At 38.5% G+C, this 288,358-nt stretch overlaps 1 protein-coding gene across 6 annotated transcripts; it reads right to left on the bottom strand.

Annotated features, from left to right (window-relative positions):
* Positions 1-51,939: 51,939 nt before the first annotated feature.
* On the bottom strand, positions 51,940-176,669 carry GULP1 (GULP PTB domain containing engulfment adaptor 1). Of its 6 annotated transcripts, none has more exons than XM_054277617.1 (13): positions 176,613-176,669; positions 128,231-128,319; positions 115,953-116,014; positions 92,755-92,826; positions 83,608-83,706; positions 81,325-81,462; positions 79,855-79,971; positions 79,426-79,518; positions 70,087-70,311; positions 67,121-67,259; positions 60,420-60,514; positions 58,614-58,649; positions 51,940-53,954 (listed from the first exon to the last, which is right to left on the bottom strand). In XM_054277617.1, the coding sequence occupies exons 2-13, from the start codon at positions 128,256-128,258 to the stop codon at positions 53,883-53,885; spliced, it is 1,176 nt and encodes a 391-aa protein (XP_054133592.1). In that variant the 5' UTR covers positions 128,259-128,319; positions 176,613-176,669; the 3' UTR covers positions 51,940-53,882. The 6 variants fall into 6 exon arrangements, with proteins under 6 accessions (XP_054133592.1, XP_054133594.1, XP_054133593.1 ...); XM_054277619.1 differs by having other exon boundaries at positions 58,639-58,649; XM_054277618.1 differs by lacking the exon at positions 58,614-58,649.
* Positions 176,670-288,358: the final 111,689 nt, after the last annotated feature.

The raw sequence follows: 288,358 nt of genomic DNA, 5'->3' as shown, positions 1-288,358 counted from the left end.
ATTTTTATGATATAAAAAAAAGTATAAAAAGTTTCTGTTGACTGAACCTACATCCAAAGCTATCAGCCTTTCTCCTTTCTGGAAGCCATTTACTGTCATGTGAAGAACAAGTGGAGGGCCAGGAAGCAGAGTTATAATGATGCCCAAAGCTTGGCTCAAAGACCACTGCAGTAAACAAAGATGAAGTGCTGCTGCCTCAGCAGGTATCTACTCAAAACAGGATTTGCAAAACCTCATTGCATTGAGTCAGATCCGTGATGCAAATCCAAACAATAAATGCAACTCAATACCACATCTGCCAAACAATCACAAGAGCTAGATAGGTTATAAATAAATGGTAAAGAGAAAATAGAAATTATACAGTCAAAAGAAGTGTTAGCATCAATAATGTCTTAGTTTTAGCTTGACTTGGGGGAACTGCGCAGAGTCTAAAACTAAACAACACTTAGCCTTTTTTCCTATTCCAGGCTTAATTTATTTCTTTAAGGGAAGGACAAAACAAGTTTCTTTTAATCACTGATCCTGTATACAATAGAAGGGTGCATATGCACTAGTACAGCCTGGCATAATCATAACTCTATTTAGAAGTTTTATTAGGAATAAAAGTTTTAACAAGTCTTCTAACTGGGAGTCCTAGAGCTCCTGGTTGTACTGAAGTTATGTGGCCCACCTTCCTTCAGCTCAGTACAGTGAAAGCCCTCTGGCCCATTTTAGAAATAGTGTGGCAAATCTACTCTTCTCTTCTGTATTCAGAACAAAGTACACCACTTTTACCTTTTTTACTATTATTTTTATTGTTCTGCACTGTATGAATGCCAGATATATATTGTCAGGAAGATTAATCTAACTGTACTTGGTTCATGTTATTATTCCTTCCTGTCGCTTTTGCACAGCTGGCAGACATGAGTAAGCAAATAATCCTGCTTATGGAAAAATTATTTTTATGGTTATTTATAACTTACAGGCTCCAATACAGGGAGTCAAGTATTCAAGATGTGGTAACACAGTCTAACTGATCTGGTGCATGCTGTTCTGAAAGGAACTCCTCATTTTTCCCTGTCTGTCCTGTCTCCTGTAGTGAAGAAGTCATTAAGATGGACTGAAAATGACTGAATACATGGGTGGGCTACACTGTGAATTTAGGAATTGAGTCTTGTTGAATTCTTGTGCTTTCTCTTATAAAATCTTCATTTATAAATGCAAGAACAGCATCAAAAGAAAGAAGAAAGAGTCTCCCAAACCACTCCTGAAACTCAAGGCCTGACACTAAGCCTCCCTACTGGGTAATAGGCAGCATCATTTCAAATCCCCATATTGGGAGGAAAGTTTATAAATAGGTTCATAAGATAGTTTCAAGATGAGAGAAAACCTTCTGGTTATTTAAACCAGATGAAATTCCAAGAATTTGCTCAACTGTAGCCACATAATTCATGCCAATTTTTCTTACCCACGCAGACTAGAAAGGAGAAAGTAAATGCCAGTTATTTGTCACGTGCCTTGGATATTATAGAACTTGCTTCCATGTAACTTCAGAGCTGGTCAGGATGCCTGTTTGTCCTGACAAGCACTTGCTCTTTTTTTCAGCAGAGCTACTAGAAGAATCTTTTTGATTTTACCATCTATGCAAACCTACCACAGATGTAATATAACAACTGTACAAGAATATTTTTAGTGCTTTGTTAGGCCCCCTGAGCCAAAAGGCTGTTCTCAATGTGAAACAGGAGAGTTCAAGAAGAAAAGCCCCCTTGGAGATCAGAAATGTGAATAGGAAAGGAGAATTGATGTGTGGGAGCAGAGCCCAGGTCTGCAGTGCCACACTGCCTTTCATTTCAGGAATTGCTGAAAGCTGGGCAACATGGACTGGGGGAATAGCTATGGCATAACTTAATTGACTTCTGAATTCAATGAAAAAAATTAACTTGACTTGCATCCATTTACTTGCTTAATTTTGGAATTTTGGGCCAAACCCAGCTGAGATCTTGGCACATCCCATCATGCTGCTGGGATATAATAAATAACAAGGATGCAAGTCCTGAGGAAAATCATTTCTCATCACGCATTCATATCTGCGTATGCACAAAAGCAGAGCTGGGGCCAAGCTTACAGCAAAAGTACAACTATCTTTTATTTCCCAACTGCTGCTTCCTTCTTCTCAACTTAAGAGAGCTCTGCTGATCTTTGAAACCTTTCTGTTTCCTGGGTATTCTGAAGTTTCCTTTCTACTTTTGCTCAGATTTGCCCCACACAGTGCCACAGGGATGTTCAAAACAAAGCTCAAGAAAGAAGAAACCACGTTATAAGATGTTCTGGTTTTCAAAGAACTATGTAGCTTAGAAGAATTGGAAAGATCCTGAACAGAACGTGACCCTGTGAGTGCATGAAACTAGATCATTTGACACTGATAACCTGTGACTTTGCAAGTTCTAAGCATAACTCAAGCCATTAAACAGTCTCATAAAGTGGTTAAATGTGGAAGATTGCTGTGAGTAATGCAGCATTGCAGAGTATAATATTAAAAAAAACCCAAAAAATTTTCCAGACCAAAAAAGGAATAGCATGAAAAATGGTATGATGTAGACAGTGGGCCATAAAGTTCTCATAAGTATTTGCATAAAGCAAATAGGAATGCAAATACAGTCAAATAGGAATTATTTCCCTTTGTGGAAGAGACAGAGCTATCTAGCCACATATTTGATACTGAAAACTTCAGCTAGCTCCAACACTACTCTCATTAGGAAGCAGCAAGCCAGAGGGGCCTATAGAGATCAGCATGGCAAGTTTAGCATGTTAGAAAATACCCTTAGGAACTGTAACACCAACCTGCTAGAAAATCCTTAAAATCATCAGTCACTTTGTTTGGGGGAAAAAAATCAAAAAGAAGTTGTAAAGCTTCCTCAGTGACTTGCAACATGGGGCCTGATAACAAAGCATTGCATTCATGAAGATATACTGGTCTTTAAACTCATGCCACAGATGTATTTCCACATTACACAGCTAAGTATCACCTCTCAATTTTAGGGTAAATAGGCATTTACTAGTTTCCTTCATGGGATTTTGATTGCCTCCACAGCCCATAACAATATTTATTCCTTCCAAACCAAAAGCATTTGATTTGCATTGCCCTCAAGGCCCTTGGGTCTTTTCTAGAGGAAACATCACTTTTTATTTTGGCTCATCTACAGATATTTGTTTTTTATTTTAGGGAAGAGGTTTTATTGGAGACATTGGTGATGGAAAGGACTTAATTAGTCACTTAGGACTGACTTAGTCACAACCATAGTCTTTCAGTCCAGCCCATTATCAAGTGGCCTTGGTTGTCGCTGTATTTTCCCATATTGCTGTCTCCTGGCACTCCAAACAGGGAAGTTCCCCTGAGATTTACAACAGAATCTCCTTCCTCAGCTTTTTCCTTCTCTCCTTTGTCATCAACCATTTGTCCCTTACTCTTGTGTGCATGGTTTCATTGCCAAAAACCCAGTTATTTTATGTATTCAGCTTCACTTCTGCTTTTTTTGGATAGAGGTGCTTATAGAGTGCCCCTTTCCTTGTGTGGACAGATCTCTGTTTGGGAAGTAACACCAAACAGCTCTGCTTGAGAGACTCTACAGTGCAATGAGGATACTTGTGAGACCCCTGCATTAGGGATTAGTCAAAACTGAGGCCTGCACTACTGTATTTGAGACAAGTGGTTATAGCTGAATTGATTAGCTTTCTCTTCACTGTTTTAACTAATCTCTGGTTTGTAAAATGTTTGGCATTACAAAACCTCTTGCTCCTTGAGCAGAGAATAAAAATGGTATCCAAACTAAAGTCAACAGTTTCCACTTTTCCTTTCATTAGAAACCCTACATATGATATAATTTGGATTTCAGATTTAATTGAGGGTAGATTGCTTTGTTTTTGTGTTATAGATTACTCCTTTTCCATTAAGTTTTCAAGTATGGTGTGTGTTCAATTTGTTCTTCCCTTTGCATGTATGTTTAAAAAATCCCTGCTATATTTTCTTTCCAAATGACATAATTACTTCATGATGTCTTTACTTCTCTCTTGTTATTTTTGCTGGAAACAGTGAAAATGTACTTAAACAGCTCTTTGGCAGACATATATATCATACTGACCCAATTTATAGCATCTGCCTTGCAACTTTGTGTACCATCATTTGCCAAACATTCTGTAACTGCAAAATAATAAGAAAATAATAGTGAAGTGTTCCTACCCTTTCATGCTCTCTGTTCTGCATCCCACATGTCCCACAGAGCCTACATAATGAAATGTTTGCTAGGTTGTTGGGTCAGCATGGAGGAACAGAGTAAAACCCATGCTGGAAGTACTCACTGAGTTGGGCTCATGGCTCCTGCTGTTAAACACACTCAGCTGCATCTGCTACTAAGAACAGCTAGAGAAGAGTGGCCATTAAAGCTGCAAAGTTCAGTGGCAGAACAGAATATCCCTCCACAAAAGTAAAAACTGAAAGGGCAACAGAAAACATTTGTAAAACAGGGCACCTAAACTTTTTTGCTTATGTTCAGCTTTGAGTTATGCATATGCTGTTTTTCTTTTGAATTTTAGCACACTTGAATTAGCCCTGGGGTTATTTTGAACTTCCAAACTAGTTATTTGTAAACAGAAAGGGACCAATCCAATTGGTGAACTCAGATTTTAATACAGGTGGCACTTCTTCAAACATCTTACTGTGCATTTTGGATTATTAAAATAACAAATGGGAAAAATATTAACTAAACTTTAAAATTACCTTTTTCTTTTTACCTCCAACTTTGGATGGCTGGTGTAAAGTGAATCGGTCCATTTCTTTCTAACAGTAGAACACTTTCTTTCCTCTTCTACCTTACTAGAGAGAGGTTGATTTTATACTGATATATGCAGAAAAGAATGGAAAAATTACACCCCATTAGTTTCTGAGAACTGAATCCTTCATGTCAGCTGTTAGATTTGTTTTGTGGGGTTTTTTCCCCTATAATATCCTCCTCCTCAATGGTTTCTGTAACTTTTCCAGTACAAAACGTGTTAGCCAGATTCTCAAGAACTTCTTCATTTCCCTAGACATTGTGTAGCACAGCTATTTTTGCTGGGCCATGTTAAAAATAATGGTCTATGCGGCCTCAGACAGGAATGACCTAGTTAAGCCTCAAATTAATTCTTTGGAGGATATCACTTGTCCTTATTTTGAGTGATACACTCATTGCATAATTTATGAGAACCAGCTATCTGGAAGAAACAGAGAGATGCAAAAATGTGACAGACAGGAAAATTCAATAGCAGAAAACATGTTTTCAGATGGACAAGCCGCAGGGTGTGCAAGCCTAATCATACCTTGACTTTCTTGTTTACTATTGATCTGTTTTCCAGAAGGATGAGTTACAAGAGGCAAACCAAAGTACAGCATAAGCTTGTATAACCACATAGGCATGAATGTTAGCCCTACCACTTTCATTAGGATGCATTAAATTCCTTAGTGCCACAGCATATGCCACAGTCAAGAGGGCCACAACACACAGAGCACCCCTACACAATCTTGGAAAACTTCAACCCAAACAAAGTAACATCTTACCTCTTCAGCAGGCTGCAAGCATCTGCTCTTTCTTGTTCTTCAGCCCAGCCTTTTATCCCCTCATGTTGATGCAGTGCACCTGTGTGCCCTCTGTTCCCTGTGGTGGTTGGTCAGTGTCCCTGGGCACTCCATGGCTCATTGCTGTCAGTGCTGCTCACCTGCTGCTCACAGCTGTAGCCCATTGGAGATGAGGCTCAGCCCCACTACCAACCACAAACTCTGTGCCTACACAAAAGGATTTTATTAACCAGAAACTGTTTTGCTATCCAAACAGTATCAAATTTTCACAGCACTTGTTTAGCAACTCAAACAGCCATATAGGATGTAAAATTTTAGTGGTTTTTATATTCTAATTTAGCTGAGTCATAACAGGTGTGGAGAGCTCAGAGCAGTGGGGCCATTAGATCAAAATGAAATCATCAGATTTCCCTGAGCACATAGAAAAGAAATAACATTTTAAGTCATCGACCTGGGCCTAAATAAATGTACTTTTCTCTTTCTGCATGACTTGGACCTGCAGGTGACCCACTTGTAACAGAAGCCAAGATAGGGTGGGAGAAGTTGGCATCTCGTAGCTCTCTCACACAGACTGTATATCATCTCTGTCCCTAAATTGTCCCCTCGGAATAGTCTGGCGTCTCCCACAACCAGGAATAATGCAGTGAAAAAGGACATGCATAATCCACTTTATTATCAGCATATTTTTCCTCCTCTTCAGATTTTGTTTCTGTGCACAGTTGTGTCTCAGAAATCCCAGCCCTGCACCAGATCAACTGCTTTCATGGATGTTGCCTTGTGTCTCCTCTGTCTTTGGAGCACTCTGAGTAGATCAGTCAAAGATGGGTGAGAAGATGTAAAAACCAAGTGTTTCCCACTATAGATACATGGTCATGGCCATTCAAAGATGCATCATCTGATAACTACTGAAGAAATGGATTTTTCATTATGTAACAATCAGAATAGGAGAACATATTTCTCCAGGGCTAAGGTTCTGAAATATTTCAAAACCACTTTTATTCCATTAAAGTAATCAAGAATTTGAATCTTTTGCCTAAATGAAACTAAACTTCAAAAATCCCTGTGTACTAAGAGGACCATCCCTGCTTGCTGAAGATGGATAAAATGAGCAGAATGTGTAACATCCATTTGAAAAACACCAAACAAAACCAAACAGTTAAGAAGTAAAATGCTGGCTTTTTACTTATTCTGAATAGCTTTCTAATTTTACCCTGTGAAAATGCTTTGCCCTGACACTACCACTTCTGAAAATGAACAGAACACACAAACTGACATGAATATATCCTACAGCATATAAAGCATTAAAGAAAGAGCAGTGAAAATTTCTGGGGAAAAGGAGTCATGTTCTGCCTTAGTTTTGGTTTGGAATTAATGAGCACCCATAACTATTTGTGCCTTTGCCTTTGGAGCTGGAGACTGCCCACACATTACATTTTTTGTTGCTGTAACCTGAGGGCTGGGAGGCTGAAAGGGCCCCTAACACATCTCCCTTCTTTCCAGAGTGCACTGCAGTTGCACTTAGAGTTGGTATCAGCCATGCAGCATTTAGACACTGCACAAACAGAAAGCACATTTTTGGATGCTTTTCTGTGAATACATCACTGAGCTGTGAGAGTTTGTTTACAGAGTTGCTCAGCAGCTTCACTTTCCATTGACTTCAGTTGCTGGCTCCTCAGGTCCTCAGTTTACAAAGGGAGGAGAGATGGAAAAGAGAGTATGGACACTGTTACAAGACCTATACTGCTAGATTTTTGTAATATTTAGATCTATTCAGAACAAGTGTTTCTATTAATTTCTAAATGTATCACTTAAAAAGATTTTTAAGATCTATTTACTTAGTAAAAACAAAGAAAGTTGTAAGTCTCTTGGGATTTTCAAAGCAGCAGAGCCAGGTCTGTGTCCATCATCCACTGAAATTTATTAGGATTTGACTTACTAATTTCCCACAATTTTACTGAAAATACCAGCTTTGTGTGCAGCTATGGAAAAACTGAAGCATTTACTACTAGCTATGCCATCATCTTAAAACACAATTAAAATATAAAAGACATGCCAAATGCCACAAAATTGCTCAGAAAAGAAGGGAGGTCTGAATGTAGGGAGATTACATGGTTAGGAGTAAGGCAAGAAAAATTATGTCCTATAGAAAAGAGTATTTTAGCATCATCTGAACCTTTTGGCACCAAAATGAGATATAGAAAATTGTGAACAGTTTGATTTTGAGGGACTAGCCTGTAATGGGACCTATTTTGTAATGAACACCTAACTGACCTTTTGCAGCATTACAGTTAATTATCAGCCACATTAATACTTTATGAACAAAATCTTACACACTTGAGTATTTCCACTATTGTCATCATGAGCACTATTCTTACATATGTCTAAAATCTTACCACTTGCTTCTGTATTTTACTCTCAGCAACTTTTCCTTTTTTTACTATAGTGTCATCAAAGTGATAAAAGATTTTACCCCTACATGAAACAGAATAAAATTATAGTAACTCTGAGGTTACAGATGCTTAGGAGTAGTCTGGACATCCTTAGGGTTAGAAACTTGACAGTAGAAGTGAAGATTTAAGCTGCAGGACAAGTACAAAAACCTGATCATTCCTGTACTTTGGGCATTTTTCAGATAGTTTGAGGATGAGTTTTAGACTGTGGAGGACTGCCTTGGGCATGTTCTTGTGGGAACCCATTGTATGTTTATTGGTGTGAATTTAACTGAAGAAACAAGATAACTCTGTTTATTGTGGGAAGGGATTATGGTGAGAACTCTGCTGCTGCTAAATTATGTTGTTTCTCACTATCCCAAGAATAGGAAGAGGACATAAATCCAAACTTCTTACTCAAAATTTCTTCCTGAGCCCATCATTCTTCTTATAGGGAAGCATGAGGGTTGTACCCCATCACACATATGGTAATTCTAATGCATCTACATGGAGAAACACAATACCCACACAGAGAACTTTTGTTTCAGGCTTACACTACAGACTGTAAATCTGCCCCTAATGCTCTGACTTAATAAAGTGCATCTACTCTTATAACACATACAAAAATGTAATACTAATAGCCATAAGTAATTATGTAGTACTACAGAAATTTTCCAGATAATTCACATAAATGTGAAGACTTGTTATGTTTGAGTAGTATCTCTGCTTTGGGAAGGGAATATCACATATCCAAACCAGCAATATATCTAGTGAAAACAAACTTTCTTCTAGATTCACTAAAGAAATGATAAAAGTTGGCTATGTGCATAAAATGGCAATTTTTGCAATCCTGTTTGACACAAATACACTTGGCCCTCTCGGCACTAGTTCTAAATCTACATTTTCACTCAGACAATATTCGGCCATTGCCTAACCTTGGCGCCCATCCTCCCCTTTACTCCAGATGAGATAGACTCGAGATACCAGGGCAGCGTGACTCACAGAAACTCCTTCCCGCATCAAATCCCCAGCCTAGCATACAACATGGATTCCAAAGCCCTTCTAGGACTCGTGCCAGCACTACAGCTAGCCCTGAGCTTCAGATCTCTGCTCAGAGAAGAAAGCCAAGGAGCTATGAGTAAGCCAGTGTTAGGAACATCTTTTTCTATCACCCACGTCTAACTCCATAGCACCAGCCCCCGCTGACACTGTCAACCCACACCCCTTAGCTCCTGGAAACTACAACACAGTAGCTATAAGCTCCTGTTAGCTGCAACACAGTGTAGCTAATTCAAAAGTTAATTCTTAGTTCTGCCAGCCAGTGAAATTGTGACCCCTAGTCGTTGTCCTGTATTTATCCATAAAGCAGTTACTCCGTCACGAGACTCGGGTTTGGCACTAGCTCACATCCACCTCCAGAGGCTTCCCAAGGGTTTCACAATACTGGTTAGGTCTTGCTGTCCTGAGTCTTCAACCATAGCACTGCAGATAAACTAGAGAGACTGGATTCAGGCAAGAGGTCTGATTTATCCACGTGGACAGTTTTCCCTTTCATGGACTTCTAGTTCTGCAGCATGTGACTTGTCTGAACACTAATTTCTATCCAGCAATATACTGATTTTCCTCTAATCTGAAATTCTTGGCAACTAAAAGAACCTAATTAGGGTGTTTCTGTTGGCATTTGTTCTTTTTCTGTGAGAGGGAAGCATATTTCAGTTTTGTGCAGTTCAAACTCCTTAAACACAGCCAATTAAAATACAAATTTGAACTTAACTGATCATCCTTTCTGGGCAGGGGAATTAGTTGTAAGTCCAACATTGTGACACAAAACTAGGCAAGCAGCTTCACATGGAGCTGCTCCTTGGCCCTTGTCTGCATTGAAGTTAACCCTACTGCTAATCTTACCCTTAACCTTAATCACAGGCCAGCAACTGCTACCACTACAGACAGAATAAACTCATTGGGTCATAAATAAAACCTATAATATTGTTCTGGAAAAAAAAATCAATCAATCAATCAATCAGTCTATCAATCTATCTATATCTCTGTATATCTATATCTAGTTTTGAGGCTCCTCTCAGTTCAAGCACTGACCCTGATGTGATCACTATCCCTAAGCTGAAGCTTTATTTCACTAGTCTCTACAGGACATAAACTAGAACTGGCCCTACTGTTGCCTGTTTCTAAACCTATATAATTTCCTTAGTTTATAATCTCCTGCCATCTGAAGCCAAAACCTCACCAATGGGGGAACACATTCATTGAACAAAGTGTGTTAAACATCTTGGCTGTTGGCACCTCATTAAAGCAGCTGAATAAATTGACTCAAACAAAAGTACTATGTTTTGAAGAATCTGCCTTCAGACTCAAAATCACGAACAAACTAAGCAGAGGGAATGAAAGAGAACTTCCATTTATCTCACTTGTTTCCACCTCTGACAGAAGCTCAGAGGTTGTGCAGCCTGCTGAGACCTCTGCATCCCTGAGCTGACAAGGCTCATTGCTCTCTGGGCTGAGCCAGCACTGGAAACCTCCAGATCTGCTTGGGAGCCTTACAAAGAATGAGCCATATCAGCTGGCCAGGGTCAAAGAAGTGACTACTTGGCAACCTGACTTGCCAAGGTGACTTTCTGATTTCAGGTGATTTCTCACTGGGATTTTTTCTCTTACTCTTGGCAGCTTGAGTAGTGCTGATCAGACGAGCTGAGACACATGTGGCTGTAATTTTTTTTAAGATATCAATGCAACTTAGTTCTTTATACAAAGTAAAAATTCAAGTTGAAAAAGGTCAGGTGAATGATCAAACAGAAGGACCACAAAATTATTAATCTCACAAGCATATATCTTAGTACATCCAGTGCCCTTTCAGATCTTTAACAAGAAGATTTTAGGCATGAAATATTTTAGTCAGCGACAGTCACTAAAGTAGAATTAACTGCAGAAAAGTATACAAACCCCTTGAAGTGTAAGATCACTTGAGTTCAAGAAGGAAAAAAATAATTTAAATAGTAACAGTCAAGCCAAGTCAATCTGAATTGCAGCGACAGGGAAGCAAAGCTGTATAGACTGAACTGCTGTTTCCGGAGTAATGAGAGGCCTGGCAGAAAATACAACAGTGCTCTTTATCACTCCACTCCCCACAATCCTAAGGGTTCCTTCAGACATTGCAAGGTCCAGATGCATTTTGCTCTTTTTTACTCTAGACCATTTCTGGTGATTGACTACCTCGTGAACAGTTGCACTGTAGCGGGAAACCCCAGAGCTGATGCCATTGCAGGCTGCAGGGATGGCAGAACAGAGATGTCTAGACAGGGAAAGGATCAGTATCCTATTTGGTCAATAGATGGTCCTCTGGTCTTTTCAGAGGTGGGATTGCTGCTTTCTGCATCTGATGCCCAGCTGTTTTCTGAGGTGTATCAGTTTTACTTTGGTAAACTGGTCATTAGTGCCATATTTCTTTTGCTGTAGTTCCTTTTCCTTCATTTGTAATAATTTCAGGCATTGGCTCACATGATATTAATCATTCCACAGAGAAAATGTTACACACGCCAGGTTCAGGCTGTTCTAGTAAACCACAGGGAAATGGTTTATTGTGATAGAAATGCTAAGTTTACTTTGACCTGATGTCATTACTGAGTAATGCACAAGGACAAATTTCAGTACTATTCAAGACTGTACAACAGAAAGGTGGTAGGCAGCAAAGCCTGAAATTTAAGTAAGACTTGGTGGAGTTTTAGGTTATTATGGACAGCAAATCTATTTAATGGGGAATGTCCTTTTTGGTATGTCTTTCATCTTGGAAGTGGGAACACTTCCCATTGAGATCAAAGAAAAAATGTTACTGGCATTCACGATACATAGCTAACATCATCAGAGCTTCAGGGTTTAATTAAAAGAAGAATTTTGCCCACAAGAAAAGCCAGTAGTCATCCAAACCATGGTGTGTTTCACAACTGGACTCTCTCAACAGATTCCCAGATACTGCTGAGATCAGTAGCCAAAGCCAAATGCAATGCTTAGATAAATACCAGATGCCAGGTGCTTGGTGTCTTTGGGCTAATATTCCCTCATACAGGGCTACTTTCCAGTTTGTGGTTTCTGCTGAAGAAGGTCTCATTTTGGCTTGCATTTGGCAATACACACATGCACTTCTCTTAATGAATAAATCCCATCTGGAAAACTGCCATCATAAAGCTCTGCAAAGAAGCCTCTCCCTTCAACTGAAAGCAAAAATTGTAGGGTAGGACAGTACCTATAGGGTGCCTATTAAACCAAACTCCAAGCACTGGTTTTCCACATGCAATAGTCTGCTCACAGTGATTGTTGTGACAGAGCCTTTAGACAGGGAAGGTTCATCTCAGTTGCAGTGGTGCAATTTATGCGCACTCCAGTTCTAAGAGGCAACAGATATGCAAGGTCGTATTGATTGCTCAAGAATGCATTTGAAACTTTGCACCTTTCCAAAACTCTGAGTCACTTCTGACTTATTCCAACATGTTATTAATTACCATTCTGTTAGTGAAGTTCATGAAAGAGATTTTGCACATAATGAATTTTTCAAGAGAGATTATATAAAAGCACCTATAAATTAAGCAGATGGCAGAGCACAAGTCTTTGAGGGAAGAGATAATGCGGAAGACATAAGAAGAAATAATTTACAAAATGTTAGAACAAATAGTTTCTAACTTCTTGGATTTCTTTCGCTTTTGAAGAAGGAAACCTGGACAAGGAGTTCTGTGAGGAAAAGCAGATATGACAGGCACAGATTAGGAGGAAGATGGAGCAGCAGTTACAGAAGAGCAATCAGGAAGGGAGGAAATCATTCTCCTGGAAGAAAAAAGTAGAGAGTGACAATTCACAGGAGTAATAGAAGATAAGAAAAACAGAAAACAGTGAAAGGCAGAAATAAGCAATCCTGGCATATCCTGAAAATAAGAAATAACAAATTGGCAGAGAGCAAACCAAATTCAAAAAATAAGGATTCAATACAACTCTGCTTATAAGATCCAAAAAGACCTTTACACTGTTAATGCTGCTCTTGGCCCCAGAGTTTCTGACTCCTCCTAGTACCAAAAGGAGTGGGAGGCAGAGGCATTTGACTGGCCCTTGGTCTGGAAGCCAGCCAGCAGCGCGGCAGAACTTCTTTTTTTTTTTTCTTTTTTAATTGTTTTTGCTAGTGATTACAAATATTTCTCATTATGTGCTTTCTAGGAGGAAATTTGGTGTAAATAACCCATTTTTTTTCTCTGTAAATTCCTCTTACGCTGCCTATGTTTTGGGTTTCCTTCCACTGAATATACTCAAAATATTCTCACTAATTCTGTGAGGTACAAATTATTCCATGTCAATAGACTGGACTTCAGTTGGGAATTTTGTATATAGCAAACATTTATAAATATTAATGTACTGTTTAAAGCACGGGCTTGTACATTCACTTACCCTTGTCATATCAAGACAAGATTCTTCACTGACTTCTGTGGGTATTTTTTGTCATTTGGTTTATGACAGAAGTCTCCAAGTGGACAATCTGTTTCTTTAACTATTTCTTTTTTTTACCAGAGGTTGAATATGTCCTTAATGAGTTAACTTTCAGTCAAAGTTTTCCTTCTTCCTGAGGATTTCTAATAAGGTTGTGAACCTCCAAAGTTCTACTAAAAACTTTATGCAATTTTTATTCTTTTCAGTAGTCTGTGACTTATCCTTTTGAGGCCCAATATATAACCAGAGTAATGAGTTTCTTTTTCAAACACATCTTGCCCTGAAACTTCAGGATAATTTTAGTTTTTTCCTATTTCTCATTTGCAACAACAATGGAGCTCAGCAGGTCTGTGGGAAACTGAAATAAGCTGGGACAGAGGCCGAGATGGAAATGTTTCAGCTAAAAATCTGTTCTCAAAAATGAGGGATTGGTTGCAACCAAGTTGGAGAGAGAATCCTTTGTTAGTTTGGTATGATACCTGATATTATAAAAATCACAGAGAAGCAGATGTTCCTTATCCAGGAGACTAGGTGTTGGGTTTTCTTGTTTCCAAAATAACCTTCCAAGACAGCACAAAGCATGGGGAAATATCAATTTCTTCTGTTTCTGGTAGAAGTTCTTCTGGCTATACCTGCTCCACTAAATGAACTTGGCCTGAGACTGTGTTTGGGTCTAAATGAACTGGGATGGCCTTTCTCAGTGCTGAACAACTGCTTTCAGACTCCAAAAGAAGAGGTTCCAGGAGGCCTGCCTAGAGGGAATGGCCACCACAGTCATTTAACTCTCAAAACACAAAAAAGTGCCCAGGAATTGTTTGGGTACAGCACTGTTTCAGAAAGGATGAACTCATGCCAGGCAAAGCTGTCCTTACCAGCACAGATGTTCTCAGCCTGGTGCACAGAAATGTTTCCAGGTGTGCTTGGATTTGGTCATACAGACACAGCCTGAAGGTGTAATAGTGTTTCAAGGGGGCCCATGTGTTAGAGATGTGTTTTATGACTTTTATGTAATGTAGATTTTCTCTTACTGGTGTCTTGAAATCTCCATGGGAACAAATAAAGATATAAAGGTGTTATTCTGTCTTTGTGTAATACAAAGGGAGGGAACAAACAAACATGGGGTGTTTGGGCTTTTTAATAAATCCCTAGTTTGCATGAAGCATGTTCTGACTAAGCCACACAATGAGCAAATTAGAAATCTGCAAATTAAAATATATGTGATTGATAGTGGTCATTAAACAGGTCTTATCAATCAATCAAGTACTAAGACTGTTCCTGCTCACCTTCAAAGCAGTTGTGAAATTTATCATCTTAATACATGCAAAAGTTTCCTTCTGTGGATCCAGCAAATACTGCTAAGCCACCCACGCCACACACGTGTTCACAGGCTCTATAAATTTTGAGATGGTGCAAGTTCAGATTCATTCCAATTGCCAGAAAAAAACACTAAAAAAAGATCAGCAAATACAAACCAGAACAGAAACCTAAATAAAATACTTCAGAAGGTTCCCTTATCCCATTGTATTCCAGTAAATTATGTGTACTTTCCTGTGTGTTTTGGCACCAGAAAAAAAAATACAAATCTGTCTCTTAATTATGCAAACACAAGGAATATGTAAGTCCTTGAAAACAAATCTCTTGAGCTATGCTATGAAACTTTTTAAGAGATTCATGTCACCCTAACACCCTGTCACTTCAAAGCAAGAACACAATATTTCATCACAGGAAAACTGGTTTGTTGAATTGGGCTTTACAAGTTATAACACAAGCAAAGTGCTGTACAGCATCTTTCAGGATTCACCTTGATTTTTTTTTTAGAAGTAGAAGCACTTCAGAGAAATGCTTTGGCAAAGCCTCCTTGGTGCAATCTGGAAATTTTCTGGTATGAATAAAGACATACATACACACGGTTCATGCCTGAGTGTGGGACCTGCAGGAAGTGGCTGAAGAAGAAACAGGACTTACTTAGTGGATTGTTATAATTAAGCTCATTAACAAGAAAAATTAAATTATTTTCTACCTTCATCCTGGTTGATTTGAATGTTCTGCTAAATGCAATTGTCAGAACGACAGGTTAATTTTTGAAAAACAGGCTGCAATCGGTCTGGCTGCCATTCAAATGTATATAATTGTTTCAGAATGAGCAAAGAGCACAACAAGGCCATGTGAGGCCAGCAAGAGGAGAGAGGGAAAGTTTGGATTAGAGGCTTCCTGTATGGAAAACATCTGCACTGGAGCTGGAGAAGCTGCACTTTCACTGGAGCCTGAGTTAGAATTACAGGGCTGAGGCAGCACCCACTGCACACCCAACCTGTGCAGGCACATCACTTTGGGTGATCCAGATGCAATAGCAAGCTCAGAAGCTTTTCCCCTTTTCCAAAGGCAGTTACTCTATTTAGTGGTGGTTACTCAAAGAAAACTTTTGAAACAACTGTTTTGTCATCGTATCAACCTCCCCCTGAAAATAAAATATTGTAAATGATCCACTTTGTATTTAATTCAGGACCGATACTTGAGACCTGAAAGTCTGCATTTACACAAAACATAGTTATCAGCTGAAACAGGAATATTTTTTGCTGCACATTGTAGCCAGTTCTAGTGATCTGGGGAGAATGGTGTTATTAAATTAATGTTTTTAAGAACTTCTCACTTGTCTCTCACCCAAAGCAGACCATCAAATATCAACTCCCTTAACTTGAACCAACAGCAATAGAGGCCATAAGAACCAAAGAAAGAGACATAGAAATCCAACAGTTTTCCAAATTTCTCTTGAGAAGCTGTTAACTTATTTTGAATTTTCAGATTCCTTATCTTTTCCATTTCATTGACTACATATTTCTTTGCTGGTATAAACACTGTTAGATAGTTTCTATCTCTCTATAAAAACAATTCTCACTCAAGTGCTCTCCCCTTTCACCCTAGCACCTCCTCCCCACTCCACACAGTCTATCAAAGTCACAGGAATAGAAGACAACTTGTTCAAAGTTATGCAGCACTTAATTTCTGGAACACTGTCCCCCAATCCCATAATTAAGAAACAACAGGATAAGCAAGATGGATAAATGCAAACTAAGATCTGATAAGTGGCTTTTAAAACACTGAAAATAATTAAAATAGAATAAAAATTACTAGTAAAATCAGCTATAAGAACTGGATTACTTTTTTGTTGTTGTTATTTTGCATATGTTCCGGTCTTTGGAGATTTCCCAACTTGGAAACTTGGACTTGGTATGATAAAGATGTAGCAGGGATCATGGACTTGCTACTAAGTGCTACGAAGCTCACTCAGACAGGTTGCAAGCCAGAATTATCACGTTATTCACTTTTGACCTTATGCACAGGCAGTGAATCCCAAACAAATAGCAAGATGCATTCTGTCCAACAAATGGACCATATGAATATGAAGGAATGCCACACCTACAAAAGGATAAGGTCACACCCTGAAAAAGAGCATTAAGCAGGAGCAGGAGAGGCACTGGCCGTTCCTGCACTTCTCTCTTCCCAAGGCAGGCAGAGACGTGGCCAAGAGCAGGTGCTTATTGCCAGGGGGAATAACCACATGGTGAGGGGAAACTAAAGGAATCTAAACAAATTTACCCCCAAAGCCACAAGGTCCCAGTGGAAGGAGCAGCTGGTTTCTCTTTCCCAGGAAAGATACCTGAGAGCCTCTCCTCCCTTTTTCCCATTGTGGTCAAGTGAGGCAGAAGCCTGTTCTGAGCCAGCTCCTTGTGGCCTGGAGTGACCCTAGGAGGGGAAGCTGATGAGAGGGAGCCTAGCTAGACAGAGCTTGCCAATGGGTGCAGCCACGGAGAAATTCCGTGTCTGATGGAGTCCTTGAGTGACTGCCAGGGACCCGGCATGCCTGGACACGGCCTCAGACACGTACAGGGCTCAGGGCCTTCGGGTGGGGGCAAACAAGATTGATGCAGCAAAGGATGCTATAGCTTTTTGCATCCAACTTGCTTTCAGTCCTCTACATCCAGCTTCATTTGCATAGAACAAATATTCCTCTGAGAACACTGCTGAATTCTTTCTAGCTGAGACAAACTATTTATATAAATTGCATTGTTCTGGCGAAATCCAGCCAATAAAACATATTTTATTCCCTTTATTATATATGACATTTGCATACTGCACAACTTCTGATTAGTAACATGAATATAAAATCTAAGATTGATTTCTACCATAAATCTTTAATTCCATTTGCCATTTTGGGATCATCATTCTACAAAACTACATGCTTTTAGGCTGGAAGCATTTTTGTTTATATGGCATGAATTGTTTTTCTGAATCATAAAATCCTATGAGGAAACCTCAATTTCTGCTATAATTCTTTCCACTTTAAAAACCAGGTCATTGCCAATCACTCTGACTTTGGTATTGCCTTTTAGAATGAAATAATACCTTGTCTGTTTGGTACACAAACAATTCAGTTTAAAATAGAGGACAGCATCCTATTCCCCAGACACTGGATTACTAGAGACCAAACTGAAATCCCTTGATTTGAATTCTCTTTGCATTTGAATTCAAATTTATCTCCTTAGGAAGACACAGTAACAAAGAATGGAAAAACACCATTGCATCTAATTTTTACTTAATTAAAAATCAATACACATTAGTCTCTATCTGGGATCTTAAGACTTTTCTTCACATCTTCTATCACATTACTTCTACAAATCTGGAGACTTTTGATTGCTCTTCTTCTGCATAGATTATAACTCTTGGAAAAAACAACCTCAGGAGCAGAAGTAACAGCATTAGAGAGCTTCCTGCTGATTCAGTAAAACTGTTATTTGCTCTACAGCTCCTCCACATGCAGCAAGTGTAACCATATGATTAATCTCCTCTTTTGTCATTCTCAAAAATTGCAACCAAAAAGGAGCAGAAAGTTCTTTGCCACCTATACTCTGCAACATGGATTTTCTCTACACAGATTTGATTTGCTCTGACTCTTGACCACATCTGTCCATCTTTGCTGGGGTGAAAAGTATGATCCTGGAGAAACTGGAATAGAATATCACATATGATATGTATGTTTCTGAACTTAATCATGGTGGGCTTAGAGCTTCAACCTCAGGACACTTAGAAAAGGCATTGTTTCCTTCATCAGGCTGAGGAAGGCTTCAGAAGTTAGAGTGGACAAATTTTAAAAGCATAGTCTTTCATTTACCTTTACTATAGAGAGATGAAAATATTCTTTGTTCCTCTCTATGATGAAAGAGGGTGGACAGCTTCTTTTTTGAAGAAGCTGGCATCTCTTGTTTTCCATGGCAGATGTTTCCCTGTCTATTTTTCATGGAAACACTTATTTTCTGCAGCTTGTTCTGTTTTGAATGGAAGACTGAAGTGGAATGTCTGTGACCAGCAGACAGCAACAGGAAGACCTTTCCTGCTTTCTCATGATCCGTCTTGTAAATCATTACACTTGCAGCCGAGGAGTCGAGAGACTGGAACGGAGGAAAATATGGATTAGGAGTTGAAAGAAAATATTGCACAATTTGGTCTCAATCTTAAAGAAGCAACATCCCTAAAACCAGATAACTGGGGTGATAAAATTCCTGCAGAGATTATTTCTTAGGCTTATTCCACAAAATCAGTCATTAAAATTATCTTGGCGAGCCTTTGCTACCTGAAGAAAAGGGCAAGTTTTAAAATAAGGCAGGCAGAGTTATAAATAACTGGGTAAGAAATGTAAGGTTTTGTAGTAGAAGTGCTCTTATTATACTGGCAGAGTGTATAAATCACTAGGAAGAACCTTCAGGGCTGGCAATTACTCTACATATGGCTACATCACTTGCAGTTGTCCTTAAATAACAGCAGAGAACGAGTACTGGGACACAAAACACACGGGCAGCGCTTCCCACCTAATACTGCTCAGGAAAGTGATCTCAGCCTTCTTACAGTAAAGGTTTCAATGAAGCAAAGCAATTGGCTGCCCCTGTGCTGAGAGCAGACAGAGAGCAAAGAAAGGCAAATGCAACAAATCAGCAAGATGTTGAAATAACCTTTTCAACGGGGAAAGAATGTGACACAGAGCAAGTTAAAATGAGTAAAAGTATCTGTTGTGTGTTCTTTCTTGGTAGCAGGAGGTTCAAGCTAAAAGGCTAAAAGCATCCTCAACTCAAAAGTAGCTCTGGTTGTCAGCAAGCCATGAAAGTGCAAAAAGCTGCACAGCCCAGAAAAAGTCAAGCCACGAGTCCCACCTGAAGCCCAACACAAGGCTCAGAGCCTCACAGCCCTAGATCAGCACATCCAACCCTATGGCAGGATAATTGCCCCAGCTCAGAGCAGAAGCAGCATAGCTGGATTCCCGCAGGGCTGTGCCCAAGCCCTGCCCTCTGGCTGCCTGAGGACAGAGCTGTTCTTTGTCCTCCTGCACTTTGTTTACTTGTCTGGAACCCCCACATGGGTCACAGTGTTCTGCCTGAAGATGCATCCTAACCCTCTGAAGACCTCTGGAAAATTCTCTCTGTGTAAACACCCTGAATATTAAGGGTCAGGATAGGTGACTGTCACAGGACAGTTGTTATGATCAAAGCACTTAGGAATGTTCTTCAGCATACATTTGGGTTGATGTGGAAGCTTCTAAATCCTGTCATCTCAGAAAGGTTTAGAAGGCAGGACATCATGATTACTGCAGGACTGGGCTACTCTGCACTCTATTGCCTCACTTTCTTGTTTTGCATGTAGAACAATCCTTACATACAAAAACATATTGGTTTGTTTTGTTTTGGTTTGGCTTTTTTAATGTAAAAGAGATAAGAATAAGTATATCCATTAGAGTGTCATCTGTCTTTGTCTGGGTAGCACAGCCCAAAAGTGAAAGCAGAATATTTACACTGCGTGTTTCACTATTTTTAGAAAATGGACTATTGGAATTCACATCCTCTGTAGACTGTTGCAGGGAAAGATACCACGAAGTTGAAAACAAAGTACTATTCATGGTAAAAAGGGCTATTTTGCTTGTGCTCAGCACTTTTTTGTGTTTACAGGGATGGCTGGATCACATTAGTTACTTAATAATATAAAGCTGAATTGAAATTTAACATGTCTGGAGGGATTTCTGCTTTCCTTGAAGTGCCAAGTGTATTCACTCTTTAAAATTGAAAAAAAGAAGAATGACATTCATGATCCTATTGGGATCTGCCTTATTCAACACAATTTTTCTGATGGCAATCCACCTCTTTAGCTTGAGTTACTCTGTTCTCTGTAGTGATGCCTCATGCTCACTTGTCACTTCAAAGAGCCTGAGCCATGTTTTAAGGCTGGGGAGAAGACACGTGTAGTGCTTCTGTTTGGGAAGCGTGCCAGAGCGCAGGAGGTAACCCTGTGGGCTGGCACAGCATCTGCTGGATCTGCTGAACATCTTAATGGGATCTCTCTGCACTGGAAATGCAGAGGCATGTAATGGCTGTACATCCATCCATCCATCCATCCATCCATCCATCCATCCTGATACTTCTGCTGGGTGGGTGCAAGGCTTTTCCTGTGACCGAGCCACCCCAGGGCTGTCACATCTGCAGCAACACCAGAAGATCTGTCTGTACTCCAATGATTTGCTAATCTTAAAAAAGGAAAAGCTACACTTTTAGTCCCTACTACACACAAAAAAATTAAGCCCACTTTCACTAAATTGCAAGTAAATCTGTAATCAGACCAGGGGAGACCCAGAAGCACAGCACAGACCCAAATGATGGGCCACTTAATGACTATCAGCTCTCTGACTGTTTCATTGATGGTTTCCAACAAATGATTTTTTTCTTACTGAGTGAGCTCTCTCATTAATTAGGAAAAGGCTTATAAAATTGGTATCATGATTGAATGTCTCTCAGGATAGCATGTGCTTGGTCAGTCACACATTTTTTCCATAAATTCAAAACAAGAATAAAGTCCACAGCATTTCCTCCATAAGCTACATTACATTATTTTAATGCTCTCTTTAAAGACCGTAAATTAATCTGGAAATGGTGGTACACATGTAGGGTGCCATGGTTTTTCATTCATAGCCCACACGAGATAGTAGAGAGAAAACAGGATAACAGAGTATAATTTTATGAGTATGTACCAATTGTGCATTCCTCACACTTCTTTTGTATTTTTATTTTGTTAGCCTGATGTTTTGTCCCCTGGGAAATCTGTTGTATTATATTAATCAGGAAAAGGTTGTCTTAGTCAAACAGAGAATTGTGGAATGACTCTCTCCCATTTCTTTTTCAGTGGGGAGGAAAGTAAGCAAGCACACCCAAGTATGAAGTTTGTTTTCATTTCTTCTGACCCTTTTTCTGCTAGTTAACAGGTTTTGTTTTTATGTATGCATAAGGCAAGAGATAAGAAAGTTAAAGTCCTGAACTTTTCAGCCCTTGACTACAGAGAATTGGTGGGAAATATATTAAAGAAAAAGAAGTTTGGAGTTGCAGTATAACTCAAATCCTGTATGAGATATTTTTAGAATAGGGAAATAAATGAAGTACTAAGGAAAAAAAAAATACACTTGATAAGAAAACATAAATATTTAAATTTATGGTCTTTCAATGCAGCATTCAAAAACTCTCTACCAGGAATGACAAAATGTGCCACATCATTCAAGGCATGACCAGAGTTAGTAATTAATTCACCTAAGAAAAAAGTGTTCTTTGACTTTACTTTTAAAGGGTGCTGGGAACTGCACTTCAGACATGGACCATTTTACTGGATTAAATTAATTTATAAAATATGCCTTCAAAGATATTTTTTTTCTTAATATGTAATTGGAAATGATTTAAGAAATGTTTATGTGTTACTATGTGTTAAATGTTTATGTGTCAGGCATTAACTGAAGTTCAAGCAAGGATTTTTGCAGACAGAGAACTTTACCTTTTTGTGCTTTAATGATGGCAGCCTGTTTAATGTGCAGAGAGAGACATTCTCAGTAAAGTTGAGACAAGAGGGAAGCAGCAAATGTCCAAACCAGAAGGATATTTTATGTGCTATATCTATTAGTGCTGTTCAAATGATAATTTCTTAACTCGGCAACTACTTTTCAGGTTTTTAAGCATGTAATTCTTTTTGAACTCATGTTAAAGGCCTGTTTTACCCTTATTGATCCAGTTTTGCTCTTTAATCTTTCACCTTTTCATTCTATTATTATTAAAATGTACAGCTAATGATATCCTCCCAAGCTTTTTCTTCATCACTGACTTAGAAATTCTTGTGATTCACCCTGCTCAAAAGCAGATACTGTAAAACCTTTCTTATCAGCACCTCAGCAAACCCTGCACCTGACTTCCCAAACAGGTTATCGGCACTGGACCCATATAAATGTGTGTTCTCACCTCTACCAGTCAAAGCTGACACCTCCAGGGTTGTGGGGCTTAAGTAGTTGAGACTTTTAGGAATTCTTTGCTTGCTAAAAGCAATCCAGACTGAAAAGTCCTTTTTCCCCTTGTTTGCATGACTAGAACTGCCTTGTGAATTGGAAGCTCCTGTGAAGGCATTTAAATATATATATATATATATATATATATATATATATATATATATCCTGTGAAGGTATTTAAACCATGTGCATGCTCTTCCACCAAAGAAACCACCCTAACCAACCAACCAACACCAAAAACTCTCAAATCTTATCTTATTACTATAGAAAAACTCTTGGAAAGTCCTGATAGATTGTAGAACATACTACTACTGTTTTGATTTTTTAAGATTCATCTCAAAAAGTTGTGAGATAGATAAAATTGTTATTAAAAAGTTAAAATGGAGACTAGATTTAACTCAGATGACAGAACAGGAAGAGAAGACAAGATGTAATCAGAGTGCCTGGAATTCTCTTTAGGTACCATAATTGCTTCAAATAGTTGAACAGGATTTAAAAGAAATCAGTAAGATAATTTTTTGTATGGGTACTATTGATCTCTGACATTAATCTCTGATCTCTAAGATCTCTGTTCATTTTGGGAGGATATGATATACTGGAGAACCCAAATATCAACTTTGTGAAATGATTTTCTGCTGTGGTAGCAGAACAAATGACAGAGACTGTTCCCTGATGTGTGGAAAGGTCGCAGTGGGCAAGGAGGTCTCATCACCTACAGCTCCTACACTGAAGTGCTTTATTCCTATAAGAGTTTTCAGTTTGCAGGTTTAACACTTATAACTGTCAACAAATCATACCTCTGACACTATTAGCTAATGAATTTGACTCTTACTCAAAAAAAATGCAGAGAAATTAAGGAAAAAATAACATTTTAATCAAATTAGGACTCACCAGCAACAGGGGGATGGCTAGAGAAATTAAAATTGCAAATAAAGTACCATTTAGAGAAGAGACTGTGAGAGTGATCTAACCAACTGCACATAAAAATGTAAGGTTTTGGCCCTCCAGATGCTCTGGAAATAGGCAGATATGTCTGTGCTGATTACAGCATTAAAGTTTACAGCATGATACTGATAAAACTATCAAAGATTTACACCAGAAGTGAAATGAAGCAATTCTGCCCATTTAATTAGGCAAGCAAATTGCAATGAGTACTTGGGAAATGTCTGTTCGTGGCTGTGATGGATGTTCCTGCTGTGTGATGATATTCCTGGGACAAGGAGTTCTCCAGCAGAATCCACCCTGTGTTTTACCCCTAGTACTGCTGAGAGGGGGCTGTGTGAGAGGCATAGGCCAGCAGACAGCACATTTCTGTCCCAAAATCCAAGAACAGCAACTGATACAACAGTCATCATCTGTTACATCTTTTTAGCGCTCTGCAGAGGGCAGAGACCATTCCCATCCTAAATACTTCTTGGCCATGTCTGCATAGCTCCTACCTGTGTGTCCAGTGGATAACTTCCCCATTGCTCCTAGCAGTCTGGCACAGAGCTCTTTGCCAGGTTTTTTCACACCTGTGGGAGGCTTCATTGGCTGCTTCAAGTCAAGAAATTCAGGATGATGAAACTGCCTTCCATCTATTTCTAGGGAAAGCAAGGAACTCCCAGCTTCAGGACCTATTCAGTCATACAAGGCAACAGCATGTGCTGATCATGCTTGTCTTTTTGGCTGCCAGGCATCTGGATAAAAACAAAACTGCTGTGAAAAATTCCAGGGTCATGCCAAATGTAGCTGTCCTACGCGTGTCTTTGAGCCAGATGCTACCCAAATGAATAATGGATCACCTTTTCAGCTAGCAGCCCTGTTGTGCAGGATGCTGGAGAGCTCAGATGAAGCATTGCTTTGTGGAGGAGGCTCTTATACCAGATTTGAAACAGTCTAATTTTGCTGTGTGTAGCAATTTAGAATTCAGTGGCTGTAATGGAAAAGCAGGATACAGAACAAGCTCAGGATCAGTGCAGTGATCAGGCCACCCCATGAGAACCCCAGAGGTGGCTGAGAGGACATGAGGTTAAACTGGGCACTTTAAAACACCACCTCAAGCAGAAAATCGTGCACAAGTTTCATAGGTGAGAGCAGGACAGCTGACTGCCAAACAGGGGATCTGCAAACACAAGCAACTCCAGTGTGATGCAGACTGGCAGGGACAGAGCTGCAACCCAAAAAACTCAAGTGCTCCATGGAGTGAGCAGGTGAATAACCCACGCTGTGTTTGTGGACACCAAGAACAGATTCCCAGCCCTGGGGCACTGACAGGTCTGCGAGTCCAGGCTCCATCTCTCACACTGGCCAAAGCTGCCATCTGCATGACCTGCATGTGCTTCCAGCCTTTAAGGGAGTTGCTCTTTTGAGCCTCATTTTTATAGCTCAAAATTATAAAATCTCTGTCACACACAACCGAGTTAGAAGCAGCAATAAGCCAAATTTCCTATAAACGTGCCAGCTATTGTTCTTTTCTTATACTATTGTTCATTAGGGTTGGCAAAGATTATCTGCGGAACTGGATGAATTTATCACACATTATTTATCCCACACCCAGCACTCAGCAACATGCTCACGACATGGTCAGTGAATCCATGTTCACCAATCCCCAGAAAGAAGACTCCCTCAGGTCAGCTTGTGATTCTCCCTGTAAAAAAATTGCCCAACAAGGCCCCTTCTCTCCTCAAAGCTTTTGACCAGCTATAAGCCATGTATTAATCCATAGTCATCTCAAGACACAGCTGTGTCAACAGATCCATCTTTCCTAATATCTTTTTCTGTCTTATTTTTGAATTTTGCTGCTGCATGTCACCAATCTGTGACAGGATTTAATCTTAAATGGGGAAAGAAAAAATGCCTTGTTCTCTCACCTTAGCATCTCCTACAAATGCCCTCAATGGTCCAGCTGTCACTTGCTGTGTGTGATGCCTCTTCATCTCTTCTTGAACAAAACAGTCTGGGGAGGCCAATAACTGTGTTTGCACACACCAGTGTTATTCAGTGTGTTTAAAACACAAGTAATGCACAGAATTTAAGAAATGTTATTTTTAAAACCAAAGGCAAACAAATCCCAGTGTCCTGCTCTACCACTGGTGGCTTGATTATCCATTTTACGTCTTTGCAGTTTGTCATTCACACTTTACACTCTTAGCAAAACAACAAAGTGGAGATGTACATGTGGACTTTGTCATGAATGGAATATGAATTTGTTGTTTTTTATCCCTACTGAAATCCCCTATACATAAAAGAAAATAGCTAAAGAGGATCCTGATTAAGAGTTTTTAGTTTATAGCCAAGACTTCTCTCAGCTCTAAGACAAGATTTAAACAAAAGAAGTATCTAATTGGCTTTTACTGCACTAAACTTCTTAAGTTTTATAAACAGTTATAATCATCCCAGATGGTGGGTTTAGTTCTTTAGACTTTCTGGGATTTTTTTAGGTTTAGGGTTTTTTTTCTTTTTTGTTTGTTTGTTTGTTTGTTTCAAATTAAAGAATAAAGCTGAAGTATCCAGTTTGTTAGCAAAATTGTTAATAGAGTGTATTTTTATATTGATAATTTTCAAAGCAATGACTAAAAATGCAAATTAAATAAAGCACAAAAATGAGCATAGATGAAAAAAGATTGAATTCACTGTTTCAGGATGTTTTGTGAAATGGATCTGTACGTATCCTGAGCTTTTAATATGAGTCTTTTCTAGGAGGTGGTCTGGGGTGAATTGTGTCTCTTAAAGCAATTTTAGTGGAACTTGAAAAATATACAGGATTCTGATGCAGACGAGGAGGATTTTGTGCTTGTCAGATGTCTTATTTGGTCTCAGCAATCCAAGCTGACACAAAGTACCTCATCTTTCCCGTTGCTGGGCCTGGCCTCCTACACAATCAGGACAATTACGGGGTTTGTTGGCTCAAATTCTTGCCCATTTTCCATAGGGTCTGACTCTCTTCTATGAGACTGAGATGTTTAGGGAGGAACTCCAAAAGAAACTTGCATGTTTATGCATATCTACTCATAAAAAGCTTTAGTGGCCAGAAGAGTGTTTTATATTTACTCCATTTGCCAGTTTTCTATGAAAGCCAAAAGGATCTGAAATGAAATGATCTGCATTCAATACAAGCCAATAATGTATCCAAGCACTGTTGGATGTTGAAGCACAAAATAACAGCTTTGCTTGGTAATGATGTCTTTCAAAAAACAGACGCCATATTTTACTTAGCTGTGGTTGACAGAAATAATTGCTATGGTGGATATATGCAACCTCTCACAAATACATTTCTTTATGCTTTTATCAAACTTTGAGCAAAAGATTTTCCTGATCAACAATGCTTATGGCTGTAAGTTCTCATGTAGCTTAAATTGAAGTTAATTGAAGGTTTTAAGACAGTTTAGTTGAATCTACACACTTAAGACCGTGGAGTAACTATATTTAGCACAAGGATGAAATCCACAGTTCCTTTTTGGTCACCTAAAACCAATCTACAAAAGAGAAGTAGACCTTTTAAGATCCCTTACTCACATGAGTAGCATGCATGCAAGTGGACAGGCCTTTTGTTTATTTTAGTCTGCAATGGAAACCACTGAAAACTTAACAATGTGCTTCCAAACTGACCCCTAGCCAAACCCATTTGCCTCAGTCCCATTTGCTGTGTTTTTACTAGGCCACGGTGCTGGAGTGAGGTGAGTCAGTAATAAAGCACTTAGCAGGAGAAAAAGCTGTAGGTGGCTGCAGGTCACAATATGGGACACTACAGCTGAAGAAAATAAACACTAGCCTATTTTAAAAATCAGAACATGTCAATTAAAAAACCTGGTTTTGTTAACAAAGGAACAAAATTAAGCAGAAGGATTACTTCGGTTTACAGATTAGCAAAAAAAAAAAATACAGGAAAGGAAATCAGAGTTCAAACAAAACACACCTCAAGACAATAAACACTAGCCTATTTTACACATAGGAACATGTCAATTCAAAAACCTTCTAATTTTGTTAACAAAGGAACAAAATTAAGCAGAAGGATTACTTTGGTTTACAGATTAGAAAAAAAAAAACCCACAGGAAAGGAAACCAGAGTTCAAACAAAACACACCTCAAGAATGAGATGCCACACCAGGTTATAAAGCACAAAGAGATTTTTGAATTACCCTCTCTGAGTGATACATGTGACTTTTCAAAGTATGTACACCGGGTCTATCAACTTGCAAGTGTGCATGTATTTGAGATGGCCATGAGAGCTAAGGCTAAACAAAAGCATTCAGAACATACATCTCATGAGTATTTTCCAGAATGTACAGCTGAGAGGAAAATCAAATAGATAAATAAATAAATAAATAAACAGCCCAAATGAAATCTGACTGAGAAATAAAATGGAACAGGCTTATTACACATACCTCATGATTTTTTTCCTTAAACAGTTTTCTACAAGCCAACAAATCATAAGCATGCAAATTCTCATACTATTATCAGTCTATTTCTTTATAAACAATAGCCTAAATACCAGTGAAATGACTGCGTACATTTAGAGATAGCATTCTTTGGCCACATCAGAAATTGTCTACAGACAATTTTGACATCTGCACTCGTGTCCAAAGCAGAGCCAAGGCCCTATTTGGGTTTTCCATCTGCAAGCATAGAAATAGTGCAATGACCAATCTTCAGTACAAACACTCTGACAAGCTGATTATCACAAATTTGGCTCAAATTTTTTTTTCTCCATTTTTGACAAACTAGAGTGGTGACCATCCCCTCAAAGATGCCCAATCCTGACTTGAAATGCAACCACAAACAGAGCCAGGTAGTGTTTAGCTTTGTGAGTTGAAGATAAGGCTGTTTTACTTCTGGTGGAAGTATAAAAATAAGACAGCACAAAAATATGGCAAGTTTTAAGAGTTTTACTCCTCATTCCTCCTCCCTGGCCTTGGGACCACCTGCTGAGACATTCACCCTTTGGCTACCACGTGTAGTAAGGCTCATTCCCCACTTCCCCATTATGGCACAGGCAGTGTTTAGTGCTCCCCTGGCTGCAAGTCACGACTTTTCTGTCTCATTCCTTGGCTTTGCATCTCCAAGAAGAGCCTGGCTCTCTTCTCCCTGTAACATTCACCCCCAGGGAGCTGAAGGAAGCAAAGAGATGCTCTCTGCCTTCTGCTCTCTGTGCTGAGCAAGCCCATCCCTCTCAGCCCCTCTGTACATGAACATGGTCCCATTAAAACCATCTGGGTGGAGCTCTGCTGGATCCCCACCACTTGTCAGCATCCCTCCTGTCCTGGCTTACCCCAAATGGGACACAATACTTATGATGTGACTCCACAAGTGCCACATGCAAAGGAGTAATGACTTCTCTCAACCAGCTGGATATGTCTAGACTCCAAATATTGTCTGTTTAGACTCCTTGAGGATGTGGGACTCAGCCTGGGCTACAGTCCAGCCTCTGTGTTCTCAGCTTTTCTTTCAGTGTGTCTTCCAGCATTTTTTTTAAAAAAGAGAAGCTTCTCCTTATCTGCCTCCTGCCTTGGGGCTCCTGCATTTCTTTTCTTTCTTTAGCCTGACCTCTAGCCTATCCCTTCAGGAGTCACTCCCCAATGACACTAATTTTCAGCTTTCATCTATCTGACAGGATCCCAGCCTCATCACCTACTTTGTAGTCATGCTGCATAGCCCAGAGATTGTAAATGACTGACATGCTTGCTTTATGGCCACGTCACATCTTTTCATGCTAAAGCATGGAAGAGCTTTGTTCAAAACCCAGACATAATACAGGGGTTTCCAGTACAAAAAGCATGTTTGTCAACAGCTTCCACACAATCCCCTTGCATTAGAAACAGGAAATTTTGTGGTATCTCAACTATTGCCACATGGAAAACTTCTCTAAACTCTTAATTTTGAGTAGTCTTGGGTATTTACCAAGTTGCTATATTCATCTTGGCTCCAAACCACAGAAAATTCCTTTGTCTGATATGTGTTTTTGTGTCAATATGGAGGACCTTAGGAAAGAGTCAGGGGAAATAGGTACTGTGCTCATCTGTGGTGATATTGCTTCAGAAATCTCTTGCAACAGAAATGGATGAAAAGTATTCATACATTACTTCACACAAAATATATCTCTGTGGCTCAGTAACTGCAGAAAAAATGCCATCCTTTTGCAATGCATCCTTGGTATTGATACTGAGATCTGAACAAAATCTGTCCCTGCTTCACCAGCAAGTTGTTTCTTTACAAGCTATAACACACCTCTCCTAGATGCAGAAACAGACCTGTGCAGGATAATTGTGGTTTTCTTGTTAACATTACTGTGGCAAAAGCAATGCCCATACACTCAGCCCTGAGCTGTGGACAGAAGGGCTGGCCCAGTACCTGGCAGAGCTTCATTTGGTCCTGCATGGGATGAACATGCTAATCATGGTTATGTAAGTCCTGCACCAGCTTTGCAGGTTTCTTGGTACAATGCTGGTACTGTAAAGTGCTGCTGATGTTACCTTAAGCCATCAGAGTTTTCATTTATTTAGAAAACAGACATGCTTATCTATAATGCCTTTGGGGTAAATTCTAGTGCAGCCACGCTGGCCTCCTCCACAAGGTTTGACATATTAAAGCTACCTTTGCCTATCAACTATCTCTGATACCTGCGCTCTGCTTTGAACACTGTGAACATCCCCTTTGTACGGCCTGCTTTCCTGCTGTGCAGAAACAGAGATGTTCCCTCTTTTCCTGTGCTTCCTGTTCACAGCCATAAGTGGGCCATCACTTTGGCCCATGCAAATTGGAGTCGTCCGTTTGGAGCAGAGGCCCCTCGTTCCTGCGCGGGCGTTTGAGATGCGCCTCTCTGCTCCACGCTCCTCCTGTTGTTTTGTAAAAGCAGCTGGCCAGGGAGAGGACCCAGGCACTTTGCTTCTCAGTAATGAAGCCCCAGGAGGTTCCATGACTCACGGCCTCCGTGTTCCTGCAGATGCTTTCCATCAGCAGCCATCAGGCTGGGATGTGCCTCCAGCAAGGCTCCCAAGCAGATGCTCCGCACAGGCTGTTTCTGCTGCTCCAGCACGTCCTTGCCTAGGAGGCTGCTTTGGGCTACACATGCCTGGAGGGGGAAGAAGGGCAGGGAGAGGCAGCTAGAACTCACCAAAGCCTCTGCAAACTCCTGTAAATCAACAGGCTGCAGATCTCACAGGCAAGGCAGAGGAAATCACAGGATGGCTCGGAGGGATTATTGGGCTGCTGGTTAGAATCAGACTTCCAGGGACTCAAGAATTGTCATGAGAAAACTGCAGAATAGTGAAAGATTTCTTCATTGCATTAGTCAGAATGCCTGTTCTGCAAATTTTATTGTCCTTAATTCCAACTTTGATTTTGGCTCAGTTAGAAACAATCACCACTTGCTACATAGTTGAGGCATGAATACACACACACACACACACACACACATATATACACATACATACATATTATATATATATGTATACGTATATATATGTATATATATGTCAAAATGTTTTTACAATATTTTTGTTTGAACTTACTGCAAAATGAAGCTATAAAACATCAGAACTGCACCTCAAGCAGAATGTTTTGGAGCAACTTAAACAACACACAAGCACAGATTAATGCAAGCTGCAGCTCCTCCTAAGACAGTTTATATTTCTATTTTTTAAAGCTAGCCTGCTTGCTTAGTTTAAATTTCCAAAACCGAAGTATTTTTAGCAGTTTTATAACATGAATATGATGCTTAAGTAGTAGGAAAAAATAATCATTTTGCATTTGTTTACTCTTTTTACCGTTACACTTTAGGCTAATCCTGCTAATTAAGTTTCAATAGCAGCTGCACTTTCAAAAAAGATGATACATGATTTAAGTACCAGTTGAAAGGAAATAAGTGTGTCAATATTACATTAGCTTTTATGCTTCCATCTATAAATATTAATTTGCCTCCTGTTTTAACTAAGATTTACAACTCAAGTGATACAACAGCAAATATGTACCAACACAAGTTTTCCAGTAAGCAAGAATATTTCACTCAGTTTTCTTTTCCCCAATGAGTTTTACTAGATGATGCTTTTATGTTAGAACTGACAGCTCTACCTTTAACCATCAGAAGGTGAAATCTGCTGCATCTAAATATGAGTGCAAAAAGTCAATTGACAAAATCTCATTGGTATTGAATGATGTAGGATCAGCCTCATTCCCACCTTCCTGTAGACATTTGACAGCCTTAAATTTCATCAATATTGAGTAAGAATAGTTTCAAGATTTGTTTCCTTATGTGCTTTTTTCTCCCCACAGGGACTCAAGAACTGATTTAAACCTGAACAATTTGAAGGCTCTTACTTGCTGCATTCAATTTTGTCTGCAGTTCCCCTCTCTGCCTCATAAAGCAAATTAGAAACCTTCTCATGTCCTACAAATTTATGGAAGGCCAGCTTACAGAAAGTTGCTATCTGCATGACACTACTATCATAATCTGGTTTATTTGGCAATGCTGGTCTGGACAAGCCCTGGATGAACTTGCCCTTTTTATGTAAAGCAACTTCTTTCTTCTAAGAGTTAAAGTTGAAAGACAGGTCAGTGTGGTCCAGACAATCTCTGTGTTATCATGTGTCATTAATTATGCTCCATCCTTTATCTCCTGAGTGATACATTCATTAGGCCGAAGCATGCATTGCTTAATGAGACATTTTGACTTTATTATTCTTTCCCAACTGTTCAGGGAAATTTATATTTGTAAGTTTAAAGCACGGCCAAATTGACAGTGATAGACAATTTGGCATTAGGCACTTTTTTCCAAGATTTAGTCCAACACTGTCTTATTGAATACAGCTGCAGAACTCAGATCTTACAGATGGTCACCACAATTCTCAGAGACTAGAAAGCCAAGACACTGGTGCCAGCTTATGTAATGACCCTTAAAGTACTGACATGTACAAGAAAATCCACGTGTCTTTACTGTGCCTTTTTGCCTAAGCAGGCGCGGTTGAAAGGGGAGCTTTAACTGTGTGATGTTCTCTGAGAAGATGGTGTTACCCAGGATGGATGGGACTTTAACTGTGTGATGTTCTCTGAGAGGCTGGTTTTATCCAGGGGGGATGGGAGGGTCTCACTCTGGTCCTGTGCCCAGGAAGGAACAAAGCCAGACTGTTAATGACAGCTTCCCCATGGTGGTGGGAAAGAAGGACAGCAGACAGTCCTTGCTGGATTTCTTTCCAGGTCACATTGACCTTCTCATGGCAAATAATAGTAATTTTTTTTCAGCTGAAAACATAAACACTGTTTTCATTTTCTGTGGGCTGTTCTGAAGGGAAAAGAAAAAAAAAAACAGCCCCCCAAAAAATCAAGTTGCAGTCAGTAAACCGGGTTTTTATTCCCCTCCTCTTTCTGCATGCATGGCTCCTTAGGGCTCATATTTTCATGGAAGACCCAAACATAGGCAGTAATCATTTGTGAAAACAAGAGGGGCAGCTGCTCCAAGGTTTCTCATTTTCCTTCCCTGCAGTTTGGAATCCATCTTCCTGTCCTAGTGGTCCCACTCCTCACCCAGCCACTGAGACCTTAACATGCAGCTGATCACTGAGTTTGATGTCACAAGGGGACAAGAGTGACATTGAAAATAAAAATTGGAAAGGCACAAACTTACAGTAAAATGAGCAGATCCTATTTTCATACAAAAATAAGGGTTGCTGAACTTCCTCCTGATGAAATACAATGATCTAATTTTGTCTGATGCTTCTCTGAGGCATCAGCACCTCCCTGAGAAGGAGGAGGAAACTGCACAATATTTTGGATGCAGATGATCCAGGAGGCAGTCTCCTACAACCCCCATGCAACACTTTCTCTAGATTTTCACTAATCAAATTAGTATAAGTGGAGATTTTATATCAATATGATAAAATAATATTCCTTTGTTTGCCCAGTTGCAGAGATCTTATTAAAAAAATTCTGAGAACTGGATTTCCCGATGTGCTTTGCATTAATTAGTTATATGTGGTTTAAATATGATTGTGAAATAATATTTGGATTATTATTAAAATTCAATATTCTATTTTAATGACATTTTTATTCTATCATTAAAAATGATAGAGTTAAAAATGACATGGTAAAAATGACACCTTAATCTAATTTATTCTATTAACTGGAAAATATAGAGTTATATATTTAAATATTTTTTTGAGAATAATGTTTTGAGAGCAGGAAGCAGGATGGAGAGCTAGATGCATAGCTAGATTTTGTTCAAAACTCAGCTGAATGGAATCAAACCATGCCAATTTAAATCAGCTGCAAATCTGGCTTCTGACTATGTTGTTTCCCATTTGGACAGAGGGATGTGCAACGCATCAATCGGTCATATCAAAAATGATCCAAGGTTACTCAGCCAGAGAAATCATTAAGCTGTTTGATTTTGCACTGTGGGTGATCATACAACTTTTATTCCCAGAAAGAAAATAAAATTTCTCTAAATGCTTTATCCTTTTTGTTTGCCCTATTTAAAAGAGGTTAGCAGCATTAAAAAGTTGCCCTTGAACTAAAAGTCACTACCATGGTGCAAGGCTGAAGGCTTTGAGGAAATCACTAATACCTGGAGAGATGGAGAATGTTTGGAAAGTGAGGGAGGAAGGGGATATGACCATTTGGGACAGGGGGAGCCAGGCAAGAGCAGAGGAGTTCTAAGGAGCTCTAAAGGAGTTCTAAAGAAGTTCTAAGGAGTTCTACGGAGCTCTTCAAGCTCTAAAACAAATGAAGGAATAAATTTGGATGCAGGGACAACACACTTTGTAGGTAACTAAAAATCAGGCCTTGAAAGAATGTGCATTCCAGAAGCTTGAATTTGTCCTCATTGCCCTTCCACTCATCAGCACTGAGCTCTCTGCACCTGCACAGGTGAAACATCCACTCACCTTGCACCTCCTTATCAGAGACGCCTCCACCTCTCCTTCCCAGTGCCCTCCCAAAGCTCAGATCCCAGCCAGCTGAGCTGCTTCCTGCCAAACATCACAGCAATATCTGGGTCACCAAGGTGTCACAGCACAGCCAACAACCTCAATGCTCTTACACAGACTGCTCCTGGTGAATGCCCTGCAGCACAGAGCACTTGTGGATGCATCTCCACACCAGTGCTGGCAGACACAATGAGCCACGCGCTGTGGTCCCAGCACCCCACACTCCCTGTGCCTCTGGCTTCACCCCAAACAGCCCCGGGGGCCCTTTGGAGTGGTGGCACCCTCACACCCTGAGCCCTGACACCCTGCTTCCCACCAGGCTGCCACAGATACAACTTTCATCAAATAGAAGCTCCTGGACCTCAGCCTCTTGTATTTTCCTCTGCTGGATCTGTCTCTCTGCTGCACTCCCCAGGGATTGTGCAAAGTATTTTAATTGTTCTGACACCGTGGCTCAGTGCTGACCAAAATATTCACATTGCTTTGTTGCATTTTTTTAATATTTTTCTAAGTAATTATTTGAACTTCGGTTTCTTACCAACCTGCTAGATTGAAGGTAAAAATACTTAGAATTTACCTCATGCTACACAGAAAACTGTGAAGCTGTTCAATAAACTGCTGCCATCTGCCAGACACTCATTTGAATACACTGCATACAGCAAAAGTGGATTTGATTAAACAAGGTCTTGAAAGTATATTCTTACTGTCTGAGATTAAGCCAAATACCTCTTTTCTTTCCCCACCCCCAGCCTAAGCTTATCTGTACTTATTCCAAGGAATTGTACTGACATGGTCTCCTTAGAGATTTTTTTATAATCTTTGGCACAAGCAAAAACCTTAATAATTTCCTTGACGTTTGCTGTTTATTTAGGGCCAATCTAAGCCATCTATTATATATCCCAATCCTTAAATGACCCCTAAATGGCAATTTAATCACATTTTTCTCAGAATCAATACTGTTGTTGGAAAAAAATCCATCTAGGTCTGCTAAGGACTAATATTGTAGTCTAATGACTGTGGCTACTCTCATAAATTCAATCCATTTTACTGTCTTGTCCTTCACAGGGTTCCAGAAATTGCAGTTTGGAGCCTAGACTAGACAGGTTTATAGTTTTTGCATAAACTTGAGACATGCAGTTTCTCACTCCTCAAGTCAGTACATTTTTGCCACACACAAAGAAGAGCTTCAGCTATCAGATACCTCACTTCCTTGTATCCAACTTGCAATTTCCACAACTGGGGCTAAAAAGCAATCATTTTACGACTTATGTTTTCTTTGTCAGATGCCCAAAGGTCACCTAGAGCCCCTAGTCCTTCTGTTCAGCGCTCCAACTCTCCCTTGGATCTGATGACTTTCTGATTCTTGTTCTCTTAATTTCATTGTCCCCAGAAAATGGGGACAATGAAATTAGGGTTTGCAAACCTCTGTTCAGTTTAAAATCAAAAATATTTCCATTTTTTACAGGAATAACGACTGCACCATGCTCTGGAGCTCGTGTCCATGGAGCCCTGCAGATACCCTGGAGCTCTGTGCAGTCTGCTGGGCACCACAGGGAAGGGATGGAGCATGGGCTGAACAGAGGGTGAGCCCAAAGCAGGGACAGGGCAGCAGGCAGGACACTGAGCCATGGCAAGGTCTCAGTGGGGACATCAAGAAACTTCTTCCACAAGGGAACTCTGTAAATTTCTTGCAATAGCAAGTTTCTTAACTGAGAGCAGGGAAAAGGCACACATGCTCTCTTTCAAGGTCAAAGAAGGCTGGCAAAGGCTGTGTTCAGATCCTTTTATTTTTATCTCTGTCTTTTGAATTTCCTCTGTTTCATATATGACTTTGTTCCAGATATTATACAAACAAATCTGATTTTCTGTTTTTGTCTGTTTTCTTTGAACAAGGGTGCAGACGGATCTCAAAATCTTGGCTGGCTTGGGTTCCTGTCACCCTTCCTAAACTAAAAGTGCTCCTTTCACGTGACTGCCAATGCACTGATCTGTCTCCTGGCCCTTCCAAACCACCATGTGCTTCCCCAGAGGGTAACTGCTGTTCTGGTTTGTGTGTGCTGTGACAAACATGACATGTGATATGCTCTGTGTTGTGGCCTCAAGTTTCTGCAACTGGACTGTTTTGGACTCTCTATCATCTCCTGGATGTGAGAAGTTATTCTGCTTTCTACACATTCATCCTGAACTGCACTGACTGGCCAAACTCTAATTACTTTATCAGGGTTTTGTTCTGGTCCTGCAGTGGTATCCAACAAAACTTTGTCCTAGATCCCAGTTCCTGTCTTTTATTAGAATTTCAGCACCCTCTTTACACATGGCCTTTAGAGATCTCTGCATTTTATAAATTTCTTCTTCTCCTTTCCCTCCACTGATTGACATCACTTACTTTTTGAACAACACAAAGAAAACTGTTAAAAAAGAAAAATGGGCTTTGTTTATTTGTTTAGAAAGGAATTTTTTGGAAGAAGATAATTGTTTCATAAGAAATTAGCTTGATGACTTTTATGAAAAAAAATTTAAGAGGCAAGAGAAAACTGGAAAGAAAATTATTTACATTGAACCATGAGATGAAAAAAAGAGAAACCATGACCCAGAAACTGCAGATTTTCTGCATAGCTGTCTAAAACTTCTCCAATTATTCAATCTTTAAATGGAGATCTCGATGGAGATAAAAGATTGTATAGGATGGCTATTATTATCTGTGGCAATTTCTGCAATGCTGTGGAGTTTTTCTACAACTGACTATCTCTGGGAACTTTCTGTGGTTTTATTAAAAAGAATAATAAGGTTCAACAGAAATGTTATAAGAATCTAAAAAATTTAATTTAGATAATCCTAGAGGATTTAATTCTTGCATATTTTTACTGACATATTTGAATACACAATTATGCAGAGTTCCTGTTTTAGTTACAAGATACCTCATAAAATAGATACAGCATAAGAAACACAGACTAGCTTTCCATAAGCTAGTAAATGTACATGTTCTTATGTTCCTATGTTCTTTTGACAATATTTATTATCCCACTTGTGATTTTATGTACTTACTGCACTTATTTACAGTGGTTAAGTTGAAAGCAGATGCAACTGTAAGACTACAATCAATGTATTTGCTTACCTTATTTTACATTATCTAGTTTTTGGTACTCTCTGGATGTCACTCATCACTGCATGTGTTTTCTGCTGGGGTTTCTCCCAGTATTTATTCTCTGGCTCACAGAGTCACTCACATGCAATATTACAGGCACAGCAACCTGAAAATGGGTTAATGGGACAGTTCAGGTGAAGTATTCTCATTCAAACTAAGTGGGAAACAAGAGATATGGAAAATAATGAAAGAACCTGAGCAAAATTATTATTTTATGGCTCTGTCAGGTACTAGCACAACCATGGATTTGAGTGATATATTGATATAATCATTGATATAAAACAGTAGGACAGGTTCATTAAGACAATAGTTTATACTGTGAGATTCACAATATATAAGGAAGTCAGAATTCCTTGAAGCCTCTGCTAATCATTACTTGAGAAAAGAAATTAGAAATTATTATGGGGGAGTATTCTTCTACAGATCTCAAAATCAAGAAAACCCTGGTGAAGTATCTCTAGGCATAACTATTTTACCATTACACTTATTTTTATTTTTAACTCCATTATTTGTTCCCATTATTAGTTTTTTTTTTTAATTTCTTGTTTAATAGCAAGTTCTTAATTATCTTGTTTACAGTTCTAGTGAGAGGTATAGATTAATGGCAGTGCTGGTTTTTCAATTACACTTCAGTAATTTGATTTGTGGCATAATACTCCATCTCTGCCTCACCACAGTGAAGAAATCCACTATGTACCAAAAGAGATGGAAAAAGACCTTTTCCTCAGCAGGGATTAAAAGCAAATAAATAAGTAATTAATTCTTCATTTGGTACCATCAGGAAAACCCAAAACTTGGCACCATGATACCCAGCAAGGCTGGGTTTTAGAAGACTCCTTATTGCAGATGCCTTGCTTTCTGAAGCTTTCCCTCAAAATCAAAAATCAAAGTGTCCAGCTCTATCTACTTCCAGCTGTATTCTTTACACAGGAACTCTTTTTTTATTTTTGTTTCCCTGTAGGGAAAGCATGATCAGATACAGAAGAGTTGGCATCACCTCCAGCAGGTTTAGGGGAGCCTACAAATCCAGAATCTTGAAAGCAACCCTCAAAGCTTTTGTACAAATCATTCTGTTCAGGCTTCAATTCCCTGTGTCCAGGAGTGGAAGAAGGTGGCCCAAACACCTCATTCTCCACTGCCCCACCTAAACTTAAAATACCATCTGGTATTTTCCACTGAATTTCTGTAGAATTTGTACACTGAATTCCCACTGAGTCATGAGAAAACCACTGGAAGAACATAGGAAAAAAATCAATTTACACAGTAAGGATATCTGAGTGAGGTCACACCTTAAAGGCGTAGCTTTTTATGCAGTATTGACAATAGTAAATGTTCAAAAGTCTCAGGTGCACTTTCTCTTAACAGATGGAAACAGCAGATGTGCCCAGATAATTTAATAATCTGTGACAATATTAGTTTTAGATCCAAAGCAGTCTGAGAAAAAACACATCAGATTTTCCCCAAGGACATCAATAAAATAAAAATCAGCTAACACCCAAATAGAAGAGGCTAATCAGCACATCACAACATTTTTTCACTTGGTAGTTTGGTGCAGTGTCACCTTGACACAGAGTGCTGCTGCAGCAAAGAAAACCTCACAACAAGGGACATCTGCATGTGATGGAAATCAAACTGACTGCCCCGTGGTTAGCATGTCAGCAGGCAATTCTTTAGAAAGATTAGATTGGGGGTCTGTAAATGTAATTGTTTAAGATGTGCTTTACTGCAGAGATGTACAACAGTGGGATAAAATGGGCAATCCATCCAGAGAAACAGAAACAACTGGACTGAAGATCCTGGGTCAGTTTAGGATTTTAGCAAGCAGAACTGATAACTGCTCCTTTCCCTGCTGTTCACAACTGTGCAGCCTCTTACTGAGCTTGCAAGAGTGTTTCGGTGTCAAAATAACCTGCACTCCCCTTACACATTACAGGGATTTTAAAGCAGTAGGACAAACTGGCCTACAGATATTTCAGTGTCTTGAAAGAACCAGAATTACATATGGGACTCTTCTGATAGGAGTATTTCTAACTAATTCCTGTTCAATCTGCAATAAAATAATGTCAGGAAACACAATTATTTCAAAACAGCATAAAATCGTAAGATATCTTATTAGGACAACTTTTTTTTTCATTTTTTTTCTAACGTCTTTAAAAGGGTTTTTTCTAACTGTTGTCTTTAAAAGGATTTAAATTTCCTCATTTAATAGCAAGTGGTTTGAATTATTTTGCTTACAGCTCTAGAGATCTATAGATTAGAGGCAATGCTGTTTTTCTCTGAGCTCTTCCTAGCTGTCTTCTCTAACTCTCATCTTTCTTCCTTTCTGTCCTCCCTTCCTGTAAAGGAAACATTCCTGCCCAACTCCCCTCCCTTCAGAATGCTTCACTCCTAATCCCATGGGAAGATCCCTTCCTCATCTGTTAAAATGAAAAACCCTATCCAAAAGCCAAATCAACCCAGCAACAAACCCCATCATTGCAGCTTTAGCACACCTGGATGACAAAGGACATTGCTGCTTCCCAATATCCCCTGAGCCACAGGATGTCACTGTCCCTGCCCAGGGGACACACTCCATGCTGCCCTGCAAAGGTCAGGAGCCAGAGAAGCTGACATCTTTCCTCACCCCCCTGTGCCTCCCCTGAATTGCCCTGTGCCTTTGGGCACTGCTGCTGAGCTCTCCACTAGCACAAACACCCAGGTTTTGTGTCTTTGCCATGGCCAGGTCCTGTAGGGCCCCCAGTCTGTCTCAGCCTGACAGTGCCCCAGGGAGGTGGGTGAGACAAAGTTATTTCTGTTTGCAGCTATTGGAGGGCAGAGTCTGTGGCACCTGTGTGGTTTGGAAGGGTTTCTGTGGCTCTGCTTTCACTGGAGGTTTCTCAGCCCTCTTCAGCCTCCTGTTGTGTGCTTAGATAGGATGGGACATCCCAAAAAATAACAAATCACTGCTGTGGTGCCATTGCTGTAGAGTGAGTGATGGCCAGTTCAGTATGAGCTTCTCTTTCTGCCAAAAGCTGCTAAAAGAGTGCAGAAACAGGACAGGCCTGATTTGACTCCCCTGGTGTGCCAAAAGCTTGGGCAGTGACTAAAATAATCTAGGATTTTGGTAAGTAAAATGAAGCAGATGCTTGTCAAGGTTTTCCTAGCAGAGCAGCCTGAGATTTGCAAACTGCATGTTCTGACTTAGATCAAAACCACAGAGCATGTCGGAGTTTAGCTTGGATTTGAGTTTTCCCAGAAACAACGGAAACTTGGTATCACTTCAGATCACAGATGAAACAAAGAAGTAAAATCTTCATTGCAGAGTTCAGTTTGTGGTCGTGTCATGTGAAAGGAGGTCAGATTACCAGTGACCACACTGAAAGCTTAATTCAGAGCTGGGTTCAGATATCATGAGAAGTAAAAAAGCTCTCCAATATGTGACTAAAAAAACATTGCAGCCTAGATGTATTAATGAAATTAACTTAGGGTAAAGTTTGCTAAGTAGATACATAAAGGCATCTAAAATATCAACTCAGAGCAAAGTAATTCAGCTCAACAGAAAAAACCACCAAAGAGTGCTTCCATTGCTTTTGAAGGTTTAGGCTTTTTTGCCTTGAAAACACTGGCTGCAAATGACCCACATATTTTGTGGCTGGATTAAATGTATAGTTAAAGGATAAAACTAAAATTATGTTCATGCCATTAGATATAAAAAAGCCTTCTGAGCATTTTTTAACTCTGCTCTGGGTGTATTTGAAGAAAGAATAACATCTTAATCATGTTATTTTCCTATTTCCCTAAAGCACCCCTTCCCTCCTTTTCTTTGCTCCATTACTCTGCCTTTTCTGTGGCAGCCCTGTGTGAAGGAGAAAGAACAGCCTTAGTTAAGGAGGTCTAGGGCTTACAACACATTACATTTAGAAGCTGTTTCTGGCAAATTTACCAGTCAGTCACGCTGAGGAGAGTCCTCACTTCCCTGTGGCACACCCTGCTCAACCACAACACAGGCTCTTTGGAACATGAGACTCTTGGGATGATTTGAGTGAGAAAATTGGCAAATAACTCTTTCTAATGCTCACAATTTGTCTAATAAAACCTAAGTACTAGGATGTACATATCTGAAACCAGATACAGGGAACAGAGAACATATCCTGCACATAATTAGAGCTAGCTTTGCTGCTTGTAATGCACTGACTTGTCTTCTAACAAAACCTTTTCAAAATATGGTGTTTATTTTGATGCAATTGCCCTTTCACTGTAACTCCCTGATGTGTAATATTTGTTTTTATTTCTATGTAAGGCTGCATTAGCCAGTTCAGAATAACAGCATATGTCACACATCTTTCACAACTCGTCTCAACCGGTAGCAAGAACTTTGCATCCTTGATCCCATTCTCTCAAATTCCTCTTTTGTCTTCACTGAAAATTCTAGAGTAAATAAAAAGATTTCAATTTTCTTCTACTCTGACCATATTCACAAAGCAAAGTTGGCATAAACTATATATCAAATGTATATAAGAAATATATATAAGTGTCTATGTATATAAATCAAGTCATTAGGGTTTCTAAGCTGGCAGATTGCAGCATCACTGATGTGGCAGCAAGGAAGGCCACAGCTCTTACATCCATTTCATGTGGTCACCCACTCTGTTACTGTGGGCTTTTCCAAAAGATTTCTGTGGGGTTTTTTTTTTGAAGGTGCATCTCCCTGTAAACAAATGCATTTATAAGTATTTGCATGATTAGAGGCAAGAGCTGGAGTTTACTGTGTTGTTTAGCCAGTCTTGCCATATTAGAAAGGGAAAAGGTTCTTTTCCTTTTCCAAACTGCAGGTTGATTTCACATAGGCAGAGATAATGATATAATTATGAAATGTATACATATTTTTTCTTTCTTTCTTTCAGAAAGGGAAAACAAGAACCAACTAAATTTCCTGGAGATGGGATCAGAAATATGTTTTGCTAATTATTCCAGGGAGGAGCTAGCTTCCAAGCCTGGAGGAGCTAAGTTTCTACATTATCTGTCAAGTATCTAAGGGTACCTATGGGACAATCACAGGGAGAACCACTGTCACACTGAAATTCATTATACTCTGTCAATAAAGGTTAGTGTGAAACAATACCAATTAAATTAAATGCATAATAATCCATGAAAGAGTCACATAAAAACATACTGCCATTCACCACCATAAATCTGTGTCCCTTTGAGCAAGGGCTTCCTTGCAGATAAAATTGCCATGATTTGGATGCACAAAGTGGAGAAGGAATGCTTTCCCCATGCATTGCCCTGGGCTCTAAACACATCAATCACTGGATATGAAATCAAAGGCAGAGAGGGTGGATGCCCCAGTGCCACAGAAGTCCAACATCCCTGTGCTGTGCACATATAACCTCACACAGAATGTGGTTCATTGCTTCTCTGGCAGCTGCTGAAAATGCTGACACAAGATGGAAAGTGACTAAACAACGGAATTGCACAGCTTTCCCTCCTGCTTTTCCCTGCTCTATCCTCAGCTGCATGTCTTTCCTGTGCCTCTCCCTTTTAATGACACTAACAGGCTGCTAATGTGAGAGCTTGTCATTTTTGTCCCCACCCCAACCTCCTCTCCAGCTCTCTATGCTTACAGCCACAGTGTCCAGACACCAGCTCCAGCCACAACTTCCTAAGGGAGCTGACAAAGCGGCTGGGACCTGACCTGGCCCAGCCCAAGGCCTGGCAGACTGTGCATGGACAGGTGGCATCCCTGTGGCACACACTGCCCTCTTCTCCACAGAGACACCTCTGACTAAAGAGTGTTTCCCCCTCAGCAGAGGTCAGGAGAGCCCCTGGGCACAATGGCAAAGACTCAGAAGAAAAACTACTTATGCCTAATGCAGCTGAAGAGGGAAGAAGATTGTGCAAAGGCCTGCACCACAGAAACCTTCTAAGAACTACTTGCACTGGATCCTGAGTGTCCTGGAGCTACCAGGAATTGAGACTGCTATGACAGGGCCCATATGAACATTAATTCATCAATCAGTGCTGGAGATGGAACTGGAAGCATCCAGTGCTTGGATGGGTGGTCTTACCCTGAGTTAAGACATAAATTTGGAGGAGGCACTGCTGTTGGTAATTTTTTCTGGAATTCCTAGGACACAGCATACAGGCCTTCAGCAATCCACAGGAGCATCAAAGTATTAACAGGAATATTGGTCATGGAGAATTGTGTGGGTGGCAGAGTTGGGATAGTGGAGGCAGCCAAGTCTGTGGGGCAGCAATTCACTTTTCCATGTGCATTCAGTCTGCCATAGCCACAGACTGGTCCTGAGACAGCCCTGTGGAAAGCAGGAGTACATTTGGCTTGGCCTCAAGCAGCATCTCCTCAGCAAATGAACTGCTGAGGACCATGATGGCAGCCACACAAAGAAAGTCCTTCCAGACAGACTTTAATGGGAAGCTGGGACTGATTCATCAGAAGTATCTAGTCTGCCTTTCATGAGGTTTAAATATTCATGCTTCAAACAAGTCCTACAGCAGTGCTGCTTGGAAGTCTGGTTTCCCTCTCAGCAGGACTCTCCACAGGAACCAATTTAAGCTTGAGGGGAAAAAAACACCAACTAAGGCCTATCAAGTGAGATTCAGGACAGGATTTCTTTTCTAGAGCAGAAAAGCAAGTCCTGTATAAACTGTTCAAGAGCCCAGATGAATCAATGGCTGTGGCTGTGTAAACATGATTCAGGTGTGGGCACAGAGACTGCTGGGGGAGGAAGAGGAGAGCAGAAAGAAAAGAGAGGAATCCAGAACACCAAAGGCATATTTAAGTTCAGAGTGGGGGAGAGACACCCCACCAGTTTATGCAAGGCACCATAGCACATAAGGGTGTCAGAGTCCTTGAACAAGGACGGAATTTCTGGGCTTCCTCCTCCTCTTTCCCAGAGCTGGACACCCATGTGCTGAGCACCAGAGGGTCACCTGAACAGACAAATCCAGAGGTCATAGCTGCCCTCGAGGTGTGCACTGGGGTTCCAAAGCCCAGAGTGAACCACCTTGACACTGGGGCCTGCTGGAATGTGGCTGCACAGCAGAGGGACTTGAATGCCCTAATCCTGTACTTCCGACAGGTCAAAGGAACAACAATCACTGCACTGGAACAATATAAAAAGATAAAAATTATACATAAAATCTTATTTATGTCTGAATCTCAATATGAAGATAAAGGAATGGCCTGGCATCCACAGACATCAAGAGACTGAAAAAGAAATAGAAACTTTTTTTTTGTTTCTATCTCATCATACCTACAGTGGTAAAATAACTGGGAAACATCCAATATAGAAGTGCAACTGGAAGGTAAACAGTTTCCCCTAACAAAACAGCTCTGAAAAGGCAGTTTGTAGAAGACAATCCCAGAGCAGCACACAAGAATTCTGGTAAGAGCTTATTTTTATAAAATAAAGGTATGGCACTGTTTACCTGCTTTCTAAATTTGGCAGGGTTTTTCTAACATATACTTATTATGCACAGCTGGGACAACAACTGTTACACCAGAATAAAAACAACAGTCATTAGCTGGTTGAATAAAAAAAGGTAGACTACAAGGTTGTACCAACATTACCCTTAAAAAAGAGTTTGAGGCATTACCACATCTTGAATTTCCCCTGCCTTTGGTCAGGTCTCAGGATGCTTCCCTGGGTGCCCACAGGAACAAACTCCCCACAAACTCCAGCTGTGTTCTCCTGGAAGTGTCCTCAAGTGCTGCTTTCCAGGAGTGTAACCTTAGATCAGCCCTAGGCAGAGCCCAAGTCGTGTGATGCTGTTGCATAAGGTGTGGGGAGGAAAAGCACAGCTCTAAGGGAACAGGGAGCTGTAGATCACAAACTAACCCAGCATTCCTGGAAAACAGCAGGCTGCTTCTTGGGCCAACCACAGGAGGTTTTTTCCAACTTTTCTTGGAGGCTTATTTCCCCTTTGAAACACCAACATGCAATCTGTGATTCCCAGGAAGAAGGCTGGATGTTAGGTTTTAAGAAAAAAACAGCCTTGCCTTGCCACTGTTTCTAAGCAGAAATGTCAAAATGTTGAGATATGCACCTACTACATATTTCATAGCCTTCTAGATAGCTCTCTAGGAAGAGTGAAATTATGGAAAAATAAAAATTAATTCATAAAACCTAAGCATTTATGAGAAAAATAAGTAGTATTCAAACAAATAGAAGCTGGAATACTCTAGGGGCTTGCAAATAAGGGCTTGCATTTATAAAACACAGGGATGATACATTTTTTATAGGTTTCATTAAACTCTCTCCTGCTTATTGTTTTGCTGCTTTTTAATCAAATTTAGGGAGTCACAGAATGTGTCCTTATTTAATTTAAATTCTGCCAGAATGTACTTGAAGGTCCCTTTTCCCATGGGTTTCCCCTCAGGCTGAGAAAAAGCAAGTTTTAAATGTTCTCTGTTTTATAACAGCTGAGAGAGGGGCCAATGTCTGGAGTGCATTCAATGTCTGCCTGCCCCTATTTGCCTTGTGCTTGAACTCCTGATGGAGACTGACTTGACATTTCCACAAGCCCTGTCAGCTCTGTTAATCTGCATTCCTGGTCAGCAGCTGCAGGGCTGGAGCACCTCCCAGTTCAGCCCCTCCTGACTCCAGAGGTACCTCTGAGGCAGCAGCCTCTGAAGGAAAGCTTGCAGAGCCCCCGTTTTGCACGTGTGCAGCGTTCCCATTCCAGTATGCACAGATCGATGAGCAAATATCATTTGAAATATTGTAAACAGTTTGTCCACAGATTTTTCTGAAAGATGAAAGCCATCTGCAACACAGTAGTTTTAGACCCTTGATAGGTGCTGCTCAGAAACATTTAGCTGTACATTCACAGATGCTCTGAATGTCTTCTCAGAGCAGTTAAGCATCATGTGAGTGTTTTCTGTGGGCTGTGGGGTCATGCAGACTGAGGATTTTCCTGTTTATAACCTAACATTTTCTCATCTTATATCAGCTTTCTCAGTGCTTCCCTATATCTTTTCCCACAATAACAGTTTTCTTATGAGCACACACCAAGATTCAGGATGACCCCTGCACCAGAATAAAGTATTGCTTAGAATATTGTGTGGGATTTTTTTCCCTTTGGCATTCAACCTCCTAGCCAGGGAGGTCTGTGAGAGACTGGATCAGTGGTCCTGAGAAAACAAATTGCTGTTTTCCTAAGTTTCAAGTAAATTCATTATGGCTTTATGACTCATGTGGCTTTAATGGCCTTACTGCTTTATTTATTAGAATGCCAAGAGACAATTTATCTTGTTTACTTAGATCTCCAGTCACATGTTTCAGACTTCAATAAGATTCCATTATTTTAAAATACCTACTTTGAAAAGGGCTATTAAATAGTGGAATCTTTTATGAGATAATATTACTCCAAATTTCCTCCATCAAGCCTTTGCCACGTTACCACAATGTGCAACTGTGATGACACAGATCACAGCCTTGCTCAGTCTTTTAACATCAGATATTACACAATCTACAGGTTCTATTAAAATACACACAGTGAGTGCTAAAAATCCTTAACACCCTCAGGGACAGCTTTTAGTGCAGACTCACTAGAACCTTAGAGATGTGAAAACAGACAAGCAACTTGTAAAGTCAGTATTAACACTTTTCATCAGGAGACAATCTGGCTCAAAATCTGGAAACAGCATCAAGGATTTAAATGTTTTTGTTATTTTTTTTTCTCAGCAGCAGTAGAGCAGATCATCAGCTAAGCTACATAAATACAGCCTGACTCATGAGTGCAGCACAGCTGAGCCCAGTCACACAAACAATCCCTCAGAGCATTTCCATGCTCCTGTACAATTTCTCACTCACTTACCTTGAAAACTTTACCTTTGTTGCCAAGTGTAGTTGCTCATTTTGCATCCCAGGCTTATCAACCACAGATGATATGTGATCGTGTCACTGTTTTACAGGGCTGAAGTGTTTAAAAAACTTAGATTTATTCTAGCTTTTTCATAGTTTCCCTGTTAAAAAACCAGGGGAATCCCATTTCTGCATTGTTTGCACTGCAGGTGACTTTAGTCTGCCATTATGGCAGCTCTCTTTCACCACAAAAACAACAGCAAAGTATGTACAGGAATGATAAAGTTCTAACATACTCCACATATTAATGAAGAGGAGAAAATATCTCAGATTTGTAATCTATCCAGGCCCTTCAAATAAGTTTTCTTGCTTTCCCCCCCCAATGAACCTTATTATCTTCAAAGCCTTATCCTATTGTAGTGCACAGAAGGATTTTCCGCCTTTTCAGTGTCAAGGATTGCTTTATGTGAAAACAATGAAGTTTCAAATTGTCACATGTTTCAGACTTAAATAAGATTTAAGGGTTTTAAAACCCCCAAAACACAAGAACACCATAATATTTTAAATGCACAATAATTTTCCAAAGCCAACCAGTTTAGATCCCTGGAGAGCTCATTCAGTTATTTTCAGTGAAATAAGCTCAATACATTCCAATTCTAATATGGTACAGAAGCTTCAAAAGCGTCTTGTTTTTACTGAATAAAATGCTTGCAGAATAAAATCATAAAAGAAATAAAATTCGCCACAATTTAAATGTTACACATGGTAAAACCAGAGGTAGCTTTTAGAAGTACTCACGTTGAACAGAATTTCTGAGTTTCTTTTTGGTCAGAGAAGTTTGTGTGTAGCATGAATCTGCAAAGGAAACTGAACCAATGAGAATTTGAAAGGGTCTATCCTAAGACTCCTCTTTTGGGAAAATTCTTACAAGGAGATTAATTTATATAAAGGTTTTATAAACAGGCATTTAGAAAATATGGATGACTGTCATGCCTTCCAATTAGTATTAGAATAAAAGCAATTAGCTAAAGAACTTTTGTGATGGTTTAGTACAGCTTTCCTTCTGGAAGCATTTGTCAGATATGCAACTTTGCCAGGTTTTTAATATGGTACAAACTACTAAAAAATAGGAAAAATACATGGAGACTGGAGCTTGCAGCAAGCAGCATCGTGGACAAGGCTCACTGTGGTTACCTACTCTGTGTGGGGCAATATTCCTTGCTTCTGGCACACACCAACAGCTCCAAGAACAGTTCTTGGGGGCTGCAGACATGGCAAATCTGCTTCTTGGCAGCCCTTGTGCAACTCTGAGATAGCATAAAAGGTGATGGGGCAGAATGACAGAAGTTCTCACATCAGTGAAGTCTCACAAAAAATGCAGTGTGACTGAACTGCTTAATGTTGGCACAAGATGATATTTTGTTCCCTTTTGATTTTCTTCTATACTTCCTTCCTAATCTGTCTCTGCTCGTTCCTAATCTTTATTGCAAGGCATAAGTTCTGCTGAAATAAACAGTGGAAAATGTGAGGGGAAAAAAAAAAACTAAGAAAAAAAGAGTCTAAAGGCTGAAATCTGCTGACTTTGGTTACTGTCATTCATATGAGACTTAAAATAAGTTCAGTTCATTCCAGAGTCCACTTTAGGAGACTTAACATCAGCATTTATTATCCAACTATAATAACTATATAGAAATTAGAATTATAGAAACTATAAGAAATACAGTTTCTATATAGAACTATATAGAAATTAGATTCTATAGAACTATATAGAAATTAGATTTCTTGGGAAATTTCCTAAACACTAAAGTTAAACTACATATTCATATGTTTGGAAAGCTTTACCCCATCACACACACAAACTACATATGCACTCCACGAATCCCACTGTGTCTTGTACTTCCAGAAAGTGCTTTGGTCTGATGAATAAATAAATAAATGTGCAGTTTGTTTAATCTATGCACCACCACTGGGTGCATGCTGAAGCATTCCAGGAAGGCAGCGCATGTTACAAATGTCAGGCTTTCCCTCAGATAAAGCACTGCCTTACTCTTCTGAAACAACTGAACAAACACAGAGAGTTGAAATCCTGGTCTCTATTAATTTATGACAACTGCTCACCCGTTTTTCACCAGCTCACAGTGCAACTCATGCCTCAGTCTCATTAAGAATTTGTCTTAAAAGAAAAGGGGGAAAAGCAGGCTAATAAAGTACCAAGGCTCACTTGCTGCCTTTTGGCTGAAGCTCACCAAACACCTACCAGGAGGCATTTTCAGTTGCATTTTAAAACAAATGGCCAGTTATTCTGAGGGTTTTTTTACTTGTGACTTCTGCATCCTCTCATTTTAAAAAGCAACAACAAAACCCCAAAGTGTGAAAATAAGGAAACTGAGAGCTTGCCTGCAATTCTTGCCACATCTCCTCTCTTTAGAGGGTGTCCAAAGGGTGACAATCTCTAGTGACAAATGAGATACAGTGCAGATAAGGGCTCTGTGTGTTTAAGCAGAGATTTCTCAGGCAATGACTGTCTCTTCCATTGCAGAAGAGACACTTTTTGTGAAGCAGAGTTGCTCAGTGAGAATGAGACCATGCTTAGTTCCACAAATTGAAAATTAATCCTCGTAATGAACTCTCAGAGCCAGCCCCATTCCTTGGCACATTCAATCACCTCTGGGATTACACGACCACGCTTCTGCAAGTGTGAGAATTTTTCCTTCTTTTCTTCTTTTCCATCTGTGAAGCCAGAATGGAATTTGATTCCTTTCACCACATGAAAGATTTGATCTTTACCATTCTGAGCAATTTGATGTTTAGCACAAATTCACATGGAAGGGCAAGAGCCACTTGCAGACCCGCTGGAAGTAAAGACAAGATAGGCCAAGAATATCCTGCACTGATGCTCAGTGATTTATCAAAGGTTCAAAAAAAAGAAAACACTAGCTCACCATATTTCAGCTGTTTGACTTCACAATTCTAACCTAAGCAGCTCATTTACTCAGTTATACTGTGATAGGCAGGTAGGAAGAAAGAATTAGCTCATATCATAGGAAAACAAGGAATGTAAAGCAAGGAACCCTGCTTCTAGGTGTTAATATAGCTTGGGATGACAGGCCAGGAGAGTTGCTGGACATTCAAGTGGAACCAAAATCTACTATTACATGTCCAGAAGTGATACAGCCACAGTTAGCATGGTCAGCAGAGCGATCACAGTTTATAGAAGAAAAATATAGAAATGGAAAGAAAAGGCATCCAAAAGAAAGAAAAAAGTGTCAGCAAAACAGGCAGCATGAAGCTGAATAAAACACATGAACTATTTTTTTTTTTGTTGCAATTTAAAAATTAAAAAACTCTTGTTCCTGACTCATTAGCACTATATTTCTAACCTAGTAGATGGTGTGTGTGTCTCTCTGCAGCAAGATGACTTCCACAACCAACACTGTGCTGTGAGCAGCAGCAGCATCCCCCTCCCTCTGAGCAGAGCAAGAACAATGCCCTGGGCTCCTCTGACTCTCCCAGCCTGGTATTTCAAAGCAGCAGTGAAAATGTGGCACAAGGTGCTGCTGCCCTGCCTGGGAGGGAACACTGACAGCAGCAGGGAGGGACAGATCCTGCTCACAGCTCACAGGACATGGTGATGTGTGCTCCTTACCTGCCAGCACCCATTCCCATGGGTGTTCAAGCCCCATTCCCACAAATCCAAGTGCTTAGATGGATTTTGAGCATTAGCCTGGAGGGAAGTTTTACAAGGGAACAAATTACCAGATGGTTTCAGATGACTTCTCTCAGAAGCACTGACACCATCTGTAGCAGCCTGTGCCATTTAACACACCTGGGTTATAGAGATTGTTTTCTAAGGCTCAGAAAAACTTCAATTATTATCCTTCCCTTCTTAAACAGTCAGTCAGCAGCCAAGTATATTGAGCAGAGAAGTATGGGGGAAGAAAAGGACAAAAAGAAAAGTCAATTAAATCCAGGAAGCACTGCAGAGAGAGTTACTCCCTAATTGTCAGTATTACACAGCTGCATTTAGAACGAGATTTTTCTCTGCTGATTGCAGATTAGCCCAAATCCAGTAATAAAGTAATTCTACCCTGAGATTGGGTCCTTTCCAAAGGTGACTTTTAACCCATTCCAGCACTAAACCCTTTTGTGGCAGATCCAGCCCAATATTAAAGCACCACCCCATCCTACCTTCCAGCTGGGCATTTTAGTGAATGAACACTGTGTTCCAGGAGGCAATTTATTTAAAAACATTTATTTTAGGCAAAATTAAACAGACATTTGAGATTACATAGAAATACAGTTTCCAATTGGATCACATAAAAATTAAAAATGCACTCTTGTGTTGATTTGGGTATTTTTGTATGTATTGATCAGGTATATAAGATTTAACCATGCCATTTGCAGTCAACTATCATAAAAATCAGTAACGAAAAAGGTTTCTTAAAATGTGCAAATATTATCTTAGTGTTACCATTGATAATAAATGACCACTAAATAGATGCTTATTATGTAAAGCTTTTTAAAGTACAATAAAAATACAAATTCTATTTGTTAAAAAAGGCCATTGCTATGGCTACTAAACATCCTCATTATACAAATTCGAAAATACTATATGACAAACAAAATTATAAAGACTTTTCTTTATGAAACATATACTATTCTATTTGTTAGTGATTTCATATATTTTTTAATATATATTTCTCTATAATACTCTATATGAATGATGAATTCAGAATGAGAGAGAGGAAGACAAATGTAATGTAGGATGTTAAGGCCCCAATTCAGCAAGGTACCTGAGGATGTGTCAAACCCAGCAAAGGAATAATCCCATTCTTTTAGAAGACTCCAAAGGCACATGCACAAGTACTTTGTTGAACAAGGCATAAAAATACCCATCATGAAATTGAAAAATGTGGTTTTGGTGTAAACTGTGACTCTTAAGGACAAAACTATAAGTGTCAGCCAAAAGCCTCTCATTAAAAAAAACCTGAAAATTTTGAGGCAGGGGGGTTTCCACATTTTTATGCTTTGAAGGGAAAATACTAGAGGTTGGAAAGTTTTTTAATTTAATTAATGATAATTTTCTGAGATGGGTTAAAGATGGTGTTTTATTGCTTATGAGAAAGATTAATGAAGAGTATGCATAGACATGTCAGCATTCATCTCACCAGCAGCTGAGAATTTTGGTGTGCAGGTATTTCTGTAACATGAACAACCAGTGGGTACAAAGGACTTAGAGTTGTTTCTCTGCAGGAATTAAAGACATGGAACAGTAAAGAAGAGAGTAATAGAATTATACTCAACAGAGTCTGGCTGTAAACACTCAGGTGTTGAAAGTAATTACAGAACTGAGCCCAGTGCCTGCATATACACAAAATTCCCTAAGTTCCTCAGTAAATGCAGGACCATAATCTTCCTTTTAAGTTATGGCTAGCATGTAATGGATTCCAAGGTACATACTTTACACTTCAGCTATAAAATATCAAAACAAAGGTCGGTTGCTTTGCTATTCTGCAATTTAGCAGTTCTTCTAGGCTCATTAAGCACTAATTAGCAGACTAGCAACTTGTTAGTTTCTAAAACATGAATGAAGGACCTAAAATCTGGATTGTATAAACCAATGACAGCAGATATACAGGGCGGTAACCACACAGTGATGGAAATCAATCACATTGCATCCAGATTTACTTTTGAAGCATATAGTAATGGTTAGTATTTTATGCTTTTTTCACTGCAAATTGAATTTTTTTTGTAGCAGATATTAATAATTTTACTGCTTGAATATTAAATAATACCTTAAAAGCATAATTTCAAAATGCTGCCAGGTAAAGTATTATGTAGAATTCATGCCTGCACATTTGCAGAGAGAGACAGAGAGAGAGTTATGAGTGACCTTTCTGAAGAACTTCTCCAAGCTAATAGTCATAAAGCATAGTAAACTTGGGCCAAAATGTGACAGAAAGAAATACAACAGCGTAACTTCATCCATAATTCATAAACAAATACAACTTTTTACATTTGTACAGGGAAAGACTGGAAATAAGTTTAATTTTTACAGAAGCAAGCCTCACAAGAGTTTACATGTTGAAAAAAGCAATTTTTGGCACATGGATAGTATCTGTGAGTACGTGTTCAGAAATAAAAAAAAACCACTGTGGAGGAAATTCACATTGACTTTCTTGGCATCAGCACCTGCTGTCTAGTGGGTCAAGACAAAATACTGTGCCTTCAAGAGTTAATCCCATTTTGAACCCCTCCTGCAATGAAACAAGACATCATTAGTAAAGAGCCAAGTGAGTTCTGGAGGATTACATTTTCCTTGTAAAGACATTTAAATCCAAGCATATCTTTAGGCAGACAAGCTGCAACGATACTTCAGCCTGAGTTCACAAATACTTCCATTATTTGGTCAGCCACTTTTTAGCAAGTCTTAGTGGTTAATTCATAAAAGATGCACACCTTACAACAGCATAGCTACAGTATGTACATAAAGTGAAGAAAATACTATAGAATAACAATACTGAATATTCTTGTATATAGGTTGACAGAAAACCAAACAAGTTTGTCTTGCACCATGTTGTTCCTTAGTAAAATTCAAGATTTATATTGAAAAATAGAGGTGTGACATGGGCATTGTTGCTAATACAAGGCATCTCCTACGCTTTGTAGTGCTGTAAGAGCAGCCCAACAAAAAGTGCTGACTACCCCAACTCAGAGGGCTGTTCTGAATTGTTCCCAGTGCAGTTAAATTGATATTTACTGCCCACTGCCATCTGAGCTTCATGAAAAAGGCAGATAAAACCATACTTGCTCAACTGCAAATGAAAAACTGTGCATTTTAAAGGCATGTAACTCAGTAAAATAACACCCAGTGGTATTTTTAAAGTGCAGTGAGTTGCTTTAAAAGTTCAGACCAAAATTCCTGAGTTTGCTCACGTTCATTTTATTAATAGAAACTCAAGATTATAAGCTGGATGCTACCACCTCCTCTATGGAAAAGAAATTTATTCTACAAATACTTTTTTTTTGCTATGCTTTCATAGACGCTTGGCTTGCTAAAGGTACTTTGTTCTCACCAGTCCTAAAGAACTGCACTTGTAATACAGGAAAACCACTCTTATTTTCATTTCTCTTTTTGCATTAAAAAAGCTGAATAATATTGGCTTGACCCCTTAAAAGTCACCTTGGAGTCAAGAAAATTTCAGTCTCTAGGGTGAAAGTACTTTGAAGGTTTAAGCAACTGGAAATGGGGCTCTGACTAGAAATGCCATGAGAGCATCAACTCCGTGGCAGCTGTAGCAGTGCTCTGTTCAGTGAGAGTGCTGATTGTGTGCTATGAAATCAATAACAGCTCCTTTCATCAAGGAAATATCTTGTAAACAAGATAAATCTTTTTGTAAAACCATCTGTGTGTGGATTAGGCACAAACTCAAGTCTTTCCCTCACATGCACAGCAGTACCTCAAGACCATACTTTTTGGGTTTAGAAGATAAATCCCAAGTCAAACCATCTTAATTTCAAACAAATTCAAATCACAGGCTAACACTTGAAAAGTGTATGAATATCTAATAACCCTGCCAGCTACTGCTATCAGGAGAAAAACGTGGAACAAGCCTCCTGGCAATAGTTACTAAATGGTCTGAGAACTTCCAAGTAAAAGCTGCATTTTCCTAAAGGCAGCTCCATGCTACCCAGTTTGCTCTACCTGGGTGACACAGTGCTGCCAAGGCTCACTAGTGTATTTAATATTTTTCCCTTTTTTTGTTTTCTCTGCATTTTCAAAAGGATTAAAAGGAAGAACATTCAATGCAGAAGATATTTCAAGCAAACAGCAGGTGAAATTCCAAGTGAAACACATCCTGTTACAAACCGACAGCGTTCATTCCCCCAAACGGTAAATTAATTGATGTAACTGCAGTCAAAGAAGGACTGCTTACCCAGAAGGAGAATTCAGAGAATTAGCCCTAGGGTCTAATCTGTTACATTTTAAACCCTGCAGTTAGAGTGTGCCTAGGATGCTCAACTTCTGAGGTACCGGAAGGCTGCTTCCAGCTTTGAGCTTGTAAAGGGACACAGCAACAAGGGACTGTTGTTGGTGCTTCAACCTGAGGAGGCCTGATGAGCCCCAACAGCAGAAATCATCAACAACTGGTTTGACAAGGATGGAGACCTTCATCCTGAGCTAGCCAGAGCCTTCACTGAACATCCATCCCATTCCTGTCCTGCCCAGTCTTATTTTTATCTTATTTTTCCAATTAAGCACAGTTTGTTGGTGTCTTAAGTGGCTTCACTTCCAGTGTCCTTTTTCCAGCAAGCAAAGAGCAAATCAGATGATGCATTTTGGAAGTACACTCATCTCACTGCTCTTATGCTGAGCATGTCAAGTTTTTTCCACACAAACTGATATTTTGTCACTTAGCACTTCGCTTGTGTTTGCTATGACTTAGAACTATTTCCACTTTCTTGAAGAACCGTGGCCTCCTTGGCCTTTCCTTCTGCAGCTTCACTCCTTTCCTTCTGTTACTTCCCCCCAGTGCTGTTCAGTCCTTCTCAAGCTGTGATATTTTGCATTTAAAACAATTACATTTCCACATATTTGCAATCTGATCAATGCTAATCCATTCAGAGATTGCTGCTCTTTATGGATCATAATGATTAAAAAAGCTTTTTAACATTATTACCAAAATGAACTGTCCTGAAAGAAATCAGTGCTGTGGCTGCCAGTGGCTCATGCACCTTCCTGTCTGTAACAGGGACATGGCATTTCCATGGTCACTTCTGAGCCACAACAAACCCACGACCATCAGTGTCAGATTCTGCACTTCCAAGCAGCCTCAAACTTCCATGACAACCACAAGGCCAAAAAGCCCAACTGCATAGAGAGGAAATCAAAGCAATCCAGGTGGCTAGATGGGCATTCCTTTCATTAAAGGAATGTAACATCTAGATTTTTTTTTTTTTCTTTTGGGTATTTAGGAGGAAGACATGAAGTGAATTTTCAGGGAATGCTGAAAAAGGCCACCCTGTGGCACTGGCCAGGACAGGGAACAAGAAGGGCTATGAAGCGTGCATCTATATTGTGCCTTGTTTTTCTGTGTTTGTGTCCACCTCAAGGAGCTTTTATACTTGAGAGGAATTTTAACACAAGGACTGAGCAGTTTAGTTACCTACTAAGTGGTGGTATTGTACTAAGGGACGTGATTGATGCCCTAAAAAGAGGAGCAAAGTTTGTTTCCACTTGAAACAGCTCAGAAACAATCCCTCTTCCAAAAGCAGCCTTTTTTTGGAGTCAAGGATAAAAAGATGTGAGCTACTGTGGTTAAAACCAGTAAGCAGTACAAGACAAAGAAATTGCACTTTATCAGGAGATAAATTTGCCAGAATCAACCTTATGCCTGAGAAGTTCACTCACTTATCACTTCACAGTGATTTCACTCCATGAGCTTAAGTCAGCACAAACCCAATGAAGCAATGACAAATTTACATATCTCTGAGAAGAGCATTTAGAGGACTGAGCATAACTTATTTGAGATGGAAAGATGTCAAGTCTACTGACTGCTTCAGGGCATGCAGGGAGAGTGGCTTACGGCTCCTGGAAGCTTTCTGATATTAACTACCTTGAGATTTTAATAAATTATAGCAGCTGCTGCTGGTGTGATTCATGATCCAGGGAAACTTCTCCTCACTGCAAGATTTCTGGGAAAGTAGACATTCATTTTATTAATGTCTGGACACAGTCAAAGTGAAGATGAAAATATGTTTCAGCATAAGGGTGCAGGGAAACAGGAGGTTGGACAGCCATCAGAGAGAGGCCTGAGCTATAAATGTCACATCTCAGCAAATGTTTGAGTTTTAAGCTCTGCAAAAAGATCAACAGAGATTGGACTGAGAAATGGAATGGAAAGCTTAACTGTGAAATTTGGATCCTCACTGAAGTTTAAAAATAAGAGTGTTCCCCTAGAGGCCAGGGAACCTTATCTGATCTCATGAAGTTCAGAATGCAGGATGCAGAGGAAAAGCACCCACTACTCATGAGTTGATTCTCCAGTGCCTCTTCTGTGCTGGGCTCTCCTCTCCCACTTTGTTCCCAAAAGCACAAAGTCACATCAGGGCAGCTTTTCTGCACAGGACTGTGTGTGCTGAGGCACCTCACAAGTTCCTCACAAGAAACAGGCTAAGTCTGGACTGGGCTGCTCCAATCAGGCTGGCACATCCTCGCTGCAGGCTGAGCTGCATTCAACACCATGGTGCAGGGAGTTCATACTTGGAGCTTTTTGCTAGGTGCCTGTAAAACACTTACCTTCACACATCTAACAGAACGCATAATTACTGAAACCCAGGCTGTGCTTCCATAATGCAAAGATGACAGACTCATTCACTTTGCATTTCAGAAAATAAAGAGAAGCCCACACTTTTCTTCCACATTTCTCATTGCTGGATTTCCAGAGCATATTAGATGTTCTGTGCTCTCACCTTCCTCAAAGGCTGTGTCTAACAGCTGTTGAGACTAGCACAGCTGCTTCTGCTCCTTGAAAAATTTTAAATCACTATGTCCAAACAAAGACTTGCTCTCAAACATGACTATACTAACACAATCTCTGTACTAAAAGTTTTGCTTAAACCATTTCACTAGTGACAATCTGATAATGACAACTGGAGATTTCACAAGTACACAGGGACCACAAACAGCAGTGAAAACAAAGGTTTAGTATTAGCAACTGGCAAGACAGAGTAAAGAAAACAACCATCAGCTGTGCCTAACATAGAAGTTGTGGGCCCCTAAAAATGAAAATGGCGCTGACTCAAGAGTTTTATACACAAAACAAATACTGAAATTTTTATACATAAAAAATATACATAAAAATAGAAACACAAGACAAATACGTGCACATTTCAATTGTAAATGCTTTAAATACCATTATTAAAATATGATATACCAACCATCGCTGACGCTGTGCACCCAGGAAAGCACAAGAAGATAAAAGAGACATTAGGAAAAACGTGTTTCAATCTGTATTTTGCACCAATCACACAGTAAAATACAGTCTGTATTTTAAGACTGTACACAGTCTTTGCTCTGGCTCAAGTTAGAATATGGGGGTTTTTCATACTCTTTTAGCTGTACACTTGTTCTCAGCTGGATCATAAATGTCAAGTTTTGTGCCTACATAAAGGCCCACTAATTAGTTCTTAGTGAATGGCTGATATGCTGGGGGGGAGTGCCTTTCTTCACAACAGGACACAATAACACCCTAATGCTTGGGGGTTTTGTTATTGATTGGTTGTCTCCTTTTCTTAGATGAAGAGAGTACAAACAATGATGTGAGATTTTAATTTCATTACTTCAAACATCTTTGATGAATACATTTACTACTCCATTCCCTGATGTTTTATGAGGTGACAGCACTCTGTAGTGTTATAGGCAAACAATTGCAATTATTGCCAAAATATTACCTGTATAGGAACTCTTAATATGCAACATTTAAATATTGACATACCATTATTAGTGGTAACCACAGTTGCTACAATTTATCTTTCATTAAAACCATGGAAATGTTGGTAATATTTTAATGGGAGGTGCTGTAAGATTTGGGGGTTGTGTTCAAGGGCTTGGTAACAACATTATGGCATTCACAAAACACCAGCATGTTGTTGGAATTGCAAAGAAGACAGTTTTGGCTTTTAGCTGCTCTTTGAAATGATACAGGGGACTAAGAAGCTAAATTTCTTGCTTCATTGTGAGTAGAATTTGTCAGTGGAACCATCCTGAACTGACAAAGAAAAGAAAATGTACTCAGGAAAATGAAATGGTCTTTCAATCTTATTTAAGCCATTTTAAAATGCCTCTGCTGCTCTCTAGGCAGGAGACAGGAACAGAAGGAGCCCGAAAGCAAATGCTCTTGGATTTTGTGGGCTCCTAAGAGACAAGAGGGCTGGAAACCCTTGGAATACTTTCTGCTGAGGAGCCAGGATCCTAGAAATTCAAGTTTCCATTATTTCCAGCATCTTCTTTTGCTGGCAGGCAGCTTAAAAAATACTAGAGATAAGCTGGCAAGGAACTAGAAGTTTTCAAAGTCTGACTGCAGAGCACCATTTGTTCCAAAACTTGAGGACTTTCTCCTAGAATTGTTTCACAATTGGGTCAATAACTGAATGGACAATGTTGAGTGTTTCAGAATCAACAAACATTTTCTGATAAAAACACAACAATTCAGAATTCTTGAACCATTTCTCAGGAGTTAAATTGCTCCAGGGTGCCACAGAGCTGTTTTAAAAGGCAGCAAAAAACTGTCATGGCCTCAGAAGCACCTAAGTCTGTCCAATGCTGAGAGAAAACAACGTGATGCCAACTGAGGGAAAGAGGAGGCTACATTGGCATGGGGGAGATTGCTGCAGTGAAGATCAAGGGATCTGAGGGGCTCAGTTCTCTTTTTCACCTCTGTCAGTCCCTTCCCAGGTAACAGCTCCCAAGCCATTTTGGTTACACTGCTGAGAAACCCTTCATTAGTGTAGCTGACTCTATTGGTACCAGGTGGGGCTCTTGAGGCAAACCCAAACTCCAGCTCAAACAGCAGGAGATAAACTTACAGATGGAATGGTCAGAAGCAGGGGTTTGTCTGGGCATTAGTGTGTACTTTTTGGAACACATTTATAGAATATGGCAAGGATGTATTTCAAGAATAGGCACACAGCCATCAAAACGCACATAAGACAGTAGTTACCTGCATCTCATCTAGCTTGGACTGAATGTCTGGAGGGAAATCTCCTGCTCCACAGCTAAAAGGGTCAAAAGGTTCTGCTCCAAAAAGGTCTCTCTCTGCAACGACAGAAACGTGAGTCACTGGGAGAACAGGTATGGACAACAACAACAGTGCTCTGAAAAAGCCACCTCACATCTCCTGAGCTGAGCAACAGCACCACCGGATATGGCATTCATTAACCACAACTTCAAACATCCCAGTGTGCAAGCCAGCTCTTGGGCAGTTTCCCAAACCTTAATACTCAAATATTTTCCCAAGAACACCACTGGACTTCTGTTTAAGCCTCTCTTGATCTTCCTTTAATGCTTGTGCCTTCTAGAGATCCGGTGAGGAGTTGCTGCTCTTGGAAGAGAGCACCATGTACTGACGAGTGCTCTGGAGTCTGTGTGCAGGAGGAGTTACAAAAATGAAGAGGAAGCAACTGCACATGAGTTGCCAAATTTCATTTCTACTTTCTGTCAACAACAAATTACTAACCAATTAATCTTCGTGTCCCCTGTCTGCCACTCCTCAGGTTAAGGATGTTTTTGTGAGACAAGCAAATATTCTTACTCAGGCAAGGCAAGGCCTTTGTTTGATACAGTTCCTCAGTGAACAACTAGCAGTAATTAAAACTAAAAATCATCCGAGTTTAAAATCTTGGAGAAAACCACTTGAAGAAAGAAAAATTAATTAAAAAAAAAACCCAAAACCACAACAGGACCATGAACTGTCACACTAAAATTCCACTAGATTTGGGTGCATAAATAGAATGACTGCAAATTTTCACTTTCTCAGTACCAAAAGTTTCTCACTTTTTCTTAACTGCAGTTTACATTCTAGTGGTCAAAGGAAGGGTGATGTTTCTTGTTTTTGTCTGGTTAAGAAGAAACACCTCCAATACAATTGGAGTTCTTTTGGGTACTTTTTTCATATTAGACCAGTATAGTTCTTTATATCTGCCTGCTCAAATATTTTTTGGTTTTTCAGGTTTTGGGTGTTTTTTTCCTCCTTCTTAGTAATAGATTTTTCTTTCCTACAGGTAAAAGTTCCATCTCTAGGCACATTTCCCATCTCACACTGGATTAAACTACAGCAGTTAAAAAAAAATAAAACTGCTAACCAAACCCCACTGATTGCAGAATTTACAGAACCAAGTTCCTACAGCCTTGTCACTGGTGAAGAGAAAACCTGGACCATGAGGAGATATCCCCTCTCCTAACATTCACGGCTGCCTAGCAAGAAACTTGACAAGCACTCTACCTGCCTCAAAACAAATTTAGTTTTTGAGTGTGACGGTAAGAGGGGCAATTAACCCTGAAGTGACTGAGCAGTTCAGCACAAAATTCACCCTTAACACCTGAGGTCTGGGTGACAATTAACTGCTGGAACCACTCCCCCCATTGCAGAATTCCCAGTCCTGTTATCAGTGGTGTAGCACCTTCCTACAGCTGCACAGCTGGTTTGGTTTTGGCATCCTTACAGGCAGAATTTCACACCTGTGTTCTCTGGGCTCTTCAACAGTTATTGTGCATATCAGTCTGTCAGGGCTTTGCCCTTATCAATTAGGTGTTATCAGGCTGCACAGCAGGCATTTTAAATTACTGGCAAGTACCAGAATTTGCTCCCACAATAAAGCACAGAAATTCCCATAATAAAGTACATAAATTTGAGCAGAACTTGGTTGAGTACATATTTAAAAAACTGTGGCTAAGCAGCTACAAACTGTCACACGGGACCAGGAGATGGCCCAGATAAGAGAGCCTTATTCCAAGAGACCACTAGAGCCAAGAAGAAATCCAGTCTTTCCTGGCAAAGGCAGACCACCTGCGTGCAAGAGAGACTTGAACTCGGATAATCTAATGTAAAAATTAGGTTCTCTCTCATCCTTTGCCTCTTTCACAGCCAAAATGGGTCTGCTCCAGTATAACCAGTGTCCTGAAATGCTCTGATGCTCCCAGCAAATAACCTTCAGATGTGTAGCAGCTTGGAGTTGCAATCTAACCTCTACTGGGCAAAAAAGTGATTCTACTTTATAACCCTCACCAGTCTATGGGTCATTGTGTAGGTCCATTTTCTTTCCTTTTACCTTTAAAAGGAGCTGACAGCTCTCTCTGTGGTCAGACAATTGAAAGCAGACAGTTCCAACACCAGGGCTCAGCAAACATGCTACTGAATGTATTTAGGAAAAAACAGTGAAGGACAAAATGCCTGCATGTAATTTGTACTGAATCATAACTTCTGACTATTTTTAAAAGCAAGTATTTCGTACACTATTATGGCTATTATCTCATTCATGCCTTATTATTGGGCTTGTATTAATGAAAGCCCTTTTGAGCTCATTAGCAGGAGAAAAACAGAAGTTTTAACTCCTTTAATGTGACTCCTTCCTTTAATGGGAAAGATTTCTGAATTTATACTGTATACAAAGCAGAATTTAAAACAACCAGAGTGTGACTTATTCCAAGTGACAGAGCCTAGTAAACCCTGCATAGAATCAAATTCAAAATAAAGAAGCATTACCTAACTGGGTTTCTGAAGAAAGCTATTACTTGGGGAATTATCTCTATCATAACTTGCTATCCATTCCAGCTGAAGAAGTTCACAGAACAACTGCTTTTCTGCATTTAAAGTTTGAGTGTTATAAGAGAGGCTGCACTGCTAAGAGTTCCATGGAATATCTTCAGTAGCACTGTCATTATTTGCCTTGAGAGCAAAATCTGAAGAACATGTGTAAAATGGAGTGAAGAACACGTGTAATATGGAGAAATGTGAGGATTTCATCCCTGCAGGGCTGGGATATTCCTTGGGATATCCATAGGCTTACCCACCCGTGTTCACTCCACTCATGATGAAAGGGGGCCTCCTCTTAAGCACAGATGGGATAAATTAGTAACTTTTTATTTTAGGCCAGAGTATTTGCATGGAAATTAGCTATAACAAGAATATCTTGTCTTGCACACTCTCCAAAATCACTGTACCATAGACAGGCATTTCTTTCTCCAATAAACAGCAACCAGGAGGCCTTTGAAAATTATCCTTTCAAACATTTGAAATAATTTCCTTTCCCTTTCTCATTCCTTTCTGGATGGAAATAAATTCACAGGCTGCAAAATTGACCCACAAATTCAAAAACCATGAAATGTTGATGTTTTAGATGCTCAGCTCAAACCACAGGATAACATGAACAAGTGATAAATTCTGGGACCTGACATTCAGGAGAACAAACAAATACTGGAGAATAGCAACCTGCACTCTATGGTAAATTCAAAATTGGCAATTACTAAGCAAAAATACAAATATTTGGTTTTTCTGCTGCACTTCACATCATAATCTCTATCTCAGCTCTCATCCAGGCTCACAGCTATGCTGATATATGCTTTGCCCAGATGGAGCAGCTGTGGTGACAAAAATGAATCACACTTAGAGATAAGCACCCAAAGAAATATTTGGAATAAACTGAGACAGGGAAATCCAGAAAGTCTTTGCATTTAGCTGCAGGCTACTCCATATTTTTTTTCTTTGGAAATTATTACAGCCATTATTCTGACAAAATGCTCTTAAATATCTGCAGAAAAAGAGCACCTCGGAGCAGATTTCTGCATCTGCCAGTTGTGACCTTGGATTGTTCACGATGCATTTGTGTGAAATAAATACTGAACAACTCAGTAGAGAATAATCCTCTACAGTTCTTTTCTGAGATATGAAAATAATGCTGTACCAACAAGAAACCTAAGTTAATTCCTCCTTTAATGAAATAAAATTAATGAGCTAATTCTGACTATTCAGATAACTTATAAGAACTTATAACCCCTTACTCCATGAGGAAGCAGCATGCAATCTCTAGCATTGCATTTTTGGTTGCATTTCACTATGTTGCAATTATTACCTAAAGAGTCAGCATGCATTTAACCAATCTGCAACTTCCTGCACAAAAGTTATGCCACTTTCTCCTTTAAATAGGTAAACCCCATTTGTTTGCTATTGCTGATGCAGCCAGTAGTGAGCAGACATTTACTGAGTAGCCCTGTTGGAACACTGCTGAATATGCACTCAAAATCTCAAGATTTATATAATTTTTTTAAAGCCTAAATGCTTTGGAAATAGCTGTCTTTCCAAAAAAAAAAAAATTAAAAAAAGTCACTGTTGTTGTGCTCTAGTATTAAAAGGTATCTTGAACTACATGCTGTGAGCTCAGCAAAGCCAGAGGTACCATTTATCACCCTACAACTGTTTCCCCTGTGAAATTATCAAGGGAAGAACTGGCAAGCAAAATTCTAACTCTGGGCATTTGTCATTATGGGAAGCTGAACTGTCATCCTGGCGCCAGAAATCACCTATGTAACTATTCCTTGGAAGAATGCAAAGTGCTTCGTATTTTTGCAGGTTTCTTACAAATGCCCACACCTTTCTGGGGCACTGTTATTTTTGGCTGGTTTCTCAAACTGGCCAGTGGATGAATAAGATGAACTTTTAAAAGCACATTTTGCTTGAGCAGCCAAAGTGCCCTGCCTGGGTAACAGGCTCCACTTAGGCAAAAGGAATAAAATGAGGTGATACTAACAAAAAGATGGCAAACTCTCATCTTTCTCCTTCTTTACTGCTGTTTGTGAGAAAGGTGAAAGTTACAAAATAATAAAATCCAAAAAAATCACCCAGTAGTTTCACCAAATCAACTCTGCTTGAGTGCAGTGATAATGAAAGTAGAGATAGGAAAAGGAAAAGATTACCTAGAAAATACAGACTCCAAACTTTTGCTCCTCTTGGTTACCAGCCCTCTGACTTGTACTGGAGAAAGAAATGCCAGCTTGCTGGTTCTGGCAGCAGTGACACCACAAAGCAATGCATTATTGCACATTGCTACAGTAAGGGGACATTCACAGCCTGAATGAGCTTATGGGAGCTGAGCTTTCTCATCTGGGATAGTAAAGCCCTTGTTTGATGATAAAATATTCCTCTCATATTTCAATGACACTCTGAAACATGCCAAAAAGCATTAATAGCTCATGAACACAGTAATTTTCAACACAGAAAGTATCCTGACACAAACTGAAAGAGCAGGGATCAAAAGTATAAAGACCATGATGGGCTTTATAATCTCTCCCTGAAGTGGCATCTCTGAACTACATCATCTCAGCTAAGGCAAATCAGTGAAGTGCAGAAGCAGCAACTACTTTAAACAATAAATATCACTGTTAATAAGCAACTTTTTTCTTTCCCCTTGTATTACAAATCCCATATAGCTGGAATTTTCAAGATCCTTCAAGATCTGAGTGCTGTGTCCCACAAGATTTCTATGGAACTGGGCCACAACTCCGATGGAACTGAGGTAAGTCAAGTGGTAAAAAAATTAAAATCTTGACTATAATTCAATTCAAGTTAAGTTGCCATTCTTGAAGCTGTATATGCACATTTAGATCTATTTTATAGCACTGATAATAGTTTCAGAGAAGCAACCTTTCAATTATTTATTGTAAAGGCATAAAATTCTCTCAATAGAGCTGTCCTATTCTATTAGAATATTCCAATATTCTTTTAAATGATATGAAAATAGTTAATACTGACTATACTTGATAGACATAAAATTCTGTTAGCATACCTTTTGGAGATCCCATAGAAGTTCATTAATTATATTAAATTGGTCTCTTTAAAAAACACAAGGCTCTATATTGAACTAAAAGTCTGAACATTTACTTTCTCTTTAGAAGGTGGCAGACATTCTGAGCAATGGAACCAAACAGTGCATCAGATATGGGCTTGGGGAGGGAAGACATTCACTGACTGAAGTTAGAAAATGCATTTTTGTTTTTGTGCACAGCTCCCATTCACAGCTGAAAATTCTCCATCCTAGAGGCATGCCCCAAAACAGCACAATCTCCTCAAATATGTTCCATATGGTGGCAGGCAGTAACATTAATGTACCTTGTTCACTCTAAAATAGGCATTAGGAAGAGAAGACACACACACAGACCTGTATTTCCACAGCCTCTAACATCACTTGTGCGTGTCCCACTCCCTCTCCCTCAAGGGATTTCCTAAGCTTTTAAAAAGACTTTCTGGACTCCAAAAAGATTTCCAGTGAATTCAAGAACCTTACCCTAAATGCTTTCAAGCCTTTGCAAAATAAAATTGCTGTTGCTAATAACCTTCTGAAAACCTTTTAGGAGTGGTTGGAGATCTGGAAAGGTTCATCAACTACAGCTAAACAAACTTGTGCATGACATGAAAAGCAGTGTTGAAAACAGCATTTTCCAAGTCTCCTTGAGGAGTTTCTTCAGCTCTCCCTTGAGCATCACCATCACCATACTTACTCCACCTGCTGCCTTCCCCAGAAATGCAGGCTCTAGGTGCTAGAACCGTGGCTTGACAAGGAAAGAGCTAACAGGAAGTTAAAGTATTCCTTGAAGTACAGAAAAGAGACTGCAAAAGAAAAGCCAAGTTAAAATCCCCAACCCAACTCCTTCCAAGTGTATATGTCACAGTTTCACAGCAAGTTTGTTTATAATGCAACTTGGCAGCAACATCAAGGACTTTGGGAGGATGGTATAAAGATGAAATGGCATTAGTGAACGTGATTTACAAAAACTGCATTTGGCTTTTCGTGCAAAACGTACGTAAACTTTAAAGATGCTTTATTAAAAAAATAATGTAAGCAAAAGTAGGTCAGTTGTTACAAAACTTACTGATCTCTGTAGATCTACTGGGCACTGGAGGAGGCTGTGTGCCATTGCGAGTAGGTGTTGATGACTGAGGGGATATGGGAGAAAAGGGAACCATATCAAAGATGTCAGTGGAGGGTGATTTAGGTGTCACACTGCCTGCCTACAATAAGGACAATAAATATTAGGGCAATGTTTCACATGAAAAAGATCACAATACTGAATTCTTCAGCATGCAGATAAGAGTCACATTTTGAAAAGAAAAGTTAAAAACAACCACCAGCATGCAAACCCCAGCTCCTGACACCAAGCAAATGGCATTTGCAGTACAGACTCTGACACATGCTAACACTCCCCAGTACAAAAGCAGCATTGCAATTTTTTCCATTTTCAGTTGAAAATGTATCCCAGTTACACCTGACAAAGCTGTGACAAGCAGCTCTCTTGCAGACATATGAGCACAGACACCTTCACAAGCCCCAGGCGAGGTAATATGGCAACAACAATGTGCTCTGCTCTGGACAGCACAGAACCAAGTTCAAAGATACAATCCCAGTATTTTTTGGTTTACTAATTCTTCTTTACATGATCTCTTATTTGGCAGCTTAGAGAATCTGGTTTGATCAAAGCTTTAAATGTGTTTTTCCACAAGTAATTATCTAAACGTGATATGCTGAATATTAATATCCAAAATAAACCTGTTGTCCTTGAAGGTAAAACTGAAGAGATTTTATTCAAAACACACAGGAATTTGGAAGGGTTAAAAAAAAATACTGGGCAAGCAAGAAACCCCAAACCCACCAATTACTACAGTTCTACAGCCATATTTGGTTTTAAATGGTTCATTCCTCCTGCCACCAGTCCACTACTTCAGGGCACAAGTGAGGCACAGACAAGTTAAAATGTACTGAACACTGAGGACAGAGGATGGAATAGATTAAAACTGAGACTGACAAGCTGAAGGCAAAACTAGTTTGCATGTTCATGTTATTGCTGAGACAATACAGAAACCCCCACACCCTGTGTATTAGAAAGGCCAGCCAGGCACAGCAGAAGCCTGCAGCTTTGAAACAAGATTCAGTTTGCACAAACTATCCACGCAAAAATGTTGAAGCACAAGTTAAATTAGTCACATGGATCCTTTCATTCAGAATACACAAATATGATAACCTGGCAAGCAGGTTGGCACTGCTTGTCCATGAGAGACCCATGGATAAACCCTTATTTTGGAATGCTGCTTTCCCCAGTGCCTGTGCTGCAGACCTGCAGCTGCCCTGGGACAGCTCACATCACAGATCCCTAAGCCAAGTCTACAGGTGGCCCTGAATCACACTATATCTCTCTCTGGAGGTTCTCTGCAGTGCCTGCTGAGAAGGAATATTGATCCACAGCCTTCCTCTGAATGCACTGTTAAAAGAGGAAAAAAACCCCAGGGCTCCCAAGTCCTACATCTCCTATTTCTTAGAACTTCTGTGATTCTTAGGAGCTTTGAATTCATATTTTAAATTTGTATTAATATTTTTAAATTGGATTAAGAGAGATCTGTAACTATTCAATATCTAAAACAACCTGGGGTATTTCTTCACTTTTCTTGCTATACAGAAGCATAGCAAGAAAAAAAAATAAATCGACATGTAACATGCTGCTCTCATTTGCCTTAAAAAAAAAAAAAAAAATCTCTCAGTCATTGCTATCTATTCCCAATCATGACCATAGGTGAATCAACTTCATAAAAGAACCAGTGTTCAAGATTTTAACATTTTAACACATCCAGAACTCTTACTGTCCTCAACCTGAATTACTATTGACATTTCAAAGATCATGTATTGTGAAAAGATTTCAGTGCAGAGTTCAGACACCACAGGCTCCTGTTGGCGTCCATGGACCTTGCACTAACCCTGCAGAGAACCAGGATAATCCAGGGCTGGCAGATGGCTGGATGTCATCTGCTCCCACTCCAATGGATGTGATGGACCCAAAATAAACACAACAAAGAAGCACATCCCTTCCTTCATCCAAAATTACTCTGATTATAGACAGGCTTTTGTCAGCATCAGGAAGCAGGGATCAGGTTTAGGGCATAAATAAATGCTTATATCAGCCTCATTTCCATCAACACCCATGGGCAACCCTAGAATGACTTGGAGATCATATGTGCTAATGGAGAACCTTATTTTATGGCTATCTAGAAGACAGATAAACAGCACTTACATTTAGTTATAGATGTGCCCTTCAGGCAAAAAAAGAAAACCCAAACTTTACACTCATTTCCCATTTACATTCAATGTTGTTGAAGTCACTTACTGGTCATTTTGATTCTACTGATATGGTTTAATTAAAACTGTAAGTGAATTAAGAAATGTGTATTTTGAATACATATGAGCACACGAAGCATTTTTACTTAGTGAACACATGCAGAAAGCCAGGATGATCGCTAAATAAAGCAAATATTACTTCCAAATGGAAGAAAAGTTGAGAGTAAAAGCACATTAATATGAAAAAGGAGGCAATATGCCCATTTCATATTTGAGAATAATTTTCAACCTTCATTTTGCACAGCTTTTATAAAGTATTCTGAAAGTTATTTAATGGCTCATTGCTTTTCTATTAATTCCTGGGGGGAAGAAGCCCTTGCAGTTGGACCTCTAGAATTGTTTTGAATTGCTATTCTTCATATAAAAAACTTTAATAAAAGATTGACAGATAACAGAAATCATTAATTAATGGATTAATTTAAACATGTTGTAAAAGTAAGAATTTATGTTTTGAGGATGGGAAAGAAAAAGCTCTGTAGAAATAAAAATAATTCTTGACAAATTCCATATTTTAAGAGTACCCCTAGAGAATCTAAGATTCATCCTCCCTATCCCTTAGCCACTGTACAAAATGCACATTTTTAATACAAGTTAATACACAACAGAGAACGAAAGAAAGCCAAAAATAAAAAAAAAAAACCTAAAACTGAACAAGCTTTTGCACAGCAAGATTACACGAGGTCTTGGGCAGCTGTATTCACTGGCAGGCTTTGGAAGACCACTTTTTGAAGGTGGTGGTATTAACAATCCAGGTGGTAGTCTAGAGTCAGGAGAACTCCTAGGAGTAAGCGTAATGGAAGAGATATCTAAACAAGGAGGTGAATCCTCATTGTTACACCAGAAAAAAGTAGAGGGTCTTTGAAACATATGTTCATCATTATCACACTTTATGTGCAGCAGCTGAAAAGGAATCACAGAAAGAGAAAACACTCTGAGGAACAGAACGTGGTAATGTCAGGGAAAGAAGAATAAAAGAAACACATTTCATACTTCAAAAAAAGTTTGTCAGCAACTTGTTGTTCAGTGCTATAGTTACAAGATACAGAACTTGACAATATTTCAACAAAATATAAGGAAATGCCACATTAAGAGGTAATTCAATACCAGTTGGAACAAAGACAGCTTGATCCTTGATCATCACCAAATAAAATGAAGTCAGGCATCTTTCCAATAGTGTGTGTGTGTGAGATGGTAAGAAATGTTTAAATCCAACAAGGTATCAGCAATCTCTCACATCTGCACTTGTAAATTAGCAGTAGGCACAAGTCTGGGGAGAAGAGTTACTGTGCTGGTTAATGCACAGGTCAGACTTTTCTCTGATTGAGGAAAAATCTACCATTTATATCCTACCAGTGCTGAAAGAGCAGCTCATTATTGAACTAAAATCTTCAGAGGAGAGATTAATATTTGGATCTTAACAGGAGGGATTGCACACTCGTGCAGAAAGTTCTTCTTGGCCACAGCCAGGAGTTCCACATGGAGAAGGCAGGCATGGCACCTGGGCTGGAGGTGTCCTTAACCTTAAAACTTAAACCCTAAGTTTGGTATCTTTGGGGGTCTTAAACCCTAAACCCAGTCCTGCTTAAACCCCTATGGCTGGCCCAGGCTGAGGCAGTGGCAGATGAGTGCAGCAAGAATTCTGAAGCTTGCTCTTGCTCCCCTTGTAGTGTTACACAATAAATATGTCATGATTATTTCATCAGAAATTTGCATAACTCAATAGAGCAGGATTCAATTATTTTAAACTGGTTTTTTTCAATGTTATGTAGAAAACAAAACATTTCACATCCTTTTAAAATGAGTCTCAGCTTCCTTCTTTACAGATTAACCTGGTTAATGGTACACGTGACTAAATGTAGTAACAATGCCATGCTTGAGAATTTCAAAACAACCCACAAAATTCCCTACTCAAAACATGCAATTCAGCATTAAAGAATCAAAAAAAATATTTTCATCCCAACTTCAAACATTTCTATGCTGGAATTGTGAAATGGAGGGTTTGGAATGGTAATCAACCAAAAGAAATACAAAAACCTACAGGAGAGAATTCTGATTATTATTTCAAGTGTATCACCAGACTACAGGTAGCAGAGTTGCAGTGCTACTGTGCATTACTGCCATGGAATCCTTGCTGTCGTACATAACTATGGGAAAAAACTCCAGCCCTCAGAATAATAAATGCTCAAAATGATTAAACACAGCCTAATTAAGAAAGCCAAATATTCTCCTGAAATGCAAAACAGTAAAGAATAAGTATTTTTCACAAGAAGGCATGGATGTCACATGAAAAATCATACAGAAAGCAGGGAAATGCACAAAGGACACCAAGCAGCAAAGCCATGAGGGTGATGAAACACATATCAAACCCAGGCAATAGAAAAATTCAATACAAAACCAGAATATACAGCTCAGGTGACATCTGAGCCCTGAACTGGAACAGGCACAGGTCTCACAGTGACACTTAGGACACCACACACCCTATGGGGTGGCGAGCTTCCTACAGCACTTTTGGGAACGAGCCAGCTCAGGACATGGATTTTCCCTGGGAATTTTTCATTTTGAGAGCAGCACAGAACCCATCAGGCGCTGGGAGGGCTGCTCTGTGTCTCATCCCAGAAGGACCTGCAAGGCTGATGGGCTTTCTGCTCACAGCCTCTGGAGCCAAGCAGCCCACTGACACCACAGGGGCAGCAGGGAAGTGTATTCGACTATGGAAAACAGGGAATGCCTCAAGATGCACAAAGTGCAGGAGGAGAAAGGCAGAGATCCTTATTCTAAAGAATACCACCTGAAAAGGGTGTAGCATCTGAAAATTAATATTCCTACACCAAATTAAAAAGGAAGAATATATAGTAAAAATAATTAAATTGTCATTTTATACAGCAACTGTGTTTTATCTGAGGTTGCCACTCAGACCTGTAGTAATGGTGGGATGAATACAACATGTTCCAATTTGGGCCTCATTCCATTAACATAAGAAAACAACAAGAAATTATACTTAATGAAATTATCATACAAGTTCAGAGGACTTTGTCTCTTTTATGGTTAGATATAACTAAGTGCCAGCAAAGGATTTATTTCTGACTCATTCTGCTGAGAAGGGTGCTGAAGATGAGCTCTTGTGCTGCATCATATCAGAAAATGTAACGTGATTGAGGTTTTATTAACTGGAAAATCACTTCAAAATTGTTTCTTTTTACAAGGTGTCTCTAGACAGTGATTGCGATCTCTGTACCACAGTCACACAGCAATTACTTAAGTGGGAATTAGAAAAAAATTAGGAAATGGTTTTGTTCCTCTGGACATTCAAATTGGTAATATAGAACCACCACAGCAGGAAACTGCAGCAATATTCCAGGGAATGGTGAGCGGCCTTGAATGGAAAATTATGCATTTAGTCAAGAACCTGCTCGTTTCCTGAGATTTGGGACTACTAAGAACACTCACTAATCCATAATTTGCTAATTCATAAAATACTGTATAAGCATTAGCAGTTCCATTAATTAACTGCTAAATCTTCAGTTAATTTAGTACTTTTTCAGTGACATGAAATATGCCATAGGGAATTTCAAATCCATTTTCTTTAACGTTATAAATGCAGCAGAATTTTATACCCTCACGAAGAACTGCTCAAACATCTGAACACAGAGTATTATAAATCTAAACAAGCTGAAGAAAGGCAAAAAAACCATGTGCATTTTCCCACTTGGCAATCTTGGTGGAACAGGAATCAAGTGATATGCATAAACACATTCCAAAATGGTTTTTGAAATCTGCATACAGTTCCAATGTCTATCTTGGGGCATTCCCGTGAGTGTGGTAAAGCTTTCCAATGAGGGCCACAACAAAACCTTGGAGAAAGGTTAATCAACCAGTGTCTTCAATGCTCTGCTTAAAACTCAAAGGGTTTTGCACCACCTCCATGTAGGAGTATGTATTCCACACTGCTTCTTTGGCAATAGTTATGGTGCATGGAAGAACACTGATCCTTCTGGGGCTGCTTCTCCCAACATTTTTCTCTTCCTGCTGCCCTCGAGTTCTACCTCCCCCATGTTTCAGTGCTCTCTGGCAGCTTTGGGCAGAGCAGCAGCAAGTAAGACATGATGTGAGCCCACTGTGCCAGGGCTGTGCTGAGCTCTGGAGGCTGCAGTTACACAGCAGCAGCATCCAAAGCCTCCCGGGGACACAAACTGCAGCAGGGTCCCCACAGGCAAACAACAGGATGAGAATCCAATGGTCCTCACATAATCAAGACCAAATGCAAAAAAGATCAGTGATTAAAGCATTGCCAAGCCACTGCAACAGATGAGAAGTAAACAACAGATACACAAGTCACAGAAACTTGAGCAGTGTGTGCAAAGGAGTGAGACAAAGGAAATGTTTCATGCCAACATTTCCCATGGCACATGGAAGCACAGCTCCAGAGGCAAACTAAGGAAACTCTTAGTTTGGGATTGCATGTCCTCGACAGAGCCACTCAGGACACCAAAAAAAAGTGATAGTTCCTGTTGCATAACACTTCTGCATTGGCAAACACACTCATCTGAGGGACTAACTTCTCAAAGTTCTAGGAGAACTGCTCAAAAGCATTGACCCGAATGCAGAAAACATGATCACTAAGCAGTTTATTATTTACTGAATGTGCTGAGCAAATGTAAATCTAATTAGCTACAATATCCTGAGAGAAAAAGAGTGAAGATTGATAATTTGATGTTCAACTTTCACAGCGTATTTCATGCAAAAGTATTTCATTATACAATCCAGTTTTCTCTCTTTCATTTCCAGCTATGATCTCATTGCCTTAATGGCTTCTTTTATAGGTTCAGAAAGAAATTTTATTTTTCCCATAGAGTTTATGAACTGACAGAAAAAACCACCTAAATTAGATTGATGTTGATTTGGCCATATGGCTAGATTTAGAGCAGCTACAGAAAAATTTTCCTAGTGATACTAATAAGCAAGCAAGGAGAGAATTCTGATGGCAATTGTATCCCTGAAAAGCAGAACTCAACAGCTGTCAATGCTTTTCATCCATTTACACACTGCAAAAATACAAGGGGTAGGTAATTGCATTATTCACACACATATTTTACACCCATTTCACTCTGTCACTATTATTTTAGGACACATTAAAATATGTCCTCAAATAAACCCTTAGTTGGCCTGCAAAAAACCTGCAATACATGCAAGAATCATCCAAAAGGGAGTTTTAGACTGAATTTCCCTTTGTACATCCAAATCAAGTCTTTAACTTGCACTGCTTATAAACTGGACAGAAAAAAGTCATCCCTAAATTTTTTAATTATTACTACTTTCAATTTTTATACGCAAGTGGGATTTTTTGTGTTGTTTTTTCTTTTTTTAATAGAGCAACTGAGGACTCACAAACTCCCTAATACTCCAATTCTATTATTACTTAAAACATATTTAATTAAAACAATTAGTAACATATATTTCAGCTGGAAAGATGTTCTCTCTTATGAAATTATCAGCTCAAAATAGTTTTGATTCTGTGGTTAAAATGAAGCCTTAAGCTTACAATGCACTGCTTGCATTTCCTTCTCTTAGTTAGATCATGCATGGATTTTTGGATAGGTCATTAATTTGTACACATTTTGATGTGAAAGATCAGCAAATTAAGGTGTTGTAGTATTATGTTTTGCAAAAGAAAGTGTTTAACACTATTACCCAAGAATTCCATATGTGAGCACAGGGCAAACTCCTTCTAGAGATGTCAGCAAAGCCACACATTGCAGTCTAGCCTGGCATATCAAATTTTGTCAATAGTTTGTGAAACTACAGACAAAATATTTTAAAAACCTTTTGGAAGTAAAAGAGGATCTGAATTTTAAGTCTGGATAGTATTACATTTGATCCTGAGCAAATGGTTTTATTTCATATTTAGCTACCAAGCTATTTTCAGTGACAAGAGGAAGTTAGAAAAGTTTATTTCAAATGACAGCCTGGATGTATCTGTTTAGAACTGAAGCATGTTGAAACAATTTTTTTTTTAATGTGCAGTGAACCAGATGCTTAAACCATACACGTATTAAGTTATGCATCCACAGTTTAAAGATGCTCTCACATTCTATTTTCTTTTGATACTGAAGTGAAAACAGGAAATGTAATCTGGTTCTGCTCGTGGGAAAACGAGCTGTGAATCAGAAGACTGAGCTGTCAAAATGAGCAGAAGTGGCTTGCTTTTTAAAAAAAGAAACCAAATAAAACCCAAGCCACACAAATCAAGGGGCAGTGATAGAATACAAAAAAAACCTGCTGCACTTCAAATTTCCTGAAGTGTTTTCTCCCTTCTTCATTTCATTAAAAGCTAACAGGAAGACTAAAGTGTGTAGAATGATTAATCAGTGCACCTCAGAAGCAGGAATAAAGAAATGACAGAGTGGCACTGCATGCAAACGGCACCATGGCTTCCCAGTGACTGCCAGGTGGGACAGGCATCCTCTCCTGAATCAGTACCTTGCCATAGAAAGCATGGCAGGGACATCACGTGCTGGCTGTCACAGCACTGTGCCACACTACACGTGCAATAAACTCCAAATGCCCCTAAGTCTCCTCTCCTGGGGATGGAAATCACCCTCCTGATCACTGCCAGCCTGACCCTGTACCTGCTTAGACTCCCTGGCTTCACTGGGATGGGCTCTGGGGGAGCAGAGGACACAGCCCAGAGGGATGTCCATGTTTTGTTGCCCTGTTTGTGCCCTGCCAGCACAGCCCCTGCAGCACCCCCTGCCCTGGGGAAGGGGATCCTTGTTCAATCCCATTGTTTGTGGGGCTGCTGTGGCCAGGCACTGGCCAGCAAGGGCTCAGCCACCACCCTGTGGGACAGGGGAGCCACTGGAGCACAGCTGCAAACGTTGGGACAGCACAACCAGCATGCAGACAGCCAGACACAAAAAGGAAAGCACAAGCTGTGACAATCCAAGGTACTGTTCAAGCACAAACAGAAGCAACTTTTAACCATCTCTATCTGGCTTCTGAAACTGAACATTTCTTTACAAACTGCTGTGATGCCACTTAAAGGCATGTGTTCTTTTATCACATAAAGTATGAAGGATCAAGGCTTAAATTTTCCTTTGACCACTGAACAATCCCTTCCCCTAGACCTCAGCATGCAGAAGAGCTGGACTGCCAGATAAGGAGCACCAGCCATAAAAGATTAAAAAATTATAAATAAAGCAAAATGCTTATTATGGCTAAGAAAAGCTTCAGAAATCTGTTTTATGGCACTGGCATCCCTGCATGATTCAACAGTGTGATATGAAAAATGCAAGAAAACTTAAAACTTACAGTTTAATAAATCTGTTCTAAATCACAAGGACAATTATCATATTTTCACAGCATACAATACCAAGAACATCTGCATGGAAGGAAGCTTTCCCCATCCACTCAAAAGTGCTTAGAAAGGGGCTCAAACAAGGTATTATTCCCCACATTGGATATTCAGCTTCATTAAAGCTATTTAATTTCAGAAAATACTATCAGCATATCTGAAAAGTTTACTCTGACAACATAATCATAAAATAGATCTGTTAGTTTAATTTTGAAGACAGAGCAGCAGCAGTAGTACACAGATATTTTTAGTTTAAACTCAGAAAAAATCTGCAATTATTTAGTTTAAAACTAAAGTGACCTTTTTTCATTACAGAAATCACGTGGAAATAGGGGGAAAGAAATTGCTGCAACATTTCTTTTTTCTGATAGGAAACGACTTTGCAGAATCATACTTGAAATTACAGTTGATTTGAAGGAAAAGGGTAAAAAATTAATTGCAAGCCACAACAGGGAATCTATTGTCTTATGAATTGTTTGCAATTTTGTTCCTTCATACATATTTGTTGCTCACAAAGTAAAAAAGGAGATAGGTGCCATCACATTCACTGCTATTGCAGGCACAACAGCTGATAATCCTTTTAAAAATCCCTAAAAAAATTCATAGTTATATAAAATATAATAATTTATCTTTAATAAATAATATATCTAATAAGCATATTAATTTTCTTTATTAATGTGTATAAATGTAATATTTTTATCTTTTTTTCTGCACTTAAAGTCACCAGCCCATTCCTTCATTCATTCTCAGCTTAAGAGCTGCACTGCCATGGAGTTCCTCCTACACCAGCACAGTGAGAGCTCTGATTCATCATCTCCACAAGATCTGTTTAAAAGGACCTGCCTTAAAGCTGCCTCCTGGTGAGTGCCAAAGTCTATAGGGCTTGGTGGGAACAGCTGTGGGCCTGGAGTTGGGTAAGACCTTTTCCTAAAAATGAGCTTGGCTTTGGTTGGTTGCTGTTGTTTCGTTTTAATTTTTGGCTGTTGAGGACCATACTCAGGGAAGGTCCAGCATCTCCAGGAATATAGAGAGTTCCAACCCTCATCCATTTATAGAAATATTTCATGTCAGAATGGATGCAGATGTTGAACAGGCTCTCAGGTGGCTTTTACTGCAGTTTTAAACATTTGTGACAGGAAATGTTAGGTGGTTTCATTTTAAAGGTGAAGGAGTAAATAAAGCAATAAAATAAAAGTGCAAATTAATAGCCAACAGTGATTATTGAAATGAATTAATTATATCAATAATTTCTATAGTTTTGTTGCAGCACAAGTGCTACTTAAAATATGCCTATTCACTGTACCAATAGGAATTAACAATAAAATACCTAGGGAGAGAGTTTACAAGTGGCCATCAAATTAACAAATTTAGAGCTTAAGTCTTTAATATGGAATGCAACACCATTGTCGTAAAAGACACCAAAAATCACAAAATACTGGATATTTTTGGAGCACGATTATTAATTTTCTTTCATTTTTTTGCTTAATGAAAAAACAAAGTTCTTTAACTTAAATGAAAGAAAATAATTGCTTCCAATGCATTTAAGAGCCTATTTATTTGCATTCAAATATACATTTAGTTATTATATTCATAAATAAAAACAAACTGCCATCCCAATTGAGGAAAATAAAAGATGAAAGAATTGACTAACTTGATATTGAATTTAGCATTAAAATTGATTACCTATCACTGAATGCTTCATAAGTGAGAAGACATTCATAATTTAAAATGTTCACTGTGGTGGCTAAACAGTATTTATATTTTATGGTGCTTTCTCCTCTAAGTAGATTTCAGTAAAATGAAATGTCAGTCCCTCATGGGAACCAGCATCTCATCAACATAAAGAGTGTACAGACACTACTGAGAAACTGTCAGCACCACTGCAAACATGCTTTTACACTGCCCACATCTTTGAACATCCATTTAAGGGGAAATGGTGAACATTCAAGGCAGGAACAAGGCAGTCCAAAATGCACAGCTGAAAAGCAGTCCCTCCTGTAAGATTTTGTCACACCTACATTAAGAACGTGGACTTATTTTGCTAGCTGCCTAAAGCTGGACAGATGGAGCACTCTTGTGAGAGGAGGGGAGTCATGAGGACCAGTCTGCAGTGCAACCTGCATTGCTGGAGGCCCTGCCTAGGTGTCAGGAAGTGCCAGCCAGCAATTTAAACAAGCTTCTGTCCTGATCATCCACAGGAACTGCAGAGCAGTTGGGATTCCCAGCAAGGAACCCACCCTTGCTCCTCTTTCCTGACCACCCAGCATTAGCTCCCAAGACCTAAGGACTCCTTGGCAGGCAGGCTGTCACCACAGGTGACCATGTGCTTGTGACAAAGGTGTGAGGAACTCCCAAGCAGCTCCTTTCAGTGCAGAGTTTTTTACCCTCAGCTGGCACATTCAGCTCTCTACTGGAGTGAGCATTTACTGTCCTCAGGCAGCAACAAATATGTATGGAAGAGGCACAGCTGCACAGACTGCAATTTGCACTTCTGCTGCCTCGTCCCTCTGTCACTGTTAGTGACACTGCCCTTCAGCAGATGTGCTACTTGATCACTGCATGCCAATGGCAATCTCTGGGAACAGCAGGGATGCTCAGAATGATCATCAAGTGATTATAAATACAGAGTGACCCCAGACACAAGAGTTATGTCAGGTACTTACTGGAGATGCATGCACTTGTGTTATTCTTAACTGGTTTTCCAAATCTTGAACTTTATTTTTCAGTTCTGCATTTTCAGTTTCTAATTCTTGAATCTACAAAGCAAGCGGTTATTCAACAGCTATTGGGATAGTTATGGATTTCAACAACAGCATCCACTGAACGTAAGTTTCATCAGAGATCTGGTGATTTAGAATCAAGCTTTAACTCTTTATCTGACTACAAAACATTTTCAGTATCCTCCATATTTCAAACTTTGTTTTTCACATCCTTGGAGGACAGCAAAACATGAAATATTTTTTAACAGATTTTTTTTTCAGTCTTCGTTTTTACCTTTGCAATCTGAGAATAATGCTGGAAATTATGCTTCCATAAAAAGCAGCAGCATGTACTTTTATCTCTTAGAAAGAACAAAAAAGTTCAGAACTTACTCTTTTCTGTAAACCTGCAATTTGTTTCCTTGTTTCAACATCTTTTCCTCCGGATTCCAGAAATTTCCTGTAAGCTAAGTCAAATGCTTGACCAATTGTTAAAGTTATCTCTTCTGCCTTTACATAAAACATAAGACTGAAATTAGTAAATTTGGAATATTTGCTGGAACTCCTTTCATTTCAGAATATCACAAAATAATTTATACCATGCATCATGTCCAAAGGCTTTGCCCCATCCACCATGAAGCCAACGCTACAAAGGAGCATCACAAGCACCCTTCAGCAAAATACCTTGGCAAAATGCTATGAAAACATTTTGAATGTAAAAATATGTAAAATGAATGTAAAAATACTTTGGATAAGAACGGAGATTTATCAGTATAAATTATGTCCTCAATTTCCATAAAAACGGACACCATACTGCACAATGGCTTTTCCTGATGATTTCTGAAGCATTTACAGCCTGTTCAATCATGAAATTAAGTCTTTTAGATTTAATGAAATAATGTTTTCATGCCAATGGATATTATAACCCCTATTGATTTTAAATCTGGATTTCAACACTTATTTTCGTGAATACCATAAAAGCTCACTCAGGATACTGCAGACAATTATTTAACTGCCCAATCATTTCCAACTACAAATACCCAGAAAAACAATCCACAGATAATGCGTTTGTATGTGCAAGGTATAATAATTGACCTGTTCTATGCTGATTCATATCCTGTGTTATGATGTGTTTATACAGTCAGTGCAGAATATCTCTGTCAAAAATGATGGGGATAAAATAAGCCTACAGGAAACTTGGCTGAAGGATGCCAAGGTTTCAGAAGCAAGTGACACCAAAGCAGGACCAATAAAAGATGAACGTATGGGTACACTATTTGCTTAGAACTTTAGCAGAGAAAGTAAATAGACTCTCAGACACCAGAGAATGTCAGTTCTTGGTGCAATGACTTGTCTGGGAGTGCTTTGTGTTGTTAAACTTGAGAGATGTGGCAGTGAAAGTGGTGGATAAAGAAGGGAGAACCTTGCTGTGATAAAATAATAAAAAACCTAAAAAACAAACAATACAAAAAACCCCCAACACTAAAACCAGAGACTGACACATCAGCAGAAAAGCCTGCAAGGGTATCTCAGCCCCAGAGCTGCAGTAATCTTTGCAAACAGCTGTGCAAACATCTCAAGCCTGGTGGGATGGAGCCTATTCTCCGAGAGCATTGCAGATGCTTCCCCCAGGATATTGAGCTGGGCAGTAAGAGAAATTATCCCAGAAAACCACCTCAGATCACTGAAGTAAGGGACTTTTCCTTAATTTAATGTATCTAAGTTGCAAGACACCTTAGTGGCATGAAAAGCTGTGTCCCAGTTAAAAGGCAGGCAGTCCCTGTTGACCATTCCCCTCACTCCAAGGCAGAGCCATGAGCAGCTCAGTGCCCTCGAGCCCTGCAGAGCCCCCCGTGTACTTACACACTTCTCACTGTCAAACACATAGCACAGGTGCTTATTGGATTCTGAGTCTTTGCAGATGAAAGTGAATATTCTCTTGTCAGTTTTGTCATCAGCACAAAAGGATATCCTGTGGAGCTGACAGTTGTGCTGGACCTCCTGCAAACAGACAGAATGGTAATTTTAAAGAAATTCCAGCACTCACTCAGGATAAAGATGCACAAAGGAAAGATCTGGATTTCCTAATAAGAGCAGGCAAGCTTCACTAATGTTTTTGAATGCCTCTTATCGCACATGAGAGCGCCCAAAAACGGACTTAATGCATAACAGAAGTTAGCAAACTCATCTAAAAACTGCTCCTGATTTCACTGAATGTAAACAGGAAGTTTATTTGGACAGCATTTATCTGGAAGTGTTTATTTGGACAGTAATTTCTGTTCTAGAAAATTGATTTTACTGTTGCTTTGCATCCCTCTGCAATTTATTTAGGGCCTGATTATGTAAAATCATCTGTTCTTTTTCCAGGTGCACAAGATCTTTAGATTTCATCATCTCCCAAGATTTGTTACAATGGATTTATGAAATCAGTCTTCACTTTGCTACATTAAATATAGAAAACAGAAATTAAAATGACTTTGCTAACCAAGTAAAGAGAAAAAAATCTGACACACAAATACTTGTTTACTTGAGGTGCCACATAAGCAGCTTTTAAGCATTATTATTTGTATATTTTTGCTACTGTATCTAATTTCCCATTAAAAACCAATTTCCAGCCATTTAAAAAGTTGCAGTGGCAACCTGCTCTTCATTGCAAGAGCTCGACAAGACTGAAATAAATAATCTCAGCTAGTTTTTTTTGCTGTTTTTCTTCAACAAGTCTCTTCTTGGTATTTTATTTTATTTGGCTTATTACATGGGAAAGCAGTATTTGTTTTAAAGGAAAATATGTCTTTTAGATGTGAACTACTGTCTATTACAAAATGTGCAGCACTGGGGTTCCCAGCTTGCTGTGAGCCCATAAACAAGGCCATGCCCTCTTTGCAGACACCCACATGGCCAAAAAATGCACCCTATGGGCAATCTTTCCCCCTTTCCCCAAGTGAGTTCATTTTCTCAGTCTTTACAGCTGTTCTGCATATTCAATTTCTGCCATGTCCCAAATCCCTGTCCTGTAGCTCTTAAGCACACAGAAATAACAAGAAGTGCTTTCCCCAGCACTATGATGTTTACAGATCCATATAATTATTTTATATCATTTAAGGGCAGAATCACTTTTCTATAATCCTTTTTGAGTGCTAAGTATAGAATCAGGTCCTGAAATATGAGCTGTGCTCCTGTTCCTACTGCCATTAATAGTCGCTGTCTGACTAAAACCCAATACTCCTACTGAAGTCCTTTGTTTGAAAAACACACTGCAAAAAAGACTTTAATTAGTGCTGATAACATGAAATTGAATTTCCTAAAGCATTTATGAACAGTACAAAAACACAGAAAACTCAAGTGAAATTTACATGGAGCTACAAGAAACAAAGTGGGGGAGATAAAAAGACTGCTCACAGTTGATTACTACTTGAGTTGTAATAAAAACATTGCTAAGAGATCAGAATGTTCCTACTCCCCCAGGAACATATATCCCACAGATTTCTGCTAATCTCTGCAGGAGGGCTAAGATCTTTTGGCATTTCAAACTGTTATTTTAAAACAGCTTTTGCCAGAATTTGGGGTTTTCCTTATGCCCTACTGCACAGGGAAGATGCAAAAACTCCAATTAAAGTTGACATGGATATTTCTTATTCACTCTGCTTGTGTGTGAGCTGTTGAGTTCTGGTTGTGTGAAGAGTCTGAAGCAAAAATGAGCTGCAAGCTTTGAAGTACAGCTACCATTTGCAAAAAGGCACTGCCACTGCCTGAATGCAGCAATTATTCCACAATTAAGAAGCAGGAACAAAAGAATCTTCCAAATTCAATATTCAACATATATACGGAAGGCTTTTTATAATATGCAGAGTTAACAATTATTTAGCTCATTGTTTTCATCCTCTCCAAAGTTTAAAAGTTCTGCTGTTAAAGGATTAAAAAAAATTGAATGCCACATCAGCTACAGTGTGCTTTCAGGACTATCATGTACCTTCCTGGGAAGATGTCACCCAGGTATTGCAACAAAACATGGTATTTTAAAAGATTTTTTCCATCAACAAAATGGCTTTTGTTATAATACTTTAAAAAATACAAAACAATGAAAACCTTAAAATCAGTGAAAGAAATATTTACTAGCATGAAAAAATCCCCATGTAACTTTCCTACCTTTGTTTTTGGATCTAGAATTTTTACACCATAGATTGAGATTTGTAACTCAACTTTGGGTGTCTTTTGGCCTTCAGATTTCTTGATATGTCTTGCAAACTGCAACACAAAAAGCACAACAGCAATCACATTAATATAAAGTTTGTTTGTTTTTATTAATTCTCATTTTCTCTCAACTCCCTCCACCTGAAGTTGTTTCCTTCCTTCTTCAATAAGCTTCCCATTAACAACACCAACTATTCCAAGAGTCTCAGTTGAGCACAGAGCAGTGTTTCTAACTGCACACTACAGAACGTACCTAAAACACAGGAAGAAGTATTTTAAAGTTATTTAGCATGTTGCCCTGAAACTTTTATCTGTTTTTTTATGCAGTTAAATGAAGGTTTTGTATACTTCAAATACTCATCACTCCCATACTTGTGCAGAAAGGAGTATCTGGAAGTACCCCACAAGATATTCCATCAGTTGTTTTAAATGGGGTCAGTTTGAAAGCACTACAGTTGCCAACACCTAAGAAGCACTTGATCTGTTTTATTCTCAGAATTTATCTGCCTGCAGCCCACTAGAGAGTGGCTAGACAGCATTTTATATGACTGGGTTAGGTAATAATTCCTATCCAATACACTTTCCATCCTTACCTTTCACTCTTTCTCTCGTGAACACTGCCTATAAAATCAGCACAGTACCTCAAATTTGTCCCTGCATGACAGTTCAGAAGTGCCCTAAATTTGGGTATGTGATTGCTCCATAATTTTCTCTGTTGCCAGAGTAAAATGTTGCCCTTTTACTCCCAAGTCTTTGACAGCTTGGAACGGCATTTTCAAATGCATAAATAAGGTGGAGATCCACTAAAGGCCAGAAGGTGGAGTCTCTGCTTCAGAGCTCTATGTTTGAACACAGCCATCTTCAACATCCCCATTCCAGAATAAACTGGGTGTGTAATCCCCACCAGTACAAATGCTCTGTGTCAGAAGCTAGTTTGGACAATGGCTTTCAGTGCCATCAAGATTTCAGGGTGCCACCAAGGGTGCTGTCCCATCAGACACAAGCCTGAATTGCCTTGTGACTGTGAGGTGCTCAGCTGTAGCCAACTGACACCTCTCCCACGAATCCTTACAATCTCTGATTACAATTTTTTTTTTATTTAAGTGATAGTTCAGGGTTTGGATTTTTGCTCTGATCTTTTTCCAACCAGCACTTGCAAAATCTTCCCATCACACAAGTGCTTTACACAACATGACTGTTAATCTCTTATTTCATTTTGCTTACAAGCACCTTCATTCATGGCAAATTATTAACTAGTTTGAAGAACCACCCCAAAAGCACAAAATGAACCCGTTTTTCCCTTCTTCCCTATTTTAGTCATCATTATGAGGGCATACTTATTGAACTTTTGACAGCTAAACATTAATTTATAATTGATCCCATTCACTTCACACAGTAACAGGACCTACCCAGACACTTCATTACTGATTGATTAATGCACCCCAATGGTTGATAAGTATCACACACTTGGTAAAACAAACAGCACCCTCTCACCTCAAAAACCCCAAACAACTATCCCCCATCCAAACTACTCTGTGCCATTCTCAAAACCAACTCTTAAATATAAACACCTATTTTGCATTTAAACATCTAGAAATGCTACAGTCACTGGCCAAGTATTTTATAAAATATAAATTACTTTATATTTCATACAAGATGACTTGTGAAAACCAATTAGTTGAGAGTCAAGAAAATATAATTTCTAGCTCTTGATGAATATAAGTTGAATATAAGTTCTTTCTTCTTGAATATAAGTTCTAGTTCATGATGCCTCTTTAGCATCATGTATATGCCTCTTGCAACACATTCTTTTCCCATCTGCGAATTTAACTTCAAGCCCATGTCTTGCTACATACATTTTAATACACATTAATCCCTGTATTTATTAAGGTACCATTCCATATGCATATTTTAATTTTTTAAATCAATTTTATAGAAAATAAAATTAAAAATCATAACTGCTGGTTTACAGCATTTTGTCCAACGACATCTGTTGACTTTAAAGAACAATTAAAATTCACTACAGAGATAAAATATGTTTTAGTTAATAAAAATCACTCATGAAACCACACAAAATCTGTCCTAAATTTTATACTGCAAATTTAGCCTTTAGACTGTGCTTAAAGAGGAAAAAGATAGGGCAACCATTGCTTTATTTGCAGAGATTTATTTTTTTCCCCAAGATGAATATAAAATTTAAAGTGTCGTTAGATAATTTTCAGACCATGGATTTCTTCATCAGCTGCATCCACCAGCTTTCTCTCTGAGTTGTAATTTCCTGATGTCCCTTCAGAGGGTGGGACCTGGAGCACATGTGTGATCCCTTTTCTCAGTACTCTGCACTTTGCCAGGTTAAATGGAATGACTACAAGATCCAAAGATCACCCAGACAGTTTGGACACTTCAATTTCCAATGCACTTGATGGTGCCCAGGAAGACACCCATGGAACAGATAACCCTGGGGCACAACTCATCCTGAAACAGCCCGCAACTCAAGCAAATCCTGACGTTTTGGAAATGTCCCTTTGCAAACAAGTCACGCACAAGAAATTCTGTGCAGCAGTGAAGAAACAGCACAAATACTGTTTGATTTTACTGCGTTAAACTCGTGGTATATATTGAGAATGATGATGGAATGCTTGATTTTCCAACAGCAATCAGAGTCTCAAACAACAGCTACAACATGAAAAAGTTGTAGTTTTTAAAGAAAAGAAGTTTTAAAGAAAAAGGTTTTAAAGTAAGCCATGTGAATAGCTTGCACAAGTTTTAGACCAGCTGGCCAAAGCTTGCTCCAAGTAGTCAAGAAGACTTACAACACTGCGGAAGTTCCAGAAGGCAGTTCTGTGCCAATTGCAAAAAAAAAGGGTGAACAAACTGACCCTACCACATCTCCACTCTCAAAAAGCAGAAATACAGTTCAATAACTAGATAATTCAAGTAAGATTAAATTAGTGATGATCAATATTTTTCAAAAAATTAAGCTTGTCCAAGTAGAAAATGCATTTGCATTTTTATGCCACTAATATTTAAGAAAGTGAAGCAACAGAAAGAAAGTATGAGTTAAGTTAGTTACATTAGTTTCCAGATGTAGTTATAAACAGGAAATTGTCATTGGGAAGATATGTTTCTAATGTATTCCAGCAGGGTTTATTTCTTAAGCATGACATTATTGAACAATGACCAGGAGAAAAAAAAAATTGCTGATAAAATCTGCAAGCAGAGAAAATGAGAGGGGGAAAAAAAGGGGAGAAAACGAACTAATGATCTGAAATCTAAAATTGCTACAGAGGAAGCTTGCAGACCACAAAGGCTGATGAAGGGGCAAATAACCGAGAGAAGCCTCATCAACCAGAACAGCACAGGCTGGTATCCCAACAGAGCCCCTTGTTTTCTTACAAGTAACCCTGCAAACCCCACACATGGCAACAAACTCTGGTTCTTGGGAGACTACCCTGAAAGGATGAAGACTGAAGTCTTAATCACATTGTAGAACTTCCACTAAGTGAGGATCTTCTCATGAAACCAAAACTGGGAAGGTGCTTCAAAGACATCCTTAAGATGACACCAATGGCTGCACTGCATCAGCTGCTTGTCAGAAAACTCTTATATGTTATCTGCTGAGAGTTTCAAATGCAGAAAGATGTTGACAAAATGGAGGAAAAATTCACAGGATATTTAGCAAAGTTAGCAGAGGGCTGGAAAACCCACTTTAAGACACTCCATAAAAACCAAAACCAGGCCAATGGTAAAAGAAACCAAGCACCAAAGAACCCCCTCCATACAGACATTGAGATAAATGAGCTTTTTAATCAAAGGTTTACTGGGTGCAGTGAACACACAAAGATTAATTCAGAAAATCTGTGGCAGTTCCTTTCTTAGTGTTTTTCCTGCCCACTGTCCTGTGCAATAACAGACAGCACACAGATACTGATCAGCAATTTCTGTTATAGCTGACATTCTCCAGAGTGCCACATTCAGCCACTCCCGAACTTGTGCAGGGTTTGACCAGCACATCCCATCACTGAGTCAGGTATCAGGAATTTTATCTTATTTATTTCTAGTCTTTCCTTCTACCTAAGGAGGACCCCAAGGGACCTCTGGACCTGGGAGATGTACAAGCATTATATTTTTCTATCAGCACACATTTGAAACCAAATAATATTTGCATCTCACACAGTAACAAGATTATTTAAGAGGGTAAAAATCTGCAGCCTCCCATTGGCATAAAAATGTAAAATTATATAAAATTATAATGAATCACAGTATGGCTTAGGAAGAGACATGATGGGCCAAATTCTTAAACTGTTAGTTTATACATATAATGCTCTCAGGCATGAACTCCAGGTTTGGTCCAGCTCAGTGGGATGGGCTAGTTTATGTTCAACTGCTTCAGAATTAACTTTATGTTTTCATGGCATTTTTAGGGAAAGGAACAGATACAAATAAAACTATTTTCCACAGTTTAACTTAGCTTTAAAATAAAAGAAACTTAAAACCATCCATATATTTTGTAATTTATCACAACAGCATGAAAAAATGCATACACTAAGAGTGTTATTAGAATTAAATTTGATGTGTCTAGGTATCAAGTCTTATCAAACCACAACCAACAAAAATGCCATGAGGAAAAAGAAAATCATGTTTCAAGACAGCCAGGAATTGAAGTTAAAGAATTAATTGTTAAGACTAATTACCTCTATAGATCTATAAATCGATTTCAGCCATGCAATCTATGTGCTTCTCTTTAATATTTACACCTCCCTGCACAATTCAAGATTTAATTAAAAATAGTTGAGACATCAAAAAGGAGATGTTCCTGTGATTTGGGTGCTAATATTCATCCCAGGGAAGAGAGGTTCAACTCCTTCATTTAATGCAGGTGACCAGTGACAAATCAGACATTGCACTTCACGCCTAAAAAGAGCCCTGGCTTAGGGCAGGGTCATTGGATAAGTTGGAATAATTTTGTAACCTGTCTTTGAGAAAATGCTTTTCATCCTTTTTTTCTCATTACAACATTCATTGTAAGGAAACATGTCTGAAAAAAACCCAACAGGCCCCGTTGTGCTTTTTTTCCAGTGCCTTCATGTCATCTGATTGGCCATGTAATGGTCCAAACTCTCATGGGCATTTGATGTGGGCATAGTGAAATTATAACCCCTGAAAAATAGCTGTCAAGAGGAGGAAAAGGGTGAAAAGGCCACTGACATGCAAAATTCAATCTCTCAATAATCATCTTTGCAGGGAAAAAGCCATCCAGAAGTGTATGTCTGTGGAATAGGTTGTATTTTATTTTCCAGACACACACTGAGAGGAAGACTATCTATTATTCACAGTGTAGAACACAATACAGTACAGTCTTTTTTCCATCTCTCACTTCCTGACAGATTTTTTGTGTTTTGTTTTATTTGGGGGTGGGCTGCTTTGTTGTTGCAGTTTTGAGATATTTTGATCATTTTGTTTGGTGGCATGGAGTTTTGGGGGTTTGTTGCAGTTTCTTTTGTGGTGGGTTTTGGTTTTTTTTTCCCTGTTTGGTTGGTTTTAGTTGATTTTTTCTTAGGTGGTGGGGGGCAGGGTTTAATTTTAGTTTTTCTGAGAGGCAGGGTAAGGCAGGTATTCTCTTATTCAGTTCTTCTCATCTGACTTGCTTTGGTCTTCAGGATGTCCTTGACTGGTCCTGAACCACAAATTGTGCTTTCTGCAGTACTTTAAAGGGAGCAGTCATGGCTGGGAGGCTTGGCTGCAAATCTCTTTATCCCAGTATTAGAAATTTCTCTGTACTCCACCCTCCTCTGTCCTTTCAACAACAAATTAAATTGAGCTTTAACATGGAAAGGAGCTCAGAACAATATCCACAGATGGTCCTTGAAGGGCAGCAGCAGGACAGCATTTCTGCATGTGTGGAAGTGTGTGAACCAGCACTCTTCACTCTGTGTATCCTTAGAGGTCAAGGACATGATGAAAAATATTTCAAGTGGTTTCAAAGGCATTCATTCCATTTGCATTTTGTCTGGTCATCTCCACTTACAGAACAAAAAAAAGGATAATGAATTGAAAGCTGGGGAAGCAAACAGCCTTAAGTTTGGCCCTCACAAAATATCCCTTGGAAGACTGTAGAAGAAACAGCCCAAAACTCAGGTGTTAATGCTGGTTTCTCCTTAACACTCCTCCATGCAGCTTTCTTACCACTGCTCTGGTTATGCTGCTCCTTCCATCTCTCCTGCTGCTCTTGCTACCTGTTTCCACCTCTGGCAACTCTTCCTACACTTTATAAGAAGGATCAAATTCATTCTTACAGTCTGATTGGGAAGATAAAAACTTCATTAATCAACGAAAGTAATAATTTCAATTAATAAAATAAAGTGTGATTTGACAACACGTAGACATTTGAGGACCATAGGCGTGTTTGGATCCAGCATCTGGGTGCCATGTGCTTAAGCTTTTGTTTCAGTTTGACTAGAAAACTTGAAGGAAAACATGTTTTGTAATAAACTATGACAATATTTTATCTTATCTTACAAATAAATAAACAAGTACATTGTAAAACATTAATGTTCAAGTTTCTTCTCTCTCCTGCAGTACAGCTCCAAGCACAAGGGGAAATCCCACCTAGATAAAGCCACTGGAGAATCCTCTGGAAAAATTAAACATAGTTGCTTGAGAAACAACTATCTTCTAATTGCAACTGTCTCAGAAAAATTGTCAAGAAAACATAAAAGTTGTATTTGAGATAAAAGTACAATGAAGTATCAAAAAAAAAAGTTCATCCAAGATACTTTATGTTTCTGTAGAACATCAGCTCCATCTGCTGGGAAAAACCAGTTTGTGGCATGGGAGCTGCAGTTTCTGTCCTGGGCAACCCAAGTTTTTGCGCTGAGTTAAGGGCTTTTAGATGATTTAGAGAAGTACACAGTTGTATATCAAATCTTGACTCTGACAGTTTGGTGACATGAGGGCTTAGAGAAAAATGCTTTCTGGTGGCTGGGTTTCATGGTCTGTATATCACTGGAGCATATGACTTCAGAAGCTTATTAGAGTGATGCATGTAACTTGTAAAAATACCTCTAAACACTAAGAAAGTGTCAGTTGTTTTTCTGCCAGCTATTCATTCTCATTAAAAACAAATTATGATTAATAGCTTTGCAATTAAAAGCAAATCCAGATAATTTAAAAATATAAATATAGCATCAGAAGCTACATGTCTTGTAAAAACTCTCCCCAAACCACTTTATATTTCTTCAACATTTCTTTCAATATGACATTAGTTTTTCAAGTTGTTTTAATTGCTTAAAATTTTCAATTAGCATTTTATAAAAACAAACTACAGATACATGCTTAATAAAAAAATCCACTACCTCTAGGCTTGTCTTCAAAAACTACAGATGCACAACGTAAGTCAGTCTTCAAATGAGTATTCAATTAATTGGGGATTGTTTCAAACAAAAAAGCATTTTCATTGCTCTGAAAATTCTGTTCCAAGTCCTTCCTAAAGTCATGCTTATTTACTTTGGAAGGTCTCTAATAAACTTGTGATTATGTAAGATCACATGCAATACTTGATATCTAAGCTACGAAATTCCAGACTTGAAGAAAATAACGCAATTCTAGCAGCTATTCAGATTTCTGTCTCCAAGGTGGTTTATTTAGGGAACGTGTGTAGAAAGTTAGAGTAGGTATCTATACACTCCAGTGACACCATAAACACAAACACCACATTTCTGGCTTTGCCCACAGTTCTGAGAACACTTATTTGAAATCCTTTTTGGACTCTCTCTAAGAGGAAACAATCTCCATGTGTGAAATCATAAAATTCAACCCACCCAAAGCCTCCAGTGATCAGTGAGAGCCCAGGCCAGCCTGGGGTTCCACCAGTGAGACAGAGACACTCAGCATTTGATTATTCAGGAGTCCAATAAAACACATATAAAACAAAAGCAAAGCTGCTCCATAGCAAGATACCACTGTGACGGATTTCTGCACAGAACTGATTTTTCTGGGGGTATTGGAGTTTTATAAAGACAAACTACACAAGGTGCACACAAACCCACTTTGTTTCCACTGACAGAATGCTGCAAGGCATAAAAAAGTGCCAAACTTAGCCTAAAACACTTGAAAACAACTGGGCAATAATGGCGCTATCTGCAACACAAAAAAGTGGTTTTGGCATAAAAAACTCCAAGAATCAGCTGAATAAATCTTTAAAGGCAGCTGTACTATCTTGATAGAGAGAAAACAACAGCAAAGAATGTGTTTCAATACCTTAATAAGATTACTGATCCATCTGGTAAAGATGGCTTTCTCAAGGGAAAACTGAGCCTTAAAAGCTGAGCTACATGAGTAATCTCGTTTCCTTTCTGCATTTCTTTAGTACAGTAATAACAGAATCAATTTTTTCAATATTGACTCCCCACGTTTCCTGCCCATTTCCAAGGAACCTGTTTAAATGAACAATGAAAAGCCTGCAAGAAAGTTATGAAAAATGCAATAGTAGGGAGAAAGATTTTTTACATCTAAGTAAACTGAAGGGCCAATAGCTCAGAGCAGCTAAGCATGAAGCAATTCCACAGGAACAAGGCAGTGGAGTGGACTGGAACAATCAGCATTCCCTTCCCAGCTCAGTGTCAGAAGAGCTCTGAGCAGCCAAGGCAAAGCCATGTTCACTAAAAACAACCCTCAGCAAGTCCTTGCACTCGGATATTTTTAGTTGTCCACCAAGTCCCTTGGTGGCCAAGCACATGGAGCCAAAAGGAAATTGCAAAAGCCTGATTTCCTCAGCCATACCTGGGGATGGCAGCTAAAAACAAATTCTTGCTACCTCAGTTTGTATTAAGGAAGCCCTTAATAAGCCCAAAGAAGAATCATTAGCCATTGAAGTACATTGACTTATGAATATTTCTGAATTATTGTAAAACCTCTAGGACAGCTAAATATGGTACATAGCAGAACACCTGACCATACAGACATAACAAGGAAGAACCTACATACTAAAGAGACTAGTAAAAGTAACTACTTCTAGAGCCAGTGAATTCACCTAGAAAACCAAAGTGTCTTAGAAAAGAGGGTAAGAGTACATTCCATTTATGCCTCATTAAAAATTCTTACCTTTAATTTTCTAACAGCATCTCTTACAACTTCTGTGCCTTTGGGCTGCTCCACTTCTGTACTGCCTAGAAACTGAAAAAAATTGCAATTTGTGAGCAGTAAGTTATGCATTTAAAGGCCTAATCTTGAGTAATCTTATTTTCCAATTATTTTTGAACAGCATTTTGGAAAGGTAATTTTTTCAGTAGTTGATAAAAAAAACCTTCACACAGCTATTTCTATTCAAGAAAATAACAAGAATTACATTCTTTACTAATATTAGCATTATCAAAACTGACTTAAAAAAATCCTATACAAATCTGTAAATTAGAAGTTCAAGTACCTTTTTCCACAGGGAAATTACCACTTTGGTAATAACTCTCTTTAGAAAATAATAAAACAATGCACACAAAATACAGATGGAAGATTCTTCCCATGAAAAAACACGAGCCAATAATTTGGACTCTGTCACTAAAACATTCACACAAGATGTAAGATAAATTAAAATAACTGATTTTCCTCTCAGAACTGCTTGGTATAGTAACACATTTACAGGAACTGGGCTCCAGCTTATGTAAAACAAGAATAATATTCAAGTAGTTTCTACTACAAGTCACACTTTCACAAAGTAAGGCTTTAATGAAAACCAGACATATGTTTGCATATACAAAGAATAATACTGCAAAAGGACCTTATTTCTTTATTTGTACACTGAAACACTTTTGTTTTCTGTACAATCACACTTGTCTTCTACTGTGCTGTTACAAAATGTATGATAATCCTGCCTGAAACCCATCTGTGTGATCACTAATTGATTTTCTGTTGCCAAATTTTCACATTGAACTACAGTTAAGTCACATCATGTACATATATATGCTAAAATATCTCTAGGAAAAAAACCCTCCCTTTTTTCCCAAAGTACAGTTTTCTGTGTACCATGACACACAGAGTCATGTACAATTTTTAAGTCCTAGCCATTTTGAAAGGGATTTAAATTTGCCAAGATACAGACAACCTAAACAGAGTAACTCTGGAGTTTTTGGTTCTATTAAACCTTCTAAACATGTTTAGTGCAGTCAGTGTGCTCAAGGTACTCCTGCAAAGAAACCGTGCAGCTCCACCAACAGTGAAGCCTCATTAGATATTTGCTACTGACTCAGAAATGTGACATGCCACCTTGAAAACAAGAGTGTAAATCAAAACACCATACACATCTGCTATCAATATTCTCTATGATTGTTTCTCCAGCCAGGAGACCAAGCCTTTGGAAGAGCAGAGCAGAAGGCTCTGCTATTGATTTGATGTCCTTCACACAACATCTCTGAGTTGAGACTGAGGGGGGGATCTTGCCTGGAAAAGTGATGGCTGCACAAATTGCATGTAGAGAAGGAAGAATGATTCTTGGACATGATGGATACTGCATGTGGCAGAGACAGAAAGGGAAAGAGGAGTCAATATATGTGAGCAAAAAAACCCCAAACCAGCAGGTAAGATCACATGAGAGTCTAAGAGGAAGGCTGAAACACCAACATTACCAGATATCTGCAGATAAGCAAACTTAAATCCACCACACCTGGCAGAACACAAGAGGCAGAAGTTTAATTGCTGTAAGTTTGTGAGCACACAAGATATGTGATACACAGAGCAGGAATCCTGCAGAAACACAGGGAACAAGAGCTGCAGGTGTGAACAAGGCTCAGCAAGCAGAGCAGAGGTCACTGCTGCTCATGGAGAAGCTGAGACAGATGCTTCATCCCTGGCTGTTCCCTAATCCTTGTGCTGTTTCCAAACTGGCAGCACCAGTGTAAGCAGCCCAGTAGTTGCCAATGCAGATTCAGGGCCAGGCCTCTGGTGGAACTGGGTCATGTATACACAAAGATGCCCCAGGTTATGCTGCCTCGCCTGCAGCTGCTTCTCCAGAAGGGCACAGGGCTGCCCTACATTTCTTATTTACTTACTTCCATCCAGATGACCAAGCTCTGATAAAGCTAAGAAATAATCAGTCATTTCCCCAGGACTCTCCTCTGCTTCACAGTCCAAGAAGGATGAAGGTATCTTTGCTGTATTCAGTAAATCCCAGCAGCAGACCAATCTTTCCACAAACAGTACCTTCCACAAATACAGTTCTCCCAGAAGCTTGTACCTCATGATAATTCACACTACTGCCTCAGAAAATCAAATTCCCCAGCCACAGCTGGGGAATCTGTTAAATGTCGCTGAATTTTAAAGCTTATAGTAATGTTCCCCAAACCAGAAATTACCATTTATGATCATGGAGGGGAGGGAGAAGTCAATTTCTGGGCAGAAAGATAAACTGCTGAAAGCACTTTAAAAGACTGACAAAACCTGAAGAAAAACTCATTGTGTTTGCTTAGTAAGTTACAAAAGAAATAATAAACAACCAAGACTCAGAGAACACAGAAACACCATGAGTCTTAGGATCAGCATTTACAGAACATAACCCACTAGAATTCCATAAATCACTCACTCTCTTCCAGATGAGTGTTGGTTTTGACATTAGGCATCACCACTAAAATTTCAATTGCTCGCAGCAGTTTTGAGCTGGATGTAGAATTCAAGCTTGTGCATAATAAACTATTAAGCATAGGAAAATAATTAAGACACATTTAATCCAGATATACCAAGAAGAATTGTAACTTAAATGTTAAGACCAAGAAAAATTACAAGGCTATACTATGGATTGCACTGTTTGTAACTATTTCTAATTCTTTCAATTGCAACTCTACTTTTTGTTAATTCAGGTGTGTTAAAATTGCTTACACATTTCATGCTTGACTTCCCTTCTTAATTTCTTGGTAAGAGTAATAAAAAGAAAACCAGCAATTAAGGGAAGATATTCTGAATATTTGTATTAATTGGACTGTTCTGGGAAAAATATAGACAAAATTTCAGACCAAGATAGGTTTGTAACAAAAGAATGACTAAGCAGTAAAGCCTTACCAAACAGCTAACAGTTTTCTTGGGAGGCTTTTTATTGCTTGCTTTTTTATATGCTCTGTATCTTTTCCATCTCATCTATCATCATTTTCTCTTCAATATGAGGTACCAATTACTGTGGTATTACTGATGATAGCTAAGCTAAGCAAACAGATGTATTTGCAAAGCTGGGGCTTCAGCTGCCAAGGTCACTGTGCAGTTTGTACAGCCCCTGGCACAGCAGATGTGCTGCCACCAGGGTTTCTGGGGGAAGACACCAACAACTAACTCACCACCCTCATGAAATGGGAAGGTGGCCATTTCATCATGGTCCTTTCAGCAGATTTTTCTCACCAAATTTCTCACAAACACAGAGAACAAATATTTGTTATATCAGGAAGTTGGTCCAGCTGTGGCATGAATAATACAATTATTCAGCATGGAAGAGTTTCTGCAAGAAAAATTTCAGAGCCAAAGGGGTAAATGTGAAACCTCCCTTTCCAAGCTCAGGTTCCTTTAGGGAGCAGTACTGATCCAGAACTTTAGATGGGAACTTGGCAAGTCAGTGTTTATTTTCAGCATTTGAGGTTCCCTTCTGCAACCTGACTCGTGCAGAACAACTAGCATAGGAAACCTAAGGGGTTCCTCAGAGTCAAGCTAACACAACTCCTACACTTCATTGCAGAAGAAGGAAACAGAAAATAACCACTTTCCTTTAGATCATTCACTATTAATACTAAATGCAAACTAATAAACACATTAAGTGCTTAAGTGTTCTTTACACAAGTAATGTGTTCAAATACATAATACATCTGAAAAATGTTTACATATGACTGCTACATCCATTTACTGTCTGCAGCTAGCAAAAAGATTACTCCTGAGCTTGGTGTACTCCATGCATAATATGCCTACTCAAACAGACACAATACATAATTTAGGCATGCCACGAGACTCAAATATTTATGTGCAGTTTACTATTAAGTTCATCATGATCATATTGATTTTTTGTTGGATACTTAAAAAAGTTGGAAAAAGATGGCATTTAATACTTTGTATAACATAAAGCAAGCTAAAGCAATGTTCTTTACCACACATTTTTCACTGCAGTCTGCCATTCTTCCAAACATATTCCCTACAAAGGTGACGAGCAGTTATTTTCCTAATATATTACTCATTCTTATTTCACTTGCAGCTGTCTGCAATCAGAAATAACTCTTATGAGGCCAACAGATCCTATCAGTCAGGACCATTTAAGTGTTCCCTTAATGTACAGTGATGTTTGCCATGAAGAAAGTGAGCTGTTGGCCAGCCACATACAAGACAAACTCCTCAGAACAAACTGCTTCTAATCTAATACTAGCAGACAACCAGATGTGCTCACTCCACATGCAAAGATTCACAAGATAATGCAGCTGAAAAGAATTAACAGACACTATTTCAACATATTAAATGAACAGAGGTTTTATCATTGACAGCAACTGAGAGAAAATTCAGCTCTGCTATGGCCAGCAGGCTGTCTTACACAGCAAGCTATCAGACAGACCCTTTGTGGGGAATATCTTTGTCAGAATGTAGATGACATTTCCCTATGCACTAACATGAACAAGTCATTTTTTTGGTCCAACTCCATTGTGAAGTTATGGAAATTGTATTTAGAGTTGTACTTTGGCTGGAGAAACTATTAATATAAAAGGTAAACAATCTTTTACTTGGCTGGCACAATTAAAAGTCATTTCAAATGTAAAGACAACTTCAGGCATCCAGAATCCCTGACATGCCTGACAAGGCTGCTGCTGTTCTGTGCCCAGCAGGTCTTAGTAAGGCCAGGTGAATTGTTAAGGTCAGCAGTGCACTTTCTTTCCTTGACATCAGCAGGAAACTCTCCAGTAATTCTTGCCCTGGCACTTTAGATTTGACCCTCAACATTTTATTGGCTTTACATGCAAAGCACTCCCAGGTGCTTTTCTTCAAAGCTTCGCAGGGGAAAAACTCTATACATGCTTAGGAAAAGTTAGTTTTACCACACTAAAAAAAATTAATAACCTTGATTCTTGATTAAGAAATAGTTTTAGGTGCACTTCTGAATGTTTAATGTAGACTTCCACTCTTCCAGTAGAGAGCAGTGTAGGATATTTTAATAATAAAACAACATCTGTTTTCCTTTGTCATCACATTTCAATCTTAAAAAAAATAAAACTCAGTCTTTCACAGGCCACATTTCTTTTTTTAACTCTGAAATTCCTTAACATTAATGGTTCTCTTTTATGCAGACTTAACTGCAATTATATGAAAACAGTACTTACCAAAATCATACAATAAAGAAAGGGAAAAAAAAACCAATGCAAAATTACTGGATACCTGCTGGCAGCTTTTGACAAATTAGCTCCTTCTACCTCCTCAGTTCCACAGGGATGCTGATTTACTGATGAAAGGAAGACAAATGTATCCACATTGTGAGAACACCAGAACAACAGAGTATAAAACAAGAATGAAAGAGAAGAGGGACCAGTTCTGAGCAAATGTCTAAGCTGTTAACCACTCCCTAAGGCCAGGCAGACGTTTTGCTCAGCCTTGCACTCGAGCCTTCTCCATCACTCCAACAGCAGAAGGACAACAGGGACCATAAAACAAAAAAACTTGGTATTTTGGGTTCCTTCTCTTTCCCCACCCCACAGTCCAGCTCCTCACCTGCAGCAGCTTCCTTGGTTCTCTACAAAGACATGTTTTTGCCACAGCACATAAATATTTGGATTTTTCCCCTTTGGAGAGCACTTTCCTAGTGCCACCTTAAAAACAACTCCTGGGTATGATTGCCACTCAAATGAGAGCAGAAATCCAAATCACCACACAGGAGTATGAGGCAAAGTGGCATCAGACATACATCAGCACATTCCCTGAATATCCCCTGCTTGTCTGACTTCTAATGCTCTGCATAAATGGTGGCCCTGACAGAAGAAAGAAATTAGAGATAGTTCTTGAGGGAGTGTTCAAGTACTAGCAAAGAAGAAAGATGAATGCACAATTAAAAACATTTTTTGAAAAGGCAATTATCTAATGGAAATCAAATATTACCAGGTATTTAGTTCATCAATAGAGAATATTTATAGTAATTAAGATATGATGAAAGAAAAATCTATTTAATAAGTTATTGAATTATTTGGGGAAAAAAAAAGAGTGTTACAGAAATGATCATAAAATAATTAGGTTCAACAAGTCCCACTGGCTTAATTTGTACTTTCTTATATTCTCTACAGCTGCAGTAATTAAGAGCTCTCCACCCTCAAATACACAAGCAGTAATTTCAGTCTTTCAGTCTGGATCTATTAATCAGTAATAAAGAACATTATTTGATATCTAGAGCTCAACATATCTTTGAACAGCTGACAGAGACAACAGAAATTTTCCTGGAGTAGTGCACCTCACCTGGCTGTGGCTCCTGCCCAAAGGTCTGGAAACAGGAACCCCTAGAAATATTCTGTCAAAGCTACCTGAGAAACTGAGGGCACGTGGCAGCCCTAATCCTGCCTGCACCTGCATCCTAACCCATGTTCAGATTTGCTAAAAAGAGAAATTATTGAGCTGCTGACTGGAAGAAATGAAGTCAGCTGATTCCAGCTTGGTGTAACCCTAAAGGCCAAAGAATGGGATAATTACACAAGGTCACATTCCTCCTCAAGTCCCACTGCAGCCAGAAGGGAAAGTGGCCCTCAAAAAGAAAAATACCATAGGAATATATGTTTATATTACCAAAATCAGCTTGTTTGTAAGCAGAACTTCAGAAGACCTTAGGATACACTTGGCAAATGATCAAAACTTAAATCTTCTCCAGTGTGGTCACATACTCAGGGGGCTATCAACAAGGAGAAAATAAAAAATCAAGTCCAATTGCAACACAGCTATCAAAGCTGTGCTCTGTATTAAAGCATCTAATTGTAAAGACAAAATGATGCTAATTCAGGTAGGACCCACACAAGGGAGATAAGAGCAGGCTGGAATACAGAAAGAGAGTAAGGGAACACATGTATGCTGTCAAGACTGTCACTACAGCAAACACCAATTGTACAAGAGAAACCAGCCAGCATTTCTTCAGTCCATCAGTCTTCCCACCACTTCAGAAGCCCAGCTCAAAGTGAACCATGCCCTGAAGAGCTGTCAGACTGCACCTGAGGATCAGAGAGGCTCTGGGGGTGGTGTACCCTGTTCTCCCATTGCACACACCTCCAGCAGCCACCCCACAGCTACCCAGACTAGAGAGACAAGCTGAGCACAGCTCAGCTGCCCCAGCCTCACTCCCACCTCAGGCACTGAGAGCAGAGAACATTTCCCGGGCTCTGCTCCACACACTCCTCAGCTGGAGCTGACTGTTCACTCCAGCCCTGAGTGAGGAGGCAGAAGCAGGTAATAGGGATATGTCTTAGGGTTAGTCCAGCTTGGAGCAAAAAAAAAGACAGCAAACTCAAGCCACTTGTAGAAAATTCTGAAAAAACTTTGATGTGTATGGGAAAAGGGCTTAAAAAGGGAACACTTTGCCAGTGCACAAATGGCAGTGATGCTAATACTAGTAGTATATCATGCTGAAGGCCTGTTGTCCTTTTAATCCCAGATGCACTCTCCATGGCTGATAAATAAAACCAAGGATAACATTTGGCATGTAATAAACCAGAGCAGGAGAAAATGGCAGCGAGAGCAAATCCATCACTGGAGAACATAATTTCTCATCATGTATTCCCTGTCTGTGTCTGGGTCACACAGGTTATTTTGATGGCATTCTTTCCTCATGTGTGTGGCAATGTTCTTCAGCCTTCACACGCAAGAATCCTCTGCTCAGAGGCTGGACAAAATGAAGGAGTAAATTAAAGAATGACATGTCTTAATTTGGACATACTCCGTGTTTCCAGGTTTGGATTTTTACACATGTGAAAAGATTTTTTTTTTGTAGGAGAAACTGTCAGATCCTTTTGCTGCAGCAGGAGATGTCTGTGAGTAACCCAAAGGCACCATCCTCAAGTTATTACAGCTCTTTTACTCCAATCCACACACTATTGACACAACAAACAACGACATCAAATGTGCTGCTCCTCTGCCGCTACTCATCAACTCTGCAGAGCCTCCTGTGGCACAGCTGGATACTGCCTCAAAGTTTGAGGGTAACTACCAGGAGAAAACCCATCCAATAAGCAGAGTATTTACAAATGTGGTCTAGCTTGACCCTACACATGGCCTGAATTGCTTCCGACTTGTGTAGGAAATGACTGAGCTCTCCAACCACAGATGCTCAATAACATCCTTGCCAGCTCCTGCAACCCTCTGTTGTTACTCTCATATTATTTTAGATTCCATTCAGTTTGTGCCCTCCAAGAGTTAAGAACTGGCAGCTTTGACTGGTCAGTCCTAAAATGCAGCACATCTTTAGTTCTGCAAGAATTTTCATTGCTGAACCAATGTCCAGTGAAGGTGTGCACAAGAACTATTCTGTATCAAGATAGGACAAACAGACGTAATTATCAAACTTGATATTTCCTTTAGAAGGGATATTGAAAGGTGACAAGCCTCTGATACTCACTGCAGACACATCACACTACTTGAATACCTCAATTTAGAAAATTCATATACCTGACTGGATTGTTCCCAGTTAAAAAAAAATTACCTTCACTGAAGAAAGCCACCTAAAAATAATTCATATTCACTGTTTTATAAATCAAATTTTTGAGCTTCAGAAGTAAATAATAACAGAGTGGACAGATTTTTCAGCTTTACACATTCATAATTAGACAGACTTCGTTTGGCACCACAGCAACTGAATTTAACTCAAGCATAACTTCTTCGTGAAAACTGTAAAGTCACAGTTGGCCCTTAAATGTACTAAAACACTGTTTTTCATTAAGTCCTAGATATTTACAAATATCTTAATGTAACAAATTTGACATCATTTACTGCTTTTTTATTTTTATTTCCATGAGCCAGATGCCAATGCAGTGTTTAATTTACCTTAAACATAAAACTGAAAAATTGTATCAACTTCTACATTCTTTGTACAGATGTGAAAGGCAGTGTTAGAAATTTCAGAACACAGAGGCCACTTTGCTTCACTTCCCCCTTCACCTCTGCAGATGCCAGCCATCAACTCTGGCCATTCAGCAGGAACTTCACTGCACTGCTGTAGGAGAAAACCTTCTAACAAAAAATTGTTACTGCTTGTGTAAAGCTGCTATCTTACCCAAGCTGAGGTTAAAGATCATCTTCTTCAGCATTCCCAAATGGAAAGGACAGATTCCCACATCCACTGGCCCCTCAAAAAAAACATACCTCTCTAGTAAAATGCTACAATTTAAAGGTACAGCAAGATAAAGATCCCAAGTTGCATCACAGCAGCTTGAATACCCAGCACAAGCCATCAAAAGCTGCTGTCCTGGTTTCACAATTTAGCACTGCTGAATTATCACCCTGGTTTTCACAACCCCACTGTTCCTCTGAATGCAGCACCTACTGGTTGGCTCTGTATTAACATCCTGTAACCATCTCTATTTTTCTACAAAATACAGCAAGCTGAAGCTTGAGCTCTGTTAAGCTCCATCTGTCCTGCTGACTTTTTTTTCCTGTTACAAATATTAGGTACCTATCTCCCCAAAAAAGAGTGGAAACTGAACTGAGACAAAAAGCCCTCATGAAGAGCCAAGATATGCTGTCAAGTATTTGATAACAAAGCTATCTTAATTCAGAAAACTGACAGAACCATTCTGCTCTACCAATAAGGTGAAGCTTTCTAAACCCAGGAGTATTTGATGCAGAAGTTTTGGGGTGCACCTCTGAGGCAGGGGAGCAAACAGGCCATGGCACCACTGAGAGCAGCTGCTCCTTCCAAGAGATGTTTCCCAGATGAGTTCATTGTTAGGAAGGGCTCTGAGCACAGGCTTCAGATTCTTGCTTTCATAACAACATGTACCAGACCAGCCAGGAGTTTCCATGTGCCAGTTCAAGGTGGGATTGTGCAATTCTGAGCATTCAGCTTGTAGCAACTGAAGCTGGACACAAAATTCTTACAGCTTTCCTCTGCTCAAATAAATTCTATAAGCTCTGGAAGAAATTGTGATGGATTTATATAAATATATATAGCACATCTATGTTAATAAATACAAACCAAAACCTATTGAAGTTATTCTTTTTTACCAGAAAACACTAACAATATCTTATAAAAACAGAGATGAAATTGCACAGACGTTTCCCATTTTGTGGTTAAAGTTTATTTTGATCTAATTTCTACCTCCCTTGTCCTTGACAAACTAAATACTGAACTTGTACTATCATGGCAATACAACTTCTGCCATGGCAACATGCAATGACATTATAAACACAGAAACAGGAATTCCCTGTGGGACAAAAAACAGAAGCCACAGTTAGGAACAAAATCCTCATTCCAACACAGCCTCAGTAATAGGAACAAATAACTATTGTCCCTGACTTGCAGCTTATTAAAGACTTTTTCCAGTTTAATGTGAAATAAGAAATGGCCTATTTTAAGGACACTGCATTGCTTTTGAATCAGGACTTTTAATACTGCGAGGCTTTCTGCACCATAATTAGAATAAATGACTCCTGATTTAATTCTTGATTAATTCAGGGAATCGATGTGCTGTCAAACAGAGGACAGGCAGCACACCAGAAAAGAGCTATTCTGAAGAAAGAGCCATGAATGTGTGCAGCTAATGCTTTAGCAGCTTGGAAATATCAGATAAATTTTGGTAGGCTTCTGAAGAAACCCAAAATTTGGGACAGAGCCTCAATTTCTTTTTTTAAAGCTGTCATTACCAGAGTAGATAATCTTTAAAATCTAGTATCTTAACTTTGAGTGCAGTAAATAATTTATACATACATTCTGTGGGCAAGATAATAGACACCACAGGGCAGATACAGGTTCTGAGGAGCATTAAAGGACAGGAACATGAAGTGTGAAACTTGGTTACTTTTTCATTGGTTGGTTGATTTTTTTCACTAAACTGTAGATTTTCTATACTGAGAACTATTTAATTTGTGAAAAAAGAATAAGCCTAATGTTTTATTCGTAATGTAACTTCAGTGGGAAAGTATGTTGAGTCAGTATGCAAAGTGTAATTCACAATCATGTGGCTGATCTACATTCATTCTGAACATCAATGAATATGCTAAATTAAATACTATATTCATAGAAATTTATATCAGCATTTTGATAAAAGTGAACAAGAAAATGTTTGTGTTCATCTAAAAAGGATTTTTTTTTCCTTTGCTCCTAGAAGCTACTTCCTAAGCTCCATTAACTTCTTTAAATGTGTTGGTAATTTTATACAAATTACACATATACATGGTCTTTCTCACCTGCTATATTCACAGAACACACTCAGAAAATTTCAGAGAGTAGTTGACTGGGATAGCCAAGTCAAAACCAAATTAGTTACTTGTGTAAGGAACTAATTCTGCAGGGAGAGATGGTCCATGCAGCAGATAAATACACAGGGAACAAAGCAGATGCCCTTTAAACTGCAATATGATTAAAATTCTGACAAAATATCTTTAAGTGGGTACCTTGGAAAAAAAGAAAAAGGACAGAGCAACCTGCACTGGTTCTGAGTGCTTTGATTATTTGGACTGAAAAGGGGCAATAGCAACAAGACAGCACAGCTGGAGGTAAACTGGAAAAGCCAATGAAGAGCAGGGGCTGGAGAGGAAATGGCTCTGCAACCACAGCAGCTCAACGGTCATGACTACAGCACAAGGTAAGCTGGTCAAGGATTTTTGGAAATTGCATTCAAATTTTTTATGGGAAAACACAAACATGTTGTAAATCTTCCTTCCCAAGGCTGGGAATGTACCCTTAACAAATCTCTGCCTCATTGTCTGTGGAAGTGCCGCTGCACAGAACACAAACCCTACTTTAAATCCCTCTTCTTCAACTCCGGCACTGATTCTGGGAACAAGTAGAATTCAGGCAATGGGCCTTAATAAGAAAAGCACTTCTTACACTGGTTTAGCTGTACTGGATCTTTCACTTTTCCTCCAGAGAATTGGAAGTGTCTTCTCTGTGATGATTTCTGTTTTATGAGCCTGTCTATTTTGTCTCTCGTTAATCTGTTTTTCAGAAGAAACTCCCTTCTTTACATACAATCTCTCATAAAAGACAGCTATAAAACAGATGTGATCACCATAATTCAACATCTGGCCTTCAGGCACTTGAAGAACATCCATAACAGAGTGGTTTTTTTTTTTTAATCTGGATAGGATGAGGGTATTTTAAAAATTATTTGGACCAGAAATAACTGTCTCTTTATGTTATCATTTAACAAATGTGAAGAGCACTACTAAAACACAGAAAATATCCTTCCCGCTAAACAGCACAAAATAGAAAGCTGAATTTTCTTATTAGATTGATTATTTTAGCAAAATGTAAAAATATTTCGACATGGCAACATCAGATATGAAATGAAACCACCATTATCATGACCTTAGATCTACCAGCAGATGAGATGAACATCTTGGATGAACTTTTTAGGAGAACATAACTGAGATGGAAAGTAATCTATAAATTATTTTACAATGGCAATTAATCCAACAAAATATTGGCTTTCACTTCTTACTTCATAAAAAATGTTATGTTTTTCAATAAAAGACCTCAATCTGGTGCTGAAGTGGTAAAATTAATCTGGACTAGATCATTAAAATGATACTCATATCATTAGGTGAACATAGAATCAGAAAAGTCTGATTCTGTATTTAAAAATCCTTCACATAAGGACATGGAGTCTTCCCTAAATAGCAACCTAATCCTTTTCACTAAGAGAACAGGTATTGGAAGACATTTAATCTTGAGCTCAAGGCATGAAAGCAGAGTTCAAAATTTGGGGTCAGATTTGAGAACAGAGATTTGGGGCAGATATGTGGAAAATCTTCAGTATTACCTCTGTTCCTTATCTTTAAGCTGAGGATAATAAGTCACCAATTTCTTATCTGCATTATCATTTAATTATCCCAGCTGAGAAGAAAGCTCATGAGAAGTCCAAGGTTCTCAGTTGCCTACTTATTCTGAGCTTTGATCTATGACTACTTGCATCAGGGTAGCACCTACAGCCTCCCTCTCATTATTCTAGAGGCTGCACAAACATCAAAAAGATAGCCCTTAGCTTCAAAGAATTTATGATCTAATGAACTGTGATAAATTGCAGTAACCCCTTGGAAATGCACAGCACAGTTTCAGTTAGTACCTCTGAGTGTTACTGATGAAAATCAATATAAAACATCGATCCTATTCTTCCCCATACACATCAAACAGCCAACACTAACACAAATAAAAAGCTATAAGCAGCACAAAATTAACAAAGTATTCTGGCACACAGAGTGCTTCAGCAGATTTCAAAGATAAAAAAGAACATGTGAAGAGGTCCCACCTTCCTACCTGCCTCTCTTCAAAATCCAAAATTTAACCACTAAACCCATACCTAGTTTTGAAGATTTAATATTATTCTGAACATTAAGTATGCACATGCAATTTTGGGGAATGCTTTTCATTTTGAGAATGTTTGCCTTTGAGAGTTTCAGGTCCTCAGTGCCTCATAAAGTGAGGATATGGGACATGGCCTCCAAAACTCTGACTTGAGAAGACCTATAAGTTCCTGATTGTAATGGACTTTTCCACAATAAACCTGTACTCATGAGTAAACAAGATTTGCCTCCCACTTAATCTTTTAGCTCTAATTAACATGATTTGTTGAGTTACTTATCTGCCCTTGTAGTTTCTTTCTACTCAGAAGCATTGGGAGCTACAGCAATAGTACAAGATAGGATTTAAGGACTTTTCTAGTTTATGCTTCAAGTTATCTTTCCCTTCAAATGCAACCCTTGGTTCTACACATTTCAAAGATTTAATGGACATCCTTGTTTCTATATTTTCCCTATTTTCAGCAATACTACAGCAAGACATTGCAAAACAAATTGTAAAACAATAGGACTGGCCCCATTTCAACTTTCCTTAAAGATTCAGAAGGAAGAGAATATTAGTTATAAAAATACTGAAGAAAAAAAATGAAAGTTTAGACGAATGTAACCCATCATTACCTTTTAGTGGCACATAATTCCTAGTGAAAATGCAAAACACTTCAACAAAGCTTTACAAATAACTTAATGCAAATATTTCTCCTCTGCTATGTTCCAAACCAGAAAAATATTAGTTCCTCTATTAAGTTACACCTAGCATTCTCATATTCAAAGTTCAAAATGCTTTTTAAACAGGCCAAGATTGTTTTACCCTTTCTGAGCCAAAGTGATCAGAAGGAGGCATTTCTGAAATATTTATTGCAGTCCAGGATCTGCAGCTGACTACTGTACATTGCTATTTTATTAAAGTTAATAAAGTCAGGGACTGCAGCTGGTGGTTTCTCTGATGGTTTAGAGGAAGAATCCTCATGGAGATCAGCATATGTGAAACTTATCCTGAATGGTGAACAGCCTGGCTTTTGGACAGACTCCTGTAGTCTTGGCTCTGTTTTTAAAATTTTATCTCCTTGTAGAATTTTCTGTTAAGAATATTGTGCCATTCTATTATTCTCTATAAACCAGCTCTGTTTCTAGTTTATAGAAAGGCTGAGATTGAATGTTAGAGATAAGAAAGAGTAATTCACCTGCAGGCCTGATTTAATCTAAAGCAAACCAACCTAGAAACAGCTGTGGGTCACCTAGCCCACAAGGACAATAATCCAGATGTTTGAACCCTACTAATTCCAGTGTCAGACATGCAACTCACTTGATACTTGACAGTGCAGACACTGAAAGGCCTTCTTCCAGAAACCTCCCATTCCCACAGCTGCCAGCTCTCTGGAAACAGAGCTGCAGAGGGAATCCCAGAGGAGATGCTAATGAGCCTAATTGGCAGTTCCAAGCAGACTCAGGGAGAGGCAAGGGAATAAATATGAGCAACAGGGAAGGAACAGAGAGGGATGTGGAGGGTTGAGTAAATCTTTGTTGACCCTAAGGTCTTTGCACACTCTTTCTAGCTCTGTTAATTCTGACTGGACAGACCTCTGAGCTTTATTCATTTGTTTTGAACAGGCTGCTCCTTAGTCACTGAATGTCTGCTCTTACCCAGGGCTGAGGAACTCATGACTCTGAGTATCACAGACTTTAGAAGATTAATACTCAAATACTGACATAGTTTTTCTCTGAAGAATAGGAAAATGACATTGTAAAAGCTGCTATGAAGCTTCTAATGATTTTGTGACTTTTGTCTCAACAATCTCATTGCTCACCTCTTGTGAGACAATACCAGGGAAGGCCAGAGATGCAACCGCTCAAAACATACTTTTAAACTCATTGTTAACATGGTATCTCTAGAAATATACTTCAGATGCTGAGTTCAATACTAAACCATAGAATCAGTTATATTGTAAAGGGTCTCTAAGATCATTGCACGCAACCCAGCACTACCATGTTCACTGCTAAAAACGTCCTAAGTGCTACAACCACATGGTTTTTGACCACTATCAGGGCTGCTGATTCCATCACTTCCCTGGACAGCCTGTTCCATGCCTGACCAGCCTTTCAGAGAAGAAAGTTTCCCTAATATCCAACGCAAATCTCTCCTGGCAAACCGGAGGCAAATTCCCCTTGTCCTGTCACTTATTACCTTAGAGAAGACACCAACCCCCACTTGTCTACCACCTCTTTTTGGGTACATATACCAGGCCGTAAGGTTTTCCTTCAACCTCATTGTGTCCATGGGGAAAAAGTCTGGGGAGCATCTGGTGCTCCCTCAGCAGCTCCTCATAGGACTTGTGCTCTAAATGCAATATTATGAAGAACTGCTGCTGAGAGTTGCTATTATTACTACAGAAAAACCTCCAAGTGCCTTCTCTACAAAAAAAAAAAAAAAAATTCTAATTTCAGAACTTTTTGGATCAACACTTAAACACATGGTTGTTCATTCCAACAAACAGTGCTTCTACACTAAGAATCACAATTTAGAAGAATAATCTAATAATTATAATCTACATAAAGAATAATAAATTATACAATAAAAATAACCTAAAGAGTATACTTAGCACAGGTTGGGTCTCAGGTGCTATGTTGTTCACCAATGTGCTCTGTTAATTGCATCATCCACATAAGTCTTCTATGCCAGAGAAATCAACACCACAGTATGTCCTGATGTGGATTTTCCAACTCAACCAAAACAATATACATACTTAGGAAACCAAAATTTGAAGTAAAAGGTTGAAAAAAGTTCTGAGCCAGAAAGAAAAGTTTACCATACATGTATAAACTATGTGCCACACAATCCAGAAGTTACATAGATGCCACGGGTTTCTAGCCCTTCTGCAACTGATTCTTAGACAAAACAGAACAATAACCCATTCTTGAAGTAAAATAAAACACAAGGCTTAAAGTTACACCTAGACCAAATTCTTTCCCATATCTAAGCAAAGTGTGAAACTTGGCAATACTTATGCCTCCAGGAACTTCAGAATCCTAGCTGCCATTTGGAATCCTAGCTCTTAATGCTGAACACAGCCCTCTGCCACCAAGAGACCAGCTCTGCATGAGCAGCAACATCCAGTAATTCCCTATAGGGGCACCCCAGCAGGGAAACTCTTCAGGCCCTGCAGGGAAAATAAGGCCTTGCAGTTTAATTGTTTCCCTTAAGTTGCATTCACACTTGGAAGCTTAAACTAAGCCTCACTTCCACGTGAAATGTTGCTAGACCAACTGCTGCAGTAGTTGAAGCCTCTTAGTAAGATAAAAACATCACATTTCCTCTTAAAGCCATGGGCCAGGCAGCAATCAGTTAGCCTACATAATTCCCAAAAGCATTCCCGCATCCCTGAACAGCTGCCTGATCATCCAGCTACAGCTGGCAGAGATACAGAGGGGAGGGCGTGGAAGGGGGACCTGGCACAGGGAACATAGGAGGAATATGGATAGCTTTTCCAGGCATGCAGGGGTGAATTTAGAAAAGCCAAACCTCATCTGGGGTTGACAGCAGTGAGGAATGTGACAGAGAAGAGGATGGTCAGGAAAAACGGAGCTGCACTTGTTCAGCCTGAAGGGGATGAGCCTGGTGTACACATGTCCATGTGTATGCATGGCTGAAAGTCACAAGCTGCACAAAATCACAACTAGAAATAAGGCAAAAGAAGTCAGAACGGTAGGGAATTATGTCCTGGAACTGGCTGCCAAGAGGCTCTGAATCTCTGCCCTTAATGGCATTTAAAGCTCAATTGCATAAGGCTCTGTTTTGTACCACCTGGCTTTGAAATAACTTCTCAGATGGGAATTAGCTGGATCATCTCCAGAGGTCCTTCCAACCTCTATTACACTACATTCTCCCACTTCAATTCCCAAAGCAAATCCTAATCCAAATGCTGGACCACCAAGGGATAACTGCAACCTTCAAGGATACATAGGACATTCCCTCTTCCTAAAATTGAGGGTGCTTCAAAATCCAACAATGAGCTAAATCTTTTGCAGATTTGTATTTTCAATCCAGATTATACTTGTTAGAAAGCATATCAATGTCTGAAATAACTGATTTTAGAACTTTCTACCAAAAAAATTTATCTCAAGCTCTTAAGGTGTTTAAAAATATTTTTTCTCTGATGGGAGAGGTGCAAATTAGACTGTTTAAATCAGAGATGATGAAAAAGTGTAATTAAGCAGCCAGGGTGCTAAATAAACAGATGTGATGGCAATTTATGTGAGAGAAGCAAACTGCTTGCATACAAAGGAAACCTAAAACTTGCTCAGGATAAGAAATACTTTAGGGCAGTGGTGGATCACTCATCAGCTTCAATATAGTCGAGGGGCTCTGTCTTCATCCTGTTTTATGACATTTTTAACATCTTACTGCATTACTGAGAGAGGGATTCCAATTATTTTTGAGATCCTATGCTGAATGCCATAAATTGGTATGAAGCATTTGTGATTCCTGCAAGAAACTCCAGCCCCCATAACTTTCTTGTGCTGCAAATGTTTCATAGTTGTAAATGAAGTTACGTCATGCAGAACACAGAAATTTCAAGGAAAGTGGAGCTTATGAAAAGCCCAAAGGATGACAAGCAGAACCTTAAAGAAGATGGCAGCCATAGGGAACAGATCAAGAGCTACTGGTTTGTCCTTCACTTGGAGTTCATAAAGTATTGACAATATGACCAGTGTTTTTTGTAATTTTTTTTTCTTGTTTCTAACTGGAACCTACCACAACCATTTCACTCAAACACATAGGCCTTATTTTTTTCCTTTTCCAGAAAAAGGAAAGAAATGAAACATCATCCATTATACTAAACTGCCTTGCATTACTATACACAAATGGAATTTAAAGAAGAAACACTAGAATTGGTCATAAATTTGATTCTTTTCTTGAAGGAGGCCCTCTTCTGGAGAATAAGAGCAATCAAACCTAGTCTGTTGAGAGTACCTGTTGCAGACTTTTAAATATTTTAGATTTCATTTGCATGTTTATTCATCTTTAGTATAATGAGCCCCAAATTAATGACTGTAATGTATCAGAAATAACTAAGAAGTTCAAATTTGCATTGCCTTGTAAAATTACAAGTTTTTGCTTTCCTATCTTATTTGGGTGTTTTCACTAAACTAATTTTTCTTGTGCTTAAACACTAAATTAATTATGATCACATGCAAGACATTTTGGAACCCTAATGAAAGTTAATTGATATTAAGTCATTAATTCTAATTGTAATAAATTTAAAGCAGGAAAACTCATTATTTCTCTTCTACTGCAGTAGTTTCTAATTTTCAACATTTTTGTGCTCAGTTTGAAATATCTTGCTGTATCTATCTTCACTACATATCTTAAATAGTGTGCCTTGTAACTCTGCTGACTTGAGAAAGCTCCATATAATTGGCCATTTGACATTTTTTCATTACTTTTAATGATACAGTCATGATCATTCTGCTGAAATGCTGACTGATACAAAAAGAGAATTTCTATAGCAACAAATAAAAATAATTGTAGTAGAAGTGCAGTTTATGCCACAAAAATGTGGCTTTTATAATACTGTACACTAATGATAGCAAAATGCAGATATTCAAAAGACAGAAATGCATCTAGAGCCCTGCAACCATAGTGACATCATTTGACCAAAATGCCTGCTCCACAAGAGTATTATTTGCCATTCAATGACGACAAAAAATACATGGAATAAGAAATAGCATATAGTTGAGAATCTAAATAAACTGCTTATTGTCCGACAGTGAAGACTAAGAGCTTTAGGTACTGCCAAGGGAGGTCTTCTACTACAGACTCAAACAATCATTTGGGTTAGAAAAGACCTTCCAGATCATAAAGTGTGACCATTACTAAACTGCTTTTTGGAATTTTTCATTTAACTCTGAGCTATCAAATTGAAACTGCTACATCAAGAATCAAATCTGCAGCTGACAATATGAAAACTGAAAGTGAGTGTGAAGCAAGCATTAGGCCAGTGAGCACTGGGAGCTGTGACATCTCTTGGTGAAACATCTTCCCAAGGGTTTAATGTGCCATCACTTGCCATAGAAAAGGGCAGCATTTCTGCCTCATGCAAGGTCAGAGCCACTGACCCCTGCCTTGCCAGCTGCCAACACAAACACCAGGCTGGCAAAGCACAATCTCTCTCTGCAAAATGGAAAGCTGTGCTTGTGGAAGTTTGATATAAGCCAAAAAATAAGCAAGTGATTCTGAAGGGGATTACAGACACAATTACGACAGAGAGACACAGTACACATGGTTGGTAGGGGCAGCTTTTGACCAGCACAAAGGCACCACTCAGGGGATGACAACCACCAGCCCTATTTAAAGGTTACAGTCTTATTCCATTATAAAGTCACACTTTGATTTGATCACTTCTGCTTTGCAGAAAGGAAGCTGGCCTCAAATCAAAAGAATTGACCTAAGGGCAAAAGAGAGCTTTTTCTTTACAGTATAGAAAATAACACAAATATCCCTTCTTAATTAAGGACCATTATGGAAAAAATTAACACAATGAAGTTTGAGGTTGCCTTAGAATGTTATATCCAGGTGACAATAAAACTGTCATGCCACCACATCAAAATGAGTCTATATTTGGTACTGTATTATAAAAATTCTAAATTATCTTTCTGGGGGGGAAAAAAGTATGACCAATATGCTTTCATTTGCAGTGACACAGTTAAAAAAAAACTGGCCACGAACTGATGTCAAAATTCTGGCTTCAGTAAACAAAGGTAACATATCCAGAGCATGCTGAAAGGTGAGGAATCTTATTATCAGTGACTTCTGGTAGACCAAGATATCAGTAAGATAAGGGGAAAAAAAAAACCCTAAGGAAAAACACTAAAACAAACAAACCAACCAAAAAACCCCCCACAACCAAAAAAACAATGACAGTACAAACAAAAAACTGACAGTAACAGAACAAAAGTAAACAAAACAAAACTGAAGAGGGAAAATAAACACCCCTGTCCCATCCCTCCCACCTCCCACAAATAAAAAACCCAAAGCCTCATTGGTTTACACTGCGCAAAACGATGCCAAAATCAGCTAATTTCAAACCAGCAAAGTAGAAGTGGGTGTGTTGGAAAAGAGAGAGACATTCAAGACAGTTTTATATTTCAGGGCTTCCTTAGGAGAGTCATGTTTCCTGGATTTTACTTGCAGAAGAAACAACTCAACTCATGTTTTCTTGCAAAGAGGATTATGGCCATAAATCATCCTGAGGGTGCGTGTTCTAAGAGATAACATGACATTACTAAGTCTCTGTTAAAAAGGTCCTCTCCAATTGGTAGAGAAAAAAGGCCGCTTGTCAATATTGCAGGTTTCTTTTAATTTCCAGTTAATTTTGCTGGGATTTTTTTTTTAATAACAGTCAACTCATGAACTGCATTTTATCAATGAGCTGTCTTAGCAATCAACAAAACCTCATCCTTCCCAGTAAGCTCTGCCCATATTCTGATCATCTCAGATTAGTGTCAGAGAAACTATTTTTGTCTTATAAAGAACAGAAACCACTTTTCTATCCACACTAATCTTCATCCAAAAAACTGTGGAGTAGAATACAGCTCACTTACTCATGGACAAATAACATCTCTGGTATTCCATCAAACTAATTTGATTTTCTGAACATGTCATTCTTCACTCACATATAAATAAATATAAATCAGATCAAGTGGTTTTTTTCTTTTCAACAAACATTGAAGATACATAAGCTGAAATGTTAGAGAATTGGAACAATTTGGGCAAAAAAACCCAATGACTTTGGTTAAATTCTTGTATAATGAAGATTTTCTCATGCTTTAAATCATAATTTCACAACATAGTTACAAGTTCTCGAATCACTGAGACATTTCACTTAAAACCCAAAATTCTGCAAACCCCAAATAAAGTACTGACAGATACACACTTTCCTCTTCAAGTGAAAAATACTGCAAAACTTAATGAGAATGATACTTGAGAACTCAGGTGGAAATATAATCTAGATTTAGTATTGTTATGCCTGCATATGCCAGCTGAGTTCATAAAGCTGTGTGAATTTATTCCAGGTGCCAATAAATAAACAGGGTAGGGAATCCCAGACCCTTTACACTCCAGTTACAGAGCAGAGCAATTTTTTGCTTGCTTTGAAACAAATGACTGATAGTTCTACATAAATATTTTCTACTGTGATCCAAATGAAAAAAATGGGTTTAACTTTCTTAAAAAAGAAATAAATAAAACAAACCCAAAACCCAACATATGTGGTATTAAAATTTCAGTTTCCTGCAAGTGTTCTGACAGACCTTAGAGGCCTTCACAAAGGTGGAGGATGCCCTGGAATAAACAACAAACAGGGGCAGAACTGGAAAGGACACTCAGGCACATATCAGCCTAAATAAGTGGAAACACATTTTGGACCAATAGTCTTCCTTTAGATTGGAATTCTACATTCTCTTCTTCTGCTCCAGAAGTTGCTGATGTTGCTGTCTCTACAGTTACCATCTTAGCACCATCCTCTTTATTCTAACTCTATTACTGCACAGCTGCACTGACACCTACTCATCAGATCTGCTCTTAGGCAAGACAATGAAACATGAAAGATGAAGGAGGTTTCTTTTTTTCCTCTCAAAGACCAGAAATGAACAGACATCGTTCAGTGCTTTGAAAAAACTCATGGCTTCTGCTTGCTCTTAAAACACATGGCACAGTCACCACAGCAAGTAATCCTCCCTCTGAAGAAGTGCAATATAAAGCCAAGGTGTCTGGCAAGGCTATTCAGTGAAATGTTAATACATTCTTTGGACAAAAAAATCAGTTGGAGAGCACATAGAATAAAAACACATTCAAAACCTGGCAACTGTGAGAAAGAGACTCCACTTCGCACTACAAACGCTGTGGCAATGCTAAACAAAAGAAAAATGCAAATACAAAAGCAGGGAACACTCATATACCTGAGTCCTGGCCCATGAAACAAATATTTTTTTTCATATACAGATTAAAAAATTTGGTGCTAGGAATTTTCACATAGATTTTTTTTATTGACTACTTTAACAAAAGTTTTTGTATTAAGAAATACCAATCATAAGAGGACATCATCCAGAACAGTCCACAATAGAATTTTAATGAATTATACTCTCAGTTTGAGCAAATAATAGCAGATTCCTCAGTTTACTCTGAGTTAATCTGATGGCTCCATATTCTGTCCTCCTTTTAGCAAACTATCTTTTAAGCTGGTATTTAGGTAAGTATTTAGGAACCTTTATGTTCTAAGGTATTTAGGTAAGATGCATTTCTTGTCAAAGGAAATCATTAGACAAATCGAACCATTACTTATATAAACTTATCTCACTGCAATTAGGATGAGAAAATTAAAGTAAGGCTTCTGGCTTTACTGTGCAAAAATGCCATTATTGTTCTACCCCATTTCCTGAGTATTTGACATTTCAGTATATCCAGCAGAAAGGGTTGTTACTCATTGCCTTTGATATTGTTCAAAAGAAGTTTGTGCCATTAATTTTAATAATATTGTAAGCATGCAGCCTGATGTTAAATTCCTTTGCACTCAAAACCTCCATCTATTTACAAAATCATCAAGCAGAAAGAAACACTATTTGCCTTCTAGTAAACCACAGCTCAGAACAAGAAGCAACTGGCCATTAAAACCAGAACATTTTCCCCTGCAAAACAGACATTTACTGAGTTTGTCTTCATTATTTCACCTGGCAAATCTATGTCTCTGCAATCTTCAAGTCAAAGCAAGATAGTATGTGCTGCATTCAAAAGGCATGAAGAGAAAAAAAACTTCATATTTTCTTACCTTTGCATTATAGGGAATATAATGCTTTGATAAGGCTTCAGGAGTGTGCATCCATGTTTTGTCTACAGAAAAGCAAAATAAAAGAAGCACTGAATAGGTTATTCAATTGTTAACTTAAGTATAACAGAATCTCTGTGGAAAAGTTCAACAATCACTCTCTCACTCAAAAACCAGCTGTCTGAAGCAGTTAGAGGGGCTGGAGTGAAATATCTCACACCTTCTCAAACACTTAAAAGAAAGAACCTGCTTCTTTCTGTTGGGCACATTTCCTATTTTAACCAGCTTGGTTTTCCATAAGAACTACAATTCCTCCCCCCCAAATGTCCTGATCCTGTCTCAGATCAGGATTTTTTGCATCCTGCTGTTTAAAGCACTGACTGCATCTTGTGCATCTAATGATGCTGTTTTGATGGATTATGTCCTTTTTCTGATGAATTATCAAGACATTAAAGGGACAAACAAATAATTATGCAAGTTGCAACTGACACGAGAAAGCCCTAATCCTTATAAAAGAAAAATGATGAACATCAGGTTTGTAAATTTTAGATCTGATTTATAAGTTCAGATCATCTGTAATTTTTCCATACCTATGCTAAACAAATTTGCATACTTGCCCTTTAACTTTGCCATTACAATACTGTGTTATTCTCTTACTTTTCCTGCTGCACGGACAGAATTCTGTAATTATTTGTCAAATACAGCTTCTCTTACTTGAATTGCCTTTTTGAACATTCTACACAATTTAAGACGGAATTCCAAACATTAAGGAAAAGCTGCTTTTTATTACAAATCTTAGAAACAAATTTTCCGAGCTTTCTCATTGGAGAGCATTTAAGAAAACAAAATCACTCAAAAATATTAATTTTCATTACCACACATTTGGGAGAATCTGTAAATCCCATTAATGTTTTATATGACATATATAGAATATTTAGTAGTATTTTCTAACTTGAGACTATCCTGGTTTAAATGAGCATGAAGTAAAGTCACAAATCTGGAACTTCATTGAGTTAAGTAACAGAATGACAGCTTAAAGGAAAAGCCTACCCTTGGATATTCCCAATTCCATTAGCCTTTACATGGAGTTGCAGTTACAGTAACCACCAACTTTCTTGTTAGTTACACTTAATGACAATAAAATTCTGTTCACTTCAAACTGTTGAAGAGCAAAAGCTGTGACACTGACTGACACTAAAGCAATAATGAAATATTTCAGATTATGCAGGAGCAAGAAAATGGTTCACCAAGTTATTCACCAGCCACCACAGTAACAGGATCAGAACTATAAAGCTGAGAAATTCTTTTTTCCCCTTAGCAAATTTCATTCTAGATGGCAGCAATGTTCAGCTCCATTACAGAAGAGTGATATTATCACTTCCTAATTAAGGAAGAACGATTTGCCCATTCAGCAGCACCCAGGAGGATGATTAAAGTGGCTCTTCCTTTTAACTGGGGCTTGTGATTGGACTGCCAGAACCAAGAAACCATTTCCCAGAATATTTTAACATCTGAAACCTGATCTACTCTTTAGCATAATATCAAAGGCTGATGTTATCCAGAAGTGCAAAATAACCATCCCAGGGAATCTGTGAGTTAGGCCAGGTAGAATAAAGCCAGGAGAGAAGCTGAAACCTAGCCATGCAGCTGGTCACTGGGCTTGGGGAGCTGGCACTCAGGACAGGACTGCTCACTGCCTGCTCTGTGAACACCTGCACAGGGCCAAGTTCAACTCCTCCAGGTGAAGCCACATTGCTAATACCCAGAGTTAATTTACCTAGCTCCTTCACATTTCTATTTACTAGCTTCAGTAGGGATCCGGTCATATTTATACATTTATAAGGGAAAACCTAATAAAAATAGAGTACTGAACCTCTAAAGGAAATTGCAATAGTTCTGCACTCATTTTATGCCTAGTACCACCACAAACAAGTGACAGAGCTGTAGCTTCTAAAGCAATTTTACAAGCAGACAAGTGGCTAGACAGGTGCCATCAAAACTATTCCTTGCAAATGTTTCTTCCTCCCTTCATGCCGTCAGCGCAAATTCAAATCTGAAAAAAATGTTATTTAGTTTGGGAGTCAAGTGTGAAGTGCTGGTCTTAATTCAGCATCAGGTAATCTTTAAAATTTTATTAACATGCACAAAGCTTTACTTAAAACGTTTATGTGAAATCATCAAGTTGCCTACCAGCCTCCAACAGTAATGTGACTGAGATTCCAGCAAGGAATAACATTGCTGGGCAAGTGTTGCTGTAACTGTTGGCGCCCCTAATTGGGAGGAAGATCAGGAAATATGGACAGGTGCTCCCAGCTCAAAATGAAATCAGTAACTTAGTGAGGTACCAAAGGACACCTGGTTCCAGGAGCCTTGTGCTAGTGGCTAAAATAATCCAACATTCAGATGTAGATCCACAGACACTGTGACACAGCTACTGAAGATTTCCTCTGACAATGGAAGTCCATTTCTTAGAGGCAACTAATAGTTACAGAGTGCTGATGGTTTGGAAAGAGCTCTTAATGCTAAACTAAAGCAATCCACGGCAAAACTCAGCCTGATAGCAAAGATGTGCAAAAAATCATACAGGCTATTATGGGGTAGTTTCTTAACCAGCATCTCCTTCTGAATTGTAAGGTCTGCCTATGGACTTATACTACTCTCAGCAGCTGTTTGAAATATTCCTTAGAATTAGCTTGATTTCACAGCAGTTGAGAAAGACAACATTTCAGACATTTTGCATGCAATAAACCAGAAAAACATGAAAAAAACCAAACAATGAAAGAAGTATTGGTCAAACATCTGATGTAGATATGGCTTGTGGTTTGCATGATCCCTCACCTAACTTAATTTTTTAAGAGTTTTCACAGCTTAAAACTTAATTATTCATTCTGAAGCAACAAGCAAAATTTGAAACGCTACAATGAAAATCACAGTTCATATTATTATTTTAGTAGTTACACAGACACTTGCAAGCTAAATAAAACAAGAGGTCCTAAAGAAAGAACTGAAAGCCCAGATAAAACCATACCTGACAACTAGCCTCTAATGTTAACAGTAATAGAAAGTGAAAGGACGCATGCTGTTACACTAGGTGAAAACCACAGTTATTTTAGATCTTGTCTGAAGTTCTTAATCCAAGCTGCCTTAGAGTTTACATTAAAGTTTTAAAAATGCTCAGTTGTTTTTTGAGAATTATGAAGTTTTCAGAATTATGAGTTTGAGCCAGAGTCCAATAGAACCTATGCTTAAGTGAGGTATGAGAAATTCTGAGCAAGTGGTGGTTTTTCCACATTCACTGGCACTGTGTGGAACAAGAGGTGTAAAAAAGGGTTATTTCAAGGGCATGGGGTAAATTGCAGGGTCTGACAGATTGAATTGCAAGGGTGGAGGTGGGAGCCAGGCACTCCCATGGGCAGAGGATTTATGCTGCTCAGCATTGAGCCTTCTGTCTTTGCTCACCCCCCTGCACCATGCCAGCCCCTACCCCCAAAAAGGGGAGGTTCCTTTCCAGAGTGCATTTCACACCTGCTGGGTCCCGTGTGTGAGCCAGGGCAGAGGGACAAATGTGTGCTGACAAATCACACACTGAAGGCACTTTGGGACTTCAACAAGGGCCCTGAACTGCTGTGCTGCACTCAGGGCAGGATGGCAGCAGGTTAGATAACAGCACTCTGACCATTTATCTACCAAAAAGGAAACACTAGCAGTGCCAAGAAACTGTTCTCCCTCTGAGATTAATTTCTCTGCATGTTACTGCCCTAAGAGACTGCAAAATGGCATTTTCACAGTGAAGCTTTAGTTAACTGTCTCCCTAAAGCCCACTGCCATTATTAATTCATTAACATTAAGTAACATTTATTAATTAATGTCTCTAAAGTGTTTATCAAAGCATATTAGACCTAGTGGCCATTCATTTAATACAATGAACAGGGAAGGACTCCGGCTTTAACTTTTGCTTTTTCAGTGCTATAAAGAAAAGAGAGTTATTTATAAAAGGTAGAAAATAAAACCTTTATTCTTTACTCAATTAGCATCTTTTCACATTGATGGATGCTTTTATTGTTAACAGAAGAAATCTTGGAACTGTCTTTTCTTCCTGTTTTACAAAACTTGGTATGACAAAAGTATTTTTTGTGACAAGCAGCATAATAAGTCTCCTGAAGAAGATATCCTAAGAGATCCATAATACATCTAGGTATTACTGCCTCAGGAACAAACAGCTTACTTGCTTCAGTGTATGTACACAAGTGCTCTCTGTTTCATTATTCGTAGATTATCTATTCTTCTGTAAAGAAAGAAAACCTTCACAACATGACATGAAAGAACTGTCACTCTGTTAAATAATTTCCTTTATTCTGACTGCAGTACAAACAGGCAGGTGCTCACAAAACCTCCTTATGCTGGTCAGACAGCAAGGTAGAATCTGACTTCCTGACCACTGCAGGTAACACATGAAAGAATAGACTGAGGCCTGAGACAATGCTTGGCATCAGAGTTTTCATCAGAATGTAACACCAAAAAATTACTAACAAATCTACCCATACTATTGCATTGTTCAGCATTTGTTCCAGCCACCTTCTAGAGCAATGACTGAGTAAAGTCTGGGTGTCTGACAGCAGTAATGTATTCAAGTTATTAACAGGTTACTATGACTAAGGAAATGAAGTTATGAGTCTGAACCTTCCCTAGAAACATATCAATAAAAATGCCCATCAATACATATAGCTCAAAAATATTTTTGTTATTTTTTCCCTTTTTTTCCCAAACATAAGCTATGCTTTGGATGCATATTTAGTCTTTGCCAAGAAAAGAGCCATATCTCCCTAGAACAGAGTGAGCTTGGCAGAATGCTTTGCCTGTGTCCTTCTCCCCTAATATTTAGGACCTTGTAAATGGTTTTAAACAGCTGATTGCTATAATTGCAGAATGGTGTCTCAGAATGCTGGGTTGGCATAGTTACAAAATGAAAACAAGCCTGGTATTTGCATTTCCCTCAAAAGTAACATCCACTGAAGCCTACACATTTTATACTACATGTTTTACACATTTTATACTACATGTTTTTTTGATATGGATGCTGATATCTAAGTTCTGACAATAAAGGAAAACAGGATGAAAGTGTTAGCGCAACTGACCAGTGATTAGCAAATCTTAGCTTTTGCACTTCCGATTTTTTGATGTTAAGAGCTTGTAACTAGTTCACAGAACTTGTAACTAGTTCATATTCCTAAACCAAAGGGAAAAAAATAAAAATAAATCTGAACTATTTAGCCCATACCCTGTAAGTCTTCTAGTTACAACAAGAGAGCTCCCCTGTCTTTGATAAAAGCTTCTATTTCAAGTCAAAAAGAGATTACTGGCGTAACAATTTGAGTGATCACATTTTGCAAGTTTTCACTAAGATATATGTAGAGACCAAACCTCCAACTTCATATTTCCCTTTTGTAGTTCTGTAGAAAAATAGTTCAATGAACTATTCCAGTATTGCTGTAAATAAATTTGGAGGAGTATCAATTAAACATAAAAAATGTTTAAATAGCAAGCTTTTGAAGAATTTCTTGCTGTTAAAGAACATTATGTAAATAGATTAAAAAAAGGAAAAGAAGCATAAATGACAATCTCAATATACAATTAAAACAGAATTTTAATTTTCTGATTCCAGAACACTGAAATTATGTGATATAAAAGTTCAAATGGAGCTTTCTTTAAAATTCAAACTGGAAGGAGAAGAAAGGAGTTTGACAATCAAAATATGCATATCTATGGCTTCCTTTTGCTTATGCACCTAAGGTACATCCTTTTATGTCCCAGAAGGATTTGATTTCACAAAACAGTGCTTTCCTGAGTGATCTATTTTGCATGTTCTCTGCTATTTTCCAACAGCTTTATAGGACAAATTCTTATGAAATCAAGTAGCCATTGTCATTCCTACCAAGGTCTAGTTGTTACAGCCTTAATTTATTTCACACAGGATAAGATATTTCATTTTTAACTAGATACCTACCAAGCAATCTCACAGCGCACCTGTGTAACCCAAGTATTTAGGCTGTGGCTGTGTAAATTTTAATAGGGTAGAAGCCAAAAAGCTTCAGACTCCCAGTATTTGTGCCTATGGTTCAGCTGCACACATGCCTTCTGGAAAGGAGCTCCTGAGCTTTGGGGGAAGTAACAAATAGTTCTTGCTGCAAATGTCACTGTTAACCTGCCTAGAATATTCCTTACAGCAGGCAAGAGATAAGATCAGCTCTGCAACACCTTTTTGAAGATAACACAGATAAAATAAGCAACAGGAAATTATCCTCCTCTTCTTATGGGACCAGAGAGAACACAAAAATCAGACTCAGCTGCACAGAGCCAAGAATCCTTCAGAGAAGGCTTCCAGAGCACCCTCCTCATCTGTATCCCTCCTGTAACTTTTTTTTTCCTTAGCAATTAGAGCTGAACCTTCTGCTTTCAGAAGGTGAATATACTACCATAAATATGCATCCAGCTGCATACAGATGTTTAGAAACACACACAAAGTGTCCGACTGAGCCCAGCCCTTTCCCACCTAGAGAAGACCTCTGGTCATTGCCAAACGAAGGTGGAAACCCTGCAGGTCTCCTTGCTGCTGTGCTTGAGCGGATGCTGCCACAGCCTGAGGAGAGCAATAGAACAAACAATACTTCAAAAAACAGAGTCAAAAATCTATACAAAAAAGGGACTTGGCCACTGAATATTGGTTTTCCACACAACCCCACGTTCAGAAAGACAAGGAACAGTAAGTGGAATACATATGACTTCTTTGTGGAGGTGTTATAAAACTATTAAATGATTTTTGTGTCAAGACCAGCTGAACACAGAAATATTTGTTATACCAAAAAAAGCATCCTCTTTTCCTCACACCCTTCACTCCTGAAAAACATTTTGTTCAAGAAAATCCTACAAAAATCAAGCAGCAGCTTTTCTGCATAGAGGCAGAAGAGGAGATTTAGACCTACGTTTGGTTTGTTGAATTGCTGGTTTTTGTGTTTTCTTTTTCTCCTCTTCCCTGTAAGGTGAATGCTTTTATGAAATTACATAGTGCAACCACAAGAATATCTGAAGATCACAGTAAGGGAGCCTGTGACTGCTTACATTCCTTTAAAACTATACGAGTATATCCTCTTTATCTTTTTATCATTACTCTTAATGTGGTAATCCAGCATACAATAGGCCATTTGTTTAAATCACTGATGTGAAATAGGTTCTGACAGAAGGAAAGTATTTACTTCAGGACTACACTTATCCCCATCATTCTTTTGGCCCTTCACTTATTGTCTTCTTATTAAGAAATAAAGTATAAACCAAAATAGTTTTCATCTCTGGAATGCAGCATATGTGTATAATAAAAATAAAGATTGTACTATAGCCAGCGCATTCACATAAAAAGAGCATGCTATAAGCTTTGATTGCAGTTTTTTTATGTGTCAGCCCCAGCCCATTAAATGCACCTGTCTACACTTTCATAAATAAGACCCATAAAAAGCCATTTCACAGAAACATCATAGCTGAAATTTATGATTTTAAAACAGATCATTACTTCAATATCTCCTATTTAGCATTATAAAGACGATCTACATCTCAGAAGCTGGTAACAGGCAGCAATTATCGACCTTATTAACTGCTCTCATATGGAAAAAAATCCTAGAAAATTTAGATTCCTGCATATATTGAACTTCATGTGATAAGAGAAGGAAGGCTGGCATTCTTTATGGGATGAAGGAGGACCATTGGGGCACAATAAAGAAAAAAAAACTAAATTCAACTGCTACATCCTGCACAACCTCACCCATTTCAGCTATTGTAATTCAGTGGACATGTATATCTACATTTTTAGCACTGGTTTGTGTCACTCAAAGAGTCTCAATCTTGTGCTCACAGAGGGTTTGGATTACAGTCATTCCTTATTTAGATGTGTCTCTCTCTGGAAGGAACAGGAATTTTCTCTCACATTTCTGAAGTGGCAAAAGCCAGGAAACACTAGTTATTTCTCCTTATTTATATCCACCAGTTCTTACACTAGCATATTTTAATGGAAGGACGCAGGATCAGTAGGATATGCCAAATTCATTTATGCGAGGCAACTCTATTCACTAAAATAAGTAAAACGAAATCCCCATAGTTAATGCTTTCTATTTTGTTCATGCAAATAAATCTCATCACAAAATCAAGTCTAAATTAAGAACAAGTAATTCAGTTTAGATACAAATACACTAAGAATGAGAAAAATTTACATAACCATATAGCATTTAGAGATCTCTGTTACAGAATTACATTAATATCCCTAAGCTACTTAAAAGAGTGATTGAATTTAGAAAAATGCAAACATATTTCAAATTGAACAGAGTTCCATCTGTACTACAGACTTTTTGCACCACAGCATTTCAAAGTGAGAACGATACCATATGTGATTTTAAAGGAAAAACTGAAAATGGAAAGTAAAGAGGACTCCTCAAAACCCCTTCCCCAAAATTGGATCACATAGAAAAGCAAGCCTCCAAGAATGTGATAGATACACAAACATTTTCACAAGCTTGGTCATAACAAGGAAACAAGGACATACATATTGTTCATCAATTTTTTGTAAGAGAAGGAAAGAAATTTTCAAAGAGAAGATAATTGTAATTTCACTGTAATTTATTGATTCATTGATCAATGAGTGGAAAACAGAATGCTCGCTTTTGTACGGTTTGTAGAGTCATATAGTATTTCTGCAACTGAGAATTTTGTGTATAACACACCTATTTCTTAATCCAACCAAACTCTACTGAAGTCAAGAGAGAGCCTCAGTTACTCTGAATGTTTTTGTTTTTTAATCCATATTTAAATATGCAACTTAAACCAGCTGGTATCAGCTTTAAACCTGAAATTAACCTGTTTTTCCATATTAGTGCCTACAATTTTTTTCGCTGTTACACAAGCTCATGGGTAACATAAGAGACCAGATATCACAACCTGGACTGCTGAAATATTTCATTTTTTTATCATTACCTGTGTAAGTACTTTCTGGAGCAAGCTGAATTTGCTTAAAGTTCACATTTTCTTATATTTCTCATTGCCACTATTAAGATGAAAGATTAATAGCTTGCTTTTTTTCAGTTTGAGATTTAAGCACATCAATTAAGCCTTCAACCCAAATGACTATGAGACAAGTAAAAATAATTTCAGCTGAAATACAAGCAAGCTCACCAGTTCTGGTTTGTACTAAAACTTGGGGAGTCAGGCAATGGCTGCACCACTTTTTTAAGGCCAGAGCATCAGCACACCATGTCAGCTGAAGTGGCTATTTCATGTCCAAACCATGCTCCTCAAAAATCAACTTACACTGGGTATTGACTGCAGATACAACACCTGTAGCAAAAAATTGTGCCTGAAAATGAAATACTGGTAATGCTGAAAGTGGAGACATGTGCTCTAAAGAGCACTGCTCTGATTTATGAAAATCTGCTGTTCCCATAACAGATTCTCTCCATAAACACTCATGCCACACATCTTATCTGTAGGAAACTTTTGCCTGTAAAGGATCAGAATTAAATTTTTAAAAGAGTTCACTTTCTGTCTTAGCAACTCACATTTCATGGCAATTCTTTTGTGAAAGCACAAGCTGCTATCCAGCCTCCAATGGAAGAAAAAGGGGAAAAAAATTAAAGAAAGCTTGCTTTTAGTGCTTATTTTCTTGCCTTGTCTAGCAAAGTCTGCAAATTAAATAATTTCCTGAACATTTAGAAGAAAAAATCGTGTTGTTGGGATCAGGTGATGGCATGAGAACAGAGCTCATCAGCAAGAACAGTACACTCCATTCTGGCACCCAGTTTGCCTAGTTCAAAAAGATGGGAGCTATGGCATGAGCAGCTACCTTCCCTATGTGTGATCATCACAAAGAACATTGAGGAACATTTATTCTGTACATCTGCGCAATTCAGATACAATCTCTGGCCATTATCCAAGAATCACCTCCACCTGTTTAAACTCCCCTCACAATCCTATGGATTTAAGGCTATTGTTTTTGTAGCTTCAAGGTAACAGAGCACTGCAAACTTGGAACTCGCACAAACTCTGCCAGCACAGCCAGCTGGACACTGGTTTGGGTTTAGCAAGAGCTGCTTGGGAAGCCACAGCAGTCACACTCTTAATGCCTCAAACCATCCACACACTTGTGGACAGAAGAAACCCACAAATAACCCATCAAGAAATGGAAAAAACTGTATCTATGAGATCTGGGGGGAAAAAATCAAATACTATTTAGGAATTTCAGCAATTGAAACTGTTTTTAAATGCAGTTATTATGCATGAACACTGATTGAGCCGAGTTCTTCTGAACTTCAATTTGCATTAAAAAGATGTAATTTGAAATATGTAATTTTCACTTACTCTTGACAATTACTTAACTGAAACTTGTTTTTTTTTTTTTTCCTAGGGTATGAGAATGGAAATGTCACGAGTGTTACTATGAGTAAAATAAATGCATGACAGCATTGAATTCCTCTGTCTCCTCATGTTCTGAATCATCATTAGGAATCCACACTAATTGGATTTCATTGTGCCTGACAGCTTTTATATGATTTTTTTTTTCTTGTTGAGCTAAGAAAACAACACAAGAAATGAACTGAACAACAAAGCAAATGTCTTTGAATACAATGAAATTCCAAAAATATAGGTAAGGATTTAGTGAGAAATTAATAAGAATTTTCCTATGAAGAAATGAAAACAGAGAGAAGTTAATTGAGTCCCCTCAAATGGTCCCAGGAAACTGGGGATACAACTTCACACCTGATTGTAAAGGCAAGATGCAGAAACTGCCAAGGGCAATATGAAATAGTGACAGAGCATTTTAGCATTCTGGGTTCAAGCCCAAACTCTGAGAAAATATCCAGTAAAACACAACTGGTCTGTTTCTGAAACATGGCAGGCTGAGCTTCAAACATTATCAGAAGTCATTATGGAAAAAAAAGGGAAAATAATTACATGGTCCCCTGGACAAAATCTACAATCCCCTAGTTTCTTCTCAGTTGTGATAAATCAATCCACAATTAACAAATAATCAAATGGCTTCTCAAATGATCTGGAAGAAGCTTGGCAACAGTATCAAGCCCCTGAAAGGTCCTATCTGTTGATAGCAATGTCACAATTACTTACAAAAGAAAACACATCAGTGCTTAAGGAGAGCACCGGCTATGGGTTTAAGCTTATTCTCTCCTGCTGTCAGGGTATTAAAAGATCTTTTATCCTATTTTGCAGCCTTTGTAAGTGTCTCTTCCTTTTGTGGTCACGTGCTGATATTCTGGACTGCTTCTCTTACATTGATTCACCTGGCTTTAACAAACAAGTGCACTGGGCACACAAGGATGCAGTGATGCTAGCATCCCATATTGGCCTAAGTACAAAGACTCCTTTTATTTCCAGCTTTGATATTGACACCAAAGCAGAAACTCTTGCTCTATGAACAAAATATTTACACTCAGTCCAACTGAGGTTACACCTACTTATTCATGCAAGGGCTTCATCTCAGTGTGTGCCACACTTAAGGACCTTTAGAAGAAAACGTGGAAAATAAAGAAATGAGATCTACTGAGTATTTTCTACCTTACAAACAAATGGGGTAAATATCAACAAAGCTGTCAGTAAAAAAAGCTTCACCACTAATGCTCCTTCTAAAGACTCATGTTTAATCATAAGCAGTTCATGAAAGAGACTAAGCAAGCCAGAGGAGCAACATATATAATACTGAATATTTAGTGCTTTGATATCCTTTTGGAAAGCATGTCATTTCAGATCGCTACAAATCCAGAATAACTTCTTACAGCTAAAAATATCCTGCTGCACGATATATTCCAAGTATATTAAACACAGTTCAAAAAAAAAAAAAAATAGCTCATCCAAGAACAAGAATCCAATGAATATATATATAAAGAAATGTCACTGATTCTTAGAAGTTCTAAAACCCTCCAGCACCTCCTTTGGTGTGTGCAGGCAAAAAAAGGAAACAGAATGTGTATTTTATGTTTATGTATTTATATGTGTGTGTGTAAACACATCCTGCAATAAAAAATAAATGAAATTCAACTTCAGCCTTGGAATGCAGAAAGCTCTGTAAGTACCAATCCAGAGTGCTTTGCTCCATACATCTTCTAGAAGGGCTGCTTGTTTTTATCTAGATAATTCAGTGCAATGATTAAGTTTTTCTTTGCATAATTCTTAATATTCCAAAGAAGTTTTACAGGGCATTTATGACTCCATGAAATATAATCTAAATTACCTACCTTTCTTCCTGCTAAAAGCACGATTCATGTTGAAAGATCTACCCAGTCAATGATGCTTCTGGGTTTGGTTTTTTCCTCCCCACTTTAACCTGCAGAAAAACACACGTAAGAAAACAGAAAATTCCATTATTATAGTTGAAGCTCTCTTTATCTTCATATAAAGACTCTGCAAATGACCTTAAGAACTCTGAAATAATGCTGAGAAAGTGGGGATGTGCTTTGCAGAGGAAGAAATTTCAGCATTGAGAAGATCTATGTTCAAAATACCCAGAGGTGCTTCATACAGAAAGACATTTTAAGGTTCCTTTAAGCTGTTCTCCCAAAGATTTCAGAGGCACAGAGCAGGTGGCATTATACATATACATGAAGACAAACACCACACAAAAATAGGTTGGAAAGAAAGCTTTAAAATGAAAGCTGGCTCTATAAAAACACTCAGTTCACATTTGCACTGCCCAGTTTTAGTCATTTAGGCTGTCAGATTATTTCAAGCTAAGCTTTCTTCTTCACATGGGCTTGACACAACAGAAAAAAAAAAATCACAATATAGAGACTCTTCTTCACTCAGGGACTCAATACTGATAAAATTTCCTTCTATCAGTGTTACTACATCCTTGCTCCCTTTTCCTCAGATTGTACAGTAATATCTGTATTTTATTCCCTTAAAAACACAGACCCACTCTTAAATTCTTATTTAATTTTTGATTCACAACACTATTATTGAATTTTATTTACCAATATGAAAAAAAAATGAAATCCACTACATCCAAAGAAATTCGATACCATCCCATTCAGGACAACAGAACTCTTACTTTCACAAACACATGTAAAGATATTCCCATTACTACTTTTCATTCTGTTCAGATCATCCAAACAAAAGTTTCACCAGTTCACTTTTTATCAGAAAAAGTTTCTCTTGCTGTGGTCTCCAAGCAGTTCAGACAAAAAAAAAAAAGGAGACAGTAAAAAAAAAGAAAAATCAAAATATTTTGTTTCCAGATGATTTTTTTTAATCAACTAGAACAGTACTTTTGTTTTGAATAACAACAAAACTTTGGCCAGTGTTTCAAATGTCAGCATTACAATGACAAATTCATTTAAGATACTTTATGCAGCTCATGAATACTTCTTGTGGTGCTTAGCCCTCTTTTTCAAGTAAGTTCAATACCAATTAATGCAATTATATCCCAATTTCCTGGTAAATATTTGACACTTTTCAGACTGGAATACATGGGAGATGACAGCTAGGAAAAAAACAAACAAAAACCAACAAACCAAAACATCAAAACCTCAATTTTATTTTCCACTAATCACTGATGCTGCAGGACTTCTCCACACAGTCCTGTAAGAATGAAGGGGCAATTCCTCTTGAATTAAACTCACATAGCATCTTGGACATAAAACCAACCATTTGTTCCTTGAAGCACAGGTATCAGACCACTGTTTTACAGATTTACTGAGCATTTGAGAAGGGACGGCATGACAAACAGCACAGGCAGGAGTCACCCATGTGGTTCCTATGCCAAGATTTTGATGCAAAGCCCAGACAGTGCATTTGGTGCCCAGCAGTTCAAACAGCAGGGCTGAGGAAGCTTCACCCACCCCAGAGCCATCCTCTGACCTCACTGTCATCAGCACCACACGAAAGCTGGGGTACACAGGGGGCAGTGAAACCAAAAACACCATGAGAGTATCCTAGGAATGGTTGTAGCAGCATCCCTGGAAAGGGCAATGGCATTAATGGGGGAATTGCAACGCAGCAATTCCAACACCACAAAAGCCGAGAATGCATGAGTAGCTCTCCTGGCAGGAAAGGCAGTGGGGGCCTTCACCAGTGTAACTGGGGACAATTAACTCAGTTGACAAAGTCATAAGGAATGCACAGCACTAGACCAAACACTTGAGTTCTCCTCCATGATGGGATCATAACATGCCCTTTTTTGGAATGTCTTTTTTTGTGTATTCCTGTCTCATCCAAGAGACTGCTAAGGAACGTATTTGAGATGGTTACTGCATAGAGCATCTTCTAATTAGAAACTGCAGGCACATCACAGGGCAGCTGGCTGGCCACATTTCTAGAGCTCACCATTCAAGTATTTTGTTTAAAACACAGTGTAACTAAGTGAATGATTCTTCCTCATGAGCATGGATATATAACATCAAAGTGACCTATGCTAATAAAAGCCCAAATTTATTGACTATTTAGCTAAACATGGCCTGTATTGCCAAAACTATGTTCCTCATTTTAATTCCAACAAAACATCAGTAGAACAAAACACAGATGTGGTTTAGGCAACAAACAATATCAAACACTTAATCAGTGTACTTCCACTTCATACAGAAAATGTTATTGAATAGGGAACCAGAACTAGCTACATGTAACTGCTTTTACAATTCCCTCAAACTCTGATATGAACATCATTATCAACCTCTCAGCTGGTGTAAAAGCAAATGATTAAATGCTTCATAAAATTTTGCTATTAACAAAAGACCAAGCCAAACACCACAAGGTTCATTTCAATCTCCTCAGTGGGGCTTGGGGCACAAGGGTGGTTATCAGACTGTCATACACATCACTGGGAAGTTTTCAGTTAGAAAAGCAAAGCTAAGTTTAGACTTATTCTGCAATATCTTTGTCCATGATATTCCAATGATAAAGAATAAAACTCTTAGGAGCAAGCAAGCTGTTCTCTGGTAATGGAAGACAGGTTTTCTGGCAGAAAACAACTGAGTTTCTGACAAATCTCAGCACACCAAACCACTGGAACAGACCAGTCTGTTAAAAGCCTGTAAGGAGCCAAAAGGAAGGCAAGTCAAAGAATCCCATTCTGGTACTGGGAGCCCTGTGGACAAGGGGAGAGCCCTGCCTATAAACCACTTGACTTGCAGTTGTAACAATCAGAGGCATTAGGGAATAGGAATGTGGACCAAGCCATTCCATTACTCATCACTCAGGAAGACACACCTAGGTAAAGAATGTTTCCCCACCTTACTCCAAAGAGTTTGCTTCAGCTTTGTCCAGAAACCAAACCCTCATGGGAAATATAAAACCTGCACGGGATTCCACAAAGCTGTTAACTGAAGAATTGTGAAGACTTCTGACAGGTACAAACTTGGGAAAATCTGGCTAATATCAGAGATAAAAGAAACAAAAAGAATACAAGAGAGAAAAGACTTAGTAAATAATTTTAGCGCAGTAAAATACTTCAATGACAGATAAAAAACCTGAGCAGAAGACATGACGCCCACGGTCTGAACACCCACACGGGCATATGTCCTGGGCAGGTGGGTGTTTAAGCTGTCATATCCAATTTTAAGCAGTCACAGAGCAAGAAAACAACCATCGCCTTTTTTCTTCACTGTCATTAACCCCTTGTTTTTCACCAAGGGGAGGTCTTCTCACAGCAAGGAGGAAAGTGCAGAATGGCAAGGGGAAACAAATGGCCTTGATGTTGGCAGGTATTTGGACCAGGGAGTGCAAGGGTGGCAAGATCTGAAGCGCAGATTACTGAGTAATTACTTTTTAACACTGGCAGTCACATTGGTGGCTGTCTCCTCTGCCTAATGCAGCAAAGGCAGTGAACAATGAGGTGGAGTGGCAGCCTTCCAGCTGCCAGCACAGGGCTGCAGCCCTCCCTGCCTGCTGAAACAACACAGCAACTTCCACACAGGCGCCTCCACACGCCTGCAGGCTCCTTCAGAGGGCCGGGGTTTGATATCCTTTCTAAATTTAGAGCCGTCTCAGACAAGCCAAGAGAACACACTTAAGAAGGGAAAAAACAAGCTGTGACTGTAACTCATCTTCTTTGTCTCTTATTTCCTCTTAGAAATATTCCTGAGGATTTATTTGGGGTTTCCTCCCCAGTCAGTCGCTTTGAACAGCATGGGCTATAACAATTACCTGGTCTTAGTCTTTGATTTTATGCCTCTTTTTCATTCCACAAATACTTACAACAAAACCTCCCTAAAAAGTCCAACTTGTACCCATCCACTCCCTGTAATAAAAAACAGAACCCAATCTGTCCCTTCCCTTGCACACATACAGAGTTTCCCTACAAAGGCTAATTTAGCTTCAGAGGACATGAAGATCCAGACTCTTCCCGCTCTCAGATCCCAGCTTTTAAAGCACACTGGGTAACATTCCTTAAAGAATGGAGCACAAAATGTCTTAAAGCCTGTTTTGAAAGGGCTGCAGCACACAGGAATGTGTGATTCATTGACTTGAAATGAAACTCAGGCTTATAAAGTTATTTCTGAAGGAAAGATGAGAAACTGGAATAGAATACCAGCTTTGTTAGTATTTTTCTGATTTAGACCAAAACTCCATGAAAATATTGCCCTAATATGACATGGGGCATAACACAGGAAAAAATCATTATACATGACTGCATTAAGTAATACACAAACCCAAGTTAAACATCTTAATGCCAGGAGGCACTTGGCCTTCCTTTTGTATGAAGGTAACTAAAACATTAACTTGCCACAACCTTTTTTCCTCTGAAATAGTAAAATCACCAAGATATGACACATCAATGAACATATTTTGGTGCACACCCAAACTTGCACTGTCATGCTAGGAGAACAGCAAGCACTTCCAATCATTGTTATGAAAACACATATACCCTTCATGTTTATAAACAATAATAGAACAGTCTGTAGGGCTGTAAACTACAAGAGCATTTAAATAGAATTTAGAACTACAAAAACTAGCAGGAAAAATAACTTTAAAGTGACACAGCTCTATGGGTTTCACCAAAATTGAAAATCCTTCTGTCAACTGAAGTTCCTAGGCTACACTTGTGCTTCACAATTCACAGAACCATAAATGAAGTATAAAGGAAAATAGTCACCAGAAAACTTTACTTTCAAAGTTTTACTCATCACTACATTTTCAAAGACATTCATTAGCCAGAGCCAAGTGGCAGCCATACATTCCTCCTGAAGGTCAATCTGCAGAAATACAGAACTACTTCTTGCAGTTTTTCAGCTTTGCAGAGGGTGGAGCAAGGCAGACTGGAAAAAGATGGTCTTCTATCTAAAATTCCCATCTTCCCATCACCAAAGCAGGCACTGCTGTAGAGATGACAGAATTCCCAAGGGGACAGTGCCCAAACAGCTCCGCTGGCCCCCAAGCCGGCAGGGTGTGAGTGAAGTGCCCAGGGGTGTCACTGGGCCTCACTGGGTGTGAATGAAGAGCAGACAGAAATGATCTGGGCAAAGACCAAAACAGCTGGAAGCCACAGTCCTAGAAAAGAGCTCACCTTCCAACACACTGGTTGCCCTTCAGTGAGTGGCATGGGCAGGAACACCCCAGTCTGAAGGCTGAAGACCTTCCTGTGGTCTGACTGAGATCACCCTGCTCTCCCCAAGCTCCTGAAACCACCAGGAAGGTACAAGAGTCACACATAGTCCCCATCTTTTTCTTCCCCTCTCTCAAGCAGTACAAGCCTAGTACTGTTGTGGCAAGTGCTTTCCAGCCCACAGCAAGGAGTCTTTCAGACTACAGGTAAAGCATTTCTCATACAGTAGATCTGCCAAAAAGTATTCGCAGAAACCAAGGACAAGGAGACAGCAGTGTTTTGCTATAAATATCAATATCAAAGAGAGGCCAGGAAGCAGAAAATCTATATGAAACTCATGCATTTCATAGCAGTTTTCACAAAACTTTTCTAGGTGATTTTTTACTCTTCCATTTCCTGAAATAATCTGTTCCTTTCAGTGGGAAAGAACGAAAATAAAGATGAGTAAACCGGTGACAAGGGGAAATCACTCAGCTGACAGCAAAAACAATTCCTTAGGCAAGGTGATCACTAACTTTTGTTTTACAGCAAGAAGAAATATCAACATCAATAAGTATAACAAGAATAAACTTCAGTATTGAAACAGAACTAGGAAGAAAATGTGTTTATAATTATTGCGAGCACCAATAAATCCTCAGACAAGCTGATAATGGAATGACCTTTAAAAACACCAGACAAATAGAAAATGTACTTGTTCCACACAAATAGCTCTCTAGATATCTTTTAAAGCACTAGGAACAATGTAATTTCAAGGAACAATGTAATTTTAAAAAATCTTGCGCTTCTCAGCATATTTACTGGTAAACAATAATTTTTTATTATGCTTAATTATGCTGATACGTATTAGCAGATTACATGACTCATTGAGCAAACTGAAACATATACTGTCCAAGAAAAAGAGTCATTGCAAACACAAGAGCATCCTCTTCTGCAGAAACCAGTTCTATTATTTCCATTTCCTATTATTTGGTTCATTATGACTAAATAACCATAACAAGATGTAAGAGAGGAGTTTTCTCTTTCCTGCCTTCCACAAGCACGAGTGAGTCAAATGTGAAGGATTTCACATTCTTACTCCAGTGTAGAACTTACAAATGTCAGATGCTCAGAGCCAGCAGAAAGGCTTTATGTGTTTTTTTCTCTCCCAAAGAGCTCAGACACCTTCATCTGCTCCCAAAGGACAGACAGATGGCAAACATCTTGCAGACAAGAGTATTCTGTATTTCACATCCCATTAGCCATTTGATCAGCTAGATGCAATCAGAACAAGATTTCTGCCTGTCCCACTACTTTCAGGTGGATGATTGAGCACCTGGGGAGCTTTGTGAGTGCTCTGTTTTTCACAGCAACAGAGTTCACCACTGGGGTCTACCACAGACAGGTAAACACAGAACAGCTCTTCAAAACAACCCAGCTCTGGTGGAAGGGATTACTGGACACCTGAGATTTTGACTCACAGGAGGAGTATTTTTCCAGCATTTCACACACACTCCTTGCTTGAATAGATAGATACAGTCAAATAAAGGTGCTCCCTGACACAGAGTATGGTTACTTCCATGCTGGCATCGCTATTTTTTATCCTCTGGAAGAGCTTATTGCTCTACAGCAATCTGGATGACCTATTTAATTACTGGAAATTGATTTTCAAACCCTCCCCTGTACTTTCTTTAAGGGGGAGGGAACGTATTTGAAACTTTCAGGTCTCAAAACAGCAGCAAATTTTGTTAACCTTCTGAATTTTTTCCAGCTACATTTACTCCATTCATTGCATTTTTGTAATCACATTGTAAAAAGTGGTGCTGACAGAAAAGGCAGAGATCAAAAGACTCATTAGGTATTCTGAAAGTAAATCTCCAAACCAATTTCAGAAATAGGTTTAGATCCACTTAGAGTAAAAACTCATCATGTTTAGCAGATCTGTTATGGAGGCACAAGATTTTAATAAAAGACATAATTTTTCTCCTCTACCAACGTACACTTGGCCAATCCTGAAAAGTGCATACCAAGGTGCAGATATGCTCAACAGGTCCCAGAAGACCACTTCACGTGCTTCCCTCAATGTGCATTAACCTTAATTGAAGTTCAAAAGCTGATTACTGATGTTCCAAAGGTGATTAAGATGAAGAGAAAGCCCCAGATGTCTGTTTAGACAAGAGCAACCAAGAAACTTCTGGGTAGGTACCAAGGAACAACCTGCAAGAGAAGAATGAGAAGAGATGTGCCCTCATCTCTCCACACATGCTCCTGTTTTTTTGTTACTCCTGTACAGCACACACTAGATATTTTCTTTGCTACAGTCCTCTCAACAGGCTCATTCCTATATATAAATACAAAATGAAAAATGTAAATCACCTTTTCCTCAAGGGATCTGAACTATGACATCCCAAATGGTTTCCTAAGTCTCTGAAATCAGTTTGGGTGTTTTCTTCTAATTGTAAAAGATTTTGGGCTTTTGTTTTTATTGGGGTATGTTTTTTCAAGTAAAAGGTTGATACAAAATTAGCAGGGATCATCCTCTTATGGAAACGAGGAATACAATATTGTCATCATTATTTAAATCTAATTTATCTGCAGGACTTAAAGTCCATACTTTTGTAATTTAATTTGGGGTCCCTGGTCCCACAGCTGTCCCTCAAAGGAGAGCCAGCATCCTGTATAAACTCTATACCTACAGACTTCTATGCAGGCTATAAATGCTGGCTTTCTTGTCCCTTACAGCCCAATTCCTACCAGCATTCAGCTCCAGTGCTAAAGGTTACATGATAAAAAAAAATCACTATTATAAACATTTCTCATAACTTAGTTTCTCATAATCAATTTATGAACATATTACATACTTCTAAAAGAATGACATTCACTTAAGAGCTTAAGAAGTGTCATTCACTACACAAAGACTTAAAATCCATGATACTGAACACAATCCCTTACTATTAAAATCAATAGGTTTCTCATTAATATTAATGCATTCAGATTACTGGCTTGAACTGGTTAGCCTGAAGGACAGTATTAAGTTTTATTTATACAGATCAGACCAGCTTTATTAAGTGATGTTAACATTTTTCAAAATTGAGAAAAGTTGGCAATATCCACTTTCTCACTTGTGCTAAATGAATCTCAGAGGGAGTACCTTGAAAAACACGATTATTATATGGGTTCTTAGGATTTATCACATTACATTCCTTTAGGTTATCTGAATACAGTCTGAAGAGCCCAACCATTTGGGTAAGGTGGTCGTATGAAGTTAAAATCACAGATATGGAAGAGACACAAGAACATGGGAACCAAAATCATATTTATGACAAATGAAATTAATTACAGTGTCTATTCAGGAGGAACATTCAGGTTTTGCACACTATTACAGTCATTACTAATCTTATTTCAAGACTTTGGCAAGTGATCCATCCCAGAGTAATTTGGTGGAAAATACCGAAATCCAGACTATTACATAAGAGAATTTCTAAGCTAGCAAGTGCCAGCTGTATCTTCTATTACAGTTGGGACTATGGAGAAGATGTAAGTTTTTAAAACATGAGAGACCATGAGGTTTAGACTGAAAGACTGATCACATCACACACACAATGGTACTGGCTGCTGGGGACTGGGACAGTTCCAGTCCCTGCTCCAATTAACATCCATGTGGTTGAAACGTGCTGCAAGTCATGTTCACAGTTTGTTCAGCTTTAAAACCCTCAGTGAGGCAACTTCAATATTTGCTAATGAAAGACTGCTTTGTCCCACCCTTCACAAGCATATTAAACCATGACACACAGCAGCTCTATCCCCAGGCAGGGATCAGTTTGGGCTGAACCTCCAGAACCAGAGGAAAGAAACAGAGAATCATCCTCCTTAATGTTGGGAGGAAATTTAGGCACCTGCTGACATCATATTCTGTGGCAGAGTCCATAACTTAATGGCTGGATGTAAAAGAAGAGGGATGGGGAATGTGGGTACTAACACCTGTTATGTTTTCAAATAAAGAAATTTTTAAGTTACCCTCTTGAAACCTGAGGGAAGTGGGAGCACAGGCAGAAAAGGGAAAAAATCCCCAAAACAACACAAAACAAAATCAGAAAACACCAAACTTCAAAGTTTGGAAATACAATGTTTAAAAAAATGGAAATGGACCCTTGCCAGAGTTTCATACTGAATACCTTAAACGCCTGTGCCAGGCATTTCATTTCCCTCTTTTTTTTTTTTTTTTCTTAACAGCTCAGAGATACCAAGTCTGGTCTATGGCTCTGGGTATAGGTAGTGACTACATTTGCAAACACTGAAGCAAAACTGTGATAGCTTTGCAGCAGCTCAGTCCTCCAATAAACTAAAGCTTCACTACCAAGGCTTCAAGAACTCACTGTATGAATTCAGTGTATCAATGCCTTTTGAGTGAGATTCTCAAATCTGTTTGTGCAGGTGAAGGCTGCAGGCTAACTGAACTTAAACTCTGCTCACAGATCTTTAACATCTGTCCCTACCAGCTGGCACAAGGCACCTGAGCACCCAGAGCTGCCTGATGTCCTTGGGAAGCACAGCTCAGGGCTAACAGCTGTGCTCCTGCATTTACAGCACAGCTCCACTGACTCCTTCATGATACCCCAGTAACACACAGCCAGACAGAATCTTCTCCTACAGTTATCAACTCTCTGTTTCAGAGGAAAACCACAGATCACAAAGTGCACTCCTGAACTTGAGAAAATGCTTTTTTTCAAAAGCCAAGCCTAGGAATCAGCTGATGAAACAAAAGCAGCACCATCATCATGAAACTTCAGCCTGCATCCCACAATCATAACAAACCACAGGCTCATCTCCCCTACTCCTTCCCCAACAACATACATTGGCATTGCTAAATTTATGAATCAACAGTAACTGTTCAGATTCCTTAAGCTACTTCCAGGACAATCACATGCAAGTACTACTGGTAGTCAAAGAAAATTCAATTACTTGATGTTTTGGATTCATATACAAACACAACTTCACAGACACTGTGTCAATACTGCTTTTCCAAAAGCCTCTAATGTTGTTTTATAGTCAAATAATGACAATTCAAGAGAGCAAGCTGTGCATTTCTACTGGTATTAATGTATTTCACAGTTAATTTCAAAAGAAATAGCTAGGAGTACTGAAAAGAACTAAGCTTGTGTGAAATTACCATCCTAAACAGTCTTGCTTCTACTGCAGTTGCATTTTTTTTTTTTTTTGCAAAAAATGAACACAAAGAAAATAATGAGAAATGCAGAAACACATGAGGATTTCTTAAACAGGGAATAGTCATTACAAGCCAGTGTTATAAACATCCTGCTCAAATACATCAAATCTTTAGCTATAGTTTCCCACACTTGTCTAAAACCCATTCTGTTTTAATGGAAAACGTATGCAAGAAAACTCAAGCAAAGCTCCTTCTTCTTTGGAAACTGCTTTACTACACAGGCACATACATAGATGTGCACTCTCCTCTGTCTCCTGCAGGTGGACAAAGAAGACTGCTACTGAAATCCTACATCTTGGACTCTGCTTTTAAGACAAGAAAAGGGACACAGCCAAAGAACAGCAGCATGAGATCACCTGAGAAAAACCTTCTTTCTTGAGGAAAGAAACCTCAGTGTAAATACCAATGTAATCTTCAACACAAATTTCTATATATAAAGAAAAAAAAACCATGAATAATTATGGGGAGAGGGAAGAGAATAAAATAAAAGTGACTAATTATAGTTTCCTTACTTAAGCTAGAGAAAATTACATGTGAAAATCCTTGCCTTGATAAACTGAAACAAATCTGAAGAGGGAGCAATGTTGGAAGCTGGGAGTACTGGAGCCAGGAGGTACTACAAGGTATTTGTGGATGGAAAATCCCCATCTCTCTGCCAAACGTCCACTCCTTTCACTTCACTATATTTACAACTGTGACATGCTATGCCTTCCGTGACAGAAATAGGTATTCCATCTTTCAAATGGTCTTAGCTGACCATCCAAACTGAAATTAATCCGTTTGATATTGAGGGCAGCTCATATTCCCTGCTGTTGCTCTATGAACAGGAGATATTTCACTCATGCAAGGTCCTGGACAAATAACACTCTTATTTTTCATCCAAGAAATTTAAAACCAAGAGCTTTTCCTCCAAATGCCTGAAAGAAAAGGAGGAGCAATTCACCACCATACCTTTAAATCTGCTCGACTATCTGTCTTAGGAAACAAGCATACATTTACTATTCTACTTTCTTCATCTATTTGTGGTGTTGTGCAACTTGGGATTAATTGTGGTTTTATCTCTATTTTACGATATTAAGTCACTATCTTGCCAGGCACTGAATCATTTAAAATATTAGCAAGATAAAGACCTTGCAGACTGGTCTGAATATGTGATACAAGTAGAGGCTTGCCCTGTTACAAAGCTTCCTGGCAAAAGGATGGTGCCTTTGAAAGCTTTCTTTTCTGTTTTTTTTGGCTAAGGCAAAAGGGAGCAAACACATGGAAAAGCTAGTAAAAGTTAGCTGGGTATTCTCTCTCAGGTTACTTTTTATGAGACACACAGTTCTGCCCTGAATTCTCATCCACATATCACCTTCAACTCTCACAGCTCACATTGAATAGGGGGTTTTGGGGTCTTTTTTTTGTACACAGCTGTATTCCAGCACTACGTGCAAGGTTTCCAGCACTGAATATTCATTCACATGAAAACAAATCTTTGCTTTGCTCAGGGTCATGAACAACTCACTTGTGACATTTACATCAATTGATCTGCCTGTTTTGTGAGTACTCCTTACAATATGCTGATCAAAACAATCAATTAATATTTCATTGTGTTAGAAGATCTGCACTTTTCTTCTCCAAGTCAAAATGATTTCTTTTTCAACTCATACAAAGACTCACCCTTTGATACTTGTTTTTACTTCTCTGTATTGTGATACTTTCAAAATGGCATATTTTCAAGGCTGAAAAAGTCAGTAAGCAAATTCTATAGAATTACCTTGGTGATAAATGCAAAGTCACTGGCAGACACTGCTACCTCCCCATGTCAAAAAAGTTAATTTTGAGAACTATCTTTATTCGATAGACTGCTAGCCAGAGATCTGTACATCTTCATCAGCAAGAGTTAAAAAAGTGTATTTCTGCTGGTAAAAAGATATCTACCCAGCAGCACCCAAATCTGAGCGCAAAGGATGACTGTGAGTGCACTTCAAGGTGTATAACAAAACACTCTGGTGTTATTGGCAAATAAAAAGTCAGTCTTATCATGTTATCAGTCAGGGATATTTTCACAAGCAATGAGATCCACTCTCCAAAGCAAAGAAATAAAAATTATAGACTTGCCTTGAAATATGTAATTAATTGGCACTTTGACTCAAGGTTAAAAACCCATGTTTTATCTTGTACTTATCAGTAAGCCATTATCAACTGCAATTACGATGGTTTATCTGATTAACAGAAATTCTCTAAACTGCAGTAAATAATTTCTGTAGGGTGAACAGCAATTGACTTACTAGAAAATCACCTGGCTTAGCTATCAGTTCTTAAATATCCATAGAGCTGCCATCATCACAGTACTTGACACCTTCTTTAATCACATAATAAAGACCTGCCACCTTCATAGCTCACTTTCATTTTAAAGATGGGAGGGCAGAGACACAGACTGATGTTCAGGAGAAGACATTTCTGCCACCGTTTAGCACTCAAGGATAAAACACTGGAGAGACCAGATTTACCAGCATATATAAAAAGGCAGAATCAGGTGTTGGGAAGCCAACAGCTGGAAACACTCTCTGTGCTTTGAGTGAACACCCACAAAGCAGAACAATCAAGAGGTGCAGAAGAATATTCAGAGGCATGTCTTAATTTTTAACTCCTCAGAGGAAGGGAGGAATAAATGGAGTTTTAAGACTGGCAGTTTCAGATGAACACTTGCTCAGGGATCTGTTGGAATGCTGTGTGAATGGCAATGCAAACACACAGAGCCTTGGTGAGGGAAAATTGCAAAAGCATCGAGCCATGGCAGTTATTTAAAGGTGGCAGAGAGCTCTGTCACACAACAGCCACCCCTCGGGCTGTCACCTCACCCGAGCTGCTGACACTGCTGCCAGAGCCACAGGAGCACTCTGCCACAAACGCTTTTTAAAGGCTCTTGCATATTAATGTCCACTATGGCAGAGCAAGCACATGATAATGGACATGCCAGAGAGTTACTGTCAGAGCAGTAAGTCTGCAAAAAGCATTAAATTCACCCAGGAAAATAAAACCTGCTCAAAATGCAAAGGATGCAGACAGAATGAGGAAGAGAGCCTGTGACAGAAACCCTACTTGCCACCACAAAGCCATGAACCTCACAGCAGAAGCTAAAAATTTAATTTTAAATACTGGTAAGTCTTCAAGTTCCTGCTTGTTAAATTTTTTTTTCTCAAAATTCTCTTATTCTATAGGTGTGACAAACCAGAGAGACACTTCAATATTTTTTCCAAAAAATGTTCTAGTGTAAAAAAAATTTAACACAGCAAACCTGTATTTTCTGTTATTCTGCATCATTGAAACATTACTTATTTGGGTATTCAGGTCTGATATCCTTTAAGAGGGTTTTTTTAACAGACTAAAATTTTAATGATCCAGTCATTTCCCTATAAATGAAAATAACAAGTGCAACAGGTTGCAATTGAAAGTTGAGAATTAATTTCTCAATTTCACGTATCATTTAACTAGTATCAGACAAAAAAATTACCTTATAAATAATATCTGCAGTGCAAAGCCACCAAGATGCTGACCACAGGTGGATTGGTTTGGCCATGACTGTGAAATATGGAAGAGACTTGCAGTTAAAAACTGCATTGAGGATTAGGTAGAGGGCAGCTATGTAACTCCTCTGTCTACACCTCTACTACAAAGAGTAACACACACTACAGAGCTGTCTCACAAACCTGTTTGAGGTGGTCTCTGATACTTTGATTCATCTGTTTACTCCTGGATAAAGTGCAGCTCTATAAATGCAGGAAGGCAAGCCACTGTGTATTTGTAATGGGCAAAGAATAAAACAAGTGGTTTTGAGGAGCAGCACCAACAGCAGAATGGAATTAACCCAAGCAAGCACTGAACAGGCACATGATGGGATTCCTTCCAAACACCCTGCCAAAAACATTTGTGGTTTGGGGAGGGCAACTGGAAAGAAAGACAAACACAGGAACAAAATCCACCAGATTTTTGTTTGCTTGCTTTTTTTAGTCACTGATTACCTGTATTCAGACTATTGACAACCTTTTTTGGCAACCACTTCAGACACACTTATCTCCACCTGGAAATGGACATGGCTGGGACATCATTTCATTCCCTGTGTCCTGCACAACATCAACTGGGCTGTTCTGCTTGATTACAGTAGATTGTAAAGATGCAGCAGGGCATCCAAAAGCTTTATCAACTGCAGCACAGGGATTCCCTGGCTGCTGACACCCCTGAATGACAGAGCACATCTAGATATTGATGAAGCCCTTTTTTCCACAGCAGAGGCTGTTGCTCTTATGGTTATTTAAGCTAGAAAGGATAAAGCAGCTAGAAATGCATCTCAAATGTACATTAAACTAAAGGGTATACTTATATTTTGACCTTACATATTATGCCAAAAGGCACTGCAATGCACACATTTGTTTTAATAATACACCAAAATGTTGGAGATAAAAATGTTTTAAAATGATGTAACTGCTCAACTTTAAGAGATGCTAAAGCTTAATGTTGAAAAAAAAAAAAGCATAATGCAGCCTAGACGCAGGTTTAAACAAAAAGATAATTGCCTATAAAGAAGAAATTAATTAGAGATGTGGCAGAATCTTCACCCCCCGCAAACTTCCAGAAGTTTAATGGCCCTGTGAGAAGGAGTGACTCTCCCAAATGGCAGGATGCCTGTAGGAAAGGTGACTGCCAGAATCTCAAGGTAAAGCACTGAAGCAGACCTGGAAGGCATTTTACATTCTGAATCATTTGGCTGCAGTCTTGCCTGGCTCCCTGCCCACACCACAGGCAATAAAGGAACCAAGACAAAGCAGAGCTAAAACCAGTCTGGCAGTCAGGGAGGCAGAGATGCAGCAGCAGGCAGACAGCAGGGATGGGGCAGCTCAGCACACACAGCAAAGCAGAGACACAGAGCTTTACACAAGCACATCATGGTGAACAGCATGGAGCACACAGGTTTTTATGGGTGCACTGGAACTCCTGTCCCCTATAAGCAGAATTCATTTTTGAATCAAGAAAATCAAACACACTCAACAAGAACAGAAAACCAAAATTCAGTCATGCAAATACTTTGCAGTTAAGACTGGATTTTACTACTGTTTTTGTAGGCTTAAACATCTATAGGAAAGATTTTCTGAATCAAGTCTGTGTAAATAACTCTGCCCACCTACCTGAACACCATCTTCATGTATCTTGCTTATACTTAGAAAATCATTCACATTCCCTACACAATTTTTTTAAGTGCATTAAGGGAAAAATATCTTTTAAATGCACATACTTACTAGTTTTACATTATTAATATTGCTTATTAAAACATACTACTTCACATTTTTTCTGAGTTGGAAGAGACCTACAGGGATCATTTAGTCCAACATCTGGCCCTGCATGGAACAGCCCCAAGAATTTCACTGTGTGTCTGAGATAATTGTTCAAAACCACTCGAACTCAGTCTTGGTGCTGTTCTCTGGTGAGCCTGTTCCAGTTCCCAACCACCCTCTGGAAGAAAACCATATTCAACCATGACCCAACATTTTAGTTATCACCCTTTGAGAGAGAAGGTTTTGTAGAGTTTTGACTCAATCACATTTAAAAAAATCCCAACAATCTAGAGGGTAGCTTCTTTTTTTTAAAACCTGCGCTAATGCACTTAAGTTAGTCACCATCTCAGAGGCTGAAAAGCATCTTGCAGCAACACAGCCATTCAAACACTGCAGATCTGATGTTACTCTATCATTAGTCACAGGAATAGTTCTGCATTTGATTTTTCACACTCTTGGAGCAGTTGTGCTCCTCACTGCCTTCAGTCCAAACATTTGCTCCTACTCATACTGCCCCTTCTGCATTGGCAAAAATAGTTCCTGTAAGGAAAATGTGTAGGAAAAAAAGGAAAAAGCCCTGCAAAAAACTGTAGTGAAGTTTTCTCTAATCACACACTATGAAAAGTAAAGTCTGACAATAAACACTGGAAAGCAGAAGAGCAGCAGGACTGTCTCTGCCACCTTCCACCCTGCCGTGTGCTGTGGCACTGAACTGGAAATCCCAGCCTCTGTATACATCAGAAATCTTTCAGTAAATAATCTCTTCTTAGGTGCAGGGACAGTCACACTTCAGCCCACAGACAGGTTGTGCCAAAATAGTCAGAAAAGACATGAATTCAACTCATTTATGCTCAATTTGCTGCTTCTAGAGGCATTGTGAGACATCAGCTGTGCTTGACAAAGCCATTTAGATGCTATAGCAGAGACAAGTTCCCTGTACCTTAAAAATTGTTGAAAGTAACAGAAGGCAGCTCGGCACTGAACTTCTACAAAATGTAGAACACCAGTAAGTGCAAAATTTAGAGTTCATTAGCTTAATCTAACCACATGAAGACATTTTTATTCTGCTCATTATTGGAATAGGCATGAAAACAAATCCAAATACAGAATCTGGGCAAACAAATATTATGGCAACTCTTATGAAACAGAGCTTTCCCAATGAAATGCTAAATGGCAGTTTTGCTCTAAGTGAAACTGCTTTCCTAATCTTCCTTGAGACTTTAACTCCACTTGTCTGCTGAAAAAGGAACACAAGGGGCATTCCATGTCCCACTGGCCTCTCCTGCAGGTCTCTAAAGAGTGCTTCACACAAACAGTAATTTATGGTATTACACTCTTGGACTACAAGTACCTCAAATTCCACTTCAGGGTATTAGGCCAACTGCTGTTTAAATTATGTGTAAACTAGCTGAATCATGACCCTCCACTGGAAAAGTCTGCCTTATAGATCATGTCCTCAGGGAGTTGAATGCTGTAATGACAACTTACCACTGAGCTAATCGAGGATCAGAAAACAAAGTTACAATTAACTAAAGCAGAGGCACTGCAAAAACAAATCAATAGCGCTACCCAGCTGAACCAGGTCATGCATGCCAGAACCTCCTACCATTTGCTACTGCAGTATATCACTGCTAGAGTAAAAATAAACTCTAACACTCTGCAAAATGACTGAGTTATTGAAAGATGTCTTTTTACTCTAATACAGTGAAGTCAAAACCTGTTGGGCATTTTGGAGTTTTTAGAGCCCATCACTGGTCAACAACTGATTTTGAAAATGCCAGTGATCAGCCCTGGCCCTAAAGGTTTCTGTAGAAATTACATTTTTATGTAATTTCTGCTCTAACTTTACAATGATGCATGCTTCATTCAATGAACGATGGACACCAGAAGCATATACACCTTTAAATGCCCAAGGACCAATTATTTTAAAAATAAAGCCTTTTTTAATAACACCAGATTTGTCTTTAAAATCCAGAATTTCAAACACTACATAAGCCTGCTGCAAATCAGCAAAAGAATTTGTATCTAAGAACATTAGACAAATCTGTTTCAAATAGGTCTATATTTACAAAATGATTCTGTGCTTTGGACCGGTAAAGTGTCTTAACAATAGTTTCTGTAAATGGGTCTGGCTTTGCCCCTCACTGTGGACAGACAGACCCATCTGGAAGTCCCGAGTGCAGAGCTAGAAGGTGAATCCACAACATCCATGGGAGAGATTTGGAGTTGGTCTTGTCAGAAAGAATGAACAACCAAGTTATAACCACACACACTGACTTTCTGAAAACCAGCACTTTATTCTAGTCACTCTACAAGATATTGCCACAGCAGTAATCCAAAATCCAAGGAACTTTTACTTGAAATACAGTATTTGCATTTTACTTGAAATACAGTATTTGCAGGTCCCCTAGACCATGGTGCTGCAAGGAGCTCAGGAAGGAGTTGCACCGAGTGAAGTGTTTGGAGAAGCTGGGGAGTGCTGTGCAGAGGCTGTGATACCCCTGGCAGAGCCATCCTGGCGTTCTGTCAAACACAACCTTCGGAAATGCCAGCAGCATTCCCAGACAGCCTCAGCCAACTTCAGCTCTATGCTTTGAGTAGTCCTTCAATGGATTTATAATCGAATGAATCACTGGCTCTATAACACATTGCAGCCAAAAGAAAGTTTTTGTTCACCACCACTAGCTTGCTAAACAAATACTTTTGCTTATCCCTGCAAAAGATCAATGGAAGCTTGACACATTGTTTCAGCTCACCTTCCTTTACAAAGCTAAACATTCAGTTTCCCAGAGGCTCCTAGCTCTCCTCCCCTACTTAAAAATCATTAAAAGAACTTAATGTTTTTCACAAGTATATTTCAGCCACTTTTAAAAATAACTCATACAGCATAGTGCTGCAGAACCCCAAAATTTGCCCTTTTTTCCCCAGTAAATGAATGTAAACTCACAGCTGCTGCCTTTCCTTTATCTAGGCAAGCCTTTCTCTCTAGACTACAGAGAAGTGAAGCAGGGAGACTACAGCTCCAGTGGGCTGTAGCAGTGTCTGCAGTCTAAGCCCTGAGTTACCAGCTCTGGACAAGGGAGGGATATAAAAGAGGAGCAAAAAAGGAAGAGCCAGTTTGTAAGTGTCATGCCTGCAAGAATTATTCTCTCACTCAGCAGTAGGGCTACTGGAACACAGATGCTTGGACTGGGAGAGCTTTGGGTCAAAAACTCAGTTCTGATAGACACTCAGTGGGTCTTGTGGCAAGGATGCTGTTTAATAGGGGAAAAAAGGGAGCATCTCTCTAACCCCTGCAAAGTATAAAGCTTCGACTTTCTTACAAGCACTTTATAGGGAGAAGAAAACAGAAAATCCAACTGGAGTCATTCACTCCAGTATTAGAAACCTTCCTCTACTCAACCACAAAACAATGAAAATGTTTGCTTAATCCTTTCCTGCAAAACACTGCAAAGCAACAATATCACCAGCTTACCCTTCTGCATTCCAATTTCTTGCCAAGGTACAGAGCAGACACTAATTCTCATAGATCACTCATTTGCCAACATTTTTGTACCTTTGTTACTGCTGCTTTATAGTTTCTGATGTAGCAGAATAAAAAGAAGCAATGACAGATACAAGTTCTGAACTAGAGTATTATCAAAGCACAATAATTGTTATCTCATTTTACGAAATGTAATGCCAACAGCTCAATGGCAGTACGTTTCATGTAATTTAATATTCTGTTCTGCTGGAGAAGTGTAAATCAAACTAAAATGCTGTGAGCATTAGAACTGTATTTCCAAATACGAATTATGATATATATATTTCAACATAATTTCCTCATGCACATCTGCCCTACACCAACAAAATAAACACTTAGAGCAGTAGCTTGACCACTTTTTAAATTAATCCCACTAAATATGAGTGCATGAGACATGCAGAATTAGACAAGAACTCCTGATCCTTTAAGGAAAAACTGATTGGCAGTTTCATAACTATAAAAGTGAAAAATAAAAATGAATACTGCACTCCCACAGCTTGTAGGAACTGTGTCTGTAGAAAAGGTGCCATATCTTGTTTCAGCATAAGGAAGTTCAATCCCTTCTAGTGCAGCTCTGAGGATTTGAAAATATGCCCTTTACTGAATGTTTGAATAAGCCATCCTAGGAACCTTGATATTTTTGTTGATTCAGTCTGAGGTATTTAGTTATACTATTTCCTTCAATCTTCTTGGATCCCTTGACTTTCAAGTATCAAGACATCAAGACCTAGAATTTTACCTTATCATCAAGGGAATAATATTTCCCTGATCCATTAAATGAATAAATGACTTTACATCCTCTATATACTCCTTTCATTGATTTATCTATTGCTGCCTTAGTGTAAAAACTATCTTTGTGAGGAATATGAATTCCTGCTATTTCTTTTCCTTCATTTCTTGTTTCTCCTACTTCATTCTTCTTCCCCTGACCTGGCTGCTTTTTCCCCCATTCACTTTAAGGAAAACACCAGGAACTTATATTATGCAGTCCTTCATCACCCTGTACCATTTTCTCCATTAATTGCCACAGGGGTTTTTTCATTAGTTCTCAGCTGAGTTTCACCAAAATCAATCCAATTAATTATGTTTTCTCTTTTTCCTATATCATTAGTCAAGATGGCAAGTAAAGCCAGGTGACACCAATGCCTCTAGCACATTATTTAACAATTTCCTACAGCTTGATATACCTTTTTTCTTTTTTGCAGTCAGTTGTTACCAAGAAGATGAAGTTCTTGCATTCAAGGATTTCAAAACAGTTTTTTAACCACAAATTGGAGAAGCATAAGTATGCAAGGCTTTTCAGCTACAGCACAAAGCCCACCAATAATAATTGCAACCTGATACCTACTGAGTACAATGAATAAACAAGTGATAAAATCTGCAAGTACCCAATTCCTTATCAAACATGCAATTCTTACCATTAGATCACCTTTTCATCTTCATAGAAACACAAGAAGAAACAGTAAAAAAAACAAAATTACAGACTTGATATTGCATCATAGTAAATTTCATAGTAAAATAAAATACTATAAAATTCATAGTGAATTGTATTTTATTTTTGTCATCATTAAGACTTTATAATCACACATGCACTTGATATCAATGAAAAGGAAATTCTGTTTTTCATTGTGGTCTCAATTCAGTAAGAAAGTAAAGATCATGATAAACTTCAAACTTTGAAGCCCCATGATCAAATATTACTCAAACCTAGACCTATACTCTCACCTAAAGTTTATCTGAGGCAAAGGCACTTTTTGTTGATTCAAGAAGCAGAAGAACATTGGAGACAAAATGGCTTCAGGACATTGCACCAGGTGCTTAATTATTCTGTTTATGATGCTGGGGAAAAAGTCAGAGGTACCAAACACAATTTACTACCTTTGAATCCTAATATCCCAAATGATTTCACCTAGCAAGTTGCTGATAGCCTCAGTTATCCAGGCAGTCGCCTCACCAACCCAGAGGTCAAGACCCCAAATGTATAACTAACGATACAGGTTGCTATTAGAACATAAACCCAGTGCAGAAACATCAGGAAGCTCCCCCAGCAGGCTGCACTCTGCCCCACAAGGCTGTAATTTCAGTGCTTTGTTACTCTGCCAAACAAAACATGTGTCAGTTTTAGTAATTATCCAATGCATCACGCTTGCCTGCTTCACTTGCTTCTATCATGCCTTCATTGGGATACCAAGATCATAAATGCTGAAGGACATTTGCCTAAGAGAATGTGTTCAGGAGCTACAAGATGCATGGTCCCTTCATCTGATGTGAGATGTATTCTGTACCATTTCCATATCATGACAGTACTGAACTCAGAACACCAATGCTGCACTCACACTCTGATACTCAACCACTCCATTTTTTTCTACTAAAAGTGCAAAAGGCAGAGGAGTGGCAATTTCAGCTTTTTCATGAAGGTATTTTTGTTTCTGAGCTACAACTACACTTTTTAAGAGTTTTATATTCCAGGCAGAAGACAAAATCATGAACTACTCCACACATCATGACTTTGTGACTCTACAGCTGAGCACCTCCTGTTCCCCTGAAGACAGCAGAAGCTCCAAATTCTCACTCTCCCCCCTCTGCAAATTTGGGTTTTAAAGACAGCATCCACTGTAACATTTTCCTGTCAACTGACACAGGATCTGACCCAGAAGACAAGACTGAAACACATATTTAAGTGTCATTCACACCTAGATTGACACCTCACACATGAGAGTCAAACACTGTTTCATAAAAAAGAGTGTAAACACTTTTACTTGGCTCTCCCAGGCTTTTTAGTAACTATATGGTCACAGCATCCCAACTGTGCTTTTCATATTAAAGTAGAACAAGAGAAAAGGTCACAGAACACTCTGGAAGGCAACATTCATTAATGCAGTGTTCAAGGTTAGATCAAAGGGAGCAGTGGAACTGGGATTACACTGACTCAAATGGCTCTACTCCTTTTTTGCTTATTTGCTCTTCACCCCATAGTGCCTGAAGCTGTTGGCACGGCTGCCTGCCAGCAAAATTTATTTAGAAACCCCTTTGTATTGTACTGTTCACAGTCACTGTAACCAATATTTCAGGAATTATATTTACAGAGCAGCTGTCAGCAAAAGGACTTGGATGTGCAGCAGAAAGTTACAGCAATTCACTCTTTATATTCAAGGCACAGACACTGCAGAAACCACACACAGAGAGGTTCTTCAACTGAATTATCAGAAAGACACAGAAGCACCTTGGCTGTGTTTGTTCTCAAACGGTTGCCAAAAGTCTGTCTTTATCAAAACCAGTCCTTTCTCAGTTATACACATCCAAAGCAATCCTGCACAGGTTCAGTAATACCGACAATCATAAAATAGCATGTAAGAAACTCAGCTTTCAGAATACATTTCCAACTGTACAAGTCCCAGGACGCGGGATAACTTCTTCCTAAATACTCAATTTTTCCTCTTCCTTAAAGAGAGGGAGGAAAATTATATATCTCAATTATAATTCTTCATAATTATAGCTTAGTAGAAGTTATGCCAGTTTTAGAAGACAACAAACAGCATTTACTGAAGGCTATAAAATGTGTGAGGTATACTACGCTTGACATCATCTCAGAGCAAAATGTTCCAAACCATTTCAACTTGCCTTTTTGAAAACTCCAGAGAAATAACCACACTTGTCCTAGTGGACCTATACAGCACATCTGGGGCATTGATACTTACCTTGGATTTAGCCATTTAAAAAAAATGAACTCCAAACTTTAAATCCACAGGAAAGTTTCCACAGTCCTCCACAGCTACAGCTAAGCCAGCAGTCTTTCCTAAACTCCCCTTCACAAATTTGTTTACCCCATCTCTGTCTTCTTCAGTTCATAGATGAATTCCCTATTGCAATCTTACAGAATTTTAATGTGGTTATTACTCTTCTCTTTGTTCTGCAAAGTATTTAACCTTCTTCTTTTGCAAGGTCATAAAAATAATTGTTATAAATACTCTGGTTCAACAGACTCAAGAGACCCTGCTTTTCTACAAATGAGAATAAAAGTCTTGTATGTCTCAGGAACATGGTACCTATGTATTTCACATTACAAATGGATTTACTTACATATCCACAGAGTAATGCTGAGCAAAAAACCCCCAATTTTATCTGTGGTGTTACGTGAAATAATCCTAGAAAATTAATAAAGCTAACATGTAAAGGTCTAAAGTACATTCTACAGTGGGTGATAGAAGAAAGCAAGGCTGTACTCAAAGAAATTAAACCACCCTGCAATATAAATGTTAGAGCAGTCCCATAAAACAATGAGCTCTAGCAGATTATGGAAGGAAGCAGCCAGAACATCAGTTAGATATCAGAAACTGTATCCAAGTTAAAAGAAACCTCATGACAAATCTGAGGGTTGTCTAAACCACCTATGCCCACACAAGCTTTAAATACTGTATGCAACATGGTGGTAAAAGCTTTAAATGAAATAAAAGGGAGTAAACCAACTGATTAAAAACAAAAAAAAAAAAATCAAAATCCACTAAGCCAAACAATTTTCTTAACGTCAATTCAGGGAGCAGGAAGTTAGAGTGCTTCTCAAGGGAAACCAATAATGACTTTTTGCACTTCAAAACCACATTGTACTCTATAAAAAGAAAAGACTAAAGGAGAAAGAAAATAAAATTCCCAAATTAGACATAGTAATTTCTCACACTTTAGGTAATAAAGTATCTGCAAAGCTGAGACTAAAGATGCAGTCACTCTTAGACAGGAAAGAAACATCCAAGTAGAATATTACCTAATTCTTCTGCATGAGAGACATTTCTGCCAGGGATATCCTGAAGGTCTCTAGGACTAGAGAGACAAGCAATATCCCAGGATGCTACCAATCCATTTTACTGCGACGGTTCCATACATTTTGGTTTGTCTCCCCAGGTATTCAGGCCATGCATCACCACTGGCAGGTCAGCAGCTGAGGGACTCCAGAGATCATTCCTTTTTAGTCCCCTACTGATCCTGGGAATGAGCACAGGGCACTGCAGTCAGCTTCCAAAATTCACTGGCTAATGTGAATTATTCTGCTCAGCACAGGCCAGCTCTATGTGACTCACTGATGGGACTCCACTGGTGAGACCAGGGTTGAATTAACTGCCACAATGAACAAAACTCTCAGTGAATCCACCTTATTCTCAGACAATACGTTTTGTAACTTGGTTATTTTTCTTTGTTATTTTTTTCTCTGCTCATTTCACCCTTATTCTCACTCAAAAACAACCACGTAGACAAATTACATGCTGCAAGAATGCTGGACAACAGAATTTGTCATAAAAACATGAAAGAAAAACAAAGCACTAAATGCAGATTTGAGAGTTAAAGTAGTACACTTCTTATTTGATCATTATATGTCATCTGTGCCCGAGACGAAGAACAGAGAGGGCATGAACACATCAAGCTCCATAAATAAGCAAAACACTCCTGGAAATATTGGAAGGAGACTCAAAGGAGTTTTCAGCTATTGGTGGTTGGTATTTAATTGAGAGTGCAAGTTAAATAGGGAAACTGACAGAAACTGGATTACATTCAGCTGTAGATATGCAAGTACAATGTACAAATACAAATCTTTCATTACTATACCTCATTTATTAATCTTCTTAAAACATGTTTACAAGAATTGAATCAAACCAGTTATCAAACAAGAATTGCACAGAGTTCTGCCAGGACAGCCAACACACAGCTCCTGGCCTTAAAATGGACAGCAAGCCTGGAGCTCATTATCTAAGAAATGATCACACAAGTTCTCCCCCTCCACAGCCAGTCCTTGCATACCTACAGAGCCCTCATTCTCATGTAAGCCAATCTGCAGATATACATCTACTGGAGATAGTTGTTTACAAACAAAGGCAAAAGCTTGTCTCAGTGCATTTTAATGGCTATTACAAAAGATGCCACAAGAAAAATTCCCAGACCAATTAATATTTATATGCTGCTAGACAACAGCAGGATAAGAAACTTTTAAAAGCCTATGGTATCAGTAAAAAAAAAAAACAAAAAACCAAAACCTCTGATTGTTGGAACATTTTAAACCATGAGAAGGTTTTTAAAAAAGCTTTTTTGATCTATGCCCACCCACATGCCAGCTCCAAAACATCTATGAGATGAAATAATTTCAAGCAGATCATGACAGCCTTGTGAGACTGAAAGAATAGCGATAAATCTGCACCAATACATCACTCTAAAAATGCATAAGGCAGTGAATTACTTTCCCTTATGTCTTTAGCAATGGAGTATGTGCACGTGCCAACACACATTCCTCTGTGTGTACACATGGAGAGTGCACCAATACACAATTTCTCTGTGTTGTGTACTTCAGTCTGGGTCTTAGCAGTACTGAATCCAGGAGAGCCACAAAAGCAGGCAAGCAAGTTTTCCTTCAGCTTGTCTATTCCCTGACTCCAAACTGGAGAGGGACTGAGACAGGGGAACAATGCAAGGCTTAGAAACAGTTTTTATGCAGTCAAGAAACACAAACTTCTCCATTTAGAAGTTGGGACTCAGAACTCCTTCCTCTGTACAATTTACAATGTAATTATAGTATTGCTTGCAGCTCCAAATGACTCATGCAGGACCATTTTGGAAAAATACCTCAGTCTCCCAGAGCAGCTTCTCCCTCTAAAACTGTCGTGCACTGTGCTGAATTTATTCCCACAGGGCACCTCCTCACTGTAAGAAAAGGTTTATGTTGTGACCCTGGGCACTGCAGGATTAACCATTTGGCAAGGATGGGTTCCTCATACAGCTGCTGTAGCCTGGCAAGCTCCTAGCACTGCCTGCATTCCCCTGAAATACTCCTTATGGATATGGACTGCAGAATGGATGCAGGCAGCTGGAGTCAGCCCAGAATGTGCAACACTCCTGGAGCAAACAGCAGTCCCTGCTGCAGGGAACATGAGTGGTGCCATGAGGACACGCTGCAAATCCATCCCTACGACCAGGAAATGTGTAGTGATAACAAAGTCACATAAGTAAAACCAGGAATCAAGCATTTCAGAGGAGCTGTTACACATTTAATGGGAACTTGGATGAAACACCACTAACAAATTTCATTTGGACACGAAAATCACCAAAGAGCCCCAAACAACACTCCAGTTGTACTGAGAGATTTCTGTGCGTACTCCAGACATTATTTGCTACATGACTAAGTAAAGAAGACAGTGATTATGAACATTGTCTGAAGACACATGTAGAGCTGGAAATTGAGCTAGTGGAGACAGGGAAGGTGAAGGATTAACACAAACAATGCAGGAAGTGTGTGGGGAGAGAACCTCATGTACATGACTTTAGTAAATTGATTCCCTCATACCCTGGCATTGGAAAACATTATTTTATATTTCAAAAAGGATAGTTTTATGCTTAGTATCTTAACTAAACAAAGCTGAAAGCTAAGTGAGGAACATCGAAAAATTACCAGCTTGCCAAACTAACATGCAAATAGAAATACAAGGCTGTGGTTAGATTAAACTACTCAACTCACACTAATAATTAACTCTTCCATGGTTTTCAGGCTTTACTGAAACCCAAATCACTGTAAATAAATTAAGATTGTTTTAAAATAGCTAACACAAGCCTCATCATGTATACTAACTTCTTTTTGATTGGACTTCCAAACATCTGCACATTGGAGGCAATCCCATGTCCAACCTCACAGCCCCCCTGCCTAAAAACATATTTCAAGCCATCACACAGACTAAGCCTAAACATTTCAGGAAGCAAAAACTTTTTTCTATGGCTTACAAGAGTTTCATTATTTAAAACCTTTGAAAAGCTAGGGGAATGATTGACCCCAGCTCCCCACCCCCAGAGGAACAGCCACATGACTATATTTAAGCAGCTGGACACAACAATTTCTCAGTGCAGGCTCTTTAATGTAGTAGTCCATGAAACCAAAACTGGAATTCAAGCCCCTCTTTGTAAGCCTGCCACCTGCTTGCCTTGAGTTGATTTAAGGAAGCACAGCCTTTTTTCCTCCTGTTTAGATGGCAATTTTGATTGAAACATTCTGACAGGTTAGTAATTTGGGGCCAGTTTTAAAGAAAAGCATTGTTTTTATCTGGTGATAAAAGTTTGATGAAGTCTGTGATTTATAAGGAATTACTTTAAGAAGGCCAGGTTGCAGATGACAGTCTGCCTACATCCTACAGCCCACAGCTGCATAAAACAGAGTAATTGCAGCATCACAGCCTTTGAAACATGATTAATGGTGATTTCATCTTCCCTCAAATAGTTATAGAAAAAAACCAGAACATTATGCCTGGAAAATAAATTTGCCAACAAAAATATTGTAGCCCAAGTCACTTTCTAAATGGACATATTGCTTCCCAGTAATAAAATACACTTGCTCTATATCCAGACAGAAAGTAGTAAGCAAATGCATTTAACATCAAAATATAACTTTAACTCTTCAGTCCTGGGTTTACTTAGAAAAAGAACTGAAACAATTTGAAGTTTTCCAATCAGTAAATAACAGATTAAGATCTGTAAATTGTACATAACTCAACCCCAGCTAACTGATATCTCTTATCACAACACTGATAGTGAACACATTGATACAGAGTTGCATTTGGAGCAGCTGATAGTGCCATCACCTCATATGAGAAAAAGCACACAGCACAGAAACCATGCCAAGGACAAAATTTATCTCTAATGATGTATTAGATGCTGCTACTTTAATTGGTGCTTCTATCAAAACTCATGAATAAAAGTGATGTCAACACTCAGTAATAGTCATGATTATTGATCAAAAAAGCCTTATTAAAACCAGAAAATTCTACAGATTGACACTCAACCAACTGCAAAGGATTGGCAGGGTTCAGAGATGAGCCCCTGCCATCTGCACATGAATATGTATCAAGGGTTCATTTGATCAGTAACAAACAACTTACAGTCATTACAACAACCATAAAGAGCACCATGTAAAGAAGGACTAAGGGAGTTATTTCAGTCAACAAGATTCCTCTATGAGATACAGTGATACCTTCAGACATTCCAGCAGCACATCACTTCTAATTAAGCCTTGGAACAAATAAAAATCAAATCAGGATGGACAGGCTGAGACAAGCTGTTGCCAACTAAGAAAGACTGAAAACAGTGCATGTCTGAAGGTAGAAAGGACCCCTTTCTCAAAGCTCTGAACTGCTCCTGTGGATCCAGGCACAGTGGACAGCATCTGAATTCTCAGTCTCTATTGAATTGTTCCACGTTATGATCATGCAATAACACAAAATTGAAAAGAAATATTCCAAAAGAAACTAAGGGGAAAGAAAACAAAGAAAGAAAAAAAGAAAACACACAAAGAACACAAAACTCAAGTAAACAGGGATCAAAAGCATCAGGTGACAAAAAATAAATTACTCTGGAAAAACAATGGTATTTTCTCTACAATGATCATGGCTTTTAAAGCCTCTCAGTTGCTCCTCTCCTGGCACCACTTTATCCATAGGACACAATAGTATTATATATCCTTGGTTCTATCCTCACTGCCCTTAATGACAGGCATGGTGCACCCAACCAGGAGCAGGACATGAACCACAACCGCCCTTGCAGATGGAAGCAATGGCAGGAATGAGGATCATGGGCTTCACTTCAAATCTCAGAGTTGTGCCAATACCACAAAAGCATCACACAGAGAACTTGATCCCCATCTTAAGGAAGATTGCCTTGGTCAAGGCATGATTGTGTAAAACTTCAGAAGAACCACCCAGCCTCATCCTGGGTAATTCATCCTGTTTTTCAGGAATAACCCAGAAAAGAAAAGAACAAAAGTGCAAAACTACAAGGTTCACAGCATAATGCATGGAACACTGGAGCTGCAACATTTCTGGCATCCATGGCAACTTCTGAAATTGCCCTGGCCACAGACACATTTTAAGAAAAACCCTAATTGCCATTAGACACAGGTGATGCATAACAATTACCTGACAAACAAGGCAAACACCTGTTTAAACTAAGAATCAGCATTCATTTGTATGTGATAATATGGTAGACAAGGTTATGTACAGAAAGTGAAATTTCTATCTTGAGATATGTTTTAAATGTCAACAAGTATAAAGGAAGAGGCAAGTGAGGCAATACAAAAAACAAGACTGACAACCTACAAACCTACAATTAATGATCAATCACCAAAATATACTAGATGGAAATAATGTGTGCTTCACTGCATATGTTAAACTAAAATAGAGCTATTTCAAAGAGAATGGAAAAACCCTTTTACAAACAATGTGGAACAAGTATCTCTTTAGAAGTATTTTGGATGGGTTTGTCAACTATATCATCAGATAGAGATTTTTAACAAGCATAATATATTTAGGGTGGGTAAGTACAATTTTCATCTGAATTTTTAAAAGCTCTCTCAGATTTTTATTTGCCAAATACATTCAACCACAAGAGTTGTAATCAGTGACCTAAAAGCCAGATATTCTCCAACTGTTTTTCAAACCATATTATATAAAGCAAAGATAAGCCTAAAGTCATAGAGAGAAAATATATTGGATGGAAAAAAAAATTTAGATAAGAGGCTCAAAAATTATCCCTGAACCAAATCTATTAATAAGATTAAATTTAAACATCTCCCACAAACAAAAGTTTCAAGCAAAGCCAAGTCTAGACGCTACACACAAGAAGGTCTGTATAACATTTTTTCCAACACTGCACATATTTAATAAAGCTGCCTTGAGCAACCTGAGTGCAGATACTCGGCCATGCAGACTGAAAGACAGTATCACTAAATGCCATACGTTACTCTTCCCCCAAGGACTCAAGCAACTTCTCCAAGAAAGCCCATGAGTTCTGGTAAAGGAAGAGGCATCCTGTAGTGTTTATGCCTATCTGGGAGGCTGTTTTCAGATTCCACAGTTAGAAGATCATGTAGAGTACATAAAAATGCTTCTGTCCTCCTCTAACTCCACTGCAGCAATGACCTCTAAGAAAGCAGCACAGCTCTCCAAGCTGCATTTGTCAGGGATATTCTCTGGTTTTGAGTAACCCACTCAAACCAAAGTGAGCCATCCTCAATCTTTATCTTCCCTGATCCCCACACTTGATCTTAGTCCAGTTCCAAATGAATACCTAATGTATCCTGTTGAAACCAGTATTTGGCTTTGCCACAACTTAGATGAGTGACCCCTGCAATGGCTGCACAGGCCAAGGTCATTCAGCACTGTAAATGAATTCAGTCTCACCTGTCCTGGAAGCAGCACACTAAATACAGAGAGAAAAAGTACACATTAACCATTTTCCTTCATCACTAAAGCTTGTTTTTATCTTTTAAAATGGATGAAAATTATCTTGACAGAAATTAAGATTTCTTACAATTTATATTCTTCAGTAAATTTAACTTTCTGAAATATCATCTTGATTCTAGAGCTCATTTTGCAGCCAGTAACTGATCTCCTATTTTCTTCCTACTCAAAGCCATTTACTTTTACTTTTTATTCACCTTGTACTTTTCCCTCCTTTGTTTTCTTGGTTAAAAATCTGTCTGTTGAGATAGCAGCAATCAGCTTGTACTGACTGATGATGGGAAATCAATACACACAACAATCCACAATTCCTGGAGGGGACCTTGCATTACCTGCTGCTCACCAGACATTGCTGCCTTTGGAGAATATATTACTCCAGTTCAACACCACTATGGTGGGGTTCTGATCAGGTCATGCTTGGCAAACACTTAACTAAATTAGGGAATATTACTTCTAAATGCAGTCCAAACACAATCCTGTTTAAAAAAAAAAAGCTCCAAATGCTGTACTGGCTGTATAGGGAGACAAATAGACTCAAAACCTGCATTGCCACTCCATAACCTTCTATGGAATTATGTTAATAATAGCTTCAGCCCATCAACTTCTTGCCAGGTTAGGGTTTAAATCAATCCCTCCTTTCCCAATGAAATGAAAAGTTTGTCGGGTATTCTTTTATTCGGTAAATTTTCTGATTAAACACTTTCCACCTAGCAAGAAGAGTCAAAGAACACCCCTTTTCATGTGCATGTTACAGGGGCATCTATTTCAAACATAGGTTCAACCCTGTAACCATTCACTTTCCCATAAATATTAAAGAGCAGTAAAAACCTGCTAGACTCATTTGGACAGTTCTACTTTGCTTTTCTTAAGTCTGTTGCTAGATATTCTGCCATATTCCTAAAGATGTGCATTGCTTTTTCATGCCCAGAGGAAAAATGTATTACCATACACCAGAAAAAAAAAATGGTATAACAATAACTCAGGTTGTATTACGGAACTGTAGCCTTGTCAACATTTCCTAAATTTCAGTTAGACAAAATATTGAATTCACCTTCATCAAGACTGGTATTTCATTTTAACAATGGACAATCCTCGTGCACAGACATAACGAGCAAAAGCACAACTGCCAAGTGGGAAGACCCCATCTTGAGTTCTGAAACTTCTCAAAAGAATGTATACACCAAGAAATATACTCCAAACCAGGAGCAGATGGAGCTGCTCTGCTATTCAGACATTAGTGTAAAACCCCAAGATCCAAGTGTTCCAACCCTACCCCTCCAAGAGTTCCCACAGAGAGGGCTGGAGAGGTGATGGTTGTTATAAATTGACTCAAAAAGGAGCAATATTTCCAATTTGAATTTATTAATCCATTGCATACATCATAAGCAAAAGATTCAGCGCTGGGCGACAGGGGAGTCCCCGCTCCACCAACTGCCGCATTCAGTGCTTCTCAAGTTCCCCTTTTATACTAATCCACTTCCGTAGATGTGTTCTTTTTCTTGGCGCATGCTCCAGTTGTTGCTAGGGGGTCATCTTCTACCCTCTGGTGGTCGTTGGATGAAGGCTTGAAGTCTTCCTCGGGCCTGTACTCTTGACCCCGTAGCTCTCATTCTCCTTATATGGGGAATATTTGGCTGATTCCTATTGCTTGGTTAGTTCTCCTTTTGCCTTTCGCATGGTTAGTACTTGCGCAATACATGATTGGATTATAGCAAGCAATGGTAACTTGATATATATTATTTTTAGGTTATGTGGTTCCCTATTTCTTAATCATATGGTGGACCATGCATTTTTGAATCACAATCATATGGTTAACCAACTATTTATTTCCCAATCACATGGTGGTCTATTGCGTAACGAACAAGAGGTTCTATCCATCTCAATGGTCATACAGGCACTGCAACCAAACAGTGAAGCTCCACAAAAGCCCAGCTCCAAGGGGTTTGTATGGCTTGTCTGGAGTCTGTCTCCTTCCAAGGAAACAAACTCCAGACCCAACACAAGCCTCCTCTAATATGCCTGCAAAAATTCCACCTGATCTCTGTTCTATCTTTGGCTGTAAGCAATTCTGCAGGAAATAACCACATTTAAAAAAAAAAAAAAAAAAAACAAAAACAAAAAACCCCACCAAATCTCTGTATTTTTCCATTTCAGCTTTGAAAAATAGACCTAAACCTCCAGTGGACAGAGCAAACCTCTACCTCTTCAAAACAGCCAGGAATAATACCATAATAGATTCTTATCATAGAGAGGAAAAACACAGACAGCATTTTAAAATAAGTTTTGAGGTGACTGCATGTGTTCACATAGTCCGACAGCAAACAGATGTTTCTCCACAGAAGCCTGGACTGCAAGTGCATGAAAAACCAAAAAATGCTGAAAGAATGCAGCTGACCTTCTCTTAGGGCACAGTAATGACCATACAGTCACAGCCAAGAGAAATGTAGCCCAACTGCAAAAACATTAAGATATGTACACTTGGGGAAAAACCAGGATACGAGATACTTAGTAAACACTAGCAAAATATGGAATCAGCATTTTGTAACAGTGAAGTCTTTGATGAAGAAAACTTCAGAGTCCCATAGTACATTTTTCACTTGTTTTACTTACTTTACTGGCTATTAAGTCACACTTCCCACAGCAGTGGAGAACATAGGCCAGCAGAGACAGAACTGCAAAAACTACAAAAGCCCTACCTAAACTTTCGTGAGACCAATATGGGACCCTAAATAAAGCTCCCCTGTCCTCATTTCACCAGGCTACATTCTGTAGTAAAACACTAATGTAGCTTTTAAAATTTAAAAGCAGAAACACCCACACCCAAGCCTGTTGCAACCAAGATAACTTCCTACAGAGCTGCTAACACAGAGCCAGCCCTAAGCAAGGCTGTTGGGTGAACAAAGCAAAGACTCTGATGTGCCACAGCAAGGTGGAACGAGACATGAAAACCCTCTCACCAGCTCAAAGCCTCTGCAGGTTATCAGCTTCCCTAAGTGAGAAATGCCCTGGATGTCATCTGAAATCATTAAAAACCATGGGTTTTAAGCTCTGCTGACAGGTAACTGAGGCATGGGAGGAAGATGATAGAAGCCCTTCCCTCCAGCCAATTATAATCTGAATCCTGCTTCTAAAGCACTGCAGCCCAAGAGATAATTTTTTCCAATTAACAGCTCTCAAAGTGATTGACATATACATGTTGATAATCATTAAAAAGTTACCTTAATTTGAAAACCACTTTTCATTTGGTATATCTATAGGATGAGATGATCACAGTTTTACCAATTAGTGGCCACATATCAAAATGAGCTTTCTGTAACCAGAACAGAACCCAAAGGACACCCTTGTGTATTAAATCTATACCACTACCACAAATAATCACAATAAAATAGGCTATTTGCTGTGCAAGAAACAAAACAAAACTAAACAGATGTACAGCAAGAAACATTGACTTTGAGATCCAACGAAAATACAAGGAGATGTGAGAACTGTTGCTGTGAACATTCAATTTCCATAAGTGATACCAGTTAGATCAAGCATTGACTTGTATTGTGCTGAAAAAGCTGGAATTACAGCATAAAGCTGTTCTGCATGGCAAGCTACTGAAGGCAATAATCTTCCTGTATTATACATGAAGTTCTCTTTCAGTACAGCCATTCTGAGCAGGGTTTTGAAGATCAAGGGGGTTTTTAGTAGCTCCTTTCTCCTACTACCAATATGATCCAGCTGCTGCTCCCTTCCCATGGCTGCTACAGCAACTGTGAAAAACAGACATGGCAATAACACAAACTCCCTAAATATTTTTTTTGCTTTCTGTCTCAACAACTGCCAGGAGTGCAGCATCTAATCTTGGCATTTACAATAAATTCTTTTCCAAGCTTCCCTTTTTGGTAAGGTATTTGCTATCTAAGGCTTCTAGATATCCCTGCTCACATATCAAAAAACTTCTAAAACTGCTGCAAGCCCATTTCTCTCCTCTCTTATTTCTGCAAAAACCTCCCTGCACAAACCAGAAAAACACAAATTTTGGAGTTTTTCCTGGAGCCTCATCTCCAGGAAAAACTCCATCTTTTCATCTTTTACTTCATCTTTTTAGAGTGATAGAATTTTTGGAGCCTCATTTGAAGGATAATTGAATTGACTGAAAATGACAAGCCAAGCACTAAATAAATCAAATAAATTCCAATATTCCAAAAGTAAAGTCCAGTATGACCCTCTCAACTTTCTATCAGCAAATCCTCTGAATTCAGACAGGTCCAGTTCAAACTTACACTTACATAAAATATGGGGCAGTGAGATGTATCAAAATGATTTCTAGCAACCATTTGTTTCAAAAATCCCACAAAAATACTAAGTAAATTCTAAGATGTCGCATGTTTCCCCCCGCATTTTCCTACAAAGACATGGTATGGATTTTAGAAATCAAGTACAAACTGTTCATTTTCCATGGTGCATAGAAATGGAAAAAATACATGACTGCTTTGATTTTTAATTAAGAGCTGAACAGCCACTACAGAACCTCTGTTCTCTCACAATTCAGCTATTCACCAGATTTCCTACCCAATGGAATTACATTCAATTTGCATTATTGTGCTCAATTTCCTTCAGCAAAGTTCCTACATTGCCTGTCATTTCTCTGGAAGCAACACACCATTTAACTATGTATGTAACTAGCAAAACTTCAGAGCTGCTTCCCCTGTTCTACATCAATGATTTAACAGGAACAAAAACAAGTCATACGCCTTGGAACGAAAATGCCTTTCATTTTTTTTTCCCAAAGTTAGCACTATACAACCAACATACAGCCAGGACCAGCTATTAACCAATTATTTCAACTGGTGTGCTGGAATGTTGAACAGACGTCCACTAACCCCTTCAGAAGTCAATTAAAATCCATATGCCAAATTAAACAGTACTGATGTTTGGCAACTGTATCAATAGCATTACAGTACCAATTCCCCCTATGTATTCAATATGTAAGCACACAGACTTTGTAACTTGGACACTGATAAAAGCTCATGGTTTTGCATGTTCCAAATTTTGAAGCATTCACAAAGTGCCTGGAACAAGCTATAGGGGTAAAATATCCACCCAGTTCCCTTAAGCACAAAATAAATCTTCGTTGATCCAAGTTGTCCTTAACTTACACATCACTAAGAAAGTAACTGTGTGCTATTTCATTCTTACCTTCTCCAGTAAAGAATAAAAGAGAAAATGAGTCTACATACAGGACAGCACAAAGAGCATTTATCTGATTCCACACAACTATTAACATTTTTAACTCTTGACACAGGTACATTCCACAGCAACTACAGACCTGGCTGTCCAAGTCCTCTAGCACTTGAGTCCACTGCTCCTATTTAACTGCTGTGTGATGCTCTCCTAGAACTCCAAGCTGGCCTGGACTAGAGCTGAATTTGTCCTACAAGAAGTTACTGAAAACAATCCAGGGGTTGCTAAACCCAAAAATCTAAGTTTCATCAAAGCGTGTTATTGTAAGTCAGCTGAGAAAAGAGAATCCACTGTGAGTGATCCAAAAAAGGAGCCTTTTTCCTGCCCACTGGTTCCCTGCCAGTGAATCCTTCTGGGCTCAGCAGGTTTGTCACTCTGTAGATTAATTTAGCTGCTTCTTTTCCTTATGGAGTCTCTGGGGGTTTTTCTCTTCAGTGCTCCTTCCATCACTTCATGGGAGCTGAGCCTTTCTGCAGCACTTGCCAGGAGTCCTGCTGTCTCTGGAAACTCCTCTCAAAAGGAAAATTCCTGTGCTCCAAGCAATCTGCTGCCCATCTCCCACTTAGCACCTGTGATCCACACTCTCTTGACAAGGACTGTAGGCATGCAACAAAGTGAAATGGGAAGAAAGCAGTCTGTCAAGTCACAGTCACCATGCCAGCCTGCTCAGTTCTGCTGCTAAATCTCAGCTATAGGAATTTAAACACTACCTCTGATACTACATCAAAATCCACACAGTGGGGAATGAAATGAACCACGACACTGGGAAGATTTCTATCCCCTCAATCTCCTAGGTCCTTTTTAAAGATTATAGCTGAGCTGTCAATCTTACAATAAATGAGAAGAGTCCACAATACGAAGAACTCAATGCTACAGAGAATTACACTAGGAGTCCAACTCAATGCATTGGTGAAGGCACCAAAACATTTGAGTACAGCCTGAAAAACATAAATAATAAATAGTTGAACGACCAGAAAGTTAAATGCAAAACCTTGTTTCTAATATAGCTTATTACAATAAAAAGGACAAACTGCATCCACACCTGTCAAAAGCCAAAGAAATGTCTCTTTTCTAAAACACTACCACAGGAAGTTACTGAGTTGTGAACAATGTGAAAAAAATCAAGAAGCACAAATAAAAGAGAAGCTACCTATTAAAGATATTTCCTAAGGAGGAAGAAGTTGCTGCAATGCCAATAAGTGACCAGTTAAAGTGTTCTGGGAGTTTCTCTTGGACCCTTAGATCAACATCACACTTGAGAAAAAAAGCAGTAAGTGAAAGGTACTGCTGCAGATGGAACAGGCAACAACACATCAGAATGCTAAGCTAGGAAGGCAGAGCATTTCTAAATTTCATGACCAAAATTACCTGCTGCACCTGTCACAGGCCATTAAATTTCATCTAGGAAGGATTTCCACCTTTGAAAAGCTATAGCAAAAATTTACATTTTCAATTTCAACGTCTCAATGGATGGCTACAATGTTTTCCCAAATGGTAGCTTGTCCAAAAGATGAATCATCTTCATTGTCAAAAACATATGCCTCACCTCCAAAGCCAGTTATTAAGCATCTGTTTTAGTGATTGATACTTGTTATGTGTCTCCCTGCAAATGAACACAAGCATCACTACCTGCTGTTTTCCTATATAGTAAAGGCATTTGTAATTGCTCTTTCTGGAAAGCATTAAGTCTCTAATTGTCAATCTTATGCACATTTTTATGGCTCTTTTCTACAGTCATACAACTGTATGTTCTCAAGAACTTGGTAAGCAGACATCATGGTCATGGCTGTATTTTAAAATTCAACTTCATTAAGATGGAGACAAAGCAAAAATCATCTATTTAATTTCCATTTCACCTCATTTTCTCTCCCATCCTTCCCCATCTCTCACTAACACAGAACAATGATGCACCTCCAGCTGAGACTCACAGGTGTCACAGAGGGCAGTCTCCTTACAGATCCATTATTTCAGACAGCAGTGACTGAAAAAGACCACAAAACTGTAATTCAGAGAGACACCAATATACCCAAACACAGAATACCTCCCATTCATTTATATGGGCCTGAAAAAGCCCCAGATCTTCAGGAGGAAAGTAAGCCACACAACTGCTCACAAACACAGGTTAAGAAATAGCTGTCCTGAGACTTCTGGGACAGGAACAGGTATCTTCTGCACACCATCACAGTCAGGGTACCATCTGCTGGAACTCATCTGGTTCATTTAACTCCTTTTATGTAAAGTTGACAGAAACAGAAGCTGTATTTTGAGAGAAACAAGCTGTGCATTAACGATAAGTCAAATTCTTTGGCTTCCAACATTGTCAAATATGCCATAATACACTGTCAGACAAAGTGGCTGTAGTGTATTTCTGCTGAGCTGAAAATCCTCATTCCTTTCTATCAGAAAACCACTTCCACTTCCCTGGTTAAAAAACAAGAGGAACATTTTGGAATACATACTTCCTTTTTTTTTTTATTATTTTGGCAGGACACAAAGATCTTGCAACTAAACAGCAAGAAATATGCCACCTAGGAGTCCACAAACAAAACATTTTTAATGGAAGCAGCTGCCAAGATTCATTCACCTGGATGATGCTGGACCCTAGTAAACCTCATCCAAGCAAGTCACAGAAGATCATGTATCTTTTATCAAAACAAAACCACACATACTGTGACTGCAGCCTTCAGGCTGCTGGTTTCTTTGAACAGCAGAGATAGCGCTAATCCTAGTGAGCCACGGAAGTGCACTCCTTTAGCAGCACTGCTTGGCTTCTCCTCTCCTTCCACTATTCCCAGTCCCTTCTCAGAACATCTTGAAAGAGATAAAAGCTCCTAGGTTTGGAAGCACAACGTTTCTCAGAATGTAGAAGTCTCAGAAGAGTATTTCCACAGCTGTTATTAAAGTCTTAGTGTACATCAAGGGGAAGAACAACTGATGAGCCTGAAGAATTTTGATACAGGGCTCTTAAAATAAACTTTGTGCCACATGGAGCTGTTCCACTTGGTATTGACACCCTGTAGATTTTCAGCTCCAACTCAGCCTCTAGCAACTCTAACCACACAAGAAAACATTTTGACTGAACCTTTAACCAGTAAAGAAATTCAAGAAGAGGCAAACTGGATTAGCAATCAATTTTTATTTTTTTATTACCACCTCTGGAATTTCAAGTTCCATAATGCAAGGCATTTTTTATGATGGGGAGTACACATCCTTGAGAAAGAAAGGAACTGTTTTACATGTGTCCTCTTAATTGCCTCTAACAGGAGTATTTCCCAATACAGCAGCATGGGGTTTCTAAGTGCATGTTGGGCAAGCCCTTTTTGTACACTTAAGTTCTTGACAAGCCATGCCTAAAAAATTTGTTTAATAAGGTACTCCTGAAATTTTAATTCTGCCTTCTCTTTACCACAATAAAAAGAAAAAGCTCATCCTTTATTTCCCTAAGTTGGATTATCTCCAGCAGCTGTGAAAGAGAAGACAAGAAGTTTGGAAGACTCAGATGCCAAATTTAAGTGACTTTAACTACTGCAGTTACAGCAACACTTATTTAGCAATTACTCTGATAAGAGAGGATCAGTAAAATAAACAGATTTGTTCATGTTCCTATCATTCCCACTATTGCATGAGGAGAGACCTACAATACGGAGCAGAAATAAAGCACTAAGTGGTGTCTCCTCCAGGTGTGGCCAAACCAGAAAATACATCAGCAACACAATATAGACACCAAATTAGCATGGTTATTTGGAAGATATGTATTTTTTCAGCTTCTCCTGAGTATTCTTTATTCACTTGGAAGGAAAGCCAAACACACTATCTTTTTAAATGCCATCCTTGCCAAAACTGTTTAAGGCATCACTGTGGGTGGATGATCAGGGTCCATGCTGTGCAGCAGCAGTCTCCCGTTACTTTGTCTTGCCCAAGTCTACACCTTTGCTACTCAGGATACACGTGAACCCTATCAGAGATTAACTTTTTTTTCCATAGAAATAGAAAGAAAGAGGTATTCCTGTTAGGAAAAAGCTTGGACAAAGCACTATTGCCCCTTTCTGTTGCATGTCAGTAGGTTTATGCCAGACTTGCTGCACAGCAGGACAAGTGCCCCTCTTGCGCAAGAGGCAAGGGACAACCAATCACTCACTCTTTGTAAGCAAGGCAACTTTTTAAAGTCTCAAAAAAGAAATTTGTTAAAAGCCATCCTATTCTTTCCTCATAACTGTCCAGGAAGATTCACAATGAAGACTGGCTAAAAAAACTGGCACTTTACCATGAAGCAAACCTCATAGAACTTGCAAGAAAAGCAGCTTGGGGCTGTCGCATTCTGCATGCAGACACACAGTCATAGCCAGGAAAAATGCCAGCCATACCAAGACACCACAGAAAATGACTAAGGAGTATTTCCAAACAACATTCATTGCAATTTCCAAACAATTCATGCTTCTTACTTGAGTCAGATCTTAATATCAGAAACAACAAACATCTGCAGAAAGCATCAGGTACAAATAAAGGCAAAATGAAAGCATTATTTTCATAATCCTTAGCTAATTTTTGGCTAAGTCACTACTTGGCAGATATCTGTAGCCAGCATTCCCTGAGTTTATAAAAACAAGGAAGTATTGGTAAACCAAAGCACACTAAACAATAGCATGGCAATGCCATGTGCACTAGAAAACTGCATGCCTTATGTCACTCCATTGCTTCATTGGGTAATAAAATGTTGTGTTAACTGCTTGACCCAAAAATATATCACAATTTTGGCACAAAGTCAAAGTCCAGAGCATCAGTCTACCAAGAGGCAGAGTTATGACAATGCAGCAGGAACATTCCATATTCCTCTTCCCATGGTCTGAGTTTGTTATCCTCTCAAAAATCAGAGATAAATTCTGAAGAGTCTTGTAAACTTAAATCAAGCAGAAATTGCATATTCCAACATCCATCTGTTACTCTAGCTCTGGCTTAAAATGTAATAGTGCAACTATGTCTTTCTTTCACACACAAAAATAAGAAAGATATTGCCAATGGTCCATCCTCACCTGGATGGATAAATTTTAGCTAAAGCACCACCCTGAACATTTTAGATTTCTACTTTTTAAATTTTAAGCGAGAACACAATATTTTGCATATAAAACACTAATATACACATTATTGCTACATGGATCTGACATCCATGTTGCAAGCAATCTACTGTTTGTTCCACAATTTATTTCCCATAAATCAAAAGCTGAAGTTGATAACCGCCCACCACAGGCACAAAACGTATTTCATGCCCACATTCTCTTTCTGATCTCGCCCAAAATATTGCTTATTTAGTTACTTCAAAACTATTTGAGAAGGGAGAAACCCCTTCTGGATGCAAACAGCCTAGTCTAATACAGGATTTGATCTGACCACTATTACAAGAGGATACAAACACCTTACAACAGCGTTTTAGTTGTCTCTCATAACATTGAGATATAGAGCATCAAAAGAAGCAGGAATGTATTTGCAAATTCAAAATAAGACCTAAACAAACCCTTCTTCCTAGGACCACAGAAGTATTTAACCCCTAAACTCTATAATTAACTTTATAAAATAGAAGAAGGAATTTGAAGCAGATTCCCACCCTGTACTGAACTAATGTGCAACAAGTTAAGAACCTTATTCAGTTCCATTGAATTCCAACTGTGAGGGAAGTTCATGCTACAATTCACCTTTCTGGCTGCTCTGAAAGTCTAAATGAGAGTCCTACTTCACCTGAATACTTCATTAAGCCACTACTAAGCTGAAACCTTCTTGGGAAAACTGCACAGAGTGCACATGTGTATCAGGATATGAATCTGTCTGTTGTGGAAAACATTTCTTTCAAATACTGGATAATAAAACTTTTATTACAATAAAGATGAAAACTTTGCATTTATAATTACTGTGTCAATACATTCCTGTAAAACAGAACTCCAGCTTTGTGATTAAAAAATCAATTCAAGCATCACAGATGATAATTGCTAAACACAAGGAGTTTCAGACACAGTGAAAATACTTATTGTCAAGATGCTGCTGCTTAATGAATACAATCTAACAAAACCTATTTGTGAAGTCTGTGTTTTAAATAATGCACTTATCTGGCTGTAGAGAGAACAGTTCTTAAAACTTAACCCTTCAAACAGAAGTGCAGTACTTGACAAGCAGTTCAAAGATTAGAACTGCCTGTATTCACAGAGCAACACATACTGAGACTCACAGGCTGATCTCCTAGGAGAGAAATCCACATTTTACAATGGTTTAGGACTTGGTTGCGCATGTAGACACTTCATGATTATTAGACTTTCCATACAGAAGTTCTGTCGTCCTTCTTTTACCAAGTCAGCAGTAAATATGACACCATCAGCTCTCCAAGAGCTATAAATGCTGCATGTCACACTAGACAAGTGTCTTTTCCTCCTGTTATGCTCTATGAATCTACCTTCACTCCACTACAGATTTTCCTCTCAAACCTCCCCTCCACAACTCCCTGACCATTTATTTGGGAGCAACACACGATTCTCTGTCCCAGGTAGCTGTCAATTTGCTCCACAGGAAAGTGAGGGTCCAACATTTTAACAACTGCTGGGCAGAAATGTATTTTTTATTCTATACTCCTAACCTGCTGCATGTGTAGCAGTTAAATAGAAATAATTTTTTAGATATTAGAGAAATGTACTGTATTTGAGTATGAAAATGTATTTCCATATTAACTGTGTTTTCTTTAAGATATTTCTGAACTTAGAAACTGATGGTCATCTACTATTAGAAAAATATTAGAATTACTAAATGTTAGAAGCCACAAGAAAACCTACTAAACCCCACACACTAAAGAACTAAAAGCAAATCACTTGCTGCTTGTCAGGCATAACCTGCCAAGCTATTAGCTCTCATTTTGAAGGTTTGCATTTGCTCAATGGCTGACCTGCACATTGCAGAGCCTTAGCACGAGAAATGACTTTTAGGCTCAGCTGCTTTCTAAGTGCCATCCATCATCAGGAAAAAGAGATTATTCCCTTTACAGTCGGCTACTTTGCCAAATTCTTCTGGCTCTGATCCATCAGTCACACCCACGGCACCCTGGGGAAAAGCAAACCCTAGCTGTGTATCACTCTGCTCCTGCTGAAGTGCAGAATGAACAGCAATTAGCATTTGATGCCATTTATGAGGAAAGTGAGGCGAGAAGACAGCTCTATCATTTTCCAGCCTCACTCCCTGCACCAGCCAGCAGCTCACAGGGGCACAGAGAGGCAGGCTGGGAACTTAAACTGGAGGGAGGCAGAGCTGGAATATCCCATGGTTTGCATGACAGAACCATAAACAAACCCACATGCAGCAAGGGCCCTTTGGAGGCCCTTCTAAAAATACATGTACACATACATTGTCACTGATGCAAAACACAAGGAGGGTTACTGCTTGCTGAACCAGAAGATGGTCCAGGAAGGCTCTTGTGTTTTCCAGTAAGGCTTCCTCCCCACACTTTGTTTATACTGAAGAATTATAAACAAGATTCCCTTTCAAATCAAAACATCCGCTCTTGCATTCACAGCACAATGAACACACCGCAGAACAGATTTATCTGTGATGGCAAAACAACCCCCAAATCCCTCCAAAGGTGGCCTTTGCCTGCCTGTTATGCCCTAAAGACTCTGCAGAAGGGTGTGCCAGGTTAAGCCTTCACCCACAGTGTCCTGTGAGCAGAGCTCACTGCAGAGCCACAAAACCACAAACACAGCAGGTTTTTGCAGTCAACAGGCATTAAAACAGATGGATCCCAAGGGTTCTAGCTCCTTCCCCTCCAAGAAAAAGGGAGAACAAGAACGAGGTCAGGACTATCAGCCCATTGTTCAAATCCAGGTCAGAATTTGACTTATAGAATAGCCTTTGCCTTTCCTGACTGGACATGTAAGAGGATAAGGAGGAAGATTATAGTCATCACTTCTCTGTTCATGGTCTATGTACAAAAGAGTACAGTCACCTCCTGAGGAAAGGCACAGCCAGCTGGGCTCAGTTCTTCTCTCCTTCCCTTTAAATCCCAACTTCACTCATGTAGCCACCGGCATGCAAACAGTTTCACAGTAAGTTAAGGATGACCACATCTCTTTGCACTTTCACTGCAATCTGTCTGAGTAACACATACCATTAACCTGCTCAGTGAAAACCCAGCAGGAGAAACTTGGAAATATTATCCATAAACTGAACAATCTTTCAAAATGGTCTACCACTGGAAACACAAATCGCAACTTGTGTTCCTCCTTTGAAAAATATACGCCCAAAGCACATTCCAAAGACATTTCCAACTTAAAATGCTACTACTCTTTACTGCCACAATTAAAAGCTACTGTGCCAGCAGAAAACAGAAGTCACAAGTTTAAAAGATTCTCGAGACCCTGACACAACACACTTTGAAACTAAAGCTGCCACTAAAAACGCAATGTCCTCTACTTCACAGTCAAATAGCAAAAAGCAACTAAAGCAGCACTGTGGGTTTGGGTTTCTTGAGGGAGGAAGGGATGGCACTTAATCTCGCCTAACACCCAAAGAAAGGTGTTTTCCGCACCAAATTTCTTATCTGAAAGTCAGGCAAGGAAAGGACAAGAAATCAGCTTGAAAAATCGAAGTCATACATCCTAGCATGGCCCATCAGCCTCCCCTGCTCAGTGATAAATGAGAGGGACACCCCATGCTCTACCAGCCCTACAGCAGCTGCAGCAGCAGTCCCTGCCAAGGCTGGGCTTGCACTTGGCAGGAGGAGCCCAAGGCACTGAAGGACTCCTGTGCAGCTGCTCTGAGAACCTCTCTCCAAGCAGCAGGTGTAATCAGCACCAAAAAGCTGCAGCCAGGGCAAACAGGCAGCATTGGACTGGCCCTTCCTCCCAAGAAACCCCAGACTGACACCAAACCTTCACCTTGTCTACAACTAGGGCCACTTGGTCACCAACAATGTCCTCTTCTCCACTGCACAAAGGATGGTCACACCAGACCACTAAATCCTGGATTCCTTCATTCCTATCCTTTCTTCAAATGAAAAATTCAGCACCTCTCACACAAAGAGGACTTTTTTTGCCCAGTGCCTTCCTGACACCTGTGTGCCTTTGTGTCTTTCCTCCTTTAACCATGGTAAAAAATTGATCGGGACACCACAAAGAGCTTTCCCCTCCCCACAACAGGTGGATGCCCTGTGCATCTTGTGAATCTTGACAGAATTCGGAGGAAAAATGACTCAACCTCTTCCTTAATTCCAGACAAACTGCTTCCCTGGTAGCTGTGCTGCAGTTATTGGCAATTCCCAGGTAGTAAAGAGGAAGTAAGCAAGATGAGGGAAGCAAAGGGCTGGAAATCTCAAATGTAATAAAGGAGAGGATGTTATCTTATCTGCCTGGTTATTGCTAACTAGGAATCAAAGTTCAATCCAGCCAGTTTTGACTTTTTTTCCTACCAAGATGACCTATTTAATTTAAAGAAAACAAGTTGCCTTTGAATTGATGACAAACTGCAAAAAGAAAGTTATGTTAAATTAACAAGTTAAAGCAGAGAGTGCATTAACACTTTTGCCAAAAATCCCTATACTCAAACCCTTCCCCAAGCTGAGCAGACTCCATGTTAATTTAATTGCTTTCAAGTAATTAAACTCCACATTAAGTGAGGCTAACCTACGCTGTTTCAGCCTAATTACTATCTCAGTTCCAAAAGGTGGTGACTTTTTTTCCCAAAAGGGATTAAAATGGAATTTATTCTTTAACATTTTAAGTCTCCAGTTGTCTGTCAGGTCTACTGAATGAAGCCTTGTAGCACAGTAATATGGACACAGCAGAAAATTCAAGGCTAAGTCAGTCTTGCTCTTCCTGTATTTAGTCTGCATTTTGTTGGTTATGCTAATTGAGGCTGTCAGCTAATGACTTCAGTACATTGTTAATAATTTGTGGTTTTCCTTTGTGAAAACTAAACTAAATTGCCTCTAAATCGAAAGGAAGGGCATCCATACATGACATTGAAAGGAACATTTAGGTTCTAAACACAGGTTTATCAACACTCATCCTCCTTGTGCCAAGGAATACTGCCTACTCCAAACTTTAGTACAACTCAAAAATCATCAGGAGCTGCCATTCTTGAAGCTAATCAAAGGTTTACCACCTTGTCCTTAAAGATGCTTTAGTACACCTGGACATCCCAAAGGATGAACATAACTCATGCAAAATTAGATATGTTACAGCGAAGGTTTCTCTTATGCTGAGAACATTTGGATGTGTAGAAGGGACTGGAAACTTCCTTTTTCATTCCATACAGGCTCCACTGTTTTTTCTCTCACTCTAGATAAATGCAAGCACTGCTTTATAAAAGAAAAAAATATTAGTCACAGAGCTTGCCTTTTTATAAACTTAAGTACTGGATTTTTTCCTTTCCAATTTCAACCTAATAACCATCCACTATTACTGTGCAAATTAATAATAAAGACAGATGGGAAGTGGGGAAGACAACAAAGTCTTTCATTAATCCCACAGGTGGAGTTAAAGATACCAAGACAGAGCTGGAGATCTGATTAATGCCACTTACAGTATATTTGCCTACCCCTACGGAACCATAAGAGCACACCAGGCTTTGTTCAAGAAATAAATAAATAAACCAACAATTCACAAGGCAGTTCTTCATTAGGTATTTGGCATGCTAGTAAGAGTAATCAGGGAATATAGATATAAACAACAGCTTTCTATTCATTCTGTCCCAATAAATAAGGCTCTGGAAGAGTGCTCACTGTAACTAAATGTATCTAACAATTTTCACAGTGCAAGTACTAAAATTTGATGCTTTCTTCTTAAGCAGAGAGGCAAAAGCGAGAAAAAAAGGCAAGTAAGTGAAGCTCACACAGACTCTTACACAAAGAGTGACTGTCCCATGTGACAAGCACCAGCAGAAAGAGCCCATTTATATTTCTCTGTCTCCAACAATCACAGCTGAAATCTATCTTTAGGAGCCTGATCTCAAGTTCAGAAGACTTTCAATATACTGCTGATTCTGCAGAACTCATATTTCTGGGTTCTTTATCATGTCTCCCTATTTATGCCATAGACCAACATAATCTGGTGCCTGGGAACACCAGAGAAATGGCTGGAGACAAAAAATTCTGCCTTGAAACACCACCTCTTTATAGACAAGGTTTATCTATGTTAAAACAAGCCCCAAAAAAGGAAAAAAACCCAACAGTAAAGCCCCCAAAAAATCAAAAAAATTTTGAAAAATATCAGCAACCTCCTTCCATAAGGCTATCATTGAGCTCAATGATAGTCCATATCATTGAGCCTGTATGGAATGAGCCCAAAACTCATAGTTAGACAGACTATCAGACCATCTAGCTATTTCTGATTTATTTCTCAGAAATATTTTAATCAAGAAAGTTCATCTGTGATGCTTTACAGGTGCCAGAACATCATCACATGTTACACAGTTTTATTCCCCACTCTTGAGAGCACAGGCCACACTGTTTACTTCTGCTCAGGACACAGTAATTGAGTACATGGTCCTCTTGCCCCACACTCCTTTATTTCATCACATGCCTTGGATCAAAAATGCAATTATCTTCTTCTAACATAAACCATGCAGATTTAAATTCTGCTTCGTCTTGAGAGAGAAAAAAAATAATGTTTGTAAGGAAGTCAGGTAATAAAAATATCACAGTTTTATGGTAAATCTTGCTAAGACTTTATCAGGAGCAAATCCCTACCTAGCTACTTGTATATCTTCAGCACATAAGTTTGCTTGTCATGTTCTAGAAGGGATTGTCCCTTCCCAGCTCCCCAGAACAGAGCCTGCAATTTATGCCAGCCACCAAAATCCTACAGCAAATCCTAACCACAGTCCTATTAATTTCAAAATCCATCTGACCTAGCCAGTGACACTGGTTTCTTGTACCAGAACGCAACAACTTAAATGGAAATGAAATCAACAGAACAAATTCAACAGAAGGTCACAAGTGTCATTTTTAATTACTACACTTCTCCAAGAAAGTGACCCAGTTAAAAAAGCAGATTTATGTTCTCTCAAAGCAGTGATGACAACTTTACTCTGAAGTCACATCACCCAAAGCACTGACGACTACATCTGCATGCTCTGTGATCTAACCCAGTCTGGCACTGTAATAAAACTAAAGCAACAGATAAAATAATCAGCCTGTGCCAGTGAGATAAATAATGGTCAAGAAAAGGCACATCAAGGAACCATGAATTAGTAATAAAAGTTGACATAGATATGTGCTGGAAAGAAACATTTTAAATGCAATCATCCAGGATAAGGATTAGCTTTCACCATTCCACAATTATTATGGTTTAATGTGCCTACAGTGACAACAGAAACATTCAGATAGCAAAAGGACCATGGGTGTTTACAGATTTTCCCCTGTGTAAACAGCACACTAAAACCTCCTATTGGAATATTTCAGTTCCAACAACAAAGAGAAATTAAATCTATTCACATCAGATCAATATAAGGGATTAGCTGTTTGTGTCAGTAAGCACATTTATCTGATCAAATGTAGATATACAGTAAAGCAGAAAAGGTTATTACTGAACCTGATCTAGTGGTTCCCTCCTCTCCACGTGCCTTGCATCTCACCTGGATGTTATCTGTCAGAAAATTCAGAAATCACAATCATTAGATTAAACCCTCAGTAACTCAGAAAATGATTTTTAAATCTTCAATCCATACTTGCATATACTGCTAATACTTTGGACATCAAATTTATCTGGCCTAATAGTTTGTCAAACATGAACCAAGAGATTATTTGAGGTACAAGTGAATCTTTTTAAACACAGAGAAGAAAAATTTGCCAGTGCCAAGGACTAACTCCCAAGGGTTGAACAAATGCAAGAATTTTGGGGACGTGTTCTCTAGGACACATACACACTACAACTGTCCCAAAAATTTCCAAGGCTCTTATGAGATCTTATGACAAATCACCTAAGTACCTTCTTTGGGCCATCTTACCATGTCTAGTACAGAGGCTTTGTGTATACAAACAGCACAGTGTTCAATACTTTTAGCAAATACACTTTTTCACAAATACTGCACATTAAAACCAGAGTTTTCATAGGCATATATATTTCCTCTTAAGTTATCAAATGTAGAGAAATAAAACAGAAAAGAATTTTCACTGGCCTGAAGAGGTCCATGTTAAAAAAAAAATAACATTCCCCAGAGAAATTAAAAGCTTTCCAGTGCAAAAAGTGATGTGTTCACCACAGCACTGTGGGCACAGAAAAGCTCAGCAGTCCTTGCTCGATGGGTTTACGTGCCTGGGATAAGGTCCACAAGTCACTTTTCACAGGGATTTGTTCTCTGCCACCTGAACTCAACATCCATCCAAGAGAAGCCCTTGATCTTTTTCACCACTAGGAAAAGTCAGTATTTTTGGGATCCAGCCAGTAAAGTCAGGCAAAGGCATAACAGTGACAGTTAATTACTTGCTAATCATGCTTCAGTTTCAGGATGAATGCCACCAGAAATAATTCATTTATTCTTTTCATTGATATTAGACATTCATTGTTACAAATACAAAAATTTAATGTTAACCATTCTAGAGGACTGTCTCTAACTGACAAATACATGGGAAAAAAGCTCATTTTTGTGTCCGCAGCTTGAAGAGATGATTCCACAAACCCCATGCTGTTCAGAGCTGATGTGCAACTGAGAAAGAAGTACAGAATTCAGAGAAGCCATATAGCAAAAGTAAAATATTTTGGTGTCAAAACACCCATCCCAGCTGAATTCCAACTTATCACATTCTTCACACTTTTGAGACCTGAGATCCAGAGACTGGTCAGAAGTGTGCAATTTTCCCACCAATTTTTATGGACAAGGGTCAATGAATTATTTTTCTTGACAGGAGTGTGACATTTCAAAGTTTCCTTTCACCACAGAGCTCTCCGTAGTTTCAGAGCAGACAAGGAGACTGCATATTTCCTTTATACACATACTTAGGCGATCAAAAAACATTCCAAATAATTTCAGAATGAATAAGACAAGCTTCATGTAAGCATCAGCATAATTTAATTTCCAGGCTCACTTATGCTTAAAGAGTTCTAAAATTCAAATGTGCTCAATATGAAATGTTAAATATTTACATCCCAGCTGACAATGACCTTGTGTTAAATTATTAGGGAACAACAGAATAGTTGATGTTGCCACAAGCATGGGTTATCACTGGATATGCTGGCAAACACAAGTAGATGGATCATTACACGGCCATAATTGATGGCCACTGCCATACATTGGGCCTCCAAACACTGCCTGTCATCAATATCTATTAGCAGAATGCTGCAATATAAACATTTATAAAGCAGACACAATACACCAGCTAGACCACTAATGCATGTAATTGCTAACACAGAGCCATATGCTGAAAATTCATCTCTCTTTACATTTAACTTTTACAACCTAGGCAAATCAGACAACTGTCTAGCCCACAGTCTTCCAAAATTGCTTACTGAATAGAAAACTGTAATCAGCTGCCAGTTCAATTGTTTTTACAACATTCTAGATAAAGCAAATGAGGTCTGTTGCCCTGACTTGTGAAAGAGCTCCAATAAATGCCAATTATAAGAGCAATTAGGGGATCAAATCTGACATCACAGGTTTCTCTATAAGGTATTAGCTCAATGACTTTTTTATAAGCTAATTAGTCATGGTCTCTAAACAAGAAACAGATGATCCAAAAACAATGATTCTGCAAAAGTGTGTGCTGTCAAACCCCATGAGGGTAATAACCCCAGCTTTCCAATAGGAATTATATCTGTGACTGTCAACTCCTTCAACTATATTAACAATAACAACCTAAATGATGAACAAGAACACATGAAGTAGTCCAAGCATGATCAGCTTCTGTGAAGTTCTTAAAAATCCTGGATTTACCAATAATTCCGGTGTCAGAAGCCGTGCTGTTAATCAAATATGAGATAAATCTGCAGGGATTGCACAACAGGAAGAAGGAAGGAATTCCCCTATAATGCAGTGAATTTGCCTCTTCCTAAAGGAACAGAGGACACAGCAAGTAGTGGGAGCTTTAGTTGAAAATTCCTGTCACAAAAAGACAAGCCTGGCCACCAGCACAACCCAGGAGAAGAAAAGTAGTTTGATTTTCTGAAAGCTGAAGTCCTCTGCTGTAAAATGGCAAAAAGTTGTCTATATGATCATAATTGAGATTCTCTTACATGTAACCATAATGACAGTGTGTGATTATGCAATGACCCTTTTTCTGTAGGCTATTGCCTTGTTCAGTACACAAAACAGGAGCAGGTCACCAAATGAACATCCTGTCTGCTGGTCCTTCACAAAGCCTGGTGCATTACTTGCCACCAACCCCTCAAAGTGCAGCCTGAAGCCAGAGGACACCCACAAGAAACGGTTCTCTGGCAGCTCTCACCAGAGCAATTTACGGTCCACAAACTTGAGTGTGTTTCAAAAATAGTGTTGTCCTTATTTTACATTCAGCCAGTGTGGCAACCCAACATAAGAGAATTGAGGCTCCCAATTGGAAATGATCTTCAAGCATTTTCCTGTCTCTACTGAGAGGCTTAAACTCAGCTACACTCCAACTGATTTGCTGCAGGTGCAGTAAAACCTGGCAGAAACTACAGAAACAACCTGCCAAGGAAACGTGTGCAAGCCCTCAGGTGTTATTTCCTAAAGAGCTATAAAATGTTGAGTACTTCATGATCAAAGCAGGCTGCCCTTGATTTCAGGTATGAGAGTCAGCACTTGTTCAAATCACAGCCAAGAGCGAGGGGCAGGTAATTCCAACATCAGCAAAAAGCTTCCTACCGCACCTCGACCACTATTAATAAGGAAAAACAGGGTGAGGTTGGGAATCACATTCCCCAGAATTATGTTTGACTGGTTAAGTTCCATTTCAGGGTCTGGAGAGGGCAATAAGTTTTCAAGGAAGAAATTCTGTCTTTCTGTCCTATGCAAGGATAGAAAGGCAGAATTTGTATTTATGTGTGGGAGCACACTGACTTATACATGAACACATTTTTTTAGAAAAACTTGCCACCCCACAGAGATGCCACATCAAATCTTTAGGCTAATTCTCACACAGTAGCAGCCCAAAACAAACCAGGCAACACAGAAATTTTATATCAAGCCACAGTTTTCCTCAGCCTAACATACAGGCAGAACCCTTTTTCTTCATTAAAATTACAACCTAGCTGATATGAAAATTAACCTAAAGGCCTCTCTGAACATGCTTCTTCAAATAACTTATGACTAAGTTACTCCAGATATCTTACAACACATCAAATATGCAATGACACAAGTGCTAGAAAATCTAATAAAACTCTAGCAGTAACAACTGTCAAGAAGCTGTAAAAAGTACATGAATGTGGTCAGAATCTAATGGATGTAGAGACAGCCAGACAGGGCACCAAGAAATACAGAATTATACACAGAATAAGCAGAGAGGCAGTAGTGCATAGGCACAGCATGGAAACTGGATATTTCCATGGGTTGCCTTTCAACACCCCATTGGGAATGATGCCCTGACACCCACATGACCTCTGAAACCTCACACTGGTTACAGCCATGTCTCCAACACCCTCACACTCCTGAACTGTCTCAGGAGTGAAGCATGCTGACATGGCTCTGGAGGTAAACCCACAGCATTTCTGGAGTGGAGCTGCTCCTGGTTTGCTTAAGCCACAAGCTGATGTGTTCAGTTCTGTCTGCACCCTGGAGTGCAAGTTCATAACCACAGGTATTGGACTGGACATGTTTCCTTCATTTAGGAGACTCTTCATAGAGTCCCAAAAGTTGTCATTATATACATATTTATTTTTCCCCACTTTACTCCTGTTAAGGAGTGTGTTGGAAACCATATGATACTGCTGCATTGACTGTCAGGGTTCAACAAACTGAACTAAACGTAAGCACATAAAAAGAAGCACTACATGCACTACTGAAAAATCTTACAGTGACTTACAGATACTAATTTCAGCAGAAGACTTGTAGAGCGTAACTATATATTCTCCTACAACCAATTCAAGAAACAACACAAAAATTGAAATGACATAGGCTTTGCTACTTTACAAATCAAAATCTTCATTAGACACACCCCATGTACAGCCATCCTCACTTACAAAACTACCGACTACTCAGATTTATCTTAACAAAAGCAGCTCTTCTAAATGAATCACAATCACCTCAAGAACTGTTAGTCTACTAATTGAGACTGGACATAGTGACATCCTTGCTAGGCAGCATGGAATAATATTTCTATTACACCTGAAATATATAGAATAGGACTGAAAACTCTGGATTTATAAAAACCAAGGCTTTTTTCAGGAACTGAATATTTGTTACTAAAGTTCACAAATACAACAAGTAAAACAGACTACTTATTATAACTAAGAAATATTTTTAAGTAACCAGGATCTCAGTGATGAAGTATTCAGACAATATCAAGTAGAAATATTGAAATGTAAGTAAGAACAGACATTTCACATAAATTTTTGACTGTAATGCACAATTCAGTTAGGCACACTGATAGAAGTTATCCAGAGCCCAAACCCTAAATTTTGTGTTCACATAGGATGTAATATGCAGAGAGACTTAAGAATATCTTCTATTTTCAAGCAATAAATATAAATTAAAGCTGTGTCAACAATATAACCAATAGACTAAACAGATGTAGGTGCATGAAGCTCAAAGGAAAAACCTTTACTTCTCTGCCACAAATATCCCACTTTGCATCATAAAAACATCTAATTTGTTCACTTGTGCAGTTTGAGCCAGGAGGTGTCTTTTAATCCTTGTTTCACCACAAAGAAAACTTGCATCATATTCATTGAATTTTTAGTCCAGAGTTGCGTACAATCCCATATATTCTCCTTTCACAGATATCACCACATTCAATGTGCATTTTTGGACTGGAAAAGAAGCAGGACACTGATGACACTATTATTTCAAAGTCCAGGACATCAGGGTTAATGTATTCCATTCACTCATACTGCATATAAAACAAACAGTTTTATAACTGAAAACCTTCCCCACAACTATGATTACTGCTATGACAGAAGTGACAGATTTTTTTTTGGTTGGATGGTGGTTTTCTCTCACTTGAAAAATGGAGGAAAACATATTTTAAGCATCTTGTCCCTAATAGCATAAATCTCCAAAAAGACTGGCTGAAACTTGAGATATCACTTCACATCTTAGTGTCCTGCTTGGCGTTTACATCAGCAGTGTATTTCAGCTAAAATTATACACAGTGTTGTCTTCAGGACATTTGTATTCCTCATCACAGAAGAGAACAATAATAGGAAAAACCTCCTTTGTAAAACATTAAGTATTAAAAAAAAAAAAAAAAAAAATCACAAGGGCTAAAAACGTCCCATCCATGACATCACTGCAATGCAGCAGATGAAAGGAAAACCGTTTTGCACAGGACTCATCTTTTCATCCAGAGGAGAATACCAGCTAATATTTAAACCCAGGAGGTCTTGGTACATCTTTATCACCTATCACGTACATCAGAAATGGAAATCTGAGTATGTGGAGAACCGCAGTGGTCAGAGGAAGAGAGTGTTTGTGAAACACTGTAGAGATGGAAATTGCATCCTCATTGTTTGAGTCACACCTATTCCTTGTTTCCTCCTGAGCAATTCCAGATGGGGATCAGGGACAAAGAACAAATGTGGAGATATTCTTTCAGACTTCCAAGTCTTGCTTTCATCAATTAGGCTATCACTAACTTCTGTGAATGAACTGGGAGATGCAGATGGACATGCACATTCAGTTTCAAAAATGTGGCAGAGAATTAGAGGTATAAAAGGAATAATGGAGAATATATTAAAAAAAGGCAGCTAAAACAGCTAACTGAAAAACACATGAAAGCCAAACTCAATGTTTTAAAATTTTATTCAAACGAAATTAATCATAAGAAGAAAAAAAAAAACCTTGCAAGCATGGACAAAATTAACAAAACACAAATAAAAAGCAGCAGAATTACTGTATAGAAGAGGTACAAATCAAACAAGCTGATGAAGCAACCCAGTGAACAACAACATCCTAAAATTCTGTCATGTAATAAGAGCAACCTTCAGAGCCTCAAGATGGACATTACTACATAGCTGCTTGCAAGGGGAGAACAGACAGAGGCAGCACACAAGATTTCCTCCTGTAGTTTTTGGTTTCATTTGAAAGCACCAAAGCATGCCAAGCCATAAAACCTCCAAATATAAAGACAAAAGATGTGGCAAGTTTGAATCTTGTGCAGATAGAGGGAGACATCATTTAGAACATTGCTGAACCAAGAATATTGAAATGACATCTCAACACAACCAAACTACGCAGCTTTAAAGCTGTCCAGATTTCTGAAGGAATATTTATAAGAAGAAAAATTGGCTGCAGAACCTGGCAGCATATGGAATGCATAGAGGCCACCTACAGCAAACTGAGAATTCCATAGAAAAACAGGTAAGCTATTTGATTGATAGCCCACTGCCAGAAAATCTGGAACACTGAAGAAACATGGGAAAAACCAAGGAAATTTAAGTATACTGTACATACATTGGCTGTGACGTGCCCATTCTGCTGAAGCACAACTGAGTAAAAGACTGTCTACTGAAAAAAGAGTGAAGAGGGCTAAAGCAAAAGTTTCAAGAAAACAGAATGTGCTAAAAAGTGATAAAAATAGAAGATAAATAACAGATGACTGAACTGCATGAGTATGATAAATAATTCAAAATAAACTTCACAATGTTGTGAACCTATAAGGCCACTCCAAAATAAAGTGCTGGAAAGGTTGCATCCATTATGATAGAGCTTAATGGATTAATTTTCATGACCAAGAAACAAAATCAGCTTTTTATCAGAGGCTTTATTACAGGTAACTGCCACTAAAACTCAGCAGATTTGAGTGATGAGTGAGAATTCACTGTTTCAACCTCATCATACTCCAGTCAGCTTCATGTCTCCAACAGGGACAGTGACATCAATCTCTCTTTTCTAACAATTCATCAGAGTTTGTGAAATGCATGAAAACTTTATTGGAGGACTCCAACAAGTTCCAAAATTATTGCCAGGGAGAGAGGCAAAAGGAAAAATGGGACTACTCTGCTGCAGCCCAATTCCACTAGAGACCAGCTCAAAAAAGTCCAGTTTAAAAGGTCTGTCTTCTTTTTCAAGATCAGTCCTTTGAACACCTGAATCCTCCTCTCTTCCAGCACCAGCAACACCATGAACTGAAAAAAGATCTGCCAAAAGGCAATTAAGTTCTGGCAGGTTGTTCCACACTATGATAAACCTTACAAAAGGTGGAGATTCAAGGCAAAAATCTCTTTAGCAACAGCATATTTTAAATGGGGTGAGCAGGGGAGAACAGCTACTGGACAAGACTCCACACTGTTTGCTGCAACTTCTGTTTCTTTTCTGTTATTAGTTAAAAGATAAGCTGAGCTCTGGCACATTCAAAAGTCAATACATTCCTCATTTTTAAAGAGAGGAGAGAACCAAGTAAAAAGTTTTTCTGTTTGTTTTGTTCTGATAGAGCTCAGCAGGAAAAAAGAGAAACCTTCCTAATACACACACATAGGAACCTGAAATCATAACAAAGGTAAATAAACTGGACACAGTAACAACAAGGTTTCTGCTTTTCTTCACAACAGCACTGTGCATCCACACTTATTAAAGTGGGGTGCCTTAAAGAGCACAAAAGTGGAGTGAAGGCCAGATAGAGACAATGTCCGTGTGGATAAATCTGCTCTGGTTGGGTCAGCAAAGAACTGCACTGCAAGCAACGAGGAAACCAATGTATGACAAACCAGTGCCTGGGTTTTACACCCATTAGCAAAAGTATCTGTACTGCATTTTACTCTGTTGCTCCACAGTCAGACTGAACATGTCTAAATTAACTTACTCTTCCCACTTCCTGGTCATACTTGATCCAGTTCCCATACCAAAAATACCTGAGCCAATACCCACAGAATGGTGCACTAGACAGGAAAAGGATGGCAGCATATGCAGAAGTGCTTCAACCACCATCTCAGGACCATCATTTGACTGTAAATGACTTCCACAACTGCAGGGTGAACATCTTGACACCCTGAGAAGTCACATAGACATGAGCAGGATTCCTGCATGAACACAAAACAGAACTAATAACCATAAAATTACCATAATTCACAAAGCAATTTCCCACATTTCAACCCCCACACTAGCCAGTTCTTTGCCATGTATACCAGTTTTCCTAATATCCACATGCCAGGGCAGACTCAAATAATTGACACGTTTCCAGATAAGTGACAAGATGGGAGCGAGCAGGAAACATTCTCCTCACCCTTCACACTTCCAGGGTGTCAGAAGCTCAGAGTACAGTTAATAAGTTGCTTTCTCCAGACATGCTACAAGTTTATCTGAGCTGCAACATCTCTCTGAAGATCTTAGCACGTAAAAGGTTCCTAGATATATTGTGAAACACAAATATCAGAAGTCTGTCAAGATACGTCAAAATTTCACCAAGTTTGTCAGCTAAGAAGAAATACACTTGATTCTACCTTAGATAAACACTGTCTGGGACTTATATTTGTGTCACGTTCTCCAAATAGCAGCTGAAATAATACACAATTGAATACTGCTGTCTGGGGGGAAAAGAAGTATTTAAACCATAAACAAACAGGATCAAATTAGCCAGAAGTACACATGCCTTGCAGCAAGCACAAGAAACATAACAGCAAATAACACGCATAAATATTCTTCAAAAGCATCTGGCAAAATTCACCATAATGAATTAAAAATATTCAAGCAATTATTTTCAGCCAACCACTTATTTCCTTCAGAACTGAGATGCTTAGCATTTTATTATTTGCTTTACCGTCAAGGCATATTTCTTCAGTAGTTTGACTTTTTTTTTTCCCCTCTGCCATTTGGCTAAGCAACTAAGTAACTTATTCAGTAACTTCCAGACAACCTAGTAAATGAAATTTATTTGGATTAAATAGCATCAGATTATTTCAGTGGTTAAGCAGTCATGGGTATGCCAGCAACGTAACACATCTCAAACATATTCCACTAATCCTATCAAGTATGCTTTTACTTATCTTTCACTAAACATCTATTTTATGGTCCATTTCTTCATACCTTCTAATCATGGCTCAATTCAATGTCAAAAAACCTGAAATCCCAAACTGAAAAGCACACAGAATCACAACAAAGATAATTTTCTGACTAAGAGGTATATAAGGGACTGCTGTGGAATTACTAGTATTTACAACTATAAGCATATTTACTGCTTTGCTTCCTTTACAGGACAGATTTGTTACAGTTGAAAGCTTTCCCTTCAGGGCCTTTTAGAGAAGCACATATACCCCACAGATATGCCATAACCCATAAAGTTATCCCAGTATGGCACAACATAACTTTTCTCCTGGGGTTTTCTGAGAGTACAAGGGCAAGAGGAAGAAAGGGACATGGAAAAAGAAAGGAAAAGGTGTGCATGCAGGAGAGGGAAAATATACCTCTAATTTCAAGCTGAAAGGATTTAAACTCATCTAAACCAGAAGTCTTTTCCATTCCCCACCTTTTGCTTGCTCAGATTTTGTTTCTTTTTCTGACTCATTACTCAAATTTCCTAGATCCTAATCAAGGCTAACAATGCTTCAGAGGAAACAACTCCAAAATGGGAAGGGGGAGAGTCTTATTTAGGAACTCTTTATAAGCCATTAAGTTATAAAAACTCAGGATATCCTCCAGGAATGGTAAGAAAAATGCTACATAATAAAGTACAATATCCTTAAGTCATCAAAACATGACTTGGCTCTGAATTCTGGATGTCAGGAGCTTAGATGGTGACTGTTCATTCTTATATTGCACTTCTGTTCGAAGTACCCCAGATTCTTCCAGGAGTGGAGTTTGAAATGAATTTAAGACTCAAGCCAAAAGTACCACAGATGAGGAAATCCTGAAATATATCAGTGGATCAGTGGTCAGCAAAGATACCTGGACACACAAAGTATATGGATCACACAAAGTGTCCCCAAAAGGCCTCTGTTGTGACAGAGCCTCCAGAAGAAGCAACTTTCTACTCCATTTTAAATGATCACCTTGGCTGACACAGGCTACATATGATGCACTTCATCAAAAGCCTCATCCATGAGCATTTGAAAGTGATTCACTTTACCCACACAATACCACCTCTCTTTTTTATTAGTTCTACATAATTTTCTTATCTGGCTTCAAATGAAATACATGAGCAAATGATGTATCTATTTTTATAGTGATTACATTTCTATCTATGGAGATTTAAAAATAAAGACTATGTCATTGTTTTATTTATGAAATCTGAGAGTTTAAAAGACAAAACAGATTAATATGAGAATAAATTCAGATAAAGATATTTTGTAAATGCATTCTAGTTTCAAAAAAATAACATTTGCTCCTAAGACATCCTTCATACTATTAGATTCAACCTTGGGAAAAGAAGACTAAGACTGCAAACTTTTCACTAAAGCATGTCAGTCTTTTATGAGTCTGAGGTTGGGTTTAGAATTCATGGTGCAAATTGTACATTTTGAAAACAGAGAAGACTGACATATCAGTTATACAAGAAACAAATATGTGTATTAGCATGCACATGCCAGGCTTGCCATCTAATACTAAATGTCCATGTAGAATAATCTTAGTTCTTAATAATCTAGTTTAATTAGATAGCTACATGAAACAGGGTGCTGTGACATCATATTACTGGTAAGTAGTCATACCTTCTCCTCCTCAGAAAACCCAACAACAAAAGCCAAAATCTAAGCAGAGTGACAACTTTACATCTACTGCTGTGGATAATTACCAGCATTTCCACTTTTGTGCGAGGCTGGAGAAATAAACACCACACAGAACACCAGGCATTAAAGCAGTTCCTCAGAAGTACAGCACACTACCCTTGCCTGCCGTGACACAAATCCTCCTTCCTCGCAGCAGCGCTGTCACTTGTGCAGTTAAATAATTTTTGCCTTGCCAATCAGCACCAAAGCCAGGCAAACACCTGCTTGTTTCTAAGAGAAATAATCAACAGTGCTGTCAACTGCACTTCAGTCTCCTGACAGATCACTGCTATAGCCATGTAGTCTCTGCTTGCTCTGAGCTTTCCACATTGGCAGATTTGCAGTGGCCACCAGCTGTCTCATGCCAGCCCAGTCAAAACCAGTAAAAAAAAGAGCCACATACCTGATAGCTGGGGGTATCACCCATGCAAGCACATCATTCAGCGTGGCATGGCTGAAAGGCCAGATAATGATTTGGATTCAGGAATTACTCTACATACCACAGAAAATTACTAATACAAAACCAGTCTAACAGCTTAATAGCTGCATTCAATATCCTCAGCCATAAAGCAAGGGGATTGGAACCAAGACATCTGGGAGAAACTTTCTCTTAGTTTTGAAAGAGAAAACAATAAACAGCTCATATGCTCTTCTAGATTATCATATTAGCTGTTAATGGCAGAGTGCTTGTTGCAACCACATGGGATTGCCAGTCAGTATGACCAGGTTAAATCATAACTTGCAGATTCTGCTTTCAGGGCAGAAGCAATAGGCCCTGAGAGAACTTAGCCTGGGAACTTCCCAAGTGCCCTCTCCAAGACTTGCTGCTTTCTTAGGTACAATTTCAAACCTGGGGACTAAACCAGAAACAGAGCTCCACTCACAGTGGGATGGGAGGGAAGGTGAAGAATCATTTTTACAAGCTGGAATGCTCCTAGGTGACTTCTTTTGGTCTCCAAAGAAATCTAATATGCTTTTAAAAGAATAAAAAGTAGAATTAGCAGTGGAGAGCCCCACAAGCAATTTTAGAAGAATTTTAACCACTAGGAGTTTAACAGTTTCAAATGGCTGTGTAAGAAAATGTTACTTTACATGTCCCTTTCCTAGCCATAGGCATTGGCCCCTCTCTTATCTTACCACCCTGCAAAGACAAAAACAACCCTCACCAAGAAAAAACAGCTACAAACTCTGATTTACAAGAAAAAGTATGAAGCACTGCATTGGTAGCTACACATGAGCTGTTTCATCCAGTCAGGTGAAACCTGGAAGTTCTCTCTTTTAGGAATGTTAGCATTACACACACTGACGTACCTGCTCAGCAGTGTTAACATACTGAGTTTCACACCATAAAACACAGCAAAAGCAAACAATTAAGAGGAATTACTATATGGCACAGAAAGATTAGGGTATTAGTAATTGCTCCAGCTGCACAAGTTGTTGGAAAAGTATTTCTTCCATCCTAAGCCCATTTGCACAACATAATAAATTGAATATTAATGCAACATGTAACTTACAAAATTAGTAATGCAATTTTCAGGCTGCTTGAATCAAGAAAAAGACTGTCCTTATCTCAGACATTAAAGACCTTTGTGTTTACAAATCCACAGTAGGTTCTGCTTTGGAGCTTACACATGTGAAACAGATTAAGAGGCACCACAGTGGGGGTTAATGTCTCAAACTTTCTGCTGGCTACACCATCAGTCCCCTGCTGCTATTTTCTACCCCAAGTAAAGATTCAGCATCATTCACACTTCACCTCTCACTTTTGCTTTAACAAGTCTGCACGCATTACTCTTAACTACAGTCACTCTAAAGCAGGTATGACTCAGGCATACTATACCCTGCAACATGAAATCACCCTTTAGCTTTGATCCCAAGTGTCCACTCCTTTGGAAATGATGGTTCTCCCACTTGATCAGTCAGGAAACAGAAAAAAAAAAAGCTATCAGCTGGAATTTTCAGCAGAAGGGCAAGCCATACAAGAGACTTGTTCTTGAAGACCCAAGTCCTAAAATTTAGAGTTTGTGTGAAAAATAAATTCTTTTCAATACAAAATAAAGTACAGGTCAATATACCTGTGTAAAGAAAAAGCTTTAAAGAAGGAAACTACTAAATGTTCACAAGGAGGCTGTAGTATTTTAAACCTCATTATTTTTACTATTTTGTTTTTTTAGGGAACCTGACTCACGATCTTTGAATGCACTGAGCTGCCAACGCAGCGTGTAGGAAGAAGGCATTAGAGACTGCACATATCTGCACAGCAAGGCATTTGGAAAAATGGCCTGGACAAACATGAAAAAAATAGGTTTGAGGACACAAGAAACTTTCTTAAACAACTCCTAATGTAACTGGCATGCAAAGATGATTGCTGTTCCAAACAACATTTTGAGATGTGACTGCAGGAAAAATGATCTATTTTACTGGGAACACAGTCCTTTATCTAGGCTCATTACCTCACTTCAGTGATATGTTCCAGAAGATTTCACAACAGATTAAGAAAAAAATGCTGCTGTTTCAAGAGACACCTTCTTTAAAAGATGTGCAAACACAGACACACACCCTGAAATAAAAGCTCCCAATCTGACAAAAAAAATATATTCATTAATATCAGGAGTACCTTAGTGTGCAGGAAAACCAATAATTACACTGGGCAGCAGACATAAATTGCCAGCACTAGCACAGAAGAGACGTGCCAAAGCTGAGCAGACCCAGCCTGCTGCTGGGAAGAAACCAGCTCTCCCCAGGGACCCCTGCCACAAGGAGAGCTTCAAGACCCAGGGGAGAATAGGCAACCACCTCCCTTCCAAACATCTTTCTCCACAGCAGGAGCAACCTCATCCCAGCTTTTTGTCTAGTAGAAAATAATTTTGATTTTGCCTAGACTGCTGAGATCTCTGAAAAAGCCTTTAAAGACTACAGGGATTTAGAGTAGATCACCTGGAAAGTTTAGGCACAAAGTTTAAGTGCCTAATGTCCCATTCTGCCTAGAAGGAACTGAAGATAGGATATCTGCATGTAAAAGAAGAAAAATGGAAACAGAAAAGAGTATTAAATGCCACAACAGGTACTAGGTCAGGATCCTGATTCACTCATTGTGGTACTGCTGCATTTTGCCTTTGGTCAGAATTTTCCCCATTAAAAACTAAGGGGATGGAGAGACCAGAGGAAGAATTGAAAAAAAAAGAAATCACAATAAAGACCTTAAAATGTTCCAGAGAACTCAAGACTCCTCAAAAAACTATTCCATTCTATCTGAGAAGAATGAGGAGGATTTTTCATGCAGTTTTACAGCTTTCATGTTATTTTGGGAATGATGAGAAGATTGAAGAGATTACACTTCTGCATCCATATCTATTTCCAAATACCGGAGTATCCACATACCCTTCTCCACAAAGCGATAAAAAAAATCTAGAAACAGCCATCACACACTTTTGAGTGGCAAAAGATTTGCCCTAGAATTCACAAATTTTTCAACATAGAAATGTTATTTACTTGCATTGCTCAGGATACCTCTGCAGCACAGGAATAGCCAGAATTTCCACAGATTATAGTTCTAATTTCTGGTGACCACAAAAAAACAAAAAAAACCCACTTTAACTCTATCAACAGAGCCAGCTGCAGTCTCCAGCCAGCACATTATTAAGAGAATTGTTTACCAATTTACACTTGTGCACACCATTGCACGGCAAGGGTGTTGATCAGGTATTGTTGACAGAATACACAGAAAAACATTTGGCTGCACAGATGTTGCTGAAGCTTTACAACTCCAAGTGATATAGTAAATGGAGAAAACACAGCTCAGGTCTCAGAATAAAACCAGAATATGCAAGCTTAGGGTGCAATATAAAATAAATGCAGTGGTAACCAAGTGATTATATACTAATAAGATGAATATGTCAGACTCTGGAATTAAAATGACAATTTCTTAATGGCTGCCCTTCAAAACAGAAAAAAATATTGCAGAAGTTAAAGAAATTCAGTGCCTTAATCTAAGAGGCTTTCCAGTACTTTTTGACAAATTATCAAGCAGCCTGTGTGAAACTGTAGGTGTTACAGCCTGAGTTCTGCTTCTTGCTTCAGTGAAAACCACATAGATGGCTGTCAGAAACCCAGGTGTTGTCTGTTCTACAAATGTTTGTTTCCTTCAGCTACAAAATCCTACATTCTCTCTGTCTTTGCTGCTATGTAATTACACATCAGAAAAGTAAGTCACTTCAGCCTGATGAAACAATCATATTTCAATTCGGAGCACCCTCTTAGCCTAGTGATGAGAACATCTGCTTAAACTGGCAGAAGAGAGGAGGAATAAAAGTGGAAATGCTTTCCTGGGAATTCATGATGTGTTTTCAGCTGGATAAACTCTCTGTTGGGATCCTGGATGAAATCTGTGGTAACATCACTTTGGACTCTTGATGTTCAGTTTAGTGTAACAAACGTTCTGTGAAACCATACAGCAAGGGGGTCCTTAAGGGAGCACTGTCTGCTTGTTACGAGCAATGGAGCTGCAGCCTAGGTTAAAAATGCATTTAAGTGCATGAAAATGCTTAAGAAAAAAAGATTTTTTTAGACTTAAGAGCTACTGCTGACCATCCCCAGAGTCTTTGCAGTGCCCCTGGGCAAACAGAGTGGCACAGGCAAGGTCCACAGCCACATATCTGAGACTGAAAGGGTGAGCAGTGATGACACTACTGTCCTCAGGGGACAGACCACAAAATAAAGAAAATGGAGTAAGCCTACCTCCTTCTTCCTCCCAGCCCTAACCAGCACAGGCTGTGACTGTAAACCCAGATCAAGGCTACACATTCAGTGGCAGTAGTTGGCCGTCCCACAACGGCAAAGGCACAGAACAGCTTGATTAAGCATTTAAGTCACAGGGAATGTTCAGGGGAGCACTGGCAGTGAGGTAGCAAAGCTATCTGCATGAACAAAGCCAACATTCTGATCTCGGGGATTCAAGAGATACCAGGAAGGAAATTACTTCCAAAGATATTGACAGATACATCTGCATGCACAGCTACATTCTGCAGGTAAGAGAACCAAAGAGAACATTGTTAGGTAGCTGTGCAGAGGCACTGTGTGTTCTAACAGGGGCAGTATTGTTTGCTCTTTTCTGGATTACAACCTGAGTCTCTAAAGGAGCTTATCCCTTCAAAAATCAGATTACAGTAAGGCAAAAAAGGCGACGGGGAGAACGTTTGCTTCTGCCCAATTAGCATACTCTTGAGCAACAACTCTATGAAGTCATGAACTAATGATTTTTTTGCCCTGTCTCAGAAGCTGATGTACTTGGAACACAGACTCAACTTCTGCCATGCATTCCTTTGACAATAACTAAAAAGTCTAAGAGACCTGCAGTTGTTTCTGAACAGAACTCGGTCGACTTTGCAGCTCTCAGTGTTCTACTTCTTCTCTTGAAAAAAAATTACAGAATTAGAATCCTGACACAAGCTATACCAGGTATGACCAAAATTTAGTGATACAGTAGTTTCCCCCTCTGTTCTCTTTCAAGCTATATGTTCCCCAGTTCAAGCTGAAGCTGCCCTTTAATTAATTCAGCTGGTAGTTCTAATTATGTTCTTATGACATGTTCAAGCAGTACACTCTTGAAGGATTATCTCAAGAGGAAAAACTAATTCCATAATTATAATACAAATTCCAGTTTATTGTATTAGACCTCTCAAGTGCTTCATGCAAGTCTCCTGACTATGACTTTCAGAGCATCCAGCAATGTTTACAAACATTGTGCATTACAAAGAATGCTTACAAACTGCTACTGAACCACAAAATTTAACCTTGTCTACATGCAATAGACTAGCAAATTAAAGTGACCTTGTAAAGGAAATTCTGAAATGGCACATCAGGTGAGTGCTTTGCAGAACAACAGAGGCACAACCTTTGAACACTAGAAAAACCCTCAAAAAGGTTACAAAGTTACCTCCAAAGACTAAGGAGGCAGTAGGAACCAGTAGTTTGTGTAACATCCCCTCTTGTTTTCCACTCCTGTTAGCTACATCTTCCTCCTTGCTGGTCCTCCAGTAGCAGATGATGTCCTATGAGATTTAAAATGCTTTACACAGAACATTGTATCACAGTTCACTGTTGCAATAACTTTAATTTCTTTACTCATCACTCACAAGGCACACCCAATCACGTCATCCTAACTTCTCAGGCAACCAGAGTTGTATTTGCTTCTGCTTATTTCCAGCCCCCTTGCATTGATATTCTTCCCACTGTAGCTCTGCTGAAAGTATTAACCAAACTTCTCCCTTGCATCTTTCAGCACTGTGCCATAACACCAGGCTTTTAATCCCTAAATCACTTTTTATCCAAGGCATTCGTGTAAACATATGCCTTTAATGAGATCTGTAATCACTAACACATTCATACACTTAAAATACATCCCATAGGAATGTATGTATGCCTAATAACCATGGAATTATTTTCCCCCAGTCTGTTGTTTCTAAGTTCAAGTGGATAGTCTCCAAATATTTGAAGTTGTACCTGACATACTACTGCATGACAAATCAACCAAGTAAATCTACAACTACGAGGCAAAATGTACCGTTCATTCTGAAATTACTGTAAAAATAGAAGCTTGACCTTCAAAAATATATTTTCCTTTCTGGTGAATTGTTTTGTCTTATTTTGATTAACACCCTAAGTAGCTCTGAAGTACTGCTTAACCCTACAACAACTGAAAGGTACCACTCACGTTACAAGTTCATCTAACTTACAAGGGAAGAAAATAATGGAAAATCACTTCTAAAAGGAGAAGTATTCACATAACTCACAAATACAGATGCTTATTTATATTTATACTGAATAAACTAAATATATTGCTATAATATTTTACGTGAATCTCAGCACATTCAAAGCACCTTCATAATCACCTTCATGCATGCCTTGTTTTCCAGTTTATTGGGGGATTTAACATCTTTTTGTTGTGATAACTTCTTTCCACAAAGATGACGTTTTAGGAACTTGTAATTGCAATGGATCTATAGGAACTGAAAAGTTTAAAAGTTGCATGCTATTTAAATTAGAAATCTAATAAGCGTCTCAAGCCCAAAAAAATACCCCAGAAATCTATTTCTTCGGAAGGGAGCCAATTCCTTTGTATGAAGAATACAATTAACCTTTACGGGTCTTGGATTGACTCTCAGTGCCCCCTAATAAATGAGAAGGACAGTGAATTAAATGAACAACATACTTTTACACGTTCCTCTAATTGTCATACAACTTTCAGAGCCTCTCAAGCTGAGAATTTCTCCCTGAATCTCCCTCCCGACTCCAAGGCAGAGCTGCAGTCCTTGCTCAGACTTCTCTCTATTCGCATGACGATCGAGCCAACTCCTCCAGCACTCCACCCTCCCGACACACGCGGAGTTAAAATTATCTCGGTGGTTCGGGTTTGGTTACGAGCCGAAGATCGTCCCTTGTACAACAACTGAGCGCTCAGCAGCCCCAGCGGCGAGCTCGGCTGCCACGGCGGAGCCTCCCGAGGAAAACAAAACCTCCTCTCGGATAAAGGCTTTACTGTACTTACAACGGGCAAAAACCCCAACCCCGAATGAAAGGCAGCGCATTATTCGCAGCTACTTGAAATTCACCAAGCCCTGCCCGCGTGTCCGAGCCGCCGGGTCCGTGCGGGTGCCGGGCTGGGAGCAGCCGGTGCGGGGAGCGCGGACCCCGCAGGTGAGGCGGGACCCGCGGGGGAGAGGAGCTGCCCCAGCAGCCGCCCCTGCCAAGTTCCGCGCCCACGGCAGAGCGGGACGGCGGAGCCCGGGGAGCGCTCAGCCGCGGCGATCAACAGGCGCTCACACAGACCCCGTGCCCCCCTCCGCGCACCGCGGGGCAGGGGCAGCCCCGGCGCGGGGCCCGCGTACCTGCCGGGGATGGAGCCGCCGGGGATGGAGCCGCCCGTGCCCGTCCCGCCGCCTCTCCGCGCCGCTCGCTCCGGCCACGGCCGCCCCGAAAGTTTCCTGACGTCAGCGCGGGCGGGCGGGCACGGACCCCGCCTGCTGCCGGGCCGGGCCGCCGCCGCTGCTCCCGGGCTCCCCCTGCCTCCCGCCGGCGCCGCCAGGGCTCCGCCGGGGCCGGGCAGCGCGGCGGCAGCGAGAGCAGGCGTGAGGAGTAGGCGGCAGCTGAGAAAGCGAGGAGCGCGGTTTGGTAACTCTGTACTCCTCAAGGAGGCTTCTCCTAAAAAAAAGATAGAGACACCCTCGCACTGGTCTCGGTTAATGCTGCAATGAATTTTGATGGGTACAGATCACACGTACCCAACAGCATCACACTTTGGAGAACATCTGCAGCGCTCACTCCTCATTTAAATATGCTTCAGAAACAACACAACAGCGTAAAACCAAAGACATTTTTATGACAGTCATGGTATGCGCAAGTTAAGGACAAAACATTTCCTGTTGAAAGGCAAGGAATTTATGTCTGCCGTATTTCTTTTATTCCTGGTGGGCTTCCACCAATAATAGGGCATGTAGTGCCTGTGGAAAGGCAGGAAACTCATCTATTATTCCTCCCTGATTGTTTTTTCTTAACAGCACATGAAAGATGCCTTTCATTTTGCATTAATCACTAGACAAACCTCGAGAATGGCCATTTACAGAGCAGAACAAAACATGTCACTGAAATCAAAGCAAAGGCCTTTTGTCTGCAGCAGGTGTACTCTTGTTTTAAAGGCAAGATGGAAAACAGTTCAGGGTTGCAATTTATGATCCAGAGTGGGAAGTTTCATGACAGAAAAAAACCCATGAAGAGTCGAAGTCAGGAGCAGGCAGCTTTTTAAATTAGTAAGCTCTGGATAATTACATGCATAAGTATGAAATATGCAAAAATTTAATTAGTGTGGCTGCCTTCTCCCTTCATGATTAAAATAAAAACCAAAACCAATCCAACTCCAAAATAGGTACACAAAACACAGGTAAATTAGTAGTTTTTCTGCTCTAGACATAAGAAAACGACAGAAGTTTTCCATCAGTTTAGTCTCTCAAGTAAAGGAAATAAATATGAACTTTTCACATTGTTTCAGAGTTATTTGTAAACTTAACTAGGGAGCTAACAAGCTAAATTCCAAAACATGAATATAAAATGAGTTCTGAGAAAGAAGAAGAATGGAAAACACTTGGGGAAATTGTATGAACTTTAAATTCCAAATAACATCAAATCCAGGAATTACTTGCTGCTGCTGTTTTCATATATTAAACCTTAAATAGGTTTAGGTGGGGGGGAAAAAAAAAAAACAAACAAGAAAACTACTAAACCTGACTATAGCAATATTAAGAAAGTTGAAGGAGAATCTGAGCAAAACATATCTCATTCACAGATAATGCATGAGCCACCATCAGAAATGAACTTTTTTTGAGTGTTGTTGTTACTGACAGCTATTTCCTTACACCTTTCTGCAGCATCTGGCTGCAGCTGACAACTGCATTGCATACATCTCCTCAGCCACTTGTCCCTGTCAAAAACAGTGACAGGGAGGATGGGAAGAGAAATAATCTAGGAATTGTATGAAATCATTGAAGAAAAGTAAAAGTCAGCTGCTATCCAGAACCTTATTTTTTTTAGAGTTTCTCAAAGATACAGACACAAGCTCATCTAATATAAGTTTCAAACTTCATGATAAAACAATGTAGGCTTCAATTGCTTGTTTTTCATGTTTGTGTGGTTGGTTTTTAAAGCAACAAGGCAGTTCATGCAGTGCTTCCTTAGGCAGAACTGCAGTTCATCTCAGTGTCAGGAAGCATCTTTATCCATTTGGCATTCCACAACATACATCCAAAGTTGGTCTTTGGTTCAGATCATAAACAAGCGCTCAGCCTTATTCAGTAAGTGTACCAATTTTAGTTTGATTAGACAACCTCAGCTGTCATCTGCAAAGCAGAGCACACTCTAGATATAGAGAAAACATTTTGGCTATTGAAATACATGCTATGAATTTTTCAAAGGTGATGCAGAAAGCAAGTAAAACTAGGGGCACTTGAAATTTTTTTTCTGGTGCTATAGCAGATTTACACCAGAGGAAGCTAAAAATAAGTTTTTATGCAGGAATGGGTTTTTTTACTTACTGTTTAACATATTTTGAAGTCAAATATGCTTGATGAAGTCAGGGTATATTTTTTCTAAAATCAAGTTATACCATTTTAAATGCAATAAAAATACATGTATAGAATATATTAGTCAGGAAAGGACATTTTTCAAAATCGCTTCTGTATGCCAATTTTTTTTTTAAAGAGAGACATTTTATAACACAAGAGAAAAATACTCCGGACATAGGGAGCTTTCTAGTTTTTCTGTGATATATTTTTGACATAATCTGTACTGAAATGCCTAAATAAAAAGAATGTAAAGCAAACCTACTTTCAACTTAAATTTGCTGCATAGTATTTGAAGGAAAGAAAAGAAAATGTGACATCTTTCTTCTATGATTGGTTTTTTCCCCCCGTCAACAGTGGTAACCTCGGGGTGGAACAAGGACATGATTTGAGAGGAAAAGTAGAGGAAAAATATTTTAACTCTCTCATTAATAGCTATTCCTCTTAGTTTTGTAATTGGTGCAGTCCATAAACCAAAAGACTGAGAGGAAAAAGAAGCAAATCTTCCCTTGCTCAGCAGTCTAGATCCCCCACAATCCAAGAAGGCAAATTCAGGTCATTACCAAGACTATCACACTTGTTGTAGAGAAGTTGAGCAAAGAACTGGGCACACAAGAAATGAAAAGAGGATAGTCAGAGGAAAAAAAAAAATCTCTTTCAGAAACACATAGAACAGTTTGGGCTGGAAAGGACCCTAAAGATCATCCAGTTCCTATCTGCCATGAGCAGAGTCCTTTCACTAGGCCAGGGTGCTCAAAGACCCATCCAGACCAGCCTTGAACACTTCCAGGACTGCAGCACCCCCAGTTCTCTGGGCAATCTATTCCAGTGTCTCAGAAGCCTCAGAATTTCCTCCTCATATTTAATCTGCCCCTTTCAGCTGGGAGCCATACCCCTTTGTCCTATCACCGCGTGCCCTTATGAAGTGTCCCTCTCCATTTCAGACTTGCACCCTGGCTCCTACATGAATGGTCTGGTTTTGTTATTCTTCTGAGACTGTAAGTATCAGTCATGTAAACAGATGACTGGGTGGAGATGATAGAGGATGAGCTAAAGCAATACAATCAGAAGCCTTTTAGACCTGTAGCTATGTAAACAAAGGAAAAACACCAATCTCTTGCCACAGTACATGCTGCAGTCGAGACAGCCACAATACACAGAGTAACACCACACAATTTCAGAAAGCTTCAACCCACACAGATTAACACCTCACCACGCCAGAAGGCTGCAAGCATCTGCCCTTCTTATTCTTCAGCCCAACCTTTTATATCCTTAGCATACATGCATTGCACCTGTGTGCCCTCTGTTCCCTGTGGTGGTTGGTCAGTGCCCCTGAGCACTCCATGGCTCATTGCTGCCAGTGCTGCTCACCTGCTGCTCACAGCTGTACCCACTCCCAATCACCACAAACTATGTGCCTGCAACCACTTGGACTGATTTGCCAGAAAATAGTTACTAGAGAAAACAGATTAAAGAATTGCTCCAATTACACAACCTGAGAAGTTTCTGCACCCTTCTGGGTCCTGTCTCACCTCTCATAGACCAAAAGCTACTTAACATTACTCTGCAAGGACATGAAACAAGAAAGCAAAACAACTCCTGTTCAGTCCTTCTTATGAAGAAACAATACCAGAGAAGCTATTGCCATTTTTCTATTTAACTTCTAGCTCCTTTAATGTTATGGTAGTACAATCTACATCCCCATTTAAAGTTTTCCTCACTTTGCCAAAAGAACTGTAAATGCCACATTGTAAACAGATATCACAACATTCATCTTAATAACCTTAGACTAGAAGAACAACAGCAGGAAACCTCTATTTCAGCAAAGGGAAGGACATCATTAGCACTATGATCATTTTTGGCATCACAGATGGCAAAGGCCAGAAGGACCCGAGTAGTCTGCCAATTATTTGCCTTTCTATAGACTTAACCAAGCACATAACAAGGCGACTGCTCATCTCTTTAAGGCAGCTGTATAGCACCATATTACCTGAACTTTCACTTGGATTTTTCAAAATAAAACCATCTTTTGGGAGAGGATTAATGACAGAGGCTTATAAATTTAATCTTATAAATTAGAAGATATGATATGGAGACAGGAAAGAGGGAAAACATGAGTAGATGACTGGTCTAGCTTTATTAACTGGGAATGTATCATGTTTCAAAGATGGGAAGAGTTACTCACTCAAAACTACACTATTTCTTGTGCTCCTCTTATGTTCCCATTTATTAAAAGACTTGCCAGCTATTTGATAGTTTTTCTGCTTGTTATGCTGTTACTCTTTTTTTTCCATTTTGTAAAACTTTAAGAGCAGAAAGAACTATAACATTACTTTGATTTGGTAGGTGCCATAGGCTATACAATTTTAACCAGATGTCTTAACTATTGAGTTGTTAGAGCCCATTCAGGGCCTGAGGAAACCAGTAGTAAATGGATGAGAAAAACAAGCTGCTGACAATGCTCAAGTGCAGGTGGGGGTGACTGATTTACTGTTGCTCATTGCAAACCTGAGCTGGTTATCACTGTGTAATAACAAGATATATAAAGAAGGTCCTTTATGTCACAGCTGCTAGAGTTTTCATCCCAAAGGCTGTCAGACTCTGTTTCCCTGAAGCTTTTCCTGGGAGTATGTGACATTAAAACTATTCTAGTCAACCTTACAAAATATTGCTAAAATAGAAAAGCAATATTCTATGTAGAACTTCTCACAGACTAATGCTGGTTATAAACCTCCCATCAAAAAGCCAAGAGAAACAAAGGGGCACTTCATTCTAAAGTTTTGAGAAAAGGAAGAAGCAATAGAGAATTTTCATTAAAAAATAAAGGGTAAAATATAGTATTCCTTGCACAGAACAAGAGTAGGAAATGCTTATTTTGTTTTTGTAGATTTTTTTCTTAGCCAGTCATGCTTTGAATTGTGGTAGAATATCTACTTCTGAAAATACCTGAATGGTCTAAATTGCTTAGTCTATGACAAAAACCTAGAACACTAAGAAGGTCTAAAAAAATAACCATGCCACTAGCTTATGACCAAAAGAATCAAAGAAACAATTGCTCTTCTCTACACTGCACGTGGAGCTAAGTTTTTTTAAATATTTCTGGTACTTGAAAAAAACTGCAACAAAAATTTACTTAGTGGTGTGCAAACCAAAGAAAAATTTCAAGTTAGCTCCCACAAAACTTACAATGATTTTTCCTGTGGAATTCAAAGAGAGCAATATATTAATAAAATATTTGTACAAGAGCAGAACCTTGAAATAGAAAGCCTTTGCTTTTAGGCCTTCTAATTGGCAGAATGTTGGAAGGAGATCTGGAAGAATTTCTAAGCCCCTGACATAAACACTACAGCACCTTCCAAGAGGTAAATTGGAAAGTGAAATCTTCAAGGTTTAGTAAAATAGTCTAGGCAAGGCCTCACAAAACATGAGCATTATTTGAGACTTTTCATCAAGACCAAATCAATATTTTATATATGTGTGTCACAATCCAAACTTGCCTTCCTTCTTCTTGTGTAATACTTCATTTACTGAATACGTCTTTACTGAAGACTGGATGTAGATGCACGTGAAGTTAAGGCTGAGTTTACCCATTCACATTAGGTACAAATCACAGCCTTGGTGATGGACGATAGAAGTGCTGCATGCATTTAATGTGCACATTAAAAACCTTGGGTTACTTTTCACATATAATTGAAAAGTTACAAGAAAATAAATTAGGTAATACTTTTAAAAGGCATGGAGAACCACATGAAATCTGAAGGCAGCGTGGGACTAATACTGCAACGAAGGATCTAACACTGCACAAAGAAATAAAGCCCTGATACACACCACATTTGTGATCTGTAGGAAAAAAGGATAAACATCCAATTAGAACGACCTTGTAGCTGAAAGTTTGGAGGGTAATGAATTATCAGCATTATTTGCATGTGCAGAAATGAACCTACTTCCTTTGTAGTCAGCTGTACCATCATTTTTTAGCCCACTGCTCTCATCATTGTTCATAAATACAAGCCAAAATCATGTCATTTCTTGCTTTCTTATTTTTCACAGAAAACATGTTACTCACAGAAGTTCAGCACTGTAAATATTTTTAAGTATGCTCTCTGTTTGAAATATACCTGTCTAGAAAGAGAGAGTGCCATTAGTCTCTTCCAGTGGTGATGCAATCTAAGAATGCTCAGTAAATTTCAGACAATGAATTGGTATTTTTAGGTAGAAAACATGAGGAAGCATCACTTTGGAGTTTGAGATTGCTACCTGCAGATTTTGGGATAGACTTCCCACCAAGAGGTGCCTTCAAGCAAGGAGAATAGAACATCAAACTTTTTAGAGGAAAGCAAGCCCCTGAGCTAGCATCTGCAAATAGAGACTTGGAACAGGCTTGCTCAGATATTTAAATCCACCTCCATGTTTCCCTCTAGGCTCTTAGCTGTTTCTCTTGAGTTACAGGAGTGAGAAATGAACAACAGAATTATTCCTTTGTTCATAACTGATACATGTGATTTATGAACACATTCATAAGTCTTCATTGCTTTCACCAGGCACAAATTCACACATTTCCATAGCTATCAGACCATGAAAGCTTTGTGTTATTCTTTGCCACCCATTTCAGACCCATACATTCTTTCCATTTTCTTAGTAAGTATCTCACATAATTTTCCTGGGTTTATCCTTTAATAGTAATCGTTCTTTTTTATGCTTTAAATGAAAAGCAGCTGAGCCTGTTGGCAGATTATAAATGGACTTTTATGTTGCAGGCAAAATTCAGCTCTTGCCTAAAAGGTAATAGCGCATTCTATAAAACAGAGTAACAGTGGGAAGAACTTGTGCAATCCAGAGAACACTACAACATACCTGCAAACCCATCTCTGACTGGTACTGAGCTGAACTCTGTGTTGTTTGTGCTGGAATTGTTACTCTAGCAGAGCTGCACTGTGGTCTTTCATGCCCCTGCCTTCAGGAAGAGACAAGGCAATCCCTTGTCAGTACCATCCATGTGCCACAAGTGGAGGTTAAAAACTGCCTTTCCTTCACCAGGTGCAGTTAGCATTTCAATGCAAGGTTTGCTGATGACAATGATCTTCAGCTGCTTTTCATTAAAAAATAAAAGGTTAAATGAGTAAACATTTCCCAGAATTTGGGCCCTATGTGAGACTATTTGAAAGAGCTACTGCTTAAAACTAATCTGAAACTGCTCAGGCAAAAAGCCCAGCTGAGCTTTCAAAAGAAATGCCAAGGAGGTTGTATTTAAGTTTATATTACAGGAAGTGCAGTATTTTCAGATAAAGTTCAAAAATTGCTCTTGATGAAGCAATCACATTTTAATGCTGCAATAAAAACTCATTCAAGATGAACCCAACTTCCACGCAGAACTCCTACATCCCCCTAGTGACTATTTAACATTCAGCACACCTCAGAGTGGAGTCTAAGCATCCCTTTGAAAGCAATAACTATTCTAATTTGTAAAGGTTTATGTTATTATTGCATTAGTTCCAAAAAAGTCATGGGTGCTTATCTGTTGAATAAAGAGCAAGCAGGTCACAGAACTATGGCGGCACAATGTGTGGCTGGGCAAAGCAGAGCTGTTTATTTTAACCATCCAAAAGGAAAGAGAGATGTGCTGTTCTGGGTGTTGCACCTTTTAGCCTCCCTTCACCTAAGGACATGGAGGGGAAAAATCTGTCTTTGATTGTATAATGACATCAGTAATCAGTCATTAGCCTTGTGCAATGACAAGGTATTTTTCCATCCACCCACTTCTTGCTAGGTAAAGCAGAGAGAATAAATTAATTTTTGTGTGCTAATGGTTCCTGCTATCAGCTCAGCAATTGATCCTTAGAGCTGGGTAACAAACATGTGCTTTCACACTCCCACACAGGTGGGTGGAATGGCTCTCTGCTGTTCACTGCTCATTTAAATACCTGCCTCTGGGTAGCCAAACCCACCCATGTCAATATGCAAGTAAACAACATATTTGTTCCACCAAGCAAAAGATAGCCTCAGTAAAAAAAACTAGGAATAAAGTCCCTAAAGAAAACATCAAAACAGCAAAACACCCATCAATCTCCTTTCCTCTCTTTCGCTCAACTTTTCTAAATAATGTCTTTGCTGTAGAAACAAAGCAGACAATTCAGCATGATATTTTATCTTCCTTTGATCTCATCTTGGAGTCTTTCAGCTTTTGATAGTCAAGGAAAAAAACTAATGCACCTATGGCAAGTCATTTTAGAGTAGTATAAGGCCAATATTGGCAATGCAAAGCAACCATGCCCCTGAAAAACCTCCTACCATCCCACTACAAGCTCTTCTCTACCTTAACAAAGCTAAAGCATGTCTGCTAGGACAATATAATCCTGTTCACCAATGCAATAGACAAAATAAGCTTCCCTGAAAGTGTCTTCTCACCTAGCTTCCTCTAATCATTTGTCTTTCTGCTTCTGCCTCTAACTTAAAATAATTCCAAATAATTCCTGTTGTGTCAATGCCTCTAAGTTGTTTGTTTTTCCTTTCATATTCTAGTTTTGCTTATTGTTCAGCTGAAACCAGTGCTGGTTATTTCTGCTTCAGTTTGTTTCTGGTCACAAGTTGTTTTTCTCTTACCCATTTTCTTTTTATTCTTCTATTGAAAATCATGAAATACTGGCCTTTGGTTAGTGCTTTCTGATATCTTGTTTGCTTGGGAATCCCCTCTGCCTTGTGTTCACAGAGCACAACACAAACTGACTTCTCCACACCCAACACTGACTAGACCTGAGCTCAGAGATCTCAGCACCAGAGCATCTCCTGCATGGTTAGATGACAATAACTAATCAGACCAATTGCTGACTGTTCCTCAGAACCTCTTTGTTCCAAGTAGAGACACATGCACCTGCTTCTCTGTTTGCTGGAGAAGCCTAAAACATGCTCAATGTAATTTAAGCACCAGCAAGAACAGCACAACTTGTTCTGAAGTTCAACTTTCCAGCTCACTCCTGCCATTTTACACAGAATCAAATTCCTGCTGAGTTTCAGCCTCAAGAAGCTTCTGGCTATCAGACCTCCTTGTGTTCTCTACCATAAGCACGAAACACTGATCAGTTTTACTTTTCTGTGTCTGAAGGGCACAAGATTCCAGGGGAGTTTTAGATTGAACATTAGTAATAGGCTCTTTCCCCAGAGGGTGGTTGGGCACTGGATGGGTTCCCCAGGGAAGTGGTCACAGCACCATGCCTGAGAGAGTTCCAGAAACTTTTGGGCAGTGGTCTCAGGTAAATGATGGCATTCTTGAAGTATCCTGTGCAGGGACAGAAGCTGCACTTTGGTGATCCTTGTGTGCCTGTTCAAACCCAGGCTATTCTCTGATTCTGCAATTTCAAGATGGAGGCCTTTTTTAAAATTTGAACCACAACAGAAGAGAACTGCAACCACTTAGCAACCAACATACCAAGAAGCAAAAATACAGCACAGATTAAATGTTGCTATGAGATGAATGCCAAATTCATGGTTTCAGCAAACATCTGCCTTTAATCTATATTGCTCATTAGCTGGAAGTATTGCATGCTTGGGATTAATTATTGTAAATAATACTGAAACACATTCAACATGGATACATTTCCCCTGTATTAATGTGAGAACTGCAAGGAAACAGAAACCAGAAAAGCTCACCCATTAAAAGCTGCTTGGCTGAAATTTAAGGCATGCACAAAGGATCAAAGAAAACTATGCAATTCCTAGAATGATTACTGATTGCAAAAAGCATTTTATAGGATGACTGTTATTCATCCTTAAAAACTTGCCTTCTCACCTTTTCTTCTGCTGAGCTGTTTGTGTGGCCTCTTGACAATTTTCTGTGTTAAAAGGAGTACCTTAGAAGTACAACGGTTCATTTTTTTCTTTTTCAACTTGCCCATTTGAGAGCAGGGTCTTAAAAATGACTGATTAGGACAGCTAGAGCGAGCAAACTGCAACTGGGAGAGACAAGAAACAGATTAAGATTTCAGGTGCTGTTTAAATCAGCTGCAGGTTGACAGAAGTCATATGTTGCAATGACACTGTACAGTGGGATATTTATTTACCTCTTCCATGTAAAGCAAATTACTCCAGTTTTAGCTTTGCCCTTGATCTGAAATCACCCTTTGTTTAAACAGATGCTTAAGGAATGCAGGGTTGGCTTCTCTACATGAAATGCAAATGAACAAATTTCTTGGTATTAGCTGCAAAGTCAATGATAAAAGTTAGCTATTCGAATGAGGGAGACAAGGTTTCTAAAGTTATTATTTTTAGGTTTAAAACCATAAATTCAGCTATGAACAGCTCACTTTCTACCTTTGTTCTTTTCAAACAAAAATCTTTTCTAATCATGAATGTGACATTTTAGAGGATTTAATTAGTTCTTTTCTTCTTAGAAATACTGTTTCTCAGTGTACACCCACATCAGTCATACTTATGTTAGAGAACTCATAGCATTTAAATTATATATTTAAAGCAAATTTTAACATTCATTATCTTATTTGAAATCTAGCAAGCATGCACTCACTTCAAAAGAATGATTCAGCATCTCCAAAGAGATAAAGTTCCAAAGAAAATTGTAAGACTTGAATAATAAATCTTTGTCATATTAAATGCAAATTAACATAAGAACTGATAGAATTTTTTGTATATAACTTTACAGTTCTGTGAAAGTACAGCAAGAGTTAACTAGCCAGATCAATCCAAGAGTTAACTCATGTAGGTATTTGGGATTTTTAAACTCAAACTGCAAAAATACATCCAGAACTGAGGAAGCAATAAGCAAAAAAGCAACACAAATCAAAATCCTTGCTTTTTGCTGAGATTGGAGCAGAAATCTCCTTTTCTTTCAGCCACTTGTTGCCATGTCTGGCTGCGCTCTTGCAGCCTGAAATCTGGTTATGCCATATGCCAGCAAATGGGGTAAAGGAAGCCTGTTGCACAGCTGACAGCAAAAGTCTAAAATAACACTGCCAGCAAGACATGCAGTCTAGCAAACACTCATCCACAAGCTTAGGGTGGATAGAAAGGAATTTTATCAAAGTACATTTATAAAAATAGAGAGTAGAGGGGGCTCTGAAAAGAGTTAGGAAAGAAGAGGAAACAAGGACAGTGGATGTAACAGATGACCCAAAGGGAAGAGACAATAAAACAGATTGGATTTACAAGGACACTTCACCTGCGGTTTATGCACTGACAGTTTGCTATCAGAGATCACTAGAGGAAAGATCTCAACTTCAGCAGCAAAATAAGTTGATGCTCCCCTCCCTGACAATTGTTAATCCATCTCATTAAAAAGAGCAGTGTATTTGAGATGAGGATATCAGCCTACCATTATGAGTTTACTTGTACTTATCTTGCCTTTTATGCCATACCCAGCCCTGTCCTAAGCCAAGTTCTGGAATTAAATAGTGAAGACTACTTAACATTTACCTTGTAATTTCATTGTTGTTTTCTACTGTTGTTTCTCATACATTATGTAGTACAAGTTTTTGAAATCACAACCCTAAAATAGAATAAAGGAGAAGAGAAGAAACATTGTAGCTTAGTGGAATTTTCATAACAAAAAAAAAAAAAATCACAACATTGTTTGTGAACCTGAATTTAGGAGCCAAGATCATACATCACTGCATCTGTCTCTTCATCATGTATCTTGTATACTACACAATGCCAAAGAAGATGCAATTTTTCCAAGATTATGCATTTAAAAAGCACATTCTTAAAGGCACAGCTATTTTTGCCATCTTGTTGCAGTTTTATTGTTTTGGGGACATCTCCAGTGTCAACACAACTGGGAGGGTTCTTGTACCATTTTATTAAAGAGGATTGATGAGTGTCCCCTTTTTGAAATCAACACCAGCTGGACTTCATGTCCTACTTGCAATGCATAAAGACTGTATGTGTTCAGCATTTGACTAGAAGAACACAGAGGTTCTGTTGTCTATTTATTTTTATGTGCCAAAGAGTAAAAAGCATTATAAAAACAATAATAGGGGGAAAAGGGAACATGAGAAACAGAACAGCTTTAAAGTTTCAAGTTTGAACAAAGTAACATCAATAGCAGTCAAAAATACTGCTTAAATCTGTGTATTCATTTCCAAAAACAACTTTCCACATTTAACTGAAGTAGAGTAAAACAGACACAAAATGTCCAGAATCACAAGTTTAAACAGCTGTTTTCAGAAAGAGATTTACTTTGTTGCAAAAATATTTTGGTTCGAGAAAAGGAAAAATTCCAGAATAAAAAAGACCACAGTTGCAAGTCAGCAGTTTAAGTTACAATTACTTTGATGCCCTTGGTTAGGAAACATTAATAAAAATATTTAGAAGGAAATAAGTAGCTTGTATTGATACCCATGGATGGATAAGGCCTTTCCAAACTATCCTGTTCTATCAAAATAGAGCCAATCTTTCAGCCAGCTCTATTGAAAGAGCATAAAGGAACAAAAGCAGGACCATTCTCCTTTAAAAAGCCCCAAAACCTCAGATTTGTGTTCGAAACAGGAGCCTGAAAAAAAACCTATTCCATCCCCAAATTGCAAAGAGTACATTTAGAACAGAAAATAAGATAAATATCTCTAAATCATTTTTTGAAAATAAATCTTCATTGTTTTATTTTTTCCTTTATATCTTGGCTTGCATTAAACCAACATCTTCTATGCAAGGATACTCCTGATCAGGAAAAAACTTCCAATGACATTTTCTTCTTTAATTCATAATACATAAACAATCATAGGAGTGGGAGTAAGAGACACTTTATAGAATAAAAAAATCCCCAGCTTTCATGTAACTAAAATTATTTGAAGTGTTTGGAAGGTGATAGGCTCAGTTGCATTGGGTTTTTAATTGAACTTGCTGGTCAACACTAATTTCTTCTAAGAGCTGGGAGGGTTTAGTGCTATAGAAAGCTGACCTTTCAGACCAAATCTGATTTAAGAGTACAGGTTGTAGTAAATTGACTAATATTATTCTATCATGTTATGTTAGGAATTTGTTATTAGCTAGGACAAAGTGAACTCCTGGATGTGGATTTTCACCACAACTCTGAGCTTGATTTTGCGTTCTGCAACAAATTTTAGATGAGACTCTCCTCCAGAGCTAGGTCCAATTGTGGGGCAGAACAAGCAGGAGAAAAACCCTCAGAGAAATAAAATGTGAGCAGACTGAGGAGCAAATTTCTTCATATCTTCAGTTGTACATGCTGAAAGCACTACAGATTAGATAAGGGCAAGCTAAAAACATCTGGCAATTCTTTCTGAATATGTCTGTGATTGTCTGAGGGAAAATTGCTCTGTAACGTTTTTGCATTTCATTTAAGATTACAGCTAAAAGAGTCCAGTGACATTTTGAATAGGGTAAAAAAAAAACCCAGATGCATTGGTGGAATAAAATAATCCATTTTAATTTTTAATAAAATCTGGTGATCAATACTTGCTATATGCCAAAAGGGGTTTTTGGCATTTAAAAAACCATCAGAAAATAGCATTCAAAAATTGCATAAATTTTCAGTTCAAATACTGCAAAATTATGTTAGTGCATAAGAACTTTTGCCCTTAATTTTGTTGGCAGCAGCACTGAATACTAAAATTAATATTTTAAAGCTACTGATTGGACTCCATTCCTTATTCTAGATGTGTCTGCAGACTGAAAACAAAACATCCCTGCTCTCCCCACTACTACAAAAGGTAAAGAATATAAACAACACTACCTAAAAAACATTTAAGACTAAAAATAAACTCAAGTAAACACTGTAGACTGTTTACAGAGAGATTCAACTATTTCCTAGTGAAGCAATTTTTTGTAAAAATGAAAAATCTCATCACAAAAAAATATTAATACAGTATTTGCACAACACAGCTGATCATTTTGTGATATTTTATTACTAAAGATCCCTTAAACTACACTTTTCCCTTGACATGATTGTATTTGAGTGGCTTGACTATTAAAGCAGATAAATTATGTTACAAAAAGGAAATCAGGCAAAAACCTGCTTTAAGGCTGGTCTTGGGCAAAGCATGTCCTCAGAAAAAGGTCTCTCCCTCTTGGGAACAGGAGGAAATCAGTGCCTTTACTCATACTAAAATCTACTACACCATTTCAGAGTGCAAAATGCCTTAGAACACATCAAAAGCCTGAAGCATAGATGAGGTTGTGACCCTTTTCATTACTTGATTGCAGAACAGACTGGATATTCCTTGCAAGCCAATTGCACCACGTATCAACTCTAATTTGAATTACACTTCCACCACTGTGAAACTGATTAAAGGCACATTTAACTTGAACAGAGCTGTGTGCTGTGATTTTACACACAAACTGCATTCACTAGTAGGAATTTCTTAGATGTCTTCCAATGTTCCCCCAGTTCTATGCAAGTCTGTGCATTAATTTTAGATCATTGTTGCAGTGGCTGCACGTCTTAATATTTTATCATTTGAATTCTTCACTTCCTAGTGTCCTAGTCTTAAAATAGATTACTTCTTTTCTATGGCTTGAATTACATTCACCAGTCACAGTATTTGCACAGCTTTCAAACATCAAGAAATGGGGAATGAGAGGGAAAGTTCTCACATTCCAATATTCAGCAAAAAGATTGATTATCTTTGAGAAATGCAGTTAAACACTACTTTTACTATGGAAAGATATGTCCCACATTAATCTTATTATGATGCCCTACAAGTCTGATAACTTCTAATAATTTCTTTGATCAACATCTGTCAACCAAATCAACTCCAAAAAGTCAAAGTCCTACTGCAAGTCACTTCCTAAACATACACAGAAAACACTATCAGGATCTAAAATACTGACTCCTCTCTTATCTGAACCCTTTCCAAGCCCATGTAGCATATTTTGAAGTCAGCGGCAGTTGTCACAGCACTTCCACTGCTGGAAATCCTCAGAGAAAGTACAGTAAGGTTCAGACAAACTCCACCAGGATGATGGGGTGCTACAAAGCAAGCAGAAAATAAACAAATTGGATTTTGTGCTCAGTGAACCTGTCTGTAGATACAATTCACAGCCTTCCCTAACTGTTTGATGAGCCTACAGCAGGCAAAGCTCAAATTTTCTTTTGTGTTGGCAATCTCCCTCAGCCTGCTATCAGGATGATAGCTGCACTGGATAACCACTTGCTTCAATAAAACAGAAATTCACATGTTTGTTTGAGGAGCAACTAATCAACTGCTAATCAATTAAAAGTTGCTTACCTGTCTCTGGGAGTTGGCACAAGACTTCCATTACAGGGGTTTTTAAAGTAATTGCTAAGTTACCTTTGTACCTGGCTGTGCATTAACCTCATTATCCTCCTAGGGGTAGTTTTAGGCACAAGACACCACAACAGGAGAGTTCCTCTGTCTCTTTAATTTAACTCTAATCTGATGTTAGTAAAATAACCCCCATCAATCAGGCATGATACAGCAGTAAGTAACTGGTGTCTGGCTAATGTGATTTTTCTACATCACTAAGTCCTAAATGGGGAGAAAAATCTTCTGCCAGCCCACAAGTGGAGAAAACAGAATATGGTAGTTCAACATGGACTGATTCTACACATTTTTAAACAATTTATCAATTGACATATGTTGGGCTGCCAGGGAGTAATCTAAATTATCTTTGTTATTCATGGTTGGAACTGTTGCTTATAATAATGCGTCCTGTTGTTCCAAACAAGATTTGGAGCAAGGAAAATTATTTTTCCCTCACAAATATTGTGGGCTTGTCCCTTTTGAAACAAGTTTTAGACTTGTTCAAATCTCTGTTTCCCAGTAAAAGGAGAAAGCCAATGCCCAACAACAAAGGAAAAGAAAGCAAACAAGCAATGCCTCCTTTGAAGAGGATTGCTGGGAAAAGCAGCACAATTTATTGATTTCTGTTAATAAGTTCCAAGAAAATAGTCATGCCCTGCAGCATTCCCTGATATATCAAATGTGGTTTGATTTCTCCCCCTGCTTTGTTTGGCATATTTTACTACACTGGACTGTAAAAAGTAGAGGTTACCAGAGAGCAGAGATGGAACAGCTCTGCTTCAGTGCAAAAGCAAACTAAATACAGACAATTCTTTCTGGGTATGGGCAAGAGCCCTGCCCACATTTCTGAAATTGGTTCGTCATAACTTGAAAAAATTAGACATCAGATCAAACATTTTTAGGTTTTTTAAATGAGTTATGTGAGCTACCTAGGAAGATGCCATTTTTTTTTATTATTTTCTTAACTTTGAACTTGCAACAAACCAACTCCAAACTCTTCTCTTCTCTCCAGGCTATTTTCTTGACAGTTATAATCCAAATCAAGAGAATCAAGACACTAGAGGAAAGCACTAAGAGAATTGGAAAAGATTGGTCAAACTGCAATTGTGTTGTGCTTCTAACAGAATCCTGTGATTTTTCAGAGTATCAAAGTACATCAAAATAGCATGAAAAAACATGCAGATCATAAGGATCTAATGGACTGGGGGAAGGAAAGAAAGTACAGCAAATAATAGAGGGAAAAAAGTATCTTCCCTAAGGCAGATTTTTCTTACAGAAAAAAATAACTTTCCTTCTGTTTCTTGAAAAAGTTCATACATACGATATGAATAAAGGACACCTGTCTTTGATAATTCCTTGGTAGAAGGAAAGGACACCACTTCAATAAGAGAAAAAATCTGCTATCAGCATCATAATGGATTCAGAAATTTCTAGATTCACTTTAGCCCAAATTTTTCAGGCCATGAAATATGATAGTGTAGCCAAAATAGACAGTTGAGTTGCATGGTCCTCCTAGGACACTTTATTACATAGGTTTGTTTTTTAGGACAAGAGAAAAGTGTGGGAGATGTCAGCAATTGCTGTTGTCCTGCCTGAAGCAGAATGTCTCCTAAATGAGCTTTATTCCTTCTCCTTTAGATTCCAGATTATAAAATCACTCATGTTTGCTCTTCTGACCTATTCCCTATCACCCACTCTTTGTTATCACAGGCAAAGGTCTCAAAACCTTCTTCAAAAAAAGCTTTCTATTTAGTCTAGGCATGCAAGCACTTTAGAGCAGCATCTCTGGAAACCTGCAGACTGTAGCCCTATAGAAATTATTTCTAGTACAGTAATTTAATCATGTACATCATAAAGCATTAGTATTTTACAGTGATAAGAATCCATTGAAGGTGTAAGGTAAAGTCTTGAGAAGACTGACCAAGCTGCCGTGTAAAAATTGTAACATTGTGCCATTACACAGGACCGAGATTCATATTTACGCAAGGAGCAAAGTCACATCCATTACTCCTTGCCAAATAAATACCTTGCAAATATTTCATATTGATTGCAGTATATTAGTACCAGGATGAATTTTATAGGCCAAATATTTTAGCCTAATTTGTCAGGCTGCGCTTGCAATTTCTATGTGCCATGGGCCAGTAGTTCTATTGTTTTAGAACACCGAAAAAACTACAAAGTTGAACTCTGTTACATAACCTATACTAAGAAAAAAAGACTTCCTTTGAAGTAAACAAAAAATAAAACCATCAAATCATGGGCGCTGTCGTAACGTATACTATAAGATTTCTATTGTGATTACATTGCAAAGTTTCCATATTGCCAGAGTTTCATACCTTCTTGATGTTTCTTATAGGCATCTCCTCTAGGCACTGACTCTTTCTTGTCCTCACAGCAGCCAACTGACTCCAGTCCCCCTCAGCCAACCAATCCACCCTTTTATAACTCTCTTCTTATTGGCTACAGCTGTGGCCTGTTAACATCACGCCTGTTCCCAATCTCTGTTAATTGGCTCAGCTGCAACTCCTTAATGGGGTAAGATTACTTTCTATACTACCTTTATTTTCTTATATTGTATCCCCCTACAGGGAGGGCTGTTTTTTTTAATGCCTGTCTTACTCTCAAAATGAAAATGTTACAAGAGTTTTATTTCTAGAGTATCACACCCTTAGTAAATGTCTCAGAGAAGAGCAAACCACTGGAGAAACATGAAAGACAAGTCATTAAATACCTGCTGTCCTGGTTAGCATGGATGGCAATCCTTTGTCATAGACTGTTCAGCTACAGATTCCACCTGGTGTCAAGAAAAAAGTGAAACAACTTTTTCCTTCACAATACACCGTTATTATACTGGGCAATAGGTGTTAGAGGATAACGGCATTAAACTTTTTCTTGCCAGTTCCAAATGCATTAGGAGAATTATACATCATTAACAATCAGAAGGAGGCAAATATTACAAAATTGAGTAAGTTACAATGAAAAACCTCACTCCTAAAGGTCAATGGACCTTGCATTCAGTCAGCAGGGCAACGTATGACAAACACGTATAAATATTTATGGATTAAAACATTTTGCAAGCTACTTGGACTTTTCCATCTTTCTTTAGACCTACAGCAGAATCTGCAATAAAGGGGGTTTTTTTTCATCTGAAGTTCAATTAATGATAATAATAGTTAGAATGGCAATTAGCACTGTTGAGAGAAAGACAAAGCAGTGTCTTTCCACAAAGCAGTAAGAAAGCTTTTTCACTACCTCTAGTCCATCCAATTCTCAAACACCTAACTACTATGTTCTCTATTCCATTATTTTTCACCTGCATATGCAGCTCTTACATGGAAGAATACAAAGCTCTTTGCTACATTTGTTTTGTTCCTACAGAAGTGAAAATCCCTTTTCCTCCTTAAAATGTTAATACATTGTGTTCCAGGGTAAAAGCATAAATTTTAATCTTTCTTGTTAAAAGGCCACAGAATTCACCCCAAACTGGAGGGGAGAAAAAAACCAAAACCAAAAAACAAATCCTCAGAACCTTCTTTAATACTTCCATAAAAGACATAGATCCACACAATTTTAAATGCAAAATATTATCTGCATGAAAACTTCCCTAGAGTTCAGTTTTCAATTAGTTTTTTCATTAGCTTATTGCAAAGTTGCTCTACAAGCCCATTACAAAAGTAAAATCCTTTTCCACTTCAATCTGCTTTGTTGACTGCTACAGATCATTGCAAAGAAGCCAAGGAATGCACAGCAATTAAGTTGTTCAATTTTTCTATTTAAATTAGCTTAGGAAAACAGCTTTGGATATAATTACCTTATTATTTTACCTTTTGGGTTTTAGCCTTGGAGAGAAGAAAAAGCCTAGCAAACAAAAGTGCTTAAATAGCATTCTGAATGCCATATCACCAAGTCAAGGAAATTCAAATGGAAAGCCTCAGATTCTTTAGCAATGAACATCCAATACAAACACCTCAGACTTTATACAAGGACAGTGACCTTCTCCAAAGACCCCCAAACTACAGGGTAGAGTTGCTAAATGCAAAATATTCCACTCTGCAGAGATATCTAGTAAAACAAGTCTGTCCTGAGCAATTTCTTGCTCTTGTGAGTTCAGTATAATGTTCACAGCATTTTAAAGTTTCTTTCCTTTTTTTTTCATGTGATGAACAAAAGCCATCAGAACAACAGATATCCATAACATAAAACTATTCACTATATTCATAACTACCACAGCCTAACTGAGGTAACATTCCTTACACACCACAGCCTCAGACAGTGTGAGGGTCAGGCTTCTGCTCTTTGAATACCTGAAAGGCTGGACTGTAGTTCTGTACACCCAAGAATAATTAACTTGCTTAGTAGAAAAGGATTTCATGATCTATGGAGGATAGTTAGAAATAAATATTAACAAAAACCCTTTTTCAGCCATTGTCTTTCCAGTGTAGCTCCTTGATTCCAGCTTTTTGTTGTTTTTCTTTTTTTTTTTTTTTTTGAGCTGCAGCATACACCAGCTAAGTGCTCACAGGCTGATCCTGTTTTTTAAAGCCCTACCCAGCAACTGATCCTGTGCCTGAGCTACAGCTCACCAACCCAACCCTGCTTTCACCTTTCTACCCCAACAGTGCTCAGGGCCTCTCTCCTAACAAACTTCACACCCTTCCTGCCCCAGGGACTCACCTGGTACCTCTCTGAGAGCACACACAGCTATTTTCATCTATAACACCAGTGTAAAAACAGCTGTTGGAGATGGTTTTGGGGGGGGATAGGGGTGCTACAGGAAGAATATTGTTACTACTGTCAGCACTACAAAAATTACCAAGCATTGTAACAGCGTGCTGATTAAGCTTTGAAAAGTAAATAGGTGAGGAGTCATTTGGCAAAGAAATAGCATTGAAATCTTAATCTGATTCATATTGTGATACCTGACCAAACTGAAAATGGGGTAACAGAATTCAGGTAAGGCTTACCCAACAGACTATGCAATTCCTGAACTCCCTGCTTCAAAATCTGCAGGGGAATTGGACAAGTACTGCAAGCTCAAGGTAGAAAAACACAGAACTTTCAGAAATAGCCACCCACAAAAAAGTCACATCAGATTTTATCATTAAATACTGTATCAAAATGTTTCATTTGTCACAGCCACAGTTCCTTTACTGCTTTTAACCAGGCCTTACAACAGCACTTTAATTTTTGCATTTCTGAAAAGAGAAGGACCTTAAAGTTCAGTAAAAAAGGTAAGACCAAATTTCCTAGCTTAAAACCAAACTGAAAACAAACAAAGAAACAAATCGCTGGACACATTATAATGGACACATTAAAAAATTCTGTTTTCTTTTAACAAACCCCTTGAAAAAATGTAATTTCCCATAACCTGCTAATTTTCATATGAAATCAATATTTGAAGGCAGAGCTGTGACCAATAATGCATCAGCTGTTATCTATTTATCACTATTTGATAAAAATTATCCATTTAGCATATTCCTAGTCTAAAAGGCTTCCCTCATGTATCACCAAAAGGCTTTTTAACATGAAGCTTAGATTCCACAGTCAATAACCAACAGCTCATTGTAGTTTGCCTGTTCTACCTGAGAGGTTGGATAAACATGACATGCTTGCAGCTTTAACAAACAGAAGTATCAAAGAGCTAGACTGATTTCCAGTGTCAGATGCACATAGGAGAATGCAAAGTTCTAGCCAAAATAACCCACAGCTCCCCTCCTGCTATCATTTGGCATTCAGAAAAGTATGTGAATTTTCTACAGGTATGTTAAGGGTTCTATAGTAGAAACCTTTTGCAGAGAAATTGACTTGCTCAAGTAGGTGTGGAAAAGAAGACAATAACCATGTATTTGAGGTCCAAGCTGGGACAATGAAGTAAGCTGTCAGTTTTTCCTTTTCCTTTAGAGACAATTAGATAAGAACTATATATATCAAAGGTCTTTATTGTAACCTATCCTACAATGAATATAACCTCTGGTATACATCAGATAAGGCTATTTTAATTTTAGTGCTTTACATAGCATAAGAACACCTTCCAATATCTAGCAAAGAAAGTATAAGCAGCACTGAGTCCCCATGTCCCTCACCAGCCTAGAAAAGTGTTTTTTTTAGTCCTTAGAAGGAGAGCATAAACTGCTTGTCCAATCTTCTCATAGACACATTCCCTCATATCTAATAACCTACAACAAAAAACTGTAAAACTTATCCTCTATAAATTACATTTAACTTCACCAGAACTATTACTGTCTTTTCTAACCCATACTAAATTATTTTTCCACCCCCTCCAGGAGATACCTAAAGCCTTATTTTTCGCAGGCTAGATTTCCCAATGGAAAGCTGCCGTAACCTCTGGCGTTACTTGCGGACTTGTTGTGGGGAAAACAACCTGCTAGTGAACAGCAGTAATTGCTTTTTCCGCATGGTTTGTGGAGCCATTAGATACTGGGTCAAAAAAAGCTGCTCCCCACATGTATTTAGTTAGAAAAACCAAGATGAAATACTGTTTATGCATAAGTGGGCAGTAAGAGCAGGATCATTCCCTCAGAAAGGGCAAGGTGACCTCTGAGGGCAGCTAAGCACGGGTGTTCCCCTCACCCACCATGGTCGCTCCCCACAGCGGGTAGGTTGGAAAAGCAAATCTCACCTGCCATTGGGGACCCCCAGAGCCACAATGCAGTGCCGAGGTCACCAACCAGCCAGAGACATCACAAGGACTGCAGCCCAGTCTCTCAGGAGCAAAGCAGCCACGTCTGCAGCCTGGGTTTAAATGGAGCCCTCCTGCAGAAGGCCTCAGGTGAGGCTGCGGAAGGCCTCAGGTGCGGCCGCTCAGGACCCTCAACACACTCAGGCCTCTGGAATTATTTCCCAAACCTCTGTTCCTTGTTCCCAGGTGCTGTGTGTTTGTTCTATTGCTTTGATGATGTGAACTTCTTCCTTCCAAAAGTGTGTCATTCTACCTGGAGCCTGCAGTACTGTCCTGTTCCTCGGCTGTTCTAATGGCCTGGAAAGGCTCTGGATGGCCTTGGGGCAGCCCACGCTCCAAAGGACGAAAGGAGTCTTCAGGTTTTTCAGTTCTTCAGTGTTGTTTATTAATTCTTATCTACAATATTTTTTCCCGGCCCGACAGCAAGCCAGCCATGAGCACACTGACTGCCCTCGGGGTGGTCACTTATCTTTATACCAAAAACTACGTGTAAGATATTTACCTTTTCTCCCCAGTACCTTTCACCCTTATTGACAAGTGCACATTCAGTAAGAACCAATCTCAAAGTGCCACCATCACCACAGAAGATGGATGACAAGAAGAAGAAGAAGGACAGGACACACCCTAATTCCTCCATCTTGTCCCCTAGAACCCCCCTGTACCGAGATTCTAAAACCTGTGTTTTCACTCTATAATTAATCTATCCCTTCACCATTTATCCCCGTGTGATCCTCCCATCCTCATACAGGTGTTGCTTCCTGTGCAGGATCAAAGTCTAACCACCAAACACTTCTGGCAACGTTCCAGGGCTCCCAAGCCTCCCAAGGGTTGTCTCGGTGACTCTGCACATCAGGAATGAGGTGCTGAGTTCCCACACAGTACATGTCCAATTCCCCTGCAGATTGTGCAGCAAAGAATTCAGGAATTGTGTCTGTCAGGCAAGCCCCACCTGGATTCTGTTTCCCCATTTTCAGTTTGTTAGGGTATCACAACATGAAAGTAGATTAAGGTTTCAATGCTATTTCTCTGCCCAATGACACCATGCTTGTGCCTGTGAGTACTTTGCTATTAACAGTGCAGGTGCTGCTGCACACCTTCTGTGTGGGGGCAGTCGAGTCTTTGCAGAGCCAGGTGGCTTTAGAATGGGGTGGGATTTTTTCTACAAGCTGCTTTGTTGTTGTGGGCACACAGTTTGGGGTGATTGGGAGTGGGGCTCATCCCTAATGGGCTGCAGCTGTGCAGGACAGGTGAATAATATTGAAGGTAACGAGCCCAGGGGCACTGACCAACCACCAAAGGGAACAGAGGGCACACAGGTGCAATGCATCAACATGAGGGGATAAAAGGTTGGGCTAAAGAACAAGAAAGAGCAGATACTTGCTGTCTTCTGAAGAGGTAGTGTGTTGCTCTGTATAGCTGAATGCTTAAGTCTTTCTCAAATTTTGTTGTGGTACTCTGCCTGTTATGGCTGTCTCAACTGTAACAAATGCTGTGGTGTGTTATTTTCTCTTTCTTCAAATATGTTTTTGCTATGTGATTTATCATTGTAAGGGTATCCTCAGTATATCAGTCTGATGTTCTATAACTATGTAAAAAATACTTGCAAAGGTATAGTTTTGAATTTGTTTTTGCAGTGTCTTAAGTACCTGTAACTGCTTCTCCATGAGCTAGCTTGATTTGCCCAAGAAAGGTGAATTTCCTGGTATTAAACATGTTTTGTGGAAACTGAAATACACCAGCTTCATAGGTTTTCTACGTTTTGATAAACTTAAGGTTGATATTTGCATTTTGAGTTCGCTTTCAGTAAAAGTCTAGTATATGTTTTTTTGACATCAAAGGGAGACTTTTTTTCAGTTTTGTTTTGACTTTTGTTCTTTGAATTTTTTTGTGTGTTGGTGGTTTGTTTGTTTGTCAGGTGTTTTGTTTGTGGGTTTTTCTTAAGTTCTTCTTTATTTTATTTCTCTAGACAATTTTGGTCATTGTAATGTATTGTTTGCTTCTGATGAGGATACTGTTATTGTTAGGAAGATGATAGTTGTTTATAACAAAAACATATGGAACAAGCCTTTTTCTTGTTCATAAGATAGTCACAAAAAGTTACTAGCAGGTTATATAGAATAGTATATATGTGGTCCTTGAAGTAAGATGCCTACTTTACTTTTGTAGCTAGAAAATATCATTAAAGTGTATGTCTGTTGTAGCTAGAAAATATCATTAAAGTGTATGTCTGTTGTATTCACCTGCTCTTTCAGAGAAATAGTATGGTTTTTTCTAATGGCTTTGAAAACTGAATTATCAGAAGTGTTGAAGCAATGACAAAGGCTGATGCTTTGTGCTTTTAGGAGTAAAGTCACATGGAGATACCAGGTCTAATTCCTAATTAAGGTTCAGAAACAGATTTGAGACATGCAAAAAGGCTTTGAGCAGGACTCAGAGGCAAGCACATGTTTTTTAGGCTATATCCAAGTAAGAACACTACAGTATGGTGTAGCTCTGGCATTTTTGTTCTGACTGCTAGGAGCGGTAGTCACACCAGTGGCCACAGAGTTTGAGCTGGATTAGTAGCTAAAATGCTTACCAGGTGATTCACTGGCTCTGTGCAGCTGATGCTTGATTCTTTCAGCAGTATCAGGAGTTTACTACTGTTTGAGTATTAGTGTAAATGTGCTGTAGTTACACTTCATTTGCAGATGTATCTCTTTAGACAGGCATGCTCCTCTCAGAGCAGGAGAGAAAAGATGTTCCTGTTGTGGTTATCAGAGATAGAGCATTATTACAAATGTGCCTGACATGGATTTGTGTTTTGATTTTGTTAAATCAGCCTTGAGTTTAAGGCCTCACTAACAGAGTCCTGTTGGAGAAGAATAGGGCATGTGTAACCATATTCTGAAGCTTCCTGTCAAAAGTCCTGGGCCTTGTACTTCAGGTGATTTGCACAAGCCTACAACTAATCTTGCTCTGAACAGACACAAAGACAGTTTGGTTCCTCTCAAACTCTCAGCTTAAGCTACATAGTGTTTGCTTTGAGCAGTTCTCTGATTTCTCTGACTAACCTGGATTTAGCAAATCCGGTGGGAAATATCAGTGTAGAAGGTATAAAATATGCCACCAGCTCTGACAAATCACTCCCAGTTTATCCACTGAGGAGTTTGTCAAAATCCCTTGGAGGAAGCCTTTCCCTGTACTTATATTGCCAGCCAGAGAAAATGTGGTGATAGCTGCAGTAAAAGTAATTAGTGCCTTCAGGTAAGATGTTATCTAGCTGTGCCAAAATGTGCAGGTTAGCTAATTATTCTCAGCTGCAAGGAATCACATCAACTTCACCTAAGAGGGATGGAGGCTGTGGTGGTGGTTGGAGGTCTTGGATACAACAATAATGCAGTGCTAGAATAGTTTAGGAATGGTTGAGGTGATACTGTTAAAACCATGAGAAATACTGGTAAGAAAAGGAAGTGGAATTTACACTTTATAAAAATGGTGAATATCATCTTCTGCCTGTTATGTTATTAATGGGAAGCTGCTGGTTATACTGCTATCATTTCTTTTGTCTTTGACAAGGAAGGAAATGAAATGTGTCTTATAACTAAAGATTTAGCTCAGGAAAGCAAATGTTCCTTGGTGTTATATGACTTAAGCAAATAATTGAGAATGAAGTTGTACTTGTGAACAACTCCTTTCTAAGGAAGCAAAAGGTGCAGGAAAATGTGACTTTAATAGTATTCATTTAATTACTAGATTTATGACAGACTTCTAGACTCACTGTGCTACCTACATAATTGTTTTTACTGTCTAAATATCATAAAAGTATATGGTTCAGGAAGGCTTCTACCTGGGGTTGTGATTCTGCAACTTAATTAGCCTTACCCAAACATAAGTAGAATATTCATTAGTCTTTCAATGTCTTTCTGTATGAACTGCATGGTCTTTTCCATCAAAATCCTCTAAATAGCCACATAAAGTATTATTACTTATTAAAAAGGTAAACTAGACCTACAGAGTGCATAATGTAACTTTTTTATTCATTATTACAGTAGAATTAAAGATTTGGTCAGGAACTCATACGAACAAGAGTCTGCCTGCTGTTAAATATCTAAAATGTCAGAAACTAGATGCATGGACTGGTGGAGTTGTCTAGTCTTTTAAGATGTGTGCAGATAAGGACCCAGTGAGCAGACCCATGTATTGATATGCTTCATAAAGGAGTTTTAAAACCAGTTGAGGATTCTCCAGCCTTACCGTGTAAAAGCTTGCTGGTATATCTTGGTCTTTCATCTCTGAACTGAGATTACTTAAACTTTACTGCTCTGGGATTATAAATGAGAATACTTGAAATCCTGGAAGTTCATGAGTGTTGCATTAAATAATTTCATTTGACTCCTTTTTAGGTTAAACTGCTAGCCTTGTAGCTAAAGAAAAGTCAAATAATTAGAAAATAAAAAACCCCAACCATACTTGTTTTCCATGCTGACAGTTAAAATTCCCAGTGGGAAATCTCATTTCCTTGCTGTTACGCATTTCAAAGGAACCAGACTAGAGTAGTGGCCTTTGCCAATCTTTCTTAGTCTGCTCTTTCTTATTGCAAGGTCTTGCCTCAAGAATTTGTGATGGGAAAATTGGTCTCTTTCCATTATTACTGTTCTCTGAGCTGCTGCTAATGCTGCTGGACAAACACATTTTTTGAACTTCTACATTATCTATAGTAATCCTTCCTTTTATAACTTATGAGTAATACATTATGGTTTTAGCTGTTGGTTTTATCTGTTTGTATCTTTTAAACTTCCCCTTCCCAAGAAATTCTGCTTGTTCATTATTTATATGTAGATACAACTTTCATAAAGTAGCTGTGGAGTGCTGAGTTATCCCCTTGATGGGGACAGGGCTGGTGCTCTGATGATGTCTGCAGGGAAGAGGAGAGTTTGAATGATTGTTCTCTTTGGCTTCCTATGAAGCAGCTGTGAATTTTCAAATTTCTGTGGACCGTGCTGTGGTAGATGTTGATTTGTGCCTTAAGGACAAACATTTAAGGTAGGGAAATAAAGGATGGCCTTAGCCTAGAAATCACAAAAATCTACTATAAGTTTCTTTCTTTTTAACTTCTTTGCTTTTAGACTTAGCTTTGAGTCCTACTTCTATCCACCTTATTTAAAAATACTATATAAACAAAAATTGGTGGGAGAATTGAATGTTGTTAGTACTATAGTTATAGGTTTTGCTTATAAGTATCCTGAAGTAAACTGGACTGCAAATGAAAAAAAATTGCACAAGAAAAAAATCCAAGTTCTGATCAATTCTGAATCATTTGGCTGATGTGTGGTGTTTCCATTTCTGCTTCATTTTACAGTAGAGTCATTAGTGAAGGCTGCCCTGGCTGAAGAAAAGCAGTCACAAAAGGGTATGAAGGCCAAGACAGTAGTGTAAAGCACTTTTTTTTCATGCAAAAACCAGCAATACAGAGTAATATAAAGAGTAAAGCTTGCATTGGTCTGTCTCTCTCTGAATTATTTTGTATTGTGTTTTCATATTGTTTTCAGAGGTAGTTGTTTCTGGTTTATGTACATTTGAATTGTACTGGAGAGGTAAAGTGTTGCAACCTAGGCATGTGTGTAGATATTTTTAGGATCTAGGCCTGGATTTTTGACAGGAAAGTAGCATTCAAATTAATAAAGGAAGGAAGTCCAGGTGTGAAATGTGAGAAATGAAGTATTTGCAGACAAGTTTTTTTTAAGGGTTATAAAATGTTTTAATGAAAGATGTCTGTGATGGAGAGTCTTGGATCTTGAATGACCCATTTATTCCCATCTTAATCAATTATACAAATTAGAAGAAGAGATTCAGCAATATATTTCAACTAGTAATACTGAGTAAAATCAGATCTCCTGCAGTTACCCAGGGTTTGGTAGTTAAGAATCAGCATTAAAGAAAATAATCACAACTCTGAGACAAAGGGGACTGATGCAAGACAGGCTGTAACTGTGCTGAGCTATAGCGAAGGGTTTTATATAATATCCTACAACAGACTCATCTATGGGGTTAATCAACACTGCACAGAGTACAATGGATAAAGTATTAATGAGAGCACCAAAGACAAATGATACTTATGTGAAGCATAAACAATTTGAAAGGGATGTTAAACTTGTGATACTTCTAATAATGGTGCTGCTGATGAAAACATCTATAACAATATCTTAACACACTGATTGCTTAGGGGTTTGTCATTGGAATTGCACTACCAACAGCACTTATCTGTGGGATAATTATTTTTTTAAAATTAATAGTCTTGCAAATGAATATATGTTTGATAATGGGGAAGGGATTATCATTCCTGTTTAATTTTGGGTAGGACAGAAGAGTACAGCTGTATCATATTTCTGTTCATGGGGAACGTGTTTTTTACTGCTCTAGAAGCAATCTTTAAATAATTGTGTAGGAAAATATCTTGTAGTTTGGATAAAGATTTGTTTAGATGTTTTTGGTAAAATCTGTATGTGAAAAATCTAGGGTTGTTTTTCAACATGTAAATTCCTTCAGTGAAGGTTAAACTGGGGAGAAAGATGGTCAGAAATGCAACTTAACTGGAGTGTAAAAAGTAGTTACTATAGCTTACTGATGGTGTTAAAATTAAGGGAAGAATAATCAGTTGAGGAAATATCTTTTCAGGTATTCATGGCTGTGTGCTTTTTTACAGTATTTTCTAGCTCAGACCAATAAGGAGAATGAGGTATTTTCAGGCAGAAATTCAGCCTTCCCTTTGAGGTGAGGCTCTCAGGCTGTGTTTGGCTTTTTATTGTGTGCTGCGCATCTTGCAGGGAAATTTAACTTCAAACACATCCATTTTGGTGAACAGTTCATGTGTGCTGCTAGTCCACAGGCAGCATCACCAGCATGTAAGGGTTTGGAGATTGTTTAAGGCTCTATTTTTCCAAATGGAAGTCAAAATGAATTATGATGAGCCTCTGGTCTAATGCCACATTTCATGGGTGCAGTGCATGCAGATAATGTTTTCCTCTGAGGCAACACAATGAAAATTATGGTCGAGTACTTGGTAAAGAAGAGTTTGTAAGATTCAAGGCTGCATGTCTAGATCTAAAAAAAGGCCTTAGCAATGGAAAGGCTGCAATTGTGGGAGGTGTAAATGCTGCAGCTGTGTTACGGAACACTTAATGTCTGGAAGCAAAGCAGAACTAAATTTTGTTCAAATTAAATTTACATGTTTGTAACGTTTGTCTTAGACAAAGTCTGTTTTGTTATGGCTAGAAAGAAATCTGCTAAGGATCTTTCTAGAGTGGTATAGCAAGTAGGAATTCACTAAAGGATTAGCTCTATATCATGCTGAATAATCTGAGCTGGTTCAAAAGGTGTGATCAGCAGCAGAGACAGAATTTCTGACACATTTGTGGAGGGCAAGTATGGGAATAGTAGTGGTTGGATGGCAAAATTAGAGCCATGGACTATTATGTATATGGTTTATACGAAGAAAATAGTTCATCAATAACCCTGTTATACAGCAACCCAAACACTCCTTTCCTTGCTTCTTGTGGTTTTTCTTGCTTCCCTGAAATTGCTTTGCTCAAAAGTGTGTCTAATTAAAGCAGGTGCAATTGCTTTTGTACTGAATACTGAATGATTACTAAAGGGTAAAGGTTTAGAGGCACAAACCTGAGAAGGGGTGTGAATATGGCTGCTAATAATCTATATTGCCATGTTCTGATTTGGGGAGGTAGATGCAAGCAGAAGAGCTTGGTCCTTACTTCAGCGGAATTACTGAATTAATTAAATTAAACAATATCCTAGAAGACTAGATACTGTCTTGCTAGTCATCTGCCCACAGAATTTGCAGCTAGAGCTTTGTTTAAATGGCCTCAGATTCTGTGTTTGTTGACACTTATTTTTGTGGGGCTGAAGCAAGATGTACCTGTTTACTTGTGCTCACTGGACACAGCTGAGTATGTCATGTAAAGAGTGAGTGACACACCAGCACTGCAGGGACAACTGGTCTGCCCTTCTTACCTGTCATTTGCAGCAGGGTCTGTAAGGGCAAAGCCTCTTGAACTCAGGAGCTGAGCACACTGAAAGTGAACCAAGTTGGTTCATTAGAGCCTCAGGACAGGCAGGTGGGGAGCAAGGGCTTGTCCTCTTACAGAGCAAGAGGGAACTGCTGATTATGGAAAGTAAAATACTATGAGGATGAAAGCTGTTGGGTAAAAACTTGCAATCTGAACAATCTTGAACAGAAGACCCTTCTTTTGCGAGCATGGGGCCAAAAAATTAAGCCATGAAAAAAATTCAGCTTGGAAGCTGGTGACAGAACAGTCCTTGCATGTTGAGCTACAGAAATAGCACAGAAGGGCTTACAAGCTGTTAGAGAAGCTGCTGGAGTAGCTCTGTGTTGGTGTTATGCTGAGCTTTAAAAACAAATCTGCTTAATGCTTGTTTTGCTTCAATTGAAATTGGAGGAAAGACCTGAGGAGCAGGGTCTGCGTGACTCACTGAGCTTTCAGCTGGAAATTTAGTCACAATAAATTAATTACACAATTAACTGTGGTGTTAACTACTGTAACTTGTGCTGGCTGGCAACAAAGGTTCAGTGCTTTCGTGAAAGCCAAGGATTATTATGCAAGGTGAAAGCTCTGACTCTGGAAGAAAGCTACTAGTAAGGTCTGTCTGAAAGCTTAATCACCAGATTTAATATATGGCCACATGCTTCAAAATTATTTCAGTGAACTGCCTGGTCAGTTTTGAAGAAATATCTTCTTGCAGAACTGCAAATGAAGAGATGTCTTAATCTTTTAGTCAAATTATGAGTAGAGCAGATGAGCAAAAGTGTTCTTTTGAACTTTTGCATTAATTATTGTGCTGAATGATAGATAAGATATTCACTGGAGGACGTAGACTCCTGCCAGTTCCAGGTTTGCGTAAATGGAAACTTAATGACAGAGAATTGGGTTTTAAGTAATATGCATTAAGGTCATTAACTTCTCTGGGCACACACAAAAATGTAATCAGACACATCCTTGCCTCCAAATTCCAGGCTGCAAGCCTAGAAACTATTTATCCCTCTATTCTGCCTCAAAATGTAGCAACAAGCTTACCTTTTGTGTGCTGTTAATGCAGAAATGAGATGAAATGGAGCTTTTAGTCCAGTTAGATGATGCTGGTTTAAGACTGATGGTAGTGCCACTGAAATACTGACTATGTGGGACTGTGGTATGCAAACATTTAGACCCAGCAATTATTCCTATGGGCTTGATTAACTGCTTAAAGGACCTGAGTGCTTCGTAAGTGGCATTATTCTACTCTAAAGAGCGCAGACAACAATTACTTGCCATCTGGCTTTTAAAAGTAAGTTTGTACTTACTGGACTGTACTCTGCAGACAGAGGCATGGCAGACAGAAACAAGAATAGGGAAAAAATACAAGGTAGTGCTGGGAATTGTTAAATGAGCTCCAAAGTGAAGGCTGCTAACAGGCTCTGTTATTTTGAGAGACTAACCAGATTATGTAGATACTAATATCAGACATGATTCTATTGTAAAGGTGTATGTTAAGCTTCAGCAATAATCAGAAATCAGTTTAGTCTAAAACTAATTCCGTGTCTTCCAAAGTATTTCTGCCCAATTTCCATGGGTTTTTTTTCCAGCAGAAGAGTGGAACGTAAACCAGGTATGTGTTCTTGTTATTTCAATACACTTTGTGGTTTTTTTTCCTTCTTATATCCACTGCTTTGTTCTAGAAGTTGCCTCTTGATAGCAGAGTAAAATGAAATCTAAAATAAGGTCTCATTTGATATGGAGTGCTACAGTGTTTATAAGTTCAGAGATTTATACAAGATTTCAGTGAGCCCTAAGTTTACCTGCTTGATAATTCTAAGGTTAGTGTTGGGATAAATTCCTTTTCCAAGGCCTTGTTTCTTTGTTTTCAACATTGAAACCTTTCTTTCATCTTACACTTGGTCTGGGAGTCAGAGTAATGTGGTTTTGCCTGTTCCTTGCCTCAGGGCATGCTGGATAGAGCAGTCCAGCTCAGGGCGAATTGCACCCTGGAGTTGGTCCATCAAGAGTTAAGAGCTCTCTGGGAACTTCAGGATAGGAGTAGGCATAAACAATCTGTCTCTTTCTGCCCTCCAAAGAAGGGGGAGGGAAACTCTCTGGCATCCAGGTTTTCTCTCTGCACCAGACTTGGCACATCATTTATTTGCCCTCAGTTGAGGTTTGAAAGGCTTCCTTTGCAGAATGGGTCTGGAAGGCTTTCTTCCCCTCAAAGCTTAGACTTTGTAAATGCTAATGATTCTCATGTGAGAGAAGGGGTTGCTGTGTCCTGCTCCTTCTCCTTCCCACTGTGCCAGGGAGAAAGTAAGCCACTTAGTGTTCTTTGAGTTTGCTTCCTGAAGATTTGCTTGATAAGGGTTTTCCAATCTTAACTCATTTGGTTAGCTGCAGTAAGTTCAGCTCCTCATTCTTTTCCTTCCTGGAACAGTCACCAAGGAATACAAGTGTTGTGGGAAAAGTACACTTTCTTAAAAAAAAGCCCAACACAACAAAGCTACCTTGTAATGTGATTAGAGAAACTCATTCTTGGCTCATTTATTGCACCCATTGACATGAATGGTTCACAAAAGATTTGTGCGTAGTCAAGATTAATATTATGAATTTAGTGTTTGAAAATGTGCAGAAGAACCAAAGGTCTGCTGCGATCCTGAAAATTCAGGAAAAAATAACTTTTGGCATTAAATAGATCTGAAAAATATTCTATTGGAATGATACTGCTGGGATGGTTTATTACATAGTTGTAGTTGATAGCTTACATTTTTAGAGTTCAGACAGTACTTTTGCTAAAGGAAAAACTTGGTTTTATTCTTTTTATTTCACATTCAATGTAAAAAGTTAGAGGCTTCCAGACTATTGCATTGGATATGATAAAACAGATCTAAAAGCCTTACTTTCTAAAAAAATCCTTCACAGACTAAAACTAGAAATGATTACAAATGTTTTGAAGGTGATGCTCAGTGCTTCGCTCTGAGTTCTTCGCTAAGAAACAATACCACGGAAGAATATTGAAAGTAATGGGTGAAAAGTAATGAAAAAATGTCACATTAAAGAATTTAGTTGAACAAATGTGTGTTTGTAAGTGGTCTTTGATCACTCCCATGTGGCCAGGGTGCCAGGTGAGCATCTGACATGGTGAGAACATTGAAGCAGTTCCAAAGAAATGCTCTGGCTCTGGGTTGGGCATGGGGAGGCTCTGTTGGGGAGCTTGGAAAAGGGGATTTCAAACCCTCTGAGTGTGTTTTTAATCTTGTACTTTTTAACAGAAACCAAATTGATGCAGAAGAGCAGTGTGTGGGTCAGTATTAATTCCAGGCCAGTCCTCTGGAATTGGTGTTTTAGTTGTTCAGGTTAAGAAGTGTGCAATCGGAGCCAATGTTTAACACCTTGGAAAGTGAGAGAACGCTTTAAGCCATGGATGTTTCCTCCCTCTTAAAAGGGGCTGAGAGAATAAAGCAAGGTTTGCCAGTAGAGTATTTCCCATAGAGATAAAGAATCTATAGTAAACACAGAGGCAGAGGTTTAGTAAAACTTAATGAGATCTGAACTTGGCGCAGTTTGTTTGATTTCATGTTTCCTCAAACTGATTTATGAGCTAATGGCACAGGGTGTATTTGCATTTTGTTTTACTGGATTGGTATCTCCATTGCACAGTTGATAAAGTGCAAAATGATCATGCAGAGCCCTCTATTTTAAATTCCATACTTAGAGCCAGCACTCAAAATGTAGTAATTTTTTCACTGGAAAATGAGAGAGTGCTTTTATGATCCAGTGAAAAACCTAGTATAGTAATTTCAATTTTACCTTCATGTTCATTTGCTTCTTTAAAAAAATCTTTGACTCGTGTTTTGGACAACCAGTCCTGCCAGCAGAATTGTTTGCTAACATATTCAAGAAAACTATGTCAAGAGCTGTCAGAAAATCATGCCACACTTAAACAAGATGTGTTAGCTTAAGTGATGTAGAATTTGCTAGTAATAAATAGCTTGAATAAACAGTTATTTGCAGTATGTTTATAAACTTCTTTCACACTATTTTCTCTTCCAAGATGTGGAATATTAACTCAATTAAGCCTTAACAGAAGTAGATGATAGAAATTCAAAGCAGACAAAGCACCCAATTTGTGGTGAAGCTTATTGTTATATATTCAAAATAAACTTTCGGCAACAGTGCAGTTAATCAGTGAACACTTGCCAGTTCCTGCCTGCCTGAAAATTGGAAAGCAAAAATCTCACACAATAGGGAGCAATTTTTTTATTAACCTTGAAATGTTACAGAATCTCTAGAACTAAGTTTTGCAAAAGTAGCAGCAGTCATGTGTGAGCACTCAAAGTGTCAATTTAAGACCTGGAATGTGGGGCTGATTCTGAGTCCTGGGAAGTTTGTTCCATTCTTAATTCTTTATCTACAGCACATTTAAAGAACAGGTGTAAATTATAAAATACTGTTTGTGTAGGGGGGAGTAGATTGGGGTGATTTTGTTGTGTGTTTTTTTTTTAAATTCTGCACTGGTAAATGGAAGAACAGGGGTGTGCATTTTTTTCTTTTCTGATCTAGAAATTTTTATCTAAATACTTGTTATTTGCTCAATTGCATACTTTCATCTCATGCCATCTTCCCAGATTGATATTCATAAAAGCAGGAAAACCATATTTAATCTGCAGAACTGGGAACAGAGCATGATAAGCAAAAATAGTCTAATCATTGACTGAGATTAGCCTTTGATGGCTTCCTGTGTGATTTATTTCTTTATTTTGTCATCTAGAAGGGACATGGAACATTCCTGTGATATCAGTGGAATTACAAGTTCTTTATTGGAGATGTATAATTTTATATTGTAGATGTAAATATTGTAATATTGTGATATCTTGAACTTCTCAAAGGTACTTGTTTTAGAAGACTTCTAGTTAATTTTCTTTTCTCAAAATCAAGAGAACAGTTTTAAGCATGAAACTTGATCCCTTTCAGCAGTAGCTTTTTAATCTTTACATTCCATGTTCATAATCAGGTCTGACTATTGGGTAACTTCCCGAGTGAATGAATTTGGGCTAGGTTTAGATTTAATAAACAATTGTGCTTTTGCAGAAAGACCCGTTACTGTCTGAGTCAAGGTGTGGATTGGCTTATTTCAAGATGTGTTTTAGGAACCTCCTAGACTGCTTTGAAATGAATGCCAGTCTTGAGGCAGAGGTTGCTTTGGAGGAAGGCTTGGCTCTTGTATCAATTCCAACAGGTAGCTAAGCTTCTCTGATCCTGATTCCTGCCTGCACAGGGGTGATAATTCTTCCTTTCCTCCCTGCCTACAGTCAGCTCTTTGAAGAAAAGAACAAGAGAGCATTATCTGAAGGAGTAGTGTGGAAGATAAGTGTTTATAGTACAGATGCTACACAAATTTAGCTTGTGGTGTACTTGTACCTAGTAATAAGTTGATGTGTAAAAGAGGAAACCTTGCAACATGAAAGAAATGTAATACTATGCATTCTCTTAGTCTCAAACTCATTTTATAGCTATGCTCTGGAGGCTTACTTAATAAAGAGCACATTTTGCAACAGGTTAATGATTTAAATATTATGTAGAAAATTATCTAAGACTTAAGGCTCGACAATAAAGTATTTTAAGTTGCTTAAAAATCAGTCAAATCTTCAATTTGGATTTATAGCTTCTTAAATAACTTGTTCAAATCTCATTAAGATGAACAAGAAGTACAAAAGAAGCACTCTTGGGGGAAAAAATTGATGTGATTTTAAGGGAATATATTGAGTGCAAATTGCCTTCTAGCTTTAAGCCTAGAGGCTAGAGAGTCTGAAATTGCTTTTCAGTATAAATAACTCTTGTAAATGAAACTAAAATTGTTATTAGAATTGATGCAATGGTTATCCTGGTGAAAACAGGAATACACTTATGGTATAAATAAGAAATAAACTTTACAATGTGTATGGGGAAAAATGTTTTAATTTTCAAAAGCTGTCTTTGGGCATCAGATGCTGGCCCATGTTTATGCCAGGTAACATTTGCTGTAGTTGTAGTCTGTTGGTTGTTGAGGGTGGAGGAGTGGCTTCAAAGGCACAAAGCACAAGTGAGGTTTAAAAAGTTTTCAAAAGAGAAGCAGCAAGGATACCTTTTTTCACACCTTTCCCCTCCTCCCTTGTGTTGTTCAACAGATGGAATAACTGCCTCAAGTGAAACAGAACGGCAAAACCCTGAAATAAACCCCTTGTCATCAGTGATGCTTAATTATTTCTGTTAAATGCACCCTATAAAACACATTGCTTGATTTCCTGAGAGCTGTAGTGTCTTAAAAATAGTGATGTGTGTAGTATCTTTATTTCTTTAGCAAGTAAAGACATCATGGAAATAACCCTTCTCCTGCTGGAGGGAGTCTGTTTGCTTGTTCCTTGGATTATCCCAGTTCTAGAGAGATTTGGATATACTGCTGGATGGTTTTGTTCTAACATCTGATTTAATGGCTTGATCCATAAAAGAGTTTTAGATGTTTCGTGATTCTGTATGTCCCACTGCCTATTCATTCCTCAGCTACTGTGCTTGTATCAAAATTTCAGCTTAGTGTTTTTTCATTTGTTTTGGGTTTTTTTTTGCGTTTGTTGTTATACAGGAATACTTGAAAACTCAATCTGGTTTTTTATATAAGAAATGTACTGTCCATACAAATTCCATATCTCTTTGAAAAGTTGAGCTAAAAAGAAAACTCTTTTTTCTAGATTGCTTCTGAGTAGATGTTATCAAACACTGCTCATTTTGAGCTTGTTGCTGCCTAAGTTATCACAATAACTAAATTTGAATACATTGTGATGTTTATAAAGAATTCTCTGTAATGTAATTTCTGTGTAATTGTAGATTCTTTGCAGTCATGATTGGTTTAGATTTCCTTCCAGGAATGAGAAGGACAATGAATTTGACCCCCAATTTCGTGTTTGGTTGGCATCATGCTGTTCAACAAGAAAATGCTTATCATTTAATCAGAGTGGTTTCATAAATTTAGCAGTTTAGTGATATTGCAAAAATTGTCTTAAATGGTGTTGCAAATTCTCCCTCAGACATGCTCTCTCCAGATTCAATAATTAAAATGTAAATTATGTGCCTTTATTGAATAGAAAGCTGCTGCCTTCTCCAATGACAATTTTGTGTGTTATGGAATCACACCTTTAACAAAAGATCATCTCACTCTGACTGCAGATCAGAAGTAACCTTGTAATGAAGAATTCTCAGAAGATGCAATTCAATCATTAAATCTGTGCTCTGTGGCAGGTCACCAGAGTGGGTAGTGTCCCCTAGCTTAGTGAAATATTCAATCAGTAGCTGAACTATTGACCCATCTTTGCAATTAAGTATGCTAAAAACATTTAACAATGAACTTCTGGTGTAGGCATGATGCTTGTTTTCTTTCTACAACAGACACAATGTGGGGGGGTTATTTCATTTTTTTTTTTTAGTTGAGTGCAGGTCAGTTTAAATTTTATTTCTTCAGAAACATAATTTGTAATATGGGCTGGACTCTGAGTGACAATGGAGTGACCAGCACTCTTAAAACCTCTTAATGTTTTAGATGAAAAATTGCAGAATGCTCTCTGTCCTGATCAACAGACTATTTCTAGGTCCCTCCTTATTGGCAAGTCCAAACTAACAGTGAGGGAAAGGAAATTTCTGGAAATCTTGTGGATACCTCCCAGCTCAGGATATTAAAAATAAAAAACAAACTCCCAATATTGGGATTATAATTGTATTGCTTTTCCAGGCTACTAAGATTTGAAGTTATATTGTACACATGGGTAGAATAGGCTCAAAATTCTATTACAGCAGTCTTTCAGTGGGGTTTTTTTTGTTTACTTCAAAACTTCAAAATTGGTTTCCAGAGAACCCTTTGGAAATGAAATTACTTTCTTGCTTCATACTGGGTATCCTGCTGTGGTGCTGATAGTTGCAGTCAAGCACCATGATTTTAAATATCATGGATCATTGAAATGTAACTTTTTCTCATTTGAATTATATAGAATAAACATATTATATTGATGGAAGCCCACTTCTCAGGTTGGTTATGATATTTATTCGTGAGACAGGAGCAGTAAAGACTGCTTTGTTGGTCACAAGTAATGTGCTGTTTGTCATGCAACAGCTCTGCTTTCAGCAACTGAATTCCAATCTTCCTAGAGGTCTTGCTAGAGCAATTAAAATTGTGGGGGAGGAAATGTCAAAAGTAATTTTTGACTGTTTGGCTTTGTTTATTTAGTATTAATGTGATATTGGTGCACTGCAGTTGGTCTCGGTCCATGTACATCTTGGATACTAGAGGCAAACTTAGGAAAAGAGTTCTCATTGGACCTTTTTTGATGTATGATTTTCAATATTTATAAGGAAGAAGAGGAAATCTTAGCATTCAGCGTTTGGTTTCAGTTGAAACATACTTTGAGGATACTAGTTTGTATTCACAAAGGAAATTTTTTATTTTGTGCATCACAGAGAAAGTTTATTTTAGTCTGCCCTTGACAAATGAATGTTTGTTTTAAAGGCAAGATTCTTGCAGGAAGTTAGTGGCTCTACAAATAATGAGTCTGGAAACAAATGAAACCTCTCTAGACTTGAGGCCTTATTGGTTTTTTACTGACTCAAAGAGGAGGGGGAAATGTCTAGGAAACATAAGCTTTCCTTGGCTTTGAAAGAGGCTAAATAATCATCTAGCATTGTGTAGCTCAAAAACTGTTCAGTAATTTTATATGACATTTAAACATAGCTTGCTGCTAGAAATTTCAGCAACTACATGAATGATTATTGCCTTAATTTTTTTTTCTCAAAAATTTTAAGCCTGGAATTTTAGTTCATTATTTAATAATATAAACGTTTAGATTTAATAAAACTTCTAACTTTAACCCTTGGTAATCTAGTGATCAGAAAAGAATCTTTGCTAATGCCTAATTTAGGACTTCACTTAATGTACGCAGAGCTTAAAATTAAAAAATTCAAGAAAACTATTCCTTTCAAGTAAAATAATGGCATTTTTCCCAGGTTTTGGACTTATTCTTCCTCCTACTACAGCTTTGATGCACATATACATATATAGTTAGATATTTTATGCATATGATGTAACACCTTTTGTATGTTATATGTACTTAGTTTACTTTAGGATTTATACAAATGCAATGGAGATAAAAGCTGTGTACCTGGTTTCCAGTAATTTAATCTGTATCAGAATTTCTTCATGACTTTCCAAAATTTAGTTACTGACTACACTATTTCTGGGTGTAGTGATGGCAAAACATAATCAGTTATGCATTTTTATCCTGATGTGGGTAGGATATGAATTAACAGATGTTGAGTAAAAACACTTTTGAAAGGAACAAAGGAAATATTATCTAAATCTGGTGAGGTTTTTTGTATGTTTTGGTGAATTTGGGATTTTTTTTGTGCTTGTTTTTTATGTCTCTTTGCTTTTAGAATGTCCCATTTGGACAACAGTGAGCTTTTTGAGTTGTGTTCAAAGTCTTGTATGCAAGTCTGTGCCTTTGGGGTAATGAGCAAGGCATGACTAATTTCTAGCAATTCAGTCTCTGGGCCATGTCCTGGAGGGCCAAAATAGTCAGATGAAAATGTTGATTTTAATCAGCCTCTCCGTTGCCTGATGTTTCAATTACAGCAAGTCTTAGCTTAGCACTCTGACTCCTGTCAGACTTCATCTGTATTATTTCTGTAAGCCTGCCAACAATTTCCAATTCTGCTCACTCTTAACATCTTCAACCCACAAAAGTACAACCCCAAACACAAACCTCTGCAAGCCTTGCTGCAAAGCCAGTGAAGAACTAATTAAAGCTGACTCTGTTCATTGATGTTCAGTGTGACTGGGCATGAGAAATAGCCTCTGTGGGCATCACTGAGGTCTGCACATGTGGGCATGCTGAAATTGGGTGACTTCTGTCACTCTGCATGTATCACATGTTGTACTACTTCCTCAAATTAAATTCTGTGTCTGTGGAGCAGAAGTATGAAACTAGCTTAATTTGGGTTTTGGTTGTTTTTTTTATTTAATATCTATTTAAACTATGTTACACTGAAATTTAAAGTACATTACTAACAGCGTTAGCAACTCTATTGTGGACAGTTTCCTGGGATTTATTGGGTTGAAAGCCCTTGTGTGTTGTCAGACTTTGCCTGGCATGCATCTTGTCAAGGGGAAGGATTACACTGTGGTTTGAACTGTGAAGTGATTTCCAGATGATTTAGCTAGAAGCTCTGGGGTTTTCAGCTCCATGTAGGAGGTCTGTGTGCAAAGGAAAGGAAAAAAAATTCTAATTTTTGAAAAGGTTTGACAAAGCTCTTCTGAAGTATTAGTTCAGAGCTTGATGCCATATACATCCAAAGCTATCCCCAGATGTGTTCTCTGAAATTACACCAACATGATGGGTGGGGCTGTCCAACATGCAGTTTTGAAGAAACGACTTTAAAAGTGCTGGGCTAACACTGGTGTATGAAAGCTGTAAAAGCTGTGTGAGAAACCAGGGTAAAATAGCATCATAGAAATACCAATGGTGCAGCAAACAGACCATGCCCCTTGACTGAGTGAGTTCAGTCAGCTTTTGTTCATTATTTGATATTTATTTACTGATGATTGTTCATTATTTACTGATCACTCCAGTTGCTATTATGCCTGAAGGAACGGTTTGCAAAGTTCCTTCAGTTCCTCCACTTGCAAAGTGCATCTCTTAGGTGGGAATAGTGGCCGAACTTCTAGAAGAAATAAAACCTCTTAAGTAATGGAGACTCAGACTTTTCCCTGTGTGTGTATGTGATAGTAAGCTACAGCTCATTGCTCAGCATTTTTTTTGTTCCAGCTTAAAGTATTCTAAATATTTTCTTCTATTTCTATATATATAGGTGAACACAAATAATAATTTTTATTCTGTTTTTTTTAATCTTGGTATCTTGTCTGTCTATTAACAAGGTAATCTTCAGTTGTCCTTACTTTAATTTAGTCTGACTTGTTTGGCTCTGTTCCTTCAGAAGTGCATTGCCTGATATTACATCCAAAAGTGAGAATGGTGGATGATTTTGGTGCCAGGCAACTTGTATGCTCTGGTCAGCAGTCTCTTGGTTACTATACCTGCTTCTGGGTAGTCAGGATACAGGGTGACAATAACCAAGTGGAGTGGCCAGGATGAGATGACACTGATGTGACTATAGAAGGTCCCCATGATGTGATATCTCTTGGCACTGATAGCTGGTTGAAAATATTCTAGCTGTTGGTCAATTCTGCAGACTGTCCTGTGGTGACTGCTTTAATTCATAACTTTACCAGAGTTCTCCTCTCCTTAAGTATTTGTTTAAACTAATTTTCTAGGTCCAGCTTGTACTTATGCACTCTGGATTTTAGATTTAGAGGTTTTGAGTATTTGCAATTATATGGTTTCTGATGTGAGGCCAGTAAACGGTCTATGATTATTTGTTTTTATAATTATTCTATAACTCCCAAACATATTAGACTGTACTTCGGTGTACACTAAATCTCTGCATTTACTCTAAACAGATGTGTTCCTTGATAGTACTTGAGGCTGTAAAGAAAATACAAGTTCACAAATGGGAGTGTAGCTTATTTTTCTGCACGGTCACAGTCTGCCTGCAGACCTAGGGATGGTACATGGACCAGAAGATGGGGACTTACTGAGATGCTTCTGAGATTGCTCCCTGGTTATGCATGAGGGGAGGGACTCCCACCCTGTTCATGATATTTAACATCTCCAGATGTACCCTTCACCATTGTTGTGAGGCAGGGAGCAATCTTGTGGAAGGAAATACGAAAAACAAAGGTTTGGGGGCATGTGGTGCATCTCCCTCTGCAACATTTTTCCCCCTGTTCTTTGCTGTCCCTTTGGTTTTTTGCCATTTTTCTCTCACTTTCTCCCAGTATTTTAACCTCATCACCAAATAAAGCAATGGAAGCTTTATCATTCTCAGAGGAGAAAGTGAACTAATGAGTCATTAAGAAAAAAATGTGCTTTTTGCCAGACTTCAGGTGGAGTTATTTCCCACAGATGGCTCTCAAAGAAAATTGTTCTTAATGCTGGCAGCCAGATTTCTTTCTGAATCATCCAGAAGTAATCTTATATCTGGAATTATTTTTTCTGCTTCCTAGGTCTTTATTCTCTCATCCCCTGCCAGTGAAAACATTTGGGATAATGATTGTTGTGATAATGTCATACAGACCTTAGCTGGCCTATGCTCTCAGTTTGTCTTTCAGGATGGAGAAGGAAAAGTCAAAGAAATGAGCTTTCCCCTTGATGAGTTTCCTTTTGTGTTACTGTTTTGTATATCAGCTATACTTGATACCTCATTCTAGCATCAAATTTTGTGTCTCATGTCAATGTGGTGTTGTACACTCTGCCAGTCCAAATAATTGACCCAGGTCTGTCAAGGAGTATTCTCTTCAAATACTTTAAATGCTACACTGACACAATCAATGTCTCTTGGCTTTGGAAAATTTAGTAATCAGTCGTCAAGTTGGAAGTCATTGTGTGGATTAGTGTTTTTGTGGAGCAGAGTATTTAGAAAATGAGTTTTCTATTATGTACCAAACTGCTGTTTTTATGTCTTACATTTATTTCTGCTAGTGGAAGTATTTTCTTTTTTAGATTTTTTTTTTCCCCTCAGAAACTTATGAAAGATTGTGTTAAGTGGTTTTGAAGATGCTTAACCCATGAATAAAGCTTGGCTTGGTCAAAGTTCCACCAGAAGATGAAACCTTGCAAAAGATGCATGAGGGTAGAATGAGGTCTGAATACCAAGTGTTTTTGTTAAAAGAGCTGTTCAGGGTAGTGGGAGGTTGGTACACAGTTATTTCATGAGTTCTGTTTTGATGTCCTCATTGCTATGGTAGAATTACTACACTTCTCTCTCCAACACTTTCATAATTTTACATAGAATCAATGAATGCCTGCTGAAGTGTTTTTTATAAATCAAATTTAGTATTGGCAAAATCAAAAGAAATGTGATAAAATGTGGGCAAAGATTTTAGCATGACAATTAAACCTGCTGCACAGAAATTTAGAAAAACCCACAAAACACTGGCTTAGCCTTTTTGTCCCTGCACTTGCTACCTGCAACACATTATTTCTAGTTCTGCTTGAAACACTTTAAGATTGCTTTATTTGTTAAAAACTGGCAATGTGCTAAAGCAGTCCTTTCTGTTAAGTGTGCCATTAATTACTACCTTACATTAATTAAAGTAAATGCAATCATGAGGGCAAGCTGGCAGTGTTAAAGTTAATGACCCAAGGCATTATTACTTAGCACAACTTCGAGGTTCATTCAAGCGATTTCAAACTGTAGGAATTAGATTGAGCTATGGGGTCATAAAATTCTAAAAGCCATGATTTTAGCCTTTGTGGGAAACTCCTGATGGATTTCATGTTAGCTTGAATAAATTGAGGGCAGAGATAATTGCCCAATACTGGTGTTTTTGCAAAAACTTGAATTTGAAAGAATGTACCTGCTCAAACTTTACAAAAACATGCAAAGTTTGTGTGCTGTTAAAGGCAAATGCACTGAAGTACCCATTGTGTGAAATGCTGCATCACCTTTCGGGAGCCACTTTCCTCACCTGAGATGTCAGCAGCAAATGTAATATAAGACAAAATATGTGAGCTAGTATCAAAAAGGGGAGAGAGAAGTAATCTGCAGTAGTAGATGGTATAGGCCTGAATTAAAGCTTATTTGAAAGAATGTGTTCTAAACCTTCATTTACTTCAGGCTTTGGAACTCCACTGAGCTCCACTTAGAATCACATGTGAATTCACATTTTCTAGTCTGTTTGACAATTTCTTGCAGATGACTTTAGATTATTGGAACACAACTCTTTGAAACAGTGGAGTGATGCAATGGAGATGGCAGAATCTCTCCGATTCATTTATGATCATGTTTTGTGATTCCAACAGCTATTCACTGATATCCTATCCAGGTGAGATTTTTTGGGCTACTTAGAATGGTTTGGTCTTAAACTATTCTTGATGCATTTGCATTAAAGGTAAAGGTGTAATTATAAGGAGACATATTAAAGGATCTGTTCAACAGCCTCTTCTGAAGCTACTGTTTGTTTTAGGCACTATCACTCTTAAATTTGAAATTAGCAGCATAAGCAAGACAATATTTAATGAAGTCATAACAGCAATAAATTATTACAAATCAATCACTCGTAGAGTTAGGCGAACAAAATACAGTTGGTGTGACTAGAACAGGCTGGTTAAATCAGGATGTCTGCATGGTGTTTCTCTAGCTGTAGGTGAATCAGTGTCAGCTGGTGAGTGAGATCCTGCTCACTTTGGTGTCCCAGCTCACTTTCCTCAGTGAAAAACACTGCATCTCATCTTTGTTAATAAAATAATTTTGAAAAAAAATCTATGCTTCAACCTTCTGCACTTAATGTTTAAATGGCATCATTGAGGGGAGATAAAAAGGCTTATGCTGACTGACATGTGTAAGGATTAATTTTCATTGCTCTAATGTTTTACAAATTCTTTTACTAAAGAGAAAGAAACTAATTGTAAGCGTTTATTTACGAAGGAAGGAGTGGGGAATTGAACTAATAGGTTGTCAGAATTTCTTTGCTTATGCAACATGCCATATAATTGTGCTTTCTGTTGTTTAACTCTTGGCTCAAAACTTATAATCTGAGTCTGATTTCCTTTGTCCTTAATAAATTATTAGGGATTTAAAGGAGAACCAACAGCATGGCTATCCTATGGAAAGGCAGTGTGCAAAACCTTATATCTGATGTTTTTAAGACAAGCCATTGGTGTCCCAACCCTACACCCTTTCCTGTAACAGCAGCATACTTAGACCCATAATCTCCCCTGTGTTGTAGGAACATGACAGCACCTGTGGTGAGAATTGTGAATAATTGTAATGGACTCTTCTGTGGTAGTTGGTACTGGAAAATAACTTTGGAGGGGGGCAAAATTGCCCTTTTCAACAAAATTACTGCTAGATATCTATTTCATGACTATTCTGGGTATGTTTACAGAGTTGCCACAAGATTTGCCTGGGCTTTTATTGTCTTCTGTAGGCTGTAATTCTTTTTCAAGGCTGCTCTCCTCCAAGGATCTATTACTTTCAAACTGTCGATCTTGGCTTAAACATTTTTTTTAAGGTTCAAATATCTATCAGAGAGCAGAATAACTCAATGTGACACATTTGCCCAAAGCACTCAGCAAGAAATCCTGTGAATGATTATCCATGTCTTGCAACTTCTTCAGGGAGCAATGAGGGAAATAAGTGAATCCTTGCTGAGGACACATTGCTCAGAGTTCCTGCCAGCAAATGAAAAATCTGACATATGCAGCACATAAAGCAATGCTGAAATGACAGCCACCTGATGAGCTGCAGTGTGGTAAATAGCTACCCCATTAGAGTTGCTGGAGGGAGAAGGCACCAAGAATGCCAAAATATACTCATTTACAGCAAGAGTGGGCAGTGGAGGTAGAGAAGTAGCAAGAAGAAATGAGGCATGAACTTTTTCTAGTTCAGAGCATGAACTGGACAAAGCTTTGGTGTCCCTCAGCCTGTATTTCTTTGCAAGTGTCATGCTGCAGTAAAACACTTGTGCAGTTCAGGGGTCTAAATATAGACATGTTCATGGTGAGATTGATTTCACAGGACACTGCAGATGTCTAAACAAAGCATCTGGGAGATTGAAGCCATTCTAAAGGGGTTTGTTCTTTTTCTGGTAAATGCACAAAGCAAGGAATGTGAAGAACCAGAACATTGTTCTGATAAATGTGCCAATAAAGAAAGGATTTTCACTGCTGCTTGGTGGATCAAAAGACATTTTCTTAAAGTTCAGAAATTTCTGTCATGCTTTGGGAAGGGATGAATGCCAGGGACTGTTCTTACATTTCTATTTTCCCTGATGTGTTTGCCAGAAAAAAGAATAATGTGACTAATACCATCTTTGTCTCTGAGTTAAAAAAACCTAAGCACCAAACCAAAAACTCAAAGCCACAAAATACTATGTAATAGCTCAAATACAATGATTTATTAGTGTAATGGTCCCATTTGGTGTTGACAGTTGGTAGTCTTACAGACACAAAATGTATTTTTTCCAGCATACAGTAATGGGTCTCTGATTTTTGGGTGGAACTGTCTCCTCAGAAGCAATGCTGATGACCTGGTATGATGAGTGTTGAAATCCATACCTCTTATATGTAGTTTTGTGCTGAAGCCTCACTGGTTAATATTAGACAACATCTCAGAAAGTAAATAGAATTTTAGAAGTGCCACCTTTATTTAGTGTGACTGTGTGCTGATTTGAGTGCAGTGGTAATCGTGGTGCAGCTGTGTTTGTAGCACAAACTGCTCCAATGAGAAACAGAAACCTGCTGGGTCTATTTCTGCTTCACATGGTCCAGCCATAGCTCCATAGCTGCTCATTCTACATGGCTGAAGGAATTGCTGTGGTACTCCAAATACAGCCTGCAAGAATTAGGGAGTTGTAGGTTTGGGGTTTGGTGTTCTTCTAAATCTTGCCATTTGTTTATTTTACTTTGTTGTGTCTATGTCTGTAATACAGAAATAGATGACTGTTATCCAAAAAGGAAGGTGTAAAACACCTGGCTTTGTATTTATCTGAGGCATGTCTCATTTTACTTTTGTTTATGCCTTTTCAGTCGCAGAAATTACAGTTAGCAAGTTTTGTGAAAACTGTGCTATTTGTGCCAAGCAATGTGATTGAGATGTCTGGGCCCATCGTACTATTATGTGGAAGAACTGGTGAAAGTTCTTAGTAATGTGTGCGAGTGAAGAAGTTTAGTTCTACTTTTTCAATAACTTTCTAATTTCCTCCTTTCTACACAGAGAACCCTGTTTGTTTCTCTTTCCTACCCTGCATTTGAATGCTTAATGTTCAAGACAACTGTCTCAAATTTCCTCTGGACAGGAATGTTGATAAAACAGTGTAAAAAATAAAACAAACCCCAAAAAACCAAAACAAAAACCCCAGAAAACAAAGTAATAGACCACTCACAACCTACTCATGTCAACAAACTTTAGAGAAGACAATATTATGGTGATGCTTTAAGGGGAAGAAAAAACAAAAAGACCGAAAACACCAAACTAAAAGAAAAACAACAAAATCTGCCAAAACCCAGCAGAAGGTGTTGGAATACTTAATTTCTCTGTTAGACATTACAGTGTTATTTTGCAATGTTTAGTGAATGTAAACCTGGTCTACATTGCAATATTTACAAACTTTTCAATGAGAATTCTGAATGCTTTTTTTTTTTGTTGTTTGAGGGATGATTGTATCAGTGAATTGCCAGTTTTCAAAACTAACTGTCCTGGTCTCTGGCATTTAAGCAGGTGTTTTGGAGGTACTGTTGCAGTTCAGAATGTAATGGCAGCCTGTGTTTGAGACTTAAAAGTCAATGATACTGGATGAAGATATACAGATAATTTGGATTGACATTCAGGACTATCTTGGTGCCTAAACCTGCATCTATTCAGATTAATTCCCTACAAACTGAAGTACTAGGGTAGCATGGCAGGAAATTACTTTGTGCATAAGTATTTTATCTTGAACATTTTTACAGCTTTGTTCTTATGACCATATTACTCATGACTTTCACACTAACAGAACAGTAGGAAGACTTATGCTGCAAGTTAAGACTATATATAATGTGGAATTTGTGTTGTGTGTATTTGCTAAGAAAGAAATGTGCTGCACTTCTCTTTCTTCCCTCTATGAACTAATATGTATGAAATATAGGATTATGCTGGGGTCTTCTATGTGTGAAGATAGCACCATAATCCCCATGCAAAACAGCATTTTAATGCCTATTTCAAGTTTTAATAGGAGCCAGAGCTCTAAAGATAATTAACCAAGTATATGGGAGTTATAGACCTCTTAGGTCTTAATAGAGAAAGGTATATAATTCAAATAATTCACTATTCAATTATTAAAGGAGGCAAACACTACTGGCTGGAGTTAGGAATGATGTCTCTTCTAAATTGCTGTGGCATTGCTTAGCCAAGTAAAAGAATAAATTATATTAATTGTTCATCTGCTGATTTCTTGCATTGAAAAACAGGGAAATTCATTGTTGTTCCAATTAACTTTGGCCTTTTTTAATGTGATAACTAGGATGACATCACATAGGAGACCTAGATCTAGTTGATAATAACACTATTAATTCTTGGTCCTAATTTTGATAATCTTCTCATCACTGGCCCTGTTTCCTGATCCTTTCTGAGTAGGGGAGCATTCTTCTTCAAAGCAACTGAGGAAGTTTGTGCTTTGTCACAAAGATTCTGACAGTAAATTAGGAGACAGTCCTTGTTATTGGGACATGTATTCAAGTAATGCAGAAGTTAGTTTTGTTAGTAATGAAGTTGTGTAAACGCTACCTGAAGACCAAGTTCAGGTAATATTTTTCTATTCAGAGAAGGAAAGATATCCAAGACTGGCCCTATTTAATCAGTGCTTTCAAGGCTATGTGTGAGTAAACCTGATTTTTGATTCTCTAGAGTTTTGTCAAGAGCCTTTCTGGGGAATTAACTGTAACTCCACCAGTAGGTTGCACCCTCTCTTTTTTAAAGACTGCAGGTGGGTTTAAAGTGACAGCTCTTGTCTTGACGTCTTAACATGTATTTGAAGATGAAAGAGTTGACTTGCAAAATCCTTGTTGCAAATTTAGAAAGATGTTGAGAATTAAATGGATTATGATATTGTATTAATATTTATAAGCAGTTTTAGAAGTTAAATCTTCAGTTGTGTAGGAGGCTTTTCTACAACATGGTATGTCATGTTTAAGTATATAGCTTTTCATATCAAGAAACCTGTTCTTTTTTTTTTCCACTGTGGTTTGATCTGCTTTAACAGATCAGAACAAGGCTGGTAGCTTTATGGGCTTTGATATCAGTTCAATTATCAGATCTTAGTATGCAATCTACTCCTTTAAGTAGCTGACATACAGAAAAGTTTGAGCTCTGTTTTGTGTTATGCTGCCCTGAAAAATAGGTTGTAGTGGTTGGCTGGGTGAGTTAGGTTTTCTGCTCCTTTTCAAAAAAGTTGGCTGGAGAAGCCAAGTTAGCGCTTTGAGAAATCTACTTGAATGACTTTATTCTTGTAAGGCATGCAGTGTTTCCAGTTTAAGCACAGATGAAGGTCTGCTGAATTATGCTGCCCTTGCTCCATGTAGCCCTATATTATGATTTCTAAGGGAGTGCTAAGGTAATTTATGAATAAATTAGGAACTGAGCTGAATCACTCCCTGTGTGCTTTTATTGAATAGCCTATAGCATTCTTTTTACTGCAATTCAACAGAATAATTTCCAATGCTTTTTCAACTCTTCAGATTTTCTTATTTTCTGTTCCTTGGGCTATTAACGTCCTCTAATTGACTCTGAAAAATCACAACTTCTTTCCTATTTTGAAGCACTTTTATCAGTAACTCTTTAGCTTATCTATGTGTTCATAATCTTCAGAGGAAAGAGTTCCTGAATTACTTCTCATGGAATGACTTAGTCAAAATTTGTAATTAAATTCTTAATTCACTAGAGAATAATGTCAAGAAAAGATGAGTTGCTATGTCTTTAGGTCAAGTGTGCCCTCCAAACTCTATGTAACTTCACTTTATTTCATTACTGCAGCTATATAGTACAGATGTCTGTGCAGGAGCAGAAAACCCTCTCTGGGAGGAGTTGATAGCTTCAGTCTGACCCATACTGTCTTTTCTCTCTGAAGTACAGCTTGAAGGTCACTGTGAGTAGTCAATAATTAATAACAGCAGTGTGCCAGGCAACTAGACCTGATTACCCTTGATGTACTTTCCACATCAATGTTCCTCATTCCCAGGATATGCTCCCATGTGGGTCTTGGAGAGGAGGAGGGGAGGGAGGGAAGGAAGGAGCTGTTCTGACTACTTTTTACTCATTTTATTTCTGAGAATTTCTAGAATCTAGCACTGGCAGCCTTGTATTGAAATTATGCTGCTTGAGATGAGAAAGGAAGCAATCAAAGCCTCCACCTCGGATTTTGAACTACTGCTTTCTCTCAGTCTCTCTCCAAACATTTTTGTCAATCCTATACAGCCACCTAAATATTAACTTTGATGAAACTAGAAGTTTAACTTAGTCCCAAAATTTTCAGTATTTCTGGAGATATCCACTAAGAACAAACACCAAGATTTGAAGTATTTCAAATAAAAATGTGTGGGAGAAACTATAAAGGACTGTCAAACAGGTGTAGCACAGCTTGTCTTTACCCATTTCATTAAACAAATTAATTGAGGAGTGAATTAGATATTATACAGACTATAAGTAATTACTTCAATTCTAAAACATTTCTAGTAACCTTTCCCTGCCACTTCACAACTGTATATTCTCATTTTAGCTCACAACCTTTGCACTCAATTCCTGCCTTACTTGGAAATAAAACAAACCACTGCCTCAGAATGTTTGAAGGAAAACAATTGGATTTCTCACGAATTTGAAGTCTATCAATATTGCTGCTGCATGCACTTGAAAATTTTCAGATTACCTTGCAAAAGGTAGCAAGTGACAGACAAGCAGGAAGCTCCTAAGTATCAATGCTGCGCTATAATCTCTTCATACTTGCATCTGCATGGTTTAGTACAATGTCTTCATCAAATATGTGACTTTTTAAAGTTAATAGGTGTTGTGTGTAAAAGCTAATCAATCTAACAAATTTGGATTACAAATGGATATAAATATTCTGCACTTGATTCTTGGACAATTGCCACTAATTTCCTTTGACAGAGAATATATCACTCACAGTTCTGTCATTTCTACTCCCACTCACACGTTTTCTTCTCTACAGTTGAGAACAATAAGAATGAATACAAAAGAAAACACTGAAAAGCATTTTTTAATGCTTTTCTGGTTATACTGAGTTTCTGTACTTCCAAGCTCTTTAATTCAACAGGGGAGAGGCTTTCAAAGCATGTTTTTTCATGTCATCCCTAGCTTTTATACTCCTTTGTCTGACTGTTGGAGTCTGATTTAAGATTTTTCAGTTGCAATATGGTAACAGAAAAATTCTGAGTGAGATATTTATAAGTTTATTGCTCAGTACTCCAGAGCCTACATCTGAGTACAATGCCACATAAATTTCAGAATCCTGGCCTGGGTGCTTGAAAGATGGAAGAATGTTGGGAAGATTTAATAATTAATTTCTGACCATGTTTTTGTTGTGTTTTTATTTTTAGCATCCTGGGGGGTGCCAAATACCCATGTTTCTCTTACTTTGTGGTTGTGTACCTTCATTAACAGACACCGGTGCAAGCTTCATTGCCCAGCATTAGCTTATGTTGCTAAGCTTCCTCTCTGTATTCCAAGGTGTCTTAGGTTGTAATTGAGTCTACTTCACTGACACCTCCTGAAGGGAGGACCTAACTTCTGAAATTGTAAGCAGCCTTCTGGAATGCTTCTGAGTGCCGGGTGCACAGATGTTTGACCTTGAGCTCAATTTTGAACCACCTCTATAATTGAGGCTACAAGAGTGCCACTTGTCAGCTACAGCTGTACCCATCCCTCTGAGTCTGGCTTCTCCTTACTGTAAGATTTGCTAGAAAAAGAAGGAAATGCTGGTGATTTTATTTGTTTGGTTTAGTTTCTGGAATACTTGGAATTATTGCACATTAGAGAAAAGCTTAGGTATCTCACAGTAAGATTTCTGGTGAGGTATTCAGCCTTCTTGGCCTGAATGTTACATGCCTGCCCAATGTTAGCACTGCCTTGAAAGTGGCTGCATGAATCAGTAGAGAGCTGAGTGATTATTTTCCCTCCTGAAGTGTCACATCTAGTGTTACTGTTCAGCAGCATGCTTTACCTTACTGCAGGTTTATACATTTACAGAGAAACTTGGCAACATGATCTATGTCCCCTTGGTGTGTAGGCATCACAGCAAGGGCAGGTGGCTGCTGTATGAGAAACAGTGCCCACTCTAATTCAGCAAGCCAACAATAGTCAAAATACCTTCTGGATTAAATGGTGTGTTCTGCAAATTTCTTTTTCCTCAATACTGAAGTGACTAAATTCGTAAAACAGTAAAAAATTCAATTTAGGGACTAATATTTGTGTAAATTATAAATCAGAAAACTACTTTTCCAAAGCTCAATGAAAAGCAGTGGACTTGTTTAAGGCAAAAGCCCCTCATTTTCAGGTAAACCAAACCATTCTTCTTAGATTTCCTGCTGTTATTTACTATCTGGATTTGGAAAGTGAATATTTTAAAAATGTGAATCATAGGAATTGTTCTGACATGGGACTCTCCTTTTGTTTCTTTCCTTCGCTCCCATGTTCAGTATGTTATTGATTCTGAGCAAGAATAACTTTTTCCTGAGTGGAGATGAAAAATCTGAACCAAAACTTAAGTTTCCAAAAAAGTAAACTACATGTCAGTTCCTCTCAAGTATAGTTTTGATTCATAATTTATATCTGCACACAAAACTGGAACACGTTGTCTATTGCCCACTTCTAAAGTTCTTAAATTGGTTCTTGATGTCTTGAAAAATATCAACTGCAGCTCTTAAAAAGAAGGTGTTTGTAGGGGAGGGTACTTAAAAAAGGAAAAGGTGGTATTTGGTTCATATTCAGTGTTGGAAGTTGAAGTTTTTTCTACTTTCCACCATGTTATTTAATTTTTTCACCATGTTAATTTTTAATTTTCTCCCTGACTTTTATATTTAATATATAATTTATTGTTAACCTTTCCTCCAAGACATTCACAAAGTCTGACACCTGTGATCTTTCCTGTTATCCCTCTGTGCTACACTTTGTTCAATACACTGCAGTGTCTCTCCAAAAGTACTGAATACGCTTTGGAGCTGGAATACATACCTGAAGAACTTATTTGCTGTTAAATGCTTTCTGAAAATTTTTAAAATAGTACTTTAGTGGGAATCAGTGATGCAGCAATGTAAGCATCCTCAGTTAAAGAAAATTCAAGTGTTATTTCCACAGTCTAATTCTTTTGCAGAGTTCTGTATTATGACTCTCTCATAAAGCAATGAACATGTAACCTGATGTGTCTCTATTGGACACTGAAGGTTTCCTGATGGGTCACTTTAAATACTAGCTGTTCACAAATACAGGCTATTGCTTTGTCAATGAGCTCAAAGCACTATAGAGTCACTAATTTATCAATTCTAAAATAGATCCTTCTGCTGTGAATTAACTTAAAAATGCTTGGATTCTTCCTAATGTTCAGGGGTTATAGATCAGGCAGAAGGAAAAACTCCTTCCTTCTCCTACAGGTAATAGATGTTAAACACTTCAAAAGTAAAGGCACTGAAGAACTCGTGGCATTAACCTTAAACCCCCTCATTTGATGTATATCATAACATACTCTTCCAATAACTGTTAATATTCCATGAATTACTTAAACATCTCATGTCTTACTGCTGGTTGCACACTGTCAGTCTGTCTCACAAACTGTTATTCCTGCCATTGTAATGTTATTTTTGTGTAATTCAAACCACCAGCTTGGTGCATATAGAAAAACAGTAATTCACAACTGGGTAGGCTTTAACAGAACAGCTTTTGTGCCACTGGGGGCTTGCTACCTTGGGGTATTTAGCCAATTAGAATGGAAAGATATAATAGAAAAAGAGTTTGAAAATCTATTGTAACTGCTTTGTGTGTTCTGCTTGAGCTTTCTCTGGGAAGCATTGAGTTACAAGGCTGCCTGTACAGTCACATTGCACTAATGTGGCTCTTGCATGCAATCTCTCCACTTCATTAATAGCTCTCTACCAATTTTGCAGCCTGTGAGCCTTGAGCAGCTGTACACTGCTGCTGTTCAACAAACTCAGTGTATGAGTACTTTAAACTCATTTGGCATGCTTGTGAACAATTTAAATAAGTGCTATTAAATAAACTACCAGAATGCCTCTGTTAAGAGTTTAACAATACCTTTTTTACTGTAGTGCAGTGATATTTTTGGAATACTAGAACAATGTCTCTATAGCATGTTGTTTTTTTAGCTCAATATTTGTCATGTGAAGCATACACAGACTGAGTTTTTCACATCAAAAACCTCCTCTGAGGCTGACTTTAGCATTTATTAAATCAAATAGATAAAACTGTGTGTGTAATAAAAGTAAATTTAGGAAAAGACCTGTAGGCTTCCTGCTTTAAGATGTAGCTCCTCTTGCCAAAGTTTTCCAGAGTCAGGTAATTTTTCTCTGCATTGCTCTGCTTCCTGATTGACTTCAGGGCTTGCACACCAGACCAGCACACTTGGAGAACTGAGATCCAGCACTGCTTTCTAAAGCTGCCTATTGCTCAACCTCCTGCATAGTGAGTCCTTCAGTAAGAACACTTTTAAAGTGTGTTTGTACTTAATAATGTCCTCACAGGATTGGTAATTGCCTGTCTGTCCAGCTAGAAGCTTTGCCAGCAGCCAATATCTTAAAAATATGACAAGGTTATAAAATATTACTGAAATTTGCTGAAAGGATCTTACTCATCCATTAGGTCTGTTAAGGAAAAGAACGGACTTCATTTTTCAAGCACACAAATTATAGCAAAGTAATGCTACTGCTGAGACCTGCACTAATTGAAGCAACTAGTTTGTCTTGGTGCCTTCATCACCTTGATGGTGCAAGGTAATTCAAGGGTCTTGGGAAGGTTTTTAGGAGAAAAGGGTACATTGCTGCTGGTGGCTGGCAGGAGGTATGTGTCAAAGCTTAGAACAACCTCACATCTTTTCTGTTGGTAGCTGATTCGTTATTTTTACTTAGTATTATTTACTAATAAATTAAAAAGCTGAGTTGTAATTGTATGCTGGCACATTTAATGACTTTTTCCCTCCTTTTAAAAGATACTTGTTCTGTATGTGAAGCAGGCTTCTTATTTTCTGACTAGCCTTACACTGGCATGGGAAAGGCACAGGGCTGGCACAGGGATGAGCAGATCTGAGAAGGGTTTGCTGTGCCGTGCAGCAGAAAGGGAAACCCTCACATGTGTGAGCTCCCTGCTCCTCCCAGCAGCACTGCATGCTGGCACCTCCTTAAATAATGCATCTTTCCTCTTGCTGGGGTAGCTCATGAGGATTTGTGACTGCATTGAAACTGAAAAAGGAAAAAGCATGGCATAGGTTTGCGTTCCTTCCATCCCAAATCCTCCAACATTGGCATGTTGTTCGTGTTTCATAGTTCATGTTTCTCCTCTAAATTATTTGCTTGATTGTCTACTCTCTCTGGAATTTTTTTCCTCTGCACTCTACTTGCTTTGCTTCCCTCTTTTTCTTTCTGTTTTTCTCCTTCCCACAGAAATAGCAAACGATAATCCTTTTTCCCACAATTTTGCTTTTTGAGCATGGTGAAAATGAGAAGTAACTTCCTGCCTACAGTAAGGCTGACCCCTATTTACAGGATTTTCAGGTTGAGAACCACAGAATGAGGTAATTTGAGCATTAAATGTACAAAGAGTCTGCCATGAAGTAAACACCATGCAAGGTGGCACTAAAAGTGAAACATGGCCTAGATTTACTGGGACTGAAATTGGTCTGATGTATCTTTGCAGCTGGATACCAGAGCAGGCTGCTTTTTGTGTTCAGTCTATTTCACAGATGGCAGTGTGCTACTTCTCTTCCATAAAGAAGGACTTATGTGAGCTCACTTGTGCCTTATCTAGCAAAACAAAGTAAAACATTTATGCTCCTACAAGAATGTTCTGGCAGGAAAAACATGAGCACAAACAAGGTACATTTTTTCCATTTTAAATCCTGAATGTTTTGTGAAGTATCAAGTGGAGCTTTCAGAGGCAGCTTGGATGGGAATAGCTAGCCTCCTGCCATTTTTAGCACTTAGTTAAATATATTTTACCAGAGTTCAAGCCCTTATTACTCATATGTGAGTCCATTCTGTCTTAACTAGGAGATAAGTAAAAATCTTTATATGGTGTTGATATTCTAACAGCTTTTCTCTGTTTAAGTCTTCATATAACATCAGCTGATACTGAACTTCAGCTTTGGTTTCTCTTCAGGGGCTGATTATTATGACAATTATCTGAATGAATTTATCCCTGATTAAATAAATTATATTTTGCTTGAAGACTTCATGACCATAAATTTCTGTGATCACAGTTAAAATGGCCCAAGCCCTGATTTATCTGTCAGGCATTTTATAAGTGAGTTAAATTTTTGGCATTCTATTACATCCCAAATTGCAGTCACTGCCTACACTGACATTACAGCAAGAGTTACAGCAGCTTTTCTGCTTACTGCTTTATTCCATTTAGCAGTAGAGAGAAGCCCATGTAGACAAATGTCAGAATAATTCAGTACTTATAATAAAAATTAAAATAAACAAGTACTCAGGGTATTTTCCTGACAGGAAATTCTGATTTATGAATAAAAAAACTATTTGATTTTGATGATGAAGTTGAGAATAATCATAAAAATAATAAAGATTTTTTTAATAGAAACATATGCAAAATTGTTTTCCCCTGCTAAGCATTTTATAGGTTTGTAGATTGGCTACATCTATGGGGTTATTATGTATCAGTTGGTAGTTTGGGCAAGTTTGCTTGAGTATGTTATCAAAAAGATTTCTTTTTCTGGAAAGTTATTTGAGGGTGATGGTAACTTGACAGTTTTGACAAGACCAGGTTTAATGTCTTTAGGAGTACTTTGAGGAATTTTAGGTGGTTGCTTTGCCCAGCTGAATCTAAGAGCAGTGTCCCCTCTTATTATGACTAAATTGTTTTTTTCTTTTGTATCTCACCAAAAATTGGGCTGCTTTTTTTTTTTTTTTCTTCTAGAAATAAGCTCTCTTATTTAGATGCTTTACTCTACCATCCTGTACACAACCTCCCAAATGCTATCCCTAGATTCTAATGTGATTGAACTTAATCCACAGAGATTTTGTGAAGACTAATCGGCTCTGAGTCTATAAATCCTGATTTATTTGATGTCTTAAGCATACACTTAATTATTAATGGTGTTCCACCTATATTTAAGGAATCAACTGTAATGTTTGGATAAGGATGTGAATAGGTGAAGAATGTATAGAAAATTGGTAAGGATGTAGATATTATTTTTCTTAAAGGGCATGAATGAAAGTGGAGACAAAACTCCTAAGAGCTGATAAACTATCTTTAAATGTATGCTCTAAAGCAGAATAGTGATGGGTTTTTTTACTTGATTTCCCCACTCTTCACATCCATCCCCCAATTACTTTTCTCAAATTGTGACTCAATTTCTTTTTCTTTGTAATGAGTAAATGGAAGTTTCTCTTGGTAAAACTAGTTCAGTTAAACTTTTGTTAGGTGCAAAGTCTGTACTCGTTTCCTCTGTGGAAATAGTGGAATCTTTCCTGAACCTCATTGAACTAAATGCTTGGAATTACAATAATTATGCAAATTAAGACAGAATGGCAATTCTGCAGAAGTGGTTGATTCCTGCAGACTTTTTAAAAACAAAACCCCATTAAATGTACCTGTCACATCTTTCTGTGAGGAACACCAGAAGGCATTTTTGGAAGCTGACAAATTTGTTTTTAACAAGTTTGGCAGAGTCTCTTTCCGACTCACCTCTTTAATGTGCATCTTTATACAGATACAGTTTCCAAGAAAGTGCTCGTTGTCAAGAGAGTGTGATTTTTAATTTATTATTTTACTCTTTTAATATATACTTGCATTTAAGCTGATTTTTAAAATTCAGTATAAACATGTAATAAGTCACAATGAAGAGAAATAATTCTGAATTTTGGGTTCCAAAATATGGTAGTTCAAGATATGTGATCTCATCTGCATTAATTGTTGAAATGAAATGGTGTTTCATCTAACAAGTGCCAAAAAATATTCTTGTCACTGAATTACCATAATGAAATATTGTTTAAAAGAAGACAGTAATTTAAAGTTTCATGCTGTTAGGTCATTTTGTTGTTTTGTGCACCTTAACCTCTCAGTACCAGGATTCTCCTTGAGGCTGCTACTTCCCTGTGATAACTCTAAAGCCAGCTTCCCAGATTTATTTTGCCATTTGTTTGACTGCTTTTTTGGGATTCTTGTACTTCTGTGGTTTTTCCTTTCTTTTTCCTGTGCTGCTTTTAGGAGTAGTCAGAAATTCTTCTCAATATTTACCTTCAAAATCCGTTTTACTACTTGATCCTCTTGCAGTGCCTAGAGATGCTGTGTAATGTTATACATGGTAACATAATCCAACAAACTTGGGAATTTTTAACTGTTATGGGCTCATTGAGAATGTTACAAGCCCCTTAACCTTTGCAGATTCTGAAGAACTAATTCTATCATATTTGAAACCAAGCAACAACAACAGAAGTGCTGACAATCAAAGTTGTTCTGATGACAGGAATCTGCCTTTTGACCAGCAAATATACAGCTCCAAGTTGGAGATGTAAATTTGATGGTGGAAAAAAATAATAAAAAAAGCTATCAACATTGCTTTTGTGGCTGCAGTGAGCACTTTAACTCAGGAATCTTTGCCCTCTTCCCTGTTAGTATTGATCATGTAAAATATTAGTGTCACCAAGTGCTCCTGTGTGCTGAAGAGAGGAGTGTACAGCTTTTACAGCTTCAGCTCTGGCCCAATCCTTGCTTAAGAGCCTTTGTTAGGAATGGGAAAGGTGTATACCTGTCTTTGAGTTTCTGTATGGGTGATTTAAGCTAATTCCCCTGGACCAGTTTTATGTGCCATATGGGGCTTAGGGTTATTTTTAGGCAATTGTACTTAAAAGGAATTAAACTCTTGCCTAAAGAAGAGTCCTTATTTTTCTTGTCATGTTTATATGATTTTATTCCTTTTTTTCTTGGTTTTATTAAGAAAATGACAGTAGTAAGAGCTAAGTCCACCTTCTTTCACCTATGGCTACTAATATGTGTAAGATCAGAGCAAGAGGGCTTAATTGGAAAATACTTCCATACTGCTAACTCTGCTGTAAGTGACAGCAGAAAGTTCATGTTGGAATAGTTTTGTCCTGTAGATAAAAGGAATTACTGATTGGTAGATAAGCAGATAGCAATGAACACTGGTTCAGACACAAAATGCCTAATCTTCTGTCATGCTGACAATTTTCAGACCAACTACTGCTTTGCTTAACAAAGCATACATTTACAGCAGTAGATATTCCAAATGAGCAATGTGACAGCTACTATGGGGGAAGAAAAAGGCTGGTTTTCTCTTTAGATTCTTTTTAGCTGATTAAATAAACCTCTGATCTCTAGTTTGATATTTAAGCTTTTTGAAGTCTGTGGAAATATTTGCCACCTGATGTAGCCATATAAACATAATATTTCTTTAATGCTGCCCACTGTGGCAATCATAGTTCAGAGGAATAAGGACACAGCTTGTTCTCTCCTTTTAACTCTTAAATAATTAACCTTAGAATTGTGTTCACATAAGAATCACAGGAAAATATCCTAAAATGTAGTGAATTTCAGAGCATTGTCTCCATCAGTCACAGCTGTGTCTATGAAAGCAGAGACAGAACTGACAGGGGTTGGTGCCAGTGTGACCTGACTGGGGTTGCAGTTGCCAGAGACACTGAGGGGAATTATCCCAGTAGGAAATAGTCATTTGTGCCTAGATGGTATCAGCCTCCACAGCCATCCCCTCTGAGCTGCAGGGACACAACTTTCCTCCAAGCCATCTCCAAGTGAGACAAAAGAGTGACAGGGGCTGGCACTGTGCAGATGGTAATTACTTTTATCTACAGGGGTCTCTGCTCTTCCAGTAAACACTGAGCATCCATGGATTCTGGGAGACTGCTTTTCTTAAACTAGAAATCTATTTCACTGAATGTACTACAAGTCTGTTTTCCTCTTGCTTTCAGTGTACTTTTTGGATGCATAATCATGAAATAGCCTCCTAAAGTATTTAAAAATTTGCCTGGAGCAGCTTCAGATCTTATGTCTCTAATTGGTTGCATTTTATTAGAAGCTTTGTGGACAGCCAGATAAGGGAAGCTTATGAATGTGTATTTCCATGGTATCACAGTACATAAAAATCCCCCTTAACATAGAAAAAATGGAGTGAACACTTTACCTCTAGTTTAAGAACTGCATGAGCAAAATTGGACTGAACACTTTAGTTTAACAACTCCATCAGTATTTTTTGCTTAATTTGTACAGGCTTTCATATGGCTACTAACCTGTAGGACCTGTGAGTTTTAGCATTTTTGGTGTTTAATTGCTAACTACTAACTGCTGCTTGTGGCAAAAATTTTAGCTATGTTTGCCTACTTAAATCACTGCTTACAGTAGTGGCATTGAATACGTAACAAAGCCATATTAAATACAAGATAAATACTTGTAAAGCATCATAGTGAAAAGTCTTACTACCTGCAAGGTAAAAAATTATATTAACAATTCAAACTTATCACCTCAGCATGTTTTACTCTAATACAAACCCATTAAAATATTGAACCAAATGAGACCACTACTGGTCTAAATATACTTGCAGTATTATACTTACTCATTTCAGTGTAACTACATATTTTATCTAGTACTTATTTAACTGAAAGTAATTTTCTTGTCTTTCTAGTATTATTGGAAAGTCTTTGAAGTATGATCTCATTTTAAGAAGCAAATTTCAAGGCTATTGTTAATAGAGAAAGTCAAAGCAAGCTGTCATGTATGTTCAGTGGTATAGAGAGAGCTGATGTTCTCTGTGTATAGGCTATCTGCCTGTGAAATTAACATGAGACAATTATTTTTCATTTTTTTTTTTACTTTTATTGCATGTTGCTCAGCAGTTAATGTGTTGTTGAAAACAGAAGAATCTTGCTGACTCGATAGAAACTTTTCCGTGTTTCCCATTTACCCAAGAGTGGAACACAAATCAAGTCATAGATGTAATAACTTCTGAAGCAAAGAGTTCAGCCAGTTACATCTCAGTAGAAACCTAAAAATTTTGCACTGCTATTCCAGATTTTCTCATTGGTGATGATAATAAAAGTGGGCTTGGGCAAAAAAATCTTTGCAAAGGCTATGACATGGTTCTAGGTGCATGATAAGTTAGCATAAACCCTATTTGGATCCTATAATATGTAAATCATTGGAAAGCTCGAAAAGCTCTGGGAAGGGCAGGTCTCTAAATCAGGTTTGAGAAGGATGATATTAATTTCTTTCAATGCAACTACCTGCATGCTCAGGTGGGGATTTTTCATGCTTATTGTCCTGTTTTAGAGGTTGAAGTCATTGCCTCTGACTTCAGAATTAAAAAAAACCCAACAAAATGAATGTTTAAATCAATACTTAGAATAAGGATTGCAACTAAACTTTTAGCTGTCTGATGTGCTAATTTGGTCAGGATTTAGTAGACAGCATTGACATCTTTGCTTTATGCACAGGGTGTTGTGTGAATTGTTTTGGGGTTAAGCTGTAGTTCATGGCCAGCCTTGTTTCACACTCTGCTTCATAACTTCAGCAAAAATCATCTTTAGCCACATGTGATTCAACCTTGTCAATTTATGGGCAATGTCATGTTGTAAAAATTAAGGTGTTTAGAAAGCATTGAGCAGAGATAATACCAAACCTACAAGAATCACCTCTCAGCTTTTTTTTTGTTCAGTTGAGGGGAGATTTAGTTTCAAAGTACAGTCTTAGATTTTGGAGAAGTTGACTTAGCATAGATCATTTATTGTTTGAATTGAAAATGGGACTGTATACTTAGTACCACCAAATTGTGTATGGTTGCAGAATTTAAAGTTTTTACTGTTGATGAGATCTGCCTTCAGCCCTGAGGTAGCTTTGTAGTGCTGGTGAGGAGCCCTGGAACTGCAGTGCTCATCCTGGGAAGCACAGGGAGGGAATAAACCAGGCAAGCTCTGTGCCACACAACTCTTGTGATGTGAATTGGGAAGGAAATTCCTGCAATATCTTGTATGTGTCTCAGTGGTAAGGATTGTATATGTATCTTTAAACTGCTTTGGAGGCATTATGCATGTCTGATGAAACTCCTTTGTCTTAGGGTGTATCAAATAAAATCATATCTGAAACTTGTGGACAGAGGAATTGATTGCTAGGTACTGCTGCTTAGAGAGAGAAATAGTATAATTTAATTTATTTTTCCATTTGCATTTGACAATTATAGCCTTGGTGTTACTTCAGATCACTGCTTATTCTTTTTCTTAGTTGTCTGATAAGAACACTTAAAACTTGGAGTCCCCTATGACTTTTGTGTGGATATTGATATGGAAGTAATTAAACTGCACTTATGAGTGCACTTGACCCTCATGTGCTAATAAAATAGGTGGAAAATGGAATAGAGCTACTGTGCAAATTTCTGCAGTTTGTAGAAATTGAATGGTGTAACAGAAATGATTCTTCATTTTGGCTCCATGGAAAGATTCAATCTAACAGACCTTGTCAGGATACCAACTGGAAAAGATGAAATTTGTGACAATGTTGAAGCTCTTGGAGAGACCAGACCCTGATCTGCCTGGTCTTCTTTTCTCACAAGTATTTCCAGGAACTGGGTAGTGCTGGCTGCATAACACTGATCTGTCCCTCTTACACAGAGATGACTATATTTTAAATACTTTTTCTGACCTGGTGACTCATGAAGTGTCTGTGCTTTCTTCACTATTAATAGAATTAATCAGTATAAATAGGTGTTGAGATTTTTTTTTTCCTTCAGTAGGGGAGACCAATAGCTAATTCTGTTTATCTCCATGCCTATTTTGTTTCAAGGAGAGTCCCTAAATGATGATCTCACAGCTACTCTGAAAGGAAACAGAGTACTATTAATGTTTTTGTATTGAGAAGCAAATAGTTGTGTTGCACACATGGTTCAATGTGTGAATCATTTCAGGGAAAGTGCATCCTTTTCAGATCCAAGACTTGAGTGTTCTGTAAATAACCAAAGCAGTTTTATGGAAATGTTTTCATCACTTATGTTTGGCGTTCTACTTAAATGTCTCACACAGGAATGTAATATTTGTTTGAGGTTTTTGTTTGTTACTTTGGTGTAAGAACAGGGATTTCAGTTTCCTGTATCTTATTCATTTCCATGAATTTGCATCTGTCCACTTACAATATATTAAGGATGCTTGAGGCGCTTGCGTGAATAAATCTAGCAGAAGAAGGAAGGCACAGAAATTGTGGTCATGTATGTTAGGATGGCTCAATCACAAATACTGGCTGTAGCAGTATTATGCAGTGTGGTTGATCCTCTGAGACGTGATCTGCAAATTTCACTAAGATTGATTTTCTAAGCAAAAATTGCCTTATGCAAGATCAATGGCCTTATGTCTGGTTAGCACTAAATATCATATATGTGAATATTAGTTATGACTGCTTGATGAAAGCTAGTTAAATTGGTGGATTCCTAACAGAAAAATGTATGTCAGTACAAAACCACAAGAGCAATTGGAAAAGCAAGACCATGTCCTTGATTGCTTTGATGTTGATAATACCCTCTGCACAATTGTTCAGCACAGGATGTAATTCTGCCTCAGTGAATGGTGGTTTGTGTGCGTATTTCTGTTTTGCTTTTTCTCTCTTTGCTGTACAATTCCTTATTCAGTGTTCAGTTTATTCTATATGCAACAATTCATCCTTTAAGGTGACCAACATGAACAGGGGGCCTGTGGGATAAAATGAAAGGGAAGCATAGTGCTGTGAAGATGTCTCTGCCTTTGACTTAGGTTTCTTAGGCTCCAAGAACACCTAGTAGTTCTCTGCTCAAGAAACCTCCTTGATGAATGCTGTTGGAGGCTCTTGAAGTGCAGCCTTTGCTAGGTTACAAAAACAGGCTGTGAAGGGTACCTTTCCTAATGTATATGTGAGGATGTCTTGAAGTCAAAAAAGCAGCTTAATGCATGTTGTCTCTTTATGCATTTATTTTTAGAACTACCCATACCTTAGTGGACAAATATTTATATAGAAAAACTGATTTTCACCCTACATTTAATTTTAATAGTTTTTGTTTTCCCTTCTCCTTCTCTCCTCAGTTTGTGTGTGATCATTGCTGCTGACTGCTGAACTACAACATCTCTGTGATGAATAAACTAAAGGAACCTAGCGTGATGTTTGGGTCACTGGCTGGATTAGCAAAAGTTTTAAAAAAAACTCCAAACCCCAAAAGTTCTATTGCAGGTGTATCTTATAAAGTTGCTCCTTTTTAGCTGTTTCCCTTTCTGGGCATCAAATGACTTTTGGGCAGTGTTTTCAAAAGTTTATCTCCTGTTTTGTCTTTCTGATGCCTTTTTCCAGAGATTTACCCAGCTATGTTTGAAGTATTTGGGATTGTTGGACTGCTGTTCTGCAGGCACAATAACAGACCTACAACAACTGTGTTTCCAGGCACTGGTTTGAAATAAAAGCAGCTGGCTTGCTAGCCCAGTCTTAGCAGAGGAATTTGAATGCCCTGTGACAGTGACTGATGCAAATTTGCAATCCTAGTTAGTTTTTGAACAAAAGAGTAAATAACAGTAACTTCCAGTATAATGCTGGGTTCCTGAAATCCTAGCTAAGAAATTTTGGGGAATAGAGTGGATTCCTCTAGCTTAAAACCTATCTACTCTTTCTTGCAAACCTGCTCCCTTGAAAGTATTTGGGTAATCTTTACTTTCTGTATGGGAATATTGCAGAACTTGTGTAAATTTTTTTTTTATTTTCAGGATGAAATGTGAAACCTTTTAATTTATGACTCATAAACCCACTGTAGCCATGACACTACAGTCTGTAGTTTGAGGCTAGGATCAAACTGAAGAAAGGCAGAGCAGATGTTAATGCACCAAAAAATTAATTCTCTGTGATTCCCTGAGTGGTTTAGAAGCAGCACATTGTTTGAAGATGAAGCTGAAGAAGATGAAGTTCGATAGGAATGACTTGACTGTCACTTTGAAAGAAATTTATAAATGCATGAAAGAGAGGGGGTTGTTTCTGTTTGTGCTTGAGCACATTTCCCTTTAGGGAGACATGTCAGATGCTATGGAAATAAAAAGCAGCTTCTTTGGCATGTTGTGTATTGATTGCTCTGTCATGGACAGTGATCTCTGCGTTGATCTGATGTCCTGCCACACTTCATGCCCTGTCCTTTGCCTTAATGCAGCACTAATAAGAGTTGTGATAAGTGGAAATATTATTGAAAATTTTTTTAATTTCAGCAAGTAAGAAATCAGGTTTCATCAGAGCAGAAGTGTTGGTAGTAAGTGCTGTTAGTGCAAACTCACACAGTGTGAACATGTTAATTTGAGCATTAAGGAACTTCTGTCTCATCATATTGTACATGTCTAGACCATGTGTTTTCATTGTGAGGTATAAAAAACATCGCACTCACTCTGTCATAACTTCTGTGCTTAGCTGAACTTGTAGGTCTGTCACTCAAATTTTCTTTAGTGAGTAGAAATACATTCCATTTCATGTTTCCCAACCTCCACTCAATGTAAAAAATGAATTAGAAAAATCATAAAATAAAAAAGAGGAAAATATTTTCATTTTAGTTTCTGCAATGATTTCAGGAGATTTTCAATTACCATTTCAACAATTCCATTGTTGTTTCTTTTACTGCTTTTTAGTTAAAAATGTACTAGGCTTATTATTCCAGGACTATATTTCCACATGATGTGTTCTGTAGCTCTGTGGAGTGCTTGCCTGCCTTCATATCACTGACTCTACTTAAAATGCTTTTTCTGCTTATAAAAGAAGGAATAGAAGTCTTACTTTTATTCAATATGCTTAGAAGTTTTGGGGAAATGATACTTGAAAGACAGAATTAATTTAGGGAAGTTATTTTCTAATTGATAGTGAAGCCTGACACTGAACATTGTGTATGAGGTATGTGGGTATTGGAACACAGACTGCACTACACAAAGTGTTGGCAGATGCTGCTTTCATACTATTTGGTGGTGTTCCTTAACACAAAATTCACTGCCTGACAAATCTTTGGAGCAGGCTCAATGTTTATTGCAAATTGCCTATGATATCTCATGGAACAACTGGAACCTGGCTTTCTGAGAAGTAAGGGCAATGCAACTTCAAGTTCTTATACAAAGAGTTAATTTCATGTGATTTTGCTATTATGGCAGGAGTGCAACTCGGTTGGAAACAGTCTGTGAAACACCCGGTCTCTTGGAAGCTCTCCCATCGCTGGGGAGCAAAGGCATGTTTAATTTCATGGAGGAAAATCCCTTTTTCCTTCTCCTGTCTCTTGAACTTAGCAGGCACTTAACATTTTTTCCTGCAGAGCTTTTTATATCAATGACTGGTTTGTTCAAAAGATGCAAAAAAAAAAAAAGCTTCTCATGATTACTTCAGAATGTAGCTTGTAAATGCAAAATGGATCACTCATTTCCTCTCCTTGGAATGCTGTTCAGTCTCCAGTGGGTTCTGGGTTTATTGCAGGCAGTTTTCTTTGCAGATAAAATTATTCCCGAGGCAGTTAAGAACCATAACTTATATTACTTATGTTTCTTCCTTTCTTTTGGGAAGAAAGTTGAGTTAGAGCATCAGCAGCTCCAAAAATACTCCACCTTTTAATTTCTTTATTTAGAGAAACTAAATAAAGAAATTAATCTTGTAGGCTTTTGAAGAAAGGGATCTTGGTATCTTCCATTCTTTGTGATAACAAGATTTGGGTCTTTCCCCTGCAGCAGAGTTTCTCTCCTGTCATTTGTAGCAGGCTGCAGTCCCCATGTGGCTCCTTGCTGTGGCCATCAGCCTTTGGCTGGTCAGCTGGAGAAGGCACCCCTTTACTGGATAGGATGAAGAGATGTCAAGAAAGCTGCTCAAGATAAATTTTGAAGTGTTTGACAAAATAATACGGATTTTAAGGACAAGTGTCGCAGAACACATAAGCATATATTTTAATGAAGTTATTTGGAAAATAATTTTCATTTCCAGACGTGGATACTGGGAAGGAGCAACACAACAGGTGTGTTTGATTTCTAGTTTTGCTCTTCCCTGGAGACTTTTTCTCTTTTGTTCTCAATCTTTTTCCTCTTAGCCACTTGCTGCTTAATTCCTTCTCTCTGTAAATGTGCAAATTTTGTGAGAAGGCTGCTGTGTTCCTAGTTGGGGCACACCCTCCTCTTTTCTGAGGTCTGACCATGCCAGAGTAAGTTCTGAGTCTAGGAACAAGTCAAATAGAAGCCTCCAGAACTTAAGATTTGGATGTAGTGGCTTCTACTCAAAAGAGGAGTGTTTTGGGTCTTGTACATAGTGTTACACTTAGCAGAAATTTTTGTCTTTATTTTCTTTTAACATTTTTGGTAAAAATTCTTGGTTTTTCTAAGGCCATGGCTTTTCTTAGGAAATGTTCTCTAGTTTGTCAGAAAAAACCAGAAAGATTTGGGGGCAGTGAAGAAGAGGGGAGAGTAAAATGGCAACAGAATCATATCATTGTTGGCTTAGCATACTGCATTCAGTCCTAATGTACTGTATTCTGGGATGGTGAAGTTGCATTGTTGATTTCCTTTCTCAAATCTGTGAAAAAAATTTTATGGTAGCTTAGGAAAAATTACTTAGCACTACTATAAATGAAACTGAATTATTCACTTATTTCAAGTTGACTTAGAAATTATAAAACAATACTACAAAATAGCATAGGTAAAAAACAGATGCCCTGAATCCCTTTCACTGCTTTTCCTGAACGTGGTTCAAGGAAACTCAGCTGCAGTCTTTTCAGGTACTTGCATGCTTATTTTCTCTACTAATATCAGATAAGAGTTATATTGCCAATAGCAAACAACAAATGCTGAGTGATGCAGGAAGTACCAGCTTCAAGAAATATCCAACACTGCCTTCTCAGAACTTGTAAAATATATCCAAATTTCTACTTTGCACACAATTTTCTAGGCTTTCAATGATGTTTTATGTTTCAGATTTCTCTATAAAAATTTAAGTCTGATTTTTACACTGAACTTAGGTATTTGATAGAGGTTTTGTTTTGCGTCATTTTGCAAAAAACCACAAACATTTTCAACTGTTAAAATCTAAGATGATGATTAAACATTTTTAATCCTCTTCTGGATGGTAAAACATATGTTATATTCTGGCACTAGACTTTCTTTGGGTTTCTCTTTAATGCTATTTCTTGAGTCAGGCTATGCCTCCCTTTTGCAGGTATAAATCAGAGTAGTAAATGGAAGAGAATGGGAGACAGGACCTCTAATCCCCAGTCTGTCAGTTCTGGCTTTAGGCAAGTCACTTAAATTGTTTCTCAGACTGCCATAAAATGGGATAACATGTCTCTTGCTCATCAGGGTATTGTATGAATTGATTCACACTGGTAAGATTTTGCAGAATGCTTCATGTTGCTGCATTTCACTCAACCTCCTGCTGCACTCCCCACCCCCTGCTGATTTCTGGATTTGCACTGGCCAAAAGAGACATGATGAAGAGAGAGAAGTAATTCTAAGTAATATTCAGAAAGATCAAAGTAAAGATGAATATAAGCATGAAGATGCCACTTAGAGCAATGTTGTCACAAGAATACAAATGCACAAGTCAATAAAATTGCCCAGGGTCATTTTTATCCTCTGGTCTCTTGTCAGGAATGTGATAGGCAAAGGAGATGTGTGCTGGAATTTAGTGGACACTGTGGAAGGTGTGAGAGCAGCAGGCTCATTATGCCCTGTGCTGTGCCAATTGCATAACACTCATGTAATTTTTGAGCCAATGGACACTGTGGCTCTTACAGAGTAATTTTATCCCTGTTATGGAATATGCCCTCTGCTATAGGAGTTATTTACACAACCCTGTCTGCACTACTGCAAGTGCAGCTGGAGTGTGCTGTGGACACAATGCAGGGTATCTGCTGGCAAGCTCCTATGGCAGGCTTTGAATGATACCACAGCACTTCCATTTTTCTTCAATTTAAATTGTCTGGCCTTATGTTTACCTGTCTGGAACTCAGCACAGATTGTAGATGGGTTGGGAAGGACTCATTAACCATTTAATTACCCTTTATGAGCCAGACTAATGATAAGCACAGGCTGGACCATCGTATGTAGGCAGCTATGGCTGCAGATACATTTGGAGCCAAACCCTTTTATTCCTCTTGTGTAGATGGAGCAAATGCCATCAGAACATCCCAAATACTAATCAGGCAAAATAACACTTCTGTAGGGAAATTGTCTATATCAGAAATTCTGATGAAGGCAAAACCTGCTGAGCAGTATATGTGATTTGAATTGAACAGGTGCGGCTTCATCAGTAAAACTGGGGAATGCAGACCAAGACAAAGCCTTAATCTGACTATTAGCTTTCAGAAAATACTCCCTGTGTGTGTATTTTACATGCTAATTTTAATCAGTGTAAGAGATATCTAAACTAGTCATGGAACTGCAGTCCTCTTGAGAGCAATAGGATTTACAGTGTAGCCTGTTTTCTGATGAGTCTCCTCAGCAGTCATATGAAGAGATGCCTAAATGAGAAAGTGTTTTGGAAGCTTGTGACTTTGAAAATGTTTCCAGCTGAATTTAAATTTAAATTCCAGCTGAACGTTTCTCTGAATTTAAAATACTAAAGACTGTAAATTTCTGAGTATTTGGGTATTTGCTGTGAGAAGAATCCTTGTTTGCTTGTGACACTCTGTGTTCAGGGCACTAATGCAACTCCTGGTCAGATAAAATAGGAAACCTGAGAGGGGGAATAAGAAAGGGGTGTAAGGAAAGCAACAGAAGAGTTGTGTGCCATTAGACCATATGGGACACAGCAGTGTACTGCAGGAGAAGAGCAAATAGCATTGTTTGCTGTGATGTGTGAAGAAAGCTTTCCCTTTATGTGCCATCATTATCTGCCTGTAATAGCTGTCTGCATGGATTTAATAATGTCATTAATTACCATAGAAAATGTCACTCTGATCTGATTTCTTTTTGTTCTTAAGGAAGCAAATTTTAAGAGTGCCCAGAAATAAAATATACAAAGTGGTGCTGACAATTCTTTCTTCTAATTCTTAAAATGTTTCTTAAATTAGCATTACAACATAATGTCAGCATCTATAGTCATGGTCAAATCAATGCTGACCAAACCCCTGCAGGCCATGGTAGCAGTGTAACTGCAGTATTCTTATGCTATAGAAATGATATAGTTCAGAGCTCAAAAGCCTCCCAGAGGTGGTACTGTGTTGTCAGCTGAGTAATGGATGTATAACACTGTGGTTTTTCAGAAAAGGCCTGCGTCGTTTAAATACCCAAAAATCCTGTGGGGATCTGCTCAGGAAATGATGATTTGCGAATGTTTGTTAGGAGTAGGGACAGCTGAAAAACAAAGAAATGAAAAAGTGAGAAGCTGAATAAATTCAGGAAGGATAAAATGATTTAAATTTTTAAACAGGTCTTGATTTTCAAAGTCCTCTGTGGTTGAAGAAACTCTGGAGATAATATAATTCAATTGAACAAGAAAGCATCATGAAATTGTGCCAACACCTTTGATTAGTTGTGAGATGAGTATCTCTTCAGAGGGAAATCAGATAGAATTTGAATAGCAGTACTGTCTTTAATGAGCCATTTTGACTAGTCTTTGTTGTGAACTTAGATTTCCATTTATGTGCAAATACACTGCATTAGCAGACAAAGGCATCAAAAGCAAAAATATTGACATTGTAAAAATGAAATTTGTCTTTCACAACTTTGATTATGTGTGGATTTTTAAAATGGAATCCAAATTAATATTAAAGAAGTGAAGATAAATCAATCATAAATCTGAATGACAAATAACATGACAAGAGTCCTGCTGGGTCTGTTTTGCTCAACATCCTTTCTCTGAGAAGGGCCAGCAACAGATGTTTGGAGAAGAGGCAGGAGGATAAAAGCACAGAATAATTTCAAGTCTTTCTAGAGGGAACATTCCAGAGATTTGTGATTCAGGGACTTCCTGCTTTAGAGTTCGTCACTGCTTTATAAGAGAGTAATAACTGGATGCCCTGGAATCAGAGTTTGTAGATTACTGTGAATTGGTTCAGATGGGTTTTGTTAGATCAATTCCTGCATAGTGCACAGGCATGTGTGTGAATTACCCTTTCCATTTGCAAAATGACACCCTCTTAGAAATACAGGAGAGAGAGAATTTGAATTGCTTTTTTGACCCCAGAAGACTCCTTTCAAAATTCCTTGAAACAAAAGTATTCCTTGCAGGAATGAGTAATAGCTTACTAAATGAATAAAATGTGTATTTACTGCTTAAAAAGATGTCTGATTCACTTGATTGAATGCAGACTGAAAACTGAAACTTTATTCAGTTTTGGTGTAGATTAGCCAAATGATCAGCAAATATTAAATATTTAAATGAAGAACATTATAATCCTGTTGTGGGAAATTATCCAGAAATAAAAGAATGGAGGGGAAGCTTGAACACAATTTAAAACTAGTGGAGGCCAAGAGGTTTTCTTCATTAAAAAGCATTCCTGAATCAACATTTTATTATCTTTTCCATATCTTTTTGCTGTGCAGCATGTGCTTGGGAAGTTCAGGGGTGTTGGGGATAGAATAGTTGTCTTAGAATTGAAACTGTTTTCATTTTAAGTAGTGCAAAGAAATACTATAAAAGGTATAACAATAACTAATTCCAAATATTGATTTTGTAGTTCCATATTGCCAGACAAACAATTGTCTGACAAAGATACTGTATGTATATTTGCATGTTTTATGGAAAAGTTATCCATTGGAGCAGCAGAAATTTTATTCTGAGGATATTTTTCTGCCTTTAAGACTGAATTTCTTGAAAAAGAACCCAAATTGTAGTCAGTCCTAAGGATAGTTACTAGCACTGTTGTTTCTTTAAGTTCATTTATTTGTTGTGATTGCCTATGCTTGGATAGTTTGCATGCCAGACTGTTGCTCTGCACTCTTGGATGTACGTGCTGAGTACATTTCTTAATAATTCTGCATAATTGGTGCTCATTTATTAAGCAGGCACTGCTGCAATTGATGCCCAAGGGATGAGGAATGAGCTTCATGGGTGATGGGTGAATGCTTAGCAGTGTGAAATGAAAATGTTTAATTCATGTCTATTACTTTTCCATTTACTTACATGAGAACCTGTATAAAATTGAGCTGAAAAGTTACTCAGTTTGGATTGCCTCTGAGCAGATTTATTCCAGGATTAATTGCCTCAATTACCTGCAGTTTTCCCTTCCCAATTTTATTGACACTGACTGCAGAATACTGTCACTTGCTTTCAGTTGTACACAGGAGTTAATCAGCACAAGTGCTCTTAAGATCAGGCACTTTGTCTCGATGTAGGATACGTGATTATTCACTTGGATACTATGTTCATCTTCTTGTCTTTGCCTGTTCCAAAAATACTATGCAGGAGGAAGCACTTTAACTTTTCAGTGAGATGTTTGCTGTGCTTTTGATTTCCTTTTCCTGTTCTAGTTTTGCCCTTCCTTCTCAGGTTCTAGACCATTTTCTAGGTGCTTTTTTTAAATGCTAGAATCTAGCAAATTTGGCTAACTCTTGCTACGTAGTCAAAATTTGATTGCTGAGTCTTTTGGGTTCTGTTTCCATGACAGAGAACAATTAGTTTTGTACATTTCATTTCTATCATCATTTTTTTTTCTAGAAACCCAGGGTGATTTGACTTTATCACTCTGATATTGATTTTTCCATGAGCTTTAATGACCTACTTAGTAGTACACTATGTGCTCTAAAATACTGAGCAGGTGTCAAGAATATAAAGTGAAACTGATTCTAATTAGTTACTCAGCTTTTTCATCCCAAATAAGCGTGGAACTTGTAATTTCTTCAAATGCACAAACAGGATGCCAATAGTATAGGTATTTTTCTGCAGTTATGGGCAAATAAAGCCTCCTACATCATACATAGCTTCTATGGCATTAGGATGGTGTTCTGGGACACTTTAAATTTGTGCTGACTGACCTCAATCAGCATTATTTTATTTTGAAAAAGCTGAGTAAAATGTTGAGGAATGCCTTGAAAAATGGAATACATCAGCACTGCTTCAAAGAATTTCACCATGTGCTGTTTTGTTTAGCTACTGCAAGGGTTAACAGCATTGATTGTTTGTAGGATCTCCAGGTTGTATGCTGATTGATACCCATAGTGGTGTTGCTGATTTATGCAATCTCTGAGAAGAGAAGCATTTTGTTGAATTTCTTTCAGTGTAAGCTAACACCTTCCCAGTTACCTTCATGAAATCCCAGCTGCAGCACAAGAGTTGTGTGCCTTGATGCCAGCATAGCCCGTGTGGAGTCAGCAGGTGACAGTGCTGCACTCATTCCATTACTCTGGAAAGTTTGGTGTGATCAAGCTTTCATCCTCACCATGAATGAAACTTGCTCTAGAGTTGCTACACTGCATCGTTTTCAGTCCTTATGGTTTCAGCAGTGCAGCAGCATCATGTGGCAGGTATTGAACAAAGGCTTGGAGCAAGTACAGAGACACAGGAGGTACTTGGCTCTGTCATAATTCTTTCATGTTGCAGCACCTATTGTCAAAATGTTAATTAAAACATTACCTCAGGTGTATTCAGATGTATTTAACTTGTTCCTTAACAATTTGGCCTATTTTAGGTTTTTTACAGAAAAAAAGTCAACTCTGAATGTACCAGCCATAAAGTTGCTTTACAAATTACTTCTTTCAGCCATGACTTCATTTTATTCCTGATTTAGTTTCACCTCATGTGGAAAAATTGGATTTAAACTCTGAAAATGCTGCTATCATTTTCTCACTTCTCAGTTGCATTCAGTTTGATGTTTTCAGGACATGATGTGATTGGAATGGGCCTGTTGGAAGTGGCTTGTTTTTTGTCATCTTAACACCATTTCAGACTTCATCTGTATGTTTCCCCAGTCTTTGGAAGTTCTCATGCCATTTTTATAATGCTTCTGTCACTTACTAATGAGGCCCTTGGCATATAAAGAAAGTTGATATCTCTATCTGTGTTCATAATATTTTTGGGTGTTTTTTTTTTGGTTTTTTGGTAGGAAACCTTGAGTACTCAAAGGCCAAGCTTTTAAGCACTTGTTTAACTCATTGTATTGAAAGGTACTAGTATTGGCTCCTGCATTTCTACTGAAAGAAGAATAAGATGCATAAATATCTTCAGCAGTTTTGGGGCAGGAACTCAGCTTTTAGGCAGACCCTGCAGTTTTGACTGCAACTCCAGGAAAGGGTTCATCACATACAGAGAACAGTGAAGTCCTGTGATTTGCATGAACCTTTGCCTGTTTCTGCTTGTGCCTGCTTTTGGCTGTCTGTCTCTTCCCATCCCTTCAGTGTTGCTGCAGTTCTCAAATCTTTAATTACAGCAATTATATGTCCTCTTTAAGCTGCCTGGAAGGTATCAAAGGGGAATTATTCAGTGAATTTTCTCTTTGCTGAGCAGGGGCAGTGCTAGCAAGTCTATTTTATCTGTAGTGACAGAGTTGGGGCAGCTCCCCTTGAAGGGAGCTCATGGTGAGCTGTCCTCCATCTGCAGAGGCAGGCAGTCCTGGGACCTGAGCTTGCAGGGAGAGAGTTTTACCAGTCTGTTGGAGTTTGGAATTTCTATTTGTTGAAACAGGTCATGCTGAACTGCCTCTAATTCAACTGCTGCAACTCATAGCTCTAAACATGAGAAATATTTTCTGTAGGAGCTGTACTTGGTAAGAATGTAGGAAAGACACTCTAGTCAGAGAAGTTTGAAGGCAAAATGGGAAGAGATTGAATGTGGAACTTTAACTCTCATGAGAAATACAGGAAATGCATCATTAAACTGCCAAGAGATGAGCTGTGCAAAGATGAAAGCCATAAAACTACTCTGTGGCAGGAAAAACAACAGACAAGTAATAGGTGCATGGTCTGACTGTCAGAGGTGCTCAGCACTTCCATCAGTCACTGTTAGGAATTTCTTCAGCTTCTTGGCATATCCAAAGCTACCAGAGGCAGCGAAAGACAGACACAATTTTGGTCCTGATTTTCAAAAAATCAAAGAACATGAAAAATAGTACCAAGCGAAGAGTCTTGCTGTCTGCTGCATGCAAAATGCCTGGCATGTTGCTTCATGAATCCTGCGTCGTGTGTACTTCCAGTGCTTACTGATTTTAAATAACGATTTGTTCCTTTAACAATTTACCACATTACAACATCACTGTTTAGGAATGAGCATCATCAGACTTCTCAAAAAGATAGCAAAAACAAAATTAGAGTCTTTAGAAACAGATTAAAGCAAACTAAACGAAAGAATTTCCCTCAATTTGCATGGTTGAAGGAGAAAAGATGGGGTCTGCAAACAGCATAGGCATATTGGTAGATTTTTCTTGCACAAAAAGTTGTCTTTTCATTGAAAAAATGGTTCAGGGCATCTAATAAAATTGAGAAGTGCAGTGAAAGTAAAATATTTTATATCATTGCAGAATAAAAAAAGCTATTAAGAAATATATGTGCAAGGAGGTTATTAATTTTACCGCTAGTACTTCAAGACTGATTGTTCCATTTTCTCCCATTCTGGGAAAAGTACAAAAAAAAGGACAGGACTTCTTTGATGTAAATGAAAAACTAGTTAAGATGATGAATTAATAGAAGTTGTAATTCACATAACTGTTGTAGAGTATTCAGTAGAAAACACTTTTCTATCAGAAGTGCAGCAAATAGCTTTACTTCTGCATGGAATTTTGATACTCATTTCAGCTGTATAAATCAAAATTTTATTTACCCCTTCTATGAGAAACTCTATGTATTTCTGCAATATATAGAACAAATTTGGAGACATTTTACAACTTGAGCTGAGCTCAGAGTGAAGAGGTTAATATTCAAATAAATAGAGTAGTCAATAGAAGACTCAAATAAATAGAGCATTAATAGAAGCCATTATCTAAAAGCTAATAGAATTGGAGAAAAACAAAAATATCGGGATGCTAAGGGCTGATCCTAGAGGTTAGGCTTAAGGAAATATTCTTGTTTAGCTTTGTGCAGAGCAGCTCTGGCAGTCTCAGTCTCTTGATCCTGCAGGTGATCAGAGCTCTCTAGCAAGGGAAAGAGCCTTCATGTCTGCATGCACTGATCTACTCTTGGGCAGGCTCTGAGGGGAAACACTGAAATCTTTGGATTAAGGAAAAAATGGCTACAGGAAAACAAGGGGAGCACACTGAACTTGGAAATAGGCATTATGAAGGCTTTCATTTTTTCAGTCAGCTTGAGCTAATAATGGAAACTTTCATGTGATATTAATCAGGATATTGGCTTCTGCTATTAGTCTAGAAATGCACATTTGAGGAATGAGCTTATTTTCTTAAATGTAACTGTCATTGATGAAGAACTAAAGGTCTTTTTAAAATAAAAGAAAAGCATTAGATCCATTACTTATGAAAACAAATATTTTTCCGCTGCTTTTCCCTGATGGTTTTTAAATTTCTACAGTAACATCATGGAAAAAATTATTTTTTAAAGATGTGACAAATCAGAATGGGATTTTGTGCTTGTTCCATTATTGTTCCAGTGCAGCAATTTCAGCAAACACTCACTTTAATCAGTGTAGACATATGAAAAAAAAAAAAAGAAACGAATAGGATTGCATGTCACCCATGTTTGAGTTCTCATGTCTGTAGGTCCAGATTTGCACAGAAAATTTTATTTGAATGGAATTGTTTTCAGTTGCTCTAATGTATTCAACTATTTTACTGTGGTCATAAGTTTACTGATGTGATGTTTTGTAATGATATGTTGTACTTGTCTACCAAAATTAGGATTAGAAAGGCTGAGTAGTTCCCTTCTATTCAAATCAGTTTTGTTTGACAGGTCCATAATTACTGTCTATTTGCAAACTGTTTTATCTTTACCTTAATGAAGTTAAACTTTCTAATTTTTATGACTGCAACAGGCAGTGCATATTAAATCTTCGGAAGGCACCATTTGACAAAATGAGTTTGGTTATGACTGAATTTATTTTCAAGTCTCGTTCATCCAGCTGGAATGTTCTTTTTAGCTGATGTTGCAGCACTATCTCAGGTACAGAAACTAGCTAGCCTGTCAGCAGTTCTGTTCTGAGACTGCTTAGGCCTAACTTAGTCAATGTTCCCAAAGTTTATACTATACTGACTTCCCAAAGTTTAAACTAACTAGTTTATACCAGTTTATGCACCTTTTTACTAATGTACGTTCCATATTTTATGTAGTGTTTTGCTTAACTACTGTTTTCAGCAAAATTTACCTTCATGTGTATGTGTACTCTGCACAATCAGTTGTGCAGAGTATGCATATCAATTGTGCACAATCAATTGTGCAGCTGTGATTGCACATGAAAAAGGAACGCAGTCAGTATTTGCAGAATGTTTGAATTTAAGTTGATTTAGACTGAACCACCTGCAATTTCCCAGCTCTGCTGCCTTCCTCTGAAATGGAGCTAAGCTGTATGCCTCAGGTCAACTTGCATTTCTTGGAAATGCTTAGCACTGGTAGTAAATCTCAGCCTGTAAATGCTCTGCTACCTTGAGAATACATTGGCTGCTGGTGTCCCTCTACAGCTGGGTGCTACTGCATGTATTTATCTTAGTATTTAACCTGCTGCACACTTATTTTGTGGGTTAAATTGAGTTCCCCTGTGAGTGCATGCACCCTGCCCACAGCAGTGTCAGTGGGAGAACACACCTTGCTCTTGTTTTAACAGGCAGTCCCCTGCACAGTACTGCTAACCTAGATCTTCCTCCTTGCTAAAGAACCCAGTTTGAAGTTAACCTAGTTTTAGGCTGTAAACAGCAGGTCTTTGCTCCTGTTTCACCTTGGCTGAAATAAAAGAAAACTGTTAGGATGCTATTAGTGATGCTTGCCCATGAAGATATTTCCCTTTGAACTTTAGAAATTACTTTGTTCAGAGCAAGCAGAAGCAAGCACCACCTGTTATAAGTCTTTCAGTGAATGTCTTGCAAAAAAAGGAAACTTGGATAAAGCTGTGACTGACACAATCTCATGTCAGTCATGTTTTAACTTGTCCCTGCTGACACTAATGGGGAGTTCAGAAATCTTAATGTCATAATCTTGCTTTAAAACAAACATATAGGCCCTGAGTCCACACACACTTTAAATGTTAATATGCTGATAAAAAGGAGCCTGCAGTTATCTTGCTAAAAGCTATTCATAGGCAAATAAGATGTATTAAAAGCAAAACTGTTTTATTGCACTCAGATGACTAGAACAGCTCCTAATAGTGTTTCTGCAGAGATAAAATACAAAACAGAATTATTATACCTAATGTGCCCATAAATTTGTATGACAAAGGTTTTCCCCAACAGCAGGTATAATGGAAAAACACCCAGAAGAATGTAAAGACTATTTATTACTTCAGTGGACTAAGTGTAGATTTTTGATGTGGCTTATTTCCATTTGTTTTATATTGGTGAAGAGAGTGTAAGGGACTCGGGAGAGCAATAGAAATGATGTATGATGGGCTGGGAAGATGAAGTGGAGAAGAAACACTTTTTAGCCTGGCTTTATCTATAGGGGAGTTTGGACAAATACCATTGATTACAAAATTATATTGAATGCTTTTGAAAATGCATAAAATTTGACAAGTTTGAAAGAATGTTTGAGTTACTCATGGAGATTTTTAATCTTTAACTTACAATTTTTCTCACAAGCATGTCTGTCATTTGTCCCATTGACAAGAGTAAATTATTTGAAACCAGAAGATTTATAGCCATGAACAAAAAATTAATTACATACCTTATAACTCATGTGCATCAATATTGACTGAGTTGGCTTTTCTGTAGCCTGGTGAAATTAGATGATGAAGTGGATGGGTTTTCATGTTGTTGTAGCACTGTGGTTCAGCTAATTACCAGTGGACAGTAAATGTGCGGCTCTCTCCCTCAAATACTGTACCAGGGAGCAGTTAGTTGGCTCTATTGCTAGGATCAGGCTGTGTAATGGGGAGCTGATTGGTGCAATATTTTGATTTTTGCATTGAATTCCATTGATTGCCATTTAAGTTTTCCAAAATTCAGGGTTGTGACTTTCACAGAAGATATAGAAAAGGTGGGTGGCAAAAAAAAATCCATAGAAATCCCTCCATAGAGCCATGTTGCATTATCTATTCAAATGCTTCTTGTATGGGATTTTATCACTTAGAATAAGGCTCTCTGGACAGAGAACTGTGTATTTATAGCATGCATGGATTTAAATCAGTTTTGCCTTTTCTTGCCCATAGTATCACAGGTATGAAGTTTGAAACATGGAAAAGCAGTAAAGCTTGTCATGTTGGCTTTGTTTCTTATACAAAGAAAGCAAAAATACTATTGTCACTCAGTAATTTCAGTCAGGGGTAAATGCAAGCAGATGTTAATTTAAATTGTCATTAATAGAATCACAATACCCAACAAAATTGGGTTCTGACATTGTAATTGAAGTAGATAAGGCACTGAGAGCTCTATGTAGTGTAAGGGAATTATGATATGAAGCACAGGAGGGGATCTTTGTCTTATTATGAAGACCCATAATACAAGAATTCTTTGCCATGCAACTACAAACCTGAGTCAGGGGAGACTTTGCCTCTCTATAAACAAAAATGCAGTAGGAATATGATAACCTTGCAGAATAACAATTTTAATGACAGGGATCTTGTGTGTGTATCAAGAGCTTTAAGTGGTTAATATTTTTTTCTTTGCTATTAAAACATATATGTCAGTTTAACCAGTGAAAAAAGCTGCTGAAAAGCATTTCTTTTTCCTAGGCTTCTGTTACAAGTATAAATTGCAGTATAAAGATTTGAAGGCTGGTGTTGCAATACCAAATCTGACATTGCTCCTGAACAAAAACCACCTTGCTCTTCTGGGCCACTGTAAATCCCACAGTAACAGGAGGAAAGAGAAGACACTTAACTGTAAGGCTCAGTATTTATGTTTTTTATAAATACCACCATTTTGATTACATAAAATACCAGAATTATTGCTTGGATAGGTGCCATCCATGCTACTTTTCAGCACTGGCAAAACTACTCAGGCAGAGCTGGAACTGGTACAGTGCTTTTAAAGCATTTTAAATCAAAAGCTCAATTTTGCATTATTTCAGAAGCTCTGATTTAAATATATATGTATATATGTGTTTGCCTCTACCCAAATATATTTCAAGTTACAAATGAAAGCAAATAGTTGATGCTACTTAAACTGTTGCCAACAGACTGAAGTGTTTTCTCAATTTCCATTGAGACAATTTGGATTGAAATGAAATCAAGGTCATGCCATATACTGTTAATGTTTATGAATGCTGCCTATTTTGACCTCCTTTTTAAATCTATTGTAACAATTTTTTTTGTGTCATTATCTAAAACTGACTTTGCAGATTTTTGTAAATAGATTTATGTTCAGGTTCTGCCAATATTTTTTTGGTAATCTGTGCAGAGATACTGAAGGTATAACACACATGTATCAGGATGACAGAAATTCATTAGCCTTTATTATAGCCAAAGCTGAACCTCTGAAGTGATAATTCAAACTGTCCTTTAAAATGCTAGCAAATTGAGATTATGCCTGAGGAGAATCCCCCTACAGTCTGCTTTTGGTTCACTGCTTGTAATTTACAGATTCCTGAGACTCCCTGTCTCTGTGTTTAACTTTGTGCACGATATGCAACTATACAGTATTCTCCAACATCAAATTTTAAGGTATGGAGACTGGAAAAGGTAATTTTTATGCAATTCATAGATATCTTCACCCTGTGTTTCTGGCCTTTTTGAACCAAATTCTTTTAGGTTTTTCCTTCTCTTTTTTTCTTTTCTGCTGTAGATGTGGCTGTACCATATTTCATGGTGATGAACTTGCATGATCTTCAGTAATCTGATCATGCAAGTTGATCCCCTCACAGTAACTTACCTGTTCTGAAGCAATATGGTTGCTGAAAAAAGTCTCTTAATTTACTAATAGGATTTTCAATCAAAAGATAATGTATTTGGTGATGTGTGCTCTAAAAATGCTGGAATGCGATTTTACTTCTTTTCCTGTACAAATATTTAAATTATGTATATTTGCTTATGTATTGATGTTGTTTGTGCTATGATTTAAATAATGTAAAGTGGTTGCCTAACTAATACTTTCTCTAGCTGTGGTAATGAGAATTATCCCTTAAATGAGCCTCATGACTCTTGTAATAGTCATTTGAGGCAATACTTATTAAAAAATGAAAATAAGTTTTAAATTATGTCAGTTAAAACCTCCCAAATCATGGAAATTGCCTTCCCATCAATCATTACTCTTCCTCTTCTATTCCACAGTCCTGCTGTAGTACAGGTGTAATACTCTGCCTTATTTCAAAAGGAAATATTGAACACCTGCTGGAAAGGAAATCTGTCAAGAAAAACACCCCACTAACCAAAAAACCCCAAACAATTTCCCTTTACCTCCATCCCCATTAAATGGAGCCCCTCTGGGCTTTGGAGAGGCTTGGTTTCCATGGTGTGACATCCTGATGCCATCAGTTTGCACTGAGGGTTTCTTAATGCAATTGGGGTTCCTTAAATTGCAATGGCTGGGGAAGTAACTCTTGCCAGTTTGGAAATGGTTGTTAAATGTGATTTTACAGTTTCTGTTCTCACCATTTTACAAAATCCCACTGAGATTAATTAGTGCCTGGGATAAGGCAGGGCAGAGGAGATTTACAAAGCTTCCAGCACTGCATTCAGTATTGATGGCTAAAAGCCTTGTGTTCCCCACAAGGGGAATTGATGTAATTTGTCTGAGCACTCACTGTTTGTAACATTTCTGGGATGTTTTCTGCAGGAGCTGGCCTCTTGCTTGAACAGGCAGTGAATACCTGATGCAGTGAATACCCTCAGTGAGGGTTTGTCATCTTGGCATTGTTAATATAACTGTGTAAGCAATCCAGCACCCTACAGAGTCATTCCTCTCTGGTTCTTTGCCTAAGGCTCCCTCAGTTGCAGTTCTCCTTCAGATACTGTGGTCTTTAGAAGGAAAGAAGTCCTTTTCCTCTCCTTTCAAAGACCAGTGCAGGTAGATGATAAATCCTACTCCTACTCCTGGAAGGTAGCTTGTATGGTTTGAAGCTACAAGATGACACAAATAGAATATCTAATTATTCTCATATAAGCTCTGTATATGTTATTACAGGAGATGGGTTCTCATCCTTTACTTGAATATTCAAATACTGATGCAGGTTAAGGGCTCTGGCATATTGGCAGTGGAGGCCATCAGTATTGTGGGGTTTTTTTTAAACAGATAAGTAGATTTTTCTACACTGAGCTACAAGACTATTGGAACCCTAGGTCTGTGCTCTGGAGGCTCTTGCATTACTTGTGAACTTCGCAGCATTCTTCATTAATGAGATTAATTTCTGGGATTCTGCCTGAAGTTGAGGGTGTGTTGAAATGTGTAACCAAAGCTTTCTGCTTACTTGTGCTGTTACATTGCCCCCTCAAAGTTTCTGCAGAAGTCAAACCACCACCAGGCATGAGAGGAACAGTTCAGCTTTTGTTGGTGTTGTCACTGAAGAATACTGGAGTTTAGATCAAAAGCTTTCCTTTTTAAACCTGATTTCCATGGCATGGGCTGTGCCATGACACAGCCTTTTCACCAGCTGGGGCTTTTGGGGCCAGTATTCATTCTTTAATAGAACTAGTTGTTCTATTATTAACTAGACATTGTATGCACCCTTGTTCCAGTGGCTGTGTTTTAATAAATAAATGTGTTCAGTTGCTTTTTCTTGCTCATCTAAAGACTTTCTGCATCTGGTTTTTTGTGACATTGTCTACAGCAGCCAGGATGATTTGCCTTTCTGCATTTTTAGAATAGGAAAGACTTCTTGTAACTCAGAGGAAGAGGGGCAACAATTAAAAAAAACAAAATGACAAACCGATGCCCAAATAGTCATTGATTATATGCTGGGTTTTGAAATCAGTGATTTTTGTTGATACACTTCTATTTTTCTCTCAAAGATCACAAAGAGTGTGGTAGTCCATTTGGTTTCTTGAAGTTGTATAGGTTGTCTTCCTTTCCATGCCTTTGCTCATACAAACAAGATGTCTGGATAAGTAGAATAAAAGAATGATTCTTAACTGAGTTTTTTACCTAGAGTTCAGGCTATACAGTAAAATAGTCTTGATTATATGTGATTATATGCTTGTTTTATGATTATGTATTAATGGTGAACTGTATTAATTTCTTGCACTTTATAACATGAGTTGAAGTTCTTTGTTTGGTTGGGGTTTTTTTGTCTGTTTGTTCACTTTTCCTTCTAACACCCTGCCCTTGTAGCATCCCATAAGGACAAGTTGGAAATGTCAAATGAATTCCCTTTTTGCTGCTAAGGTATCATGAGGCATGTAATTGCACTCCAGGTGCTGTTTAAAATCTGACAGAGATAAATTTAAGTTGGTGGTACAGTATAATAGCAACAGAACTAGACAGATGTTTAACAAATAAAGTGAGAAAAGTTTGAGACTGCTCTGAATGGCAGCAAGGTTTTGCCTGTTGTAATTTCCTTTATGGTGCTTCTTACTATCTTTGTACTGTTTCTTTGAAAATTTCCAGGTTTGCCTACAGTGAGACTCAGTCACAGAGGGCATGTGGATGAAATTGTCCCTAGAATCTAGAAACACAGGCCATAAAATGCAGACTGGACAGGTAAGCCCTGACAGAGCTGCTCTGTGTAATGCTGATGCTGTATGTCCTGTGCACTTTGCTGGCACAGCACCTCCAAGGAAGCCCGTGCTGATGTGTCCTTTTTGTCCATCTTCAGCCTTTAATGATTCAGCTGGCATTGCTATTAATAACTGGACCATTAAAATGAATTATTACACTGAGCACAACTGAAGGGAATGTTTTAATACGTTTACAATTAGGTGTTACATGTCAGTTTTGTCATGCTTTCACCAAATAAATATTATGCTTTAACATTATGGTCTGCTAGGATCTACAAATTTTTGTAAACAATCCAGAAGAAATATCTGCTTCAGATGTTAAGTCTTATTTTCTGTCAGAAGTGATACTGAAATACTTGAAAGTAAGCAGAACCTGAACAAAATAGCCAAGAGCTTTCTTTAAATTTGAATACTTCTCACAGTGGAAATGCTTTGTTATGGCTTAAAAGTGAAATGTATGGTTTAAAACTTGGTTATGACATAAGGATGCTGTAATAGAGACAGTGTAAATGCAAAGAGAATATTTGGTTGTGAGCATAGACACAGAGACCTTCAACAAGAGCTGAAAATGGTTTGTTGTCTGCCTCAGATGGGGCTCCTGTGCCACACCTCAGTGTCTAGCTGGGCACCACCAGTGACCCCCTCCACTGCTTTGCTTAGTGATATTTCCATCAAGATTTATAACCAGGAAAGGAAGGGTAAACAAAAACTGCTTCTTCAAATATTGTAGGTCTGAATAGTGATTATTTATCAAAAAAGTATTAAGCTATTTCTGTTTAATAAGTTGATGTTAAGAATTATGGAAAGAGATATTTTGTGGTAACTTGCTCCAGGCAGCACACTGGCTTTGGGTGCCAATTAAAATTCCCCGGTAGAATTCCCTAGCAGGGACTGTGGTGTGTGGTGGGTCACCATAGAGTGAAATACTGAGTTAAGCATGTTATCATCTCCTTTCTTCCTCATTTGAGGGGTTATCACTGAAACCATTCCCCCTCTGAGATGTTTTTCTTTTTCCAAAGCAAAAGGCACTTCCCCTCCTCCTCCCCCCACCCAAATCTTGCTTTGGATTTAATTGTAAATTTTACTGCTAGGGTACTCCATCCATTTTAACACTCTCAACCTCAATCTCAATGTGTCACAGCAGCACCAAATTATTTTGTCAGTTTGTATTTTAATGAGAGCTTAGGATCTAGTTGAAATTGGAATTAGCTGCTGTAGTTCATGGCATTCAATTTTCCTAGTCCCCGCCTCATCAAAATATTCACCAAGCTGCTTCTTTCAAACTTGCACTTTACTACTTAGAGTATTTACATGAATAGCAATGTAGCTGTTTCAGGGATGAGCAGAATTTATAACTTCTGTGGTTCTGTGGAGGAGGATGCTTCCTCACTCCTTTTAAATCGGCACCATGAAGTGCTTTCTGTCCTCTACTGTGAACAAAAGTGGAGCCAGCAGCCACCTGATTTGATGGAACAGCTCTTTTCCCTTTCTCCCATGCTCTCACTACCACTACTGTATTTCTCCCACCCTATTCCTGTTTTGCTAATTCTGTTACTTTTTCTTTGTGTTCTCTGCCCTAGAGCCTCGAGCTACCCTGCAGAGCTGGTTCAAAAGCTGTCAATTCAGCAAAGCAAAAAAGCACAAGGCAAGCTAGATCCAATTGCTAATTACAGGGCGAGATGTCAGGATTTGTCAACTCCAGCAGATAATGAAAGAGAAAATTGTACTCAAAATCCGTGTGGGAACTAGAATGTTCCAAGTAAATGTTCTGTATTTGAGAAACAGGAATCCAGAAATACATACCAAAACAAATTGGGAGACTTCATGTTCCACATTTCTCTTTGTTTTCTTTATTCTCTCAGCATAAAACCCCAGCTGTGTAGAGTTATCTGATGGTTATCTGTGCACACAGGATTTCTTTCTGAATCACTGGACATACACAAACAATGGAGTTTTTCAAATAACCAAACTGGTTCTTTTTCACTCTGAAGTTTTTCATGGACATTAATGATATTACATTGTTAAACTGTTAAGGCGTGTATTTATAGAAAAAGGTAATTGTATTATAATATTGAATCAATATTGCATTTAATACTAATTTTATAAAACATCTTAGATATGATCTGTTGAATGAACTGTATCAAGACAATATGAAATTATTTATTTTTTAAGTAAATCTTTTTTTTAACTTTCTTTTTGCATGCAAGGGTTAGGAAATTTAGTGTTGGTGGTTTTGCTTTAGTATTTGGGAAGTTTAAAGGTGTTGCACAGGCTCAAAAGGTATTTTTCTGTTTCACAGTGATAAAACATGAGGAGTCTTCTCACTGAGTGGTTACTGGTAAATCACAGCAGCCTTAACATAGAAATCTACTTTCTTCTGAGGCATTTTTCTAATCTTTGATAATGTCTTTCCTGTGGGGTAATATGTTGCTACTTCAATAGTTCCAGGGAAGTATAAACCAGGGCAAATAGTGCTCTATGGTTATTTTATGTGCTTGTGGGTTAGCTTATAGCAGTGCAATCCATTCTGGGAAAAGGACAGTGTGTAACCATAAATTGAGACTGAATTGGTTCACAGCTCTTTTGCTGTGCTTTATTTTCTCAGTAAACACTGAAACCACTGAAAACCAGATTGTTTTCATCATAGCTGTGATGCATAGCTGCTTTATGATCAAAACCGCTTTAGTGTGGTTTCTTCTTTTCCATTTTGCATTGGATGAGGCAGAGAAGAAACAGCTGTGGCCTGTTTGGGATGTGGTCCCAGCCATGTGTAAGCTGTGTGCACACAGCCATGCAGAGCCAGCCCTGTGTCTGTGCACTGCCAAAAAAAATGTGTGGGGAAACTGGGGCCAAAGGAGTCACTGGAGCACATCCAGATGCCTGGAAGAGCTGCAGTTACAGGGCTTTGGGGATGCTCTGCTGTGAGGAGCCCAGCTCAGCCCCCAGGCCACGTCAGAGTGCCAAAGTGCTGTGTCAGTCTCTCCCTTTGAGCTGGGAAGGTGACAACCTGTGATACACCATGTCTAGCAGCTATAACAGGCTGCTTTAAAACATCTGTCATGTTTTATTCTTATTTGAAGAAAATAAGCATTCTTATTTGAAAAAAATAATTTTAACTGTGTATAAGACTGTTGCATGATTACAGTGGAAGTCTCCTCTCCTTTTTGTGTACTGTACACTTTGCAAGTTGCAAAAAAAAGCTTCCTATTAAGCATCTGACAAGAGGATGCCGTTAATGAAAATGAAGCTTATAATTAAATAGAATGGCTAAGCTTTTTCTTCTCTGAGTCTCTGTGCCTGGGTGAAAAGGCACAGTGCTACCTTTCAAAAGTTGCAGTGTCTCGTAGTAAAGAATAAACTGATTTGCTGTACTGATTTTGGCTGAAATAGAGTTTTCTTCACAGTAACTGGTGTGGAGCTGTGGTTTGCAGTTATGCTGGGAACAGTTTTTATAATGCAGCAGTGTTAGGGCTGTTGCTGAGCAGGGATTGCACAGTCAGGGCCCTTTCTGTTCCTCACCCCCTGCTGCCAGCAAGGGGCCTGGAGGTGCACAAGGAGCTGGACAGCTGACCCCAGCTGACCCAAGGGACATCCCAGACCATGTGGCTTCATGCTCAGTGTATCAGCTGTGGGGAACGTGGGCTGCTGCCTAAGGGCTGCCTGGGCATCAGCCAAATGGTTTGTTTTTATTTGCATCACTTGCCTTTCTTGGATTTTATTTCTGTCTTTGTATTTCTTCCTTTTCATTACAACTTATTGGTTTGGCTTTTTGGTTTTTTTCCTAAATTATTGTTTCAAATTATTAGGCTGTTCTTACCTCAGCCCATGAGTTTTCTTGCTTTTACCCTTCTAATTGTCTCCCCCTCTCTGCCAGGGCAGGGAGTGAGCAGCTGTGTGGAGTTTAGTGGCTGGCTGGGGATAAATCCCAACATTGGAATTACTAATTCTACCTTAGATTTGTCACACTTGATTCCTTGACTGTAGGCAAATTGTATTTTCAAACCAGCTTCTCACTGAGGTAATTAGAATGATTAGAGTTCACTGAACTACAAGTGCAATTTTATATGAGGACACAGCTGTAAAAATTTCCCTAGAATAATTTTATTAATGATCATATGATACCTATATAAAACTTCCTTTCTTATCAAGAAAGAAGTAAAATAGACTGAGGTTCTTTCACCAAATAAATCAATATAACTGAAGAATTAAATCAATGACAGCTAAGCTATTAAGTGTTAATTCATTACCTGTGCTTGCACTTAAGATTGTGGAAATGTTTGTGACTTTACATTTGCAATTACAGACTAAAAATAAGGAAACATCTTTATAAAAAGAAAAATCCATTGTTTCTTGAAATTTTGCCTGCTGTACAAAATTTCCTGATTTTGTCCATGGCAGCTAAGAAATGAATGTCTCCTTCAGAAAGGAACAGCGTTCAGCAAATGACCTTCATCATTAGTCATCCATATCTGTTTGGCACTGCCGATTTCCAAAAGAGAAATAATTTCCTGAGTGAAAAGATGGGTAAAATGAGATTAACATTTGCCCCTTCACAAGTCACTTAATGTGAGTTGCTTCCTTCACAAACTGAAAATTGTCTGGGAACCCAGCGGACATTTCATTTCAGCAAAGCTGGAGCTGGTGCCCGGTAAAGTTCCTGTCTGGAATTCAGTCCTGGTTTCCAAATGAGCATCAACAGCAATAAGGTCTTCTGAAGATCATTATGACAAGCCCTGCAAAATTTTTTTTGAGAAGGGAATATGTGCGGCTAAGAGTTATCATCTGGTTTCAGTGCAAACTGTCACTTCCAGATTTTCTTTCCCTTGATTTTGTAAGGCACAGCAGATCTGACACCTTCAGAGTCTGGGGAAGAGTGATACTATTGAAGCCTTATAACTCTTTACCACTGACAGCAAAATCTTACAGATTTAGAACAAATGGCTCTAATGCTTTCTGAGGTGAAAATATAAGGTTTTTCTTGTTCTTCAGAGTAAAACAGAAACAGTAACTGCACAATACACAGAAATAACCTGGGTGCTTTATGAGAAGTCAGCACAAGGAGCTGGGTTCATTTGCTGCCTTCTAGGCATTTCTGGAAGGTATGGAAGTATCAGAGGAATAAGTTATTTTTAGAGTTGTTTACCTCTGGGAGACCAAATCTTGCAAGGTCATGAGGTAAAAGATTGTTGGAAAGTATTTAATAACTTCAAAAACTTTTTTGCCTCCTGGTGAAAAATTAGAGAAATCTATTTCCTCTAAATTTTATAATCTGTAGTAAAAACCGCAAAATATCCTGATGTTTAGAGGAGAAGTTTGTGAGGTTTTTTCAGATTTTTTAATGGGTAAAGTTGTTGTTTTTTTTCTTTTAGGGACCATGTTCTGTACTGTGGCTTTCAATATTAGGTCACAGTACTTCTCTTTGCTTAAAATTCCTGTGCCATTCATATAGTTGTTTTTGTGCCTTCTGTTATAATAGATTTGATTCAAAACTCACTGGAATTACTTTTTATTGACCTGATTTGTGAAACCATGGAGTCAGAATTACCTAGGCCAGAGGTCCAGATAATGAGTGAGCCTAAATCTTTTTCAATCCTTCTGCATGCTACTGAATTCTATAGACTAAGAATTTTAAATGCCTTAGTCTTTACAGTAAAGTTCATGTTTTATGCCTTTATCTGGCTGGAGTTCTGGTTTTTGTCCAATAGATCACTTTCAATAAAAATATTTTCAGCTTGAGCCAACTTGGAATACAAATAAAAAAATCCATTTCTCTGTTTTAAAATTAGGGGGAATGGCCTTTGCTTGATTAAATAACTTGATAAGCACATATAAGGGAGCTTGTGTGGATCTGTGTACGACCTTCAGATTTCTAGTGGCAGAGCTCCAGTATGTCTGTGGATTATGCCCAGCCCCAAAATCTTCCTTTCATTCACCTTCATGCTGACAGTAGAAGACACGAGGCAATAGCAAACATAACTGTGCAAGATAAGCACCCTTTTATTTTTTAAAATTTGCGCCCCAATATGTCATTGGATAACGCAAAACTCAGCTGAAACCCTCCTGAACTGGGCCCCATTGCAGCTGTGATGCATCCAGTGCCAGCTTTTCTACTCCAGCCCCACTGGAAGGTAAAAACCCCAAACTTTGCCCAGCTAAGAACTATATAGAGCTGCTTCCTGTTTTATGCCTTTAGAGTAAAGACAAAATGGGGCAGATTCTACCACAGCCTGAAGGCAAAACAGTAAGAAGTGATCCAAAGGAAAATGGCGTATGAAACATGGTTTCATTTACTGCACTTTCTGATCCAAGTCTTACTTAGCTTCCCCTTACTTGCAGCCCTAGAAAGCTTCAGCGTAGATAATAGAATGGAAACATAATGCTGAATTTCCATCTGCTGTGGGTGGTTACCCTGCCCACACAGCCTTGGTTTCATTTACACCACCTAATTACTGTTGATTAATTCAGGTACTGATTTGCATGTATTATGCAGGCTCTGTAGAGAGTCAGGGTCTCTCCACGGCCTGAAGCAGGCCCCCAGGGCATGGAGCTGCCCTTTGCACTGGAAGGGACGCCAGCAGCAGGAGGGATGGTCCCCTGGGACAAGCCTGGGTGTGGCTCTTGACACAGAAAGGTGACATTGCTCAACTATTTCCAGCCTGACTGGATTCACAGCAGCACATTGGGGCTGCTATGCTGCTCTACAGAGTGAACATTTTAGTGATGAAAACATGAAATCTTTCTTTTCCTTACCCATTTTTGATAGAACAAGGTCTCTGGGCTTCATTTCCCCATTACAAGGCTGAGGTTCAGCACCCAACTTGTCCTTTCCCCTATTTAGCATGCTTTTTCCTTTCATGCTTGGGCTGCCCTTTGGGATATGCAGATGCTGGCAGAAAAATCCATGATACAGATCAGTGGTGTTCTACTTAAAACTTATATTTGTCTTTGTAAGATCTGCTGACTTCTGCTTTTGTGATGCTTTCAGAATCTTCTTTTTTTCTCTGTGGCTGCTCCAAATCAATGATGAAATGGGCAGGGTATGGGTTTATAGTCCTATTGACTTTGTTCTTTTACAAGGCATCTTTACCCTGAATGCAAACTCTCATTCCTACAATATCATTTGGATCATGAAATCCTTTTAATTTTTTTCTTGTTCTTGAGCCAGTAGTCATTTTCTTGGGTATTCTCTTTGAAAGTTCTGCTGAATGGAAAGTCACAGACTCTCATTTTAAAGGTAATGCAGAGCAAGTGCAATGCTGACTTTACCCATAAGTAACCTCAGAAAAATATATACCTTATCTTTCCACTGAGCTGGAAAGGAATAGTATTACCTTTACAGGTGAACTCAGCTCTCCAGCACTGAAAAAATAAGTCTTTCTAGGTGAGAAAGTTATTCTGAAGGGTTTGTGGTAATATTTTTCCTTATTCTGATAACGTATATTTTCTGTTTTCTTACTTCATTACTTTATTCCAATTCATCCCCTCTTAAGGCACTTTTTTGTAATCTTCTCCTAATATATACTTACCTGCTGTAGGCTTTTGTGAATGGCTATCAAGTCACAGTTTTGCTGTCACATAAACACTCATATTCAGTTAAGACCCTAATTAGCCTCTCCATAATTTTCTTTGTTTTCATTATCCAAGTCCAGTATGCCTCTGTCCTTCTTTCAGTGGAAATATTACAAAACAGTTTGTTTGAGATTCCTTTTTTGATCCTCTCCATGGTACATGAGTGTACATAGATATATTTTATAAATATGTAAAATTCTATACTATTAAAGTATGGTAAATCTTACAGATATGAAAATGCTGACCTGCTCACTCATGAAATAATTATAAAAACATGTTTATCTAGATGTATTCTCTAACTTTTCTCTGTGCTTCTAGGTAAAAGATTTTGCTTGTAAATATACTCCATAGATGCTTTTCTGCTTTTAGAAAAGACAGCTATCATGTTTATGCATAGAGTAGGACCAGCTGAAACACAAATAACACTATTATCTCACAGTACTTCTGAGTTAAGAATTATGTTTAACTGAACTTCAATTCACTCAATGCAGAATTGCAAAATGAGAGGTTTACAGATTTCATATTGCTCAAATGTTAGAAACCATTGGATAGCTCAATATTGTCATGTAGGGTGAAAATATTTCCTATCAGAAGTAAAAACTCATCAGAATAATATCTAATAAAACCTGATTTATCAGTTTGGCATCTGCCCCATGTTTTGCTTCATGAAGCACTTAATTAAATCTGCTGTTTCTGTAAATCTCCCTTGTAACAATATGTGTAATTTGTTCAAAGTAGTTCACAAATTTATTAATGCCTCTCATTCAGCTGCCTCTCTGTATCAGTCAGAGAGTAGAAATCTGTGACTTTGTCTGAAGTAATTGTTTAGCTTAAAATCAATTTCACTGAACAAGCTGGGAATATAATTGCAAAGAGAAATACTTATAAATGATCTGCCAGGAGAGGACTTGGAGTGGTGCTGTACTAATCCCAGAAATGAAGAAGCAGTTCTGCCCTCACTCTCCTCATCCTGGTCTGGCACAATAATTGATTGACATTGATTTCATTTAGCATGGGGAAAGGAGATTTAATGGAAGCAATGGTAAAACCTGTCCAAATGGACAGTCATGCTTGTGGTAGATGATAATTCTAAATGAAGGGCTCCAAAGATTCCTTTTCATGAGCAACTTGTGATTTCTTGGTATATGGAAGGATGTATAAACAGCAACAATGGTGTGCTTAATCACTTTATTTCTATCTAACAATCAGTGAGAAAATGCAATAAAATTAATTGTCTTGACCTTTTCTACTGCTCCTAAAATTTCTTCTTGACACATTTTATATTTCTTCAACATTTCTTTATTGAGGTAATTTCAAGGTCTCTATACCTATGAGCCATAAATGATTAGTGCATTAA

This window comes from Melozone crissalis, unplaced genomic scaffold (assembly GCF_028551555.1).
Source record: "Melozone crissalis strain CALT ecotype California unplaced genomic scaffold, PUWL_Pcris_2 ptg000023l_1, whole genome shotgun sequence".
Taxonomy (NCBI): domain Eukaryota; kingdom Metazoa; phylum Chordata; class Aves; order Passeriformes; family Passerellidae; genus Melozone; species Melozone crissalis.
The sequence above is the reverse complement of the archived record's forward strand: the minus strand, read 5'-3'. Positions and strand labels throughout refer to the sequence as shown.

Coding starts and splice junctions, on each gene's coding strand:
- GULP1 (XM_054277617.1), bottom strand. CDS start 128,258: ATGAATCGTGCTTTTAGCAGGAAGAAAG. Junction 92,827..115,952: donor ATATTCCCTATAATGCAAAG/GTAAGAAAATAT, acceptor AATTTTTTTCAG/TTTCTAGGCAGTACAGAAGT. Junction 53,955..58,613: donor TATATCATATTTTAATAATG/GTATTTAAAGCA, acceptor GTTTCATTGCAG/GAGGGGTTCAAAATGGGATT.